Genomic DNA, 288358 nt, shown 5'->3' with positions numbered 1-288358 from the left:
AAAAGTGCTGTGTGACAAGCAGCAGGCCACAGTGAGATTTCTTTTTCCTGTGTGTGCAGTGGGGCTGGTGCTGCTCTGCCAGTTGCATGTGGGTTCTGTTGGTCTTGGCTCCAGGCCAACGTTGGGCTTGGGTTTAGGTGCCTGCACATGGTGTTCATCCTGTTGGAACCAACCAGCTGGCATGAGCATGTTCCTCTCCTGGCAGGGCAGAGGTCACAATCAGCAGGGCTCCCAAAGACCTGAACTTAGGACTCACAGGCTGTCATTTCACCCTTGTGTTATTGGGAATCACATGCAAGCCACGTGGGCAAGATCACAGCCAAAATGTGGGGAAGCATGCACCAGGGAGCAGAGGAGGTTGCCAAGGCAAGGAAAGGTAAACTGGGGTGTATGGCCAGCGGAGTAGAGGGAGACAGATACAGAGTGACATCCTGCAAAAGAATCTGGCCAACAGGAAGGCGTTTATTCACCCTTGGCTTAGCATCACCCTTGGGGTGGGAGGGTGTGTAGGACCATAGCCCTGAGGGCCTTTCTCTAGAACTTCATGTGGCATTTTCTAGGAAATGCAATGTCTGTTTCTCCTGGTGCTTTCTCTATTCCTTCTGGCATGAAATGCATGTCTTTTCACATTTCTATAGATTTCAGGTCAGTCTGTGCCATGACTTTTCTCTTCCAGAAATCATAGCTCTATGATGTGATATTTGAGGGGGTTCCCCCAAAACTGAATGGTCCAATTTAATCAGGCCTGTTTGTGTGCTGAAAAGAGACCCACTTAAGTTAGCTCAAGCAAAGTGGGATTTGTTCTAAGAACACTCTGGGAATGTCAGGAACCCAAGACAGGAACTGTGTGGCTCATTTGAGTCTACGTGAAACTGGAACTAGTCCCTAGGTCCCCCATAGCCATACTTCATGTGTGTTTCCTCCTCTGTGTGTTGCTCCATTCTCCTCTCTGCAGACTTAATTTCAGGCCCACTGTGCATTCCCATTCCCACGAAACTTCAGCCTGCTCTGCAGCTGGCTGCTCCTACCCCAATGCCTCCTGTAATGGGGCCACTTTCCACATAGCCTCCTAACTTCTGCTTCTACTGGAAACTGCCTCTGTCTTTCAGTTTCCTGACTCCAGATTTCTAAGAGAAATATGATCGGCCTATCTATTCTGGTCCACACGGGTCTAGGTTGCCCAAGATCTTACAGATGCATGAGTCCCGTGGATCCCTCTGGCCAGGGTCTAGGAACACATAATGGTAGATGCGACCACGTTCACTCCACAGGACTCTGGAAGGACTGTATTCCGTGCATAGGTGAGGCAGGCACTCAGATGTCCCCCACAGTGTCCTTCTCCCAAGGTGTGTTGTCTTGGGCCTGATAGTCCATGATTAGTGCTGTGTTCTTTTAGCTAAGTCCCACACATTTCATCTCTAAGGGAAATTTTTGTTATTTTCTCCTATGAAGTTTAAATTTGGGTGAGCTTTTCACTGTGAAACAGGTCCTTTTTAAATTTCCCATTTCAATGTACTGAGGCATAAAGAATTGCCCATTAGAGTTTCTAAGCAGGTAAAAATAACCAGTATTCCTGAGGTGATGTAATTCCAACCTAAATCACTGAAACATTGATAATAGTAGGTCTTTTCAGCTATGTCAGGGTAACTGCCTATTTTTAGAGGGACTTCTTGAAATATTGAAAATGGCTCATGCATCTATACGGTTGCCCTAAGGAGATGGCAGTTTGGAGTCCCGGCTTAAGTTTAAAAAGCTCTATTTGCTAAATGAAGATACCCTCGTGAGAGGGATTACTTAGTCATCACTGATCATGGACACACTGGGGCCAGTGAAGGTTCTGGGGGCCTGTCTTGCTGCAGTGGGATGTCTCCGGATTCCCAGGCTCAGGCCAGAGCAGAGCAGCAGTTGCAAAGGGAAATGGTGGGAAGAGGAGCGTGGTTGGATCTCAGGACTCAGGCTTACCTGGAGTCCACCCACCTCTGTCAGTTAGGAGCTACAGCGTGACCTCAGGCCCGTCACTTCACACTGTATCTCAGTTTCTTCATCTGGGAACTGAGTTGGTAATGCTTCCCCTCAGGTATTGGGAGAGTTAAATGAGACCATATGTATCTATTGACTGACAGCTGCTTAGTTTTTGTAATTAATAATAGCAAAGAACTAGCATTAGAGCAAGATAATTTCTAAGAATTTGAGTTTCAATATGGCATAATTTTCCTGTTCAGTGCCTAACTCAGTGTCACATACAGGTCGCAGGGACTCTGTGGCTATTATGTGTGTTTGTTCGCATCATCTTCACAGCTGTCCTTTGAAGTCAGGGTTATTCATCCACTTTATAAATGTAATGGTTAATTTGAGTTGTCAACTTGATTGGATTAAGAGATGCTGATGATTAAGAGGGCATGTCTAAAAATGATTGGCATGTGGGATAGTGAACTAAAGTGGAGATCCTCCCTAAGCGTGGGCAGCACTGCCCAATAGGATGGTGGCTTGGATGGAATAAAAGCTGGAAGGACAAGGAGGCAGATGCAGATGCAAGCTCAATTCTTCTTGAACGGGTTCTTGGTTGCTGCTTCCATCATTTGAGGTTATTGGACTCTCACTTCTCCACTCTTCCTAAGAGGACTCTGCCAGTGATTCTCCAGGTAGTTTCCAGAAGCCTTGGTCTCAGACTAGGGTAGCACTGTTGATCCTTCTTGTTCTGGGGCTTCCACCTCTTGGACTGCGCAGCTACTGGTTCTTGCAGCTCTGTAGCCTGCAGATGGCCATTGTGGACTCTCCAGCTTCTGGTGGTGTAAGCCAATCTAATAAATCCCCTTTGTAGAATCAGACTTCCTATTGATTCTGCTCCTCTACAGAACCCTGACTAATACAATAAATAAGGAAACTGAGGCTCAGAAAGGTTAAATGACTTGCCCCATCCCCAGATGGCAATTAGTAGAGCCAAGATTTGACCTCAGAGCCACATGATTCTCAAGCTCTGACTGTAGTAAATCTGACAGGAATGAATTTCTGTGTAGTTGAGCTTTTTTGGGGTTTGACAAACTTTGCCAACCAGAAAGTATAAAAAGAATTTTAAAAGCTAATTTCAGAAGAGAGGTGGGGGATAATGTAGAGCCTCTGGGGAAGTCCCACTGCAGGTCCCTCTGCGAGCCGGTGCTGTGCTGTTCCCCACCCCCAGCCACCCCTGCCTCTGGATTTGCCTGTGTCGCCTCCCAACCTGCAGGTGGAAGTAGGCGGAAGTAGTGGGAACATATAATTTGCTTTTTGGAGAATAACAGGCTCATAGTTTTGGCTACAGAAAGGATGGCCAGCATCCCAAAATATAGCCCACAGTGTCTGAAACTGAAAATGTATTTCTGAGATTCATCAACTTGCACATCTTACTGCACACTGCTCCTTGAGTTGTAGATGTCCTCAGTGTGTCACTGATCGCCTTCCATGGTCTTCAGAGTTACCAGGCAGATTGGAGGGGGTGTTTACCCTGGATCTGAGCTGACAGCTGGTCTAATCCAGGGCTTCTCAACCTTGGCACCATTGGGATTTGGGACCAGATAGTTCTTGGTTGTGGGGGCCGTCTTGCCCACCCTAGAATGTTGAGCAGCAGCCCTGGCCTCTAGATGCCAGCGCCACCCCCTTTGATTGTGACAACCAAAATGTTACCAAATGTCACCAAATGTCCCCACTTGGGACCTATGGTGTCATTTAACTGCACTGGCTCCATGACTCCATGCTTAATAGGCACTGCCAGTGTCCACACTTGGACAGCTCCAGGGCTGGAGAACTCACTTGTTCTCAACTTTGGAGAACACCGAGTTTAGAAAACACCTCCTGCCGTTCCACCTTGAGGAGACTCTGATAGAGACTTTAGTGCACCTCTCCAGCTTCCCCCACCACTCAATCCTAGTCTACCCTGACCTCTGGTCCTCATGGCACTGTCTCCAATGCCTACCCTGGGTTTCTTCTTGGCACTAGATGTACTCCATGACGTCAGCAGCTCCTCACACAGAAGGGCTGCTCCTCCCTCCCCGTCCTGACTGATTGTTCTACAATCTCCATGTCACCATTTCCCTTTAAAAGTTGAGAGACAGGGGTGTTGCATGACCACAAACTCATGATGCTTTGGATCATCCCCAGAGGAAACTGAGCAGTGGTCCAGAGATCTGGTGAGCAAGGGGCATGATTTTCCAGAACTTTCTACAGCTATATTCCCATGTCAGGTAGACTCCTAACTGAAGGACCCAGATCTGGAAAAATGAAAGCCATTGTGCCCCCCAGGTCTACCCTGCTTGGAAGGCTGAGAGGTCCCAGATGTTTTGCCTGCTTCTCAGATAATGCCAAGGTGAGGACCAGGGCAACCATTCCTCAGGTAATGTAGACCATGAGCAGAGCAGGTGATGGTGCCAAGGTGGGGCTGCCACCATTCTGGGCTGAGCAACTTGTCCTCTCTTCTAAGGACCCTTCTGCACGGAAGACCATGCATGTGAGACCACTTCCTAGACACTGAGAAGAGCTGAATGTACAAACATAAAGTCTGAAGTACAATTGTCTGTGAATCACCACCCTCCTGGCTCAAGGGCTTCTGGCCACAGCCTCTCAGGTCTGGCCAGGCAAAGTTGCAAACCAAGTTTAGTAGCAAGTTCCTAAGGAAAAGATTATGCAGAAAAATCTCTGAAATGCCATTAACTTAATCTGATTTGACTTATTAAATCAAGAGACATCTATCAGTCTCTCTTGTTCTCCCTCTTGGTGGCGCCCAGCACTGCGGCACCCATGTATTCAGACCAATATATTACATTATGGTGGAAACTAGGGTGTCTGGGAGGACCAAGAACATGTGAGCCCCCCACAGGGCCCTGGGAAGGCTCAGGAAGGAGCTGGTCTCTGCTGGTAACGCAGTGGCATGCACAGTGTACAGGGTTTGGTAGTAAATATCACTTTTGGTAGAGTGAGAATTGCTCTGTATTGACATCTAATTCAATCTATATTGATAAGATGTGATTATATTGTCCCTTTCTTGGGGAGGGGGAGTCTGAGAAAAGGTAAGCATGTGTTCGTGGCCAAGCAGCTGGCATTAGAACCTCAGAAGTCTGGTGTAGACCCTCATCAAACACTCCTCTTCATTGCTAGGCACTAAGTGACAACTGGTTCATGAAGGGTCAATTTCAAGCACTCTCTCCAATCTCAAGCACAACCTGTCTGCATTATCCCAGGTTCTCTAGAGAAATAGAATGAACAGCACATGTCTACCTACTTATCTTTCTGCCTGTCTATTTATTAGAGATTTATTTTTAGGTATTGACTCTGGTGATTTTGGAGGTTTGATGAGTCCAAAATGTGAAGGGTAGGTAAGCAGTGGAGACCTGGGGAAGGACAGATGTTGCAAGTTCAAGTCTAGAACACAGACTGCTGGCAGAATCCTTATAGCTTGACAGGATAGGCTTTGTCTATTAAGTATGCAACTGATTGGATGTGGCCCACTCACGTTTGTAGAGTAATTGACTTTGCTCAAGCTAACTGATTTCATCTTTTAAAAATGACTTTACAGAAGCATCTAGAATAATGTTTGACCAAATATCTGAGTATGGTGACCTGGCCACACTGACACATAAAATTAGCCATCACATTGTCCCCACTAACTGTCAAGTTGGGGCAACTGCTACAGTGCTGCCGGAGCCCCTGATTCATTCTGCATTTCCTCTAGGTATTAGGCAAATACCACTTTTCCTGAAGCTCTGCCAAAGCAAAATTGGAATTTTCCAGAAGGAACTTGACTAGGAACAGAGGAAATGAAGAGAAAACCATGAAAATGGAGTTGTAGACAGGATTTTTTAAAAAATGTGTCAACCTTATCAAGGTATAATTTGCACATTAAAAGGCATCCTTTCCAAGGGGACGCTTTACTAGGTTTTGACAAGTGCAGACAACCACCACAATCAAGACATTGTGCATTCCTGCCACAGCAAAGAGTTCCCAACTTTAGAAAACCACTGAGAGGCTTTTGCTATGACAGCCCAATTTTGTCTTTTCTGGAATTTCATATAAATGGTGTTCTGCAGTCTGTCATCTTTTGCATCTGGTGTCTTTCGGTGCCATATGCTTTTGAGGTTCAGAGACTGCTTCGTGTATCAGATGTACGTTTCTTTCTACTGAGCAATAGCGTCCCCTCGTGTGGCCGTCCCTCAGTGTGTTTACTCATTTACCCGCTGATGTTTATTTGGGTTGTTCCCGATTTTCTGTGTTTTCGTGGGTTTCGTTTTGTTGCCTTTGTGTTGTTGTTGTTCTTGTTTGTTGACTAGAATCTTCTCCTGACACCCCAAACTGATCCTGCCTGTCTTAAAAAAATCTATCTAGTTATTCCTCCATATTTGAGGATGCTTCTAATTCTACATTAACCACACAGCAATGCCTGGGCGGTCTTAACCCCAGTGACTCCTCAAGCTCCTTTGGAATTGCTTACCTCCAGAGAGGTGTGACCGCCGCTCCTACAGGTTTGTGATTTCGGTTCCTTTGGATGAACTCCACTGGACACAACGACAGGAAGAGTCCAGCTTGGCTCTCTCTGGCCCACGCTTCAGCTAGAATGTCAGCTGCTCAGACAGTAAGAGCCAGGTGCTTGGCTGAAGCGAGTGGAGAAGGAGGTTGTGGCAGATACCATTGCTAGCTTACCCAACAGCCACTATACCTTTCTTTCTTGCAAAGAGAGCTGAGGCCCAGACCCAAGCAGTGGATCATGCTTCAATCAATGGTAGCATCCTGTTTCCTCCTTTCCAGGTCTCCCCAGGGGCAGGAGTGGACTTGGGACCTGGGAGCAGTCAATGAGAGCTAAGTGGAGGTCAGCTTGCAATGGCTACTGGGAAAGCTTTTGCCTTTTTGATAAAGAGCACAAATACCCTGCCTTGAATGTAGACATCCCAATGAGCTCTGGCAGCCTTCCTGTGTGATGAGGGAAAGGCCAAGAAATACACAAAACTTCAGCCCTGATGTTGATGAAATGGGAAATCATCGCTGGTGTCTGACCACTTCTGCATTCTTGTTACATGTGACAAATAAATCCCTATTAGTTTAAGCTATTTTTTAAAATTTTTTTTTAGTTGTTGATGGATCTTTATTATTTTTTTTAATGTGGTGCTGAGGATCAAACCCAGTGCCTCATGTATGCTAGGCAAGCACTCTACCACTGAGCCACAACCCCAGCCCCAAGTTTAAGCAACTATTAAAAAGGCTTTTGTTATTGCCAAATAAGTCCCTAGAGTGTATAGGAAAGTTTTTTTGTTTCATTTTGTTTTATTTTTTGTGTTTGGGATTTAACCCAGGGGCACTTTACCACTGAGTTACATCCCCCGCCCTTTTTATTTATTTAATTTTGAGACAAGTTCTCACTAAGTTGTTTAGGGCCTCCATAAGTCCCTGAGTCTGGCCTTTAACTTGCAATACTACTGCCTCTACACGGGAAGCCATGCTAGGACACCCCCTTCCTGCATCCCCACATTCCTGTAGCAAAGCCCCGACCTTGAACTCAGATTGCAGAAGTAGGTTTGCCCCTGCCACTTCCTGCTCCCGATGCTGCAAATCTCCCTCACCATGCAGTATGCCAGGATATTGAGCTAACTTGCAAGCGCGTTGGAAGATACCAATGTCCCTCCAGGTCTTCCACCCCCACCCCGCCTCCCGCCCAGTGTGCTCTCTGATTACTTGGACCTTCCCAAGGAAGCAAACCAAACCACAGAACCTGTCTCCCATAAAATTTCATCTTACTGAGTTCTGACCAAGGTTCTCACATATCCAGGTCCTTTGGTAAATTGAACTTTAATTCATCTTTTGTATTTGCCATTTCTCATTCGTTTTGCATCATTTGCAAATTTAATCTAAGTCAAGTTTACTTTCCCTCCAGGTTATTAATGAGCACTGTATATTGGAGGATACGGTTTCTGGTATTGAGCCCTGTGGGATCTTTCATGATTCTTATTCACATTCGGATCTAATTTAAGATGCCACCAATTATCATTTGTATTGACCATTTGTCAACAAAACCCAAAATGACATTACCGTCAAATCTTCCAGGCCCTACTTCTTTAATTGCTCTATGAATTGCTTGGGTCAGAGGTTTCACATCAAATAAATGTTTAAATGATTTCCACTGAATTCCCCTGTGGGGTTTCAAGGCGGTAATTGTGTTCAAAAATGGTTGTGCTTGTATTAGGGAGAATAATTGGAGGCTTTTGAATCTGCCTGGCTTCTTGCTCATTAGATTCTCTTTCACCATGTGCGTAGAGATCCATTTTCTTATTGAATTTCTTAACTTCTTACCTGGAAGGACAGGCAGACCACCAAATGCTCATTTCCTGAATCACCGCGTTGATGAATGCTCTTCTGCCTCTAAAGTTTGGAACCATCCAGTCCCAGCTTCCTGTTATCTCCTCAGCTTGTGCTTTGGTTTTGGGTATTAAAGCCTGAGATGTCCCCCACGTGTGCTTGAGCACCAAATTTAAGTACCCCTTACCAAGTTCGTGATCAGACGTTACATGTTCTTCTAGTCCAAGGTTCCCAGTCTTGACCGATTGTGTCCCCTCCCATGTGCTCCCTCCCCACTGGGACATTGGCAATGCCTGCAGGGAGTTTTGGTTGTCTCCACGCAAGTACAGGGATCAGTGGGGCAGGGCCAGGGATCACTGACCATCTTACTACACACAGCACAGCACCCCACAGCAAAGGGCTTTCTGGCCCAACATGCCAATAATGCTAAGATTGAGAGACTCTGTAAAATCCAAGCCATTCTCAAGGTTGGCCCCAGTCACCGCCACCAAGGAAGAGGGAGCAGTTTCCTGAGAGATGGAGATCTGCGGCCCACTGGCTGTTGGCTTCCCCTGTGGCTGCAGGTCCTTTCCCATTAGCTCTGGGAAGGGGTCAGGACTGTAGTACAGACTGTAGATTCTTAAATCCCGTTCCACTCCCGCCTTCCCTTCCTTCCTGGGCTCCTTCCTCCCTTCCCATTCTTCTTTCCACCCACCTTTTCCTCTTCCCTTCCTCCTTCTTTCCCTCCCCTTCATCTTTGCTTCTTGTCTTCTTCAAAATCTATTTATTGGGCTCCAACCACAGGCCAAGCACTGTCACAGGTAGACTCTGCAGACGCAGAAGTTAATAAGCAGACAAAATCCCTGCCCACGGGAGCTGACGTTCTAGCTGGGGAGAGAGATGGAACCCAAGAGCAAGCATTTCACAGACCCATAGGTGCTTCAAAGAAGGCAGCACTCTGCGAGCTGTATAAAGACCACCCATTTCAGTGACCCAAAGCCCAGCCTGGGAGAAATAGGCCTGACTACTTCACCCCAGACACATGTTGGTTACTTTAGTAATGACATTACTAATGACATGAAGATGAAGCTCCTTTCCACGGGGAGAAAACTCCAGCATAAACACCACACTTCTCATCTGGGCCGTGCAGAAGCTTCTGGAGACAGACACTGGAGTTTGACTCCTGGGTTTTCTACTCGTGAACTCTGCGGCCGTCGGCAGATCTACTCATCTTTTCGAGTGTTAGTTTCCAGGAAAGTAATGACATCTCCCTCGTAAAGTCATTCTGAGGATTAAAAGAGATACTGTATATGAAGGATTTAGCACTTGTTACCGGGGTTTTGTAAAGTACTCAGTAAAGGAGCTATTATAATGTCCACGTGGAGAAGACCCCTCCAGCCCATCTGTTATCAGTGAGCCTCCACTGCCCCCTTTTTCCCCTGGTGAATGCTGGGAAGCAGAGACTTAGTGAATACCTCTAGGGTGGACACCTGGCCCTTCTCCTCCATGATCCTGACTCTCCCGTTGACTAAGTCCTCCCTCCCCAGGGGAGTCGATGGAAAGAAGCTGGACAGCTGTTAAAGGCGGCAGGACTGATTTTATTCAGACTGCTGCAGCGGAAGAGAGAGATGTCGCTGTGGAACTGAGCTCAACTCCACTGGAACAAAAGAGGAGACTTTTTAAGCCCTGGGTCTTGATGACGGAAAAGCATGGAAGGATGCGTGAGTGAGGGTGTCCTCAGTGGAATTAGGCCACCTGTGTTTGCTAGTTGGTTCTGATCTGGGGAGAAACCATCTTCTCACCTCTCTCAGACAAGAGGTAGTTTTGCAAGTTGGGGCGAGGTGCCTCCTCGCACCGTCCCCCAGGGACCAGGGGCCAGGGAGCCAGCTCCCTCCATGTTCATGTTTCAGAGGGACAACTCCCAAGTCCTCCAGGAAATGCTTTGGATGGAAGAGGATGTACACCTCTAAGAGTTTATAAAGGTAACATTTCTGAAGTAGCTGTTCTAGAAAAGGGAGGTCAGGGGCACATAGTCACGTTTCATCTGGAACAAGCAGTAAGTTCTGGCAATGTTTGAACTTTCTCAGGCAGACAGTTTAAGGGTCATGCTAGAGACACAGTCTTGGCTGAACGGAGCTCTGAGGGCGTTTGGTCATGCCTCAGTGGGGGGCAGTTGCATGGAGTCATTTTTGTCAGGAGTTTTGCAGTGGTTGATGGGCAGGCTCTCGTGGACCCAATCCTCCTCGCCCATGCTCATGGCTTTCTTGTGGACTTCCCTCTCCTGAGGGGAGTTTTGGTGTATCTTTTTTCTTTATCTTGGCCTGACCAAAGCTTGGCATTCATTATTCCTCAGCCTACTGAGGGTATAGCAAAAGTTGCCATCTGTTAATAGATAGTTTCCAGTTCAGAGAAAGCACCTTTTTAATATTATTATTTGATTCATTGTGCGCAAATGGGGTACAACTTTCATTTCTCTGGTTGTATAGCCGTGCAGTTCACAATAGCTAGATTGTGGAACCAAACTAGATGCCCTTCATTAAATGGATGGATAAAGACACTGTGGTATATATACACAATGGAATATTATTCAGTCATAAAGAAGAATAGAATTATGGCATTTGCAGGTAAGTGGATAGAGTTGGGGAATATCATGCTAAGTGAAATAAGCCAATTCCCAAAAAACAAAGGCTGAATGATTTCTCTGATAAATGGATTATGATACATAACAGAGGGGGAGGGGATAAGGCAAGATTGGAGGAAGGATGGATTGTCTAGAGGGAAATGATGGTTCAGGAGGGGGCACGGGAAGGAAAGATAATGGAATGAGACAAACATCATTACCCTATGTACATGTATGATTACACAAATGTACACCAAGAATACATATAACCCAATCAAAAAATGGGCTAAGGAAATGAGCAGACACATTACAGAAGAAGATCTACAAGCAATCAACAAATATATGAAAAAATGTTCAACATCTCTAGTAAAAAGAGAAAACACCTTTTTAAAATCTGTTTAAACTTCTTGTCAAAAATGTAAAGTAAACTGGGCGTGGTGGCACATGTCTGTAATCCCAGTGGCTCTGGAGGCTGAGGCAGGAGGATCACAAGTTCAAAGCCAGCCTCAGCAAAAGTGAGGTGCTAAGTAACTCAGTGAGACCCTGTCTCTACAAAAAATACAAAATAGGACTGGGGATGTGACTCAGTGGTCAAGTGCTCATGAGTTCAATCCCCAGTACCCCTCCATCCCCAAAAATGGTAGCCAGGAAGGGAATATGGTAAAACTTAAAGTTCTCCTTTTCTTCAAGTCCAGCTCCCCAGAGTGGATCATCCCTAACTGGGTGCAGTGGTGCACACCTGTAATCCCAGGGACTCTGGAGGCTGAGGCAGGAGGATCACAAGTTCAAGGCCCACATTAGCAATTTAGCAAGACCCTATCTCAAAATTTAAAATAAAAATAAAAAAGGCAGGGAATGTAGCTCAATGGTAGAGGACTCCTGGGTCCAATCTCTAGAACAAGCAAGCACATTTTCACATTTTGTGAAAGCTTATCGTGCGCCCCCGAGTCTGGTATTCTTATCCCCACTTTCCAGGAGGGGAAACCAAGGCCTCTTCACATTCACGTGGTGACCAGCTGGCAAGCAGGGGAGCGAGGACAGGGACCCAGGCCGTCTGACTGCAGAGTGTTTGCTCTTACCTGCAATGACCTGTGCCATTTAGTCAGAAGGCCATTTACAATGGCCTGTGCCGTCTATTCAGAAGCTTGCTTCATTCATGAGCAATATGCTAAGGCTGTTTTCCTGTCAACACCTAAGTCTACCTTGTTCTTTTGAAGGATTGTTTCCTCTCTGCTGAAGGTCCCTCTCCTATTTGACCTGGTCCCTCTTGATGATGATTTCAGTTACTGCCCACTTCTTGCTAGTGCAAAGGATGCAGGACTGAGCAACCTAATTACTGGATTTCATTCATATTCGTGTCTCTGCCTGGTATAGTCCTAAAGAGTGGAATCGCAGTATCAATATTTGTGCCCATCTAGAATTTTGCGGGTCATTTTTAAAGGGCCCAGAGGACACCTTTAAGATACTGCCAGGTGACTGGGGCCTGGTCATGCCTCACTTGGTTTACTTCTGCCTGAAACACTTGGCCTTCCACCGTGTCCTGAATCCTTAGGCAAAACAGCCAGTTAATGACTGAGAGTAAATTAGTGTGGGGAGTCCCGTGTGGCTGGCCAGGCTCTCTGGAGCACCTGCATGTATTGAAATTTTTGAAGTAAATTAACTGTTAATCCTTATGAGTGGACTGGGTGTGATAAACCTGGCTTCAGCTTGACAAGAGGGGGTCCCAATCATCTTCCATAATTCATGAGGACAGGTGTGAATGTAATAACAAATCAGTCTCTAATCCTCCCTTGGTGTTAGGTCTATATTCTTTATCTGAAGCCTATGTGTCCTAAGCAGATTGAAATTAACCATAAAAGTGGTCACAAAGCAATTCTTCTATTTGAGTCCCCTCCTCCTGCTACCATCACCTTTTAACTTTCTCACATTTTAAAGAAACCAGATAAATTGATTTTAATTGGTTTTTAAAATCTGCATACTAAGAAAGAGTCCCCTAGTTTGAAGGAAGATGCTTACTGATTTGTTTTGTTCTGTTTTTCAACCTCGGGCAAAGTGATCTGGGAATGAACCTGGGGACAGGAAGACATTAATGCCAGTAATTTCATTGCTTTGTCGTTAAAGTAGTATGTATGGAAATGACAAAGACAAAAGATTAGAACTGCCACCTATTTGTCATCATTGGGCTTACAGCATGGTAGCTACAGTGTCTTCCAAAGGACAGGAAGAGAGGATCTGAATACACTAGAATCAGATGCTGAGAGACATGGGTCTCTACAATTGCTTGACGTGGTTGAAGGACTGTGTGTGTGTGTGTGTGTGTGTGTGTTATTACACATTTAATGATTATTCCTGCTCCCAATACATAAACACAAGCACATTCTCTTCTGTATTCCCTCTCTGCTTCTTATCTCAAGCCTGCCTTTGCCTTGACGTTTCTAAAAGGACAAAGAGCCTTGGCAGCTTGCTTGCTTGTCAAGTTAAGGGCCTTGGCATTTCTCCTGGGTCTCCCACAGCAACAAGTAGGGAGTAGAACACACGAATGGAGCGAGGAAGCCTCCGAGCAGCGTGGCCCAGGCGCAGGGAAAAGCAGGTCTGTTTGTAATTGGCTGCACGACATAAAGCAGACACATATGGTCCTGGAAGTCCAAAAGGAGCAAGACTGAGCCAGCCAGGAGCACGCGTGTGCATCCCGTTGGACCAGCAACTCATGGCTGCATCACCTCCTGGCCCTCGGTCACAGCCCAGGCCAGGCGGGTTGGTCTCTCGGAGCTATTCTAGTTGCTGCATCCATGAGAGTCCCGCTCTGGCTGGCGCCTTCCGAGGGTGGGCTTCTGGGTATTGATCACCAGGCTTGCAGCTGAATAACTTCCATTTCTTTCATGTCTATAAACACCATCTGTTTGGGGGAAAATGGTAACAGGAAAAGGAGAGGGTGCTAAGCAATTAGAGAGGCAAGCTCTGTGTGTGTGTGTGTGTGTGTGTGTGTGTGTGTGTGTGTGTTGAGGGAGGATCTACTTCAGTCAAGAGGAAGCTCCAAAGGTGGAATGAGATTTTTCTATGCAATTTGGATTCCACCAATGGGGTAAGAGCAATGACATTGAATAACGTTTGCTGAGATCTTGAGGGTGGTCTGGAATGAATTCAGAGAATGACTTTATGTCTGGAGGATGTGGGGGTGTCCCCCCACGTGCACCTCCTTCTTTCAGAGTCTATCGGCGCCTGCTGTCTGGAGGGACTACGCCTGCAGGGGGCGACACCATGCGCCCCGCCTCCACACTCCCAGGCCTTCCCCAGCCCGTTGGATCCATGGCGTCTGAGCCTGCATTCGTTTCCGCCTCTGCAGTCGCATTTCCTCAGGAAGCTGCCCCAGGCCTCAGCTCGGGTATTGCTTTCCGGCCACGGAATCAAGAGCTCCGTGACAGAGCAGGCTCGGGCTTCTCAAGGTGCACGGCCCGGTTCCAACAGGAGTCGCTGCCACACTGATGGACGGGACTCAGCGGCAGTGCCAATGACCTCCCTGGGCTGGAGCTGTGGGATTGACCAGGTGGGGTAGATGAAAGGAGGGGTTTTACAAGGACCAAGACAAATTCATTTGCACGAGGAGAATCTATGATGTCACAGTAGTTTTTATAAAACAGAAAAAGAGATGGGGGATTCCTGAGTAACAGAATATGTATGAGGCAAGAGGGTCATGTGGCTGCCAAAGAGGCTAAGGCCAGTCTAGGCTGTGTTAATCGAGGCTGGAGCCCAGGCGAACTCGGGGCAGGGGACTGAGTCTTTGTATTGATGAGATGCTGGGTCATAGAGGGGCATTGTGTGGGGCCATAGAAAAGGCCAAAGGTGAGGGTGAGGATTTGAGTGTGGCTTCCAGTTCTTCCCCTGAAGTCTTGGCTGGTTTCTTTAGGCAATCCATCTTACTGAGCCTCAGTTTCCCAATCTCTAATAGGTGAGTTCTTATGTCTTTCTTGCATATCTTGAAGAGTTGGAGAGAGAACCACAGAAATTAAAATACTACAGAGGGCCACTATAAATCATGACATCCATCTAGTGCTCAGCATTGCATCTTAGGAGTAGATGGCACCTATTACATCATGGTAGAACATCGAGGGAGCAGAGAAATCAGGGAAGGCTTGGGTGGCTATAAAGTTCCATGTCTCACCAGCAGCATAAAACAGGAGAAAGCCCACAGGTTTAGCCAGTCGTGCTAACTAGCTTTAGTTAACTAGTTTTGCTACTTTACTAGCCTTGTGACCTTAGGTCAAGTCCCTTAAGCTTCTTGAGTCTCAGGTTCCCTATCTGTGATGTGGCTAATCACGGGGAATTTGAAGACCGCATAAAACCCTACATATAAAGCACCTGGCATACATGACAGTCAGTCAACAATTGTTAGGTTCTTCCCTTTCCGAAGAAATTGAGAATGTGCTCTCAGGAGGAGGGGAGTCTGAAGAGGGACCAGATTGTTGTTTTCAAACATTTGAAGGCTGTCATGTAGAATGAATAAACTTTTTATGAGTTGCCTAAGAAGCTACAAGCAGTGGGTGAGAATCTCAGGGACTTCTGTTCAATAGGAGTTGAGCACTTTCCATGCTGTTCCACAGAACACACTGCTCCGGGAAGGCCTGAGCACCTGTCACTGGTAGGTGTTAAAGCAGGGCCTGATTCACCACCTGTCAGGGACATTGTAAAAGACATCCCCGCTGTGGAAGAGAGGGCAGACAGTAGTTCCCACTCCACTTTAGAAGTCTTTGATCTGTAACATGATGTTCCTTTAATTCCCTCGTATACATTTTTACTCATAGATAAAAAAAAAATATGAAAGCAGTCCCTTTGTTTTAGTTAGCTTTTTGTTCCTGTGACCAAAATACCTGACAAGAACAATTTAGGGGAGGAAGTTTGTTTTGACTCACGGTTACAGAAGTTCAGTTCATGGTTGGCTCACTCCATAGCCCTAGGCCTGAGGAGGAGAGGCAGAACATCAAGGTGAAAGGGAACAGTGGAGGGAAGCAGCTCAGGATATGGCAAGCAGGAAGAAGAGAGTGTGTCAGGGGGGAGAGAGAGAGAGACAGAAAGAGACAAGGACAGAAAGAAAGAGAGACAGAGAGAGAAAGAGAGAGACAGAGAGAGAGAGAGAGAGAGAGAGAGAGAGAGAGAGAGAGTGTGTTATCCTCCCCAGGGACAAAATATAATTCCAAAGGCACACCTGCCTATGGTTACCACCCATCAGTTATTGAATCCACTGATTGGATAACACCTCTCATAATCTAATTTCACCTCTGAATATATTTGCATTGTCTTACACATGAGCTTTTGGGGAACACGTCATCCAAACCATTACCCTTAGAGGGTTATGAACAGCATGCTTGGTGTACGTGCGGCTTTAGAGAAGACCCTCCGTGGCTTTGTTTAAGTCCCTGCAATTTGGGAACGTTCTTCTGCCATATTCTCTATAGCAAGAATGGAGACCTTGGGGTCTCAGTAGAAAAGCTAAAAACGAGATAAGTCCAATAAAGAAGTCAATGGTCAAAATCAGCCTCTGTCATTAAGAACTTGGAGTAAACTTGATCTTAGGCAAAATCGTGATCAAGGTGAAAAAAGTATTCAGTCCCCTCATCTTAATTCTTTAAACATATAGAAAAGTACAGAATACTCCATGTGTATACCAGGCAGCTTTAACAAATTTTAACTTGTTTCATATTTGCTTTAGATCTTTTTTAAAACATAAAATACCACTGATAGTCCTGAAACTTCCTCTGAACTCCTCCCCATATCATCCCCACTTTCTGTCTCTAAAAGTCACAACTATCCTCAAGCAGAAACAACATCCATGTGTGGTTTTCTCTATTTTTATTAGGTGTGTTTGTGACTACAGCACCATATATGTATATCTATTGCTGTGTAACAAATAACCCCAACAACAACAGAGTGGCTTAAAATAAGAAGAATTTATTTTCTCCCATGGTTTCTGTGTGTTGGGAGTTTGTGAGCAGCTCAATTGAGACATTCTGGCTTGGGGACTCTCCTAAGGTTGTGAATGAACACTGGCTGGGGCTGAAGTCCTTTGAAGGACTGCCGGGGCTGGAGGGTGCATTTCCCTGGTGGCCCACCCACAGGACTGGAAAGGGAGCATTAGCTGCTGGCCCCAAGTTTCAGTTTTTCTTTACATGGCTCTCTACACAGGGCTGTGAGTATCTTTTTGGCATGTCAACCAGTTCCTCCACAGAAAACAGTGAGAGAGAGGGAGAGAGAGAGAGAGAGAGAGAGACAGAGAGAGAGAGAGAGAGAGAGATCACGTTGCTTCCAACGTATTCCACTGGTCATGGTAGTTTCGAGCCCCCACCCAGATTCAAGGGAGGAGGTCTTGACCCCCACTCTTGGTGGAATGGGTATGTGCCACACTGTAGGTAGTAGGACTGGCTTTATCATGTGCAGTTTACACCCTGCCCGCCCCCATCTACTTTGCACAAGAAGGCTCAGAAGACATTCCCTCAACTGAGCCATTGAGAAATACATGAGGGAGGAGAGAACCTGAACCCTCAAGGTTTTGTGTCTGCTCCTCTTCACAGAATCATTAGGACAGTGGTGGAGGCCACCATTGACATGGGATTTGTGATTTCAAGGGGGACAATGGAACCCTACAGAGTCAAGAGACAGGTGGCTGCATATAGCCACCAAAGTCAAGGTGGGCACGTCTACTGAAAAGGTGGGCAGGGGTGTACTGATAACTCCTTGACTTTTCAAGATGTTCAGCAGTGCTTCATTGATCATGGTGACCACAGAAAGAAAATACACTAAGAGAATTGATTTGTTTATGTAATAAGAAAAAAAACTGTAGGTCTGGGAGCCCAGACCCTGATTTGGGCCATCACCGTGGACAAGCATGAACATTCACTCAGTTTCCAGATCTAAACCTTGAACTGAAGGGCTCAAGGATTTAGGAGCCAAACTCTGCCCTCTTCTGTAGCTAACTCTCATCAGTAGCAGGTTGCTATTATCTTTGACAGAGACTAAACACTCAACCTTGAGGAAGCCTAAGCTTCCTACAACGAACTATGTGTAGTCCACTTGGCCTTGAGGTTGGGCAGACTTGGACAGTACAAGGTACTGTATAGTTACAAGTTCCTGGTGTATCTCCTCTTCCCCCTCCACCCACACCTGTTACCTCCCAGGAAGCTCCCTATGTTGAAATGACTGAAGAAAAAAACTTCAAGTGTAGTTTACATGTGGTATGTATGATATGCTGTATCAACCAACTATGGACAGAGCAAGCATGACAAGTCCACTCAGGGGCAACTGCAAAGGACGTTGTAAGAAAAATCCAGTGGAAAAGCTTTTAGGAGTACATTTGGTTGCTTATTAGATCTGGAATGAGAGATAACCAGACATATAATATTTCACAGGCCCCTACTAATGTTTTGGTTAGCTAGTCAGGGACTCGGAAATAGGATTGGAATATCCTGACAAGGAATTTGAATGAATACAGGGTTTACGGACACCAATGGTGAAGATATTTGTACCCCTTATGAATGTCGACCAAAGGGCATCCACTGCAGAGAACGTTCTGCAAAATGGTCTGGAAAATAGTAGGCTCTGGGGATCTCAGTGGCCTCTCTCCCTAGGCACCCAGTGCCTGCTGGGTGGACCCAGGAACACAGTGGCTGTGGCGGTAGATATGGAGGTTATGCAGGGGCTCAACAGCAAGGAATTGCCCTGCCAAGCTTGGCCCGCCTGGCTCATGCTGTTGGTGAGCAGACTGATACTGGGTCCTCAGTACAGCACCACTGATCACTCCGGGCCTCTCTTGTCCTGGACAGGGAAGGAAATCATCTAACTTGAACAGGCAAGTACTCAGCATGAGATTTTGCCTGTAAGATTCCCGTCAGCACCACCAATATGGAGTGACAGCACGACTTGTTCTCCTCTGTGGAAAAACACCGCAGCTCATCAAAGAACCAGGGCTTAGCAAAGCAGGCGTAGTGAGGCTTCCTGACTGTGGAACCAACCAACCTGACCACCACCTCCCCTGTGGCTTAGAGAGAGCCGGCCTGGGTGATGTGTTGAAGACTAGGTTCCAGCACCAACTGCAAAACAAAACCTGAAAAGTGTGGTAGCCTGTCTTAATGGGTATAGAAACAGGCTTTGAATCAGAGATCAGAATATGGGTCTGTCTCTCTCAGAACCAGAACACTTGGGCTAGGAAACAGGGTTGGAGTGGGAGTGGCTTCTCTCACTATTATACCTAAAAACCCATTCCCTTTTCCATTTTGTGAAAAAATGTGCATGTTGTACAAATTATCTGCTGCTGAGGATTGTATAAAATGCCCTGGTAAGACTATCTGCATCTATGGGGGCTGGGGTGTACCTGGTGTTTTTGATGATTTTTTTGTTTACTTAGGATTTTTATTTATCTTTAAGACAATCTGGGTAATTTATATATTCTAGGAAATTATCATTCTTCTCTACATATTCATCTTTTTACATAAAATTATTCATGGTATTCACTAATGCTCTTTTAAAGCTTCACTGTATCTCTTTTCATTCCTTATTTAGTTTTTTTTTTTTTTTTTTGGTTGTCAGGAAAATCTTTTTTATTTTATTTTATTTTTATTCATTGTACACAGATGGGGAACAACTATCGTTTGGTTGTACAGCAAGTAGAGTCACACCGCTGGTGTAATCATGCATGTACATCCTTATTTAGTTTGTCTTTGTCTTATATTTTTTAATTCAGTCTTGCCAGAGATTTTCTATTTTATTGCTCAATTAAAGAACCACTTTTGATTTTTGTTTACCTTCTCTATTATTTATTTTCTATTTTATTAATTTACTCTTGATTTTACTATTAAGTTTCTTCTACAGTCTTCAGTTTTCTCGGTGGTCTCTTATCTAGGTTCTTAAATGTAATAATTCGCTTACTTTTCATCTTCTTCCCTTTCTATTTTAAATTTTAAATTTTTTTATTTAGAGATGGGGTCTTCCTAAGTTGCTCAGGGCCTCACTAAGTTGCTATGGCTGGCTTTGAACTTGCAATCCTCCTGCCTCAGCCTCCAGAGCTGCTGGACACTCGACAGGCGTTTGCCACCGCGCCCAGCTTCTTCATTTTTTTTTTTTTGTGAGGGCTTCAAGTATATATCACGAGTCATGGTTCATAAGATGTGACTCTGTTATTGACTCTAATGACCTAAGTTCTAATGATCTTATCATTTCCATCATGGAATTGTCTTTAACCTGTGAGTTCCTCAGGAGTATGTAATTCAGTTTCCAAACATGTTGAAATTTTTAATTAACTTTTCACCTACTTGCTTTTAATAACAGAAACTCAACATTCAAAACTTGTTTGGAATTTATATCCTGATTTGTGATCTTTTTCTTGATTCTTCCTGTGTTCTTTAAATGAGTATGTATTACCTACTTTATTGGATACAGACGTGTATATCTATGACATATCAAATTTTCAATCATCCTGAATGAATCTTCCATAAACTTTCTAATTATTGCTTTCTTGAACCTGACAAAGCTTCCATTCTGGGGTTTGGCTAACTTCTAATTCTTTTAGTTTTTATTTTGTATACTTCAGGTTTGCATGTTAGGTGAGCACAAAATAATGCTAGCTGCATCTTTCTGGTGAATCGTTTTGTAGTATGTAGTATATTTATCCTTGGTAACTCCTTTCTCAATTAAATTCTGTATATTTGTTATTAATATTTTAAAAACTCCTTTTGATTAATATGTACCTTGAATATTATTTCTCAAACTTTCTTTTTAACATTTACTGGTAGCTTTGTTTTTAGAAATTTTCTGGATTAAGTTTGTTGTTCATTTGTTTTAATTCAATTTGAAGTTGATTCAATTTCCATCCATTATGGTTACTGATACACTGGAATCTATTTCTAACATCTGGTTTCTCTTTACCAACTTTTTGCTTTTTTTCTGTTTCTTCTCTGGTTTCTGTTGAGCTGATGAAGCTTTCTATGTTCTCTTTGATTTTCTTTCCAGTTTTGGAAGTTCTTGATGGTATTTCTATTCTTCGAGCATGAACCTTATTTTTTTCCTGACAATACACCAAACTTATCAGTATTTCTAGGCTTCGCCAGAATGAAGCCAAAACTCAAGTGTACTTACCTGTTAAGTGTTTGCTACTACCCTCCCTCATTAATTACTCATTCAGGAAGTATTTACTAAACATCTTCAAGGTGACAGGCCTTAAGCCAAGGTTCGAGGTACTTCAGAGAGCAAAGGAAAATCCTGTGCTTGGGAGCATCTGTTCCATGGAAAACTGACAAAGCCAAGCCTACCGTCTTCTTGTTATTGTCCAGAGCTTCATGTTAAAAAAATAAAATGTACTCATTTTTCTTCTCTTAAAATCAATAATTAATTAAATTTACCAATTTGCCCTTTTCATTTCTGTCTTTGTTGCTGTTTCTTGATTCCATTTGTTTCTCTGCCTGGATTTTTTTATTCTTCTTGCTTGATGGCTCTTCTGTGAGGTTTTAAGGGTCAACTCAACTGGTCTCAGGTATCTCCAAGGGTCGTCTGTGTACCCCTTTTTGTGTATAATAGTAAAACTGGGTAGAATTCTGGGTCTATATGTATCTTTCCAGCACTTTGAAGATTTTGCTTCAACAACCGTTGATGAGAAGTTGGTTTTCCATCTAAATGTTCCTTTGTTGGTAGGCAACAGGTCACTTCTCTCTGATAGCTCCAAAGATTTTTTTTTTTTTTTTTGGAGTTTCAAGGTTCTTGACTTTCACAAAGATATGTCTAGTATGGATTTAATTTTACTTATTTTTCTCAGTACCAAGACAATGTCTTTAATATGAAGTCTCATGGCTTCATTCAATTCTGGAATATTCTTACCTATAAGGTCTTCAAATAATGCTTCTCTGGAATTTCCTCTTTTGTACCTCCTTGAATTTCTCTTATTGCATCTTGCAGCTTTCAAGTCTGTCCATCTGTCCCTCTTTCTCTTTCCAAGACTGTCAGCTTCTGTGGCCTGCAATCGGGTGCATGACAGCCCCCCAACTTGCTTGTCGTTTCTCCCCGCTTCCAGTCTAGAATTTATCCTCGCCATTGAGTTTCTAATTAAAATGACTGGACTTTTTATTTGAGACGGTTCCAATTGCTTATTTATCATCTACTCCCATTCCTCATTCACTTATGTTGCTTTATTGCCTCATAATATTTTGTTCATTTTTATGGATGATTTTTCCTTCATTGGCCCTTAATGAGCCTAAACATAGTTACTTAAAAATCCTTTTACTTTGTTATATTATCTAATTTCAAAAGGAATCAATTAATTAAATTGCTCTTCCTGATATTGATTTTCCTACCCAGAGTTCAAATTGCAAATTTGGATTTTGAGGCTCATCTCGTGCGGGAAGTCAGTCTCTCAGCTTTGCTGCGGACCCCACTGACCCTCCACATCTCTCCAGCAAGTAGTCTGAAGCCAGCTCTTATAAAAATCTCAGAGAGGGGCTGGGCTTGTGGCTCAGTGGTAGAGGGCTTGCCTAGCATGAGTGAGGCCCTGGGTTCCATCCTCAGCACCACATAAAAAGCAAAATAAAGGTATTGTGTCCATCTCCAACCAAAAATTATAAAGAAAATCTCAGAGATATTGCAGAAACAGCCACAGAAGCAGGCAGCAACTTAGCCCAGGTTCTGTTGGAAAGGAAGTGTCCATGTTCTCCACCCTCCTCCCTGTGTTGCAGCTGCGGAAAAAGCAGAACCCTGGTCAGCTAGAGCTGCAACCTTCCCAGCCCTTTGTTCACATGGAGAAAGCCCCACCCAGCTGGGTTTCCACAGAGCTGCTGCTTCCCTTTCCTACATTCTGAATCCTTGCAGTTCCCCAGAAACTGTACGGAGATCCATCCTGCCTGCTACGAATAGGAACCCCCAGGCCAACATCTAAGAGAGTTTGGTGCAGAGGTGGTGCTAACAAAGGGAACACCTTCAAACCTGAACTGTCAGTGCCTCCGTAGTCCAAATGTCTCCCCATTTGGCAGATTCTTTCCCAACATTCAGGTTACTAGAGCAATATCCATAGCACTTCACACTGGACCCGGGCTCCCCAGGTCGCAATCAATATATACCCTTTCCAGACCGGCACAGGGGTGCACGCCTGTAATTCTAGCAGCTCAGGAGGCTGAGGCAGGAGGATTATGAGTTCAAAACCAGGCTCAGCAATTTAGCAAGACCCCGAACAACTCAGTGAGACCCTGTCTCATAATTATATATATAATGGAGAGCTGGGGATGTAGCTCAGTGGTTAAGGCCCCGGTGTTCAATCCCCAGTACCAAACAAGCAAACAAAAAATACCCTTCCTACCTGGCATTCTCCCAAGCCATTAGTCTTCTCAGTGCAACAGTTAATTGACTCCCCTAGTTTCCTACCCCCATCGCAGTTGGGGGAGATTACACTTTAGAGAAGGGGTAGCCACAAGTGCAATTCTGTGTTTGTAGTTGTCATTCCAAGATGAAGGAAACCATTCTTAAAGACCAACTCCATCATCAACGAGACAGAGACTTGCTGCTGGCTCAGCGTGATAGTCCACAGGTATCTGAACTTCCATTTTTATTTTCTTGAAGAGTTTAATTACGTATTTGATTTCAGTTACTTAAATATGTCACGGCTAAAAACTTTGGGAAACTAAAGGATTATATTCATGAGTTAATGTCTTAGATATTTTAGTAAGGATATTTGCAGGTCTTAAACAAAACTTTTGATCTCTAAGAAAGTCATTGCTACCATCTCAATAAGTGAGTCTATTTCAGTTCCCACATTTCAGTTTCACATGCAGCAGAAATCAGGAGCCGGTCTTGCTGAGTGCTAACCCTTAATTAATTCACAGAGTCCCAGAAAAGTCATCAAAAAGTCCTTTTTACTAGACCATAAAAATAGGAACCAATGATCAATGGATTTATTTTTTTAATTTAAAAAATAATATTTATTATTTTGCTCATCTGTGGCCTTCCTTCAATGAATTAGCATCGTGTGTGTATGTCATAGACTTCACCCAACAGTCAGTCGGCAAAGGACAGGTTTGAACCTACCACAGGCAACCAAGGGCTCTCAGGTTGACTAACAATTCTCAGTAACCCCAGTGTTCTTTGCCATTCACATTTTTTATAAGAATTTTTAATAAATTAACACAAAATATACAGACTTGAACTTCATCTCCCTTCATTTTTCTTCTTTTGCATACATCAGCCAGAAGCAGGTGGCAGAAAAATTCAAATATCTGAATCATTTATTTACAAACTGGGTAATTAATTCCTAAATATTCTCCTTACCTGTCTTTTTACAGAATTTAAAAATGGAGAAGAAGCCAATGTTCCTAAAGGATAATGATATAAGGAGATTAAAAGGGTAATATGTTAAATTATCATAATGGAAGAATTCTGAAACAGCCAATTGAGACCTAAAAATACCCTTTTGCAAATTCCAAGGAACAACGGTAACTGATTTTCATGCAGACTTTAACTATGTGTTCCTAATTCACAATTTGCAGCTAGCTTGCTCCGACCTCTAAACTTATTTTTTTTTATTAATGTTCCATCTTTCTTCTGGTATAGGAATGCCAGTTGTTGTTCTTAATACTGTGCTTTATTTTGGGCTGTAAGTAATAATTTCCTCATGGTTACAGATGCAAATAGCTCAGCCTTCGTCCAAGGGTCACCAATGGTCTGCTTTAATCCTTTCTCCAGTGAGCAGGTTCCATGCAGAGAAGCTGGGCAGGCAAGAAACTGGAAACTGGGCAGCTCAGAAAGGCATCCTTCGAGGGAGAAATGAATCCCCGCAGTGGCAGCTGTCTGGAGTGTTTGCAGAACGGGCTCCTGCCTAATAGTTAAATGGCACCCCTGCTTCCTGATGCTGGCCCTGTGCAAATACTGAGTGCAAGATTCAGCCAATTATTCTACTCACACTCACTCCACAAATCTAATGAATGAGGACTCACTCTCAGCTACACTCTCCGGGAGCTTTAAGGAAATATTCAGAGTAGGAACTGGCAGGTGGTGGGAGGCCAGAATATAGCAGCCTGTATACACCAGTAAAAGCAGGTCAGCTGAGAGCAGGGGGTGGCCTTAAGTGGGCAGTCACAGCAGCAGGGCATGCACAGGAGAGCGGCTGTCCTCCATGTTACTGTGAGGTTGTGGAGGTTTTCTGTGCATCAGCCTCCTGGCCCTGTTGCCATGTCTGAGTCAATGCAACACAGCCACATCTAACCCAATAGCTTCAAATTTAAGCCCCCACACTTCAGAGTAAGGGCAGAAGATTACAGTGTCCGGGGCCTTGTTCTTCCAAATGAGGCCACTAGTCAGCAGCCTCAAGATCACCTGGGAGGATGTCAAAAATCCCAGAATCTCAGATTCTACCCCAGACCTTCTGAATCAGGCCCTGCACTTCACAAGATCCCCAGATGATTCCTATGCACAGTGAAATTTTGAGAAACACTGATTGGGAACATTTATGTGTGGGAAGCAAAGTGCTAACCCTTCTACCTGCTAGAGATGGAATGTCTGTGTCCCTCCACATTCATATGTTGAAGCCTAACCCTCAGGGTGACAGGCTAGAAAGTGGGGCTCGGGAGGTGATCAGGTCAGGAGGCGGAGCCCTCACCAGTGGGATTACTATCCTTATGAAAGGACTCCAGGGGGCTCCCTAGCCCCTTCCACCAGGTGAAGAAGATGGCTGTCTATGGACCAGGAAGAGGGCCTCATCAGACACAGCCTCTGCTGGCCTCGACTTCCTAACCTCCAGAAGAGTGAGAACTTGATTTCTGTTTATAAGCCACCCGGTCCACGGTACTTTATCACAGCAGCCTGATTCCACGAGGGACTGCCTTCCCCAGCTGCCTTCCCACACACCACCCAAGCGCCTTCTCAGGTACTGCACCACTGTAGGAGAGGGATTTGGTGGGAACATGCCAAGGAGGAGGTGATGGAGAAGGTCGCTCTCAGGGAGACACCATCTTCCCAGGGCACGCTTGCCCCGTGGTAAAAGTGAGGTGGGTAAAATAGGTTCTGGAAATTCTGGCAACTGAGGAGATGTCTCCCACACAGGGGTAAGAAAGCTGCTTTTAAGTTAGTGATGCTCAACTGTGTTGCCTATTAGAGTTCCTTGGTGCTTTAAAAACATCTAAAAAAAATGTCACAAGTGACCAAGTGACTCCAAGGGGAAAGCCAGAATTGATAGGAGACTCTTAGGAAATGCAGTCACTGTTGGAAAACCCCAGGCCTCCTCCCGCTGCTTCCTGTTCACTTCTCTTCTCTTCCCTTCTCTCCCGAACTCCTCACCTGGCAAAAGCTGGAAGTGGTGAGAGATGAGGGAGGAGTCCCTGGCTCTAGGCATAATGGAAGCTCCCAGAGTTTAGGTCCTGGCAGGGATGGCCAGTCTGGTCTTCAGCAGCTGCAGGGGGTGGCCACAGGTGGGAGGCATTTCTGATGGGAAAGCCATCACACCTCCAGGAGACATGGCCTGGCTCATCCCTGCCGGAGCTGGGCCTGGGCTGTTGAACTTAGAGCCAGGAAGAATTAGGGGCTGTCTGGCTCCACTCCCAGGCAATTTGTTACTTTTTATCTTTAGCTATTTGGTTTTCAAATCTCCTCTTAAAACCCTTAATCTCCATTTACATCTTACTGTCAAAGTCCCTCCTGTGGTTTCTCATTTTTCTATGTTCCTATCAGTCACCTGAATGATAAAACTTTTATTTTTTTATGTAACCAATTTGGACCAAAATTGTAAACTAAGCAATACATCAAAAACAACGTATGTGCACATGCATGGGGTGTGAGCCGGTGCCCACTGCGCATGCACGGCGGCAGGGGGTTGGGACGCAGGTGTTTGACGTAAGTCATTTTCCAGAGGCCCCAGGAAGCAGAGCTTGCAGGTGTGTGTGATTGTACATGGCATTGTCACCCCTAACTAGACACTGTCCCCACTGTTAAATGAAGGCAAATGCGTGACTCCATAGACACAGTCAGTGCTTCACACCCCAACTTCCCTACCTCCTATCGAGGCATCTGTAGTGACCCCATTTACGTCGCACTCCCATGGAGATTGGAGGAGCTCCCCCTTACAAGTTCACCACTAAAATCTGAGTCAGATGTAAATGCCACTGCAGATATCGAGCCTCTATAAATGACTGCTTTGGGTTTATTAGGAGCTAAGCTCTTAAGTCATGAGACTACTCAGAAGGGGCACCCTGGGGAACCCCAAGCTACCTGGGAGGACCAAAAGGCATTGAGGAGAGGGTAGGGAGGGTCCCCAAGGAGGTTTGTATTTATTTATTTATTTATTTATTTATTTATTTATTTATTTACTTCAGCATTTTCTAGGGCTGACCCTGAATCAATCCCCATAATCTCAGCAGAGTACTGACAGCCTAGGGGACAAGTAAAGGAATCTTTACAAACAAATGGCAGTTACACCCAGGACACAGGCAGAGCCAGAAGAGTGCGTGTGGTGTCGCACAGCCTTGGGAGGCTCTGGGCCCTGCCTTTGGTGTGCAGAACACCAAGCAAAGCCTCCTGCCACTACCTACGTCCTTCCACTTCAGGCTTAGCCCTGAAGGCTGCCACTGAGACTCAAGAGTCCATGCCTGTATAGCTTGATTAACAGGATGGAGAATGAGGCCTGTCTCCATGTAGCTGAGCTGGTTCAGGAGTGCTTCTGGGAAAAGAAGGGGCAGAGGCAGTGATGAGCGGGAGGGGTCTCCAAGTCTCTGGAAGAGGGATGATGCTGGCTCCGAGACCCACGTGTGCCCATGGGTCACCATCTCTTAACAGTCCTGTCATCTAGGACCCATAGATGCTGCTCTCAGAGGCCTCCAGAGGGCTCCCAGGAAGTTCATTTCAAATTGAGGCAACCCCCAAAATATTAGAGTTGGAGATTAGTAATTTAAAGTAGCAAGAAGATAAGACGTTGTAAGAATGAAAGCATCCTGGCATGGAAATCAGTTTCAGAGAGATGGCACTCGGGAGCCACAAGCACGGGAACTCCTTCACAAGGTCAGAGGGAGAGGAGAGGGGAACCTTGGTCCTGCATGGGCCAGTCTGGGGTGGCCCTGTCTCTTCTCGGTAAAATCTTGCTCAAGAGCAGCCTGAGCTGGGGGCTGCTGAGCTCATTGCTAAGAAGTCTGATCATCTGAGAAAGGACTTGGGCATCCTCTGGGACACGAAGAAAGACTCAGGCCTCTGACCTTAGCAGTTAATGGCTGAACTGGAAAAAGAAAGTCATTGGAAAGGAAATCAGGTATACTGGTATATTTAGACTGCTCAAAGGACAATAGAATGAAAAGCAGTTTATCTGGTGTATGTCCTTGAACCTTGATTTTAACACATACACACACACACACACACACACACACACACACACACATCACCTCCTTGAATCCTCATATCACTCTGTTATCTGGAAGCACAGGTCTGTGCAGGGAGACAGGTGTACCTCCTGAAGGAGACATGTGCTCCTTCTCTAGAACCTAATTTCTATGTCTTTCTATGACTTTGCTCTGAGTCCTGGTGGGAGGTAGAGCCCTCCTCCCACTGTAGAAGCTGAAAATATGAGACATTTTCTTTCTTGGCCTCCCTTTCCATAAGGCAAAAATGTGACTTCAGTCCACAAAGGTAACCTATCTGGAGTGTTTACCTCTGGAGAAGCAGAGACAGACATGTGGCCAAGGGAACCACATCTAGTCTCTAGAGTCAGCCAGGCCTCTGGCAGTATCCACGGTCCAGGGCCGGGGTTGGTCATGAGAGCATCATAGTCGTGTGATCCAATGGACACAGTATATTCACAGGATTATTTGCCTGTAGCCTTATTTTTTTTTTTAAGTTCTTGAAATTTAACCTCCCTCCGTTCCTCTCTTTTTTTGAGCCTAAATCTCCAACATCCACAGAAAATTGATGAGTTACCAAACAACCCTCCTGAAAATTGTTTTTCTGGATAAGTGAGAATTGGTAATTTGCAACTTAGAATGGAGAGATATCTAGAAGTGAAAAATAAAATAACTGAAGTAAAAAACACATTAGATAAGATTACGAGATTACACACTGCAGAGGAAAAGACAAATAATCTTAAAAATATAGGATGTAAATTATTCAAAATGAAATACAGAAAAAGGCTTAAACAAAAACACCCAAAGCATCTGTGACATTTAATACATGTGCAATTGGAGTCCCAGAAAGAAAGGAAAGGGGACAGAAAAGATGATGGTCAAAAGGGGTCCAAGTTTTATTAAAGTAATAAACTCATGAGTCCATGAAACCCAATAACCCCCCCAATGGAATAAATAAAAAGAAAACCATGCCAGAGAGCATCATATTCAAATTGATGAATACCAGCAATAAACAGAAAAGGTTTAAAGTAGCTGGAGCAGGAGGAACTGCTTCACATTCACAGAATGGTAAATTCTATGTTAGAAAGGATGCAAGCTGTGAGATACAGAAATCCATCTTCAAAGAACCCAAAGAAAATAAACTCAACCTCAGTTTCTTTACCCATAAGGATAGGATATCTCCTTCAAAACCAAGGCAAATGAAGACTTTTCAGACAAATAATAGCTGAGAGAATTCATGGTCAGCAGTCCTACACTACAAAAAAAAATTTTTTTAAGGCACAAAGAAATATTTATATTCATTCATTTAATGGACTCATCTAGTTTTATGGCTTTAGAGAGCATCATTTGGTTAACAACTCCTACCTTCCCATCTCCAGCCCCAAACTTGGCCCTGAACTCCAGCCTGCTGCATGCAGCTGCCTCCTCAATATCTGCGCTTGAGTGTCTAATGGCATCACAGACTATGTGTCCCAAGCTGATTTCCTCCCAGTCTTCACCATCAGGGTAAATGACACCGTTATCCTTTGTGTTTCTCATACCTAAAACCCTTCAAGGTCAATCCTGAATCTGACCATCTCTCTTCACCCCTGTTGCTGTTCCCCAATGTAAGCCACGGTCTCTCCTTACCTACATTATTGCCACGGTCTCCTAACTCTCCCCTTTTCTAACTTTTCTGCTCCTGAAGTCTTTTTATAACCCTCCCTTCCTTGCTCAAAGCTTTCGAGTTCTTCCAATCTCAGAAGAGCAGCTGAAGTCTTTACAATGACCTTCAAGGCCATGACCTTGGCTCTGCCTGGATTGCATCTCCTCCTAGGTAGCCCCAGGGTGACCGAAATCTAACCATGCTGACTTCCTTGCTGCTCCTCCAGCTTACCAGGGCCGTTGCACTTGCTGTTCCTTCTGCCTGGAAATGCTCCCTGCTCCCCATGACAGTCTACCTTGCCCCCTACCTCAGCTCTTTGCTCAGATTCTACCTTTTCAGAAAAGCCCTCTCTGTCCAGCATCTTTAACATTCCAGCCCCCACAGGACTTCCTTCTTCCTCTTCTGCTTTATTTTTCTCCATAATACTTAACGTTATCTGACATTCCACATATTTTGTTTATTTTTTCTCCTCTCCCTTAAATTTTCTTTCTCTATTAGAATGTAAGTTTCATCCATGGATGCAGGATGTTTCTCCCTCTCTCTCACTGCTCTGTTCCCAGGACATAGACCAGGGACTGGCACCCAGCAAATGCTTGATGAATATTTGTTGAAAGAAGAAATAGAACAATGGAACTGGGAAAGATTTTGGAGATCACCCATGTGGCCTCTGCTAGTCCCCAGATGACAGTGAAGAGACACTAGCACATACAAGGACCACTTCTTTCATTGCAATGATTTCTTTTTTTTCTCCATGAGCATCCTGGGATATCCTACCTTGCCAGAATCTTTGGGACCTGGACCTAGGAATCTACATGTTCTTGTGTCATTTATTTCCTTGAAAGTTTGAGAGCCCTTGCTCTATGCTCTGTAGTTGAACACAACAACACAAACACATCCATGAATGGTTACCTGAAAAAAGAACCTCAGCCAGTGACTGCATGTACGGTTTCTGGGCCAGCAATGACATTGTCATCATGGTACACGCTTGAGAAACTCAAAGTGGGAAGATCATCCCTTTGACTATTCCCCAAACGCTGAATGCCTTTGTGCACAGTGACAAGTTCAGGGTTAATGTCAAGGGCACCAACACCAAGGCACCAACAGTTTGTGAGTACGTTTGTTTAGTAAGAGAAATGTATTGTTAGGTGTGTCTTTGATTTCAAAGTGGCGGGATGTGTGTGGGGGGCACTACACCAGGGCTGGATTGCTGGCTTTAATGCCTTGCAGGTAACACCCAATAAAATACGTTACCATTGATCAGCATCCAGCGTCATTCACTCCCCACCCCAGTACAATCTGCCTTCTGCCTCTCCCCCTCCGAGAAAACCAACTCTCACCTGGCCTCTGGCAAGAACCAAGCAAACATCCTGTTTTAACTTGACTCGCTGGCTGCATGTGACTGCGTGGACCGTTCTCCCTGACCTCCACTGCAGTTTTCTGTTCTGGATTCTTCCTGCCACTCCAGCTGCTTCTTGTCATGCTTTGTGAACTTCTGCACCTACCCTTTCAGTGCTGATGCTACCAGAGTTCTGTCTTTTTGGTTTCTAGGAAATAGTAACCTGTGTGGATAGCCCCAGCTTATTCCCCATTCAAATACCTTGAGAAGCGCTCTGGGTGGTTCCGCTCACTGACTGACAGCTGACCACATCAGAATGCCTTTGGGAGATGAGAAGTCACAATGCTCAACACCAGGGATCCATAACTCCCTGGAAGTTCACCACCTTTTGGACCCTGTAAGGACCCTCTTGTCTAAACACTTGAGCTCTAGACTCTCAGTCTGCTCATCTCCCTGTGGACAGAATATGGTAGGAAAGACCATATGTGAAGCAGTGGATTCAAGAGTTTGAGAATAAAATTTAAAACCATGGAGGACATTTTCTATGGGAATCAACTTATAGCACTTAGTTGCACTTCAATTTTTTATTGGTACACTATGATTATGCATAATAGTGGGATTCATTGCCCACTTAATTTCTTTATCATCAAGTTTACTTCTGACAACCTTCTAACCCCAGCAGCCTGCCTTCCTCCTGATGGCCAGAATGACAAGCAAGTACTTAGTAAGTTAAAACCTTCTACACTCAAACAAAGCAGCTCTTTTTATGGACCATCTTTTGGTTTAAAAATCTTTCACAGTGGTTTATTCATTTAGTCTCTAAATATCAGGAAGTAGAAAACATAACATTTAAAGTGTAAGAATGTGAAAAATCATCTCTTAATGCTATATTTCCTCTTTGTTTCCCATGTTGATAGAAAAGGCATCTGGACTGCATACAGTGTGTGACGTGGATCCATAGCAGAGCTTCGCACTGGCAGGAACTAAAACCTCCCATCTTAAGAATTGTTAAATCTGAGAGTGAATCACCAGGCTCTCTTGGGTCTTTAATCCACTGTTGAGCTCTGAGCAACTGTGCCATCAGGTAAGAGCTCTAAATGTCAGGCTGATTCTGTTACAATCTGTTTCTTTCGTTAGTGAGAAGTCAGAATCTACCTATCTGCTCTTTAAATCCACTGATCTAATCACGAGGGCTTGAGAGTGATAACCAAGAGGGAGGGGGAATGTCTACCAGTCACAACAGGTTAACCAGATGCTGTGGAGGAAGCCGGCATGCCACAATGAAGCAGAAAAATAACAGAGGAAGCTCCCCATAATCATCAGGGGAGGAAGAGAGTCAGATGTTCCCACATCAGTGCAACAAATCAGGAAAGGGAGATAAAAATCGACAAGAGATTTTAATGAAAGGAAGAATTCTCTTCCCCATGGGCTTGAAGATTGGCACTTACACAGGAATATGGCAGCAGAAAGTTGTATATTTTCCAAATGTAAGTGCTTAGGGAAAAGTCTGCAGTGTGGTTATCAATAACTGATTTTTAAAGATTATAAGAGAAAGGCAAAAGACTCAGAACAGGGCTGGGGTATAGCTCGTTGGTAGAGTGCCTGCCTTGCAAGCACAAGGCCCTGGGTTTGATCCCAGCACCGCAAAAAAAAAAAAAAAAAAAAAGACTCAGAATAGCCAACATGATATTAAAGGAGAAGAGCAAATTGGAGGAGTTATTGTAACTGACTTAATACTTACTAGAAACTACATAACCAAGAGAGGGAGGAATGGATTAAGAATAACCAAAGTAATCAATGAAACAGCATGGCGAACCCCAGAACCAGACCCCATGAATACAGCCAACTTGGCCTCTGGTGGCGGAGCAAAGGCAGCATAATGAGGGGAAAAAATGGTACTTCCACAAATGGTTCTGGGAACTGCACATCCATCTGCCAAACACACTCACACACGCACACACTCACACACACGCACTTCTTACATCTACAAAAGTTAACTCGGGATGGATCACACACCTAAGTGTAAAATGCAGAAACTATAAAACTCCTGGAAGATATGTAAGAGGAAAACCTAGAAGAGCTTGGCATGGGCAATGGCTTTATAGATATAACATGAAGGCATAATCCATGACAGTTAGTTGATGACTGGATTTATTAAAATTAATAACTTCTATGTAAAAGACAATGTAGATGAGGAGGCTAGCCAGAGACTAGAGAAAATAATGCAAAGAGATATCTGAGAACTTTTGAAACTCAACAGTAAGAAAGTAGCCAATTTTTAAAATTGGGTAAAAGACCCTGAAAAGACACTTTACCCAGGAATATACAGAAAGAAAATAAATATGTCAAATCATTAAGAATTGCAAATTTAAAACAATGAGATGCCCACAACATACTTACTAGAATGGTTAAAACCCAAACAGTGATAACAACAAATGCGGTGAGGATGTGGGACAACTGGAATTCTTATTCTTTGGAAGGCAATGTGTGTTTCTTACAAACTAAAGGTACTTTACCATAGAATCCAGAATCACACTCCTTGATATTTATCCAAATGAACTGAAAACTTAATGTCTATATAAAACTCTGTACATGGATGTTTACAGCAGCTTTATTCATAATTGCCAAAGCTTGGAAGCAATCAAGATGTCCTTCAGTGTGTGAATGGATAAACTTTGGGTATTTAGACAGAATATATTATTTAGCACTAAAAAAATAATGATCAAGCCATGAAAGGACACTTAGGAAACTTAAATGCACACTGAGTGAGAGGAGCCAATCTGAAGCTACATATTGAATAAGAATGATTAACGGTCGGCAATCAGAAGTGATGGGCCCCAGTTGAGGTCTTGTTCAAAGGCAGAGACCACACCAGGAAGCTCAGTAGAAATATTAGTGTGTGCCATAAAGGTCTGTTTCAAATGTAAGAGACCGTGGGGCTCACCTGAGGGAACACTCCAGCCAACTCCTTTATCCCACAGTGGCAGGAAAATGCAAGGTGGGAGTGAACCCAGGTGGGAGTTACAAGAAGGATTAAGACTCAAGCTAAAGGACACAGCCAATACTTTTTCAAAGCTTCCATGTTCCATGCTCTACCCCAGACCAAATAAGCCACTAAGCTGGCACACCTAAATGGATTTTTCTGCTATCCGTGGATTTTATTCTTCAAATTTGCAAGGAAAGAACCCGGAAGGAGATTGGCAAAGCAAGGAATCTAGTTTCAACTAAAAATTCCAGTTTCAATATGATTTCAACTACATAACATTCTGCCTAAACTATGGGTGTAGTAAGCTAGTTGGTGGTTGTCAGGAGCTGGAGGTAGGAAGGGATGAATAGACGGAGTACAGGGCATTTTTAAGGCAGTGAAACTACTATCATGGTGGATACGTGCCATTATACAGACATGACACCCACGGAACACGCAACACCAAGAGTGAAGCCTGTGCTAGGGACATAGCTCAGCTGGTAGAGTGCTTGCCTCACATGCATAAGGTCCTGGGTTCAATCCCCAGCACCACAAAAAAAAAAAAAAAATGGTGACAGTGATGTCTCGCCATCAGTTCTAGCAGATGTCCACACTGGTGGGTTATGCTGATAACCGGAAGTGCTGTGCACGTGTGGGGTCATGGAGTACAGAGGAAATCTATTCTCTATTCAATTTTGCTAAGAACCTAAAACTGTTCTAAAAAAATAAAGCCTAAAAAAAAATACAAGCAAAATCCTGCAGTATGTAAGAAGCTACACACCTGTAGGAAAATCTTGAAACCTAGAAAGAGGCATATGGCAGAGAGTGTTTGGGTGGTGATTGAAGGAGGAGGAAGCCGGAGGGAATCCTGCAACAGAAGGCCCAGCCTCAGAGAGCATGTGGAGGAAGTATCCCGTTCCTGTGCTGGCACAGAACTGGTGCAGAGGCAAGATGCAGTGTAAAAGGGGTTTCTGTTCTCCTACATCATCCTAAAACTTCAAGTGGCTAAAAGTAGAGGCTCTGGAGAAAATGTCTCTGCAACAGTGTAGCAGACATGGAAAGTTGAGAAAACGTAGGTGGAATTTGATGGCCAAAGGCAATAGGAAAGAATGTTCAAGAGGCTCTTGAAAAGAAATAGTAAAACTGTGTTCAAATCCAATAAACTCTTAACTTTCCCTGATGCTAATTCTAGAGATAAGGCAACTGAGTCCAAGTTAGTTTCAAAATACCTAGGTAGTAGGTAGAGGCAGGGCCCTCCCTACCTGTCATAGGACTTCAAATCCTTCTTCCTCTCCCACCCCACTCCACCCTATGCCTCTTATTTGAAATAGAAGAAGCCTGCTGAACCCAAAGAGCGATGATGGATGAATCTCTGCCCAGAATTTCAGGAAGAGACTAACCTGATTGTCCAGGGCCCTGCGCCAACAGCTGCTTCATAAGATATGGTGCTCAAACAGAAACCAGATGACCACTAATAGAGAGGGTAGCATCAGTGTCGGGTAGGAAATGGTGGTGAGAATTGGCAGGGAGAGGGTGGCACGCAGATCCAGTACGTTTCTGGTTTGCTTCCTATCATGCAATCTGCAGATGACTTCATGAAGATGAAAAGGAAGATACGAAGAGCCAAGCATCTGGGTCACATTTACTCCCAACTCTTTTGTGCCGGGATCTGTTTCTCAGTGGTTCTCCACTCTGCCTGCACAGTGGCTACATGGGGAGTTTGTGGACAGTTTGTGGACAAGGAAAGCCTGGGATTGCTTCCCCTAACTTGAAGATTCTCATGCCTTGCTTACTTAGGTCGGACATCTTCCTCTGCACAGCTATGCTTCATTTGCCTGGCTTTGGTGGCACAGAGGCAGGTCCAAAATTTTCAGTCATTTAGCGTTTGCACTATTGTTGGAGTGTGTATCCATGTACACTTGGAGTTGTGTTTTTGCATGAGCTTAACACATTGATTGTCCAAGGGCAGGGTTGGGGCCTGTGGGTTAGGAACTCAGAGGTCTTACCACTAGCCTGTTGAAAAAAACAAGTGAAAATTGAAGCTTACCCTATAGTAGAAAAATTGTAGTTCTGATGGAATGGAAATCTACATCAATCTTCAACAGTGTAGCAAATGCCATTTAAGTTCTTCGTATGCACCCTCTTAGAATAGTGAGGTCTTTGTGGACTGTCCCTATACCAGGTGGTATCTTGAAATCTGCTTCTTATGCTTCGTCCACTTTTCAGTGGGTCTCACCTGTTTGGCAGGTGTCTACCAGGCACCTCTACCTTGATGCATTTAAGTTGTGAAGAAGAAAAACAGTTGCCTAATTGGGTGAGAAATCTGTCACATGGCATCAAAAAGCAGCTAGTAAGAGGTTCTATCTGATGGATAAACTACCAGCTCTGATACAGATCTTGGTTCTTGTTGATGTGTTCCAGACATTGAAGCTAAACTGAGATTCACAGAGAAAAAGAACTTGCATCCAGCATTAACCAACTCCTATCACTTCCACTTTATAAGAATCAACAGCATTGCTGGGGTAAAAAAAAAAAAAAAAAAATCTTTTTAACCTACGATAATTAAATGGCACTAGCTGAGCCACATTAGGACTCAGGTGTCTTTGCAAAGCTCAATTCAGAATGTTAGGCATGTTCAAAGAATTACCAAAAAGCTCAGCCATGTTAAGAGTCCTTTTTAAGGTTATATTAACCAACTACAGAACCCAAGATGATGATAAAATAATAAAGTTTTGACCCAACATTTTAAAATTCTATTTTTAGTTAAGGGCAGAAAAATCTATTTTTCTTAAGAAAACCATTTATTAAAGGGCACAAGAAAATAATGTTTTTAGAAAGTATTGTGTAAATATTTTTTCTTTCACTTTGCTGATTTCAACAGGATGAGGCCCATTATTGTTGCAATAACCTATTTAGTAGAGAGAAAGGATTGGAGGGCAAGCTGCCCCCAGTGGAGCGCTCCTGCTGGTCTTTACTGAATCAGAGGCTCAGTTGGGGAAAGGGACTGTATGGGTAATATGCCACAGTCCAAAAAGGAAAAAGTACTCGAGGGTAACATTTATTTTATACTATGTACTTGATAAGCACTGTGCTAGCAGTATTCAGTGTATTACCTACTTATTATTCATGACAGTCCAGTTTGGTAAGTACGGTTCTGATCCTCCATTTAAAACTGAGGGAAGGTAAGTAACTTCTCGAGACTGCCTAAGCAGTTGTTATGATGTAGAGTGTGTTGAAGGATTCGTCCCCAGTGCAACCATGTCCACAGGTGGAGATTTTGGAAAGTGACTGGATTGTGAGGACTCTGACCTTATTGGATTAATTCATTGATACCTGAATGGACTTCTGGAAATTGTAGGCAGTGGGACCTGGTTGAAGGAAGTAGGTCACTGAGGACATGCCGACATGCCCTGGAAGGGTATTTCTTGTCGAGGCACCTCTCTCTCTCTCTCTCTCTCTCTCTCTCTCTCTCTCTCTCTCTCTCTCTCTCCATCTCCCCCTCTCTCCCTCCCTCTCTCCCTCTCTTCCCCCCACTCCCATCTGCCAAGACCTGAGCAGCTTTCCTCTGCCATGCCTTCCACCATGATGTTCTGCTTATCTCAGGCCCAGAGCAAGGGAGCAAGCTGGTCATGAGCCAAAATAAGTCATTTCTCCTCCAAGTTGCTTTTCTCAGACATTTGTCACATAGATGGGAAGCTGACTAGCACAGTAGTTGAGACTTTTATAGATTCCAAATTCTTGGAATCAGAGTTAGAACCTAAAAGAATGAGGCAGCTTTGTGAGACCTGACTGGCTGGATGTAAAACTGAGAAGTACATTTTAAAGCACCACTGACCACCTTTTTATTCCTCTAATACTTTGTGGCCTTGGTGCCGGTGGCCTCAGCATTCCCCAGGAGCAAGGCAGATATGCAGAACCATGGCCCCTCCCCAGACCTCCTGAGCTGGAACCTGCTTAGTCACCATCAAGGGATCTGCATGCTTGAGAGCTTGAGAGGGGCTACTCACGCCTGCCATGAGCTTCCCCTCTCAGGCTCTGCAGTTGCTGGAATGCTCTTCAGGATTGATGGGCCTCACTCGCTCATGTCTGCTTAGGTCATCTTTCCCGAATTCCATATGAAAAATGGCATCTCCTTTCACCCGCTGCGTGCCTACCCCACTTAATCTTTTCATAGCAACTATCACTACTTCAAAACCATAGATTTACTATCCCTTCCACTCGCTACACTGTGACCTGAACTAGTTCTGGGACTAGCACAGAAGACAGTGGCTGGGGTGTAAGTGCTTGATAAATATTTGGATAAGTGACTATCTTAGATGCAAGACTATCTATAGTGCAAATATCTAACTTAACAGCAGAGGTCCTTGGGAAATGGGAAGGAAACTGCCCCTTCACCTTTTTGCAGTTTTTTCAAAGGTGTACAAACTGGTTTTCCAATTTATTAAACACTTTCAAATAACTGAACAAAGCACCTCAAGATATATACTACAAAAACAAAGCAGATTCATTCCTTCTGAAAAGTTTTAGGAGTTATTAGCAAGATTACACCTTAATAAACAAGGAGCCATGTCCTTTGATGGACCTACTTGTTTCTACCAGAAATGCCACTAGACAAAGCTGGGACTTTATTTTGAAAGTCAGACATTACAACTATATCACGTGGATTGTGCTTTGTCCCCACTAGCAGGTCAAGCCCACCCTGGTTCTTGAAGTAGTGCTGACCCTCCTACTCAGCTTCAAGTGACCGAGAGATTGAGCAGATTCCAATCAGAGTCCACAAAGAAAACCATCTTCACTGATGAATCATTTATTTGGACAAGACAAAAACATCTCCACAGGGTTTCCTTTTATACAGAAAGTGGAACATTTCAAATATATTAGTTTTTCAACAGAATTCACTTCAGTCTGGTCCCAGGAACTGCTTCACACATTAGGATTCACGTTTTAGTAACACGTATGCACCCATTATAGCCAAAAGAGCATACTGTAAACCAAAAAAAAAAAAAAAAAAAAAAAATTGAAAATTACTGAGGTCTACAGATAAATTTGGCCTGTGAACTTAAAAGGTAAAAGCAGCTATTTTAAATAATAAAATGTATTCAGATAAAGTCTGAATGATTTTAAATAATAAATGCATTCAGATGAAGTCTATTCAATACTGGAGGATGACAGAATCAAAAGATGACCTCTCCTCTCGTGCCTTGTTCTCTTAATTAGCTGTTCGATGCACGATATGGTTAAAGACCCAAAAGAGATCTCTGGGCTGCAGCTCAAATGCCTGACACAGAGGCAGTGCTGCGCTTGATGCAGGATTCCTATTTCTTTCCAAGTGATTTTTTTTAAAAAGAGAAATAATGTTGCTGTTGAACTTGTTAGATAAACATCGCTGGGTTTATTATACTACTTTTTTGTATGTTTGAAAATTTCCATAATAATAAGCAACAACTGTATAAGTGCCATTTTAGAACACACTGCAAACTTACAAGGTAAAAGCAGCTATTTTAAATAATTAATTTAAATGTTAATTTAAGTGGTTATGTTAATTTATAGTTAATTGTAAATACTCTGCAGAAAAATTAATGGCAAAACAGCTTAAGAAGATGACCTCTTTACAATTATACAAGTAAGGTTATAATATTTAAAAATGAATAGGCACAGACACATGCATCAATTCTTACCTTAAATTTTGGATAGTCATTCATGATTATGGTGACCATACCAACATATGGTAAAAACCTAAGTTGTGGGAATAAAAGGGAAGAAATATAAAAGCTGTTTATACTGAGAATAGTGACATTTGACACACATGCATCAGTCATAGGAACACATCTTCATGGGAACACCACTGACCAGAGCTGTAAGGACAGTACTTGCCCCTGTCTCACACTGTTTTATCAGCAAAACGCATCAGAGCTAACTGCTGGGGCAACTGGGGACAGCAGGCATGGATCTGAACTAGGAGTGCCATGCATCTTCATTTGCTACACTTAAGATCATTAGTTGAGCCATATGTTCAAACAGAATAGGCAACTTTCACAAATCTTATTTTTTCCAGAGAAAAATAAGTTTCAGGTGGCCAATATGAAAATTACTGTTACATAAAGCTTTATTTAAAGCACAAAGATAATTAGGTTGTAATTTTAAAAAAATATTTTCATTTCAGTGTTTTTCAGATTAACAAGTCTACTGGGCAGTGAATACAAATGTGAATGCCATAACCTACATGCAAATGTGATATGATCCCAGAGAGACCAGGTTCACAGTTGGTGATTATGCTGACCAAATTAACATCAATGTGGAACCACTTCCACCCTCCTCATCATCCCTACTAGTGGGAAACAAGGTAACACACCCACAGTACCCTCCTGTCAGGTCAGAGGCTTCTACCTCTCTCTGGTTCACAGCCTTTTACCAGGATATCTAGAAACACAGGGCGGATGACCTGAAGTCGTCCTCATCTCCCCACAGATACTTGAGGAGTGCAACAGAATGGTTAAAGGGGTAGCAAGAGATCATAAGCCACAACTGGATTAATAAAGCCACTTCTCACACAATGGTGGCCAGTGTCTCCAGCCTAAGGAAGCTGTGAGACCAAGATAACAAGAACACATTTCTAACAAGGGTTAAATATGAAAAGGGTCATTGAAAGGGAGGAAAAGAACTCTTCTTTTTTTTTTTTGTTTTTGTTTTTGTTTTGTTTTGTTTTTAAATAAGAAGATACAGGGGCTGGGGAGATAGCTCAGTTGGTAGAGTGCTTGCCTTGCATGCACAAGGCCCTGGGTTCATTCCCCGGCACCACAAAAAAAAAAAAAAAAAGAAAAAAGAAAAAAGAAGATGATCCAGCTGGGTACGATGGTACATGCCTGTAACCTCAGAAGCTCAGGAAGCCTGAGATAGGAGGACGACAAGTTCAAAGCCAGCCTCAGCAACTCAGTGAGACCCAGTCTCTAAATAAAATACAAAAAGAGGGCTGGGGATGTGGCTTAGTGTTTAAGTGCCCCTAGTTCAATCCCCAGTACCACCTGTTCTCCAAAAGAAGATACACACTTGCTGTGTTAATTAGAAGCAGAATTCAAGGCTGGAACAATCACACAAAATTAATATTAAAAGATTTATCAAGAACCGTTTTCAGTTGTGAAAAACAGGAAATAATTTAAATGTCTGCCAACCCCCCCAAAAAAATGTCTACCAAAAGATGGCTGGTTACAAAAGCTATGATTATCAACAGAATACATGTGGCCATGTAAAAGATGAAGTCATAGGTTTGACACAAAAAGGTATTTCCCACTTCCTTCTAGGTAAAATTATATATGCATCCACACACATCAGTTAGGCACAGAGAGTATCCAGAATGTTCACCAAAATGCTAAGCAGTGGTCACCTCTGGGAGGATTAATTGTAATTGTTAATTAAAATTCACAAGTAACTAATCCCTGTGTGAGGATCTGAAAGAGAGTTAAATCCATGATGAAGATAACATACTTGGGATTCAGTTTTAGATCCTTCGACAGTTCAAAGTTCTCTTTGGTCTTCACAGTACAAACCAGAACAACTTAGAATGCTGCGAACATGCCACATTTGCCATGAATGATTCCATTATCCTCTAACTGTAGTTTCCTTCTAAATGCTTTCCTGGTTGCTGAATTGCTGATATAATGTGAAAGCTCATGCTCACCCTCGTGCTCTTCCCACCACGTCCTTCTTTTCCAGCCAGTTCTGGCCTTCTTTGTATAAGCCTCTATCATCGACTTCATTATTATCTCCTTTAGTCAGAAATTTGATGTCTCCATTATCTCTGGAAAGCAAAATAATGTCCTCTCAAAAATTATTTTTAACACAGTACCATTAAAAAGAATCAGTTTGCACAATGTTATGGTCAGACAAAAGCATTTAGAAAGCAGTCAAGGAATCCTTGATCTTCCTTTGGTCTAAGATGAGTGCTTAGAAATAGCCATTCAGATGCAGCACAATATAGTGACAATTCTGTAGACTTAGACTGTAAAACATGCAAGTAACCCTGACAACCATGAAGCAGGGCAGAGTGCCAGGGCCTGGGGAAGGCAAGGACTGGCTTCCAGCCACGAGAGAGCTGCTCTTCACCTCATGCCTCCTTGGAAGGAAGGAAAGGCGAGTACCTAGCTTAAGAGTATTCATCGGTGGGCAAAATGTGTGAGTAACCCCTGTGCAACTCTTCCATATCCAGATTCACAGCGCTCGGAGGTGCTGCTGACAGTGAGCTTTTCCAGGCTGTTCCAGTCACTCATCTCAAGTCAGACTAGACCGGAAGTCAGGACATGAGGCTGATTTAACACACTTGTTGGACCTGAACTGTTCCCATTTCTTCTTAGTCCTCAAGGACCAATCTGTCAACATGGATTATATTATTCATTCTTCATTCTAGACATAAATTTGGTCCCAGATCACAGGGGCACAAAGTAAATGTAAAAGCAACGATGCTCTTAGCTGTCCTCAAACTTTTCCTTGCCCAGTACAGAATGTGTTAATGCCCACTTGCTTCACCACTGAGCATGCTGGTGTAAAATCCCATTTGCAAGGAAACAAGAATCGCCATGGATGGAATTTGTTAAGCATTCTAAACCAGTGCTTAGATGGCCTTGATGCTAGAAACACAAACCTGTAGCAGTATGGGGCTATAAAGAGGGTGGTCCTTCAATAAGGCAAATGAAAAATGTACTATTATAATGAGATAAAATGTTTAAAGCCCACAAGATTTGAAACCATGTCCAAAAGAGCATGTTGACTTACAGTCATGGTTGTATAGGAAATTGAGAAGATAAAACTCTTGGCACTTTCTCACAATTCAGGTGAATTGAAACAACTACCATTTCCTCAACTTTGAAATTTTTCATCTTCAGAAATTATTTATAAGTCAGGTGAGAGTATTGCCACATCATAGCTGAGTGTGCTTCTTCCTCAGTAACAAGTAGACATCAGTGACCACTGGACAGAACCAGTGACCACTGGACAGAACCAGTGCAAGGGCACTAATGCAAATGGAGGGTCCCGATGTTCAGTGCAGAGTGTGCTGAACATTTTAAGGATCAGTGTCTTTGGGGAACACCTGGGAGCAGTGACTGAAATGAGACTCTAATACCAGAAGTATATGAATAGTCTCTCTCTCTCTCCGAGATTATATCTCCATTCATTAAAAGATATGAAACAGATATAAATAACTACATTTAATTCTATAAATCATGTTGATAAAAATTCTACACTAAGTTACAAAAAGGCAAATGAATAATCAAGTATATAAAACGTTACATTTTCAACTGTCTCATGGAAACTTTCTACATTTGAACTAGAAGTAAATGGTTTGGTTCCAAAAAAGAAACCAGACCTTATTAAGGTCTGAAGTCATCCCAGCACCTTAGGGAAAGGCAAGGCTGTCTGCAAGGGAAGAATTAATGCAGGGTGTGCCATGATCAAATAGTGAGATGAGATGGGGGAAAGGAATTTTTTAAATTATTTTTTTATATATATTTTTAGTTGCTGATGGACCTTTATTTTATTCATTCTTATGTGGTGCTGAGACTCGAACCCAGTGCCTCTCACATGCTAGGCAAGTGCTCTACCACTGAGCCACAACCCCAGCCCGGGAAAGGAATTTTTATCCATCTAGGGCTAATATCACTGCTGAAAATTCCACTTTCGCCAAATGGACAGAGAATAGCTAGCTTTTCTGCACTTCAGAAAATAATTATTGTATCAAAATAATCCTGTTACAATGTGATTTCAAGACTCCTTCAAATAACTAATGTAACACATTCCACCTTACATCTGTGCAGTGATTTAACTTTTTAAGTGCTTTTGTAAACATTAGTTCATTTAATTCTCATCACCTGATGAGTTATTGTGGGTTAAATATTATCACTTTTGCCTTACAGAAGGAGACAGCTGGTCCAAAGTCACTTGGTTAGTAAATGGCACAACTAGGAACTTAAGCCAATGCTTTTACTACTTTTTAATTCACCATTATACCCATCTACCAAAGTTTACAAAAATAGAGCAAAAAGAAGTAAGGTCTCTTTACTTTTCATGAACTTTGATTACTCTGTGAACTATTGGAATGTCTCGTCCTTCAACTTTAAAAACAACTATTTCACCAGCTCTAATGGGATCTTCCCGGAAATTCGTGAGGAAGAGAAGGTCTCCCCTGTGAAAGGCCGGCTCCATGCTGCCACTGGAAGGAAACACAAAAGTGAACATCAGTGTCACTCAGAGTCCAAGAGGGAATGATGATGAACTTACCTGTCAGAGCTGAAATTGCCATCAATATTTAAGCAAGTCTCAGACGCTATAAACCCAGCCCGTGGTTTCCTTCCGGCTCCGTTGACAGTATGTGAGAGAGGAAACAGTTTCTACCCAGATCCAGGCAGGAAAGGGCACTAAAAGGCCCCTGTGCAGTTTGCATTAGGGAAGATAAGAACCAAGGAAAATGTGGGCTCTGCACAGTAAAAGCTGCCAGTTTTAGCCTTCAAACAAGTCTTACCTCTACCAATATGTGACTGGTTTTGTTCAGAACTGGGGGTTATGATAGCTGGCTAATGCCCAAGGGCAATTCCTTCATTCCTTGACTCACCCCAGCACCCAGGACACTGTTACTTGTTTAAGGAAAGAAAAGCAGACAAGTGATGAAACCCAAGGAAGCAGGACCTGCCCTAAAGCCTCGCCGAGGGTTGGGGCAAAATGTGAACCCAGGTCTTGCTTCCTGCAGCATCATCCTTTCCACCATGTCCCACAAAAGTCCAGTTGTAACGAAGACTGACTGATTTTGATGTGGAGGTCAACAGAATCCCCACACTACCAATTCATACCAGTTCGAACTCATGCCAAAAATGTTCGGTGGATACAAAGTGAACTGCAATCTCCAAGGAGCCGGGATTTAAAAATGAATTCATTTACACACGCTCGTGCTTTGTTTTAATACATGAGAAGAGAATAAGACCTACAACTGTGGCTGGACAGGCAGCAACCAAGCCACAGAGAACAACGTCTGTCCAGAGGGAAAGGGAGGAAGCAGCGAGCACAGCACATGGCTGCCCTCCTCTCCAGGCCTCCGGCCCCCTGAACCTCCCTAAGGATGCAGAATGCAGGAAGGAGGTGGCCTGTCACTGAGCACCTGCTGGGAGCTTTATTTTAAAATGAAACTGAGGTAGGATACAAGAAATAAAAAGACACGTAGGGAGGAGACAAAAGGAAGGAATAGGAACATATTTTTTTTTCTTTCTTTCTTTTTTTTTTTTTCCTTACAGGGCTGGGAATTGAACCCAAGGCCTCATGCTTTCGAGGCAAGTACTCTACCAACTGAGCTATAACCCCAGCCCCAAGGAATGTAATTTTAATCTAAAGTTCTGCCTACCTTTCCTAGGCCTGTCATTTCCCAAGTCATTCTTCTCCCAGGCTTGCCACTTTCAAATTTCTGGGAATTCTATAAATCTTAGTCACCACAAATTCATCCACTTATGAAAACTATCTTGTGTATGGTTAATTAGCCTTACAATAAACATATTAAGCGTAGAGACACAATATTTTAAGAAACCTATACATCGGGTACTTTCCAAAGGTATCTACTGATAGATAATGGAGACCCTGTCAAGCCTAAGGATCCTGAGAAATGCCAGATCACCATAAACCATCTTGAGACCACAAGGCTGATGTCATTCTCATATAACTTCCATGCCCACCCCTCATCAAGTAACCTTTCAAAGAGCCTGAGAACCCCCAAGCAGTTCCCACTCTCAAGATGGCCTTCATTCTCCCTTGAACTTGCACTCCTTACTTTACCCAACTCTTGAGGAACCCACATGATCCCTTGAAGATGTCTCTGCTTTCCTAACTAAGTCTCTCCACTTCAGCTGACACATTCTTAAATTCATTTCTGTGACATTTATCAAGATCCCCACTTGTTCTGTGTTGAGGTCCCCCTGCCAGAAATCTCTCAGACCTCCTTCAGTGTCAAAACCAGTGCCCCCTTGCCAGGTATCACATCAGCACTCAAAACCAAGAAATATGAATAAAAGCGGAGAACATGAGCAACAGAAATGGCCAGAAGGGCAAGAAAAAGAAAATATCTGAACGAAACAAATCTGGGTGTTTTCTTTGTTCCCCAACATGGAATTTTATTTTGTCTTCTGATAATGACACATAATTGCTTCAGAGTTTTGTCTTTTTTTGTTGTTATTGTTCTTTTAAAGAACAGCAGCTAAAATATTCAAGATGATTTCTTCATCTATGGCTTCATCTCTACTTCTTCCACAGAATTCCTGAAGACACACAGTGGGAAGACATTTATAGAAAATGGTCTTGGTCCATGGAAACAGGACTGCGGTAAGGAAAACCTCCCTCCACAAGTCTCAAAGGCAGAAGAGCACACTGAACTTGTCATGAGGGACAGGATCTGTCCCATGAGGAGGTGGTTCTTTTAAATATTTCCTAATAACTGCTTATAGCTGCTTTCCTCCCGGACAGGGGTTCCCCCAAGTCCACATAGCCCTTGGGATATTAAAGCTTTATGCTGCCAAACCAAAAGGCTTTAGAATAATAAAGGATGCTTTTTTTAAAAGTTCGCATTCACTACACTCTCACAGTGACTTCCACGTGCAAGCATTTCTGTGTGATTTGAGAAGGAGGGCCAGAGATCTCAGATCCAGTGTTGTTCTTCATGTAGCCATAGAGTTAGCCAAGGAGAAAAACTTAAATCAATCTGAAATCAAATGACTCCAGGATGTTCTTGTCCAGTGTGTCACAGATCAGTGGGTCTTCCTGCCAAGGCTGGATGTAGATCACTGGGCCTCCTTCTCAAATCACAGTCATCGTGAGATGCTTGTGAATTGGTCTTACTAGGCCCCAGGTTCGTTATCTGCTAGATGAGACAGTTCACCTACATTTGAGGTCTTCTTCTTCTTCTTCTTCCTCCTCCTCTTCTTCTCCTCCTTTTTTTTTTTTTTTTTTTCTGTTGTTGTTGTTGTTGTGGTGGTGGTGGTGGTGGTAGAAACCAAACTCAGAACCTTAGACATGCCAGGCATGGACTACACCACTGAACCCCTTTCTTCTTCAAGGAAAACAAAATGGGGGGGGGTCCTTAAAGTCCTTCCTTCAATGAAATATGACCAGATAAAATATCTAAAAGTGGAGATGATGCAAATGAAGTAAAGCTAAGGTGTTGGGGGTCCAGAAGTCTGGTCCTCTCCTCCCCTTCATCTATTCACAACTCCAGGGGCCTCCCAGAGCATGGTGTGAAGACCAGTGAGACAGGGTCCCCTCAGGTCTGCTGTGAGCCACCTATCCTCGGGCTTCTACATTTGGTGAAAACTCAGCATCTCTACAAGTGTGCCCCTCGGCCAGTCACATGGAAGTGTGGACAAGGCTGCAAACCTGTTACATGGAGCAGGCCCCAGGGAGGGAAAGGGCACTGGCTTGTGGTACTGGCTCCTGCCTGGTCAGCTGTGACTCTGCCCACATGACTGCTGCCCCTCCCGAGCCTGTAGCAGTAAGACCCAGGGATCTGAGACTCACTGGACTAGAACATCCTGGAGCACCTACCGGCTCCCAAACCATGGTCACTTGATTTCAAATTGACTTAAGTGTTTTCTCCTTGGATGATTTCAGGAACTGCATGAAGGTTGACTGAAGTATTCACTCTTCTGAAGTAAACACACTTTCATAAGCATTATAGTCTCCAGAAGATAGTAGCCACCTACCACAGTAGCACTGAAGAAGCCTGAAGAAAGACCAGGCCCTTGCTGGCAAGGGAGACACACAGCCTGCTATTCCATGAAGAGGACCAAGGAATGTTTCCGAATTAATCATGTTTAAATCTCAATTGCACACCAACAAGGCACTAATACTATATTGCTAAACTGTCATTTTAAAGTGGATTAAATGTACTAGCCTAACATGATTAAAACTCTAAAGTGTCTTTTGAAAAGGATAAGATTCTTCACCAAGACAGGAAAAACTGAGACATTCTCAAAGCCGATACCAATAAAGAGAGCTCTAACCAAGTTATCCAATTAAAATCCTGAATCATAGCTGCCACACAGGTTCTCACTCAAGGCACCCCTGATCTCCGCCTTGGCTAAGCAATGTGACAACGCCCAGGCCAGCGGGCGGGACCTACCTCAGCACCACCACGATGGGGCTCTCGCTGCCGGTGAGGACGATCAAGCCTTTTCCATATCATGATCGCAGAAGACACGATCATGGCGAAGTTTAAAACCTGGTATAGAGCTGGAACAAAAAGCGTCGAGCCCAAAGTGAAACCAATGGCAGAATACTCATCACCCAAGCTAAGACCTGCTTAGGAATGAAAACAAAAAGATGCAATTTTTAGCTCATGGAACTAATTAATATACGGTAAAAAAAAAAAAAAATCAGGTAGCATTCCAACTTTCAGCCATGAATAAGTCTTCCAGATAGAGTCTCCTTCAGTGAGACCCAAAGGGCAAATCAGAGCAAATTCACACTCAGGGCTTGCTCTGCTACAGTCCCAGTGAGCCTCTGCACACCACTCCAGGGTTTCCCAGCATCTTAACCCCTTAGGGAACTTGCTTCTCAAGTTCCGCCACCAGGGCCTCCTGCTCTAGAGGAGTCACAGGCTACAGCTCTGTGACAAGAGCATGTGCCTAACCTTCAGAGTCTGGTACATCCAGTGTGAATCCACCCAGAATTACCCCTCAATACCACAGTCAAAGACAGCCTCAAGTGAAAGGGTCACAGTACTATAGCATTTAGCAATGAGGCTTCTGCATCTGAAAATTACCTGTTAAAACGGAACAAAACCTTTAAATACCCACATGCTAAATTTTCCATAAGCATTTAAAAAGGTAAACAGCAAATATTTGGTTAAGACACCCACAAGGTGGGATGATGGAAGTCAGCATGGAGGTTCCTCAAAGAGTAGGAAGGCAACCACCATAAGACCCAGGTTACCACTCCTTGGTATTTATCCTAAAGAATTACAGTCAGCAGAGTACAGCAGTACATACATACCTATGTCTATGGCAGCACAATTCACAACAGCTATGGAACCAGCTAGGTGTCCTCCATGGATGAATAGATACAGAAAATGTGGCAAATATACACAATGGAGCTTTATTCAGCCATAAAGGAAATGAGTGGAACTTGAGAACATTAGTTAAATGAAATAAGCCAAATTCAGAACATCAACGGTCATATGTTTTCCCTCATTTGTGGAAGCTAGAGAGGAAAAAGGAAAAGAAAGGTGTTGGGGGATTTCATGAAAATCAAAGGGAGATCGGTGGGGTAGAGGAAAGGGACCAGGAGCGGGGAAGAGTGGAGGGAACGGGGAGCTACTGGGGGATGATGCTGGCCAAATTATACTGTTGTATCATGTGTGTGCATGAATACGCAATGATGACTCCTACCAATGTGTACAATTATAATGTGTCAATAAAATAATTTTTAAAACACAGGAGAGAAAGTTGCCCAAGTCAATATTGCTTTCTCAGGCAATGTCAGTTACCATTCCTACCTCTTTTCTGAAACTTCTAGTATCTGGCTGAACTTGTTTCCTTGCCTGGCCTCCTTATTTTGGAATACCTGATGATTTCTGAAATCTCCTTAATGTAATTTTAGTGGTGCTTCAGAGGAAGTGAAATTAGATCAGTCAGACCCATCTTACCTACCTATCAGCTCTCCAGAACACCCTTTTGAACTGGGTTTGGAACTAGGACCCAGATTATATGGCTCTGAACATCGTTTCCTCAAATACCCAAATTTAATTTCAACTGAAATAGAACAGTCCTCTTTTTGAGGGCTAAAAGCAGTTTAGGAACAAGTTCTGGTGTTTTATGGCATAGTAGGGTGTACAGTATGTTTCAAAATAATCAGAAGAGAAGATTTTAAATGTTTTACTACAAAGAAATGATAAAGGTTTAAGGTGGCAGATATGTACTTACCCTTATTTGATCATTACACAATCTATATATGTATTAAAACATCCTATTGCACTCTATAAATCTGTATGATTATGTATCAATTAAAAAATAAACTGCCATCTTAAATATAGTTTTAAATACATCAAAATACAGTTTTAAAAATGCACAGGACCTGGAGAAATACAGCTAAAGACATTCAGGAAGAGCTAACAAGGAAGTGCCATGTCATTATAGGAGTCTGATTTCTGGGTATGTGGACCACCCTTTATAGCTGTGGTTCTCAAACCTCAGGTTGTACTAGAATCATCTGGAGGCCTGAGGACTGCATTTCAAACAAACTGCCAGGTGATGCTGAAGATGCTGGTCTGGGACCACCGCTCTACACCCCTGGTTCTCAACCTTGACTGTACTCCAGAATTAAGTGGGAAGCCTTTCAAAAGTAGGACACCTGGCCTTCATCCCAGACCAAGCATATCGGTGGGAGGGGAGGGGAACATCCATGTTTCATAAACAGCCTATCCAGTAATCCTGATGCACAGTGAAGGCGAACCCACTACTCCTGCCCATCAGCTTAAGTCACTCCATCTTGAACCCTTCCTCTACCTCACATCCTCCTCCACCTTAAACACTCTTCCTCTTTCACAGCCAAACTTCTCAAAAGAGCCCCAGGCAGAAATCTGAGAGTCCACTTTTGAAGACCTTCTTCTCTGCCTTCCTGCCATTCCTCCACCTCCATCTGAACCTCCCAATGCTGGCGCTGGTACCACCATACTACCTATCCCAATCCTGAGATTCCCAACCACCTACCTGACACTTGCATGTCTTTAAAGGTAGTTGAAACGCTACATGTCAGAACTGAACTTTCCTTTTCCAAAAAAACTTTCAGGGCAAGTGTTGTCCAGCACAATAAGGGGCATCACCACCCAGTTCTTTGGAGATGCTCCCTACCCATCCACTGTCCGCAGTTTGCCTCTACACATTTCCAGAATGTGTTCAGTTCTCTCTGTTCCCACTGCCACCATTCACGTCTAAGCCATAAACAGAGCCCATCAAAGCCCTGCGAGAGCCTGCCACAGGTCTCCTGAGATCCATACACACCTCCTCCAACCTATTCTACACTTAGTACATTTTTTCACATGTATATCTGGTCATCTGGTCACATCAACACTCCACTTAAATCCCTTCAATTGCCTACCATAACTCAGAAGATTAAGACCAAACCTCAACTCAAGCTCAAAGGCTCTGCCTGATAGAGCTGGGAAGTACCCCTATTGCCAGCTTCAGCTCAGGAAGCTCACCATGCCCAGCTGTACTTGCTGTATCTGCTAATGCTCCAAAAAGCATGTGCTCCTTCCCAATCCAGGCCCTTTACTCAGCTCCTTCCTCTGCCCAGAGGCTCTTGCCCCTGGACCCCATGGCACTCATTCATCTTTAAGTCCCAATTTAAACACCAGTGTCCAAGGGAGGCCTTCCCTGATTTGCCAGACAAGGAGTCAGCAAACTTTGAGTAAAGGGCCAGACAATAAATACTTTACGTTTACAGGCCACATGACAACACGGTATCAATCAAAACCACTTTACTCTGCCACTATAGCCAGAAAGTACCCAGAGACAAGATATAGAAGAATGAACATGGCTAAGCTCCACATGACAACTATGTTTATATAAATAGGTGGACCACTACAGTTTGCCAATCTTTACTGTAGGCCAGCCTAGGTCTTCCTATTACATATTCTCACTGCGTCCTGTACCTCTTTATAGCATCCATTACGGTTTTAATTATACATATAATTAATGTGTCTTCACACTAAACCGTAAGTTCCACAAAGACAGGGAATATTTCAGCCTTGTTAATGGCTGTATCCTCCATTTCAACACAGTTCTGGCAAAAAATAAATACTGAACTTGCTGAATAAATAGTGATAAAATAAAACATCTTCGATACATGGTGAATGCAAACACAACAGCAGTAAGAAAAACACCAAAATCCCAACAAAAAGAGGTAAAAATTTTAAACTATACTTTTCTAAAGAGGAAATACAAGTGGCAAATAAACATTTAAAATGTTCAAACCAATAATCCTGCCTGTTTCCAAACCTCACACACCAGCAAATTTAAAGATTTTATTTTTATTTTTTTATTTTAATGCTAAGACTTGCTGTAGTGGGGATATAAGTTGTTTTAACCATTCTGAAAGCAATCTGGCATTAGTGTCAAGAAGTTACTCTTGATCAGGTAATCCCATTTCTGGAAATTCCATCCAAAAAGCAGAGAAGAAAGTGTGGCCCAAAGATATTTATCACAACCAGCTAGCTAGCTAGCTTGCTTGCTTGCTTTGCCTTATTTCTGATAATATGGAAAAGGAAATAAATTACCAAGACAGGGAAATGATTGAACGAAAATGGCAGATTTCTCTTCCAAGAATGCATAAATAACTTCCATGACTAGATCAAACACTTAAAGGATGTTGAGGGAAAAATGTAAGCTGCGGTAGGATCTCAACAAACCATAAAACAACAAAAGTAGATGCTCCATGATGCTACCAGAGGCAACCTTAGGATGACAGAAGTATAAGTCACTGAATTTTCTTCTTTAAACTATTTCCTATTGTTTAAAATCCCTATATTGGGCATGGATTAAGTCCAAAACCTAAGGGAAAGCATGGTTTAAAGGAACTGCAATTTGACAAGAATATTATATGGCCATTAAAATAATCATTTTGAAGAGTGTTGCAAACATTAAAACATATTCTGATATGATGTAAAGTAGGAAAAGCAAAGTTCAAAATTGCCCATTGCCAATATTACAACTGTGAAATATGTAATTTGAGACCATGATGAAGGATATAACTGAAAGTAGAGACATAAAATGCAATCTAAAACAACTGTTAAGGTATTTGGGTGCACTTGATCAAAACAGGAAAATAAATATAATCCAATATAAAACTACACCATTTTTTAACTACTTGGCTATTACGTCAGTAGTAAGTGATGAAACTATTACTATATTTCCAGGAGAACAAAAATGGAAACTGAAGTGCTAAGCGGATACCATTAAACCACTGCTTTTTAAAGTAAAATCAGTCTTGCAAGTCACATCTGTGTAAAGCAGAAGTTGTCACTGGAGTTCACATTCAAAACCTTCCCCACCTGCTGTGCTTGACTTAAAGGACTTGATAAACAATCGTTCTTTCACTATGAATTATAGGTCTGATTAGGAAAGCCCCAAACCATGGTTTTAAACAAAGATCACCATTCTTAGACTTAGATGGTTTTTTCTAAACCATCAGGTTCCACCCTAATAAAAGCAAGTTATAAATTTTTCTCATTTACCTAATAAGAAACTCGTACTAAGAACATATTTTCCACTATCATTGTCTATGCTTGAAAACTTCATTGAGAGAAAATAAAATCAATTCCTCAAAAATACTTCCTTTGAACCAGGCATCTATCTGCCAAGGAAATGGTCAAATACATAAAACCTAATAATTACACTAAGTACAAAACCACAAATCACACTTCCAACACCCTAGCTTTAAGGTATATATGAGTCTGAGTGTAGGTTTGACATCCTGGAATCTAGAAACAAAAATTTGACCAAACTACTGACAAACTGAATGAGATCGAAAACATACACCACCACATTTTTGTTTGTATTCCTCTTTGGCTACCAAATTTGTATGCTTAGCACTTAACAACTCCAGCAGAGTTTAGAAGTAAACCCACACTGAGTCGCTGCCAACCAAACATGAAGTAGTCACTTTATACGAGTTTAAAAAAAAAACATTTCAGACCACATATTCTGACTACAGAGCAGCAGAAATGCCAGTAGCTGTATTTCTTTCTTTCTTCCTCACTGTAGAAACAAAGAGCCCTTGTTTTGCATGTGGCTCTTGCCTTAATTAATAGTAATTGGGGGCAACAGAGAAAGGAGTTCCTGCTTCCAAGACTGGCAAAGCATGCAGGCCCAACAAGGTGTCACAGGATACTAATTTGATGGGGAAAAAAGACAAAGAAACAAGCAAAAAAAAAAAAAACCTTTAAAACAAAGTATATTTGAGTTTCTGAATTTGAATTAGAAGATTAGCAAAATAAGCAATACAAGCAGCTTCTGACAGGTCCATCCCTGAAGAGTGCAACACACAGGTCTTCTAAAGGGTAAATTGGGTTAGGGATTGATACACTCATCAGAAGGTCTTCTCTGATAGTCTGCAATTATAGCCATGAGTAATCAGCACCAGTTTGAGAAATATTTTTAAAATCTAACCAATAGGCTAGATTTTCAAATAAAGCTGTTTCCTAGAGAATCTTCCTGCAAACAGCATCAATGCTCAGATCTTTAGCTGTTGGTGTTTCAAGCTAGTAGTAGTCTCTACAACTTCTCTTAATCATAGAAACCACAGGTGCTCATCAGCTATGCACACCTAGACACAGCCAGACCTAAACATGGTTTGTGAAATCCAAGTCACCAAACTCTCCCATACTGCTACACTAGCCTGAAATTCTACAGAAAAAAAGAAAGATGCCCAAAGGAGTAAGCCATGCCCTGTCACAGGCATCATTCTGCATCTCCGTATAACCATAATTGAAACTGGATGCCATCAAAATCATGAGCATTAATACCATTTTCAAAGACAATCAAAATCCCCTTGTAAAAGGTTCCAGTGTCTATCATGATAATGAGCACTACGGGTCCCCCAAATTCTCTATCTAGACGCCTAAGTAATACATTTTTCCTGGCTGAGAGGGCTTCCAATCCTTTCTCTCTCTTGCCATATATTGAAGGGACAAGGACCCGGAGGCAGTGATGATGGCCAATAACTGGCTAAGGAGAGCACAAGAGGACAGTTTTCCTCTGCGGTCCTATCCCGGAGGAAATCAGAACTCAATCTCAGCTAACCAAAGACCTCCAGCTAACTGCCTCCCATATCCATGGTGCAGCCAGAATGATTCAATCAGAGAGGAAAGTTGGAGAAGACTTCTGGAAGTCCCTTCGCAACACCGCTCGGTCCACAATGACAGCATTACCTGTGAGCTCACTAGGCAGGGAAAAACCTGCCCCGGCTGGGAAGAAACAGCCTGGGGAGGTATCACTGGACAGCTCCCATTGTCAAAAAGTTCTTCCCTTCTGCCTGCCTCTCTGCCACTTTCACGCGCGCGCAGTCAGGCCTCTGGATCGTCACGAGGAAATCTGTTCCTTCATTGAGTGGCCCTTCAATCCGCGCAGACAGCTGTCGCTCGCCCTCCAGTCATCTCTCCTCGTTTTCCCAGCGCAACAGACATCCACTGCACCGGGCTTCTTCCATTCTCTTCCCCTTCCAGATCATCCTCCCCTAATTTGCTCTTGTCAGTGCAAGAAAGCACACATTTGCCCACACGTGGGTCTGGGAGGATTTGAACCCAGAGGCTCTGAAAGCCCAGCAAGGGAGCTTCGGGTCGCCACCCGGTTGCAGTCACCCGCAGCTGCCCTTGTCCAAACCCTACTCTCCAAGCCCGGACTCCCCGCTGCCGCAGCGCACCCCCGGCGAGCCCCCAGTCCGGGCATCCGTTACCTGACGCTTGTTCATCTTCCTCAAGTCCCCAAAGATGTCCAAGCCGGACGCGGGGAGGTGCGTCCCCACGGCGCCCGCGCGTACCATGGCGGGGTCTCTGGGGGCCGCGACGGCCCGCCGGCTCCGGTTGTCACAGACAGCTGCGGAGCACCGCAGGCCCCGCCCACCAGCCCCGAATCCTTGCTGACCACGTGACCGACTACTTGCTTGGGCTTCTGGGAATCGTAGTCTTGCGAGTCTCGGTCACCAGTCTGCTCCTTAGGAACCGAGAGGAGGAAAACTACCATGTCCAGAATGCCGCGGGCCGAGAGCATCGGCCAGTGAAGACCCTGGGCTCCCAGGAAGGGCAGCGACCGCGCTCAGGAGCCTGCACCGACCCTTCGGAGGGAATGTGGGGCAGTGGGTGAATTCGCATATCTTAGGGGCAACTCGGAGGAGTGACTGCTGAAGAGAAACTGAAATCCCAAGACTCTGGTCAGGCGCCAAAAGGACACCTAAAGCTCCCTCGCAATCACCTAGCCGTGTATCTTGGCCATTGGATGACTGCGACACGGAAAGGCGGAGCTTCTGCCCTGGGGGCGGGCAGTGCAGAACCGGGGTGGGGCCTAAAGTGGGCACGCCTGATGGGCGTGGCTTGAAGAGGCGGGGTTTTGAAGCTGCCGAGCTCCTTGCTCTGAAAGACTGCGAGTACAGTGTGAATGCAAAGGAGCGTCATTGAATCGTCATGACCGTAATGTGTAGAAACGGATATTAATTGAATGAACAAATAACCACCTAACTTATACACAAGGAATCAGAGAAGAGACCCAGAAAAGTTTAATGACATGGCCAAATTAAGTGGCAAAGTCTGGAATGGAAATCAAATTATTAAATAACTATTAAATAACAAGTCCTACATTACCGCAGTCCCAAATCTAGATTACCTTTGATTCATTCATTCACTAACTCGCTTCAACCTTATTTATTTTATTCCTTTATTTATAAATCTTTATGGAGCTCCTACTGTATACCTGATTCAATTCTAAGCACTTGAGAAAAATCAGCAGAAATATGAGTAAAAATCTTTGCCTATAAAGCTTTAATTTTACCTTGGGCAGACATAATAGATAAGTAAATTATAATAGTACCAGCGGGGTGGCAGGCTGTGGAAAGAAGAAAAGCAGAGAAGCCGGATCTGGATCTCTGGGGGAAGGGAGCATGTTGCAATTTAAAATATGCCAGAAGTTTACTTACCATGAAGCTAATAAAGGGTGAGCTTTTAGATGCTTCTTGCCTAGATCCTTTCCTGTTAGAAATATGACCAGAGAGCTTTGTAAAATTTTCCAAAGAAAGGTACTCAAATTGCGTTGGTTAAGAATTCGGGGGTGGGGGGGGGGGTTGTTTGCTTGATTTTTGTTTGTTTGTTTTTGTTTTGCATTCTGACTTCCCTTCCATCATAGTTCTATTTGGCGAGGACAGGGAGCATTTTGGGGATCCAGTTAAGGAGAAGTTGAGTTAGGGATACACTTAGTGGATATATTTGTGTGACTTGTGGCCATTTCCTGCCATCCTGGTATAGAATGGCTTTTAGGAACACTGTCAATCATTGTGCCACCTGACATCGTGACAGGAAGTGGTACAGGAGGTGGCATCTGACATAAAGATATCCTACAACACCTGGCCTCAGAAGTATGTAGGTAGGAGAGGAGACACAGGTTTGAAATGCACAGATCCAGAAACTTATCTGTGTTGCTGGGGGTCAGAAAGTGGAGCATCTATGAGCATCCCCACCCTGATACATGGAAGGCTGCTTTTTGGTGCAGTTTTTTCCTCTCTGGGGAAAAGGTGAAAGATGAGGTGCTGCACCTCTGAAAAACTACCATGAGATGTTGAACATTTTTTTCTATATTTATTGATCGATTCTATTTCTTCTTCTGTGAAGTGTCTGTTCAGTTCCTTAGCCCATTTATTGATTTGGGTTTTTGATGTTAAGTTTTGAGTTCTTTATATGTCCTAGAGATTAATGCTTTATCTGAGGTGCATGTGGTAAAGATTTTCTCCCAATCTGTAGACTCTCTCTTCACATTATTGATTGTTTCTTTTGCTGAAAAGAAGTTTTTTTTTTTTTTTTTAATTTTGAGTCCATCCCATTTATTGATTCTTAATTTAACTTCTTGTGCTTTAGGAGTCTTGTTAAGGACATCCTAGACCGACATGGTGAAGATTTGGGTCTACTTTTTCTTCTAGTAGTCACAGGGTCTCTGTTCTAGTGCCTAAGTCTTTGATCCACTTTGAGGTGAGTTTCACACAGGGTGAGAGATAAAGGTTTAATTTCATTTTTTTTTTACATGTGGCTTTCCATTTTTCCCAGCACCATTTGTTGAATAAACTATCTTTTCCCCAGTGAATGTTTTTGGCATCTTTGTCTAGTATAAGATGCCTGTATTTATGTGGGTTTGTCTCTGTGTCTTCTATTCTGTACCATTGGTCTACATGTCTGTATTGGTGCCAATGCTAAGCTGTTTTTACTACTATAGCTCTGTAGTATATAGTTCAAGGTCTGGTATTGTGATGCCTCCTGCTTTACTCTTCTTGCTAAGGATTGCTTTGGCTATTCTGGGTCTCTTATTTTTCCAAAAGAATTTCGTGATTACTTTTTCTAGTTCTGTGAAAAATGTCATTGGGATTTGAATAGGAATTGCATTAAATTTGTATAACACATTTAATGGCCATTTTGACAATATTAATTCTGCCTATCCAGGAGCACGGAGGTCTTTCCATCTTCTAAGGTCTCCTTCAAGTTCTTCTTCTTTTTTTTTTTAGTGTTCTGTAGTTTTCATTGTAGAGGTCTTTCACCTCTTTTGTTAGAGTGTTTCCCAAATATTTTATTTTAATTTTTTTGATGCAATGTTGAATGGGGTAGTGTTCTTTATTTCTCTTTCAGTGGATTCATTACTGATATATAGGAATGCATTTGATTTATGGGTATTGATTTTATATCCTTCTACTTTGCTGAATTCATTTATTCTAGAAGTTTTTTTTATTTTTTTGATCTATAGTCAATCAACACATATATGAAAAATATTCAACATCTCTAGCAATTAGAGAAATGCAAATCAAAATGATTCTAAGATTTCATCTCACTCCAATCTGAATGGCAATTATCAAGAATACAAGTAACAATAAATGTTGGAGAGGATGTGGGGGAAAGGGTATATTCTCATACATTGCTGGTTGGACTACAAATTGGTGCAACTATTATTGAAAGCAGTATGGAGATTCCTAAGAAAACTTGAATGGAACCACCATTTGACCCAACTATCCCACTCCTCCATTTGTACCCAAAGAACTTAAAATCACCAAACTACAGTGATGCATCCACATCATTGTTTATAGCAGCTCAATTCATGATAGCAGAACTGTGGAACCAACCTAGATGCCCTTCGACAAATGAACTGATAAAGAAATTTGTTACGTATACACAATGGAATATTGCTCCGCCTCAAAGAAGAATGAAATTATGGCATTTGCAGGTAAATGAATGGAACTGGAAAATATCATGCTAAGTGAAATAAACCAATCCCAAAAAACCAAAGACCGAATGTTTTCTCTGATGTGTGGATGCTAATTCAGAATGGGGGAGATAGGGAAGAATAGAGTTATTTTATATTAGGTAGAAGGGAGTGAAGGGAGGGGAAAGGATATGGGGGTGGAAGGATAGTAGAGTGAAACAGACATTATTACCTCATGTACATATATGACTACATGACCGATGTGATCCTACAATTTGTATAATCAGAAAAATGAGAGATTACACATCATTTATGTATGATCTATCAAAATGTATAAATGCATTCTGTCATGTACAACTAATTAGAACAAAAAATTTTAAAAATAAAGAACACAGTACAAAGAGGATAATTGTATAAGAGGAATCGGGAACTTTTTCTTTATGTTCTAATAATTATCTAAAGTTATTTCCCAATATTCTTAAATTGTGAGATTCTGTCAATATTAAAACACTCCAGTATGTTTCTATGCATTAGTGAAGCTCATAATCAATAAGGAGGGATAAAGGCCACACTCAAAATTTTTCAAATGTGCCCAAAGTTTTTTTATCTCATTTTCCAAATTGCTTTTACCTCTTAAATTGAAAACATGAGATACATTCAAAGAAGCAAGTTTTAAAAGAAAGAATAGCAAAACTTTCACTGTGAAATTAATCCAATATAAAACAACTAAATTTGCTTTTCTGACATATTTCTCTTCTTTGTCATGATTAAAATAGGTGTTAATAGGCTTAGGAACTAAAACCTAATGCACTTCAATTCGGTGGTATCAAATTCCACATATCTGTGAATTATTCTTTTCCTTTTTTCATCTACTCTTGATAAGACCATGAAAACACCTCCTATATTTTCTCAGAGCTTAACATAAATTTAGTAGAGAGAATAGATTATTCCATTCTTACTGGAAATGAAATCCATGCTTCCTCTCCAACATATATAGTAGTCTGGTTTATGATAAGAATGTTCTTTTAAAAAGAAAATAAATAATTTTTATGGGGAAAAAAAACTACCATGAGTAAAGAGGCCCAACACTTGGTAGGCCTTTTCGTAATCTGGAGGCAACATAGACCTATTTGCATGTGATACTTTAGCCCACCTACAAGTGACCATCTACTTTAACCCATTTACAAGGCTGCCAGTTTTAAGAGGTAACCATGAACCAGGCATAGTGGTGCATGCCTCCAGGGACCTGGAAGGCTAAGACAGGAGGAAAGAAAGTTCAAGTCCAACCCCAGCACAGAAAGAAAGAAAAGAAAGGAAAAGGAAAAGGGAAAGGGAAAGGGAGGAAGGAAGGAAGGAAGGAAGGAAGGAAGGAAGGAAGGAAAGGGGTAAACATAATAAGAAAAGCCTCTGCAGCAAATCCAGCTCCTGTGCATTTAGATCTCATGGTCTAACTGACCCAAGAGTAACTCAAAGTGTTGTTGATTGTTGGGGGCTGTGCCAGCCAGAGTGGCGCCTGATCACATTGGTAGTGAGGAGGTTAATTGACATAAGCACACTCAGGTGATTTATCACTGGCCGTATTCAGTTAAGTCCACCCGCATAATGCGTGCACAGGTGTTCCCCAGCACGCCTGCTTGGGCCTGCTCGGGCCTGCTGGTCTTAACCCTTGCAGTGATGGGGCAGCTGGCTCCTCGCCTGATCGCAACTGGCGTGGCCCCGCCCTCCGCCTCCTGGAGGGAATATAAGCGGGCAGTGGGCGGGGATGCAAGAGTAAGAGCAGCAGCTAGCAGAAAGAAGCAGAGAAGCCATTAGCAGAAAGAAAGAACTAAGAAGAAATAGATCTCTGATAAGCATAGAAGCCTCTCTTTCTCTAAAACTTCTTCTAAGCAAAGTTTCTCTTCCTCTAAGAAAAGTCTCTCTTCCTGATAAGCAAAGTTTCTCTTCCTCTAAGCAAAGTCTATCTTTCTCTCAAAGTCTCTCTTCCTCTATAAATTAGTGAATATAGGAAAAATAGTTTATTTCCAGGCCCCTCCGATAAATACCTGCGCAATTGTTGCCGCGGGTGGTGACAGTTGATAAATATGACAAATGTATAAACACTCTAGCAGAGGAGGAACAGGACAGATTTTTAGGATGGTGGAGGAATTTGTGCCCTCTCCACAGACAACTTTATTCTTTTTTGAGAAACGGCTTCTATATTGCTGTTGGTCCTTGGAAGAGCCCAAAAGCCCAGCCATGGGATCTCAGTAGACCACATAGCCCAAGCTTCCCATCAGGTACTAAGTGTGCTACGCCCCATCTAGCCATGAGGATGAACGGATGGATGAATGGACAGATGGACAGATGAACAGGGCAGCAACTCATTTCCAAATGAAAATGGTTCATAAGAGACCCCCCTCAGGCAGATCCCGAGGAACAAGTAACTTGAGTGAGCAGGTGGCTCCGACCCCTTCAACCCTAGTGCATTGCCTCCACTCCTGGGGATTCCCTCATGTGCAGTTAACTAAGAAAGCAAAAACTCAAGTCTTCTTGATCATTGGGTCTCTATGATATGCCAGTACTACCAGAAAGTGGGTAGGTACTGCGTAACACAACAGCCCCACAGAGGTGAGCCTAAAGGACACCCAAAAGGAAAACCTTCCCAGTGGACAGAACTGCAAGTACAACGCTGGACTGGAAGATGGCCAGAAGTCTGGGTCTACCGTAATTTGTGGAATTTTGCCACTGATTTGACTGGATCGCTTTAGATGGGGAAGGAACAGGATTGGAATTTGGTGATGAGGATGTCTTTTTGAAAAAGCATGTGACTAGACCTCTCAGAATGGGTACAACTGTGAAGATAGTGATATCTCAACTGAATTCCTGCATCTTCTTTAAAAGAGGCTCTTAATAACCAGGTGGACAGAGTTATGCTATCCATGAACAGCAGTTAGATGCTTTCTTCAGTCATTCCAACACTTGCTCAGTATTCCCATATCTTAAGGAGGCATAGTGAAAAGACGGAAGTTATGCATGGGCCAAAGTCGGGGACTTTCCTTCCCCAAAGCTGACCTGAATGCCCACCGTGAAAACAGTAGAGACCAACATTGAGTTCCCATATGACACAATGCCTTGGTCAGAGCAGCCCACTGTCTAGTCCCAGATTGGTAACATTGGTTGTCTTCTGCCATGCTCACTGACGTAGACACATATCTACCTATGGCCATGCCTTCCCTGCCTCTGGTGCTTCTGCCTGCATTGGCATGTATGAACCACAGCATGCCTCACTCACTCACTATCACGGCGTTCCACACGCATCGCCATCGCATCTGATCAACGAACTAATTTCATAGCAAAGAGCATACAGAAATTGGCATGTGCCTAAGAATAATGGGCTTTTACTACATACTTAATTATCCACGAGCAGCTGGACTGATTGAACAATAGAATGGCTTTACTGAAGACTTGGTAACGGCACTAATTGGAGATGACACTCTGAAACATTTTAGTTTTCTCTTACAGGATGCAGCATACACTTTGAATTGATGACCATTTTATAATGCTGTCTCCATAGCCCAACCATACAGAGCCCAGAAATCAAGGGGTGGGAGTGAAAATGGTTCTTCTCGCTATTACACCCAATAAACCATTCTCAGTAGTTTAGCTTCCCATCTTGGCAACTTAAAGCTCTGCTAGTTTGGAAGTCTTAAATCCTCAAAAAGGAATGCTCCCACCTGGAAACACAGCAATGAATCCATCAAATTGGCAGAAGAAATGGCCCTCTGATCCCTTGTGGGTCCTTTTACCACTGAACTAGAGAGTATTAAAAAATGACTGGTATAATTGATCCTGATTACCAAGAGGAAATTGGATTACTGCTACATAATGTGGACAAGGGTGATTATATCTGGAATCCAGTTGATCCTCTGGGATACCTTTTAATTTGTCCATGATCAATAGAAATGGTTAGTAGAAAACTATAGCAACAAAACAAAACAAAAATCAAGACTATTGAGGACCCATACTACCCTTCAGCAATTAAGTGTTTTATTCCTTCACCAGATAATCCTGATCAGCCAAGGACCGAATGGAACTAAGGGGATTATACAGAATGAGTAGTGGAAGAAGAAAGTCATATCATCTTGACCTTGTAAGCAATTTTAGAAATGAGAAAAATATTAGATTTGCATATTTTCATTTTGCCTATTATATGTGCATCTTAATTTTTAATATATAATTGTTTTCTTCTCCCTCCTTCCTCCCATTACTAATTTACATGAATTAATTGGAAGTTAACTTCCCAATTTAGTCTTTAAGCAACAGAATATTCAGTGGGGCCAGGTCTGAATTTGAGAAATAATTAATATAGCCAGTGAGGATACAATGACTGGGACTATAAATGTCCTCATTTTGGAGAAAGTGAGAACTTTGTCACCTTTACAAATATTAACTGCTTCTTGTCAGTTGGAAACACAGAATATTTTTATTGTTTTCCAGAACTTCAGATGTGTATAGAAGAATGCAGATGAAGCTGAGTAGCTAAACCCCTTGCCAGTGATTACCAAATTTCAGTAATTACAAATCACTGCCTCTCTGCAAAGCTACCCTTCCTCACCCTGCTTTGAGATTCAGAGCCCAACCCTGTAAACATTTCTCCTTTGCCTGCTGGCGCAATGCTAAACTGTGCCAGTAGAGGGCGCTAGAGGGACAGTGGAGGCGGAGGGGTGCGGGTGTGCCTTTTCTTCTAGTCCCTGAGGTATGTAGATGCCAGCAGCACGCAGGACTCTGTGCTGCTCACCCGCTGGCAAGTTGCAATGGCACCTCGGAGCCCACCTACCACTGAGGGGTTGTTTTTGTTTTGTTAATACTTTTTAGTTGTCGATGGACCTGATTTTATTTATGTATGCGTGGTGCCGAGAACAGAACCCAGTGCCTCACACGTGCCAGGCAAGCGCTCTGCGACTGAGCCACAACCCCAGCCCCTACCACTGAGTTTCATCAGCACCTTCGCTGGCTTCTCGGTCACTCTCACCACTCCCCAGGGGGCAGGCCCTCTTGCAGCCTGTCATGCCTCAGAACTTCTCAGCTATCCAGTGGACCACACTCACCCTCTAAATCTAAACCTCAACCCTCAGGAGACAGAGCCTCTCCCAGGCCTCTTTCCTTGGGTTCTGTGCCTCAGCCCTGTTAGTGGTAGTTACTTTCTGCATCTGCTGTTCCTATATTCTTTAGAGTTCTTTTTACCCCTTTGTAACTAATCCACTGTCACTAGTTGATAGTATTATTAAATTTTCCTTTTTGGGGTTACTGTTTCCATCTGTCTCTTGATTGGTATAACTAATCATTCAGGAGGCTACTCCAAACACCAAACAGTGTCTTACTCAATAAGGTTTGCTGCTCTTGTTACTTTAATCACACAAGTAACACACACATGAATATTCCACTGTAAAACCAATTCACACACACACACAAATGAAACTCCCTTCATCCCGTGGTGTAGCCCCAGTCACTTCCCAGAGTTGATGTGTGTCCCTCCAGTCCTAGCCTCTTTCCTCTGATGAATTTATTTCCCTTTTTCCTTTTGAAACAATGTCACAATGAGTGATGAGTGAATGTGTGTGTGTGTGTGTGTGTGTGTGTGTTGGATCTATAAAGTAAAATTTCTGAAAACTGAATTACCAACCCAGAGTATGAATAGTTAAACTCTAGATGTCTCTCCAGAAAGGCTAAACTAATTTCTTAACCCTCACAAAGGAGGTTTGACATAAAAATTGGGAGGAACCAAAAAGTCACATGGTTAAAACTTTTTGACCTTATCGATGGTGAACCCAGGGTCCAGAGAGAGAAATGATTTTCTCAGTGTCACAGAATTACTAGATCGGGACAGGGTAGGGGAAACTTAAGTCCAACTAGGCTTGAAGGAATTACATTTTAAATAATAGTCAGAAGAGGGACTAAGAAAATTCTTCACATAACTCTCCTAATAGTCCTTCATTTCAAATAAAATAGTCTGTGCTTCAACCAGGGTGATTTGGGCCTGAGTCACCCAGCTACTGGCCAATGGTTCCATTTAGGATGTGATATCTAGTGCTTCAAAAGGATTTAGAATCCATCTGGGTCAAGTTTCTGCCCACAGCTGGTAGCTCCTCTGGCACACTAGACAGTCACAGAGCCTCTGCTGAAATGTTATTGAACAGCTCCTCAATTCCCTAGTGAAAATAGAGCAGGGGATAACTTCTTATCAAAAACCAGGCTCCCCTCTGTTCCAGTTGCTCCCCTTTATATAGCAGACCTGTAAACACAGGGAAGGCGGCTCACCTGATGAAGGTGAACTGGCAGAAGCCACGGTGGCCTCCGCCCATCCCTCCAGCCTCACCCCCTGTCCACAGGGCAGGGTTCTCTCTCAGTGCTGCCACCCTAACAGGTGCGATGTTGGAGACCCCTCTTGGACCAATTCTTGTTGCTGCTGGGCTCCTAATTTTGTCGCTTTGATTTGTTCTTACAAAGGAAGTCACCAAGTCAAGTAAGATCTCAAAATACCATGGGGCACCCGAAGAGTCTCTGCGCCCCGCCCCTCGGCTGGCTCTCAGCCTCTCCCTGGGCTCTCTTCTCTCTTCCTCGCTCTTCATTTCTCCAGCTTCAGTTGTGCTCTGATAGCAAATACAGGATCTTCACTCTTGTGAGCTAATTTCCTCCCAAGACCCATCAAAAAGAGCAGAGTTGAATTACTGTTGGCTCTCCTGCCGCCACCTGGGGAGCACTAGCAGTCAGGCATTCCTTTATTTGCCTAGGTCCTCATAGTTACAGCATTTTCTTTATTATATGTTGTAAACCAAAACATAGTATTGGTTTATTTCTCCTTCATGAACAGAGAAGGAAACATGAATTTTCCTTATGAAATTCCATAAACACAGGCTGACGCCACACACCCTGTCTTAGTCATGCTCCGACACTCTCGCTCCCCTCAGGAGAGAGAGAATGTCCAAAAGAGGATTCTAAGAGCTCTCCCATACAACAGTTGGTCCACTCCCTTATGTCTTAAGTTGTTTGCTCTCTTGGGCACTAGGAATTCAGAGCTGAATACGACAGTTCTTAGGTACAGTCAGAGCTGTAAATGTGTAGACATGATAACCACACAGAAAGAGAGATCACCTCGGCAGACCCTCATCAGAGGTGCGCAGCCTGGTTTAGAACCCTTACGACATCAGCATGGCCTTGATGAGCAGGATGAGTAATTGCTAATGGGAAGTCACGAACACTGCAGAATCTTGGGGATCCTGGTCTGCTCATGCGTGATGAAAAGAGGAAGCACCCATTCTGAAATGGAGCACAAACAGGAAGACATCAGATGAATGACTTGGACTTCGATCAACTCCAGCGTTTCTGCTGGGTAGGAAGGCTCATGATGTCTCAGATCTGAGTCAGAGGCACCTAGTTAATGGTGCCAGACACCAGGTTTCTGAGTCACTCCTGGTCTTCTCCATCTTTTGCACCTGTGGGAGGATATGCTTCAGAAGAAATGCACTGTTACCCAGGGATGTCACAGCCCAGGGTTGTGCCTGTCTCTCCTCCACAACTCTTCTTCCACTCCGCTGCCCGAAGTACTCTTGTCAAAATGAGTCATTTCTCAAATTACCCCCGTCTTCTACCCCAGCTGACTGCTCTGATTACCTCATCCTCCTCGCTACAATGAGCCCCAAAGAGTTTGTTGCTTAGGAAAGTGTCAGAAGGGGCAGGTAGAAAGGAAGATGACATTTGTTAACAAAAGGTGCTCATTTTGATTTTGTGTCTCATACTACCTGACTCTCACGAAACAATCAAGAGCTCTTACAATTTGGCCTCAAAGTTTAACTGAATGCTAAAAATGGTAGGGAGGCATTTTCTTAGGCTTGATATGTCAATAGTTTCCACAGGAATCTGAATAGAAGGCAGCACCCTGTGATATGGAGCATCCTGGAACAAGACACAGGACACCCAAATTGTCCTCCCGGTTGTGTTCACACAGAACAGAGTCACCCTGAGCCACCCATCCCTGGGCCTCAGCTTCCCGACCTCTATAGAAACAAATTTGTAACCTCTAATATTTTGTGGCAAGTTTCACAACCATGACCTCTGGGGAACAAAAATATTTTAATTTGATTTTCCTGTAACTCAGGAAAGTTCTATTAAAGTCCTCTTCTGGGGTCAGGGCTGTGGCTCAGTGGCAGAGCGCTTGCCTTGCATGTGTGAGGCACTGGGTCCGATCCTTAGCACCACGTGAAATAAATAAAATAAAGACATTCTGTCCACCTACAACTAGTTTAAAATAAATAAATAAAGTCCTCTTCGGTCTGGTTAGCAGCAGCAGAATAATCACTCTCCGTTTCAGAATCGGTCAGTTTGAGAGGAGGTTTAAACTCCCTGCTCTGCCCACTCTTTCCTCCCCGATGACAGCTGAATTCAGGGAAGTGTGTGGTGACTTCCAGGGCAGTTTTTTGTCTGCTTCTCCCTCTGATCTATCTCATTCCCGCTCCAGCATCCTTTGAAGTGGAACTCATCTGGTCAGGTCCTCAGGTGTGACCTCTCTTCATAGGGACACCCTCTGAGTCGCTGGCCTCTGTCCTCACTGCCCCACTGAAGTGTCTGAGGCACTGCCATGGCCTCTGGCCTTCCCTGCCACGTGCACCATTAGTGGTCTTCTTTGAGTTCGCCGGGCCTCTGCCTTTGGGGCCTTTCTTGACTAACTTCCTGAGCTCATCCCTATTCTATTATCCTACGCCTTTGTCATTCAGGGACATGGCAAGGGCGTTGACACTCAGAGGTCCAAGGGACACATTTCCACTCTGGAATTATCAATCTTAAAGAGGACGGGTATTTTTATACCTCACTCCCTGTTCAGGACTCAGCTGGAAAAGGGCAGATACCAAGACAACCCTTGCAATCTCTACTCAGTTTTTTCCAACTTTCCTTCCCACTGCTCAACTTCGAGGGCTTTGAAGGAGGTTCATAGATGTTTTTTTTTTTTTTTTTTTTTTTTTTTTTTTTTTTTTTTTGCTGTGCTGGGGATTGAACCCAGGGCCTTGTGCTTGCAAGGCAAGTACTCTACCAACTGAGCTATCTCCCCAGCCCTTTTTGAAGGAGGTTCAAAGAAAAATGGGTGATTCTAGATATTTTTCCCATTCAGATCTCCTTGGTCCTACACCTCAATGGTGCCTTTGACCTTAGAAGTCAAGAATTCACCCCCTGATCCTCTGGTAACTTTTTTCACCAAATTTGGTAACTCATGTGTGGCTGTCCTTGCTAGAGTGGACATGGAGAGCTGGAGAGGGGCCGGGCAGAGTGGCCGTGGAGGGTCAACGCTGGCTGTCATGGGAATCCAATCCTGAGGTCACCAACCAGTTTCTCAAACAATTAGGTTTCCATCCTAACTGGCAATTTGTTGATATATACGGAATGGATCCTGAACTCCTTAGCATGGTCCCAAAACCAGTCTGTGCAGTGTTACTTCTCTTTCCTATTACAGACAAGTGTGAAGTATTCAGAACAGAAGAAGAGGAAAAAATAAAATCTCAGGGACAGGATGTCACATCATCAGTATATTTCATGAAGCAAACAATCAGCAATGCCTATGGAGCAACTGGTCTGATCCATGCTATTGAAAACAATAACCTTGAAAAAATTCCTGGACGAGTCAGTGTCAATGAACCCCGAAGAATGAGCCAGATACCCCAGAACTATCATGCTATTCGAGTTTTTCATGAGACCAGTGCCCATGACAGTCAGACTGAGATGGTCAGAAACCATTTCCAACTAACCATGAGAAAACTAGTGATGAAACTTTGTTAGAGGATGCCATAGAAGTTTGCAAGAAGTTTATGGAACGTGGCCTTGATGAGTTAAGATTTAATGCAATTGCTGTTTCTGCAGCTTAGCATGTTGAGGATGGAAATACCAAATGCTGCATTATTCGCAATAAAAGTTAAACTTCTGCTGCCATACGCTAACTCAGAAATTTTGATATTTTAATTAACTTGACTGATTAAACTTCATGTAAATTTTTTTTAAAAAAGTGGACATGGAGATGTAAATAAAGCAAAGCTATGGGTCCTACACATGCCAACATGGCCATTCAATGACGGGTGACCCGACCTAAGTTAAGAGTGCTACTGTGGGGCTGGGGTTGTGGCTCAGTGGTAGAGCGCTTGCCTAGCATGTGTGAGGCACTGGGTTCAATTCTCAGCACCACATATAAATAAATAAATAAAACAAAGGTCTATCAACAACTAATAATTTTTTTTTTTAAACAGTGCTACTCATTCAGGAAACTTACTAAAAAGCAGGTATTTGTGAATCCTCACTACTAACACTGTTCTAGAATCCAGGGATTCAACAGAGCACAAGACAGACAAGGTCCTTGCTTGCATGGTACTTTATTCTAGTAAGGAGAGATAGTAAACAAACAAAAAAATAATTAGGCTAATTTCAAACATTTATAATTATTATAAATGATGAAAGTCAGCCAGTCATTCCATGCCCTGGGGAAGAGCTTTTGGAGCCTGGAGAACAACAACTACAAAAGCCTGAGATAGAAAAGAAACTCCAGTGTAAATATGAGATGGACGTGAGATGGACGTAAGATGCCCATGAGAGACCGGGAACACAACGAACAGGGCAAAGGCATTACCCACGTGTTGCAATTTAGACAGAATGGTGTGTTTCAGTGAGGTTGGGTCCCCTGACAATGAGATGATAGGGAAACAGGGCAACCTGGATGTCATTTAATGATATATTTCCATCATTAATTCAGTTACTTATTCATTCATACTATAATCAGTTATGGAGAGCTCTAGGGGTTACACAAACAGAAAAACCATGGTCCTGGCTCTCAAAAAGCCTACAGATCAGGGCTGGGGACCTAACTCAGTGGTGTAGGATTTGCTTAGCATGCATGAGGCCCTGGGTTACATCCCTAGTGCTGCAAAAAACGAAAGAAAGAGAACCTACAGATCGAGGAAGGAACTGAGACATGTAATTAATCACATTCAAGGGGCAATGCATTAAATACACACAAATATACACATGCACAGATTTTCAGTGCACCCTAGTCTGGAGGAAAAGGAAACACAGATGGACTGAAAGACAGCCAAAAGTGCTCAAGATTATTTGGCACTTGCTTTTCAAACCAAACCTTTTGGGGAGGAGGAGCCATTTCTCTTTTATAGGTTCTGATTTTTTTATTTTTCATTTTTGTGTGTGTGGTGCTAGGGATTCAACTACCACTAAGCCGCATTCCCAGACCTGGGTTCTGATTCTTGTAATCGAAAGTCCTGACTTTGAAAACTGTGACCTCTGTGGGGAGTTTAAGAGTCTTTAATAATTAGATTATTAATTAGCATGAGGAGCTCCGAGGACCCATTCATTAGTGAAAAAAAGCAAAGCCACTGAAATTTATGTAAAACAACCATGTGTAGTCTCTGGAAATTGTCAAAAGGGACGGATAACAACTGAAGAAACATCTATTCAAGAGAATCAATTAGTGCTCAGTAAGAATAGGAAAAGTGAATGGCATCTGAGCCACAACCCAAAGGCCTCCACCCACCTCGGCTTGACGGAAGCTCCACTCCGGGTGGAAGGGCAATGATGGCCACATGTGGCTACTTCTGGAGGCTGAGAAGTCCCAGATGAAGGTACCAGAAGCTGAGTGTCTGGTAAGGGCTCACTCTCTGCTTCCAAGAATGTCCCTTCACATGGCAAAAGGAATACAATGGCAGAAGGGCAAAAGGGGACTTGCAGGCTCCCTCAAGCCTTTTTTATAGGGACATTACTCTCATCCATGAAGGCAGAGCCCTCACAACCCAATCACCTGGCAAAGAAACTACCTCTTAATGCTGTTGTACTGGGGAATTTTAGAGAGGCTCAAAGTTTCAAACCATCGCAGCAAGCTAGTTCATCAGCAAGAACCGAGACAACAGATAGCTTCCAAGAGCCCTCCCAGGATCAGAAAAACCTCCCACTACTCTTGAGTATATAAATCGGTGCAGTCACTCTGGGAAACATGCAGCAATCCCTCAACTGCTTAGATATAGAAGTACTGTATGATCCATTAATTTTACTCCTAAGTATATACCCAAGAGAAGTGAAAATATAAATCCATGCAAAACCACACATGCTGGTTAAATCAGTCTCATTTATAACAACAAAGAGCAGAACCATCCAAATTATCCATCAGCTGATGAATGGACTAATAAGACACAGTATCTTCATACAATGAAATATTTGACAGTAAAAGAGAAGGGTAACGTTGACACATGCTACAACACAGATGAGACTTGAAAAGCATTATGGGAAGTAAAAGAAGCCACATATAGAAGACCACATGTTGTATGTCTCCATTTATATGAAATGTCCAGAATAGGTGAATGGTATAGAGACAGATCTATAGATACAGAATCAGTGTGTGCAGAGACTTGACAGGGAGGGATGGGAAGTATGAGGCAGGGAGAATGATTTCTTTTGGGGGTGATGAAAATACCTAAAATTGTGTTGATGGTTGCACATCTCCATGAATACACTAAAAGCCAATGAACTGCGCTCTTTAAGTGGGTAGTTATATGGTGTGTTAACTATACATCAATAAAGTTGTTTTTAAGGGTTCTACGATGATTTCCTTATCTGTTATTGGCTATGGCAGCATAGAGAAAGCTATCACTGTTCCAGAAGATTGGGTGAGGATCTGGGTAGGGTGCCATGGGGACAAGGGGGAAAGCAGGTCACAAGGCAGCTCGGATGCAAGGGGTAGGAAAACAGCTCTTCCCCACCATCAGAACAATAAAGAATTATGTGCACTTTTATAATAAACCACACACCTTTACTTGTGCACTAAAAATTTCTTTTCAAATTTTCCTTGATTTCATAACAGAATCCCCTTGGGGAAATTTTAAAGACGTAGAAGTTACTTGGGAAATTTTAGAACCTGATGTACAGCTACTCCCTGGGGTAGGACAGCGTTGGTGCCCTCAATCCTCAAAGCAGGTCTTGGGAGACAACGCAGGACAGCGTAGACAGTCCAGTGTCCCAAGTGGTAGAAAAGGGGGCAGCAGTGTGTCCTGGAGTCCTCTGCTTTGGGAGGACAATGTCCAGAATGGAGCATTCGAACAGGCAGGAGTGCTAGGGGAGAGCCTTCACAGGTGAGGGGGATTTCGTAGGCTGGCTGGCCCCACGCAGCTGTGTCTCAGCAGCAGAACGACTCCACCTGCCAGTGTTTTAGGATGGGAATCTGGGTCTAGGATCTTAAGATGATTCCATAACAACAACCAAGTGGCTGAAACCTGTGTGTGAGATGCAGACCAAGTACCAGACAGAAGGAAATCCTCGGAACAGGAACTGGGACCAACCAGCACCAGACCACTAGAATAAGGGCTTCCCCTGCCTTTGCTCGGGCTGAATTCTGGATCCAGGAGCAAGAATGAGCCAACCAGCTATGCGAGAAAGAAGTCAGACAGAGACCAGCTCTGTGCTGAACTCTGGACTAAGTCCTAGAACCGAGAGAATTTTCACAGACTAAGACTTGAAAGTAATCATGAATGCAGTGAAAGAGGCCCAAAGTGAGAGTAATGAGTGGAAACGTGAACCCCAGAGTGTCTGCAGCCGGGTGTTCATTTTTCTCTGGGCTAAGGAGGGCCCCTGGAGCAAGGTTCTATGCTGATTACGATTCCTTAAGAGGATCCTTAACAAACCACAGCACGTCAAGAGAAGAGCTTTGAAACTGCAGAGGGAGGATTGAAGCACCATAACATCTTAGAAATGGATGAGAAAAAAAAAGAAAAAAGAAAAAGAAATGAAGGCCATTTGTGTTGTAAACGAGAAGAGGGGCAGAAGGGGGAGTAGGGTTGGAATTGCAACTGCTTTAAACTAGTCAGAGGGGAGGACAGACTGTACTCCCCAGAAGGAGAAGCCAGGACCAATTTGTAAAAGATGTCACTCTACAGGGAAAATCCACAAAGGAAAAATGAAGTAGGATTTCTTATAGGGGTAGTGAGTCCCTGGTCCCTGGAGGTACAAGCAGAGATGGTTGGAAAACTATAGAAAAAATTCATGTGCTTGATAAAAAGAGTCAGAATGAACTCTAAAGATCCTATGGTCAGAGATTCTAAATCTCTGAGACCTAACTAGCAGAGCAGTGAGCGCAGCGAATAGTGAGCAGGAGTCCTGTGGAGAATGGATTCCAGGAGGAGCAATTAGTCAGTAAGTAAAACAGATTGGAGAGTGTGGGGGCTGGGGTGGTGGCCAGTCAGCAGAAGAGCGGACATCTCTAAGATGGTGTTCCTGCTGTTCCTCTTTTCCTAGGACCTGGCCTCTCTGCTCACTGGCCACAGGCTGCAGAAGCATCCCCTGTGTTGAATAGGATTCTGACCCCCACCAAAGGCCCTGTCCTAAGAGCCCGACCACAACTGGTCAGCCCCGTGTCTGCTCCCATGGACTTCCTGTGCCCTATCCAGGGTGGGCTTTTGCATCAGCTTACTCATTGAGTCTTTCCCCAGCATTTTTGGATCTAGAAATCTATCCCTTAGTGGCCAAGACTACCTACTGCCATGTGTCCTTCATGAACCAGGCAAAAAGAGACAATGTGTTTACAGATTGAGGAGAAAGGGCCCTGAAGGGATGCCCAGGAGACAGAGGTTAGAGGTGGAACAAGCCCTGATCGCCAAGTTCCACTGTTTCCCAGCATAACTTTCTTCCTACCCTGGATTTCAGGAGACCCCCGCTGGTGTCCTCATAATAAAGTCCCTTTTGGTTTAAGTTGGATAAAAAGCAGTTTCTGTCACTTGCTATCAAGAAAGTCCTCACCCATTCAAAGCACTTTTACCACAGCACAAGAGGACTTAGACAGAACAGTCGGAACAGAAGGGGGTGCTGACTTCAGTAACAGACGGAAATGATGGGCTGTCACACTTCCTGTCTGACTCCCCACAGAGGCTCTGAGGCTGATGCCTGAGAACATGCTCAAGTGCCAATTTACTCTGAGGCTGGTAAATTGGCCATGAAACAGATGCTATGCAGAATGTGACTTAATTTCATTAGCAATTTTGCATTTGCCCAAACTATGTTTTTGCCAGAAGTGTCAGCACATCAGGGTTGTGTGTTTGTTAAAATTGAACAATATCCCAGGGAGCCTGGAGAGGGTCACAGGCTGCCTGGCAGATTGTCTCCCGGCTCCCCGCAGTGAACCCACAGAGTTGAGTTTCCCAGGAGCCTCTGTTGCCCGCCGCCCCCACCTGGGCTGGGATGTACCACAGGCTGGTTTTCCCCTGGAGTGTCACTCAGTCCAGGAGGCTCGCTAAGAGCTTCCTAACACCCACATTTTTCCAGAAGTGGCACCACTCACGCCCACCCCCTACCCCAGAGGGAGGGACAGCCATGGCCTCCACAGTTTGTAGTCAGTTTATAGTAATAAAAGTGACTTTTCCCTTCTTAACTGCTTTCAGTGGTGTTCAAGCAGCTACCCCTCCCCTCGCACAGATTCCGTGAGCCTTAGTTGACATCTCGCACTGCTGGCAATCCTTCTTTCCTTTGAAGCAAATGTTCTTTTTCACTAGGACCTAATTATAATGGCCTTGAATTTACCAGGACCGTCTCAGCCACGCACACCTGGCCTTTGGGGTAAGACCCCAGTCCCCATCGGGAGCTTCACGTACCTCAAGGAAGAAGGTCCCACAAATTCAAGGCTCTTCATAAGACACCTTCAGGCTGCACCCTCACCGGCAAACGTGCTCACTGGGGCTATTTTTATCCACTTCCTGATTATGAGCATGTATTTACACACTACACCTAAATATTTTAGGTCAAATATCTCAGTACTGACCTTATCCCTGAGCACTGAATAACTTAATAATTTTGTCATGAATTTGCACAGTATGTTTAGCTTAACAAATTTACATAATCTTTCTTCTAGAAATAATTCCTACAGTCAGGAGTTGTCAGGATTCTTGGGGTCATAAGTGACTCAAAGCAGATTAGGCTTTCTACGTCATTCTAAGGAAAGGCAGGTTGGCTGAACCTCAGGACTCTGTTTCCCTCTTCTTTCCTCTCTTCCTCTTGTAAACACATTAGTTTCATTCTCTCAGGCTGACTTTTCCCATGGGGCCAAAATCCAGCTACCTTCCCTGCTTCACCCCCAGAGAGGAAAGGAATCACCTAATCCACAGAAAAGTTCTGGAGGCTTCTAGCTGGTTTGTGAAATATGCCTGCTCTAGCCAGAGGTAAGAGGAACCATCATGACTGGAGCCCCCTGTCAAGTACCAGGGTTGGGAGGCTGCAGGGGGAGGGGCTGCTTCCCAAACAAGCACGTTGCCTCCACAGGTGGAGGAGGTTCCAGGCAGGGCCAGACAGCAGAGAGCCACTCTGGAGGTGTCCCGGCCTTTTCTGGAAGAGGAGGCAGAAGCTGAGAGGCTCGGCGCTTTGTTCATCCAACTCTGCGACCGGAAGAACAGTTATAGGTTCCAGAGTGAGAAGGTGTTCTGAGAACTAGTTGTTCAACATTGGGGTTGAATATTTGAAATCACAGCAGTCTCGGAAACTCTGTTTTTTTTTAAGAACTGTATGCTCCCAGAACAAAACTTCACATGCGGTAGATTCTCAAAAGCATTGAGTTCTACAACGTGACAGTACTTACTTATTTTCTTATTCCTAGTCTCCCATCCTCTCTTTCCTGGAGTCAATGATGTCATGAGAGGGGGAAATTAAAGACTCAGAGCCTCGTGGTATAACCAGATTGGCAACTCAGTCCTAGGGCTTTTTACCGACTCTCAATCTGCTTGTCACAGCTCCCCAAATGCTGAGGAGCAAGCAGGGCTCCTTCTGGAAGACTGTGAGCGAATCGCAACACTTTCAATGCAGCTTTTGTGGAAAGCACCGGGGAGGAGCCCTGTAGCTGGGGTACAGCAGCGGAACCCACTGCCAGCCCGAGAGTTCAGGGGACGGGCAGCAGGTACGCTGCTGATGGTGTTCTGAGTGATCTTTCTCTTTACCCTTGAGGAGTTCCGTGGCAGCTGCAAGCTTCCCTACAGGACGGACCTTGGGCACGGGTAGGAAATACCCATCCCTCCTGCAACTCTTTCCTCCTTCCTTTGTCTCTTCTCTCAGTCTCCAGTGCCCCAAATCCTCCCCCAGTACCAGACCCAGCCTCAAATGGGCCCATGTTTCTCTTTCCTATCCCAGCCTTCTGCCCATCCGTTAGGGCCTTGAGAAAACCTGGCAGTTTATGATGGAAACCTACAGAAACAGTATCCTTATCCATGTCTTCAATTTGCAAAACATAACAAGTGCTTAACTGCTAAAAAGTCAATTGGAAGAATTTCCATTTTGAGTGATATGGCAGACCAGCTGTCAGAGACTCAACACAGCACACTGAACTGTGCTGTAGAAATTGAATGCTCAGGTGACCTGTCAGGAGAATAAAGGAATTCCCCCATAAGGTTTGACCCAGAGGGCAAGCAATACTATTGATAGTGTATGTAGATTCCTGGTGGCATGGAACCTGGATGTTAATGGACCACATGCACAGGGACCGTGAGTATCCCAATTTAGTTTTCAAAATGTTTAAAAATATGAAATTCTCATGCAGTGAGAACATGTCAAAGTTTTATTTAACTTAGTAATGAGAGAGGCAGAAGAATGGCAAAACTAATTCAAGGGTGAGATACCAGAAGTCCATGTGCACAACAATTTAGGACAGTGGTTACCCAACTCTGAAGTCAAACAGAAAGAGGGGAGTGGGGCTCCTGGGGAGTCAAGGATCTTAAAATTGGTGGTGGGTATGTGGGTATTTACTTAATTATTTTTACTAGAACTATGAAGACAAATTAAAGACCTTCTTGTAGGCATGGTATATTATTATTTCACACACACTCACACACACACACACACACACACACACACACACGGTCAATCGGTATGGAAACTAGCAAAGAGGGGCAGAGTGAGAGAGTAGAGGAGCTTCCTGGGTGCCTGGATGCCCCTCAGATTGTTTGGGGAAACACCTCCTGCAGGCCAGGAACGGCACTGACCTGCTCCTGGCTCCTCTATCCCTGCACACCCTCTTGTGGATGCTCCGAGCCCATGCCTCCCCTGGCTGGCTGTCCTATCTATGAGTGAGACTCTGTCACACAGACATGCTTTGTCCTTTGAATGCTGCTATTACGATTCCTTTGTCTCCCTTACTAGACTAAAATAGTTACTGAGAGTTAGGTCTATGTTTCATTCAGATCCTTTATCTCTTCAGTGATAAGAACAAAAAAAATAAATACATAAACATACAATACACACACACACACACACACACACACACACACACACTTTCCTGATTTTTTTTTCCTCTAAATTGAGAGGACTGTGATTTTGGAAAGAATGGATTTAGGCATGTTATAGTTTGGATCCGGAATGTCTCCCAAATGTTTGTGTTGAAAGCTGGTCTCCAATGCAGCAGTGTTCAAAGGTGGGACTCTTGGAAAATGTTTGGTTCACGAGGACTCTGACCTCGTCAATGGATTCATCCACTGAAGGGTGCATGCGTGAATAGACTCTTGGGAGGTGATGAAAACAGAAGGTGACTGAATGTTTTCTCTGATAAGAGGATGATGATATATAATGAGGAGGGTAGCGGGGGAAGAGAAGAACGAAGGAACTTTGGATGATATAGAGAAAAATGGGGCGGGAGGGGGTGGGGGACAGAAAGATAGTAGAATGAAACATACGGTATTACCCTATGTATATGTATGATTACATGAATGGTGTGAATCTACATTGTGCACAACCATAGAAATGAAAAGTTGTACCCCATTTGTATATGATGAATCAAAATGCAGTCTGTAAAAATAAAGAAAATTTAATTTAAAAAAAAAATGAAAATAAAAAAGAAGGTGGGATCTAACTGAAGGGAGTATGTTCTTGGTGGCATACTCTTGGAGACTATATTATATCTTGTCCCTGGCTGTTTCCCCCCACCCCAATTCTCTTTCCTGGTTGCCAAGAGACAAGAAGCTTCCTCCACCAAATTCTTTTGCCATGATGCTACCACCTGGCTACAAACCTAAAAGCAATGGAGCCAGCTGACTAGGGACTGAAACCTCTGAAACTGTGAGCCAAAATAAAACTTTCCTCCTTTAAGTTGGTTTTCTCAGGTATTTCATCACAGCAACAAAAAACTGACCAATATTTTTATTAAACTAATAGCTTATTAGATACTGCTATTAATAATAATAAAATTTCTATCATTGAGCACAGAGAACCTTCAGGTCATCCAAAAGAGCCCTGATGGGGGAATACACTGGACACCAGCCTTGACTTGAAGCAGGCCATGGGCACATCCTACCCCTCTGCTCAGGATGAGTCCTCAGGGCCACCAGGAATTAGCAGCCTTCCTTTTATCACAACCTAGATTTTATGTAACAAATAAGGGAAGGAAAGTCTACAAAAGTCTTCTTGAAATAGCCCTTGTTCTTGGGTGGAGCCACAGGTCTCTCTTCTTACTCTAAATGTTGTCATGACAGGGGGTGACACCTGAAATTATTGTAGTCATATCTGTGACCAATCTGAAAATGAAACTAATTCCAAGGACAGCAAACTGGAGAGATGGCCTTATCAGTCAGCTGGGGGTAAGTTATGCTGCAGTAACAAAATATCTACAAACCTCAGTAGTTTGCAACAATTTTGGGTTTATTTCTTGCTAATGTTACATATCAAACATGGATGAGCTTTGCCTGGATCTTTGTTATGGGATCAAATGGTGCACCATCTCCTATCTGGAACCTCTTGATCTCATGACATAAGGAAAATAGACATGGTGAAACCTTCCAAGATAGCATTTAATGCTTCTGCTTAGAACTGGATTATATCTCTTTTGCTCACATTTCACTGGCCAAAGGCCATCACATGGCCAAGCCTGATGTGAATGGTGTGGCATGGCATAATCTTAACTGAGTGGGCATGCAAATATTCGGGAACATCACACAACCTACCTAGGTTGGCGAGAGCCTAAGAATCTGGGTCCTTGTTGACGTCACTGAGTCACACTCTGTAACCTTATAGCTTGCCATATCTCGGGGCTTACTCGGGAGATCACTTCTTCATTGTTTAGGTCAAGTTAGTTTAGACTATGGAGACTGGGGTAGCCTCTTCAGAGGACCTTGGTTATTTGCATTTTTGTCCTTTAAGCAAGAAAGCTCAAGACTTTTGATTATTTGACCCAACAAACATCACATAGTGGTCCTTAAGTTTTATAAGTAGACTTAAAGAGATCAGGGGGGTTTCTGTGGAGCAAGACCAGTTAGCAGAATTTCCAGACTCATAATTCAGCTAATTTGCTGTATCTTTATTCAGAAAATTGAAGAGGTATGTGATGGGTTTTATTTAACCAGCAAATAATCCCCACCCACCAACACCACCACTTTTTCTAGTACTGGGGATTGGACCCCAGGGTTGCGCTAACACTGTGCTATATCCCTTTTTATTTTTTTATTTTTGAGACAGGGTCTCACCAAGTTGCTGAGGTTGGCCTCAAACGTGCAATCCTCCTGCCTCAGCCTTGCTGGGATTACAGGCATGCACCACCACACCCAGTTCAAACAACTCCTGCCCTTTTTTGTTGTTGTTGTTGTTGTTTTGTTTTGTGGTTTTGGGGATTAAACCCAGGGTTGTGTGCATGTGAGGCAAGCACTTTACCAACTGAGCTATATCCCCAGCCCAACTCCTGCCCCTTTTTATTGACACATTATAACTATACATAATAGTGGGATTTATCATGCTATAGTCACACATGCACAGAACAGCATTCGTCAAACAGGCCCTTTTGAAGCACTCCTACCCCATCTCTTTTGCACAGAATGCCTTTTCCTTCAATGTGTGCCTCAAGCTGACTCTGACTAAAGGCTGTTCAATTTTCTTGGTCACAGAAAGCCTTCCTGGAGTCTCCAAAGTGGCTGATTGCAAATGATAGAAAAACAACTCATCTCCAGCACTCCAAGTAACAGAGAATTACTTTAAGAAGGTTGCAGAGATGAGACCCAGAATTGAATGACCTGCTTGCCCCAGAACCTTGACCAGGGGACAGGTGGGGCCTGGCCTCAAAACTGAGTGAAGTCAGGGAATGACACACACTCTCTCTCTCATCTCTGCCTCTCACAGGAGAAGTTCTCCCGCCCCCCACTGTGTGTGTGTGTGTGTGTGTGTGTGTGTGTGTGTGTGCACACGCACACGCACGCACGCGTAGATCAGCTTCCTCCACATGACACAATGGTATCTGCTGAGAGCTCTCACGTTTTGGTTTTCTGACTCCCTGGCCAGAGAGAGGAAACCAACTCCAGTTCAAGTTCTAACATCCCGGGGAAAGGTCGGCTTGGCCTGGCTTGGGGCAGAGGCCCACTCCTAGCCAACTAACCTAGGTCAGGGTCCTATGATTGGCCCAGGGAGGTCAGGAGCCTGAGCCTGTTCTGAGGCCAGGCGTGCAAGGACACAGCTGGTTGGAAGGTGGAAAGGAGCAGTTCTCACAATGTCTGGGGAGCTCCCTTAGAGGACGGGCAGACGATGCTGGGCAGACGAGGCTGGCAGACGCAGGACAGATATCTGCCCTGCCTCCCACAGTGCCCAGAGCTTTGTGCCGTGATTTCATGTTCTCTCACTGTCTCCCCGACTAAGCTGGATCTTGGGGTACAAAGCTGCTTTTCCCCAGTGAAGACACTCCTCAGGCAATGGGTGCAGTGGAATGGCCTCTGACCCCTGGTCCAGGCCTAATCCTGTCAGTTTGTGTGACCTCGGATAACATCTAAATCTCTATGTGACAATATGCAGAGTATTGCCAATCAGGGAAGCTCAACCAAGCCACAAGCCTTAGTGTTTTATTGAGATTTCATCACGTAGACATCTGCATCTGCCCACGTGGCAGAGCTGCCTCCAGCTCTCCAGAGGTCAAGCTGATACCAGGTGATCCAAAGCCTCCCCCTCAAGTTAGACTGTGTGGTGTCACCCAAAGCCCCCAAGGAACCACTCTTGTTGGGCCTGGAGATCCAAGGACTTGGAAGTCACCTCTTAGGAGCCACACCTGAGAGGGGAAGGTTGATTCCTCATTGCACGTCATAAATTTCTCATACTACTAGGTATAAATAGTGCCTCAATAAACCCTGCAGCTTGTCTTATCTTACCTGTTCATTATGCCATCTAACTGGGGCTGAAGCCCTTGGCAATCTTACAACAGATGATTGTACCGGATCGGTTGAAGACTGACACCCTTTAGCACAGACTGAGAAGTGAACACCTTGATGTGCATGAACGTCCCATACAAAGGAGAGGCTGGGCGGGAAGCGACCTTCGAGGGAGAATTCTGAGAAAAGCAGCCAGTGATGAATTTCAAATACGTAGGCAATTTAAAAACAAAAAACAAATTTGTCTTTGTTCGATTTGCTTTTTTAGTAAATCTATATTCACATACTCAAGTTCAAAAAGTACACAGTATGTGTAGCAAGAAGTCATCCCTCCGGGGCAGGCAACCCCGAATGGAATTCAGAGAGATGGAAACATCTGCTCCTTTGCTATCCCCATCCTTGTGTCCCCAGAAATATTCTGCTCTCAAGAATGATTTGAGGGAATGTCGTTACTCTTGTTTTTACCAAATGAGCTGCACATATAAACAACTGTCTTCGTTTTACTTGTGTGTCCTGCTCTCTGCCAGGCAGGAGTGGGGTAGCATTCATTAGAAAATCCTGTCATTCTATTGTAACCTGGTCACCTTGCTCTGAGACTCCTGCATATTTGACAAACTCAGGGCATCTTCCTTTGAATGATCAAAGATGATCTGTCCACGGAGCAAGGATCTAAACCCACACACCCTCTCGGCATTCAACGCGTGGATCTGCCTCCTGTCTCTAGCCAGCTGAACTTTAATTTGCAAAATAACGTGTTTCCCATCACTTTATTTGCCTTGCCAACTAGAAGCCCTGAGACCAATACAGACTTTCAGCCATTTACCTGGAAAATAAAGCAACTGTATTCTAGGTCTGTTTGTCTCCGGGAAGCCTGCTGAAGCGTGTGAGTCAGGTGGGCGCGCCTGCAGGGAAGCACGCAGGTTAATAGGGACCAGCTTTGCAAACAGCAAAGCCCAGCTGGTGGAAACCAGGGAGAAACGACATTTGCAATTACCTGTGTGTTTGAAGCCATGTGGAGCGTGTCTGGGGAGCGTTTCATTTTGAAGGCTCTCCCTGCACGCCCACTGGACTTCTTGGCATCCATTATCAGAGTTGGCAGCAACTGGGCATCTTTTCCCTGTTTCTCACCATTTGTGCCAAGAGAACAGAAGATATGGAAAACAAAGCCTCCGGGGTCGGTTAACCGAACCCTGCCAGCTCTCTTTCCCAGCAGAGCTTCTAAGTCCCTCAGAAAAGTCTTTCAGAGTGCTGCTTGGGACGCTTGCCCCTGCGTGATGTCTGCAGAGGGACATGGGAGCCCTGCCTGGATTTGCCTCCTGGCTCCCTGGGTCAGGTGTACTGATCTGCTAGGGCTTCCATCACAAAGTACCAACTGGGCTGCCTGAGCAACAGACATCTATTGTCTCGACATCCTGTGGGCTGTAAGCGCGAGATCAAGGTGTCTGCAGGTTGGTTCCTTCTGAGACCGAGGGAAAATCTGCTCCAGACCTCTTGCCCAGCTTCTGCCGGTCATTGACACTCTGGGGTCCTCCCAGGCTTGTAAGTGATTAGTACTGTCATCGTCCACCGCTTTGGCCCTGCACGCCCACCAGAGCCCCAGCTCATTAGGAGCACTCATGTTGGAACAGGGCCCACCCTTCTCCAGTGTGGCTTCATCATCACGGGTCCATCTGCAGTGACCCTGTGTCTAGGGTAGTCACATCCTGAGGTACTGGCGGTTAGGACTTCAACGCTGGAATTGGGGGAGACACGATTCAATTGGTAACACCAGGTGAGTGACCTGGACAGGTTTCTCAACCTCAGGTCCTCAGCGTCTTTGAAAATTAGGAGACTGCCTTCCAGTGGACATCGGTGAGCCGTGCATTTATGTGCACAGAACCTGGCCCATAAAGTCCATCCTGGTCTCTTTTCAAATAATCACAAGGGCTCCTAGATTCACGCCCTATGGTTTCCTGATCAGTTTGTACTTTAAAGGTCTTATTTACTGGGTTCTACTTCTGTTTAGAGAGAAAACTCTGCTGTTTAAGAGCAAACCACTGATCTCAAAAAAGCAGCACGTGAGGATGCAGAGTCCTACTTGAGATCAGAAGAGTGGGACCCAACCTCGCCCTGTGCCGCACAACAGATGAGTGAACAACAGGGCCCTCTCGTAGAGATAGGATGACCCCCAGCCCTCTCGCTCCAGGATAGAGCAAGCAAAAGAACTTCTGGGGAAGCCCTCACTGAAATGTGAACTGGAGTACAACATGATGTCCTGCCGGACAGGCTCTGTGGTCGGAAATCTGAGAGGGATTCGCTTCTCGCCCACATCAGTTCCCCCGTTCGCTAACTCTGCATCCTAACTCTGCATCCTATTGATCCCAGCAATCGCCGCCTCCATCGCTGCACACTGATTTATGGAGTAAGAGGCACCTGTAATGTCTACATCATTCATTAGACCTCGCGCCACCACAAAATCAATATCAGCGTTTCAGGATGGAACAAGTCTTCAGAATCCGCACCACACCCATAAACTAAGCAAACAGCTGGGCTTTGTCATTTAATCCAGCTGAGTGTTAGCAAAAAGAGAAAGATGGAGAGAAAAGGAAGGAACAGCTCAAAGGAAATCAGGATCCCAAAAGCAAGACTTTGGGACTCCATGGCTCCAGTGGGTGCTGGCACTTAGCTGAGTGATAGTTTTGTGAACCTCCAATCAACCACTTCTGACTGACACCTTCACAATCAACCACACCTGATTGACACCTTCACAGTCAACCACTCCTGACTGACACCTTCAGAATCCTCCCAGCTTCTTGCCACCCACTCATCCAGATTCCACACACCAGCCCCCTGTGGCTCTGGGTTCAGGTTTTTCTCCCACTTAGGACTTGGCCATTTCTTCAGCTCACACTTCACCGTGGCCTGTCAGCATCCCTATTCGCAGACCCTGCAAGCTCATTCGCCCCTCTCCTTCTGTCCCCCACCCAGGCCTGACATCTATGCTGGTACCTGCCCCTACCTTCAATGTTCTTGGTTGGCATGTACTTTCCAGAAAGATGTTTTCCTGAACAGCGAGATGATCAAAGCAGATTCACAGCCAGGGCTCCCTTTGGGGTATGAAGCAAACCAGGCGGATGGTTGAGAGCCAGACCTGTCAGAATAACACCGGTACTGGAGAAGAGGCAGGACAGCCAGGGATCTGGAAAACACTCGGAATCCCAGAAAAGCTGCAGGAAGGCCAGACTTCCCCGAGGACTCAGGAAAAGCAGGCCAAGAAACCCAGGAAGAAGCTGATACCAAAAGCTCAGTCCTTCTCCCTGATGCCGATCCAATAACAAGAACAAGGTTTGAGGAACAGGAGCAAGGAGTGTTATTGCTTGGCTAGCAAAGGAGAAACAAGGACTCCTATCCCAGAGGCTGGGGTTCTGTCAGGGGGACAGAAGGCTGTAAGGAATCCCATGGAAACCACGCCAGACACGGGAACTCACATAAGGGAGTTTATTAAGCAAACAGAGTGTCTCCCTGCAGGGTAAGAGAGAAAATGAGAGGAAAAGAAAGGGAAAGAGAAAGGGTGGGCACAAGAAAGGGTGGAAAAGTGAGGAGGAGAAAGTAAACAAGCGTGTAGGAGAGAAAAGCAAGAGAAAAGATGGCGGGGTAGCTACCGTGAAGCAGTTGAATTCCACTGGGCTAACAGGGGACCAATAACAGAGAAGCATACTTGCAAACTGACTGATGAACCAATAGCGAGCTAGGATGTTCACAGACTGACAGTAGTTGGGAGGCGGGGAAATGGCTGTAAGGGAAAGGGCAGGGAGAGCAGCTTTGTACATTACAAAGGCTTTTTAAGGTGATTCTCCAGCTGTGCCCCATCAGGAGGCACAATTCATTTGTACTCTTGAGAGATCCATTTGTAGCCAACTTATGAGTCTGGACTCCTTCATTCCTGTGGTCTATGAGCTCAAGAATGGATACCATGGCCTAGGATAGGAAAAGGCTAACCTTGCTTCCCCCATGATTAGGGAGGGAGCTAGTGAGAAGAGAAAGAAAGGAAAAAAGCCCACACACATCAGTTTTTAAAATAAACCACAGTGGCAGAGCAGCGAGGGTTAGGTTCAAAGCATGAAGTGGACACCTGTTACAAAGCCACAGATCCAGTGCAATATCATGTGCATTGATGACGAATAGACAGATGACCTTGAAAGCTAAGAAGAGAAGCCCCTGACCCTAATGCAAACATTTAGCCCATCAAAGGAACTTCCCTATGGCTCTGTCTCTAGGAGAGGGCAAGACAATGCAGGGAGGAGCTGGGGAGCCATGCCTGCTTGAACAGGGCCAAGAGGTGGGTTGTGGACACCACTCTTGTCCCTGCATTCCTGAGCCCTCAGCCAGGCCATATGAGGGTTTGAGAAGCAGCCTTGTTGCCCAAGCAAATGTTCCACCTTACTCAGAATGGGCCTCTCGGCCACCCACGGGCCCAGCGTCTTTCCTCGTCACCTTCTTTTTTGTTTGTTTGTTTGTTTGTTTATTTTATTATTGTACACAAATGGGATACATGTTGTTTCTCTGTACATGGCGTAAAGGCATACCATTTGTGTAATCATAAATTTACATAGGGTAATGTTTGATTCATTCTGTTATTTTTTTCCCTTCCCCCCACCCCTCCCACCCCTCTTTTCCCTCTATACAGTCCTTCCTTCCTCCATTCTTGCCCCCCTCCCTAAACCTAACTCTAAACATAACACTAACTCTTCCCACCCCACATTATGTGTCCTCATCCACTTATTAGCGATATCATTCTTCCTTTGGTTTTTTGAGATTGGCTTATCTCACTTAGCATGATATTCTCCAATTTCATCCATTTGCCTGCAAATGCCATAATTTTATCATTCTTTATGGCAGAGTAATATTCCATTGTATATATATATATACCACATTTTCTTTATCCATTCATCAATTGAAGGACATCTAGGTTGGTTCCACAATCTGGCTATTGTGAACTGAGCAGCTATGAACATTGATGTGGCTGTATCTCTGTAATATGCTGATTTTAAATCCTTTGGGTATAGGCCAAGGAGTGGGATAGCTGGGTCAAATGGTGGTTCCATTCCAAGTTTTCTAAGGAGTCTCCATACTGCTTTCCAGAGTGGCTGCACTAATTTGCAGCCCCACCAGCAATGTATGAGTGTACCTTTTTCCCCACATCCTCGCCAACACCTGTTGTTGCTTGTATTCTTGATAATCGCCATTCTAATTGGGGTGAGATGGAATCTTAGGGTGGTTTTGATTTGCATTTCTCTTATTACTAGAGATGTTGAACATTTTTCCATATGTTTGTTGATTGCTTGTAGATCTTCTTCCCTGAAGTGTCTATTCATTTCCTTAGCCCATTTGTCGATTGGATTACTTGCATTCTTGGTGTAGAGTTTTTGAGTTCTTTATAGATTCTGGAGATTAGCGCTCTATCTGAAGTATGATTGGCAAAGATTTTCTCCCACTCTGTAGGCTCTTTCTTCGCATTGCTGATAGTTTCCTTTGCTGAGAGAAAGCTTTTTAGTTTGAATCTATCCCAGTTATTAATTCTTGCTTTTATTTCTTGTGCTATTGGAGTCCTGTTGAGGAAGTCTGGTCCTAAGCCGACATGTTGAAGCTCTGGACCTACTTTTTCTTCTATAAGATGCAAGGTCTCTGGTCTGATTCCGAGATCCTTAATCCATTTTGAGTTTAGTTTCGTGCATGGTGAGAGATATGGGTTTAGTTTCATTCTGTTGCATATGGATTTCCAATGCTCCCAGCACCATTTGTTGAAGAAGCTATCTTTTCTCCATTGCATATTTTTGGCCCCTTTGTCTAGTATGAGAAAATTGTATTTATTTGGGTTTGTGTCCGTGTCCTCTATTCTGTTCCATTGATCCACCTTTCTATTTTGGTACCAATACCATGCCGTTTTTGTTACTATTGCTTTGTAGTAGAGTTGAAGATCTGGTATTGCGATACCCCCTGCTTCACTCTTTCTGCCAAGGATTGCTTTAGCTATTCTGGGTTTTTTATTCTTCCAGATGAATTTCATAATTTCTTGCTCTATTTCTGTAAGGTATATCATTGGGATTTTAATTGGAATTGCATTGAATCTGTATAGCACTTTTGGTAGTATGGCCATTTTGACAATATTAATTCTTCCTATCCAAGAACATGGGAGATCTTTCCATCTTCTAAGGTTTTCTTTAATTTCTTTCTTTAGTGTTCTGTAGTTCTCATTGTAGAGGTCTTTCACCTCTTTTGTGAGATTGATTCCCAAGTATTTTATTTTTTTCGAAGCTATTGTGAATGGGGTAGTTTTCCTAATTTCTCTTTCTGAAGATTCATCGCTTATGTATAGAAATGCCTTAGATTTATGTGCATTGATCTTATATCCCGCTACTTTACTGAATTCACTTATGAGATCTAAAAGTTTTCTGGTGGAATTTCCTGGTTCCTCTAAGTATACAATCATATCATCAGCAAATAGGGATAGTTTGAGTTCTTCTTTTCCTATTCATATCCCTTTAATTTCTTTGGTCTGTCTAATTGCTCTGGCTAGAGTTTCAAGGATGATATTGAATAGAAGTGGTGAAAGAGGGCATCCCTGCCTTGTTCCAGTTTTTAGAGGGAATGCTTTCAGTTTTTCACCATTTAGAATAATATTAGCCATGGGCTTAGCGTAGATGGCCTTTACAATGTTAGGGAATGTTCCCACTATCCCTATTTTTTCTAGTGTTTTGAGCATGAAGGGATGCTGTATTTTATCAAATGCTTTTTCTGCATCTATCGAAATAATCATGTGATTCTTGACTTTAAGTCTATTGATATGGTGAATTACATTTATTGATTTCCTGATGTTGAACCAACCTTGCATCCCTGGGATGAAACCCACTTGATCATGGTGCACTATCTTTTTAATATGTTTTTGTATGCAATTTGCTAAAATTTTGTTGAGAATTTTTGCGTTGATGTTCATTAAGGATATTGGTCTGAAATTTTCATTCCTCGATGTGTCTCTGTCTAGTTTAGGTATCAGGGTAATATTGGCTTCATAGAATGAGTTTGGGAGGGTTCCCTCCTCTTCTATTTTATGGAATACTTTGAGAAGTATTGTAATGAGCTCTTCTTTAAAAGTTTTGTAGAACTCGACTGAGAACCCATCTGGTCCCGGACTTTTCTTTGTTGGTAGGCTTTTGATGACTTCTTCTATTTCATTACTTGAAATTGGTCTATTTAAATTGTGTATGTCCTCCTCGTTCAGTTTAGGCAATTCATATGTCTCTAGAAACCTGTTGATGTCTTCGAAATTTTCTATTTTGTTGGAGTATAGATTTTCAAAATAGCTTCTAATTATGTTTTGTATTTCAGTCGTGTCTGTTGTGATATTTCCTTGTTCATCCCGAATTTTAGTGATTTGGGTATTCTCTTGTCTTCTCTTTGTTAGTGTGGCTAAAGGTTTATCAATTTTGTTTATTTTTTCGAAGAACCAACTATTTATTTTGTCAATTTTTTGTATTGTTTCTTTTGTTTCAATTTCGTTGATTTCAGCTCTGAGTTTGACTATTTCCTGTCTTCTACTACTTTTGCTGTTGGTCTGTTCTTCTTTTTCTAGGGCTTTGAGCTGTAGTGTTAGGTCGTTTATTTTTTGAGTTTTACTTCTTTTATTAAATGCGCTCCATGAACTAAATCTTCCTCTAAGTACTGCTTTCATAGTGTCCCAGAGATTTTGATATGATGTTTCTTTGTTCTTGTTTACCTCTAAGAATTTTTTAATTTCCTTCCTAATATCTTCTGTTATCCATTCGTCATATAATAGCATATTGTTTAATCTCCAGGTGTTGGAGTAGTTTCTGTTTTTTACTCTTTCATTTATTTCTAACTTCAATCCATTATGATCTGATAGAATACAAGGTAGTGTCTCTATCTGCTTGTATTTGCCGACATTAGCTTTGTGGCATAATATATGGTCTATTTTAGAGAAGGATCCATGTGCTGCTGAGAAGAAAGTGTATTCGCTCTTGGTTGGATGGTATATTCTATAAATGTCTGTTAAGTCTAAATTATTGATTGTGTTATTGAGATCTATGGTTTCTTTGTTCAATTTTTGTTTGGAAGATCTGTCCAGTGGTGACAGAGGCGTGTTAAAATCACCTAGTATTATTGTGTTATGGTCTATTTGGTTTCTAAAATTGAGAAGGATTTGTTTCACATACATGGATGAGCCACTGTTTGGGGCATAGATGTTTATGATTGTTATATCTTGCTGATTTATGCTTCCCTTAAGCAGTATGAAATGTCCTTCCTTATCCCTTCTGACTGACATTGGCTTGAAGTCCACATTATCTGAAATGAGGATGGATACTCCAGCTTTTTTGCTGAGTCCATGTGCATGGAATGGTTTTCCCCATCCTTTCACCTTTAGTCTATGGGTATCTCTTTCTATGAGGTGAGTCTCTTGCAGGCAACATATTGTTGGATCTTTCTTTTTAATCCAATCCGCCAGTCTATGTCTTTTGATTGATGAATTCAGGCCATTAACATTCAGGGTTATTATTGAGATATGATTTGTATTCCCAGTCATTTGGTTCATATTTAAAATTTTATTTATTTATTTATTTATTTTTTGACACATCTTGGTTCCTCCTTTATTTGACAGTTCCTTTAGGATAATTCCTCCCTTTGCTGATTTGCTTCTTTGTTTTTTATTTCTTCCTCATGAAATATTTTGCCAAGAATGTTCTGTAATGCTGGCTTTCTTTTTGTAAATTCTTTTAGCTTTTGTTTATCATAGAAAGATTTTATTTCATCGTCAAATTTGAAGGTAAGCTTTGCTGGGTATAAGATTCTTGGTTGGCATCCATTTTCTTTCAGAGCTTGAAAAATGTTGTTCCAGGCCCTTCTAGCTTTTAGGGTCTGGATTGAAAAATCTGCTGATATCCGTATTGGTTTCCCCCTGAATGTAATTTGGTTCTTTTCTCTCACAGCCTTTAAAATTCTGTCTTTATTTTGTATGTTAGGTATTTTCATTATAATGTGCCTTGGTGTGGGTCTGTTGTAATTTTGTGTATTTGGAGTTCTATAAGCCTCTTGAACTTGATTTTCCATTTCATTCTTCAGATTTGGGAAATTTTCTGATATTATTTCATTGAATAGATTGTTCATTCCTTTGGTTTGTTTCTCTAAGCCTTCCTCAATCCCAATAATTCTCAAATTTGGCCTTTTCATGATATCCCATAGTTCTTGCAGATTCTTACCATCTTCTCTGTTTGTTCAACTTTGTTTTCGAGGTTAAATATTTTGTCTTCAATATCTGAAGTTCTGTCTTCCAGGTGTTCTATCCTATTGGTTATGCTTTCTATGGAGTTCTTAATTTGGTTTATTGTTTCCTTCATTTCAAGGATTTCTGTTTGGTTTTTTTTCAATATCTCTAACTCTTTATTGAAATGATCTTTTGCTTCCTGAATTTGCTCTGTTAACTGTCGATTGGTGCGATCATTCAATGCCTGCATTTGCTCTTTCATCTCATCATTCAATGCCTGCATTTGCTCTTTCATCTCATCATTTGCTTCCCTAATCATTTTAATTATGTACATTCTGAACTCCCTTTCTGTCATTTCTTCTGCCATGCTGTCGTTGGATTCTATTGATGTAACATCTAGATTTGTTTGGGGCATTTTCTTCCCTTGTTTTCTCACATTGTTCAGGAATCAGTGGGTCATTAAGATATTGCAGATTTCCTCTATCGACTTATAATGTCCCTGAAGATTGCTAGTATATCCCCTCTTGTCCTTCAGTAGCCTGAAGTCTTGGAGGAAGTTGATAATGCGGAGCTCCACGAAGAAGCTGCCTCTCTAGGGTGGTGACCCTCAGGTGGCGTATATTCCCTGCTAGTGGTCAGAGGTGTCTCCACTTGTTGACCAATGGTCATCCAACGGGGAACTAGGCTGCGGGCTGAGGCAAGGCCTATTTGTGCCTGTGTCTCTGGTTTTACCGTCCTTGTGGGAAAACCTCTCCCGGTAGGGAAGACTCACTCGGTGGGAACGTCTCGCTGGTCAGTTCCCCTCCTAGAGGTTCCCCTCAATCTACAACTACCGCCTGGGCTGGGCTGTCTTCCTCTGCAACGTTCCCAGGGGCCCGGACCTACCTCCTGGACCTGGGAGCCTCACCCTCCGCAGGCGAGTCTCCTTAGGCTGCCTCTCCCAGATAATCTGCCCGCAGTCCTGGAAACTTCGCTCCGCCCCTAGGCGTGTCTCAGTGCGGCTCTTCCAGCAAGAATCCACCTAGCTCATGGGACCCTGCTCTGCACCTAATCGCCTGGCTATGCAGCCTCTCCTCTGAGCCACCACCTCGAGCCCCGTACAATAGCTCCGATACCCAGAGACCTGCCACACACCTCCTCCACCGGACAGCAGCCTGGTTTCCGACGCAGTCACTAGGAGTCCAAGCAACTCACTTCGCGTCTCCTCCTCCCGCCAACCTCCCGTAGCCCTAGGCAGTCACTCCAAGCCCAAGTGACCCGCCCTGTTCCTCCTCCTCCCCCTCGGGGTAGCCCCCCAGGTGTTCAGGGGCGGTGGCTCCAAGACCAAGTGACCCACCGCGCTCCTCCTCCAGGCAGGCCACTGGTGTTCAGGAGCAGTCGCTTTGAGTGCAATCAACTCACCACTCGCCTCCTCCTCTGGCAACCGCCTGTGGCTCTGATGCAGTCACTCCTAGGCCAAGCGACCCGCTGCACTTCTCCTCTTCCTCCGGGCAGCCCCCTGGTGTTCAGAAGCGATTACTCTGAGTCTAAACAGCTCACCACGCAGCTCCTCCTCAGGCAGCCGCCCGGAGCCCCAGTAGTTGCTCCGGGTCCAAGCGCTGTGCTGAGCTGCCTCCTCTACGATGATCCCAGTTGTCCCCCTCATCACCTTCTTTAGAGCTCCACAACTTTGATTGGATTTTTAGAAAAGGCTATGGCTGGAAAATATCAGCCACTCCGCAAGAGAAAGTCCCTAGTCCCTGTTGGGCACGACAAGTAGAAGGAAAGTTCACCGCCTCCAGGAGACAGGTCACAAGCTGTGTTAGTCAGCTTCTTGTCACTGTGACAAATACCTGAGAAAAACAGCTTAGCAGAGGAAAGGCTTATTTTGGCTCACGGTTTCAGAAGTTTGAGTCCACGGTCAGCCGGCTCCCTTGCTTTGGGCTTGAAGTGAGGCAGAACATCAGGGCAGGAGGGCTGGAGAGGAGAGCTGCTCAGCTCATGACAGCCAGCAAACCAGGGTGGGGAGAAGAAGCCAGGGACAGGATGAAGTCCCAGCGGCATGCCCCCAGGGACCCACGTCCTCCAACATGCCCCACCCTCGAGGGTGGAAGTGCATTCCATCCCCAAACAACAGATGAGGGAAGGGTGTCTTTGCTGGACAGTTTTGCACTTCAATGTCAAGGACAGCAGCTATAGGGTACACAGAAGTTCCACTTTTTTTTTAAGAAAGGGTTTCTCTTATACATCTCCTCTTATCAGTGGAAAATACTTTCTCAAAAAGCATCTAGAAATACCTTAGTAGAAACCTGAAGTTTTGAAAAGTGTTATGGGTTAAATTGTATACCCCTCAAATTTATATCTTGAAGTCCTTACTCCCAATGCCTCAAATGTGACACTGTTTGGAAACAGGGCCACTGCAAGGGGGTCATCCTGGAGTAGGATGGGCCCCTTTCCCAACATGACTGATGTCCTTATAAAAAGGGACTTTGCAGACAGAAGCGTACTCAGGGAGAATGCCATAGGAAGATGGAGGCAGACATCAGAGTGTGCAGCGTAAACCAAGGAACTCCAGAGACGGCCAGCAACCTCCAGAAGCCCGAGTGAGGCCTGGAGATTCTCCCTGGCAGTTCTCAGACATCAGCCCTGCCAAGGCCTTGACCTTGAACTTCTTGCCTCCAGAACTGTGAGACAGTAATTTTCTGTTTCGGCCACCGAGTTGGTGGCCTTAAAACCCTCCTACCAAAGGCACAGCTGAAGATATGAAGGATAAAGGGCAAGCTGACGAAAACCGTCCACTGCTGTGTAAGGAATCTGATAGAATCCAGTTGTTGGGGGAGGTTGAGGCACATGTATTTCCAGAGAAGATTATTTTGCCTTCCTGGAAAGTATTCTCTGCTAGATAACTCATTTAGGGTTTCAACCAAATTCCAGCTCTTACTTTCTTTTTTTAAAAGTAGCATCATAGCCGGGCATGGTGGTACATGACTGTAATCTTTGTGACTTGGAGGCTGAGGCAGGAGAATCACAAGTTCCAGGTCAGCCTCAGCAACTTAGCAAGGCCCTGAGCAACTTAATGAGATCCTGTCTCAAAATAAAAAGGGCCAGGGATGTGGCTCAGTGGTGCAGTGTCTCTGGTTTCATTCCCAGTACTAAAAATAAAGTAACATCGTAATATGATCTCAGGTTTCACTTTCCTATATGTGACATAAATTCCTAGCCAAGCACAGTGGCTGGGTGTCTCAGGCTCAGCCTGCTGCCCTGGAGGCTCCTGGTCTGTCTCATCCTCCTAGAGAGGTTGGCAGGGGAGGGAGAAGTGTGTGCCTGTGTCCCCCAGTCAAGCCCCAAAGGTCTTGTCACCCACTAGTGACTAGCTCTTGGCCTTTTCCAGGGAACAATGACTCGAGGATCAGGCCGTGGAGGAGAGGAGTGGTGAGGGGTGGGCAGAGCCCTGTGATCCTCTGCAGGGGGAAGTGGTGGGGGGTCTCGTCCTGCAGCCAAGGGCCAGGTACCAGGAGAGGACAAAGCCCCCTGGGGGAGCTTCCCCCCCGGGCCACAGCCTCTCTGCACTCATCCGGTGCTTCCCCAGCACCTTGGTCCTCAGGCCTGGGATCTGCCGCCCAGGCTTGTCTCCTGGTCCTTGAAGGAGTGCTGAGGGAGGGAAGGCCGGGAACTGGCTGGCCTTGGTTCCGACCTTCCTCTGTCAGTCATGAGCTGTGGGCCTTGGGCAATTACTTAACCTCTGAGTCCCGCTTTCCTTGATTGTATTATGGAAACAATAGATGGAATTAACTATGAATTGAATTAAGTAAAATAATCTAAAGGGATGGACACATCGTCTGGTTCCTGGCTGTCCTCAATCCTGTTACCTCATTCACAGACTCCTGTCCCCCTCTCTCTCCTCATTCACAAAGACACCCTCCTCTGACTGGCAGATGGAGCAGACCACGTGAGCTATTGACGACCACACACTGGTTAGACTCAGTCTATTACTGCAGCGAAAGGAAACAGCTTCCCTCTCCCCATTGCTAAGTTCCAGGTGCAAGTGCCCTGCTGTCTGTGGTTAGAGAACGGGGCAGATCCCCCTCTGCATGTGCACAGGCCCCTTTCCACTTTAGCAAAGGGCCACATAGAGGCGACCAGGGAAAGAAACACTGGGAACTGCATCCTTTCAGGGCCAGATTGCACCTCAGCTGGGAGTAGGAGAGTGACAGAGAGCGGAGGAAACTGGCGCTCCTGCCTTCCTGAGTGGGTGGCACATCTCTGCTCGGGAGGCCAGCGTCAGGCGGACTCCACCTGGATCACACAGAGTGAAGGCATCTGCCTCGAGTACTGAGTCCGGATTACTAAGAACTTGCATTGAAGCGGGCATTATAGACATGAATTTCAAATATATTAAAAGACTTTTAAAGACATTAACTCTAATTTTCTGTTTGTGCTATTATTGAAGGAAAAAAAATTTTTTCTTTTTTGATACGAGGGATTGAACCTGGGGGGTGCTTTACCACTGAGCTACCTCCCCAGCCCTTTTTATGTTGAGACAGGGTCTCACTAAGTTGCTTAGGGCTTTGCTAAGTTGCTGAGACTGGCCTCAAATTTTTAATCCTCCTGCCTCAGCCTCCCAAGTTGCTGGGATTACGAATGTGTACCACCACGCTCAGCTCCAAAACTTTTCATTTTAATGTGAACTTATAGGTATTATTTTCTGAATACACACAAAAAAAAGTTTGGAGTCAATTGTTTTGTAATTTCCAAATCAACAGTAAAATGTGGATATGGTAAGACATGAACTGAAAAAGTGACTAGAATCCAATTTAAACACATATTTAAATTTGTTTAGAGGGAAAAACGAATGCTTGCATGGAAAAAAAATCCTGAAATTATACATGCACATTAACAGTCTCTTTACCCATTTTGGGCAATAAAATTGTGATTTTTATTTCCTTAGGTTCATTTCTTTTCCTTTCGCTTCCATGAGGCTTTGCAAATTCTCTGAATTGAGAATGTGTTTCTCTTATAATTAGAAAGAAAAAAGTCATTTTCAAGCAATGTTTGAGATCGTTCATCTAAGATGAAGGCAATGAGGTCCACATTCTGCTATTTTCTATTAATTAAGTTAAGGAGAACTCCCAGTGTGTGTGTGAGTGCGGAGGAACCTCAGTAGAGAAGATTCCGGAACTTGCAGGTGGATGGAAGGTGAGAGGCAAGAGTTTGAATAAGCAAAGGGAGGACAAGGCCATGGCTGTGTGGACGGTCAGGGGTGGGTTTCCACCACAACCCTGGAGCTCCAGGCTGCGGGAAGAGCCCAAGAAACCAACACAGCCGGTCCTTCCTCCCAGGTGGAGGAACACCGTTGCCTCTCACCTTCTATTGGTGGAGCTTGGTCACATGGTCACCCCGCCAGGGGGCCCTGGACATGGTGCCTGCCAGGAGAGGAGAGAATGGATCCTGGGGGTCAAATAGCAGTTTCTCACACAAAGATGGGGAAAAAAGAGAAGATACAGGGAATCGGAAAGTGAGAAAGGAATGAGAACAGAGAAGAGGATTCTTTTTTTGCCAAAGACAACCGTAAAACTTTATATATATATTTTTTGTTGTTTTAGTAGAATTGTCTTTAAAAAATTTTTTTTTTTTTTTTTTTTTTTTTTTTTTTTACTTTTACAGACTGCATTTTGATTCATTATAAACAGATGGGGTACAACTTTTCATTTATATGTTTGTACACAATGTAGATTCATACCATTCATGTAATCATACATGTACATAGGGTAATGATGTCTGTCTCAGTCCACTATCTTTCCTTCCCTCCCCCGCTCCCACCCCATTTCCCTCTACACAATCTAAAGTTCCTCCATTTTTCTCTTCCCCCCTCCCCATTATGTATCATTATCCACTTATCAGAGAAAACATTCACCCTTTAGTTTTTGGGGCTTGGCCTATTTCACTTAGCATGATATTCTCCAACTCCATCCATTTACCTGCAAGTGCCATAATTTTGTTCTTTATGGCTAAATAATATTCCATTGTGTATATATACAACAGTCTCTTTATCCATTCATCAATTGAAGGGCATCTAGGTTGGTTCCACAATCTAAATGTTGTGAATTGAACAGCTATAAACATTGATGTGGCTGCATTACTGTAATATGCTAATTTTAAGTCCTTTGGGTATAGACCGAGGAGTGGGATAACTGGGTCAAATGGTGGGTCCATTCCAAGTTTTCTGAGGAATCTCCATACTGCTTTCCAGAGTGGCTGCACCGATTTGTAGCAATGTGCTTTTTCCCCCACGTCCACGCCAACACTTATTATTTCTTCTGTTCTTGATAATAGTCATTCTGATTGGAGTTGGATGAAATCTTAGGGTGGTTTTGATTTGCATTTCTCTAATTACTAGAGATGATGAGTACTTTTTCAGATATCTGTTGATTGCATGTATGTCTTAGAAGAAAAGGATTCTAAGTGGAAGGGAAAACTCCATTTGCTGAGGGAAAGCCCTGGGGTTAGATTGTGGCCAGTGCCTGTAGCATCAGCAGGCCCCTGGGTAGCTATTCCAGGGTTCAGGGACGGGGTGCCTGTGGCTGCTCTGGGAGGGCTGTCCTATCTCCTGGGACTCACCCAGCTGCACTTCAGAGTCAGCTGTGGCTTCTGTTTGTGAATTGTTGCTTCAGATTTTATAAAATCGTTTTTCCCTTTTCCTTCTTATTAGTCCACCTTAAACAGCTTGACCAGACAACTTGAGTGGAAACTGTACCTGGACGGGGGTGATGGAAAGTGGGGGGTGGTCCCCTACTAGCTTGAAAAACACAGTAGACTTTGCTCCCTTTATATAGTGCAGATGTCTCACTTCCCTCCTTTAACAGAACTGCAAGGAGGAAGAGCCACTGTGACACTAAGTATTGCCAAGAGCACAGCCTCACTATAACCCCAGCTCTGCCATTTGCAAGCTGTGTGACCTTGGTGACTCACTCAACCCCTCTGAGCTTCACTTTTCTCAAGTGTAAAATGGGACTCTAAATCGTGTCTGCTTGAAAAAATTAGTTAGTACCTATTTCTAAGAGTCGCTCTGAGGATTCAATGAGATAATCCTGCCTGGTATATGGTAAGCTTGACAGAGGGGGAAACTGAGATTGATTCAAGTGGTTTTCTTAAAGATTCAAAATCTAGTCTTTTCACTTCTAATTCTGCTCTCCCTCAAGGCGTGGATTTGGGGGGCTCAACGAGGCAGGCCAGGGAGTGGTTTGCTGGGTAAAATAAAAATTAATTTAAGATAATGAAACAGCACAAAACACATGGATTAGAAAAGAACTCCAAGGAGTGGAGATGGCTATAGCCCAGAAAAGAACCCGGAAGGACTGGAGATGGGCAGCAGGGTATGAAGGGCCTGGGGTCACGTCCCAGACAGGGAAACTGAGGCCTGAGGCAGTGATGTCCAACGCCAGCCCGGGGCTGCCAAAGTCTGGGCGGAATCAGATCCTCAGGAGGAAGCTGGAGAACTCTCGTGTGGCAAGGGTGGCTGCCCGGCCATGGCCTCAGCGTCAGCCGCCCAGCTCCCGAGGCCTTGTGGGGAAGGCCTGGGAGGCTCCCTGGCTGTGCTCCCTGCAGCTGGGCAGGCATGGCCAGCGGAGGGAGGAAAGCACACATGGCCATGTGCTCTCCCTCCCACTGTATTATAATCCCCTCTGGGGGCAGGAGACAGATAACCTTTCAATAATCTGAAATTCCAATAAAAAGAAACCCTCTCTGAAAAGTACACAGTGTTTGGAAGGCTTTGGTATTTAGTGGATTTGAAGGATTTTCATCCACCCCGAACTCCTCCGTGTGCTTTGGAGGCGGTGAGGAGAGTGATATTAGCTGACTCAAAGGTCACCACCACAAGTTGTTTTTGGCCAAATCAATTTGACACAGCAAAGTGGAAAGTTCTAGATAGACACGAAGCGCTGCTCACACCCCCCGGGGCAGGCGCGACGTTCATTTATCACACCCCAGCAGCGCGGAGGAGGTCTCCCCATGCCTGCTTGTCCGTTTTTTCTTCTCAGTTTTTACTCTTTTTCACTCATTTCCTCTCTACGCCAAGCTTCACCTGGCTTTGCAACCATACACGTTTCCACCCAAGCCGTGCTTTGTGGTCCTCAAACTTGAGACTATGTCGGAATTACCTGGGGGACCTGTGGAAACACCGACTGCTGGGGCACAGCCCGGAGTTTCTGATGCCAGACGTCAGGGAGGGGTGGAGAAATGCATTTCTAATGAGTTCCCGGGCATGCGCTGCCGATGACCTAGAGACCCCACCAGGAACGACTCGCTTAGATAACCTTCTTCAACCTGTTCCTGGGCTCTGCCTTCGCCAGTGCTTCCAAATATCTCTACACTCTCTTCTCACTGTGGTTACAAGGAAACCTTCATTATCAATATCACACTCCAATCAAGACTCCAAGATACACCAGGGAAGCTTCTAGAAGGATCTGTGGAAGCCAGCCGGAGAGCCTGGCAACTCCAGAAGCAGGAGAAAGTCCTGAGCCGTCCCAAAGCCATGCCAGAGGGCACTCTGACCTTCCTTAACTCCACATGCAGTTGCAGGTTCCATCTTTCTCCCTGGTTTGAGATATCTCTGGTTGGCCTCCAGTGTGGGTGAGAATCAGAGGCTGGGGCCGAGCAGGAGTCCCAGTCACCCAACAACCCAGGAAAGCCAGAGGATCTCCACCACCAAGAAGCCAACATCCTCCCTCAGTCCAAGTGGGGGGGGTGGGGGGTGGGAGGGCACAGCAGTGTACCGGGCATTAAGGACCCAGGGACCTGGAGAGGCAGTCCTCATCCTGAAGAATGAAAAAGAAATAAAACATCAGGTTTTATTTCAAGTTCCTTGGAGGGAAGGTAGTGGAAGTCACTAGAAGATAGGTTGTTTTCTGTTGAAAATAACATATATTGGAAATAATAGCTATGTTTCCAAAAGGCTTAAGTGCAAAACTTATTTGGGCATTCTGATTTTCACTGGGCTTGCCATTTAAAAGGAACCCGTCAATACCCTTTGACTGTCCTATTCCAATTAACAAGTTTTCCTGGGAAGCTTCTGGTGCATTTCTAGAAGACTGTGGGGCCCTCCGCAGGTTCCTCGGCTGCTGCCCTCTGGTGGTCACCTAAGCACATACCACAAAAGCATCCAGATTCTGTTCAGTCCCCAGGCAGACAGAGCCCAGCCCTGTGCTCAACTTGACTTCTTCCCCAGTGACTGACCCTCAGCACCATCTCTCCTCAGTGGCAGTAGCCCCTTTCCTGCAAGGTGGAGTTTAAGCCTCATGAAGTTGTGTAGAATACCCAGAGGCCAGCTGAGCACAGCCTCTGCATTCACCTGAGAGTCTTTCTCCCCCGAGAGTTTCCAGGTTTGGGCCTAGCGGGGGTGCCCACCCTCTTCTCCAGCCCAGCAGTCTTCACAATGGAAAGGGCAGCGGGAAAGCAGAAGACGGCAGCTCCCGTGCTGCTGGCTTCTCAATGCACTCCTCACGGAGAGGGCACTGAGACCCACAGCCATCCTAAAAGGGGACATGACTCTGAGACTGGCAGGTAGGGAGGTACAGTCCCGGGAAAGGACAGGCCTCACTGCAAATCATTTCTCCATGTGCAGACAGCCTCCTCTCAGCCCCTCTGCCGCCACCTCTTCCCTGGCTTCCTGCAGCCACGCAGGCATAAACTGTCTCTGGTGTTCCCATCTGGCCTGGTCCCTGTCACCACTGTCCCACCTGCCCCTGGGTGAAGTCCTACCAATGTTTGCCTAATCCTAGAAACTCAACCTCTTTCTCTTCTTTATCATAGTCATTACAACCTGCTTACTTGCTTTGTATAAAATTGCAAAAGAGAAATCAAATTTCTGCAGCTGGGAGTGGCCGACTTCACCACCCAAATGTCTACAGGTGATGTTTGTGATGGGGAACAAACATTTTGCATTTTTAAAATTTAGTTAATAGTTCAACAGTGTTTCTCCAACACTCCCCACGGTCAGCACTGAAGGGGAGAATATCTAGACCCTTAACAGGCTCCTGCTGCCCCTCACAGCAGTTGTATAGCAGGAGACCATGGGCACAGGTGCCCGCCAGCCTAGAGATGGCAGTGGGAATCTATTCAGGGTAAACAAACTCCCTTAGGGACTTGGGTTCCATTGAGCATGTTGGACACTGATTTGCTGTGTAACTTGAAGCATGTTTATCTCCAGTTCACTCTATAATAGAAAAAGGGGATCCTATGAAGGGTTTTTTTTTAATGTCATGAATATTTTTTCCATATTTTTATTGGTGTGTTATGGTTGTACATAATGTTGGGATTTGTTGGTACATATTCATACATACACACAATATAACAATATAATTTGGTCAATATCACTCCCAGAATTTCCCCTTTCCTTCTCCTCCTCCCTCACCCTGGTCCATTTCTCTACTCTATAGATCTCCCTTCAATTTTCATGAGATCCCCTCTCCAATAACCTTTATTTCCCCTTTTTCCTCCGTAGCTCCAACATCCAAGAGAAAACAGACAAACTTGACCTTCTGGGTTTGGACTATTTCACTTGACATAAACATCTCTAGTTCCAACCATTTTCCTGCAAATGTTGTAATTTCATTTTTCTTTATGACTGAATAAAACTCCATTGTGTATATACGCCATGTTTCTAAGAAGGGGTTTCTACATATCTCGGAAGGGTTTATGAGACCGTGAGTCTCATTTGAGGCAAAGGAAGATATTTTCTGCTCACTGTTCACAACTCCATCCATTCCCAGTGTGGAGCTGGAAGACCCAGTGCTCTCGGTTCTCCAAGGGCCCTCGGGGGTTTCTGGCCCAGACCCACAAAGAGTCCAGTCATGTTTGTAGCATCTGGGGAAACAAGTGGGGCCTCCTGGGAAATGTTAGGAGACCGAGTGTCACTGAGAAGAAGGCAGCACGCCTGGAGGAGCTGTGGGCTCCCCAGGTCTCCCGTAAGCCTCGTTGGTCCTTGTTACCCTTCAAGCACTGAGGAAACAGACCCCTTGCAGAGTCCTCAGTGCCTCCAACTGGGAGTGTTGCCTGGGAGTGTTGTGCTGGGATTAGAAGCTGTGGTTTCTGCAAAGTGCTAGATGAGCCCTCCATATACATTAGCCTTCACTGTCTTTCAAGTCTCAGTTGAAGACTAGTTTCTCAGAAATTTCATCTCTGGCCTCTCAATTAAGGTCACACTATCATAGTTCTCTGCTAAGTTGTAATTAGGTACTTTTGGCATGATTGTTATTATCCTCGGCCAGGGCACTAGAAGATCAAAAAGAGAAGAAATTACACATTCTCCATATAATATTCCCACAGCTTGGCCCAGTACCTGGCATATAGCAGGAACAAAAAATATCTGTTGAACATACAAAGGAGTGAGTAAATGGATGTTGGCCTGTGTGCATGAATGAATGAAAGCTCATTCCAAAGAATGTGTGCCCCAGGTTCCTGGATGAACTCACTATGGAAGAAATCTTTGACCACAGGTATACCTGGTGGCTTGAAAAATCCACTCTGAATCCTAATACGAGCCTATTAGGGACTTCACTTAGGCAAGAGAAAGCTCACTTTGAACCATAGCCTGTGCATATCTTGGAGAAATTGCTATTTGCATATAAACATTATAGATTCAGACTCAGAGATGGAGAAGAGGTTTGTTTTAGTTAACTATTTCGCCACTGTGACTAAAAGACCCAACCAGCACAACCATAGAGAAGGAAAGGTTTATTTGAGGGCTCATAGTTTCCAGAAATCTCAATCCATAGACAGAAGGCTCCATTCCTCAAGGCTCGTGGTGAGGCAGAATGTCGTGGTAGAAGAGTGTGGCAGAGGGAAGCGGCTCACATGGTTATCAGGAAGCAGAGAGAGAAAGAAATTCACTCTCCAGATACAAAATGTATCCCCCAAGCCACACCCCAATGCCCACCTCCTGCCGCCACACCCCACCACTTCAGTTACCACTCAGTTAGTCCCTATCAGGATTAACTCACTGATGGGTTAAGACTCTCACAATCCAATCATTTCTCCTCTGAACCTCCTTACATTGTCTCACGCGTGAGCTTTGGGGGACACCTGGCATCCAAACCCCATCACTCATTGAGTCCAGTGGCTCAGAAATCCAGTTACTCACAACTTTGGTAAGTTCTGAAAAAAAAAAATACAGACTCCCCAGTGCCCCTCCCTCCAACCCACCAACTGCCAGGAGTCTATCCTAGAAACCTGGAGTTTTCCCCAAAACTCTTCAGCTGATTCTGTTGCAGAGATTCTAATCCAGAGACCAGCATGGCCTTATCCTGTCATATGGCCTTTTTACAGAAGAGGAAACACTGACACGCTTACTCTCTGCCTCTAAAGATGGCGTGAACATTTGAATGAACACAGAAGTTAGGGAATCCTTTGCATGAGACCGGAAAATTCGGTGTGCCTTACAAAACAGCACATAATACAATTACTACTTGGTCAATTCATTAGCATGCCAATGAGGTCTGAGTAAAAGGCCCTGACAGCCTCCTCCTCCTCCTATTGTGAGGAGGGTAAATATTAGCTCAAGTTTGGCAACTCGATCACATGTCCTCCAAAAGACGGCACACTTGGCAGGGGCACGTTTGCCAAGTTCGACACAGCGTGGCCCAGTGTTACCAAGTGCTAACAGCCCGGTCACTGTGCTAAGTCCATCCCCTCCAGGGATTTGGTCCTGTGAACACAGCACTCATCGCCACCATCCTCAAAGGCAGGTTTCTCAACCTGGGCACTTAGGATACTTTTTATTGGATGATTCCTTGTGGGGTATGGTGGGGGATGAACTACCCTGCTCACTGTAGGACGTTTAGCACACCTGCGGCCTCTGCCCACTAAAAATAAATTTTAAAAGCCTCTAGTCCCCGGCCAAATCTCCCCTGGGAGGATGAAGTCCCCCTCTCCCTTCCCAGTTGAGAACAGCTCTAACCTTATGAATCCACCCTACCAAGAACTCCGAGGACAGCAGCATGAGATCGGGAAGTTTCCCTGGAGCATTTTTCCCCAGGAGAAAATATGAAAGAATATTTCTATGGATTTCATGAACAAGACTCAAAAAGGATAAACCAAAAGGAAAGGACCGATGATTTTACCTGCATTAACGTATAAAACTGTGATGGGAGAGATATCATATGTTAAGTTGCAGCAGACAAGGAAAACTATTTGCAACTCAAATATTTGACAAAGGATTAATTTTCAGAAAACATAACAGATATCTCAAAATCAATAATAAAAAGACACACACCCAAAAGATACACGGGCAAAGGTAAATATGGTGGGCCATCCACGAACGAAATTGAATGGTCAAAGCATGCATGGAAATCAACCAGCCACCTCGGTGGACAGACAAATGCAAATTGAAATGATCAGATGCTTCCTTACACATGGTACCAGGGAGCAGGAAATGAACAAGTCAGCAGAGCCAAGTGGTGGGGAGGCACCTAAGCACGGGCATCTACTACCCCACATTACTAGTGAAGGTGGAAATTGGTAAAAATCACTTCAGAACATTATGTGTCGCTATCGGGTAAAGCTGACTCTGCCATGACTCTCCTAAGACATCTCCACAAGGGTACCGCCATGTTGGCAACTGTGCAAAACTGAAGACAACCCAAATGTCCGTCTACCAACTGGTGAATGGGTGAACATTTAAAATACACCTGCACACAAAGGAATACAATTAGCATTAAAAATTAATGGACTTGGGGCTGGGATTGTGACTCAGTGGTAGAGCGATTACCTAATATGTGTGAGGCACTGGGTTCAATTCTCAGCACCACATACAAATACATAAAGGTTTATCAACAACTAATAAAAATATTTTTCAAAAAATTAATGGACTGGCTCTGTGAACCCTGTTTTAATGGAGAAAACCACATTTTTGAAAGGACAACCCAGTATGGATCCAATTACCCAGAGCTTAAAAGCAAAGAGTGCTACATGCCATTTGTAGACACGTGCATGTGTTTAAAAAAAATTAAGAACATGGATGAAACTTGGATAAAAGGAAGGCAGGAAATGGTATGCAGGGGTTCTACAACTGTGTTTACTATATATTTTATTTTTTAAACCAACAATAAGGCATAGAGTGGAAACATGGCCGCATGCTAACCTGGGTTTAATTAAGATGACGGGGATGTGCGGTATCAATTATGTCATTCTCTAGACTTACTTGAAAGTCTGAAATATTTTATATACTCAAAAATAAATATGTCTGGAAAAAACAAAACTATGGGGATTGAAAACAGGTGGTTGCCAAGAGTTGAGGAGGAGGGCTGGGGTTAACTATAAAGGGGAGAGAATTTTCAGGGGTGAGGGGACCATTGTATATTTGCTGTGGTGGTGGTGAGTGTGTCAAAACTCACAGATAGTACACTTTTTGTTGTTGTTGTTGTTGTTTTAGTTGTAGGTGGACACAATGCCTTTATTTATTTGTGTGGTGCTGAGGATCAAACCCAGTGCCTCACACATGTAAGGCAAGCGCTCCGCCACTGAGCTACAGCCCCAGCCCCAGTCCCAGCCAGGAACCTTTTTAAAAAGCAAATTTCATTATATGTGAGTTATATATTAATAAAATTAAAAATGAAAAATATCTGCTGACAATAGTAGAACAGAAGGTGCAGAATTGGACATCAATTAAAGGATAAGTTATGGAAAAAGAAATGCTATATAAAATTGGTTTCTTACTTGGGATGAGTGCATTCCTCATTGTAAGCAACCCATCTTCTAAATTCAATCCACATGGGAAATGCAGGGGTGCATCTGTCTGTAGTGCAGAATGTGCTAAAATGACCCACTCTTTGTCCCTTGTCCCATTCAGAGCAAAAACACACTTCCAGTCCTTCTCTCCTGTTCAGGTCACACAAATAGATTGGAAAATCCTTCAAGACAGGATTATTGATATTCCTGATATCCGGGCTTGGATGTAGCTCAGTGGCAAGCGTCTGCCTTGCATTCACAAAGCCCTGCATTCAGCCCTCAGTTCCAAAAAAGGACAAAAAAAAGAACCCCACCAATATTCCTGATGTCCTTATAACTTGGTGGTTCTCAGAAATATTTGGCTATTGACCAAATGAATGACTGAAAGAAAAAGGAATCAATTCTTGCCTTGGCATCCTGCTTCTGTGTTATCGGAGGCAATGTCTTCTCTTACCTCTCTGACATGGCGGTTTTATTAATTTCTCTCCTTCCTACATGATGTTCTCGCTGCAAACCCCTCTTACTCTTGCCTTCCAGACGTCAGAGCTGTTCTCAGGTTTGTGGTGACCCTCATGATCAAGGGTGAGGCACTGAAAAGGAGGGGAAGCTTTCTTAGGGTCAGCAGCCATCCCTGTCTGTCCATCATAGCGGGGTCCCAGGGAAGGCTGTGCTAAAACCAAAAAGGTCCCAGGAAAATCAGGTTGAGTCAATCCCTCTTCTCAGAGTCCATGGTTTGAGCGTGTCAACTTGCAGCTCCATTGGAGGGGATGTGGCTGGAACATTTTCAAAACAGCCTCTTAGATCAATATGTTTAGGGCTTTCATGTTGGGTCAGTCAGAATCCCCAGAGAAACTTCCAGTCTCCTGCCTGGAGGGTCAGGGTTCTGGAAGCCTCCAGGTGGGGTATCCATGCAGTCCCTTCCTTTTTCGGATTTTAGTGCAGCACCCACATACTCCTGTGTGTCTGGAGCGGTCCATCCAGAGGTCCTGCTCTGTTGGCCTCCTTGGATCAGCTTCGCCCACCCTCATGATTCTAAGATGCTACTGTAACTCTAGATATCTGGTCTGATGAGACTGAAGGTAGGAAGGACGAGGAGTTACCCTGATGCCTGCCCCTTCCCTTCAGCCATGACCATCTTTCCCAGAAGTCCCCAGGGCACGTCTCCTTGTGTCCCATTGACTTAAATTCAATTTAGGGCACAGGGAATAAAGCTGTTAAGGCTTCCCACCCTTCCAAGTGCCCTTTGACCTCCCAACTTGGAGTGTTACTGGAACAGGGACCAGGTGGACCATTTGGAGGATGATTCCTATAAAACAGATCATATCTGAGACCTGGATGAGAGGGTCCTTCCCATCTGATGAGAAGCTTCCTGGATTAGACTCATCGAAAGGAAGGAGGGGTGGCTTCTGTCACTGTTTATTTAGCACCCACTGTATGCTAGTTGCAGCGCTAAGGGCTTCAGACATAGCGGTGAACAGGAAAATGAGGAGCGAAAGCGATTATCACCCAGACCACCTGACCACCCTCCACCTGTGTCGGGATGGCTAAAAACTACAAGAACAATCTCAGTAAAGACGAGACGGCCACCCACAGCGCTGCTCTAAGGCCTGGCATGAGCAGGGGCAAAGGGTACTCTTCTCCTTATGGCATTTGTACTCTGAATACACATGTGGTGTGAGCACAAGCCAGCTTGGGAGAGTGGCATGGGGACATCGGCAGGTGTTGGAGGTGTCGCCCACCCCTGGTCTATTTGTTTGGTACATGGGGATGAAACATGGGTGTCAGAAGAATTGGAGGAGGCACCTGTCAATTCATACCTAGTCTACTCTGAAAATGTTATTTTGGTAGTTTTTTTCCCCCTCGGTCATTATATGAATTTCAAACATAGACAAAAATGGAGACAATAGTATAATGACGTGCCATGTGCCCGTCACCCACCCAGCTTCAAAAATTAACTACAAGAGGCAGGGGTGGTGGAACACTCCTGTGATCCCAGCTACCCAGGAGGCTGAGGCAGGAAGATCTCAAGTTCGAGGCCAATCTGGGCAACTAAAAATAAATTATTTTTTAAATTAAAAAAATTAATTTAAAGGAGGTAGCTCAGTGGTAGAGCACTTGCTTAGCACGAATGCAGCCCTGGTTCCACCCCTAGTACTGCAACAACAACAACAACAACAAATTAACCACCTCAGCAATCACTCCTGTTGGTTTTTCCCCAAATTATTTTTAGGTGAGAATCAGATTCTGTATCATTTTTCAATAATTATACATTTTCAATAATTATGCATTTTTCAATAATTATGCATTTTTCAATAATTATGCATCCAAAAAAGGATCTTAAAATATATATAAACATAATACCAATACTGCATTAAAAAGCTGATAAGTACTTAATATCATCAAATACCTAATCAGTGTTCAAATTCCAATTGTTTCATAAATGTCATGTGCCTTTTTACAATTTATCTCAGGATCCAAATAAGGTCCGCAATTCTATAAACTTTAAACTCCCATGGAGTTCTGGTTGAAAGAGAACCCAGATCAGAATTAGACTTCTCTGACACCACCTTATGTTTTACGTAACTGCAATAGGAGAGAAGATTTTATATATATATATATATATATAAATATCATTGCAAGCCTATGTCAATGGAAAACCATTTCCCCAGGCCCCAGGTTTCCAGCCTCATAACTAAAAGCACTTGTCAATTTGACTGCAGAACCATGTTGGCAGGTGAGTCATTTCCCACTGGAGTCCACCCACATTGCCAGGTTACCTGGTCAGTGCCACTGGCCCTTAGAGCTCCTCTGAAATCTTAAGTTAGAAGGTTCAAGTTCCAGTGGAGCCACCAGGGGGCGCCCAAGGAACTCGATGAACTTCATTACCTAAAAACCAACGTTTTTAGGCTGCTGTATTATAGATAGAAGAGACAGAAGATGCGAGGTGAGACTTTATTCTCCCTCCTGCAGGTCAGATTCCAGCAGCCAAAGACCAGCTCTCAAAGAACTGTGACTCATTCCCTATGCTGACTGGAAAAGGTCAAAGTAGCTGTCAATTGCCTTGTCAGAGGATTTGAAGTTTTCTGGTCTCCCCAGACAGCGGTGGTCTTTCTCTTCAATCTAGACAGCAAAGCACATACCAGGGCCCCTTCCATGTACATGAGCACCTGGTAGCTCCACGACTATTAATATGTACTTTGATTATTAGGTAGACAGAGAGCTGTATTATTCGCAATGTTAGACACCTGTAATAAGGATGTGGTTCCGTGGTGGAAAGTTTGCTTAGAATGTGAAGGCCCTGGCTTCAGTCTCCAGCACCACACAAAGGAAGAGACATCCATAAGTGTGGACAGTTGGTGTGAAGTTAGAAACTCCAGGCCATTTGGTCTTATGAGAGTCTCGCCTCTCTAGGCATCACTGCAGAAAGTCGAAGCAGTTGGTGTAGAAGCCTCTTGTTTGCTGAGGTCTCTTCCTCCTGTTAGGAGCTTTGGTTAGGGGACTATATTAGTTTCCTAGGGTGGTTATTACAAAGCACCACAAACAAGGTGACTTAAAACAACAGAGACATATTCTTCTCTCACGGTTCTGTAGGACACAAGTCAGAAATCAAGGTGCCAGCCTAGGTGCCAGTCTGGCCACACTCTGACAGCTCTAGGGAGAGCCCGTCCCGCCTCTTCCAGCTTCCAGTGTTCACCACCATGCTTGGCGTTCCTTGGCTTGTACATGCTCATCTTCTCCCAGGTGTCTTACGTTGTCCTCCCTCTGTGTGTGTGTCTGTCTCTGTGTCCAAATTTCCTCTTTTTATAAGGACACCACTAGTGTTAGTCTTCCAGCTCAGCAGCCTCGTTTAACTTAGTTACTCCTGTAAAGACTCTTTCCAAATAAGGTAACATTCTGAGGAACTGGGGGTTAGGACTTTGGCATATCATTTTGGAGGGACACAGTTCAATCCACAGCAGGAATCATGCTGTAGAAAAGATCACGTTCAAGAAGATGGTGATGAGAGACCCCATGAATCATGTATGCTAATGGGTCACGCCACCCAGAGGTTCCAGAGTAAAGTTATGAGACTGCAAAGATGTCACAAAAACACATAAATGATCATGGCATAGAAAGCTACATGTGATTTTACTGAGAAGAGCAAGCATTATGACCCAAGTAAGCCTCATAACCCAAATTACAATGAATCACAACATTTGATCATTTTCTTTTGTTAAAAATAAAATTGAAGCACAATCACACTGATTCATGAATCAAGCGGCCCCAAGTCCAGAAGTGGTCCGGGAGCTCCTGAGGGAGGGGGAGGCCTTTATAGAACAGGCACAGGAGTGAAGCAACACAATATGTGATTGGTGACAGTTACAGAGCTGCCTTACTTAGTCTCTGGCTCTAGAAAGACCCTTGTTATATAAGTTCATTGGCTGCTCCTGGTTGATTAAGTTCTGTTTTTCTTTAACATAAACATTTACAAAAAATAACGCAAGTTAAGTTTTGTTTACGTCTGCCAATCAAACAAGGTTAAAGGTCACTTAGGAAGGCTAACTGGCTTTGTCTACTCTGGATCCTTCAGGCCTGGCTCCATTTTAATTTCACACTATGATCACTGATACAAAAAATCAAATGCAAGCCAACACCCAAAAAAAGAAATTCAGACTTTTGTTAAAATGATTCAGCTGAGGGTGATTATTGTACTCCTACAAAAATTATCATAGAACAATCTTATTTTAATCACAGAGAACCTGTATGTATTAAATGTTCACAAAATCAGATTCACAGCTCTTCTCAGGAACACAAGCATCCTTTGCTTAATGAGGACACCCGGGCCTCTGCTCGTCACCACCAACAAAAGGCCATCCGCTCTTCTGGGTGTTAGCCAGGCTGTTCACGCCCCTGCAGGCAGTGGTCCACCCAGGCTCCGCTTCAGTTCCTGCCACGGCCTCTCAATGAACAGCGTCAGGGCCAGCCCAGAGACCAAGGTCAGCACACAGTGTCCAGAGAAAAGATAGAACTGCAGGGGAACAGGGGACAGCGAACGCAGTTTCACTCTCCAATTCCCACATCTCAGAATGTGCCATCCCCCTTATATGAAATGGCTCTGTAGCACAGACAGTCCCAAGCATTAAAACTAAAATAAAGATGTCATCCTGTGGAAAGCCCTCCCCCTCCCTCCCTCAAATGGAACAGAACAATAAAGCTCTTTGGAAAACCAAACAGGCTTCTAACCAAGCCAACGCTTGGCTGTGTCACTGAAGAGAACAAACCCTGGTGTTGTGACAGAACCGGGGGGCTGGGCGCTAACTCACCATGTTGGAATCAGTGTAGTGAAGAAGGGTTTCCTGAAGCCCGTTGTGCAGTATGATCAGGATCGGGTGCACCAGGTAGCAAGCGTAACTGATGCTGGCCAGGAAACTCCAGATATCACAACCAAGTACGCGTGTCACCAGACCTGGAGGGGACACGCACTGCCTGAGGAAGTCACAAGGCCCTCTCTGATACCTTTGGGGACCCTTATTCAGCCTATGGAGTCTCCTAGTCTCCCCACTACCCAAACCCATTGGGTTTTTTCCCTTCTCTGTTGCTCTATCTCCAGCATCTAGAACACCACCTGGCATAAAAACAAATATACAAAAGTACTTTATGTAATTAAGTGAATTTAAAGAAGGATGGATTTGCCCCAAGCAGAGTCCAAATTCAAATGATCCAAGACATCACCAGGCAACAAAACAAAATGGTTAGAGGAAAATTAAGTCATCAAAGGGCCTAAGCTCAGAGATAGGCCAGACACGCAAAAGAGCCACAGAGCCGAGAAGCCCACGCACACAGCGAGCCATGGCGGACTCCAGCAGATCTTCATCACATTGTTAACATAACTAATGCAGATTTGATGGGTTTTATAGTTTTATGGTTACTTTATAAAAATTTTGGAGGCTTTATAAATGTATGTGCTATACATATAAGAACTTGTATCTAAATTTATATTTGTTTGTGTTTAGGTAAAATTAGGATAAAAATAATTTAGGCCAACATGAAAGATCCAAAAGAATCTTTAGCTCTTTAGAACAAGTCCAAACATAAGTTCAGAGGCCATGGCTGAAAGTGACAGGATTTCAACCAAAGGAGTGACATGGTTGTCTAGGAGACAACATGGAGCCTACCGGGACCCGCATGGTCTACGTTGGAACCAACCAAAGACGATTAGAACGCTTATCTGAACCATCAAGATCCTTCCTCAGCCTGAGAGTCTCAATTAGACACTCCTTCAAATGTCACTTTTTCCTAAAGGTCATGAGGAATACACGTTTTCTCAAAACTTCTCTGATCACCCAGATCTCCCGCATTCACTTACTGACCAATCTTGTTATCTTATAAATAGCATGGGAGACACGAAGTCAGGACACCAGCCACCCCTGTACTTGTGAATTGACTCATGACAGCCCCCTGTGATACATCACTCAGAAATAAAGAAAAGGACTCATTTGGCACCTGATGAAGAGAGACGGCACCTTACACTAAGTATTGGGAAGTTACTGGTACCACTGTAATGATAGGGCTGCACATTTGTTTAATCTTCTTTTTTTTTTTTTTTTTTTTGCGGTGCTGGGGATCGAACCCAGGGCCTTATGCTTGCAAGGCAAGCACTCTACCAACTGAGCTATATCCCCAGCCCCTGTTTAATCTTCTAATAAGCAAAGTCATTCCTCTCTCGTGGTTATTTGCGTCAGCTAGTCGTTCTTGATAACAGCAGGACACAGTAGACAGGAATCCTGTGATGTTTGCCGCAATATTATAAACTGCCTGTGCCCGGCCAGGGGGAGTAGTTGCTCACGTTGAGATTCTAGGGACTATTCAGGGGCATTGCCCCAGGATGGGGAAGGACATAGGGTCTGAAGTTTCCCATAAATGCAGACACACAGTCAGCAAGAACGTGGCCTCTTTCCTCTTCAACATCACCTTCCCATATATGGGAAAGCTTTAAAAATTGGGACATGGGCCTGGGGATGTGACTCAGTGTTAGACACTTACCTAGCATACATAAAGCTTTGGGTTCAAGCCCCAGCACTGCAGAGTGTGTGTTTGTGTGTGTGTGTGTGTGTGTGTGTGGTGGGAGGTGTATAATCTTACAGCCAGGCATAGCAGTGCACACCTATAATCCCACATACTCAGGAGACTGAGGCAAGAGAATGGCAAGTTCAAGGTCAGCCTCAGCAACTTAGTGAGACCCTGTTTCAACATAGAATTAAAAGGGGCTGAGGCATACTATGGTAATGCAGCCACATCAATGTTTATAGCAGCTCAATTCAGACTAGCAAAACTATGGAACCAACCTAGATGCCCTTCAATAGATGAATGGATTAAAAAATGCAGAGTACATACACAATGGAATATTACTCAGCCTTAAAGAAGAATGAAATTACAAGCATTTGCAGGTAAATGGATGGCACTGGAGAATATCATGCTAAGTGAAATAAGCCAATCCCAAAAAACCAAAGGCCGAATGTTTTCTCTGATAAGTGGATGCTGATCCATAGTGGGAGGTGGGTAGGGAAGAATGAAGGAACTTTGGATTGTACAGAGGGGAGTGAGGGGAGGGGGAGGGTGGTGGGGATGGGAAGGATGGTAGAATGAGACAGACAATACTACCCTATTCACATGCATGAAAAAAATTTTTTTAAATATTTATCACTGTCAAAAAAAGATAATGAAAAAAATTTTCAATACCACATATTACTTTACTAAGATTACTCTACAATGTTCACATTTTTCCTGTTTCCAAATGAAATTGACGTGTACTTACTAAGAATAAAAAAATAAATAAATAAATATTAAAAAAAAAAAACAGAAAGGGGGCTGAGAATATGGCTCGGTGGGAAAGCGCTTGCCCCACATGTGCAAGACCCTCAGTTCAATCCTCAGTACTGCTAAGATAAAATAAAATTGGAGTGTAACAGAACAAATTATCACTAGATTAAAATTCTCAAAAATTTAAGAATTATTTTAATCAACACCTAAAAGGGGGAATGTTGCTCAAAAACAAGAGCCTCGGCCTTTGGCATTGTACTGTCTTAGGTGCTCTTCTAGCTCAGCCACATACCAGCTGTGTGGCCTTCACTTCATGCACCATGTTCTCATTGAGAAAGGGAGCTAATTATAGGTCTGCCTCTTGGGGGTGTGGCCAGTGTTACCTGGGGTCTCACCTGTGGCAATTCCACAGGACCAGGTGCACAGCCTGGGCTCCATCAGCCATGTTAGAATCACACCAGGATTTGCAGCCCTTTTGCTGAGGCTGATGGGTTTGGGTTCACAGGCAGAGTCTAACCTCATCCCAGTGATGTTCCCAGAGGGTGACGCTGTCAGGCCTCTGCTGGCTCTGGCTCCTCGGCTTCAGGGATTCTGGGAGGTTTAGGGCTGCAATTTTTTGTTTTTGGTACTAGGGCTGGAACCCAGGGGGGCTTAACCACTGAGACACATTATATTTTATTTAGAGACAGGGTCTCACTGAGTTGCTAAGTGCCTTGCTAATCTGCTGAGGCTGGCTGTGAACTCTCGATCCTCCTGCCTCAGCCTCCCGAGTTGCTGGAATTCCTGCAATGTTTTGCAGACACTACCTGCCATCTGCTGACCCCCTATGTACTCTCTTTCTTTCTATCTCATGCCCAATAGCGGAGAAAAGTAGGAAAACGTGGGGCAGGGTTTCCAGTACAGATCTCTAACTGGGAGATTCCTTTCTTTCCATTTTCACCCTTATCTACTTGACTCCAGCACCTCAAAAGCCAATTTGACAGAAATAGTTCCCCAGTTATGGAAGTGGGGCTTGCAGACTTTGGTTTCACCTCCTCAGAGGAAGAGACTAAAGCCCAAGGTGGGTGTGACCAGAAGTCTTGGCCCCTGGCATTAAATTACTGTTTCCTTACTGCATTTCTCCACCTGAATCCTTTCCAACTTCTAAACTAGCTTTACTGTCTCCAGTAACAACTTTGTCAGAATTACATTTTAACAGACCAACATAAAATCTAAAACAATATGTGGGGTGTTTTCTCCAAGGACACAGACAAATTGATGTTTCTGAGTCGTTCCTCAACCGCTCCAGTACGGAGAAGCCCCTGTGGGTACACAGGCTGTGGTTTACATTTGTCACCCTTGGGTGAGCACCAGAGCAGAGCCCAGGGCCACCTCCTACCTCCATAGCCTTCCTGGCATGCAAAGATGATCCAGCCCACGGCCACCGCCCACAGGGTCCGGTGGAGGGCCTGGTAGACTGCAGTCAGCACTGGAGTCTCAGCAGAGGGGTCACCCAGCACGTACGCCAGAGCGACGACGGTGAAGAGCGTCAGCAGGGAGCACGTCCACCCGCACAGGGTCTGCGCCTACGAGGAGGGGAGAAGGGCTCACAGGCCATTCAGACCACTGCGCCCTCACGTCTTTTTGCACAGACTCACTTTTTTGGTGTTACTTCTGTCACTTCAGAAACCTCAACTTGTACATTTGACTCAGATAGAGGGCTCAGTCTACCAGTTACCACAGGTGAGCAGTGGTCGGACAAAGGGTGCGTGTGATTGTAAAGGGGTGGGACAAGAAGCCTGTGTGGTGACAAAGAGTTGTGCTCCTTGACCACGGTGGTGGTTGCTCAGATCAGCACACACGACAACACGTCCCAGAACCACACATGCATAAACAGCTACAGGGGAAGCAGGTGGGTCTAAGGTCTATGGACTGTGCCAATGTCAGCTCCGGGGTGTGCTAATGCACCCTTAGCTGTCACCTGGTACCTGGTTGAAGGGTGCACAGGACCTCTCTGTGCTCTCTGTTTGTAACTTCCTGTGAATCTACAACCATTTCGAAATGAAGATTAAAGGAGAGAAAGTCAATAAGGTCATGCTCTAACCTGCTCCTGCCAACCTGATCTCCCATGCTGCCTCTTAACAAAGGCGGCTCCTTGATGGAGCCTCCCCACCCTACGGGGAGAGCCCACGGGCCACCACGCCTGCCTGGGCTACGCCCTAAACACCAGGATGCAAAATGCTGGAAGGGAGAGCCGAGAAGGTCTCACCTCCAACAGCCCCAACTTAAATGCTACTGCTCAGTCTGAGATGGTGGCTCTTATGCCACCTTGCTTGACCTTCTTATTTCCAAGCCATCTTCCACAGGTCTGTCTTGCTTCTTCGTGTTCTAGTTCTCAGGCTGCTGTGATGGTTATCTACTGAACGGAGCCGACGTCAGATCAGTCCACCATCCTGTCTCTTAGACCTTCTAGGGTCTCAGGCTCCTGTCCTAGTTTCCGGATACAGGGAAGGAAAGGCAAACCCTCAGGGGCTCTGAGCTCTGTCAGCCTAGGATCCCCTTCGACCCATTGCTAAGTCCTTGGCCGCGACAGTCCTGCAGTCTTATAAAGTGCATCCCAGGTGTGGGCTCTCTTCCTGTCCTTTCTTCTACCAATAGTGCATCCTGCCTGATCTCATCCCGAGACTTGGTGTGTGCCCAGTTCCCTCGGGCTCAGACTCAGACTTCCATATTTTAAACCTTCTAAAGCTTAGGTAGTTTGTTCGACCTAACATGTCTCTGTTGTCCTCCAGCTCAGTGTGGCTTGTGTCCTACTTTCATATTCCCTGTTCCTGACATCAGCCCTTGAAGTGGTTCCGAATGCTCGCTCCCTCTTCATCTTAACCTTTCCCCATTGCTCACACTCCTTTTCACACCCTGGGCCCCATGTAACCTGGATTTTGTTGAAACAAGCCTTTAATGGCGCTCTGAAATGATCTATAACAGAATACAGTATTTCTATGGAATATGATATGCCCAGCCTATAAAAAAATCACATGGCCCCTGTATATTCTTTACATCTGGCTAAATCCTATCTCTTGTTCCTGCCACAATCAACACAAGAAGATTTTCTACAAAGATCAGGGTCTTGTCTCTGACTTGTTTGCGAGATATACACAAAACCTAGGCAAACAAAGGTAGGGTCTTACAGAAGCATTTGGGCAGGGATTGTATCCTAGTAGTGCAATGGAATTCCTGGATCTGCTTCCACTGGGAAGCAAGTTTCCTTTCATTCATTCATTTATCAAATGCCTTCAACGAGTCAAGATCTCAGAACCAAAGGCCACAAACTCAAAGGTGAGTAAGAGAGATGCTATGTCCTGAAGGAGCTCACAGGCTTTCCCAGGGGGAAATAAATACCCAAGAAAGATATTGGCCCAATTATATTATCATATTGTGTGCATATAGGAATATGTAATGATGAATCCCACCATTACGTCTAATGATAACTCACCAATAAAAAATATTGTTAAAAAATAAATTAGAAAGAAAGAAAAAATAGGACCAGGCAATGTGCAAGGAGGGCCCCAACCCAGCCTGGAAGGATAAGTGCAGATGGCCTGTTTGAAAGCCTTAAGTGAGCTTTTGAGGATAGACAGGAGTCACATCAGGTGAAAGGAAGAGGCTAGAGGGGGAAGTCAGAGAATGGAAAAGCATGTTCCCAGCACAGAAGGAAGCATGAGCATCCACACAGAATCAGAAAGAGCAGATTTGGGATCAGCAAGCCCAGAGGCAAGAAAACTAGTGGAGAAATCCAAGCAAGAGGTAACAGCTTCAACAAGGTTGGCTGGAGAGACTGTGAGAGACAGCAAGAGAAACGATCTGCAGGTTGAGGCGATTGGTTGGAGCAAGAGGAGTGGTCCACAAACAGGAGGTGTCCAGTCGAGCCCAGGTTTCCAGCCTGAGCAGTGAGCTTGAGTGGTGAGTCAGAACGACTGCCCACCGGGGAGCCAGGGAAGGAAATGTGAACCAGGGCCCACGTGGAAGGTAAAGAACAGCCTCTCCCTGTCTAGACACCTCCCATCTTGATTCCCACAAGGAGACATCACACCTGACCTGGAATCCTGTCTACAGAGACACAGGAACTTAAAAAATCCAACCCACTCTCTCCTCTCCCAAGAGGGCCTTGCCATTGCAATCTCATGGGTGTGCTTTCCCAGATCCTCGGATTCTTTGGCTCTGAACCAAGGTTCTAATGGAGGGCACCCCACTGAGCTCTAATTGGAAGCTTGGTAAGGGAAGTTCCTTGAAGAGAATCAGGATCTGGCAAGAAAATCAACTCCTTCTTACCTGTTAGCATGAAGACACATCCACAACACACCATAGCACAATAAATGACCCCTCAGTCTGACTCCTCCTGCCCGGGACTTGGACAAGCCTCACCAGATGGACGGCACCAGTCCAATCAATCCAGTGCCCCTACAGGGAGGCTTGGGAAAACCATACCTTGGTTTTGAGAATGTTTGACTGAGGGTTTTGGTGCATGAAAATGCTCAGAAAGAGGCCCACCAGGAAGGGTCCGTATCGGCAATAGGGCTTGGTGTAGTATTCCAAGAAATACATTACAGTCTCATTTTCACTGAAAAATACAAGAAAATAAAGCAAAAGGTTATGTCTATTCTGGATATAGAAATGGGAATCTCTGAGATGTCCATTAGGGTAACCAGCAAATCCAAAGGTATATTTGGGGCACATTTGTTCATTTCCTCCATAATTATCTACCAACGGTGCCCTGCCTTGAACCGCAGCTGGCTTATCCAAGTTCCATGCCAGATTCCTAGGATATATGATGACTTTGTTCACTTTAAATAATTGTTTCTGGTGGCTGACCTTCCAGGATATCTCTTAGAATATGGTGCCCAGAAGAGACTGATCTGAGGAAAAAGAGTTCAAGGAAGCCCAGGTTGGGCTCTCAAGAAGATACCAAAGAGTATTCTTTGATACAGTGATTTCCAAGGCATGGTCCCCTAACATTAACAGCAGTATCACCTTTAGAACTTATTAGGAACTCAAATTCCTGCCTGCCCCTCCCCTGACCTACTGAATAGGAGGAAACTGGTGGAGGAGCTGGCCATCTTGCAGTAAGAAGCCTTCCAGGTCACCCCGATGGCCCTCAAGTCTGAGAAGTGCCACCTATGGAGTGTCTGTCACAGAAGATGTCCAGGTTACCCCCAGGTCCATTAAATCAGAAACTCTGGGCATGATACCTGGAGAGGAAGATTGTCAAAGCTCACCTAGACTTGGAAAGTGCAGCCTCGATTAAGAACCATGCTTTAAATGCATCACTGTTCCCCCACTGAAGCTAGGCATGTTCTCAGCTCTGACTCCCCTCACTGCCCATGCAGACAGTCAGGCAGGGAGGTTTCTTGAGGAGTAGTGAGTGGTTCTTCTCATACAGTTGCACATTAAAATACCTAGGGAGCTCTTACAAAAGTCAGTTGCCTGGACTTCACCGCCAGAGATTCCCAAACAATTGGTCCAAAGTAGAGCTAGAAGCACCAGTGGGATCTAAAAGCTCCCCAGGGGACTCTAAAGTGCAACCCGGAGGGGGACCACAGGGCTAGGCATAAGTAAGCCTCCTCACCATCACCGGGACACACCCACAGAGGCAGATGACGTTTGTAGGAAGGGCATGTGCTCTCGTGGCCAGGAGGCTTGGTGGGTAGTCATTCACTCATTCATTTAGCAACACATTCCCACCCGTTCACAAGTACTTAGGAAGCACTTCTGTATCAGGCCACTTCTGGACCATTTTATATGGGGAGGTCCGTGAAGGAGACTCTGGGAATGGGACATTTGCACACACATCTGAAGGAGGTGAAGGAAAAAGCCCTAGAGAGATCTCAGATCCCAAAGGAAGAGCATTCTAGTCTGGGGGGTAGGGCGTGTGAAGGCCCCAAACCAGGAGTGTGCTGGGTGGTGGAGGTGAGGTCAGTGTGGGTCTGGAGTCAGCATGCAGGAGGATGACAGACGAAGCCAGATGTCACTGGAGGAATGGGAGCAGATGGCTGACCTGTCTGATTTTCTTCTGTGTCACTGTGCTGAATTGAGAATAGGTGAACTGGTAATTCCTGTGTAATACACAGCATGGTTATAAGGAAGAATCGTCACACATAGCTCATCGGGGAGGAAAAATAACATCGTGAGCAAGGTCCTAGGTTCAATGACACCCAGTAGCCCTGTCACCTGGTAGAGTTAACTCCAACTTCCTAAATTTCAGTCCTTCCATCCAACAAGAGCTTCCGAGCCGCGATTTACCACTAGAGGAGAAGCACCCTTCCGCCACACGAGGGCGCTCCTTTCCTCTGAGAAGCATTTCAACAGGCAGCGTGAGTTCAAGCGCTCCCCTCAAGGCCAGTTGAAAGGTTCAGAAGTTTGAAAGCAAAAAAGCAACTGACTTTCTCCACCAGATGGAAAATGTCCCACCCATCTTTCCCACGAGCCGAGCCGATGGACCCAGAGCAAGCAGCCCCGCATTCAGCCGCTCTCCCTGGGAGGTCTGGCAGGACAAGGGCTGGAGAGGGACAGAGGGGCAGGCTGGGAACCATTACCTGGCTGCTGATGGAGACGCCACCGGAAGTTTGTAAGCCAGTGTGAGCAGAGCGGTGGCGGTGGAGGATGCCAGGAAGAGCAGGGCCCCAAGGAGGACAAGCACACGTTTGCTTCTGCAAAGAAGAGAGGACACGAGGAGAGGGGCCCTTTAGGTCCCTTCACCACATTTATGAACCCTGACACTCCGAGCTCCTGCTGGCCTCGCTTTGCCAGCCGGTGGGGCATAGGGGAGATCAGGTAGACTGAGGCAGAACTGGGCTGAGGTAGGAGGACTGGGGTGCCTTTACCTTGACCATTTACTAGCTGTATGACCCTGGACAGGGCCTTGAACTCGAGTTTCCTGTCTAGAAGCTTACTGTGCAGCTCGAAATGACCTGGGAGAGTCCTTTTTCATTTACAAAATACTACATGGATGTAAATGGTTGATTCAGGAGAGAAATGAATTTGCTCAAGGCAGGGTGGAACATGAAGCCCACACAGACGCTCACTCCCAGGACATGGGAGGGAGACTAGGGTAGGAAGAGGATCCTGGGGTTCCTCTGCCAATCTGGAAGCAGGCCAGAGAAATGGGTGTGGGTAGTTCCTGCCGAAGTAGTACTGGGGATAGGGAAGAACAAGAAAGCAGGGAAGGCCAATACAAGGATGTGCTAGCAATGCTCAGTTCTTCCAGAATGTTCTTCATAGCCTCATGAAATGTATCTCAGGACTGTCCTGGGGATGAAAGAGAGAAGCATTTTCCCAATATATTTTATTTCCCATGGGTCAAGGGTGGCCCCCACACAAATTAATGCCTGCACACTTTGGGATTTTGCATGTGTAAGACCAGAGGGTCCCTGAGTACCATCTATAATACTGACAGGTTCTGGGGTAAGAAAGAAGAGCTTTGAGAACCCAGGTTCTGAGCAAGATGGCATCTGTACTGGTTCAGAGTAATAAGGGTTGGGACTAAGAGATTCTGCAATCTTGTAGAAATGTCAAACACAGGTGTCTCGATTTTTTTTTTTTAAGTAATTCATCATTCTGATTCAAGAGCCCCAAAGACATTCATGCCCTTTGGCCCAGTAATTCCTCTTAAAAATATGCTTTCTAAAGAAATGTTGGAGTTGGAGGTAAATGATTGCCATGAATATATTCATCAGACCATTATTTATAAAAGCATACAATTGGAAAGAATTCAAGTATTTAACAATGGGAGAAGGTATAAGTAAATTACCGTTCATTTGTGAAATGGAATGTTATACAGGTTTTACAATTATGTGTACTAACAGTAAAATACTATAGGGGAATGTGTAGGTCACAAAGCTATTGAAAGGTAGAAATGTATTTATACAGAATGTTTTCATAAAAGCTGGCAGAAAAAAAATATCAGTAGCATAAGCACCAAAATATTAACAGTGACTTTGCCTCACTTTGAGTGACAAGGGACTGGATGACTATTTTTCCCTCTCTTAATGCTAATATTTTCCAATCTTTCCTAAAATATGGCATGAGTGGTCCACAAACTATAAATCTCCTCATGAATTACTGAGGCCATAAAGTATTTCTAAAACTAACAGAAATTAAGATGATAAATATCCAGTGTGGGGAAGCAGGTACACTGATACATCGCTGAGTGTGCTGTAAATTACTTCCCTTTCTAGAGAGCAATCTACAGCATGTAACAAGCGGCACAGAATTGCTCCTACCCTCTGACCTAGTAATTCCACTTGGAAATCTGCCCCCAAGGAAATAACAGGAGAAAAAGTAGTGTGTTCAAAGACATTCATTGCTGTGCCATTTATAATCATGAAAAACTGGGTTCAATCTAGATGCCCAACCACAAAAATGACATATAAATCCTAAACCTGAGAGGTATGCAGGTTATGTCAAGATGTGGAAGTGTTTATAAGAAGAGTTGGCATGGAAAACTCTGAGCAGTAGACAGCACCTACATGCTAATTGTAACTCTGCAAAAACGTACTGACTTGTGCCACAAAAACAGAACATGGAAGAAGGTAGACACAGAAGACATGGGACCTGCTTTTCATTTTCTCAATTTTAAAAAGCTGCTCTACACAGAACTAGAGCACTTTCTGAAGAGTTTCCAGGGACAGTTATCCCAGGGCGACTTACTTTCTGTGAACAAGGATGATCACGGGTGTGGTGAGGTGGAACTGGAAATCGTTGGCAAGGTACCAAGTCCAGCCATTGCACTGAAAAGAGAAGCCAAAGTGACCTCTTGCCTTCAGGCGCCAGGTCTGCTCCGCATGGCCCACCTGCCTGGACGGAAGGAAAGGACCCCTAGTGGTTGGGGTGGGGAGCAGCGGGGGAGGAGGAGGAAATTTGAGCGAGTGCTCTTTCACATCCCTTGGCCCATCGATCCTCCGAACAAGTCTGGATGGTAGATTTCACAACATAGAGATTCAGACATATTTTCTCTTTTGTTTGAAAAAAAAAAAAAACAGTAATAGTCTCTTGGGACAGTTGTGGGAGCTGGACTCCATCATGCTACAGGAATGTGCAAGGTAGTTACCAAAATGGTGCATTTGGAACTCAGTGGTTGGTGTTATTCTCTTTCCCTTGCCTGGTCTCCACCCCCAACCTTCAGTGGAGAAACTGTGCTCATTTGGAACCACCATGTGGCTCCAGATGCACTTGGGTGGAAGCCCCTGTGTTCCCATGCAAGGTCCACATGGGATTGTCTAGTCAAAACCGCGTGGTAGGAACTGTCCACGTGTATGAGAAATAAGGTAGTTACTGCCACTTTTCCTTCAATGTGAGGAGATCCCTGAGAACAATTTTCCTGTTCCTTGGACCCCACAGTGCTCTTTCCACCACAGAAAGAGCAGCTTTGTCCAGAGTTGAAGAGAAGTTTTCATAGTGGGGAAAAGCGTGAGTAGCAGTCTTGAGGGCCCTGGCACCTCAAAGAGGTAACCGACTTCTGTCCTTGCCCCTGATTCCCAAAAATGGCCCTACCCAGTCTGCTGAAAAGACAGCCTGTCTCCCCGGACCCCTCTCACAGATGGACTGCTCATCAAAGCTGCTGGGCAGCGACCAGTGGTTATCTGCGATAATTTCCAACACTTTGGAAATTCTCCTTTTGGGTCCACTTTCAAGACACATGAGGAATTGGTGACATGATTTAATTACAGCTATGGCACTTCCTTTCAGTCCAAGTTCATTATGAAGACTCTGGGGCTTTGGCGAAGCCACAACATGCACAGATCTTGTAGTTCTAAACCCGCTCTGTCGGGTCTGGCTAGAAATGGAGTAGAATTTACGATGGTGAGGGTGTGTGTGAGGTTCCAGCCCAGCCTAGGCTCTCTGTGCACATGGTGAAGATGCTGTCCTTTCCTGTGGGGTGAAGGACGTCACTGGTGCAGGAACCACGATGGCATGGGTGCAGTCACCTTGGGACATGCCCTTGGAGCTGCCGTCTCTAGCACTACCATAACCCCTCTGCTTTTCACAGCAGCTGCCCCCTGTGCGGACTGACACGGCCCCACCCCGCTTGGAGATGGGACTCAGGTTGGCTCTTAGAAGTGACCAAAGCATGGGACGGAGGCACCAGTTGACCCAGCTGCCCTCGCAAAGCCAACCACTCGGGACTCACCGCATGCCGAACGGACACAAAGTTATTTAACAACAGCAGATTGGTCCACCAGGCTTGCCGGCAGTTATCCCAGTGGAATTTGGGTACTTCCCAGACAGGTCCCCAGGGAACGAGCGAGAACACTCCAACCAACAAGCACACTGAGTACAGGTGAAGAGGCTGCAACCTGGCAGGAAAGAGTGGGAGAGAGACGGTGACTCTCCACGGGGTTCCACTCAGCCCCCGTGGTGGGCGCATGGGGCATGGAGGGTCAGGTGGCCTGAAACAGGTTGTCTCTGTGGGCAGCCTCCTCCCCGCTCACTCTGGCCTTCATGCATTCAGGGGTCCAGGATCATCGCTAAGCTGCTCCCCTGTGCCAGCTCACTGCTACTGACACAAAATTACTGTCGTTTACTCAGCAAGTTGTGGATATCAGCCACGGGGATAGAAGCTCTGTCGATATTTCTAAATCTCAAAACAATCCTGTCGGGTAGCTCTTTCCTCCACCTTACTGATAAGGAGATGAGAGCTCAGAGAAATTAGAGTGACTTGCCCAGGGTCACGCAACCACACAGCCGTGCTGAGATCTGACAGGGGTTCGTGCTCTTTCCGTGGGGCCTCATGCGATGGCAGTCTCCCTCTGCCCCTCTGCCCCTCTGCCCGTCTCAGGCCTCATTTCTTCCTTCCTTCCTTCATATCCCTTCTTCCACGCGGGACATGAAGCACTTATGAAGGTGAAACACAGGGCACCATGTGTCTAGATCAGCGTGGTTCAGTGGAAATGGAACCTGAGCCACGTCTGCCACTCGCCCACTTGGAATTTTCTAGTAGCAGCATTTTACAAAGTAAAAAGGAACAGGCACAATTAATTTTAATATCACTTATTTAGCCCAATATATCCAAAATATTATCATTTCAAACATGTAACCAACATAAAAATGTATTAGCAAGCTATCTTGTATTCTCTTTTTCTTTTACTAACTCTTCAGAACTGAGCACACACTTTGCACCTGAGGCCCATCTCAGCTGGCCACTTGTGTCTGACAGAGTTGGAAGTGAGGGTGTGGCAGGTGGTGTATAAAATTCTGGCATGGATTCTGGGTGCACTGAGGTCAAATCCCTTTATAAAAACGCATTCTGGACTGGGGGAATAGCTTAGTGGTAGAGTGAATATTTAGCAAGGCCCCGGGTTCAATCCCCAGTATCACAGAAAAATGAAATAAAAGAACACATCTTGATATTCAAGGCAGTTTTTGCTCAAGCAGAGCAAGTAGCCCCACAGAGCACCTCCAGTCATTGGGGTGAGGCATCAGGGCTGGGTGGGGTGCAGGCAGGACTTGGAGCATTTCCACCCACAGCAGCAGGACAGTGAATCAGCTCCAAGCAGCAGATCCGCACCGAGACCAGGCCTCTGGGGCTCCCAGGCCTCTGGGCAATGGGGGCATTCTACGCGATGTCCACTGGGCGTGCGAGGAGCGGGGATGGAATTGGTGATCAACGTCAGAAAGGAAACGCAGGCGAGGATGTCAAGACGCACTTCCCAGATCAGCTCCCCCGTGGGTCTGCTCAGGCAGCAGCTCCCTGGGGCCTGGGGCCTGCCCGGCCAGCCATCTGACCAGAGGCACTGCAGCTGCTCCTCCGGGTCGCTGGCTCCCACCTCCCTGGACGCCCTTCCCACCATCTGCCACTCCCTCTCCCTGGGGAGAGTGTCCACCCTGCTCCCCTCAGAAGCAGCACTCAGGACAAATGTGGTCAGGAGGGAGCGTCCCTCCCACCCCACCCCTTCTCCACCCTGCTCCCCTGGTGCTTGTGAAAATGAAGACTCAGAATCAGTGGGTCCAGGGGGGATGGACCAAGGCTGCTGGGGAGGGCAGCCACAGGAAGAGAACCAGAACATGAAACTAGTTTGCCTTAATTTTTCACATTTGACTTCTCTTCTTTCCTCTTCTTTAAAAGAAGTATGACGGTGCCTGCCTCCTAAGCTTCTTTGAGAATGCAGTAAATAAGAGACCGTTTGGAACACAGCACCATAGAAACGAACATATGCTGCATCACTTTTTTATACCAGGGATTGAACCCAGAGGCACTTAACCTCTGAACCACATCCCAGTCCTTTTTATTTTTTATTTTGAGGCAGGATTTCATTAAGTTCCTTAGGGCCTCACTAAGTTGTTTAGGCTGGCTCTGAACTTGTGATCCTCCTGCCTCAGCCTCCAAGTCACTGGGATTACAGGCATGCACCACAGCACCCAGTGCACTGCATCTTCATCCAAGTTTCCAGGAGAATTAAAGTCAAAGTGAGTTTTAAAAGTGCGATTCTTGGACCGGGGTGTAGCTCAGTGGTAGAGCACTTTGCCTAGCACGCATGAGATCCTGGGTTCAATCCCCAGTACTACGAAAAAAAAAAAATGGAAAATGTTAGATGCACCAAGTCACCAACTCCACTTCAAGGAATTTAGCCCACAAATGTACCCATCCAAGTGCACCATAATGCATGTACATTGTCTTCTTGCCTAAGATAACAAAAAGCTTGTGCATGACCTCCATGCCCATCAATGGGAACAGGCTAAATGCATAATTGCTTCCTACAACATAATGCCATGCAGGCGACCTCTAACCTCAGCGATGCCACATCATGGCGTAAAAAAGCCACAAGCAAAACCATGCACTCCATAGGACAATGGTATCGGCGGTGGGGAGCAGGGAGCACATCTTATAAATACTCGGAAAATTTCCACTCGAATTCACAGGAAACTGTTGACAAATGTGTCCTGTGGGGAGTGAGGCTGGAAGGGGACCCTTTATTTTAGTTATGACCTTCGACTCCAGTTAGAAATCAGAAGTTACAACGTAAAACAATGTTTTTAAGTGTGGCTCTTAGTGAGAATCACCCTGCAGCTCCAGAGGTCTGCATCCTTGTTTCCCATTAGCTGATCTCTTTCTAGTTTGCCCCCAGTAGTGGGTTTTTGAATTTTCTTATAACTTGCAATAGCCCCCCCAGTCTCCCCACTTCCAGCCCTGCTCCCAAACGGCCAGCTCACTGGGCTGCAGCCAGAGTGATTCTTGCCGAACAAACTCTGACCTGCCGGGGGCCACTCCCCTGCTGGGCCCCTCCAAAGGCTTCCATCTTAGAGTGACGTGGAAGTGCTCCCACAGGCCCCACGTGACCTGCCCTCGGACCTCACTCCCTCCTGCTCTCCAGGCTGCTCCCTCTGCTCCCACAAGCGTGCAGGGCTCCTCGAAGACCTTCCAGCACGCCAGCTGCGCCCCTCCTCTGGACTCATGCACTTTGGTTCCCCCTGAGCATTTCTTTGGAACATTCCTTTTCTGCTTTCAAAGTCCTGGCCAAAAGTCACCTTCTCTGACTACCCTTCCAAAAGAAAACCCCACCTCACTTCCTTTCCAAATTACCACTCTGTGGCCCTTGGCACTGATCCGTTCTCCATGCACTGGTATGCTATGATCTAATGTGGCATATCTATGTGGTGATTATGTTCCTCTATGCTGGGAGGAGTTCATTAAAATACCGAATCTACAGGTTCTAGAACAGTGCCTGGCACACCGTGGACCTCCAATGAGTGAGTTGGACAAAGGACCTAGCCTCCTGTTCTCTGGAGTACTAAATTCTAACCAGGTAGAATCAGGGAGTTCTACTGGCATGAATGAGAACAGTTCAATGACCCAGAGCACGAAGGTCTTAGCCCTGGGGACCTCGGAGGCTGTGAGCTCAGACTGTGTGCTGGCGCCCCTCCCTGGTTCTAACAAAGCTTTGGCTCAGGTTGGAGTTGCCCTCTTCCTAGTCTCACTGCAATCTGCCACTTTTCCAGAGTTCTCTATCCAAGAATACTTCCATCAGGCACCCTGCGCTCCGGCCAGGAAATTCTTCCCCTGCCAATCACCAGTGCAAACCCTGCCCTCTCCTGGATACTGCAATCATTTACCCACAAGTCCTCACACTACCCGACTCCTCCTGGTGCTCCTCCTCTCCCACCACTTCATCTGCTTGTGAAAACACGCCTGGATCCTCTATCAGAGCTCGATCTGTCTCCTGCAGCAGGTTTCCCAGGCAAGCCTGCCAGACCATGGGATCTAGTCCCTAACTGGTCTCCAACCTTGGCCTGCAAGCCAGTCCCTCTCCTTCAGGAATCCTCAAGGCAGGACAGGCTGCCTAACCCAGAGTCTCTCACCCAAAAGGTATCGTGCTTTCTCCCCTTCCCAGGAGGAGGGCTAGATCTGATGGAGCCTAGAAAAAACCACAAGGACCAGGGTGAAAAGCCAATAGAGGTCTAGCCCAAGCTCATCCTCATTCTTAACCAATAGGAAGGAAAATGTAGAAGGAATAAACAACAACAGTAATAATGGTAGCTTACTACTACTAAGGGCTCACTACCCATCAAGCTAAGGTCATGTGCACTATCTCATTTAATTCTGGACAACAGGCCTTGAAGTCTCCTTTTCTCCCTTAACTTTGACGTCTCACTTTATCACTGCCACAGTGCCATGGCTGGATCTGTATTGTGTCAGTATTGGAATCCTTTCTGCTTCAACCAACCCCGTTCCCACGAGAGGCCATAACTTCCTGCCTCCCTCTCAGCAGAATGGCCATGGAGCTGAGTTTCAACCAGTTCCCTTCCTGGCTGTGTCTTCTTTTATTTTTATCATTACTGTTCATACTCTGATTTACAAGGTCCAATGTCTGCTAACTGGCAGCCACACTGCTTCTCCAGTAGAATACAGATATTGCGGAAATTGACAGTACTTTTATCGAAATCTGCTTCCCATTAGTAGAGGAACAAGGATGCTTTTGCCAGTGGAAGATATAAATTTTCATGGCATTTGTTCTACTAGAACTTGAACCATATGAAACCAGCAAAAACCAACTGTATTTAGGGAAGAAAATTATTTTTTCTTGAGATATTTTTCTTTGGAAATTCTTTCAAAAGAGGATTAAGCACTGAAAAAATAAGAACTTATTGTATAGCAACAATGAATTGAGAAATTATGTAAATAAACCTACCTTATAAGACGATTAAGGAAGTATCTGAGTATGACCTTAGGGGTTAGTCCTTTGTCTGAATTCTGTTGAATCTTTAGAAATGACCTTGCACTTAACCAACCACTAAGAAAAAGAAAAGAGGAATTACTTATCAATAACAGAGTTCATTGGTTGATAAATGGTCATGTCAGTTAGGATAGGCTAAGTGATGCTGCAGTAACAAAGCAGTTCCAAATCATAAAGTTGTTTGGGTTGTTTTATTTTGTTTCGTTTTGTTCATGACACATACAACCGATTGCCTGGGTCTTGGTATCTTCTTGCTATGAAACTTAGGCTGATGGAGTAGCTGTTATCTGAAAGTTCACCAGTGACCACAGCAGAAGACAAGAGTTCTGGAGAGTCTCAACCCAACAGTTCAGTTCTAGCCTAACGATGACCTGTTTAAAGTTCTTGGCATAGGATACAAAGCACTTTGCATAATGGCAATATGAGGTGCCACTTGTTGGAACTACTGATGTGGCCCACACTGGCCCAGTAGGGCCAGGAAAGTGAAATGTCCCCAAGTGCCTGGAGGGTGACCAATAATGCTGATAGCTACCATGTTGGTCTTTTCAAGTAGAAACATCAAGGACTCCCATTTCTACAGTATGACCTCCCTTTCAAAGTACTTTCCCTAAAAAGATTGGCTTTGCTTCTGAGCCACACCAAAAGCTACTTCACAATAAATACTTGTTGGGTGAATGAACACACAGGTCTGTTAGGTCAAAGGGAAGTATCATCACTCCTCCTCCCTAACAGGAAAAGTGAGACTCAGACATGATTAAGTAGGTTGCTCAAGATCACAGTTAGGATTCCTAACCAACACATCCCAGTGACAAACTCATGACCCAGAATGTTCAGCGAGAGGAACTGAGGTCGTGGGTCATGACTTTGAGTTATAACTTGAAGGTGAGCAGGTATGTGACAAGCCCAACCTTGTGACATTTAGATCCATGACCTTTATGGACCTTTCTCTAAGGACCAGATATATTTCCTATTGCAGAACAAGACTCTGTGTCGGGCCCAACTTGGAAGGGATCCTGGAGGGCTGGAGAATGGCTTCATTCTCTGCCTGCTAGATTTGCCTTTGAAAAGCGAGTTGGATTCATTATAATAGGGACAAAATTTATAGAGACATGTAAAAGAGAGTGCTGGAAGGTGGAAGTGGGGTAGCCAATTCTGATTCTGTCATCCTCTTAATTTCAGAAAAGGATAAATCAGGGCCATCCTTTCTCTTCAGAGAGACTGGCACCCTTTCCTACAGCCTGGTTGCTAAGCAAAGCCTGGTTTCACTTTGTGTGTGGGTGTGAACTGCCCAGCCTTCAAGTTCATAAGCAGAGGGCACTGAGAAGCCTGGCAGGAAAACAGGCAGCGAGCAGGATGCTGGGCTGCAAAGGGCTGCATCCCAGAGTCCTGAACAGGATGGGAAAGGAAATCATGCCGTGGAGAGTTAGGCCAGCCAGAAAGTTAGGAAAGGACCCCAAACAGTCACCCATTAGTCTTTTTTTTTTTCTTTTCCTTTTTGCAGTGCTGGGGATTGAACCCAGGGGTGCTCTAGAACTGACGTACATCCCCTGTCCTTTTATTTATTTATTTATTTATTTTATTTTTACAGCCTGCATTTTGATTCATTATACACAAATAGGGTACACATTTTCATTTCCATGGTTGTGCACGATGTAGATTCATACCATTCATGTAATCATACGTGTACATAGGGTCTGTCTCAATCCACCATCTTTCATACCTCCCTCCCTCTCATTTCCCTCTACGTAATCTAAAGTTCTTCCATTCTTCTCTCACTCCCCACTCCCCACCCCCATTATATATCATCATCCACTTATCAGGGAAAACATTCAGCCTTTGGTTTTGGGGGATTGGCTTATTTCACTTAGCATGATATTCTCCAATTTCCATCCATTTATCTGCAGATGCCATAATATTATCCTTCTTTATGGTTGAATAATATTCCATTGTGTATATATAACACAGTTTCTTTATCCCTTCATCTGTTAAAGGGTATCTAGGTTGGTTCCACAATCTAGCTATTGTGAATTGAGGTCTATAAACATTGATGTGGCTGCATTACTATAGTATGCTAATTTTAAGTCCTTTGGGTATAAACCAAGGTGTGGGATAACTGGGTCAAAAGGTGGGTCCATTCCAGTTTGCTGAGGATTCGCCATACTGCTTTCCAGTGCGGCTGCACCAATTTGCAACTCCACCAGCAATTTAAAAGTATGCCTTTTCCCCCACATCCACGCCAACATCTATTATTGTTTGTGTTCTTGATAATAGCCATTCTAATTGGAGTAAGACTAAATCATAGAGTTGTTTTAATTTGCATTTCTCTAATTACTAGAGATGTTGAACACTTTTTCCCAGTCCTTTTATTTTTAATTTTGAGACAGGGTCTCATTAAGTTGAGGATGTCCTCAAACTAGTGATCCTCCTCCTGCCTCAGCCTCCTGAGTAGCTGGGATCCATTAGTTACTCTTGAAGGCAATCAGAAGTCCTTGGTTCTGATGCATAAATATTGTGACATGGTGATTAAAACAGCTTCCATGTAAAACATATGAGAGGTTGAATATTCAAAATGCTTGGGACAAGAAGTGCTTTTGGATTTTGGAATGTTTGTACATAATGAGTTATCTTGGGGAAGGGATCCAAGTCTAAACACAAAATCCATTCATTTCACACACACCTGGCACACGTAGCCTGGAGGTAATTTTACATGACATGTTTAGTATGCCTGCATTTTGTCTGCGATCTGTCCCATGAGGCCAGGGGTTTTCCACATGTGGCATCGTGTTGGTCCTCAAAGGTCTGAGGACATTTTAGGTTTCAGATTTTCACACTTGGCAAGCTCCGCCTGCATTCTTAAGTTCTGACTGTCACCTTACTTGCTGGGTAGACATGGACAAATCAGTTCATCTCTAAAGACTGAATTTCTCATCTGTAAAAATACAGATGATATTGTTCCATTGTTCAAATGAAAATTTTAAATAAAGGCAAATGGGACAATCCTAAAGAATAAAATAAATGCTAATGGAAAAAAGACAGCCCCTGAGACTGGTAGTGAAACATGGAAACAAATAAGGACAAAGAAGAGAGAAATGTCTTTCTTCAACTCTCAACTGGGACCGGGATCTGCCTCATTCCCCCATCTGTCATCCCCAGCTCTTCCCACCAAGGCTCATATGGTGCTTGACCTTAGCAGGCATCAGGATCATTTGGGGGACTTGTGACAGCCCAGATTGCTGGCCCCTCCCCCAGAGGGGGTGGGATTGGGTTGGGTTGGGTTGGATCTGAGAATCCACATTGCTACCCAGCCTCAGGTGATGCTGATCTGAGCACCACTGATAAAAGGCACAGCTTTCCTTCGCCCAGACCAGCCCAGATGAGAGGGACACAGTCTCCACATACTGGACGTTTGGAAGTTCGGCGGCTCTGGCCTGTATCGTGGATGCACGGATGCAGAAGGCTGCCCAGTGGTTCCTCTGTTGTCTCAGATTCCCACTGATGGCACAAAAATGGCCAGGAGCTTTTCATGCCCTTCATCCTTCCTTCCTACTGGCAGCTTTCCCAAGTCTCCAGATTGGTTTTCGGCTTTGTTTCTACCCACCTCGGTTTGTCCTTGCCAGCCTCCTCCCAGGGCTCAGGACGGCCAGTCAGACCTATTCCAGCATATGGCATGTGTGAGTGTGTGTGTGCGTGTGTGTGTGTGTGTGCGCGCGCACGTGGATGCATGCCTGGTTTGCCTTTTCAGGGAACAGAGTTCTGGTCTCTGATGCTGTCCCCCAGGCAGACCTCCCCCGCCTCCAGGGACCCATTGCAGGTGTCCTGTAACTGTGCCTCACCTGCCTATCCAGACCCTGCTGTGCTCTCTGGAAAAGTCTCATTCCCAGTGGCTCCTGTCTCAGTACTAGATTTGTTGCAGAGTGCTCTGACCCCTGCCTGACTGGGCTGCTCTCCCTTGTCTCACTGGCCACCTCCTAGCCTGAGCCGCTGCCCTCAGAGAGGTCTCAGCTCAATCTGTACCCCACTTGCTCTTCGTTACAAGAAATTATCACAGCAGAATCTTGAGATAAAACAACGAAGAAATGATTCATTTAAACGATGCATTGAGCAGCACTGTATGGCCAGCTCTGCTTTGGGCCTTGGTGACACAGCCGCACACAACACAGAAAAAAGTCCTGCTATACATTCCAGTGGAGAGAGAGAGAACAGTCAATCAACCAATCAAAAGTAACATCTGTAGTGTTAAGAAAAGAAAATCTCAGGAGAAATGAACCAGAGAATGCTGGCTGGGTTCATTTTAAATGGGGGCCAGGGACAAGAAATACTTGGCTGTGAAGGTGACATTTGAGAAGACAGAGAGAAGAGGGAGCAAGCCACCAGGAGAGTAGGGAGATGAGTGTCGCAAAACTGGACGGGTATTAGTAATCCCTTACTATTGCTCTGCCCAGCTGGGAGCTAGTTCTCTCCTGACGCCATGTTTCATAAACTTTTGAATTTCATGGGCTTGGGAAATGTTTTTTCTAATGTGAAAACATTGCTCTGTTGCTGTGGTTATTTGGCCGGCAACAGTATCTCCATCATCTACCCATGAATCCCTTTCTCTTTCCCAACACACTACAGAGATGCCCTGAGTCATTCTGGGGACGACCACCTTGCATTCCTCACAAATCATCCAGCCCCACTCCATTTCTTTTCTCCCTTAAGTAGCAAAATGTCTTAAAAGAGCTCTCCACAGTCAGTGCCTCTTCCTCCCCGCACTTTGCCCTAGTCTGTCGGGCCTCCATTTCCACCACTTCACTGACCACGCTCCCGATGCGGATACCTAAAGGTCACCAGCTGCCACATTCAGGGATCGCCTCTCTCCATATTCATCTCCCAGGTGCAGGGCCCCTCTGACCACACCCGCTCCTTGAGCAGCTTTCTTCTCTTGGCTTCCTGGTGTCCACAGGGTCTAACTTGTGCTCTATTGCAGTCACTCATCCTCAGACTCCTTAGTGGGCTCCTCCTCTTCTTCCCAGTTTCTAAGGATTAGGACACCAGAGACCCTGGTATTCAGTCCCCATCTGTCTTTCTGTCACCTTCCTAGAGTGATCAGTTTCAATACTATGGCTTTAAACCCTCCTCTATTCCAAGGACTCCAAAATGTATGCCTCCAGTCTTGACATTCCCAGCGATCGCCACAGTCATTCAGCCATGTTCTCACCTGACATCACCCTGTGGCTGTCGGAAGAGCCCAGGTCCCAAACAGAAGGCTTGACCTTCCCCTCCAAACCCTGCTTCTCCTCCAGTCTCCTCCATCTCAATGAATCACCACAGACTCAGTGACTGAAACCAAAACCTAGAAACGGTCCCCAGCTCCTCTTTTCTCACACTCCACATTCAATCCATCAACAGGTCCTAACAATGCCACCTCTAAGAGATCTTGAATGTGACCTTCTTTCTGTCTCAGACTTATTAATTCTTATCTGAAATACAATGAAGTTCACGAAATTGATCTCCTCGCCTCCACTCCTGCCCTTTTGGGGTTTATTATTCAAATACACCAGAGCTAGAATGGTGATTTTTAAAATAAGTAAACCCATATCACCTTCTGAATTAAAATAACCAACTTCCCAGTCCACCAGCACTGAAGTCAAACTCCTTAGTGTTCCAGGATCTCCACTGTCGGGCCCTGCCCCTTACTCACCTTCACCTCCATCTCCACCCCACCTCCCCACCGGGTTATGCTCAGTCTTCTTCCCTCTCCTTCACAGTCTCCTCACTCTGATCCTAGCACTTCTGCACTAGTTCAGCCGGAAACGTCCCCCTCTGGTTTGCTTTTCCCAAATCTGGCTTCTTCCTGCCATTTTGGTCTTGGCTCAAACAGCACCTCACCAGGTAGCCTTCTCAGACCTAGTCTAAACAGCTGCCCATTCCCTCTCCTCCACAGCCCCTGTTCTGGTTTCTTCTGGGTATTTACTTAGATCAGACTGTTCCTTATTTATTCATTTGTTAATTGCCCCCCAACTCCCTGCCACACTCACTAATGGAAGCACCAAGCAAGATCCTCATTTGTTTTACCCATCCAAGTAACCTCGCGGTATAGAACCATGCCTGGCACGGGCCTTCAGTAAATAACAGGTGGTGACTGAATGCCCATCATCTACTATCACCATCTCCCTATGAAAGAGGGTAGGACACAGAAAAACACAGTGATTAACAACATGAACTCTGGAGTCAGATGCCTGGGTTCAGATCCCATGTCCACCAGAACCATCTCCCTCAGTTTCAACCTCCCTATCTTCAAGAGGGGATCTTGGCATGCATGCCCACAGTGGCTATTACACAGCCATCGAAAGGAATGGGGTGCTGATTCGTGCTACAACATGGGTGTGCTCCAAAACCCTCATGCTAAGTGAAAGAAGGCAGGCTCAAAGGATGTGTGTTGCATGACTGCACACATATGAATTCTCTAGAACGGGCAAATCCATGCAGACAAAAAGCAGATAGGTGGTTTCCAGGATCTGACAGGGAGGGACTGGAGAGTCACTGTTTCATGAGCACGTGGGGTGATGAAAACATCAAGGAACTAGATAGGGGTCATTGCCCAACACTGCTGAGTGTGCTGAATGCCACCGGATTTTACCCTTTGGTTAATTTTATGTTATATGAATCTCATCTCAGGAAAAGAAAGAAAGAAGGAAACAATAGTCCTACTGCACAGGGATATTACGAGGATTAAGTGAGGTCATGCTTCCAAGTACTTAACACGATGCCTGCCATTTATTAAGCAATTAAGAAAGTTTAACTCTTCATAGTTTAAATAAACACAGCTTTAGGAAACATCACACACACCATTTTGTTAATTTTTCGCATTTCACTGTAGTGAGAATTAGAAACTTCATCATGAATCGGCACCAGATTTTAAGAACCAGTGAAATAAACAATTTTGGTAAAGAAAATTGACTTTTGTCAAAGGATCAATTCTTAGGGTCATCCTAATTCATTCAATGAACCAAAGGTACTGAAGGGAGTAGCCTATGACAACAGCCCCATCTATAAAGGAACAGAGGCAAAGGCCCAGGGGGTCCACGTGGACCGTCCAGCTTTGTTCAAGAGGGGAGAATGGCAGTGTGCAAGTGGAATGGTCCAGAACAAGCAGAAGAGAGGTACGCAGTTCAGCTTGGTTACCTGATCAGGAAGAAGGTGTCAACCCCAAGATAGAATGGGCCACTCCCAGAATAAAGGTGCAGTGGGCTCTTAAGCACTCTGGTTTTCCATTCAAGTATGTTATCTGTAACAAACATGAAGAGGCAGGGGCTTTTTGTTTAATGGGTGAAAATCACGTGATTTTTCTTTTCAGGAAAAGCAAAAGGAGCACCATCAACATTCAGTGCATTAGGAGGGCCTTATGAGCCACTGTCCTTCACTAAGAGAACTTAGATTAGGAACAAAGGTAGTGACTGAAGTCCCTGTCACTCAGGCTGTGAGCTCCCTTGTGCTCTCACGGTGGCTGCAACCCCTTTGGATTCCAGCAATGGCAGGACAGGTGCAGGCCACCTGGGCGGCTCCTTCAGCTGCCCTGGACCAGCCCCGTTCCTTATTCTGATTCATGTGTGGTCCCCTGCCGAGAGCACTGCGGTTATAGTAGGCTGGGGCAGCAGAGGGAGGTCAAGAAGCTGATTCAATGCCAGCACACCATGTTTCTTATGCTTTTCTTTTCAGGTAGAAAAAAAAAAAAAGTTACTTTCTGGCTTCATCAGCCATGTCAAAGAGGAAACCCAGCTCTCTGACTGATGAATATACAATACCCAGGATCATTATGTATCTGATTTATATGGAGTATTTGCACCTAGGAGTGGCTTCTCTAAGGAGCCACTGGATGCCTGGAAACCTCACTATGGAGGTCACAAGCTATGTCTCTACCACAGAAGGAAGGCTGCCTATAGGGGAGCTGCCAGCCTCATGTCCCAAGGCCCCGCTCAATCCCACGTGGAAGGTTCTGTCCTCCCTGACAGTTCTGAGAGGAAGGCAGACAACTCTCCGCACCTAAAGACAGCCACGCAGTCATCTGGCTGGTGTGTCCCGAGATGATCCAGAGGAGACTTAAGACTCGGATGCCGTTCAGTGCAGGGCAGGTGCCTCCTGGCATCTCCGTAGTCCAGATGGCCGGCACATTCCTCTGCCAAGAAAAGCACTGCAGAGCACGCTCCACAGCTCCTAGAAACCCTGGGCCAGAGCAAAGGTGTTACTGTCCACCCCGAAGGCCAGCCCTATCCACACATCACCCATTAACAAGAGCCAAAACACAGAGAGATCTTGGCAGTGACCTGAAGCTCTCATTCCAACCCTGGACTGCTCAACTCAGATCTCCATGGTCCCCACTGGAACCATCTGTGGACTCTTGCACACCTCCCCACCCCCAAACCTTGATCCTCCCTAACAAACTCGACCTGAGGTTGGTGCTCCACAATGCCTTATCCAGAATGCACTGCCCCAAATGAAGCCCCAGCATGCCAGCCCCCGCCCCCAGGCCTGCTTTACAAAGGTTGGGTGAAGAAGAAGGTAGACATCAGTAAGAAATCATCGGATCCACAGAACCAGTATTTCACTTGACGTGACAGTGCAGGTGCTCTCCTAGGGATGAACTCCTACAGTAACACCCTAACTCTGATCCAGGTAGCCTTGGAAACGAGAGAGGTGGCACAAAAACTAAGGTGCAGGCCTTCTAGGTACTGCTGGCTCTGAATCTGGCTGTCATTTATTAACTCTGGGATCTCTGGCAAGTGAATTAACTTCTCTGTGTCTGTCTCCACATCTGCAAAATGGGAATCAAAGTAGATCTTATAATCACAGGATTATCATGAAGAACAAAGCAGCTAATGCTTATCAATCACTCTGAAGAGAGACCAATCCATAGAAAACATGAGACCACAGCTACTATTATCACTAGTTTAAACCCTATTGCTTTAGGAAAGAATACTTACTCCTAGTTAATTTATCTGCACATTTTTTAGGATTTAATTTGGCCTACCCTAAGAGCAGATTAAGTAGCTAGAATTGTGAAATTGGAATCTCTGAAGCTCAAACCAGCTTCAAAAGACACACAGTTTTTCCTGTACAGAGCTCAGGTCCTTAAACATTGTGGACATCACTATGTCCTTGCAGAATTAAAACTGATTCACAAATGAGACCTGGAAATCTAAATCAATTTCTTAGATGAAAGAACTTAATTACCCAGCATTTTGAGGTTCTAGAGGTAAATCTAAGTTTTCTCCTGAAGTCATCCACTGCATGGTACCTCTGCCCAGAGGCACAGCACTCTCCCTTACATTTAGGAAAATTGTCCTGCACCAGGACTTGGAGATTAACTGCACACAGCCAGCAGTTTTATGTCTGGTGTCACCTGGTTCCTCCTTGGTTTCCTGAGAAGCCCTATGATTCGATACAGAGATGCAGGACCAGGACCTGCCAGGCTCCGACAAGTTCTCTAACCTCCTTGAGCCTAGGTTCCTCACTTTTAGAATGGACAGGTTTGGGTAGGATTATTGTGAAGATTCTAGATCAATGTCAAAGGTCTGGCTCAATGCCTGCCTTGGTGAGCAGGTACTCATTATGTTATCATTAATTTTTTTCTAATTCTATTTGTGGTTGAACTTAACCATCTGGGTCATAAAAAACATCTGAAAATAACTGGTCTGTAGGGAAGACAGCCTCTCAGATTCCCATTTTGCTCATTCGTAAATGAAAGGTTTTGTGAAACTTAGGGACATGGAGAGGACTGGATGAAACAATGCATGTGGTCACTGGTTCTCAAAATGGAAGTCCACAGGCCAGCAGCTTCAGCATCACCAGGGAGCATGTTAGAGAGGTACTTTCCCAGGTCCTACAGCAAACCGAGGAAGTCAGCATCTTTGGAGTTAGGGCTCAGTGATCAGAGTTGTGACAAGTCCTCCAGGTGATTCTGATGCACACTGAGATTTGTTCGACTGGATATGTCTGATCACAGAGTCTGAATTTAGGTGAGGAAGCTGAAGTTTCAGTAGTCAATGCCTGACGCCGAGTCAGGTGTGTCTGCCCTAAACTCCGCGGTCTAGTCTGAAGCGAGGTCTCAGGGGCTAGCGCAGCACGGATGAGAGCCGTGCAGGATCCTTCTTGCACGTCAGTTCCCTTCACGCTGATCCAGCTGCCTGCTGCCTACTCACTGAGGTCAGCACAGTCCAAGCAGAAGGTCCCACCCTGTCCTCCCTCTCCTGGTTTAATTGAAGAGGATGAGGGAAAGAGGGATGAATTCAGAGGAGGTGAGTACACACTATCTCATCTGATTCCTTCAACAAGTCCCATTTTGTGCCCCTATTTACCCATGTGGAATCTGAGGCTCTTAGAGGTCAAACAAGGTCAAACCAAAGTCAGAGTTAGTTATCACGGCAGGCTGACTGGGGACCTCTGAGCTTGTGCTGTCTCTGCCATGCTGACCATGCAGGCCAATGGAGAGCAGAGAAAGGTCTGGAACCCCATCATGCAAGAAGTCATTGAGGGATTCCAAGACCTGAGCAGTCACCATAATTGCTCTCAAGATCCAACAGGATCATCAGGAGACTTGATCTTCCAGGTTTATCTTCCAGAGCCCAGCAGACAAACCCAGACCCATATTTAGACGTTGCAGGGCAGCAGGAGCTGACCCTTGCCCGGGAGCTAAACTATCTGCACCCCCAGCACAGCTGCATCCCGCTTTGGACTTGGGGAACGAGCGGGTACCAGCAGCCTCGAGGCCTTCTGGGCTCCTCCTTGGAGTATCTCCAGCTTAACACAAATATGTTTTGTTGTTTTCCTCGTTGCTGTTGTTTTTGTTGAAGATCCAAACAGGGTCAGAAAAACATCACTGCTATGCCTTCTACCACCGACATTTGTCCTGAAGTCACTTTATCCCACATCATATTCTTCTGGCCCATTCGCTGATTTTTTTTTTTTATTTTTTATCCCCCTCATTGGGGTTCAGGAAGAACATTTGTGTAGCCCTAAAGAGAATCTTCCAGAATTACTCTGGGGTCCCAGAGGTCTTTGCCTAGAGGCAGCTCTTGCGTGAGGAGTGTGCATAGGCGCTTTCCCCTGCGGAGGGAAGGTGGGCATGAAGGTGGTGCCCTTGGCCTCCCACTAAAACTCGACACAGAGCCACCCTCTCAGGTCCAGCCCGCGCCACACCTGCCTCTGGCTCAGACACACTGATAGCTTGTGCTGCGCACTCACCCCTCCCCAGGCTTCCAGTTGTGTGTCAATCATTTACCTTGGTGATGGCAGAAGCGCCTCTGAGCCTGTGTGTGTCTGCGACTCTGAGAACAGACATTGTGATCATGGAGTTGTCCTAAGAGCGACCACAGCGCAACCCTGAGCTCTGTCCTGACCTAGCCTTTGATGAGCACAAAAACACACTGGATAATTGTACCCAAGAAATAAAGCGGCATTTTTGGTGACCTCGCCTTGCTTTGACACGCTGGTGGGAAACAAAGGCTGACTTGTGAGCAGCAGGGAGCCGGCCTCCTCGGTGACATTTAGAAACTGCTGGGCATTCACTAGAACCAGGAGTCACCTCTCTTGGGAGGTCCTAGGTTCATGAAAATGCCTACCTTTTCCTGGGCTTGCGGCTCCCGAGGGCGAGAGACGGGTGGGGCGTGCTGTCAGTCGGACCCCGCTTCTTGGCCCACTGCTCTCTGCCTCCCTCAAAGGCACACTCCCATAATGGGCCGAAGGCGTCCCCTGTGCTGGCCTTGTCCCAAGTCCAGGGTCCTGTCCCCTGGCGGCCACGCAGATGGTTCCAGCCAGAGGGAATGCCAGGCCCAGCAAGGTGAGGAAGCTGCAGGGAGAAGACACAAGGCCAGGCCTTACCTCACATGACACACAGGGACACGCAGAGGAACCACTGCGGAAATCAGAGCCACTGGATATTCATAACCAGTATTTAACAAATTTAGTAGTGGGAAATGACATCTAAAGATAAAAATAATTTAAAAATGACAAAGGAGAAAATTAATGAATTTCACTTAACTCCTTATTATCACTGGAAAAATTATCATACACAAACAAAAAGAAACCAAACTTGGAGGAAGATATTTGTAGCCATATGACTAAGGATTAATATCCTTTATAAATATAAGGAACTTTGAATATTAATTAAGAACCCAACTGAGGCCCTGAGGAAAGGGTGAACATTATAGTAGGCAATTTATAAGACGAAAATACAGTGGTGGATAAATTTAGGGAAAAAGAATCTTCCTTGCCAGTTTTTTAAAAATGTAATTTAAATCAATTTATTCAAAAAAAAAAATTTATTCACCTATCATATTGATGCCAGTTTTTTTTTTCTTTTTCTTTTCTTTTTTTTTTTTTTTTTGTTTTTTGGAAGGGGAGGTATCAGGGACACTGACCACTGAGGCAGCCCACTTTTTGTATTTTATTTAGAGACAGGGTCTCACTGAGTTGCTTAACACCTCGATTTTGCTGAGGTTGGCTTTGAACTCAGATCCTCCTGCCTCAGCCTCTCAAGCCACTGCGATTACAGGCGTGCTTGATGCCAGGTTTTATAAAGGTGGCTTTCAATGCTGGTGAGATGGGAATGAAGAAGATGTAGTCATTCCCACAGGGACACTATGAATGAATTGTTCAGGAAAACACGTCCAAATGAGTCAATTGTTATGACCTGGCAATTCTACATCTATCTGCTTTGTCCTTAGGAACAATTAAAAATGCAAACAAGAAGTAAAGGGCAAGATACTTATAGGAGAGGTACCACCTCCAGTCAAAGAAACTATCTTTGCCAAGGTCAAATGGCTGGCTCTGGAATGTCCTGGGACAGGAAATGTTTCTCAGTGGTCCCCTGAAGCCCAGCCGTGTTTGGGTCAGCCTTTCCTTGGAACACTTTCGCCTCTTCTTGCTGAAGGTTAAAGGTGATCTCCCTGCTCCTTAGCCCACTCAGGCCACGGTGACAAAGTGCCACAGACTGGGTGTCTTATGAACCACAGAACTTGATTTCTCCCAGTTCTGGAGGCTGGGAAGACCAAGATCAAGGATCCAGTAGATTCAGGGTCTGATGGGGCCGGCTCTCTAGTTCCTGGAACCTTTTAACTGAGCTCACATGGCAGAAGGGGAGCTCTCTGAGGATCCTTCATAAGGGCACTAATCCCACTCATAAGGGATTCCTCTCATGACCTAGTCCTCCCAGAGGCCCCACCTCCTAAAACCATCACATTGGGGTTAACACAGGAGTTTGGGGGACAAACATCCAGGCAAGGCCCATTGGTCAGACATGGTTCAATAAATGCAGTGGGTGAAGGGAAGTTGATAGAGGTCCCAATAAGACCACCCAGGCAGGTACCTCAGACGCCTGTACTCACAGACACAGGGCAGCAAATGTGTCCAGGGTGAACATTCCAGCAGCACATCTGGCCACACTCCCACCAGACAAAGAGGAAGAATTTGCTGTAAAGAGGGAGAGGGAAGGAGCCAAGAACGAAGTGTTTCTGAATCTCAAAATATCTACCAAGAGAGAAGAAGAGGCTGTTAATACTTGAGTTTACTATAATGCTCTGCACTTTCACAGGTACTTTCCTATTATTTTAAAATGAAAGTCTGACATTAGAGAGGGAAGATGGCCTTTATATACAGATCATCCATTTTCCTACATGGATCCAACCTCAGACCAAAAATACATTTTTTAAAATCCTATCTATAATGAGATCGTAGACTTTTCCTTCTCAAGATTCCCTAAACAATACAGCATTGTTTACACAGCATTCACATGAGGTGCTAGGCATTGTAAGTAAGCAAGAGATGATTCAAAGCATATAGGAAGTCCTGCGTGGGTTCTACGCAAGCTGTTTTATGTAAGAGACTTGGGCATCTGTGAGGGGGTATCCACTTCATGTGCTGTGGGAGGGGGCGGGGGGAACCAGGGCACGAGATGTTGAAAGCCGCAGAGCTCCGCGCTTGGCCCCGCTGGAAGTGGACCACAGGTCCTGAACACTCAGCCTGGTTTCCTGCCCACTGCACTGGCAATGAGAAGCCTAATAATGTGCCATTTCTGGTTCAGTTCTCTCTGTGAACAGGTTGCCACAAGAGAGATAAGCAAATGCAATACGAGATGGAAAAACACAAAAGGAAGCCTGATATCGGGCAGTGGGGACCATCCAAAATGGAAGCTGAGACGCATTGGCTTAGGACACAACTCATGAGTCTCTGGAAGAAATCGTAAAGATCTTACTTATATGACCAGTGCAGGCTCTCAAATGTTACTGAGTCTGCGAATCACCTGGAGAGCCTGCTAAGGGGTCACTCTGCCTCTCCTTCCTGAAGGCTTGTGATGCAAAGGTCCAAGAGAGACCCAAGAGTCTGCATTCCTGCAGGCTCTCTGGCAACACTTCCAAGCCTCAGCAAAGGGTGGGGACATGGTGGGTTTCACATGGCCAATGACAACACATGCTGCCATTTATTAAGTGACTACTAGATGTTAGGGATGTTTTGTTCATTATTTCTAATCTTTCAACAACCTTACAAGGGATTACTATATTCCTTATTTTACAGACAAGGAGAATCAGCTTCAGACAAATTCATAAAGTTGAGCATAGTGGTTAAGAACAAGGTTCTGCTGTGTACAGTGGTGTATACCTGGAACCCCAGCAACTCGGGAGACTGAGACAGGAGGTTGTAGCTTCAAGGACAACCTCAACAACTTGCTCAGATCCTGCCTCAAAATAAAACTTTAAAAGGGGCTGAGGATGTAGCTCAGTTGGTAGAGTGTCCTGGGTTCAAACCCAGGACTGGGGAAAAAAAGAAAGGTCCTAGGTCTACCTGTACTATGTGACCTTGGCCAAGTAATTGATCTCTCCTTGACTTAGGTCCCGGCTCCTGGTAAAATGGGGATGATAATCGGTACCTCCCTCCCAGTGTTGTTGTGAACTCACACCCCAGCTCTAAATTCTGCCACAGTCAATAAAACCGATCAGCCACCTATGCACATTCCTCCAGGCTCCAGGGCACTGGGACCCTTTACTAGAAACTTCATGGATCTGTTTCCCAGTGACTTCCCTTCCCACCCATCTCAACTCTTCCCTTGCACAAGGCAGCTCAAGTTCTCTCCATGAGGATCCCCGTCCCCCTGTCCACCACAGCTCCCTGCCCCTCCCCATTGCCCCTCAGGGTGACGCTCACCCCTAGCACTCAGTGTAGGATCAACAATTATTTCCTGATAGTGTCTCCTAATAGGTCAGGTCCACCTGTGTTCCTGGCTAACTTGTAGGTTTCCCACAGTGAGTACCACGGAGTTGATCTGGTACCCCTAGCGTACAGGTGCGACATCTCATAAGGCCAGATGTGAAATTGTTCAGGAAATACTTCCCGGATTCAACTAAGAACAGAAGATGATATTCTGTGAAGATGATATTAGATCCCCTTGAATCCTTTGCTGGAAAGACACTTCTTTCTTGCGGTGCTGGGGATTATAAAGTAGGGCCTTGTGCTTGCGAGGCAGGCACCCTATCAACTGAGCTTTCTCCCCAGCCCTTAGAAAGGCACTTCTATGGATAATTGAAGGACTTGCTGCAGCTCCAGTTTCTCAATCGGCGATGGGGTACCCATTCTTTGCAGTGCTGGTCGGCCTACTCATTCTAATCCCACCAGGTAAAGCAAGATGAAATTGGCTTCATAAGGTGCAGGAAAGAGGACAGTTTAAAGTGTATTTAAAGAACTCTCAAGCATCGATTCCAAGCAGCTCAGAACACAGTACATTTGGCCTCTGCAAAACAGGACAGTGTGATCATCCCAAAATGATTAAAAAAAAAAAAAAAAAAAAAATTCCAACCAGACTTCTAGTAAGCCCCTGAGAGTAGAAATCTGTAACCCTTTGGTGTTGCTTCTGGAATTTGCTGACTCAGTGCTAAACAGACCTCTTATGGTGTCCGCAGGACAGGGGAGTGGCTAGCCTCACACTTGCACTTCAGTGGGCTTTGTCCCATGTTTAAAAGCATTCTAAGTGCAGGACCCTGGGCTAAGGAGACTAGGAGTCACCAATACCCTGTTGTTCTTAAGGGAATGCAGATAATCGAGTTAGTCTAGCAAGTCCACGTTTGGTAGTGTTCTAGGTTGAATTATGTCTCTACAAAAAGGTCCAAGTCCAGGACGGGCACGGCGGCACACACCAGTAATCCCAGCAACTCTGGAGTCTCACACAGGAGGATCACAAGTTGAAGACCAGTTTTAGCAATTTAGCAAGGCCCTCAGTCACTTGGTGAGATTCTGTCTCAAAATAAAAAAGTTAAAAGGACTGGGGATGTGGCTCAGTGGTAAGTACCTCTGGGTTCAATCCCAGTACCAAAAAATAAAAATAAAATAAACCAAAAAGTTTCAAGACCTAATGCCTGGTCCCTGGGAATGTGACCTTATTTGGAAATAGGATCATCATAGATGTAATCAATCTAAAATGAGGTCAAAGAAGGTTAAATTAGACCCTGAATCCAGTATGACTGGTGTCCCTAAAAAGGGAAATTTGGGCACAGAGAGACACACAGGAAGAATCCCCACAAGACAACAGAGGTAGAGATTGGAATGATGTATCTACAAGCCAAGGAGTGCCCAGGATGGTTGGTGACCACCAGGAGCTAGCAGGAAGACAGGGGACAGATTCCCCTGGAGCTTCCAGAAAGCTCAGCAACAACTGGATTTCAGATTTCTAGTCTCTAGAACTGCAAGGGGATACATTTCTTTTACTCTAAGCCACCCAAATTTCCACACGCTGGTCTTGGGAGCCCTGAGAAAGGAATAGAGAAAGTGATAATAGGATTCCTGGGTCTGAATCTTTGGGAAATAGCCTACAGCTGTGACAGGTTGACATATGTGACTCCATGGAAATGTTATAGGCCAAGCTATATGGGCAATGACTAAACAGACTCCTTTTACCCTGAAGACTCCATGTCATGTAGGAAATGCTTCTCCCATGGGAACACCCGGCCTCTGTACCCACCAACAGTTGCTTAGCATAACATGTTTGGCAACACATAATGGCAATTCTTATACAATGTAAAATTGTTCTTTTTTTAGTTCCTATTTTTCTTGGACGATGTACCATGTCAGCAATGATTGTCTAGACGTTAGTAACCTTTCTTTAACTTGTACCCAACTAAGGTTGTTTTTTCCACTTTCCCCTTCTGCTTATGATTTTAGGTCTTGTGATGTTAGTTCGTAGTTCTGAATCACAGCAACAGTCACTTATGATTGATGTACTGACTTACGGTATAAAAACCCCTGAAACCCTATGGCCAGGGCTGTTCTCCCAATAGCTATTTTCAGACAGTCAGCTGGCCAGCTAATAAGACTCTCAAATCTGGACTTCTCAGTGGCGATCATTCTGTTAAGTTGCACCCCACGACACAGCTGGGTCACCCAATCATCACATTCAAGTTTGAGCTGAACTCTCCACAACCTGGTGCTGTATATTTTTATTCTCAGGAGTTCATAGCAAGTCTGTTGGGTAAAATTTTACAACATCTTATGACAACCACTAGGCAGGCTTTGTCCCAGCCTGTGACCACTGCTGTCCCTTCCACCTGCCCCGCATCTCTTCGCCCACGATACTGGATCATCCTCTCTTTTCCTTTCTCCTACAGTTGCTCCTCAGGCTGACATTGCTGAGCTGCTTGTCCCCACGCCTATAGAGGGCACATTGGCAGCTCCATCGAAAAGCTTCAAGGCATACCTGACAAATCCCTTCCAGATAGGGACCGTGGCCCTGGGCAGAGATGCTCTCTTTTCTACCCTTGCCTCTGGGCCAAAGCTGGACAAAGGCCTTAACCCCAAACACTAACTTCCACTAACACCCACTAATCCCCATGTCTGCTCTGCTCACCAAACCAGGGTGAGCAGGTCATCAAAGAGGACCTTCTCCTCCTTCTCACAGTGTGACTTTCTCAAAATATCTCTGTATTGATAGCAATTATTCCAAGTGTTTCATTTTATCCGAAAGGCCACTCTAGCTAGTAAGCTTAGCATTAGCCAGAAAAATTAAATCTCTTAAATAAGAAAGACTATTTACTCATTAGACATAGGGAGTCACTCATTCACTTGAAATGCTAATTTTGTAATACCTGCTAGTGCATCTTTATTTCTAGGATATTTATGGCTTATCCAATAAGAATTGAATTTGATTCATAACAAATTGGGGAGTTTTGGTTTGTTTTTCTTATGACTCTGGGGATCGAACCCAGGGCCTCAATGTGCTAGGCAAGAATTCTACCACTAAACTATACCTCCCAGCCCTTGTTTGTTTTTTAAAAAAAACCACATGAACCCAAAGCTGTAGGGACCATCATTAGTCAAAGACAAGTTAGGTTTATCAAAAACTAGCTGCGATATCAACACTTTAAAGGAGAACTCTAAATAACGTGTCCTGTTAGGTCTCTCTTTTAGATTACCAGAATCAATAGAAAAGGCCGAATGAAAAAAGAATTTAGGCTTTCAAGCTTTGGCTCAGAAAAATTTGAAACACTTAGAGGAAGTCAAAACAATTTCCGTAGGGACTCAACTTTATTCCTTCTCCATCGCTAAGGTTAGGGATGATGATAAGGCCACAGAAAGTTAGAGACAGGTGGACTTGAGAGCCCACGCCTCGCTGCTCAGAGGGAGACCCTGAAGCCTGTGGAGAGTAAGTGGTGCCCAGGATCACACAGCTGGGAGGTGACAACCAGGACCGAATGCTGGGCTGTTAACACGGATCCTCTGCAACGCCCTGGCCTCCCACTGAGCAGGTGCCAAAACCTGGGCCCGAGCGAGGGGGTGCACACTGTGGAACCTGAGGCCACCCACCTCCTTTCTTCGGACCTAACAAGCAGCTGTGGCGAAGCAAGATGGTTTAACTCCACGTTGTTATTACATAAAGGTTCAGCTCCTGTCTCCTCTTCCTGTCTTTCTCATTGCTTCCTGCCTTCTCCAGGGCATCCATTACTGCTGCTCCCAGCCCCCAACTCCATTCTCTCAGGCGAGTGGATTGATCTGAGTGGAAGTTTGGCTCACTCCTTGGGGATTTTCAAATTTGATGCTGAAATCATAGTTTCTTTTGTACCTACCCAGCCGAGACATCAGAGTCACATCCTCTTCAGCACAGGAATCGGGGACACATATGCCCACGCTATAATCCACTCCATCCTGGGAAACAAATGACACAAAGCTCTTTAATTTTAGTGTTCGCAGCATATATGCATGATCATTTCCAAGTAATGCTGCCACCACACCAACCATAAATACAGCAGATTGGAAGAAGGATAGAAGGGTGTTGAAAGGAAAAAGTTTTCTAACTTGAGACATGGATTTTCCATCAGAGTGGTTCCAGCAAAATGTCTACATCATCAGATGTACATATATTTAAGTTAAAATGTATCTCCAGATTTAATGGAGCTGATTGTTTAAGAAACAGCCACCAATTTTGGATAATCTGACCCAATGAATCTCTCCTGCAGATTAGAGTCATCAAGCGCTGATTCCCCTATCATTTTCAACACAGTTGGCAAGTTGCCATTTCAGGGTAGCAGGACACAAGAATCAAATAAAAATTTTCTTAATAAATCAACCCGATAATTAGAATGCCTGTCCCAATAAAGAAAAGACCAAATTATAAATAAATTCTGGGGTATTTCTTCTAAATACATAACTCACCTGATTATGTAGGCCTGACCTTTCACTGTGATATCAAAATCACTAATCTGCTTTGAAAATGACGTTTGTACACGCTGATTAAAGTCTCAAGCAATCATTATCCCAACCCTCAGCAAGACAAATGAGGCTGACCAATAATCTCCCTGTCTCTCTGGTTAACCATTGCAAGCATTTTACAGCATTAATATCTGAGAGCTTGCATTTTTGATTGTTATTTCAGAAAATTGTTTTTAGTCAACAAGTAATGTAATTTTCTTTTAGTCTTGTGTGACATGTATAAAGACTGTCCTGTGTTTAATAAAAGGTTGTGCTATTCCTAGGTCTTTTCCTGAGCTGTAAAAGATTAACATGCTTTGAAGACAGTGAGCCCACATCACTGGTCAACTGATTTAGTAATGTATTCATAAAGTCAAGACCCATCTGCTAGGATAACCTCAAATTGGTATTTAGAGCTCTGTTTCTGGGAAAAGGGTTATAGGTAATGGAAAATCTATGCTCCCTCTGGTATTCTAAAAATTGATGGGAAGTCAGGAGCTAGTGCTCAGAACTGTGTTCCAAGCTTCTTGGTTTGATCCACAGGGTGCCAAGCAGTGTTGTGACTCCTTGACAGTAAAGATGTCGAGGATGCACTTAGTGGGGAAAATAGTGAGAGCCCCAAGAACCCCCAAAACAGAAGACTGAGCTTAAAGAGAGAGTCCAACGAACCCAAAGAACATGTTAGCAAAGGTGCGGGCCAGGACTTGAACTTGGACTCCCTGTGAGGTCTTGCCCCACACAATGTGGTAGAAGGAATACCTCAAGGTCCCTGTGGTTTGGGGACAAGTGCCTCAAATAACGCCCCATACTCAGAAGAGGCTGAGCAAGCCTCCAGCAACTATTTCAATATTTAAAACCCTAGTGTTGACTCTTTGCAAAACACGGCAATAATTAATTTTTTGTTTTTAATTAATAAAACCAATCAGTAGAGTTGTTCAATATCATGATACTCATTGACCTTCGAGAGCAAGCTGTCCCCGACACTCACCTGCAGTACATAAGGCTTGCAGTACTGCCCTTGGAAGCTCCCTGCAGGGCCCCGGGCGGAGAGGCACTCACTGTATGATCCCAGCCTGTCCACGTTTCCGTTAAGAACGTTGCTCCCAAGCTTCCCCACAGAGTCAAACACTGAATTTCAAAGCAAAAGAAGTTTGCAAAATTAGCGTCCTTATGTCACTTTCAAATGAGTTTATAGGAACTTGGCTCCACCTTCCAAACCTATCAAACACTTATTTGACCAAAAAAAGGGGAGAGACAGATTTACTCAGATGCTGATCCCAGAGAGGCACTTTGAATACACGGCCTTGCTCATCACCAGGACAGAACTGTGAAGCACATTCTGGTGCCATGACATGACCTGTCAGCAGTTGCTGAGAAAGATGAAGTTTGACTTTTCTTTTTTTTTAAAAACATGCTGAGGAATGAAAAAATGTAACTATGATGTGGTGGCTTTTCTTTCTCTACTCACATACTCATGAGAAAGTACTCATGTCTTTAAAATAAATATATCTGAGTGTGGAACCTTATTTTGGAGAGAGCTAATTTTTTTTAACCTTACAGCCTAAGACAGGAGTGATCAAAGTGTGAGGTCAATGCCATTCTCAGCCTTTGTCTTTCAAAGGTCCTCTTTTGCAAAGGTCCTCTTTTGTTTGCTTGTATTTTTTTCTTTCATTTAAAAAATTTACTTCCTTTCATATTCTTCATATATTTCTTTCCCTTCCCCAAGTTCCCCCATGCTGTATGTTTGAAGTGTATTCTCTCATTTGTAGGTGTTCTTGTTTTGTGTATGTGTATTTGCCATTTATATGAACAGTTGTGTGTTTCCAATATCCTTCTATTTATACACATGTTGCTCAGTGCTTCATTTTTACTATTTTATGCACATCTAGCTCAGGGTTTCTAATTGATGTACAGTAATCCATGACTAAATTTGATTTAGCTATTCTTCAGGACACATAGATGGCCCCAACCTATGCAAACACATGGTGATCAATTCCTTGCACCTGTGCAGGCACTCACACACATACATGTATACACACACACACACACACACACACACACACACACACACCCTAGGTAACAGACAAATCGATTACACTGTGGGAGCAACAACTAACATGAGGCCGGAATGTGCCAGGCACAGCTTTGAGCACCTTCCCCTTGACCCTGGGAGATAACAAGAGAGGTAACCATTCTAATCCCCATTTTTAGATGTGGACACTGAGGGAAGTCAAGTTCCTCACCCAAGGTCATGTTACTAATAAGTGGTGGAGCACGTAGGAAAACTGAGGCCCAGAGATGACAGGTAATGTGCATGCCATGTAAACGTGCCACTTTGTGTTTGTTCTTTCTTCACTTTTTATTATTTTATTTCATGTTGTAAATATAAGTGCCAGTAAAAATCAGAGTTAGGTGTTCAAACTAACTAGTGAAGATTGGAGGTGGGTGTTTAATCCAGTTTAACCTGAACTCATAACCCTCTAAAATAGACAAAAAGGTTCTACTTTAACTTGTCAGTTTGGAAAATAACTTCTTGTATGTAACTAAAAATAATGAAAATATTCCTTAGAGTGAGCAGAGAGAAAAACCCAAATACAGCTCCTCAAAATCCCCAGCTCCTCTCACATGGCTGTTTCTCCTCATGACCATGGTTGAGTTCCTGAGGTTTCACCCATTTTGTCCCAGGGTCCCTTGTGTGGCACACCCATCAAAACCTAAACGCGGTATCAATATGTAATATAATTATATAAAATATAATATAATAACAAAAATATAATAAGATAATTATAACCTAATAATGGTAATGTATAAGTGCTACATTATGATTTCCAACCTATTATAATGTGTCTGTGTCAATTTTGTTGAAACATTCACAGACTTGAAAATGTGGGACTTAATGGATTTTAATTTAGATAACAGGTTGAGATAACAGTATTTTGTTTACATGTGTGCTTTTTTCAAAAAAAGGTTTGTGCTATTTTGAAAACCTCCTGGCCAAAATTGGGCAAAAAATCCTTTTGACCATTTGTAGCCAGCAGTCATCTTTTAAGCTAAAATTGAAACCATGTCCCTCCCCTCTTTTATTTGTTATTCTTATTTTTTGCTTTTGTGTATGTGTGTTTTGTGTACCAGGGATTGTGCCCAGGGACACTTAACCACTGAGCCACATCCTCGGCCCTTTTTTTTTTTTTTTTTTTTTTAATTTTCAGACAGGGTGTTTTAGTCAGTTTTTTTGCTGCTCTGACTGAAAAACCTGACCAGAACAATTGTAAAGGAGGAAAAGTTTACTTAGGGGCTCAGGGTTTCAGAGGTCTGAGTCCATAGACAGCAGAATCGATTCCTTGGAGCTCAGGGTGAGGCTGAACATCATGGTAGAAGAGTGTGGGAAAAGGAAGCAGCTCACACAATGATTAGAAAGCAGAGAGAGAGAGAGAGAGAGAGAGACTCCACTCTCCAGATACAAAATATATGCCCCATAGCCATGCCCCCAATAAACCACTTCCTCCAGCCATACCCAAACGACCTCCAGCTACCACTCAGTTAATCCCATCAGGGATCAGTTCACTGATTAGGTTAAAACTATGACCCAATCATTTCTCCTCCAAACCTTGTTGCATTGTCTCACACGTGAGTTTTTGGGGGACACCTCACCTCACCTCACACACACATAACACAGGGTCTAGCTAAATTGTTTAAGGCCTCGCTAAACTGCTGAGACAGGCCTCGAACGTGTGATCCTCCTGCCTTGGCCTCCTGAATTGCTGGAATTACAGACGTGAACCACCACATCCAGTTCCTCCCCTCTTCTAAACTCTTCAAGTCACCATAAGACCAGGTAAAGAGAAAACATATTTACCACATTTATAACAGCATTCAGAAACATACAGAACCTTATAAATAAGTTCTTTAAAAAAAAAAAAAAAAAGACGCATGCCTGTTATCCCAATGACTCAGGAGGCTGAGGCAGGAGGATTGCAAATTCAAGGCCAGCCTTAGCAATTTAGCGAGACCCCCATCTCAAAATAACATATAAAAAGGGCTGGGGCGGTAGCTCAGTGGCAAGTGCCCCTCAGTTCAATTTCCTGCACCAAAAATTAATTAATTAAAATAAAATAAAAAGTCAAAGAAAGTGCTAGGCGCAATGATGCACACCTGCAATCCCAGCAACTCGAGAGGCTAAGGAAGAGGACTGCAAGTTCAAGACCAACCTCAGCAACTTAGTGAGCCCCTAAGAACTTAGCAAGACCCTGTCTCAAAATAAAATACTTTAAAAAAGGGCTGGGATGTGGCTCAGTGATTAAGCATCCCTGGGTTAAATGCCTGGTACAAAAAAAAAAAGTCAAAGAAACTGATTAAAATTCCATAAAATGTAAAAATAGGAGACTCTTACAGAAGGAAATCCAACCAACCAATAATAGTAGAAAGCCATTCAGTCCCACCAGTAAACCACAATTGCACATCATTCTTCTTTGTCTGTTTGGTTAAAATTTAGGCTGACATGGTTATGTCTTGTAAGAACAGGAAGGGCTGGTCCACTCCATTTGACCTCCTAGCAGCCATTCTCCCACCTAACAGTAACTGGGTTTTCTTCTGGAGAATTATGGTTCCCCCACTGTGCACGATCTTGAAAAAAAAAAATCACATGTCCTCTCGTCAAAAAAGTTGAAGGGGTCCCTGAAGCCTGCTCCTGTCCTGCCCGCCCCTCACCCCTTCATGGTGACATGAGGTCGACTGTTTGCCAAGATTTGGAAGGAGTGAGACAAGGACCAAGTCAAATGTGGCCTCCGTCCACCCACCAGTGCCCTGCTGAGAGGCTGTGGAGTGGACACTGCCATTGAGACTGGTCCTGCGTGGTCCAAAGGCCAGGCTTTGTCCTTCCTCCCCATCTCATGAGCTGCCCCAGAGCCTGCCAATAGCTGCTCTTTATGTTGAACTTTACCAGAGTTGGTGTCTGGAGTTTAACCCAAGATTCCTCCCTAACTGATATGCCTAGTGACCAGAAGTTCAATGCCTTAGAATCTGCCCAGGGAAACACACGTGAGCACACATTGCAAGATACTTGGGATGGCAATGCTTATAATAGCCATAAAAATAGCATACAGAACAATTGGGTGAACCATATGAAAGCACCATTTTATAGGATAAAACTAGTTTAATGTTAAGAGTTTCAAATAGTTCTATCTCTCAGGAAATAGTTCAATGAACAATAGGATTTTCGTGTTTCAGAATACCATGCAAAAACAAAAAAAGTAGATAAACATTATTACCTGGGAGAAAATAAAGTTCAAGAACACCTGTAATCCTGGCTACTCAGAAGGCTGAGGCAGGAGGATCACAAGTGTGAGGCCAGCCTCAGCAACTTAGTGAGGCTCTAAGCAACTTGGCAAGACCCTGTTTTAAAATTTAAAAAAATAGGGCTGGGGAGATAGCTCAACTGGTAAAGTGCTTGCCTCGCAAGGACAAGGCCCTGAGTTCCATCCCCAGTACCGCAAAAAAAATAATAATAATAATAAATAAAAAAAAATTTAAAAATAAAAATAAAAGGTTGGTATGCAGCTCAGTGATAGAGCACCTCTGGGTTCAATTCCCAGTACAGGAAAAGAAAAAAAAAAAAAAAAAAAAAGACAAACTATAAATACACTAAACAACACATTTTCCTATTAGATGTATACACACAAAAAAGCAAGAAGAGGGTCCTTGGAAGTTCTAGAAAAACACACCATTGATAACACTTCCTTATCCAGGAAGGGGTCTGATACTTGAAAGAATTTTAAAAAACCTTGAGCTTTGTATTGTTCAAATTTCTTTAAGGCGTGGATAGATTCATGTATTACTTATAGTAATAAAATATAAATGCAGTGTTAAATCAGGGTGCTTTTTAACTTCTTCAATTGCTCCCCGTTGTCTGGAGCAGGGCTTGGTCAAGCTCACCCCCGTTTGCCAGTGAGGCTTTGTGGGCACACGGCCACCGCCATTTGTTTGCATATCGGCAGGGCTGCATTCGCAGGGAACCAAATGGCAGCTTGAGTAGTTGCCCCAGGGCTGTCTGGCCCACAGAACTGGAAATATTTACTCTTTGGTCCTTTAGAGAAAAACTTTAAGCTTCTTATTTAAGGCTGTGATTCTCACTCCTGGAACTTTTTTTTTTTTTTTTTTTTTTTTTTTTTTAATACTAATGCCCAGGTTCCAGCCTTGCTCAGGATGACTAGTCAAGTGCGGCTCGGGCATGGATTGCTTTTCAGTTCCCCAGGTGATTCCCAAGAGCAGCCAGGTCTGACTACTCCGACCTCTAGGATGAACTCCAGATTCCCAAGACACGCACTTCCTCCGCTCCATCGTCAGGACACAGCAGGCTGGCACTTGTCTCTCTGCCTGGTTTGTCCCTCCTTCTCCTCTGCTGGCAAATGGTGAATCATCCTTTCTCCGGTCTCGCCCAGGAAACGGTCCAGACTCTTGCTCAATGCATCACAACTGTAAAGTATGTCATTGTGTACCTGTCCCCATGAAGGCAGGGTCACACCATGTCTTAGTTCATGTACATCTCAGAGAAGGAGCCCAGCGAACACTTGCTGAATTGAATTAAACTTTGACAGAGTTGGTTCAAATGCCACAAATTCAACTAGGTACACTTGTATTCCCAGCCTTTCTGGAGGCTGAGGCAGGAGTATCACAAGTTCAAGACCAGCCTAGGCAATGGAGCCAGGTCCTGTCCCAAAATAAAATTGTAAAAGGCTGGGGATGTAGTTCAGTGGTATAGCACTTGTTTACCATGTGAGAGGCCCTGGGTTCCATTCCCAGTACTGCCAAAAAAAAAAAAAAAAAAAAAAAAAAAAAAAGGAAAAGGAAAAGGAAAAACCAAATATCCAGCTTCACAAAGGTATTTTGGTCTTCACTGTCCCATAATAAAAACAAACAATCATGAGATCATGAGATGCATTTATTATAAACAGACTAACCATTTTCAAGTACCTTCTCCATCACTGATGGGATATCCCACACTCTCCAACCTAGAGTTTAAGGGTCTGGAACTGTAATATTTGAGGGGACAGAAACACGAGAGGTGTCAACACTGAGTCCATGTACCCCTTGGGTAAACGCTCAGGGGCACTTGCAGAGGGTACCCAACTCTTCATTGGAGAACGTTAAATTCTAGCTTCCCTTCCCCTGGGCATTTTGCGTTGCAAACTGGTCGCATTTGTGGTTGTCCTGCTAAGTTTGTTTTGTGTGCTATACAAAATTTCAAATTTCATTTACCTCCTTTCTGATTATGAACTCGAATGGACAAGCTGCCCTTTTCCAGCCTCATCCCTAATTAGTTTCTATCAAGAACCTAAAGAGATACCAGGGCATGGCTGCCATCTAAATCTAAATCATCGTGCTTGTCAGGGGAGGGGAGAATAGAATAAACTAATGACTAACCACACCTGCTACTTCAAATCACATGGTAGTTATTCCAGATTTTCATTTTCAAAAGATTAAAAACAACTTGTTTCAATTCTGCAGGCCTAATTGGCAGACAAATCTTTCTTATAAGGTGGCAATGATATGTGGATATTAAAACAGGCAGCCAATTAATTTCTGGATTTGAATGAAAGAAAGACAGACTTTGGTCAACTGACTAGAATTTTAAAATGTGATGGGGGTGGGTGGGTGGCTTAGTGGTAGAGCGCTTGGCTAGCGTGCACATGCTCTTGGGTTTCATCCCCTGCACCCCAAATAATAAGTCAATAAAATGTGATGCTTTACACGATGAAGTTAAAGGCAACAGAAGCTTCTGTAATGCTAGGCCAGAAACAAATCCTGAAAGAAATAATCACCTTCAGCATGAACAGCAAATATTTATTAAGCACCTGCCAGATTTTGATTGGGTACAATGGAGATTTTTAAAACTAGAGTTGGCTAGTGGTTGCCCTATGGTTGATGATACAGGGCACACACATAAAATGCTGACCATCCTGTGCCGGGGATCTCCTTGCTATCAACTTCATGTCCAACTCCCAAGTCGGGCTCTTTGCAAGTACTCCCTGGCTGTTCCCTTTGTATCTGGTCAATGATTAATCTTAGACTTGCAGACAAGAACAGCATGTATTTTCAGTCCTGTGGCTACTATAACAAATGACCACACACCTAATGGCTTAAAACAATAAAAAATTTATTTTCTCACGGATCTAGAGACCAGAAGTCTAAAATCTCTATCACTGTGACAAAATCGAGGTGTTAACAGGGCTGCTCTCCTTCTGTAGGCTCAAAGGGAGAATGTGTTCATTGCTTCTTTCAACTTCTGGTGACCGCCAGCCTCCCTTGGCTTGCAGTCACGTCAGTCTCTGCCTCAGTGGCCACATCACCTTTGTGATGTGTGTATGTATGTCATATCTCCTTCTGCGTCCCCCTCTTCGAATACATACAGCTGCAGAGAGGGCCCAACTGAACAATCTAGAATAATCTCCCCATTTTAAGATCCTTAAGCTAAGTATATTTACAAAGACCCTGTTTTCAAATTTTTCAAGTAAAATTTGTAGGTTTCCCAAATCAGGATGTAGACAGCTTTGGGGAGAGGGCACATTGCCACCTACCACAGCCAGGATATCTGATAGCCAGCAAACCCGGAATTCCCATGGAGCCCTCCCTGTTACCCTCCCGCTAACGGACTCTCTTGATTTCTGCATCTTCTCTGTTCCAGACTCTGGAACCAGCAGAGGGACTGGCACCGAGTAGAACACCCTCCAGGTTGCAGGCTGGGTGGGAAAGAGGCGACATCCAAAGGCTGAGAAAACATCCTCTTCTGATGATGGAGAACAACGGCTGGGGCTGGTGACCGGTGTCCGCTTACCAACCACCACCCCGGACAGATAGCAACTGAGGGCCACGGCTCCCAGGAGGGAGGACGAAGCACACAGATGAGACAGGAAATAGTCGCTCCAGGAGATCAACTATGAAGCCCAAGGAAGTCAGCGACTGGCACAGGAAGCGAGACATCCTGGACACAGGGACTCCATAAAGGAACCAGGGACAAAAAGGGTTAAGAAAATCTGAGAGCAAAAGTAGCCACTTGGGGTAGATTTCAAGGATGTTATGAGATGAGAGCAAACAGGAAATGAACAGCCCTGCAGGCTGCTAGGGAACCAGTAGAATCCCCTCCCACACATCACTCTGTCCAGTGGAATAAAGTACCGGAAAATGCAGAAGTCACGTGACGCCCAGGGGCCACAGTGCAGAGCAGAGTTATGATTCCATGTGGGTACTTCTGAAAAGCCTCTGCTACAGGCAATGTCAGGAATGGGCAGCCGTGATTCCATAAACAGCTTCCCATAGGTCAGCTGCATCTCAGGGAGAATGAGGCCCAGGCCCTACCCAAGATGAATTGGCTTGTTTTATTCCAGCCCAGATGATAAACACATGCTTTTAATTCCAGAGAGTGGATTTGACAGGCCATAGTGATCTGTATGCATTTCTGAATTCATTTTCTAGAGCTGACGTAACAGATCTCCACAGACTGTGGCTGACAACAATAGGAACTGATTCTCTTAGGTTGTGGAGACTAGAAGCCTGAAATCACAGGGTGGCAGGCTTGGCTCCTTCTGGAATCCATCCTGTCCTCTCTCCTCACTCCTGCTGGTTGCCAGCAGTCCCTGGCATTCCTTTGCTTCCAGATGCAGCACTACGCCTCCGTTGCTACCGGGCAGTCTCCCTGTGTGCGAATGTGGCCAAATCGTCCTCTTTTCAGGATGCCAAGCATTGGATTGGGGCCCACCCTCACCTAGTATTACCTCATCTTGACTGCCTGCAAAGACCCCACTTCCAAGTAATATCACATCCACAGAAAGCAGAGAGTTAAGGTGTCACCATATCTTTTTGGTGACACAATTCGGCCCTCAACACTTTCCAAGTGGGTGGTTTTATAAATTATACTGACATAAAGGACGTGTGGCATGCTATTAGTTTGCTAGCATTGCCATAACAAAATGCTGCAGACTGGGTGCCTTAAAAAACAAGAATTCATTGTCTCATAGTTCTGCAACCTGTTGTGTCCAAGATCCGCCTGTTGGCAGAGATGGCCTCCTCCAAGGTCTCTCTCCCAGCTGCCAGATGGCTGCCTTCATGCTGAATCCTAAGCTGCCTGTCCTAATCCCTCCTTTCTATAAGGGAGCCTGTCACTGGATGGAGACTCTCTCTAGCAATCTCAAGGTAGCCTCATCTCTTTAAGCAGCTGATCTCCACATACAGTCAAGAGTTGACTTCCCGAGGTTAGGATTTCAACACGATTCAACCCTTAATGCACACAAGTGACACATAAGAGGAACATCTACAATGTTCCTTATATTATTCCACATATAGCCAACTGATCCCCACAGAATCCTTCATTGACTCCACCCCCCGCTCCACAAACTCTTGCATCCATAGCCAATCCTTGATTTTAGTTGACCACCAAAGATCCTGACATGAATATTGGTTGGTATTTCTGTTCATCTTAATGAGTAATATGAATGTGAAAAAAGAAAACGATATGTCAAAACTGCACACGTAGTCGGTAGAGTGCTTGCCTTGTAAGCACAAGGCCCTGGGTTCGATCCCCAGCACCCCCCTCCCCCCCAAAAAAAAAAAAACAAAAAAACTGCACACGTTTGTCTAAGACATGCTGAACTAGATGACAGTGTTGAAGAATATTGCCTCACCTTTCTGTGGTCGATGAGGGTAGGGCTGCATGCTCTACACATCTTTAAATCAATCTGCATTCCTAACCATACCTCCATCAATTTCTTAAGTAGAGACAATCAATGAAACAAGAAAGTAAGCCCCAACTTTTAGCAATTACTGACCCCTGTGGTGAAGATCTCCCTCCATGACTGATAGTACTTCCCAACGCAATGTCCTGACTCGGAGACAGAAGGCCGTGAGCAATAGTATAGCAGTAATTCTCACCATTCAGACACGAGCAATGTAAGCAGCTTAAGAGCACCGGTGACAGAGAGCTGGGGCTGTGACCCAGCGGCACAACACTTGCCCGGCATGGTGAGGCCCTTGGTTCCATCCCCAGTCACACACACACGAACAGATAATAATAAAGTGTAGTGATAAACCAAATAGTGATGGATGTTTAGCCCTTATTACTTTTGTTCTGCACAATTTAATTGTAAATATACATGATTTAACCCTTAAAAATAACTGTTCAGGGGCTGGGGAGATAGCTAGTTGGTAGAGTGCTTGCCTTGCAAGCACAAGGCCCTGGGTTCGATCCCCAGCACCGCAAATATATATATATATATATATAAAACTGTTCAACAACTAGTTTGACCAGTTAGCAATTGACTCTGGCAAGGTAACAAGATAAGCTGTTACATACTGCTGAACCTAAGAGCTGAAATTTTTAAAAAGCTGCTGTAGATTTCCAGAATGAGGGACACGCAGCCTGGTCATTTCACAGGTGAGCAAATTATTGGGCTTGGGTGAAGTCATAGCTGGCTATGCCTAGGGGACTGACAGCTTAGCACAACGCACAGGATCTGAGGGTTCCACCTCAGGTCCCTAAAGCTTGATTCACTTACAAGTACAGTGGGGAAAGGGACCAAGTACCTTGGAAATGTTCTAGAGGTCAGATAGAGAAAAGGAAGAAGGAAGAAAGGCAGGTCAGCAAGGCAGGACATCCCAGAGAGGGCACAGCCCCCCACATGGGAAGAGGTGAATGTCAAGAAAGAGGCAGCTGACGCCACACTGGTCAAAGAGAAAGACAGCTGAGAAGTCCATCAGGAGGCAGGATGCCAGGATTCTTTTAGGACGCAGTTTCTGTATGTGATAAAACATTATGTGGATTATGGAGTTTAAAACAACAAAACCAGAACTGACGGGACCAGATCATTCACTTGAGAGCGCAACAGTAAACAGAGATATTAAATACGACCCCAAGATGTGGCAAAATCAATGCACACAAGAGTATTTGGTGCATTTTTTTCCCATTAAGATGGTAAACCTGGGTCTGCTAAAAAGCAAATGGAGACGCATAGTGGAAAGGAAGACATGGAGCCTCGTTTTAGAGATGGCAGAGGAGCCAGACCATCCTACCTGCTCAGACTGAGTCTCTAGACATCGGTCCTTCTCCTGCTCTAGACCAGCCTCGACTCCAGTCCTTCTGCAAGACCAAACCTCCCTGCATGTATGCCAAGGGTCTTCTATCCACCCTACCCCTCAGCACCCACCCATTACCAGAGCCTGCACGGCCTACACCAGTTACCATCTCTGCACCCCTGGGGATGGTGTTTTAAAATACAGTTATGTGGGGCTGGGCTGTGGCTCAGTGGTAGAGCACTTGCCTATCATGTGTGAGGCCCTGGATTCGAGTTTCAGCACTACATATTACAAATAAATAAATAAAGGTTCATCGACGGCTAAACATATGTATAAACATTTTTTTAAATGTTATTATGCAATATTTAATACATTTAAAAGTCATAAAAAAACACAGACAACTCTCTTCTCATTACTTACCTTAAAACAAAACTTGATCACTCATTTGAAATCTAAATCTAAATCTCTACTCTTACGCCCCCTCCAACCTGCCTCAGGACTGAATTTGGAAGTTCTCAGGTTTTCCTTGACATTTGTACTAACACATTCAGCAGCACAGAGCCTTCATTTGCACTAGTTTAAACTTATATACTGTATATAATCTTCTGCAACTTTTTTTTTCCTTCTTGGTGTTATTTCTGCATATTAGTGTGTTGATACATACACCTCTCATCCCTTTTTGCTGCTGGATCTTTTGTTTTTGATTATTTCAGGCAATGATCAAAAGTAGACTCTGAATCGGGTGCTCGAGAATCTGACGATCGTGCGCTGTGATAACGTAGGCTCAAGGCCTATCTGTGCCACTTGCTTCAAGTCAGATCATTTACACCTCTGTGACTTGGTTTCCTCATTGATAAGTAAATGCTAGTAATTCTCTCCACCTCCTTAAGGGGGTTTTTTGGGACTCAAAAGGACAACTGCACAGGGCTCAGATGGGGACCTGCCCCGTCCAACTGCTCACTAGACTCTGCCATCCACATGCCTATCAGGAAAACCATGCTGAGAACCAAGGTCAGAAACACACACTGTGCTCAAAAATCTCAGGCAAAATGTCAGAGCAAGGATGCCAAGTGTTTTCTGGTACATTAGAATGAAAACCAGTTAAAACAACTACAGATAGAAGTATTCATCTATTAGCATAAATTAACAGTCACCTGTGCCATGCCACTTAGGTTTATCATTCAATCATTCAATTCTTTCTCAACCACTTATCTTGGGCAATTTTTTTTAACTTAAAAAAAAAAAAAAGGTTTTCAGTTTTCAGGCTCCCACAGATGGAACATGGTCGGTGCATGACTAGAGTAACTTGTGACTGTGACTAATGATGACAATATGTGCCGCCACCTCATCACCAGAAATCTGAGCCAGCCACCGCACCTTCTGGGTTCTCTTGGCTGGCTTATTTGGCCAGTGTTTGTCACAATGTTCCCTATCAATATCACCAAGTGTTGTAGCAAAACATGATCAATTCCAAAATGAGACTTGAAGAATGGCTACTGGACTTAATTGGGCTTATATTTTATCACCATTTCATTAGATACCAGGACATCTGATCACTGTAGAATAGCAACTGCTTCAAATCATGTCTGACTTTAAATTACCCTACATTTGATCACAATGCTTTCTCTTATGATATATATTATGCTACTAAGTGGCTTTCAATACAAAATAAAGTAGTCATGAATTCTCCAGGGAAATGAAATTGCTATGTTGGTTTATCTGGCTCTGGAAAGAGGGAGTTTTTATGTTTTTCTTTGTTAGCGGTTTTCATCAGCCACAGGGAATCATGATCCTGGAGCAGTTACCCCACTGAAAATGAATCCCATTTCCTGACCCTTTAGCTGCAAGAACAACTTTGGCAAACACAAACAACAAATTGTAGCCACTTGAAGTCCACACATATCACATGCAAAGAGTCAGAGCATCTTCCAACACGCTCATTAGAATCCAGCAGCAAGCGCATACATAATGGACAAGAACATTTTCCCTAAATAACAAAGCAACTCATTATCTACAGCAGACTAAACGTCTAGAAAAAGAAATAAACCAAGCTATGCCATGGGACAGTAAAATGTTATCAACTTCAATATTAGTAATCAGTTTAGAAACAATTCTCTTCTTATTTGAGGTTGATCCTCACGAGACTTCTGACCAGACAGGCAATAGAGCTTTCTGCAATGAAGTCTCCTCCCTTTTTGATTCCTGGTGCAATTTGTAAGCTAAGCCTCTCTTCGCTTCCCTATTTGGTCCTGTGTTTTTAATTTTCACAAGTTTGTTTAGCATCCTTCTATCACAAACCTCAGACTGCCCTGTATCCACCTTCCCAATGGGCCAGGGAAGTCTACTTACTTCTCAGAGCGTATTCTTTGGGCTTCACTGAATTCAAATCAGAAAGGAATTCATTGGTATCTTGCATGCACTTGGGAGAAATGTTTCTTGCAGGAAAAACAAAAGATAATTGAAAAGAGAGCAGGCAAAACAGTGAAGTTGAAGCCATTTTTATCTCTCAAGCTATCAGGATAAACCTCCCTTCTTAGACAAAGGTCCTTATATTTAGGAAGCACTTGTCTATAACGTGTTGGGGGTAAATGTGACATTGCTTGCTCCTTAACAAGCAGAGAGACAAGCCCTGTCTTTTCAGCCACCTGCAAAGCAACAGAGATGAACAAACCATGGAAACCAATTTATATACAACTTGTTATTGTTGAGTAAAATAGCTGCTAAGCATGTTGGCACCGCCGACCACCTGGCTTCCTTTAGTTATGCAGATTAACCTTTCCAGCTAACATGGATAAGGCTTGATTTTCTCCAGTTAGATGCTATGGTATATGTCTCTGGGTTTAAAAATATCCCAATGACGTTAAGTGGCAATATTTGGGTTTTGCCCAGGAACGATGATTAAATCCAACCAATGACATGTTTGGACAAATGATAAGGGCTTTTCTGTGATCAGGATAGATCATGCATCTGTTGATGGCTCTGCTGGACTTTAAAAGTGGTGTCAGCCTTGGAGTGACGCACTCCCCCACAGGAAGGAGAAGCCATAGCAGTGGGGCAGATGGACACACGTCCATGCAAGCGGATTTAGAGCACACATCCTGGAGAGGAAGTGATGCTGACAAAAGACAGGGGTACCTGTGCTCACCGGCATCAAGGGAACATAGAGAGGGCCAACTGGAATTCTCATGGTGTAAATATTGTTCCAGAAAGGCTTTCTTTAAATAGCATTAGATTTCCATTTAAAAGGTGCTGCAATGTCTGGGAATCTTGTTTACATGCTGAAATACATCTGCCCAGGGGTGTTTGTGACTCGGGGTTTCAGAGCATCTTCCAGCCTCCTGCTGGCCTGTGGGTTTCAGAGCATCTTCCAGTCTCCCAAGCCACTGCCTCCCTTCTCGAATGCGCCTTACTCTCTCCTCAGTGTGCCCTTCTGTGTCCCTCCTCATCTGGAGCCTTACTGTCCACTCCCACCTACTTACCTACTTGCTGGGGGGAACAGACCCTGAGAACAGCCGATGCTCTGTGCTGCCCGGCTGCGCTGAGTGCTCCTTTCACATACTCACATGAAAGGTATCTTCCTACTCCAGCCTCCTTCTCTTCCACAGATTGGAAGCTCTGGGAGGGCAGGCACCATCCTCCTTTAACCTTCTCGGACTTTACTCACAGGCTATTTACACCGTGATAAGGAGTCAAACCTGTCACTACCCATCTGTCCTCTGCAATTGGGCTGTCTCAATGACCTCATCTGGGAAATGAGGATAATCATAGTCTAGACCTCTCAGAACTGTGAGATTTAAATAATATTTTTAAAGTACTAAAAGAGTATTTGACCCATTGAATACTCAAGAAATATTAGCTGTAGTTTTTATATTCTAAATGTCCACTACACACCTGGCAGGTGACAGTATGTATTTACATTAGACGTCTAGAAAAGGCACACACAAGGGGGCCTGGCAGACTCTAACCTGTCATAGATCCTTGATGAACAGCAACTATTGCAACAATGTGTTATTTTTTGTTATCAGGCTAAATTTAAAACAAACATTCAGGCACCACAGGCTGGAATTGTTAAGGCACTATTGAGTGAATAGTTTTCTGAAAAAAAACAGATTAGATTCAAGTTATAAAGGCAACACTTTCAAAACAATAGAAAAGAACTTTCTAGTCATCAAAATAATAATCCAGTCGTGGTGGCAAATGCTTGTAGTCCCAGATCCTTAGGAGGCTGAGGCAGCCGAATCTCCTGGGCCCACTAATTCTAGACCAGCCTGGGCAACATAGTGAGACCCTGTCTCAAATAAATAAACAAAAGCCTTGAAGATGAACTGGGTTCTTTCAAGTGGAGCAGAGGGTTCCAACCTTGGAGGGTCTCCGCTACTGGGTGAACACTGGACCAGGGTGTTAGAGAAGAGAGTCAAGAATTAAATGATCCTTGTGGAAGGGAGGTCTCCCCTTACTGAAATTCTGTGTTCCCTTCAGGAGTATCTCCTGCTGTTGGTGCATCTGTTGGAAGATGTTGTCAAAGTAAAGTAGAGATCAACATGTCAAAAAGCAAGATAGCATCCAGCCCAGAACTGTACCCAAAACAGCAACTTGTGTTGAATAGGGAACCTAGAGAGAAGGGGGAGGGGAGGGAATGAGATGCTGGAAATGAGATGGAGCATCTGTCACAGTGAACTCCACTATTATGAATAATTATGATGCAATAATAAAAATATCATGAAGAAAAGGAAAGAAAAGGAACCTAATTTGACACCACCAACCAGGGCTTACGTCCTGGCTCTTAAGACTGGTTCAGTTTAACTGGCTATAGAATCATTAATGAGCCTACTGCACACAAGTGTTTTGTAGTGTTAACTTGGAGCTCACAACACAAAAACTTTAGACTCCTGTCGTAAATGATTGTGCATTACCATTAGAGTTCCTTTGTGTAGCCCGATTCCTACCTTTAAAAAATGTGTGGAAGGAAGGGATTGAAAAAAACTAGAGGCTTATGTAATTTGCATATTTATGGATCAGGAAAGTCTCAACCTGGATTTACTTACAAGACAGTTGCTGGCATATGACATTAAAAATAAAAATAATATTGCTTTTTATGATTCCATATTAAACACCCCATTTTTTTGTCAAATGGGGAAGAAAACATGAGCAGAACCCACAAGCACAGATTAGTCATTAGCAGTCCAAACCCCTTCAAATGGTTTTAAAATTAAAAGGAAATTTCCTTTTTATAAAAACAAAATAGAATTTTATCTTATTCCTAAATAAAAAGGACAAAGAAAATTGTACTTTGGGATAATTAATTGTTCAAGACCCTTCTCATGTTTGCTCCCCACCAACAAAAAAAATTAGGACTTGTCAAGGTTCAAGGGTACTCAGTCATTTTACAAAGGTATTCTAGGCCTCTGTTTTGTGCAAGGCAGTGTGCTGAGCATGAAAAAAGGACAGGAAAATAAAGAATGCCTCCCTTCCCTGAAAGCAGCCTTCACCGTGTCCCGAGGCAGCAGCAAGCAGCTGGCCAATGCTGTTGTGGATGCCCGTCGCTTTATTCAGGGACCAGCTATCGAAAGGACAGAGCATGAGGCCTCAATCATTTGGCAATGAGTTTGAGGAAACAAGGATCTGTCTTTGTTGACAAGAATAAAGATCATCTTGATGGGAAAAATGTAATATCTGCTGTTCTCAGGCAGCAGAGTGAAAATCGCCTCTTGCACTGAGAAGAAACGGCAACAGCAGATTAGGAGGCAAGCAGAGTTCACGGAAAAGCTTAGAACGCTCATCCAGGGGACGCCAGGCAGCAAACAGGCACCGAACGCCAGGCAGGGCGAGGGGCCGGGAAGAAAAATAATGCAGCGTAAAGAGAGGGAGCACCACCGGGGAGCAGGTGTGTGCTGTTGGCCGCGGATCGTTTTTGACAAAGGAACAGAAAATGGCTTTCTGAGCAGGAAGCTTCTGAGCTGGCCAGAAAGAAATGAAAAAGGCCACATGGGAATGACTGGGGGAAGAGGCCACCAGGAAAGGGAGCAGGGAGGGCCAAGGTCCTGGGATGGGAATGTGAACAGAACAGAAGGAAGTGGGGATGGGGAGGCCACAGGATGTGGAAGAGGCGGGTCTGGGATCAGTCTCACAGCTACTGAAAAGCACACACTTCCATTTACTGGCATGGCATGTTTGGATGGTGGTGTATTCAGAGGGCACGAGGCTCTAAGCTTCACGTCATCTCACCTTGCCTTCTAGATGGTTCAGGGGCTCCTTACGGACAGCCCTGCTTCCCTCAACCTGACCACACAGGTGCCATTCACAAGGCGACCATCCGTAGTCACCACTCATGGCCACCATGCCACCAGAGACAGTCAACTGTCTCTGCTCCCTTCTTTCCCCACATTTTTGTTAGTGCATTATGGCTGCACAGAACGTGGGCTTCGTTGCTACATATTCCCACATGCACACAATATGGCCATGCAATCAGGCTATTTCATGCCCCAGCGTTCCCCTTCCTTCCCCTCCCCTCCCACAGGCCCTTCCCTCCATCCCTTTGCTCTTCCTGTGATTTTCATGAGATCCACCCCCACCTTCTTTTCCTTTCCCCTCTCTAACCCTCACAAGTCAGTCTCTGCTTCTTTGTGCCGCCCACTCAAGAGTCAAATCAGGAATAGAGTTTCCATCAAGGGTTGGTCATCATCCCAGGCCGGAGGTTAGGCTGTCAGAGCTGGGGCAAGTGACCGGCTGGCCTCCACAGCAGGAGGCCGGATTTATCTCTTGCTGAGATTCCTACAATGGCATATCCCCCAGCACTGGAAGGGGAAGTTCCGGTGCTGAACTGGCAAAATAAAGATGAACGTTGATTCCCACCCTGCTTACAAATACCCCTTGCGCCTTTCCCACGGTGGCGGCAGATGCAGCTCTGCTTCCCACGGACTCAGCCTCACAGGATCCTCTCCCCATCAGCACATCTGTGCCTTACGCCTCCATTTCCATAAGTGATATTTATTCTCCAGAAATAACTCATTCAATTAAGCCTGACTTGACCCGAAGATCAGAAAATTGCTTGTGGGCAAAACCCACCATCTCTGAAACTGAGCTGAAGGTGTTTCTGTGCAGCGCTTTAATCACTGTTTTTCCCCAACATGGTCCTGCAGACGTGGTCTTTCTTGTATTGAGAAACGGATCCGCCACGGTAGTGTAATTTACAATTATAACTTTGAGAAAAATCTGGGGGATAAGCAGCCTGCAATTAAATAGCAAAGCAAATCGAACAACCAGCTCCCTTAAATACCAGAGAACACTAGAAATCATGCTTTGTTGGGACTCAGAACTACCTCACAAATTGAATTTAGAAACTAGTAAAGCCTTTCTTCTGGGAAATATCATTCTATTTCCTTGATTAAAAATGCTCACTGGGGATAGGGTATCAGGATGAACCTGGTGAGGTGACCAGAAAGAAAAGGAAAATGTAGACCCCTCCGTGGCCCGGTCCCTCAGGCAGCCTACTGGAGGGTAGAATGCATGTGGGTTAGTCATCCATGCCTCCCTGTCCTGCTTCCTGCCCAGCACGCTGACATCTACGGGCTATTATTGTGGCTTCCTTGTCCTCTTTTATTTAGCTTTAATCAGTGGGAGGTGAAGGCAGGAATCTCTGTGAGGAGATGCTTCCTGAACTTCCCTCCCCTTCCTGGTAACTTTCCTTCCCACTTCCTTCTGGTGGCTCCAGGCCCCCGGCAGTGGCTGTTCTCTGCCCCGGCAATGGCTGCCCATGAACGGCCCTGATTCATTGCTTCAGCTCTCATGTCGAGGGCTAGAGATCACAGAGCTATACAGAGTTGCTCTCTTAATTTCTTCAAAGTTAAGTCTTCTCTACAGTGTGCTGTTTCCTGCTGGGACCCTAATTGAAACAAAATTAAATGTTGGGCATCCCCAGATCTAACCTTTCAAAGGAGGCAGCAGATATAAATAAGCAAATTCCCAGAAAAACCTAGGTTGATTATGAAGTTTATTTTTTATTTTATTTTATTTCTTTAGTTGTCGATGGACCTTTCTTTTATTTATTTACATGCAGTGCTGAGAATCGAACCCAGTGCCTCACACATACTAGGCCAGTGTCCTACCACGAAGCTACAACCCCAGCCTGATTATGAAGGCTTTATTATCCAAAAATATTTATTACTAAGATGTTCAACCAAATCCATTGGGATGGGACAGAAGGAAAAATGAGTGGGAAAAAAAAACCTCAGGGGAAGCTGACAGTAAACGTGAGCAGAGAACACAGTACAGCCAAGTCGCAAATTCAGCCTCACCCAAACTATGTGGACCGAGGCTGGACTATTCAGAGTTAGTGACTTGGGGGTAATGGTGACTACTGAATTATAACTGGCTAGCCCAAACACTTCTGGTAGCAAAGACTCTTTGCAGAGGTACAGGCATTTATCTTTGAACTACTTTTGCTGCATCCCATAATCTTGGTATGCTGGACTTCCGTTTCCATTGGTTCTAAGACTTTTTGATTTCCTTTTTGATCACTGGTTTTTGGCAGCATGTTCAGTTTCCATATACTTGAAAATTTTCCAAGATTTCTATTATTACTAGTTTCATAACATTGGAGTCAGAAAAAACACTTGATATGATTTCAATACTATTAATATTATTAATATTAATAATACTGTTCAGACTTGTTCTATAGCCTAATATATGATCTATCCTGGAAAAAGTTCTGTGTGTACTTGAGAGCAATGTTTATTCTGATGATGGTGTTGCTCATCTCAAAATGAAAAGGGGCTGGGTAAATAACTCAATGGTGAGCACTTGCCTAGCACATGTGAGGCCTTCAGTTCAGTCCCCATTAAATAATGTGCATACACACACACACACACACACACACACACACACACACACAAATTATACAATGATCAAGGAGTCAGTTCATCAAGAGGTTATGCCAATTATAAATATACATGCACCCAACACTGAGGCATCTAAATATATAAAGAAAATATTAATAGATCTGGAGGCAAATATAAACTAATACTAAAATCGCAGGGGACTTTAATACCCCACTTTCAACAATGAACATATCCCACAGGAAATGAATAAGGAAACATTGAAATTTACACTTAATTTTTTACAAATATTTTTGTTTTTAGTTGTAAGTGGACACAGACCTTTATTTTATTTCATTTTATTTTATTTTTTTGTGCTGGGGTTTGAACCCAGGGTTTGTGCTTGACAGGGAAGCACTCTACAAACTAAGCTATACTCCCAGCCCTATTTTATTTTTATGTGGTGCTGAGGATTGAATCCAGGGCCTCACACGCTAGGCGAGCACTCTACCACTGAGCCACAACCCCAGCCCTACACTTCATGTACAGAGGTACTTTATCACCAAGTTACATCCTTAGGTAATTTTTTAATTAAAAAAACAAAACAAAACAAAACTTGAAATAGGTTCTGCCAGGTTGCTAAGGGTCTTGCTAAATTACCCAGGCTGGCCTCAAACCTGTGATCTTCCTCTCTTGGTCTCAAAGTTGCTGAGATTATAGGTGTGTGCTACCATGCCCAGTTTGCTTGCTTCCCCCCACCCCCACAATTTTTGGCTTAAAGTTCACTTTGGTTAAAAAAAGGTGGTGGTGGGGGTGCTTAAAGTTCTCTTGGTTTCCACTGGCATGGAATACCTTTTCCCATCCCTTCACTTTCAGTCTCTGTCCTTATAAAGGTGAAGTGAGTCAATCTCCTAATACAGAGCATATAGTTGAGTCTTTTAAAAATTTTTTTGAGACAGGGGTCTCACTAAATTGCTTTAGTTGAGCTCGAACTTGCAATCCTTCTGTTTGGCCTCTGGGGTCGCTTGGATGACAAGTATGTGCCCCCCACAACCAGTTTGTCTTTTTTTTTTTTTTAAACCCACTCAACCACTGTCTTTTAATTGGGGAATATAATTCATTTACATTCAAAGCAATTGTCTCTCACTAAGAGGTAAGGACTTGCTGCCATTTTGTAATTTGCTTTCTGGTTTAATTTTTGTTTATTCTCTGCTGTCTTCCCTTGCGGTCTTATGGGTTTCTATAGCAGCATGCTTCGAATCCTTTCTCTTTGTATAGAGCATCTACTGGGTTTCTGCTTTGTAGTTACCATGATCTTTACAGAGAAGTTCATATGGACATGTCCCAATGGCTTACAATTTCAATGAGGATGTGAGGTTCATCATTTTTAAAAAACACTTCAGTAAAAACAAGAACAGTCAAGAATTCATTTAAGCAAAGAACAAATTATGCCTGAGGTAGAAGCCAAGTTTTTAAGGTAACTAAATGTAAGGTTTCTCATTTTAGATGTATGCTAAAATTAGCAACTACAATCTGGAATCTCTACAGCACCTGAAGTTTGCAGGGTGTGTGTGTGTGTGTGTGTGTGTGTGTGTGTGTGTGTGTGAACTAAATGGCATGAATAGAATTGCCCAGCTGGCACATCCCTGTTTATCTGCAGACTACCCTTTGGGGTAAGAGAAGAGTTCCTCCAAGTCATATTTTATAAAGTTCTTCAGATACATCTTCCTCTTTTCCCCTTTCCAAGTATGCATTTGTTTTTTTAAGTGCTTACAGCATGAATACACTAATGTGAATATTTTATACTAATATTGGCTGCCCAAAGTTTTCAAGAGGAAATTACACCATTAGTCAAAGATTCTGGGGCGGAGACTCAGCCAGTCCACTGACACCTGTGAAAAGGACCCATTAGTGCTTTGAGGTTGTTCTTTGCACTAAGAATCTGCAGAAAATCTGTTGTGGAAGAAGTGGTCTACACCATGTAGTCTAAGCCTATGTTTTCCTTTTTTTCATTTTGTTAAGAATCATTTTGCTGCTATTCTTTATGAAACGCCAGGCATTTAAAAAAACTTTCTTGTACCGGGCATTTAACAAATGATAATTCTGTATTATCAAGCGTGTCTTGGTATTTCAGAATAGAAAGACTTTAAGGTTATCTCATCAAAGCCACAGTGCCAAAAACAGAAGTTCTAGTATCGTGTTTTGCACATACTTTTTATTTGTTGAATAAATGAATATTTGTCAATATGTACATAACCACATAGAGCGAGCACTAGATTTAGAGCAAAATATTTGGGTTCTAATATGCAAAGCCACTTACCAGCTATGAGGGCTTAGGCAAAGAACTTAATCTGAGCTCAGCTTCCTCAACTGTAAAACTAGGCTATACAGACCTGTGTAGCCCATCACACAGGTTTATTGCAAGTTCAAATGCAGAAACAGGTGAAAGTGCTATGAATACAACTGAGAGCAATACAAATATAACCATAACAAGTAACAGCAATTGAATTTCAAGTTGAGGAATACTTAATCACACCCTTGGATTGTACCCATGTACTGATGGAGTCAACAAGAAAGTGACAAAATAGCTGATCACCAACGAGAACAAATACACCATTCTTCTGAGTGGAAGAATTCTGCAATATCCTGTAGCCTGTCCCAGCAATTAATCACTTCCTAAACTTCATGAAGATGTCAGAGACCCACCATCAATAACTCTCTCACAGAAGCACAAGGGCCAAATGTCCCACGTTTATTTACATATGAAATGTGTTTAATACAGTTATGATGGATGTAGTCATAACACCTGACAGCAGCAAGACCTTTTGAGGAACTGAACGTTGGCTACAGTCTATCATGCAAGTATCTATATATACACAAAAGAATTTCTTTTCTTAAAAAAAAAAATACAAAACATGTTCAGGGATAAATATAAAATGCAAAAGAAAATACAAAACAAAAACCAAAATTTATAACTCCCAGAGAACTATAAACGGAAGGGACAGACGAGTACCTCGGCAGCGCTTCAATAAAGCAGAACTACCACGTGAGCTGTACTTACTGAAACACTGAACAGAGCCCGGTGGCTCAGCGCTCATCTAACGGCCAGGTGCAGTGTGCAGGCTGCTGCGTGGCTAGGTCGGTGGCTGAAGTTGTGCATCCCAACTCTAAGTACCAGAACGTTTGGCAGTAGCACCCGGAACAGGAAACACCAACTGTTTAGACAGCAAAGGGTTAAGTCAACTGTGACTTTTTTTTTTTTTTCCCTGTCAAGAGTCAGAGAAATACTTGATATTCTTAGTTGTGTCTGTGTGATAGTTAATAAGTTACATGACAAAAACCTGACTAGACATCTACTGGTCTAACTACGTGGTCGTAACTAACTTTTACAGTAGTCCAGCCCTTGCGTAGCTTGATCTCCTTGTGCTCTTTAAGTCAGCCTTGGAAATGTGTCTGGAAAACATGTCTTCCCCTTTAGAAATCCTTTCTTCCCCATTCCTCAAAATGGAGTTAGGGAAACCCACAATCCTTACTGGATTCGTGGCCTGTTCCGCCCACTGCAGGGAAAGAAGGGACCGCAAGGCTGCTGTAATCCAGCTGGCAGCTCTGACTGGGCCCTGCGGCGCGGGGCTGGAGTGCGGGTGTCCCAGCCGTGCCTGGCCCACGGCGGGCAGCACGCTGAGGAGAGTGCTAAGACACTTAGAAGTTTCTAGTGTTTTTTGAGACCCACGATCACCTACAATTTATGTAGTGAATTCTAAAAATTAAAAACACTAAAAAAAGGCATTATGTTAGCCTGTAATTTGTTAACCCATTCAAATGTGTAACATACAAAATGGTTTTTTTGAAGTCAGGAACTGCCCCTGTTACTAAGAACTCTGTTTTAAAGAAACAGTACAAAAAAGAAAGATCTTAACCCAAAAAAAAAACTCAAAACATTTTCTACTAAATACTGATACAAACATGTAACAAAGAGTATAAAAAGTTATTCATTTAAATATATACAAACTCTTTTAAACTCAAATACTGTTGTAATACTTATCGAGGAGAGGATATATCCAACGAGGTGAGGAAGGTACATTGAAAGAGAATATATTGCAACAGCCTAGACAGTACTGTTAACTCTATTATACTGCAAACTTTCTGTAACAAAAATGTCCTGGTTTCTTCTTTTAAATTCCAATGCGGACGGGGATTTTCCGAGGGGGTGTCTGCGCTATTTCTCGGCCGAGCTCATTCTTTTGGATTTGATGAAGGCCATGCCGTGTGTCCGCATGTGCGTGTTTAAGGCAGCTTCCGTCTCAAAGGTCTTGGCGCACACTTTGCACTTGCGGTCAGACGCCGCGCCGTCCGCAGCCTCGTCCTCGGGGCTGGGCTTGTTCTCCTGCTGGCTGTCTTCCCCGGCCCCGTTCTGCTTGGACACCGGCTGCGGTTCCTTCAGCTTGTGCACGATGAAGAGGTGCCGGGACAGCGAGACGTGCGACGTGTAGCACAGGCCGCACTCGCGGCACTGGTAGGAGGAGCCGTCCGACTTGTGCTGGGGGATGTGCTCGTGGAACTGCAGCAGGTTCTCGGTGGTGAAGCCGCACACGGCGCACTTGTGCACCTTGAAGACGTTGATCTTGAGCTTTTTCAGGGGCTGAGTGATGGCTCCTCTGGGAGGCCTGAACTCCAAAACCGGTTCTTCCAACTTCCGCTTGGGACTGGGAACCTTTGAGGAAAAACAAATCAGAGCACACAGCTGAAAACCGCCCTGCTCTGCGGTGGATGGAGGCCTCTGCAGCTGCCAGGCAAGCGCATACCGCATGCTGTGGGATTGGGGGCCTTACGTCGCCTCACCCCAGAGCAGGAATGGAGGTCCCAAGTTCCCAGGCCTCACTCCAGTTGGGGTGGGGGCAGGCCACAGTGAGCAAAGAAGGTGCTGCTTTTGTGGAACTTCTGTTCCAGGGTGCAGGACAACCGCCAAAGACCAAGGGATCTAGAGGGAGTCAGACGCAGGAAAACAAAACCGGGAGGGAGAGGACATGCGGGGAGTGCCTGAGTGGCCTGTTAAGTGAGTTGGGGAAGGCTGAGGTGACAGGTGACAGGTGGACAGGGACCAGACACAGTGAAGGGCAGAGGTCCAGACACGAAGCTGAGGGTAAAAGCACCAGGAGGGAACAGCAGGGCAGCTGGAGAGGCTGAGGCAGAGCGGTCAAGGGAGGGCGGTGGACGAAGTCCAGGGAGGGCAGGGTAGCTTTAGAGGAACCTATGGGGGACAGAACGCTGGGGCTCTTCCTTTCACTATGTGAAGCTGGGGAGCCCCTGCAGGGTCCCGCACCTGCTCCCACCACAGGCAACTGTCCTTTCTGGCCTCCTTGTCCTCACACGTGTTCCCTGCTGGACCTGCCTTTTCCCTCCACTGCGGCCTTCTAAATCCCTGCCTGCATCCATCCCCTCACCTCCACTTCTCCACACATCCTTGGAGGCACCTCCTCCTGAGGCCCAGCTGCTTCGCCCTGTTCCTAGGGCACTTCTCTCACGCTGCCTTGACTCAAAGCTACCTCTGCACACGAGTTCTTTAACTTCCTGGGGGAAGGCCAGGGTCTTGCTGCAACCCTACTCTGGCTTGTATTCTGATGAGGTTGTCTCTACAATTAACTTATTGAAAGAATTTTGGGATAAACTGCGTTTAGCGGTGCCCGGACTTAGCTGGCTGCCAGAGCCAGCGATGGCTGCTAAATGGTCATCCCTCGATTCTGGCAGCACTTGGCACACACGCGATGCCCTGTACACAGGCTTAGGTACGCATAGACGCTGCAGGCCGACTGAAGTCCACTACCTGCTAATATAAGAATGAGGCCCAAATTGGTGATTTTATTTTTTATCATTCTAAAGAGAATTAAGGAATTGCTTAATTGTTATTAGGTACCTGTCACCCTGATATACTGCCAAAAAAAGAATCAAGCTTTAATGCATTCCTCTAAGAGACAACTGCTTTCAGCCAACATATATGCAAGTAGATCCCTGACACTGTTTTCTGGAAGGTTACAGAAGGAGTAAAGGTTATCTTTCAGGAGAAGATGAGGTATCAGAATGGGTATAGAGGGAGATTAGCCATTATTTTACACCTTTCTGAATAGTCTGGATTTTTTAAATTGTGTAACTGTACACACAAACATAGAGTAAGAGACAGGACAGGGAAAGCAAGCCAACACAAGAACCAGCGGCAATATTTGACCTTGGTGTCTTCCTTTATTTCTGTCTCCTCCTCGTTGGTGGCTTCCGTCATTTCTTTCAAGTCAGGATCCTTGATCCCGTGCATCAGCTGGATGTGCTTTTCCAGCATCAGCCGCTTGGTGAAGGTCCGCCTCGAGTCCGGGCAGTGCCTGCGGAGCACAGGGGAGAGAGGCCCCTGCTGAGGAGCTGGCACCGGAGGACCTGTGCCACCGACCACTCACACAGACCTCCAGAGTGGCTGCACTGCCACCAAAGGGTGGGAGCAAACTGAGCAGTGTTGCTCTGCATCATGGTTCCCAGGTGATGGAAAAGTTTTGTTTTGGTTTTTTTCTATTTTTTAGCTTGTTGGTAAATAGCTTTGATTTTGTTTTTGTATCTTTATAGGACCAGCCTAATTTGCTTCAGACAGAGTATTTATTTTGTAGGTATGGACTAAGTATGACTTGGTTTGTTAATTCTATATGACCTTAATTTTAAAATGTAGAATTTAAAATTTCCAAGTTTTCTTTACAATGACTCACAGAATCCCCTCAGAATTTATATCACAATAGATGTGGCAGGCTAAAGACAGTCCCTCTTGGACCCTGTCCTGCTGATATGAACTCTCCCAGGTGACTCTGCTGTGACAAGACAGAACATCTGGTCCGGACTCCTCATCAAACAGATGCAACAGATGTATTTATAATCACAGCACTCAAATACGGTCGTGCATTCAGATTAGAAAGAAGAAAAGTGAACAGATAGCCACGGTGGATTAATTTACTTAAGTGTTCATTTTATTTTGGGAAAAAATACTAGATTATGAAGATAATTTCCTTGAAAAATATGAATTTACTATTATCTTAATAAAACAGCCAAAAACAGGTTTAAAAAGGTTAAGGGCCGGGCTGGGGAGATAGCTCAGCTGGCAGAGAGAGTACTTGCCTTGCAAGCACAAGGCCCTGAGTTCGATCCCCAGTGCCGCAAAAAAAAAAAAAAAAAAAAAAGGTTAAGGGCCATGTGACTACAGGTGACATATGTCAGACATCAAGACACCACGGCAGGGCAGGGGGATGAAAAAGCATCTCAGGGTCTTATTCAGAATCGAATCTGCTCCTTTGGAAGGTTTCTGAGGATCTTGTGAGGGCTGGCCAGCACCACCGAGCAAGCGCTGGCAGAAAGTCAGCTGGCGAATCCTAGCCTTTCGCCACCTTGCGGTGACATCACCAGGACAGAAACAAAGTCACAGTGAAGGACCCCCCAGGGCAGCCCTCCATCCAGTCTTTTCAGCCCAGCCACCCTTCCAGATCCTGATGGTGTGAGTCACCTCCCTCACCCCGCTCCCCATACTGGGGGATTGAACCAGGGCCTCACACACACTACACAAGTGCTCTACCACTGTGCTACATCCCCAGACTTCTTTATTTTGATTTTGAGATAGTCTCATGAAGTTACTGAGGCTAGCCTCAAATTTTTGATCCTCTTGCCTCAGCCTCCCAAGTAGCTGGGATCACAGGCCTATGCCACACACCCAGTTAGATTCTGATTCTTTTGGTTCAGTCTTGAAAACACAGTATTTGTAGAACATTCTCATCTCACCAAGACCACTCCCCACTTCAATTTCATTCCTACATTTTGCTACCCAGGAAACTTTCCCTAACTAACCAAGTCCCGGCAAATTCCACGAGTCCAGGGCACCCTCCTGTGCTCATGTTTGTGCTGCATTACACACTGGCTCTCTGTCTTCAGGGTTTCTGAGTTCCCTCTCCTGTGAGAAGCGCCACGTTGTATCGATTCACTTCAGGCATGTTCTTGTGCAGTGTGAGAAAGACCCTCCTCTAACAACGTGACGTAGCCTGCTCGTCACATACAAAGCATTCATGACCAGCCACTGACATGGGATTCCTGTTGGCCCACTCAGTGCCTCACATGTGTTTGATCTCAGCCAAGAGTGTGTGCTGGAGAAAGGCTACTGGCCTTAGGGCAGATGACGGCCAAAGTGCCCAAAGCCCAGTCCAGGACTGAATCCATGACTGGGCCCTCTTTGGGCCTCCTCTGAACCCAAGTAAACCCAAGTAAACCCCACCAAATCAACTGGGCAAGGCCAACCACTCCAAGGAGACCAGAGGTGGTTCATTCAACACCAAACCAGAAAACCAACCAGTTCCCCAAACTCCCAAAAATATATGCCAGATAAGCCAGACTGAAAATCAGTGTCTGAATGTTTTCTCTTTTATGTGGAAACTAAAGCAAAATAAGGGGAAAAGGTGGAGGGCCGACTGGATATCATAAGGAAATAGGGAAGATCAGCAATGCAGAGGAAGGAGATTGAGAGGGAGCGAGAAAGGCTGGGAAAGGGGAGGAAATGAAGAGTGAATTTAACAAAATCATACTCTGTGCATATATAATTATGCCACAGTGAATGCCACCTGTATGTGTATGTATAAGGCAAAAAATCAAAAATAAATCAATGCGTGAGAGGAAGATCAGCAGAGTAAAAGAAGGAGAATGGGGGAGGAGGGGAGGGAAATGGTGCGGCACTGGGGTCTGAAATACACACAGGTTATGATTTTGTCAAAATGAACCCAACTATTATACGTAACTACAATGCCCAAATAAATAAATAAACGCCACTGAAGAACCTAAAAATACAATGTATACGGGGTGTACAAGAGAGTGTTCAAGTATTCTTAAGCCTAACAACCCAATCAGAGGCCCAAGGCCAAAGCAGAATATAGTCAAGGCAGTAATCTAGACACTGGCGCAGAAGATGAGGAATCAAAGGTTCCTGGTGAAATATGAGAAGCCTTCAGGACCCCACAGCCCCTGCCCTGTGTTTCCAGGGCAGCGATCTCGACTTACGAGCAGGTGTACACCTTCCTGATGCCTTTGTGCTTGATCCGATTGTGGCGGCACAGGCTGTGCGAGGAGCTGAAGGACTTGTCACACTGGCGGCACGGGTGCTTCTTCATTTGCTGCATCGGGAGAGAAGAGAAGGTCACTGAAGACTGTGAAGACAGGGGCACGTAAGCAAGGACGCTTCAAGGGTGCGAGTTAGACAACCGTTACCTGGGAACATAATAGCAGAGCTAGGAGGTTCATTTTAAAACATAATTACAATGGAGGATGGTGCTGGGTATCTCTCCGTCAAGGAGCTAATTTCAGGAGGATGGGACTGGCCAATCGTAAGAGTAAAAAATACACTTTTCTCCCCCAAGGATTTAGGTTTGTTGATTGAACACAAATATCCAGGTATTTGTAATAATAGAAAACATTACATGAATCTTATTTTCGGCAAAAGGAAGCACAAATGCTGTTTTTTAAAAAGCAGACACATGAAACCACACTACTTCAATAAAGCGCAGATAAAGTCATTACTTAATTTGTTATAAATGGAAAGAATATGATAAATTATCCAATGTGCCATGTTAAATTAAATCCCTAATTTTCAGTGATTAATTATACATAGTGGGAGGGAAGAGTTCTCTAGAAGGTCTTTCACTTTACATAACACCAGCTGGTGATCTCAGGAGCAGAGAACTTTGAAGTCACTTGAAGGAGGCTGCCGGTGGGTCTGTGCAGGGGTCTGTGAGTCAGAGAGGCTCACAGGGCCCACACAGGCCACCGAGGAGGTAAGTCAAACTTGTTTTCATCTTTGAAGTTCCCCACTTCGGCTAAGACATAGTAGTGTTACTTAAATGAATTTCCTTGTGGGACTTCTGAAGTAGATTAGTGGCTTAACCTTAAAACAAAATCTGTGGGTATTAAACTCATAGCAGTCTGGAACTAAACAATGTCACATCAGAAGGAAAAGGAATCATGAGAGCCTTTGCTCCCAAATAGCACACATTCAGCCCAACCCTCATTAAAAATGAGGCCAAAGTGGGAATGGAGTTCCCAGAGGAGCTAACAGGACTATTCTTGGCTGTAAGAAGAGATGAGCGAGCAACTGCAAGAGAAGTAATGAAGAAATAATATTGTTTAAAACTTTTAATCACCTGACAAGCACACCCTTATTGAAGGCAGGCAAACCTTCCTATGTGGTTAGAGTCTGGCTCTATGGATCTCAGTTCCTCACCATCATGTGACCCTAAGATGGCTACTCTTATCAAGAGGCCACCCACCCTGAGAGGTGGGGGTCACAACAGTGCCTTCCTTGGGGTGCTGAAGGAGACAATGGGAAATTAATGGAAAGGGGACAGAGGAAGGTCACTGAATAAATGTTCTTCTATTAGACTGGTGAAAAGATTGTGTCCAAGCCCATTTAAAAGAGTGGGAAAATTGTCTTAATAAAGCAAATGGTCCAGTGGGTATTCAGAAGGGTCTAGAACCCAGACAAAGGCAAGCAAGGAATTTTCTCCTCCTTGTTAAAAACAAGCCTACCAATGCATCTACTGTTTCCTAAGCATGCTATCCCGTGGGGAGAGGGGACAACTCAACCACCAGTCATGACTTGAAGCACACTGCTCCTCTCCCAAAGGTATTTCTCCAAAAATATTTTTGACCACACAAAACAAACCACCAGTAATTCTAGCCAAAGAATGAATAAGAGGCCATGAGTCTTCATTTTAGAATATAGCTTTAATAATAATGGTATTTAAAAATCAAATACCTAATCTCTCTTCCATTCTATAAGGGCAACAATATTACAGGATCAACCCGAAGAGTCAAATAACAAAACATGTTTGCCAAAGCAAGCCAGTCTGGCAAGTAAATAATCATAACAGATCAAAGAAAATGGAAATATACCTTTCTGATAATATAACAGGGCAAGAGGCGTCAGAGAAAGGGAAATTGTACTGTCTCTTAAGGTGAAGGGTTTAATAGTCTAGTGCTTACTATGTAGTTCTATTAATATGAAAAAAAATTTTTTTTGGTACTGGGGTTCACTGAACTCAGGGGCACTTAATCACTGAGTCACATTCCAGTCCTTTATATTTTTTTGAGACAGGGTCTCACTAAGTTGCTTGGGCCTCTCTTAAGCTGCTGAGGCTGGCCTTGAGCTTGTGATCTTCTGGCATAGGCCTTCTGAGCCCTGGGGATTTTAGGCATGCACTGAAAGCAAATTTTTAACAGAAAAATGCTGGTGAGGAGACCCTCAGTGGGCATAAGGGAAGAGCAGCCAGGCTGGGTCTCTTCTCAGAAAGCCGATGACATCGGAGGCACTGCATCCCCCTTTCCGCGTCTTTATGAAAACATGCAGAAATGAACCCCAAAACACAGCACGGATTCAGATCACTAGTGACAGAAGATGAGAAGTTAAAGCACTAGCACCCAGATCAAACCTCTAGGTTCATATTACCCAGCTGAGCAAATGGCTTGCTTTCTTTTTGGTGACTACGGCCTCAGCATGCTAAGCAAGAGCTCTAACGCCGACTTTCTTCTTCTCCGTTCAATCTTATGTATTAATTTATTCAGGCGCTCCAACTATATGCATAACTTCTGTATTCCAATTTATGAGTTCGTAACTGCTACTCAGTGACACTGGAAACCACTCTTTAAAGTCAAACAAAAACGGAAAAAGTGTAAAGAAAATGCAAAGCAGATCATTCTGTTTCTGAGATTCTGCTCCCCACCCCCACCCCCAGTTCTGGGAATGAAAACCAGGGCATCCTGCATGCTAGGCAAGCACTCTACCACTGAGCTGCGCCTCCATACTCTTTAAGACAAGGTCTTGCTAAGTTGCTGAGGCTGGCTTTGAACTTGCAATCCTCCTGTCCCAGTCTCCTGCTGCAGCAGCCGTCACGGCAATTATTTCCATGATTTAAGGCCATTTGCTTCCTGTTTCCAATGCAGTGAAAGCAGATACTGAAGGAATCAAGGCTTTGAGAGAACTTTTTACAGTTAATTACGATCAGAAAAGGACCATGTTTTCCTGCTTAATTCTGAGTTGTTTCTGTTTTTAAGTGGAACTCTTTAAAGAAACAGCTAACTTAGAAGCTGGCAAGGTCCCCAAAATGTTCACATACAACTTTAGCCAATACGGCTTCCTAAGCTTCCTCCCCAACCTCTCCCTTATCTTGGCAGCTTTCAGGGAACAAAGCCTCACTCCTCCACCAGATCCCTCTGCTGAGTCCAGAGTCCAAGCACATTCTGAGCCCTGGGGTGCGGACTGCCATGCCTTCCAGACGGCTCTCGGGAGTGTGTCCTGGTTCGCCATGGGTTCTCCCACAACTGGACATTCCCATTCTGATAACAAGTTTCTTCTTGTTTCTTTGTTTTAAGGCCTCTTTCTTGTTCAGGTGATTTTGAAGAGGTTGGAGGAAAGTCACAACGTCACACCATCTGGAGAGAAGGCCACTTCACCTTCTCCTCAGAGTTCCACCTCACCTCCAAGAGGCGTCTGTCTCACACCAACATGCAAAGAGCCTCCTTAACAATCATCACGCATCCAGAAACACCCACAAACCCAAGACTAAAGGCTGAATAATTAACCTCAAGTCATGCTGACACACCGCCTTCAGCTCTATCTTCACACTTTTTTTATGAAGAAAGAGAAGCGGAACCTATTCTCTATTCTAATTCTATAATTCACCACAGTAGCAGTTCCTTTAACTCCCCAAACTCCAAACCCTTCCATGAGGAATCTGTTCTGCACATCCACAGTCTCACCCCCAACCTTGCTGCCAGGGATATGTTCCAAGCTTCCCAACAGGCACCTTGAAGCCTCAGGTAGTACCAAACCCCACATGTACCCCATCTTTTCCTATACAGAGGCTCCTTGACTTAGGAAGGGGCTATATTCCCATAAACCCGTAAGTGGAAAATGCATTTAACACTCAAATAAGCCCACTAGAAAGCTGAAATATAAGTCAAACCATCGCAAGTTGGGGACAATGTGTAAATACATGCCTGTGATAAAGTTTAATTTATAAATGAGGCACAGTGAAAAATCCAACAACAAATAGAACAATTATAACAACATGATGTACTAAAAGTTATGCGCCCATAGTCGGTCTCTCTTTCAAAAGATCTCATTGTATTTTCACTTAAATGAAACATTTGCTGGCCACTCTTTGGCATATCTGAATTGCTAGGATCACTATTCTTGCCCTGTGGCGTTATTACTCGTAAAATAAAGGTTATTTGCACACTAGTACTATAGTACTACAATAGTCAATCTGATAACCAAGATGGCTACAAAGTGACTAACTGTGGGTAAAGTATACTAAGTGGATACACTAGTCAAAGGGACAGTTCAGTTCCCAGTTCCCAGGTAGGGTGGAGCTGCCATGACAATCAAAATATTTAACAGATAAAAGGAACTCTGAAATTCCCAGTGCCCCTATGCAGTCCAGGCCTCTCCTGCACATGGCTCTTAGCAACCATGCCTGTTTTCTATCCCTCTAGATGTTTTTCCCACCTGTCATATCAAAGCAACCCTGCAGCACAGCAGGTACCTTTCTAGGTCTGCCTCCTTTACCCAGCAAAACACGTGGCTAATTCAGCTGCCCATTCCTTTTCATGGCAGAAGAGTCCCACTGTATGGATGTACCTTGGTGTGTTGACCCATTTACCAGCTTATGGGCATGTACGTTGTTTCCAGCTTTCAGAAATAAAGAATAAAGACTCTATAAACATCCATGCACAGGTGTTCAAGTGGGCATATGATTTTATTTCTCTTGGATAAATACACAGGAGTGGGAATCCTGAGCCACGTGATAAGTTAAATAAGAAACTGGCAAGCCGTCCTTGGCACTGTCAGCAGCAGTGGTTAGAGAGCCAGCTGCCCTGCACCCTTCTCAGCATTCAGTGCTGCCATTTCATTCAGTCACTCGAAAGGGCAGCTAGTGGTATTGCATTATGGCTGTAATTTCCCTTTCTCCAATGACTTACAGTATTAAGGTTAAAAAAAAAAGTTCAATTAACGCAAAAAATGTCTATTTACACAGTGCACATCTTACTCCAAAGAAAAACCCTGACCTCTACAAGCTTCTGGTTTTAAAAGGAATGTTTGGGGCATTTTCGCCCCTCCATGAGCTTCATGAGAGCAGAGGCATGAACGGCTCTTCTTTGCAGTCCTGCTTTGTAGCACAGAAAATACTCAGTAAATACCGTGAGTGAAAGAATAAATGAAGCATCACTGAACATACAATTATCCATCAGAAAAATATGAGTAGGTCCTACACAGTAATCACAGGCTAATAAAGTGAGGACTAAGTGCTGGACACAGAGCAAGCACTGCCTAGTTTTCAGAGGGCAGGTGAGACATACGCATGTTAAGTACCGAGAAGAAAGAGACTGAAAGAGGATAGGCCAAGAGTCAACGAGGGAGAGGGAGGCAGAGAGCTCCCACCGAGGAGCAGCAGCTCTTCCCATGGCCTGAGCAGAGCCCTACCCTGGACAGGTGCAAAGCCTCTTGGAGTAAGTAGTGGGCAGGGGAGGAAGGGACCAGGAAATTGAGGGAATTCCTGCCCAGCAGCTTCTAGTTCCAACCTGAAATATATATATGGCACTTCTAAATACTGTGGCCTTCATTTATTATAAAAGAATAAATGAAGATGGCCTCCAATCTCAATTATCTAACCATTGTCAATTTCTGGTAATAGATCCTTTTTCCCATTTATCTTCTGAATATATATACTCATTTGTATTTATATTTATAAAAATGAGGCTACATTATAGATTTGGGCTGGGGAGTGAACTCAGGGACACTTAACCACTGAGCCACATCCCCAGCCCTATTTTGTATTTTATTTAGAGACAGGGCCTCACTGAGTTGCTTAGCACCTCACTTTTGCTGAGGCTGGCTTTGAACTTGCAATCCTACCTCAGGCTTCCTGAGCTGCTGGGATTATAGGTGTATGCCACCACATCCAGTCTTTATAGATTTTTTTTAAACTATTTTTTTAGTTGTTGATGGACCTTTAATTAATTAATTAATTAATTTACATGTGGTGGCTGGGAACAAAACCCACTGCCCCCACACATGCAAGGCAAGTGTCCTGTCACTGAGCCACAACCCCAGCCCCCATTATAGATTTTTAATCTGATATTTTCACTGATAAAGTACCTACATCTACATGTATTTTAATATGTCTGCAATCTTCTGAATGAGTTCAGTGTATTACATTGTATAAATGGACCATAATTTATTTAACTAACATCTAATGATGATTTCGGTGATTTCAACTTCTTCATGAGAGGCTCTAGCCCCAGCTCCCTATTCTTCAACTCTGCTGAAGTGATCAGTAAAATATATTTCACTTTTTTCCCAAGCTAGTGATGTTGAACTCCATCATGTACTCTCTGGTCGCTATTTCTTTAGTGACCTACCCAGTCATGTCCTTTCTATGGAGTGAGGGCAGGGGAGAAGGTAGGTCAGAGAACACACTGGAAGATCCATGGTCTAAGGTGAGGGCTTAGACTGTCTGTGGTGACAAGACACTGGAGAGATCGAGTGGAGGAGTCATGTGAACACCATGTTGGGTGGGTCATTTCGGTTGCCAAGTGTGGAAGCTGGAAAACCAGTGAGGAGGCGGTCTTGTCACAATCCAGGGAGAAATTATGTGCCCTTAACTTGGAACATGGAGGCAGGGAAGCTCAATGGCTAGGAGGTAGAAAGGTGGTAGAATTTGTGGATAGGGGGGTGTGAGTGACAAAGGGGAGAGTAGAAAGGGCTAAGGAACATTCCAAGTTTTTTGACCTGGATTTCTGATAGAAGAATGTTGCCAGTTACTAAGTGGGAAAGAGTGGGAGAAGTAAGGTTAGGATAGAGAGGGATCAAGAATTCTATTTCAGATACACTAACTTTGAGAGGCCCACTGGAGATCTAAGCAGAAGCCCAAGAGGTGGTTAGATTCAAGTCTAGCTCTCAGGAGAGGCACTGAGCTCAGAGATACAAACCTGGGAGTCATGGAGGCATAAGCTAAGACCTTCTGAGAATAAATGGACACATTAACACTCCTAGCTGGAGGGATGGGAAGACTGAGCCAGAGTCATCAATGAGATCGGAAGAGAAAAGAGTACCCCAGAGGCCTGGCAGTAAGTATTTCAAGCAGGACCTCCCAGATAGCTGCTGCAGGTAGGGCAACGAGAAGACAACCAAGAAAGCCCAGACCCAGACATGGAAGTCACCAGACACCTCCTCAATGGGGAAGATCAGGGTCTAGCTGGGAGGACACCGGAGTGCAAGGACAGAAAACTGCTTCAGGGAGATGTGGTAGGGGAAGTGGAGGGGAAAAAAAATGGTAGCAGGGAAGTAGGGCTAGGATCTGTTTTGCGTTGTTCTGTTGTGATAAGATGGACCATGGCATGCTTTGAGAACTATGGAGAAACGCTGAAGATACCTCTGAGTGGTCAACAAAGAGGCTGAAGACGAGGGACACAGCGTCCCCAATGGAATGGAAGACTGCAGAGTATGTTAATTCAGATGCAAAAGGGCTTCACAGCCACCACGCCTTAAGTGTTTCGCAAAATCAACATTCCTGGCCTCTGCAACTGTCCACCATCTAAAGACGACACGGACATTCAAGACAGCCTTTTATTGCTAGCTACTCTTCTAACAATGGGTTAATATGAGAATATATAAAGAGCTTGAAAAGCTTAACACAAAAAAAAGCAAAAAATCAGATTAAGAAATGGGCGAATGAATTAAACAGGCACTTTTCAAAAGAAGAAATACAAATGGCCAACAAACATATGAAAAAATGTTCAACATCATTACATTTAGAGAAATGCAAATCAAAAATACACTGAGATTTCATCCCCCACCAGTCAGAAGGGCAGTCATCAAGAATACAAACATTAATAAATACTGGAGAGGACACAGAGAAAAGGGAATTTCTACACTGTTGGGGGAATTGTAAATCAGTACGACCACTATGGAAATCAGTATGGAGGTTCCTCAAAAGACTAGGCATGGAACCATCAGATGACTCGGCTATGCCACTCCTCAGTATTTATCCTAAAGAATTAAAGTCATCACACTACAGTGATACATGCATGCCCATGTTTACAGCAGCACAATTCTCAACAGTCAAGCTATAGAACTAGCCTAGGTGTTCATCAATGGATGAATGAATAAAGAAAATATGAGACACACACACACACACACACACAAAATGGAATTTTATTCAGTCATAAGAAAAATGAATATTATGTCATTTTGCAAAAAATCTGATAGAACTAGAGACCATTATTTTAAGTGAAATGTCAAACTCAGAAGGTCAAGGGTCATGTTTTCTCTCCTAAGTGGAAGTTAGAGAGGAAAAAGGAATTAAAAAGGTGGGGGCAAGGTAGGGACCTCAAGAAAATCAAGAGAGATCAGAAGAAGAAAGGAACAAGGGATTGAGAGGAGGAGCGGGGTGGGGGAAGTTCTGGTAAGTGATATTGGTCAAACTACATTGTTATATGGTGCACATGTACAAATACACAACAAACCCCCCTCATTATGTACAACTATAATGTACCAATACAAATATGTGGAAAGGTTGGGGGGAGACAGCCTCTGAGCTCCCCAAGACCCATTTAAACTCTTCCTGACCTCTCCAGCCACCCTTACCCTTCTCCTCTCATCCATATCCCATACACCTACCATAGCAAACCGGGATTGCACATTGGGAAGATCACTTCTCTAACACCCCTGTGGTGCTCCCTGTAATAGGAGTGAGGTGTGAGGCCTTGGACTTGACCACTCCCCAATCCCAACCTCCCTCCACATGCTTTATTTAGCTTAAGATGCTCAGAACTAGGTGTATTCAGCCACTGATCATGTAGCACGCTGTGTGTACCAACCACATCTATCCTCCTGACTGCTCAGCCCACGGGCAAACGCCTCCTGTGAGTTCTTGGAACACCATTCTGGGCAGTCTCTTCCGTGAAGCCTTCCCTACCTTCTCCCATCCCCTGCCAATCTCCCATGAAACAGTGGCCCTCAAATCTCTGCTTCTTTGGATCCCAGATATAACCTAATTCTTCTCTTCCACGCATCACACCGAGTTTTAATTTTTAATTCATTTCTATCCTCCAACCTTTTCAAATGCAGGACTGTATTTCATGGTTCCCTCTAGTCACTTGGCCTCAGGAAGCACCAAGCTGAAATCTGAATTCAAAGGTCTCATTTAGTAATTATATATCCCCTTGTAATTCCTCTTAGACACCCAACTCATTTTAGCTTGTTAAAAACATTTATCTTTTCTCTTTCTACTAAACTGAAAGCATCTGTAGGGATGACTTCATTTATATTGTTCATATCAAATGATATGCAATTTGGGAAATATTTCTTGAATTAAAGAGAGAGATATATACAGAAGAACAAACACATTTAAAAGTTAAACATTCCCAGGGTGTGGACGATGGTCTGATTTCAGTTTCAGAAGTGCATGTCATACCTGTAACATGCAAACGCCCAGAAGAAAGAAATAGAAGGAAAAAGGAAAAAGAAAAGGAACAGGCTGAGCATTCCTAATCCAAAAACCAATTAGTGAAGGTCCATGCAAATATTTCACAGTTCAAAAATATCCAAAATCTGAAACACTTCTGGTCCCAAACATTTTGGGTTAGGGATGCTCAACCTATAGAACAAACTGATAAATCTGAACAAGTTTTTCAAAATATCTACAATCTAATCTGTCTCCTATCAAATAAATAAGCTTTTCTACAAAATAGAAATATACTGATTATATGTTAGACTTTATTAATAAAGTTTTTTAATTCACTTAAAATGAAATATTAAAATACTTCTTAAGTAAATGAAAGTTCTAATTTTAATTCAGGTTTAAGCTTTTCATCAAGATAAACAAAAGCCAATACTTTGTAAGTATTAAAGTTTCTCATTTACACCTGTTAGATCAGGATATGGTCACTATGTAGCCACAAAGTGGAAAGTATCCACTCCTGTTATATAAATATTACCTCCAGTTATACCCCGTAAATTACAGGAAATAAACCTGCTTACCCAAGCCACTGAGCTCCCTTAGCAAATGGTCCTTAACACAGAGAAGAGGTAGCCTTCTCCTGAATTTTGAAATACTGTAGTCATAAATTCTAAAGTCCTTACTGAGAGAATTTAATGTCGAGGGCACTGGGGAAGTTTTTCAGTCCAATTTTACTACATCTAAGAATAGACAAAGAAAGGGGTATTTTGATGCACACATTACAGGAAACTTAAACTGCCTACATACAAAAAGCTTGGAGAAATATAATTTCTGAGTGCTGAAATTAACCATGCCATCCGGGTTGCTACAAATTAAGACTGAGTGGTTTGGGAATACACCTAGGCAGAGTACGAATTTAGAGCATGGATCAGCCAACTTTTTCTGTACAGGGACATAGAATAAACACAGTAGGCTTTGCAGGCCATAAAATTTCTGCTTCAGCTACTCAATTCTGCCCTTGTAGTTTGAAACCAGACACAGTCAATAGTACATGAATGGATGAGCATGGCTGTGGCTCAATAAATTATTTAGAAAAAAGGATGACAGGACCATGAAATGTAGTTTGCTGATCCCTGATTTAGCCCATTGTCTCACATTCAACAGAAAAGACAGACAAATCACAAAGATGCCAGGAGCTGTCTATTTAACATAGTGGATAATCAATCTATTAAGTAATGTGGATATTAGCCCAGGTAAACCAAGCAATAACTTTACAAAGCAAAAGGAGTACTTTGGTTTCATGCGACATGCTTTATACAAGTTCTGAGTACCAGCAATATCACTGTCATGTGCCTAGACTGTTGAGGTGACAACTTCAAAATGAACAGTGTTCATAAGCATGAGTAAGTGCGTGCTGCTCTGCTTAAATGAATAAAGCAAAAGCAAGTCTCCCAACATTCTAATTATAAGACTATCTGGTTTGCTCATGACATCATACAGTTTAAAAAGTAGTGACAGAGCAGTAATAAATGCACAATAATGCAAGACCAAATCCAGAGCAGACAAGAAATAGACATACTGCTCCACAGCATCCATGTTCGCAGCAAAGTCAAACACTCGGGAAACAGAAAGTGCCAGAGCAATAAAACTCAGCAATGCCTGCCAGGTTTGGTAGGGCTGCCAGGGACACTGCCTGCCTGGGATGCCCCACGGCAGCCCCCACTGAGCAGTGGCCCTCTGCAGTAGAGGTTTGGGGTTCCCACTACAGACCCTAAGCAGCCCACATCTGAGGCCTTCACACAAGATACTGACTAACCATTCCTCCTCCTCCCCTACAGTCAACATTCAAAGAAGAGAGCCTGGAACTAAGTGGTAGAGCATTTGCCCACTATGGGCAAGACCCTGAGTTCAAGCTCTAGGACAGAGAGGGGCGTGGGAAGAAGATAGAAGACAAAGAGGGCCTTTGGGGCTTATACTGTTTCCCTCCTGAGCTTTCGAGCATCTGCCAAGGACTGCATGATGTGAAGCTCACCCCAGCTGCCCAATCCTCTGCGTCTGGTCAGTTTCGTTCCCTCTTCTACTTAGAGGTACTGGTCCTATCTCCAAAATCTCCTTGCTGTCTAGAATGTTTGACGGAGTGTGACCTGGCATGGCCCATCCTCAGAGAATCCAGGCTTCAAGGAGGGACCACTGCAAAGTATACAAAAATGTTTGCCTTCCGATGTGACTTTTCATACAATCTTTTTGCCCTTTTTAATTTAAAAAGATGATCCAAATAGAAAAAGATCAAAGCTTTTTTTCCTATCATCACTAGTGTTTTATAAAAGGACTAATTCTGCTATAGACTTTTAAAATACTAATGAGTCAAGTAGAATCTTTCTAAATATTATTCATCTTCACAAATAAAAAACACAAAAGATGAATCATTTATCTTAAAGATAATCATTATTTTTTACCAAATGATCTGTAAGGAATCTGTTAATAACGTCAAAAAGTAAAAAAGCACAATTAAACTTTCCAAAAGTGAATATTAAAATTCACAGACAGGTTACTTGCTGTATGAGGTAGTCCTGGCCCTGCATCACACAGGATTTTTCCTTCTGTTCATTGAGTCACTTTAATGAAGTGCTGCTGATAGGTATAATCAACCAACAAATCTGAAGGGGTGAAGAAAAAAGGGCTGAAGCCCTGTTGGCTGGTTTGATTTTGTTCTGCAGTGCTATACACACTCCCGGGCACTTCTGGGGACTCGCTGAACTGATCGCTCTCAGTCTTCCTCCATGCCCACATCTGGCCATAGGGTCTGGCTCTTCTGTCAAACAACAAGAATTTATTCTCCCTCAAAACTTGGGGTGGCTACTATAAAACCATGCCCCTAGGCTTTGGCACAAGGGCTAAAATCTGAAAAAAGTCCTGCAGTCCTCCTGGGTCTGCAGTCAACTAAACAGAGGAGACATCCATGACCTCTATTGCCTCCAGTGCCCTGTTTTACAATTCCTTATTAAGTCAACTCGTCCCCAGAATGACCTTTTATTTCCTTTGACATCCCCACTGTGGCATGTTAATTTATTTTCTGGTTTTGGGGGGTTCTCAAGGTAATGTCAGTCTGAAAGCAGTCATGGGTTAAATTCTGAAAAGCTAAAAATCTAACTTGACAGCTGGGTTTAGGAACACACTTTCCTTAAGAAATGACAAAGGATGGTTGCATTCGTGTGCAAATCCATTAACAGCCTCGCCACATGTGCAGCAGAACCTCAATCCTAGAACAGCACCAAGGAGCCTGACCACTACTGTCAGCACTGTTCCCACCAGGAAATAGAATCCCAGGCCAAGCCTGGCTCCCCAAGGTATGAAGAAATGATTCTTCCCCACTCCCTGTTCGCACAAGGCCTGCAGCCACCCTCTATCTGCCAGGGATCCCAGGAAGGGAGGGAGCCTGAGGCTCAGGAAGGGACTCAGGGTTGGGGAGATGGATGACAAGAGAGGCATCAGTGTGGACTGGGGCAGGTAGCAGAGGGAGAAGCCAAGGCTTTGCTCTGTACTAAGCTCCCCTGAGGTAGTGAGCTGCACAGAGAAAACTCCAACCTCAAAAAGGAGGGAAAGAACCAAGAGCTAGACCGCACCCGCAGAGCAATGCTAGTCTGGGACAGTGTGAGAACTTGGCTCCTGGCTGTGGGTGGTATTCTTAATAAGAAATGTTCTAACCAGCAGGTCCTGGTACATTCACCCAAAGCAGACGGTGACAGGAACAAGGCTCATGTTCTTCCTGTCTCAGTAACAGCGCCAGCCCAGCGTCAAGGGGGCCTCCACCTTTCGGGCATCCTAGAAATAAACAGGAAAGGCTGGGGGCAGGAAGCATCTTCCTTGGTCTCCAAAATAACAGCAGCCCTGCAGGCAACGCACTACATGTGTCTGGGTGTCGGTAAACATCTTAGTCACTGTGTTTTTAAGCACCCACCCTGAACCAGCCACTGCCAGTGTGCCTGGGAACGGACTCTTCAGAGACATGCCACATGTGCTGTACTTTCTGCACAAAGCTCCAACCTGGTCTTCACAGCTCGAATGCTTTCAGCGACTGTTTCACCTCTGTTTAGTGACAGATCCTTGCCCTTTTGGTGGTAACTCTGGCCAAAGGCTTACATCTGCCAGGTGGCAAGGTAAAACCAAAGATGCAAATCTGTGGTCATGAAAAGAAGTGAGCACAAGGCCACAGTCAGTTCTCAGTCACCTGCAAGCCTGACACAGCCTCACTAGCTCAGCCCACCACGAGAGCAACCATGGTGAGCCCTGATTCCTTCCTTCCCATCAACTGGGCTCTAGCATTAATGTGCCAGGATCTTTCTGCCCTTGAGGACATTAGGATCTGTTGAAGAAGGAAGAAAAAACACAAAGAGGTCATCCCAGATGCATGAGGGCCACAGCAAGGGACAAGGAAGCTTGGTGCTGGCCATGAGCAGCTCACAGGTGCAATGAGGCAAGGAAGGAGATTTTTGGCAGAAGGGACTGAAGGAGCAAAGACAAGGAAGAATATGGCATGTATCAAACAGCTACGAACAGTTCTGTCACTGGAACAAGAATAGGCAATGGGGGACGTGAAAAAGGAAGGGTCAGCACACTCGGGGCTTCAATGCTCCATGTTACAACACGCACGGAGGGGCTCCTCAGTGCAGGCAGACCTATGCTTGCAAGAGACGACTCTGGCAGCCGGGAGGATCTCCCAGCGGCAGTACTGTGACCTGTGGGTGGGTCTAATCTAGTCAGCTCTGCACATCCACAGATTCAACCAATCATAGAGCGAAAATACTTGGAAAAAATGACATCTGTATGGAAGATGTATAGACTTCTAACAACAATTTGCATAGCATTTGCATTGTAACAGGTAATCCAGAGATGAACTAAAACACACAGAAGAACGTCAACTATACACACACTGCACCATTTTACATAAGGGATTGAGCATCCTGAAATTTTGGTATGGGGGGAGAAGAGCAGCAGTTCTGGAACCTATCCCTGCAGATACTGAGGGACAACTGTACAGGGTTCTAGTCACAGGGGTCTGGTTCTTTTGGGGACCCTCCTCTGGGCCTCCCAGCTACTCTAGCACTACAAAATAAACAAAGAGAAGTAAGTATATATGAGCTCCTGCAGTGAAGTCATTCTCCAGCCTATCTTCCTGCTTGGGCAGCTTTACAAGCTATCCGTGTGGAGAGCTAAGTACCCTAAATAGCTTCTCTCACTCAGTTGTCAACTGACTTAATTCCTTTACAGAAAAACTTCGCCAAGGGCAGGCATGTAGGAGGGAAGGCGTGAGTGTGAAGGAATCACAATTATCCCAGAGAATCTAAAAACAGACTAACTCCCACACAGGTCCCGCCCGCCTCCCTAGCCCCAACCCAGACAACAGAGCATCAGAAAAGGCAGCCCCCTGCCTCTGAGGGCGCGCAGAGGACCTCTGTGCTGGCCCCGCTGCCAGGCGGGCGCCTCTCCCATGCACCTCTCCATGTCCTGAAAATTGTCTGGGAGCCGCTCAAAACCTCTGCCAGGCCCAGGGTCTGGCTCTAATCCATGCAGAACCCGAATACCTTCCAGGTGATCACTGGAAATAAACACAGGCTACTCTAAATTATGCCTCGACTCTGCAGGAACACCTGCCCTACAAACTTATGACTCCACAGCGCTACTCGCTACAACTGTGGCGACTCCAGCGAAGTGCTGGGTCCCAGCCAGGACTCGGGCTTGTACACCCAAACCTGGTACCCACACTGCAACACACTCACGAGATGGGGAGCCAGGGTCCACCACCACCGGACACCTCCACTGAAACCACAGACACAGCAGAAGTAAGAACTGGATGGCAAGGTGTACCTATACTGCAAGATCAAATGGAATGAAAGTCAGGCAGTTTAGAGATGGCAGCTGCTGGGCCGTACGAACAGCACCACTGGGCACAGCACTGGGACCCGGGGCTGTCAGCCTGCACCTGTCTCTGCCAGGGCCAGGACCAGTCCTGGAGTGTCCCGAGCCATCCCTGAGCTCACTGCCCTGTCCAGTAATGGCATCTACCTCATGGGCCTGTTTCAAGGTCCAAAGGACATAACAGATAGTGCCACCCAGCAAAGTCCTTGATCGGCTAGCCCCTGTCATTGTCACCATCCTACCTTCAAATCTAGCCACAAGTTACCAAAATCATCAAGTTAGATCTATATTTCAATGGTCTCTGAACTAAAAATTTCCAACATCATTTTTACTAGTCATTTATGTCCTCAGATTAAGTGTTTCATTAAGTCACAAGATAGGACGTCTATAAAACTGAATAAACGATACCAATACAATATCCAATAAAATAAAAATAAACCTAGTAAATATAAATTACAATAAACTTTCATTACAAAAATGAAATTGTGAAATATATAAGAAATATGGTCTAAAAATATCTAAAATATTATACTAAAAATATTGATGAAATATCAATTTTGGTGGCCGAAATTAGTACATTCCATAAAAACAACAGTGCTGTACATTACTTGCACAAAGCATTAACAGATGAACTCTATTTTTTCTTAACCCCTGGTTCATATCTGATACAAAGGTAGCACCAAGTGAGAAGCCACACTTCTCTAACTGAACAGGGAACAAAACAGCGAAGTGCTTTTCCTTTTCTTTTTCTTTTTGCAGAGCTGGGGATGGCACGCAGGGTCTTGTGCATTTATGCACGCAAGGCAAGCCCTCTACAAGTGAGCTACGCTTTCAGCCTCAGAATATGCAACCGATTTAAATACATCTGTCCTAAAACCCTGAGTGATCACAAACAAGCTCTGCACTGAAAAAAGACAGGAAAAATCATTTTTCACCTCTTGTTACAGTAATATGATTTTGGCAGTAAGTAAGTATCTCCACAACTAGAAGATGGTCTGAGATGGATAAAAGTCTCCTATCTTTCCACATTTAGATTAAATAAAAGCTCTTTTAGTATTCTGGGTAACATACATCGCATGGCAACAGTATGAACTATAATGGTAAAAAAATGAAAATGAAACCATCCGGCCAAACTGTGCAAAGTAGACACTGTTTTCATATCCTTAATCGACAGTCATCACCAGGGTAAAGGAGGAGGATGGAAACAGAAGGGAGGGGTGACGCTTTCTGTTTCACAAATTTCACAAACATCCGGGGAGGAAATTAGGCCCACCAGGTATTTATAAACATGAATAGGATCCAGGTTGAGTAGGTGGGTACTTAAAAAAAAATTATGTGTAAAAAATACCACGCAAGTGCAAGGCTCTGCAAATCCCCACAGTCCACCTGACCCTGAGCGTGGCGGCCCCAGCTGGGGACAACCCTGGCCAGCACAGTGCATCAATGGCTCTGCTAAAGCTCCAGGGCTCCTGGTGCATCATTCTCCTTTTCTGTCACTGCCTTTTTCTTTTCCCTCCATCTCTGCATATGCTGAAAGCACACTTCAGAACAGAAAAGACTCAACAACAGCAAGCGTCCCAAGTCCCCTGCACCAGTATAGGAAAAGCAAAAGACAGGGTCTGTAGCCTAAGCTTGAAGGAGTTACGAACTCTTTAGGAACAAAGCATCAAGATATCCTAAGATAGAATCAGGCATTAAATCGTATCAAGCAGACATTGAGTTCAACTGCCCCTCTACTTAATAGCACTTGAAATTTCCTACTTCCACGGAGTTGTCCCCCAAATTCACCACCTGGAGAGAGCACTGGGTGGAGTCAGAACAAAAGCACTTGGGAATCAACCCTTCTCAAACACAAACCAGCAAATGTACGTAGCCAAAGTCACATGAGCAAGGGCCACAGCAACACGCAGACCCTGGTGACAAGTGTTTCCAGCCCTGGCCACACACTGGACTCAGTTTCACAAATGGCAGAGTGGGGCTCCAGCAAGGCCAACTAACTGGTGTGGCGAGCAGCTCCCCGGGGAGTCTAGGGTGTGGCCCTGTGTTAGACCCGATGCCACAGGCACAGCCCTACTACTGATACAGTGACTTCTTCCTAGAAGTTTCCATCTAGAAATTAGATCAACTGTAAAAAGAAGTGCTTTTTATCAGGCCTTGGTTAGTTCAAGGAATGACTCTGGGACCCTGACTGTTTAAAACAGCACCCTCAGAGTGGCCATGGCCCCACCCCACATGCCACTACACCATAGGCGCCCTACTTGATTTCTGTATCAGGGAATGGAAAGCCACTTCGGCCAGGGGTTCTTCCGATTTCATCCCTTTACAGATGGGTATTTGGCCACTGCCTGAATAATTCTGGTGACAGGATAGGACGTTTCACCCATCCATGGCTCCAGATGGCCTGTAATTACCCTGCACCAGATCTCCAGTGACATATTTCAAAACTCCCTTTGAACCCAACTTCTCCATTCCTCCGGGCACTGTCTCCAGTCTCTCACCAACCTGATCACCTCCTCTGAGTGCTAGCTTGTTGGCATGCGCCATCTCAGATCCAGTGTGGCAGCCTTGCTGGGGGAGGTATGTGCTGCTTGTCATTCCTTCTCCCTTGGGGTACATGGAAGAATACAATGCTCAGTCTCCTTCAGTTAGGCTCACGTGTGATCAGTTCTGGCCAATGACATGTATTGTGCATCACATCAAAGTATGAACAAGGGAGAATGAATGCCAGGTATGGTTCTCCAGTGCCCCCCGCCAACTGGGTACCTAGGTTGAGAGAGTAGGGTTCAAAGAAATAGCCCTGATCACCAAGTTTCTAGTGGAAGAGCTGGCTCCCCCAGAGAAAAGTTCAAACCCTTACCAACCCAGCACCCACAACAGATAAACCTTTACTATATAAATCAATGGGCTTTAGGGGATTATACTGCCAAGCGGTCTAAACCAGGGGTTCTCAAAGCGTTGTCCCAAGTGTGGCATCCCCCATCACCTGGGACTCACAAGAAGGCAAACGATTAGGTTCCAGCCCTGACCTGCTGAATCACCACTGGGGGTGGTGACAACGAGGAGTTTAACAAGCCCCAGGGGATCGTGAGCTACGCCCAAGTTCTTTCTGAGAAGCAATGACCAGAGGACAGTGCCAAAGCAGGAAAGGGTACTAGCTTCCTGGATATGACGCCCTCTGTGCAGCTGGAAAAAGGATGGGCAGTGTCGACAAGACACAAAGACAACAAACGTGCTTTCTCACATAACTTAGCTAAGTCACATCCTCCTCACATAATACCTGTGTGGTTGGTTTTTAAGTGAAAAGCTCTTCATTGAATCAACAATTACCTTACAAAATCCCTCCCAGCTCCATTCCCTACGATCAAGTCCCTCACAGCAAGGCTGGGTAGAATCTGATTCTAGGTGGAAGCTCTTTCCAGCACAGCTTCCACACGTCAGCTGTATGTTCCACGCTCCATTCGGGCCCTTTTGCACTGGAGAATACCCTAGGCAGAATAATATCCAGGGAGAGAGTCTGTTCAAAGTTTTGCTGACTCCAACTTTCTGGCTGCCGGGTTATTCTATCTACTACCCATACCTCTGAGAAGAAAAGAAAATAAGAAAATCTGAAATCACATGTTCTTAGTCTCAATCACGTTCATTTTCCCAGTGCTTAGCCAGGACCTGGGTCCTTAATAATTCCTCTGAAATGGTTGGGGTCCCTCCAGTCAGGCAGACTTGTCTTCTCGTGAATCCACTGGACTCCTCCTTTCAGAGTCGGCTACACCTCATGTTCCACAATACACACGTCTGCAAGCTCCTTTACCGCATGTGAAGATGGAGAAGTGGACATACTTACACTAGCTAGACCACCTGTCAAGGTCTTGGCTCTTTCTGGGCATCAGTTGCCCCTTAGAGACACTGATTCTATTTTCCTTGGAGAAGCAAGTGAAGTTGAGCAGTTTTTCTGTCTCTTTATCAATGAATGTTACGTCATTTCCCTCAACAGTCCGTGCCTGTCCTGTCCCTTCACAGTCCACAACACATGTCCATCAAATATTCCTTCCAATACCTGCATGTCTGCTATAAAATGAAGCTTATTCCAATTTTAACTGAAAGCATCTGACAAAAGCCCATGAAATGCCAGCGACATCATTGCCTCACACTACGTAACTGAGGAGTTGCTTTGAGGCTTGCTAGTTTTTCCACCCTCACTGTTTCCCCAGTTACTTTCTCAAGCTTGGCAGTGATCAAAGTACAAATCTAGTCTCTTAAAATTGTGTTTGCTACTGGGAATGGTGGTGCACACCTGTAATCCCAGTGACTTGGGAAGCTTAGGCAGGAGGATCATAAGTTCAAGCTCAGGGGCTGGGGTTGTGGCTCAGTGGCAGAGCACTTGCCTAGCATGTGTGAGGCCCTGGGTTCAATTCTCAGCGCCACATATAGATAAATGAATAAAATAAAGGTCCATCAACATCTAAAAAATATTTTAAAAAATACATAAATAAGTTCAAGGTCAGCCTGGGTAATTTAGTGAGACCTTGTCTCAAAATAAAAAAGGCTTGGGTCATAGCCCAGTAGTAGAGTGCCCCTGGGTTCCATCCCCAGTACTGCAAAAAAAAAAAAAGTGTTTACTATCATCCTCAATAGAAGGATCTCTGGGGTCCTAAAAGAATGGCTTGCTGCAGGGCTGGGGAAGGGAAAATAAAAGATGTCCCACACACTGTGACACCAGAGAGGAAGTCCTATAAAGGGGCTTGTCAAGAAGTAATGGGAGCTGCAGAAAGGAGCTCTCACTGGTCACTTCTGGGGCCGATTGAGCAAAAGCAAAGAATGAAAGCAATGGATTTTATGCCACTGAGGAAAATAATTATTTGTAAGTCCATACGGTTCTTAATAAAAACCAAGCTCATCCTTATAAGTTTCAATGAATAAACACAGAAGCAGCGATGGAAGCAAAAACGTGACCGCGGGACAAACGCCGCGGTGATCACTGTGGAAGGATGAATGTTCAAAGCAGTGAGTGAGAGAATGACCACACACTCTGCAGAGGCTCAAAGTGTCTCCCCACAGGGTAATTATCACAGCGATTTTCAGTCAAGAAACCTGTTAGAAACCACCATAACCAAGTGTTCCCAGTTGGCACCCCCAGGAGCTGAGTCATGCAGCCACCAGGCACCTGTAGTCAGAATGCACTGAGAAAGGCACAGCACCCTTTCTGTGACAGCCCTACCCAAACAGACAGCCAGAACCAGTCACGACAAACAGCAGCCAAATCCCAGGGCAGGCACATACCCAAAAACTATCACAGTCAAGCACCAGCCTCATGAGAGACAAAGAAAACTGTGAGACTCAGGAGACAGGCAGCTGAATGCAAAGCTGCATCCTAGACTGGAGCCCGGACCAGAAGAGGGACGACTGTCAAAGCACAGTAAGGTCTTACGGTTTGTTAGGAGCACCTACCATCTCAGTGTAGCTGTGCTGATGACACAGAGCATCAGCAGCGGGAAGGCTGGGGGACGGCTACGTGTACAGAAGCTCTTCACTATCTCTGCAACTTCTTCTCTCAGTCTAAAATCACTCCAAAATGAATAATTTAAAAATAAATTTACATGTTGTGAATTTAGAAAGTCTAAACCATTTATCTTAAAATTTTCATGGAAAATTTAATTTTTAAAAATCTAGTCTTTGGAGAGGAAATATAGAGAGAAAGTGGCTACTATGTACCTCATAAGACACTCAATCTCCCTGTGTAAATGACACTTCTTGGTGAGTATTGTTACTTCTACTGTAGTCCTATGTAAAATGAAGCTGGACAGTTACTTTCCTACAAAACCACTGCTGGCAGATCATGGAGCCAGAACTCAAACTCAAGTCTGTTGGACTCCAGAACCCCAGACTGCTCCCAAGTTACAGATGCAAAACTGAACCACAACCACACAAGCAAGACCCTCAAAAAGTTGTTAATATTCATCTGGATGGATCTGAGCTCCATGAGTCAGTACATGCCACTCTGCTTTAGAATCTTCTGCTGAACAAGTTTAAGAATGGTTCCTTCACGTGTAGGAAGGAGGTGACCAGATAGCAGATGAGAAAAAGACTACAATTATCAGAAATCACTAATACAGGTAATTTTTACTTTTTAATTTTACTACCAGCTCCAATAATTGCAGAAAGTTTGATCTATCTCTAAGAATGACTTCAGATATTATCTTTTCAAGGGGTTCTTAATTTGAGGTTCCTGGAAGAACCCTTTGATCAGCCAAAACAAAACATAACACACCTAAAATTGTATACAAACATATTTGAGAAAGGATTCATGGTTTGGTGAGTTCATCAGGTTAACAACACAGAACAGTGATTTCACAAAGGTGAAAAAAATTCTGTTGTTAGAAAACTGATCAGATGTCTGAAACTAGCCCTCTGCTTGTGAGGACTTGAGACTAAAACAGAGCCCCCTTCTAAGCATGACCATGACAATCCAAAGAAAACTGCTTCAACTAGTGACTCCAGGGGTTCTTTCCACAAGGCACAATGATATAAGCCAGAGAGGGCATCGTAATAAAACAGACTCAGAACCTGCCTCCGAGAGCTCATCACTGAAAAGAACACCTAGAACTGTCCACAACAGAAGGATAACACCAACTTCACAAAGTGATCCATTTTTTAAATGGTTTTCTAAATAAGAAATTTCTGTAACCACAACTATTTTAAATGCTCATGTTTTATATTTTTCTTTTTTAAATGGCTAAAAATAAAGTAATAATTCAGCAAGTTAGAGTTTTTAAATTACACCTTTAGTAAATATATCTGGCTTATCTGTCAAAAAATTTGTGTTTGACATGGTATCAGATGACAAAAAATTACTGAAAAAAAATCTTAAACTACTGAAAGTGATACTGGATTAGAATTTTTAAAATGCCTTAGAGCCAGGTGAGGTGGTACCTGCCTGTAATCCCAGGGGCTCAGGAGGCTGAGGCAGGAGGATCGAGAGTTCAAAGCCAGCCTCACCAACGGCCAGGCACTAAGCAACTCAATGAGACCCTGTCTCTAAATAAAATACAAAATAGGGTTGGGGGTGTGGCCTCAGTGGTTGAGTGCCAATGAGTTCAACCCCTGGTAACATTAAAAAAAAAAAAAAAAAGTCTTAGAGAAACAGAGAAGCTAGTAACTGAATAACTAGCAAGATAGAACTATTTTTAAAAATATTAAAGACAAAGTTACTGAATATCTTCATTTAATAAGTGGAGCTCTGTATAAAATATTCCTCTTAGTAAAGATTTCTTGGTTGGGAACTGAGAAGAGGAAGATGGTCAAAAGCAACCAATGAAACCTAAAAAGTCAATGAGGAGCAGTGAATTATCTCAAAATAAAATTTTAACTTATACCAGTTGGGCTTAACCTTAAATCTTTTCTCCAAGTCATGTCCAAATAATAATCATACTAAATAATAGCAATAACAATAAGGTAACATTGTTATTATGGTATAGAAGAAAATGTCTAGATTATTCCAAATTATTCTATACACATTTATTTTGAAGTCATAATTATGGTACTGAAATCAAGTACACCTTCACAGTTCACTGGTTCAAAACATTTACATACTTACCCTGATACATAGTGATAATTTATCAGTTAATCCAGTAAATATTATAAGCTCCTGAGACCTTCAGTCAAACAGTTTTCAATCTCCTACATGTGTATGGCACATTTCATATTTACATCTCACGGCAAAGGGCTGGGGGATGCTTACCACCTGATATATAGCTCTTTCCAGATCCCTACAACACTAGAAACCAGAGGGTCGGTGAAGCACACGGAACTGCCACTCTAAATAGCAATGTAAGCCTAAAATGGGTTAGATGTTTTCCAAAACAGAACTCAATCTAGACCCATTAATTCAAGAAATATTTTTTCAACTTACTACAAGGTAGGTATTGTATGGCAACTGAAAAAAGGAGGGAGACACAAAGTCTAATGGGAGAAAGAGATAAGGGAGAAGTTTTGCCCACTCTGTTCCCATAAGGGAAGTGCTGCCATGGAAACATTCAGGAATAAAACACCATTCAGCTTGGAGACCTCCAAGGAATTTCCAGCTAAGATGCTGTCCAGGCTGAGACCAAAAGGAATAAGAAGCCAGTCACCAGAGAGGTTTGGTCTTTCAAGCTAAAGGAACATCACCTGAGAAGCTCCAGAAGCCCATGAGCAAATGGCGCTGGAAACACTGAAGGTAGTCTGTCCAGGATGCACAATGAAGACAGGGCTAGAAGAAGGTGCAAAGATTAGACCCAACACACTGTCAGGAAGGATAGACTCTTCAGAGGGTGATGGGAACATAATGCTTTATGTAGCAAAGTGACACAATCAGATCTGTACCTCAGAAAACACTGCCTGCCAACAGTGAGAGTAATAATCCAGGCAAGAACTGATAAAAGAAGGTAGTGGCTATGGAAACAGATAAATGTCTAGAGAAAAGGGTACTTAAGGGATGGCTGGGGGCTGAGGAGAAAGGAAGAATCAATCACAAAGCCAACTGGATACCAGGGTTTTGGAAAAGCTGGGGTGGGTGGCCGAGCAGGTGAGTCCTCTGTTGGACAGGCTTCCAGGTAGCTTCTGTGAGTTACGCAGGGAATTAAAACACTTCCTAAGCTGTCAAATTCCAAAACTAGAATTCAAGCAAGAAACCATGGCTGGAGACACAGATTTGGATGATCAAGACAGAGATGATGTTGAATTTCCCAGAGGAAGTTAAAGAGTTCCTAGGACAGAAGTCTGGTGGGTGTGCCCGTAACTGTGAGAAAGCCCAGGACAGTGGAATTCAATAAGAGCAGAAAATGAGTTTTTGGAAGAGCTGCCCACCACGTGAAACACCAGTGTGGTCAACAGAAGTAAGGGCCGGAACGCGCCCAGTGGAATCAACGGGGAGATCTGGGTGAGCTGCGCTGGGTGATACGGTGGTGTTGACAGCCACAGGTGCCACGGCACAGTCCGCAGAAGGGGAAGGCACGGGGAGTCCAAGACAGGACAGAAAAGTCAGTGCAGGTAACTGGACGCCTGGGTTTTAAAGGGAAGAGAGGCGTATCCCGTCAGAAAGGAGAAGAGTGGGAGTTGATATGGGTGTGCTTGCAGGTAGAAGCTGGGATTCCAGTTGGACATGGGGAGGCAGAACGTGAGCCCTGGGTGACACATGACATTCTGCAGAACACAGCCCTGGGGTGACACACCACACGCTGCATTTACTCCCTTACAGAGACAGGTCCCTCCTTCCCCCTCCACATCCCTTAGTCCTAACGTGATGGTCCTCATTCTAAAGCCAGACTCTCAGCCCTGGGCAGATCAACCCACCCACTCCCCTCTGCGGACCCCCTCGCGGAGCCCCAGTGCTTCCCGGACACACAAACGCACGCACTCCCAGCAGGGCGGCTCCCAGCGGTGGGTCAGGGAGTACCAGCTTTCACCTCGACTCTTCTTCAGAGTCAGCTGCTCACATTATTTTCTAGATCTGGCAACTATGGGATGTGTAAGAGAAGGGGTTTTTTTTTTTTTGGTTTTGTTCTTGTTTCTGTTTTTAACAAAAAGGAAGAATTCCGAAATGTTACACACTTAACAGAACATGTATAAGCAGTGGAACTACTGAACTACTAGGTAAGAATTCAGTTGGCTTCCCGTTTTAACACTGATGAAATCACACTTGGGTGCCAAGCGAAGAGGATCTGCTCGCACCACTGCAGGCTCTAGAGAGTCATAGTGGTGCATTTACAGAGGGTGGACAGGAATGGCTCCACCCAGCATTTATAATGAGTGTGTCAGATCCTACTAGGGAAGCCAAAATCAAGACAGTTAATAAGTGATGTGCCACTAAAGTCAAATATATGCTACAAGTAAAACTTTAAATATGAAAAGCTACTGTAGTTAGACCACAAACAAAAACACTTCTTTGCGATTTTCGATCACTGTGATTGATGTTCAATGGCATATTTATCCCACTTGAATGGTTAACAGGGTAACATGTTAGTTAACTTCCTGAGCAACTCAAATAAATATAAATAAATAGATTAATAAATGTAATTAACACATAATACAACAAACTTTAAGGAACTATTACAAATCAACTCCCATGTACTCTTGACATAGTTGTTCTGTTCTACTGGCTTACATTAAAGAAACTTTCTTTAAAAATATTATGTATCTGAATCCACTAGCCAATTTTAGTGTCACTAAAGATGGGGTAGGATGGTATTATTTTCCTCTTGACATGATACAGAAAGAATACAGTACCTATAACATATTCTTACCTAAATACTTCAACCTGGATGTAATCAAAATTCTCAGAATTATGGGATAAAGCAGAAGAAGTTAACCAGTGTAAAAAAGCAGTTACCCAAATCCAGTAATGTGAGGGATAATCTAAGGAACAAATAATCCGATTTTCCCAACAAGTCAATGCACATTAAAAATAAAAATAAAGCAGAAGAAAGACTGCTTATAAAGAGATTTAAATTATACAACAGCCAAATGCAATATGCAGACTTTCTGGATCCTGACCAGACAATCAGAAAATGTGAGCACGGTCTAATATTGTATTTAAGTACAGTATTAGATGACACTGAAGATAACTCTGCTGATTTTCATTAAGTCTAATAAGGGGTGTTTTAAAAATTCCTTATCAGTTGGTGATATATACTTATTTTAAAAAGAGAAAGAATGTGAGTATTGCGACTCCGATTTCTCAGGATTGTGAGTTGCAGAACTTCTCCTAGAAGTTAGGGATGAGGGTTTCTCTTCCCACTACAAAGGAAGAACCAGGTCAAGTCACACGCATGCCACCAGCCGATCTCAGCATGTCCACTGCCTGCCTTCCTCCTCTCCCTGGTCGGTCACAGAGCTGAGAGGTAATCCAGATGCCTGTGACTCTGGTTTACCTGGTTCAGCTTCCTCAGCTGTAAACACGACGTGGTGGACAACTTACTCCTCGTCTTGGGGTGTAAGTGAAGGCAGTTAGCAAAATCACAGAACGAGCCTGGGAGGATTTGAAAATGTCCATTTTACAGAAAAAAGAACCGAGGCACAGAGACATGGAGTGATTTTCAAGGTCACGCTACGAATTACTGACAGAGCCAAGCCAAGAACCGAGTCTTGGAAGGTCACCAGCTCATGCTCCTCCTTGCGCTCTTCCCTCTCACTGACCTTCCCGTGTTCCTTCCTCACGTGGGAGATGTATACATCCCTCTGCGTGAACAGGCGGTCACACTCCCAGCACGTCCACCCAGGACTGGCCACTTTCTTGCTTTCCATTGACTTTTTCACAGGAGATGGAGATTTCTTTTCCGATTTCTCTTTCCCATTCATGGACTTGGTGTCCTCTTTGTTCTGGTTTGTTGAATTTTGAGTTGCAGGCTTAATGCTCAAAGGCAAGTTTATGCCCAAGTTTGGAGGCCCTTCAATACTTTTCAATGTTCCATGCATAGACTGCATTATAAAAAGAAAAGAAATACCATCACAAATCATGCTACTGGACGAAAACGTGTAGACTGTTGCCAATGCTTTACAGACACTTCAGTGGGATTTTATATTCACTCAGAAATACTTCCTAATATATAAAGAAGCAAACCTAAGCTAAAAAGACACATTTTTAAAGTGTTTATAAAGGAGCTTTACCTTTTATGATTGCTGTAAGTTATGCATTTCTACTTTCAAGTAATTTTTAAAAGTTTATGTATCTGTGCCATTTTAAAACTCTTTAAAGACAGACCTCTGAACTGAATCAAATTAATCCTGGTACTCTGTCCTCCCTCATGTTCCAGAGTGAGTCCTCCTTACCACAGACAATTTCTAGAGAGCATTTTACTTCCCTTTCTGCAGAAATATTCAAACAGGCTAACACACCAATACGTATCCAAGAGCCTCAGCTCAGTCTGAACCTACACCTGAGACCCAAAGTTAATAAGAAACTTTCTCCTCTTTCCCACTTTTCACATTCTTGGGATACTTGTATCCAGCTGGGTTTTCTGGGTAATTTTCACCTCCCTACCCCGATCTCGACATTTCCAAACCCTCCCAGGCTTGTTCTGTGATTTTGCTAACTGCCTTCACTTACCCCCAAGATCGATACTAATAGCATTCAGATCTGCAAACTGCACACAGCTGTACTCAAAAAGCCTTTTGAAATCATGCAGCTGTTTATTAACGAAATAGTCAAAACAGCCACCTTAAACTCATAGAATTTCAAATGTGGGTTAGGTAAAATTAGTGCAACTGGATCTAAAGACCAGCTCACTTCAGTTTTCATGTCTGTGATCTTAAGTCAAGGAGTCCAGAGAGAAAAGGCAGCAAATCTCTCCAGGAGGGCCTCCAGTAGGCACCTCCCCACTCCTGAACCTACCGGAACACACCAAGGTCTCCTGATCACAGAGACTGGCAGCATGGAGGTGCTCCACGCTCCCCAGTGAGTGCACATGGAAGATGCCATTCCTCTGCCTGCTCCAGATGACTCTCAGGGGAAGGTCTTCTCTACACAGCACCAAGGAGCTTCCCTTCTTTAGCACCGTCCTTTCCCATGAGGAAAAGGGGTTCTACCATTTCCTCATCAGCAGAGGTTATAAGGTTTACTCCCCAACCACTGAAATGGCCTAAGGGCAGAGGGGAAGGTCTGTCTCCTCTGGCAGACAAGGTTTCCAGACAGCCACAAACTACACCCCTGCTGCTTCCCACCACTGGAGCAGAAGGTTACTGTGTCTCAATGGCTGTTTTCAAAACAGATGCTAAATTTTTACCTTTCTTAAGCATTTTAAACCCAAAAAAACAAAACCCAAAACCTTCTTTAAAAAAAAAAAAACCTTATCATGAGTGCCTAGGCAAATACATTTTTACTAACTGAAAAGCTGAAAAGAGGGTGAAGTATTAAAATAAGATCAGAATGAAAATGTCCCTCTTTTTTTGTTTTTGTTTGACAATCCTCGAGTTTGAACCCAAGAGCGCTCTGCCACTGAACTACACCCCAGACCTTTTTGAGACAGTCTCACTAAGTTGCTGAAGCTGGCCTTCAATTTGCACTCTTCTTGCCTCAGCCTGCCTAGTAACTGGGATTACAGAAACGCACCACCACACCCAGTCCAAAGGTCTTTTTTTTTTTTTAATAAAAGAAATTCACCTCCAGAGGAAAATGGGGTGGGAGGGGTGGGGGAAGAAAAGATAGTAGCCTGAGACAGTATTACCCCGTGTTTATGTATGATTACAAGAATGGTGTGAATCTACATTGTGTACAATCATAGAAATGAAAAGCTGTACCCCATTTGTGTACAATGAATCAAAATGCAATCTATAAAAATAAAAATTAAAAAAAATAAAATTTAATTTAAAAAAGGAAATTCCCCTTGGGTTGGGGGTATTGTTCAGTGGTAGAGCATTTGCCCAGCAATTGGAAGGTCCTGGGTTTGCTCCCCAGGAACAAAAAAAAAAAAAAAAAAAAAAGAAATAAAAATACAACTTAATTCCTTTAGAATTGATATTTTCTTTGCCATTATAACAACAACAACCAAAAAAAACTAGAATGACTGCTAACTTACAGGCTTACTTCGAATGTGAATATAAACATTAAGTACAAGAACACGAAGTACAGGGGACCCCAGTCTGTATTTGCTTTAACAAAGAAATGATATGCTGAGCACAGTGGTACACGTCTGTAGTCCCAGCTACTTGGGACGCTAAGGTAGGAGGATGACAAGTTCGAGGCCAGCCTGGGCAAATTATCAAGACCCTGTTTCAAAATAAAAAATAAAAGGGGTTGGGGATGATGTAGCTCTGTGGCAGTGTTTCTGGATTCAATCAAAGTAGGAAAAGAGGAAGGCAGGAATGAAGGGAGGGAGGAAGGAAGGGAGGGAGGGGGAGAGGAAATGAACTGGGCTAAGTTGGGCAAATAAAGGGCCACCTATAAATGAGTGTGTGTGGAACATTCCAGCCACGTCTTCATTCCTTCCTCACAGGCACCAGGCACGGTGATGACACAGCAAAACCTAGATACATCATCTTCAAAATAAAGAGCAGGGCACCCCTACAACTTTGTCTTTACTACCCCAAACATGTATGCAGAACATTTTAAGAAGCACAGAATATACTTGAGAACATCAGCGAACATCCCCACTGGTTTTGTATCATGCAGGCTTGTGAAGGTTTAGATTTTAAAAAATAAAATAAAATAAATCCTGTCCTTGTGGCCACCCACTCAGCCTCTACTCCCTGGAACCTCATTCGCCTCTAAACCTACTAATGATACAAGGGAGACCCTAACCACTGAAGACCACAGCCCCACCTGTAGATACAAAGATGAGTTCCAGAAAGCTGATCTCTTGGAAGTCCCCTGGGAGGCAACTTCTCTTTCTTTCTTTCTCTTTCTTTGATTGGTCCCATACATGGTTTGTTATAATATTTTGGTCTAATTCCAATGACCCCATGTTTTTATTAGCAGTTTTTATTTTCCTGTCTTTGTTAGTATTAACTATCAAAACATTTTTTTTTTTAATTTTAGCTAAAAATGTGTAAAATACCTTAAGAGGATTTTATTGTATTCCCACATACCTCTCAGGGATTTTACTCACACCAGTAAAATGCACCACAACTACCTTCACTTGCCTGCAAGAGCAGAATCTCCAAGACAGTAAGTGGATTTTTGGTAGGAATTTACTCTGTATTAACTCAAGCACATTCAAGACAGGGATCTTCAAGGATTGGCAGTCCATTCACTGAACTGATACAAGATTAGAATAAAGACTTTATTTACTCTCTAACTGACCTTTTGTTTTTGGTATTTAGTTATTTAGAAAACAACTAAAAGAAAAGATATTGAGCTTATAATAGCTTTGGATAGCGCCACTGGGAAGCACCTCCTACATGCACAGGAGTGAAGTGCCATCCGCCACAGAGGTGGCCGAGCAGCTAGGAAGAAGCACAGCCTCAGCAACTTAGAAGGCCAAAAACAGATCTTGGTGTCCTTTTGGGGATCAAAGAGCAGATAATCCAACAGGATATTTATTTACTTCATTAGCTGAACACCTACTAGGCGCCAGGTACCTGTTCTATCCTGAACATTTAAGTCAATTCACAAGCAATTTTTATTGGTAGGGAACAAAAAGAATCAAGAACGTCAAATAGGAATCAAACTTCTTAAATGCTTAGACTTAAGTGCTTAAATAATTTCAAGGGGAAAACGTTCATTTATCTAAATACACCAATATTTGAAGGAATTAACATAATTCATCAGAGCCCCTATTTCTAAGTGTCATACAACACAGAGTTCTCAAAACAGTAAACTTCACAGTCATCATTTTAGAGATACAAAGAGGGAACCTAATACTTTATTATTCTTTTTAAAACAGGGCACATTTGCTCCTTCCCATTAATCTTTATGGCAGGCAGATCAGAACTCCTGAATAGCATCCCCCAGTGAAGAGGACACACGGTGACGGCATGGAGGTTTCTCATGATAATGACCAGCATCCATCCCTTCCCTGGACAGCGAGGCATGCTTTACAGCAATCTGCAGCTCAGCTGGGGCTGATGACCAAAGCACATATCTGCAATTCACTTAGAGGAGAGGAGAGATGCTCACACACCTTGATATGATCCATCATAAGTTGCTTCTGTGCATATAAAAGAGAACAGTCTGGACACTTGAAAACAGACACCTTCTGGTTTTCAATGTGCTGGTCAAAGTGGCGGTACAGCAAGGTTTGCAGGGTGAACACAGTGTCGCACATGGAACACTTATAGATTATTCTAAAATAGAAGAAGCGCAGCGAAATAACGTCAGTCAACCTCATCGCTCAAGTCAAAGGAGCTGCTACGTGACATCTGAAGAACTCAAGAGGCAGAAGCACACACACAAACACAATTAAAAGAACATTTTAGCTTTGAAACAAACTTTTCAAGACAACTGGCATCACTCAATCACAGATCTTAACATTTTGAGTAAAGATGTATATAGCTACATTTCTAAGTCTAAATTAGTGGTTATTTTACTACTCACAAATTTACAGCTGACATGCAAAAAAAAAAAGCATTCTTTTTCTATCCTTTTTTCCCTCCCATTTTTCTTTTTATGTACTTTTTAGGATCAGACAAAGCAATACAGCTCAAAGGTGGTACCCTGTCTTGGAAAAGTTTGATTAATAGTTAAGCAGCCCACTCAACTCTAATGCAAGAACCAGTTATTACGTGTTACAAGTTTTTAAGTCAGCAGTAATTTTACACTTAAATGTCAACATTTCTATACCAGTTCTTGATACAGGAAGCCCTATGCCACTAAACAACTATATACTAAGACAAAAAGGCAAAAAAGAAAACCCAGGGCTGGGAATGTAGCTCTGCGGTAGAGCACTTGTCTAGCATGTTTGAGGACCTGGCTTCTTCAAATAAAGAAAGAGAAAATTTTTAAAAAGAAAACCCATACCATAAGAAGGTTCAGTGTTTCTTGTGCTTTAAATGGCGTTAGGTACTCCCTTGGCCACTACAAACTATTTCCTCTATCACATTATACTGAGCAACTTCCTTAAGTCAATTCAGCAGGCCTGAATCTTCTGAACAGAATCCTTTCTACCTGTCCACATCCTCCATTCAAGCTTGGACAAGAGAGACCATACCATCCTCTGCCTCAACTGACTGATAACTTGTGAAAAACTCAGACCAAAGTAGATCATCCCTTCTCAGTGACTGCTGTGGGTCTCCCTGGCTCTCAGGGTAGGCCCTATGGAATCTACTTGTCCTTTAATGAATGTGAGAAGAGGTACAAAAAAATCTAGGAAGCAGCTTAGGAAAATGTCAGGAAAACCTGCTGAACGTGAAGGCCAGTGGGGATAAGGCCAAGTCTGCTGCAAAGCTAGAGGAAGGAATCCCTTTGAGGTCACTCATCTTTCCTCTCAGAGTCTTTCTTAACATGGTGCTTCTCAGGTAGCTTCAAACTTCACTGTGCAGTGTCCTACCAAGAAAATCACAGATTCAACTTTTTTTTTCTTTTGTCCACACAAGATTTAGAAATTTAATTGGAGTGGCATATGTTTTCCAAGGTCTTGATGTGTTCCTTTCCACCTCTGACTGGGGGTGGGGAAGAAGACCAGAAGAAACCAGAGGATTTGCAAGACCTTACAGCACAGCCCAATGCTGGTCCCTATGATGTGACTGTCACAGGTGTGACAAGAATTATCTCTTTACTGATAGAATCACTTGGGGTTGTGACAGTCCCAATGTTCAATCAGATAAATGCTTAAATACATGGAGATCTTTTTAAAAAGATGTTACAATATGTCAAAATACATACTACTGTCATGTATAACTAAAAAGAATAAAAAATAAAATTTTTTTAAAAAGATGTCATAAACATATACCAATGAAATGAAAATTTTCACAAAAAGTGAAAAAAAACACTAGATAACAAGACAGTATTATATGATCGCATTTTTTAAAGGTGTAGAAAATAGAAGGCATATAATTGTTGTCATCTCTGTTGGGTGATAGCATATGCATTCTTTTTACTATTCTGCTTTGCTTGTCCATATTTCCTTTTTCCCCCTGTAATTAGGATATAACCATTAAAAGAAGAACAGCTTCGAGAAAAGAACTAAGATTTACCAGCTGGACTGAGAATTTTCTGAGGATTCTATTCTCACACTTTCAGAAATAACTTCCATGAGAAATGGCAGGCTCTCATGTTCCTCACACCACACTCCTTTGGGGAGGGTTTGTTTGTTTTACGTGTTGTCTTATACTTACTAATAGGGAAAGTATAAATGAGATAATTTACTTATTAGCATATTTCTGAGGAATCTTGGGATCAAGTGGTTGGGATGTTACTGGAATACCTCCCACAAAACACTACTAAGCAGAGAGAGGGATGTGGTGACGTGTCAGTGGAGGAACCAGGAGATGAGGAAGGCGGACATCACTCTAAGGGGCAGGACAGGGGAACAAGGCCTGAGGCGCGGGCGAGCACAGCATCTCTTCTGAGGCCCTACAAGAGTGCGTGTCCTGAGCCCAGCTGCAAGAAAACAGCGATGGACTGGGTGGGTCATCCCAGGATGACAGGCCTGTGTCCTCTTTTGGAGGAGGGGTGTCTGAGCAACAATTCCAGATGTAAGGATGGGGAAAAGACAGGACGACTAAATGCAAAGGGTGTACCCAGATTAGGATCTTGGACATGAAAAGAAAATTACACTGGAGGCCATTTATGAACTGGAAGACACTGTAATCAACACCCACTTCCTGAGAGCAGCTATGTGGTGATGACTGACATGAGTGTCCTTTCCAGGGGGAGGAACTGGACACAAAGAAGCACCGAAGTCATGATGCCCCACTGCTCCTAAATATGCTAGTGGCCAAGGGGCAGGATACAAGAACAATGGGAGGGACCAAATACTGTAAATGACAACAACCAGGGCACGTGGGTGAAAGGGATGCCTAAGTTCTAGTAAATTCTCCCCACGTGTTGCAGGACAGAAACTATTACAAACTGCTGCTAACGTTTGGAAAAATAAGTAAAGGTACCACAAAGCTCAGAGGCATGGATTTTAGGGGTGGATCATAAAGATGGAGCCGACTTTCCGACAATAACCGAGAAGGCCCAGGGAGGCAGTCTGCCAGGCAAGGGTGGGAGAGGTTTTCCAGGCAGGGAGGAACAACTCAGTGCTAAGGGAACTCTGCACATGCACAGCACGCGGGGACAGAGAACCCCGGTGTGATGGGGTCCCTAGAGTGACAGGGGAGGGTGCTACTGAGCTGTGAAGGGCTTGGGAAGCCAACCATAAAACTAACACCATATGTAAGACATGCAAGTGGCAGGATTAACTATACCATAACACAGAAGGGAGGGGACAGCGGGAGGAAAGGAAGAGAAGAGGAGAGAAGAGAGGGAGGTGGGGAGGGAAAAAGAAAAGAACAGAAACTAAACCCAAACGCTTTCATTTGGGTCAAATTTACAACAGCCAAAACTCCCTGGAATGCTACACTTGAACTAGGTGTAAAGACAAATGCATAATGGACTCTAAGCCTTGAAATTGCTGCCATACACCCCACATTACCACTGACTGAATCCCACTAGGCAAGAAGTACTGTCCTTCATATCATACACCCAATCCGCACACCCAAGGTAGGTGGACTTTCACTCATGCCAGTTCCCAGACAGCACACTAACACTTAGATTAGAAAGTTCAATTCATGTTAAATAAACCCCAGGGCCATGGTTCAAATTCAGCTGTTTCTGAGACCTGAACAGTCCTCTACCATGCCGATATTCTAATCTTGCATGCCTTAGTTCATAAGAACTCGTTAAAAAATTGTCTCTTATACAATTCTCAATTTTTGGAGTTCTCATTTCTCCACTGACATACATTTAGAAATAGCAAATAAAAGGAAGGCACAGCAAAAGAAACTGCAGCTAATCAGATGTCAAGGAAAAATTAGAAGACAAAATTTTATCCCTATAAAAGACAGAGGTGGATGCTGAAAATGAATCTTGACTTATCTAGAAGATTAAGGGGTGTCCAAAGGTTCCTTTTAAACAGCAGAGAAATATGTCTGCCCAAACACTGAAAAGCAAGAAACAAGGGGCTTCCAACAGTACCTGACACTCAGTGAACACTATGAAAGTATGGTGAAGTCAAAATCTTGCATGGAGCTTTTCAAAATGAGGTGCTAGGGTTGCAGGCCTCTATGGTGTATTTTCAAATATCCATGTATTCACTAAATAAAGTGGGAATTATTTTATTACTAATCATTAAAAATTAGTGCAAATCATGTGTAATTTTAGATCATTTGTAAAACACCTGTCAATAAAACCCAGCTGGAAGATTTCAGGCTCAAGTTCCTTTGGAATAGGGACTACTTACTCATTTTGAACTTAATGCCAAAATAAAGCTTTTGGGTCAAATGCAGGCCAAGCAGCTACAGGATGAGAAGTTTCACAGAGGTTGGAACTGGAACAGGTGGCAAGGGAAGCACTGCCTCAGGCTCCAGCCACATGGGCCCACAAGCCCCTCAGAGTTAAATCAGCAGCACCCTTTGCTATAGACAAGCTATAAGCAAAGACTCAATGCAGCCCAGGGTCAGCCACACATCTAACTAATACTAACTTACACTTCACTGGTGTGTGAATTTTATTTGCCGTTTCATCTGCAAATTTGTTTTAGTTTTATAGTTTAAACCATAATAGTTTATAACCAATTTTAGGCCTGGACTTGTTAAAGTATCATGGGAGTAAAAAAATTTTTAAAAATAGGGGAATGATTTTCTCCTAAGTAGTAGTCTCCCCTAACCCCCAGGAGACAATGTTCCAAGATGCCCAGTGGATGCCTGAAGCCTCAGATAGTATCAAGCCCTATAATTTACTGCTTTTCCATCTTAACAGCATTTATCACGCACTTCGGCTGTAACGTTTGATGGACAACCACAAAACTAGCACTGATTTGTTTATTTGGTTTTCCTTCATAATTTCACAAATAGATCTTAGCAACCTCAACATATATATATTTTTTCCTTCCCTATTAAGGTCAAAAACTTTCACCCCTTCATTTAAAGGTAGCACCTTAGGCTTCTCTTTGGGACATCTGAATTGACAGTATCGCTCGCTATACTTGAGCTTTAGGTTCATTATTAAGTAAAATAAAGGTTACCTGGTCACAAAGGTCACCTGACTGTGGTACCTTTCCATCAAAGTCCATCCACTAACCAAGCTAGTCACTAGTGACAAACAAGTCAGCAGCACACACAGTGTGGACACACTTAATAAAGGGATTTGTGTCCTGACAGAGCAGGAAGGTGGGAGATTCAATATAAATTGTCTTTCTAGAATTTCCATTTAATATTTTCAAATCGTGGTTGACCACAGATAACTAAGACCAAAGAAAATAAAACTGTAGGTGCAGGGGGCAGGGAGTGGGGTGACTACTGTGCTAAAATATGAGAAATACTGTTTTAGCTTATTTTAACCATCTGCTGCCCTATATTCTCAGGTTAAAACTCCTGTGCTAGATTTCAGACAATAAAGTTTCATTTATTTGAACAGAGAATCAAACAACTATATTCATGCGAGAAAAAGTTTGCATTAGTACCCAGAAGTTTTACTTTCATCAACACTGAAGACACTAACATTCACTGATCCCTGTCTTCATAGTCAATATACCAAGGTGCACATGGATTCCCCAAACTGCAATTGATTTCACTCTGAGAATCAATATACAAAAAGTCAGAGTGAAAGTCCTAGTAGTATAAAATCAGATTTGAATAATTTTTTAACAAACAGTTACTTTTAAGGTATTCAATACTTTTTCCAAAACTAAATATTATAGTAAGAGCCAGATATATAGAGAGAGAAAGAGCAAGAAAAATATAGATATTATATCACATACCTGCAACTTCTCCCCAGTAGTTCCTTGATAAAGCAGTTATGGGGAAAAATACACCAACAGGGGCTGGGATTGTGACTCAGTGGTAGAGCATTTGCCGAGCATGTGTGAGGCACAGGGTTGTATTCTCAGGATCACATAAATAAATAAAGTAAATAAAGGTCCATGGACAACTAAAAAAATATTTAAAAGAAAATGCACCAACAGATTTGGACAACAAATCCAGCCTCATGTAATGATCAAACTCTACACTACAAATGAATCCAGGAATAAAATGAACACAGCCAGAAGCAATTAGCCAGTGCCATGTCCACGAGGGGCAGAAGCAATACGGGAAGGAGCAAATGCTTAGAGCCTGCCGCACAGGGCCACATGAGGTACACTTTGGTTTGTTGTTTGTTTTTTAAATTTTTACGTGGTGCTGAGGCTTAGAACCCAGTGCCTCACACATGTTAGGCAAGAGCTCTACCACTGAGCTATAAGTACAGCCCTAAGCTACACATTTTTAGATACGTTATCTCGTCTTCTCTCACAAACCCTGGGATGTAAGCATTACCCCCACTTTAGAGGAGAGAAAACAGCAGTCAAGACAAGTAAGCAACAGTCGGAGGCTATGAGGCAGCAAGCGGTGGGATTCTCCCCAGTCCGGCCCCTGTGCCCTCCCCTTCCCATCTGCTGAAGGGTCACCCCATTATTATTCCACAAAGCAACAAACAGTAAAATCAGGAGGAAGATGAAGGCAAAAACAAACTTTAATTCTAATTATTAAGGACTTATGCTGGCTTTGGAATTAAATTTATAACCAGTGTCTTAAGTTGACTTCACTTTCATAAACATTTCTGGGGAAAGTGTATAGAAACTATACAAAAATTTAAAGTGGACAGGCTGTTGTTGTTGTTTTACTATTCTCCTAGAAGTTGAAGTCACCTAAAGAATAAAATAAGTATTCACTTGTTCAGCAAAAATTCCTGACAAGAACCTGAATAATAAGTGACATTTTTGGACAAGGACTTTACCTGGAAAAAATAGAAAGGTTTGGGTGAGCTATGATTTGTATTTATAGAGCATCAAAATCAGCATTGCTGCATAAATAATCAGATGTTAAATGTAACTGACAGAACAACCACCTCCTCTAAATGACTATTCCGCAGTGGAATAAACATGAGAAGTCAGTGTGACTTACTTTGGTTCTCCTATCTTGATGCCAGGATGCTGTGTATAGGAGTGGGAATGTGTACTCGGGGCAGACTTAAACGCCATTGGGCAGATAGGGCACTTGTAGAAGACTTCACAGTGAGAGCCTTGAATGTGAGACTTCAGTGCAGCCACATCAGAGTACACAACATTGCAATGTACACATCTGTCAGAAAAACAACACAGTTGTTAGCACAGACCACTAAACACATGACTTGGCTGTTGAAGAACTAGGTAGAATGAACATATTTTATAGCCCCTTTGAGTTCCCAATGGCTTTTTGGGGGTATTTTGCTTATTTTCTATTTTCACCAGATTAAACTTTTTCTACATGATTAAGAGGGAAGATCATGAAAAAGAAAAATGAAACTCAGGTGAGTTTTTTGGGCATCTTTACAGTTTCTAGAAATGATGTCCCTACTCCAGACTATGGTGAGAATAATAGATTATTACAACCAGATCAAGACCAAAGAACACAGCAAGACACCATGACTCTTGCCTTTGGGGAGGACTTCCTTGTGCTAAATTCTGGCACCAGGGACTAGGGTTTCCCACCCTTCCCAATATCCAAATGGCATTTCCGGTAGAAGACACCTCCACAATCTAACTGCACACCTTGACAGAGGGCAGAGGACAATGAGCACTGGCCTAGAAGCTGTAACCCACTGTCTCCTGGTACACACTATGCAGTCACTGTATGGTAACCCATAGGGTGGATGGAGGTCAACCACCTAGAATTTTTGTGTCCTGAAAATAAATGAATATACCTGCATTTGTTTTTAAAATTACATGAATTATAAGCTTCTCAAAAATCAGCATCTCTTTAAAAAATTCCCTCCTAGCTAATCTCATTTTTCTTAATTTCTTTTCCCCCGCCCATTTTCTTCTTTTCCTCCTCTTTTTTTCTCTTTTTTGCTGTAGTGGGAATTGAACCCAGGGGCACTCTACCAGAGCTACATCCCCCAGCCCTTTTTATTTTGAGACAGTGTCTCCCCTAAATTGCCCAGGCAGCCTTTGAACTTGCAATCCTCCCACCTCAGCCTCCCAAAGGAGCTAGGATTACAGGCGTGCCACACCATGCCTGGCTTTACTTCTTGAATTTCTAAATAATTTGACAAGTAACTCAATCTAACCCCACAGAAACAAACTATAAAATTAAGAAACGTTTCTCCCTTACCTCATCTTTTTCATACAAGGACTCTCAACAACACTTACGACTCCTCCTATATGATGGCAGAGTCTTCTTTGTTCATAACTGGAAATCAGTTAAGAGTGGTCTCGCTGTAGACCCTTAGGAATCTCCAAAGATATACCTCAAGTGCAACTGAACACGTGTTCCTGGACATGTGTACGTGAGTCACCTGGGGGAGGAAGGCTCAGATAGGGCCCACCATCCCAGAATCAGTGCCCAGGGACTTCTAGCAACCTAAGACATCTCTATTCTAGAAGTTCCCTTCCAAATCATAGAAAGATGCTTCTAAAGTCACACGTAAGTGGCATGTTGTGAATTATATGTGTTCAATAAATCATGCCATATTGAATTTGCAAGCAGTTTTAAGTTGCAATTAACACATTAGCATTTTCAATGTCTTAAGGCATAATGTTCAGCAACACAAGCACCAAAAACTCAGATAACAACAGGAAAATAGAAGGAAAGCTTCACTATGCTATCTACTGGAACTGTAATCTCAAGCAAAAGAGGAGTCACACAAGCATACTGAAATTCTTCTGGGTTAACTGACTGTGTTCTTGTGAACAGGTTAATGTTGCTCTGTGAGCCAGTTACTCATGTGTAAAATGGCAAACATTGGAAGAGAGCAGTGTTAGCCCTTCCCCACCCTATAAGTCTATGATCTCAAGGAAAAGGGGGAACCACGTCAAACAAGAAGATGGGTTACTAACGAAAACCCAGGATACACCATGCCATGAACCACAAATAAAGATCTTCCCATCAAATGCAGGAAGGTGGTATTCAAAGTGCAAAATACCAAGGAAGGACAAAAAGGAGCAGAATAAAAGCTTAATCCCACGAAATCACTGTGACTAGAAGATTCAATCTATACAAAGAACAAAGAAGTTAAAGTGTCTAAACTACAGGTGGCATTTTTTGAGGCAGAAGGAAGTGGCAATGACTCCTCCAAAAAGCACGATGGGGGTCAAGAGAAAGCCCTCCTTAAATTGAGAAAAGAAAGCAGGGAATGTTTAATAAAGTTCTAAGAAAGGACAACACTGTAAAGCATCTGCCCTGAGGGGACAGAGAGGTTTAAGGCAACAGAAATCATCAGGGAATGCAAATGAGAGGCACAAAGAAACAGAAGTTAAAGAGCTCCCAGTCTTCCAATGCTACTAAAAATCCTGTATATTGAGAAATATGTAGTATACCGAGTGCTTTATATTCTGGGTACTACTACTCAATGTTCTTTATTTTTTGAATATTTTTAAAATGTTTATGGTGAAGTATGTAATCCCATAATTAATAATCCTCTTATTAGATTAGAACATGTGTACCACAGAGGCAAGAAAATTCAGAACAATACTTGATTTTTATCAATATTTGTCAAGTTAACCAGGAGTTGGGGTCACTGACCCCTCAGTATTCAGGAGATGCAGAATGAACAATGGGGGAGGGTGCACCTACATGGGGTGGGGGGGACAAAACAAAACAAAACAAAACAAAGGCAGTCATGGGAACCACTGAGACTTCTCTGGCTATAGAATAACAGACTGAAAATGATTAACCATGGAGCCCTGTGGGAGAGAGAAGCACTGGAGGGCCAAGCCCCAGTCAAATATCAGAATGGACCATTATTTACAACAGCAGGAAAAGAAGTGACAGTTAAAAATCTTTATTTGTCTTCTAAAGAAGAAAAAAACTAATTAAACTTCATAATAAACAGTATATTTTTACAGGTCACAGATCCTCGAGTTCAGGGGTAGAGGAAAGATAATCTATACTTAACACAAAACTTCTAGTAAAATTTGGAAATCTGTAATTCAAAGCACCACATTTAAGCAACTCTGTAGATGGGGCAAAAGCAAAGCACAGTGTCTCATCTTCCAAGACAAGTGACTGCTTTCAGGCTGCGCGAGAGGTATTTTAACCTATAGAAGGTACCAGAAACGGCTACTTTCTCATTCACTCCACCAAGATGTGCTTTCATTATATCAGAAGAACAAGGTAGGAGTCTGAGGGGAGCCTGGCTTGAGAGCAAGAGAAGCAACAGCACTTGCGGAATCGGCAGAGAGGCTTTCTACTGTTACACTCAGGATCCTTAGGAGGGAGCTTCTAAGAGTTCTGAAACGTGGCAGGAAGAACCAAAGGATTTGCCTGCTTGGCCTTTGTGGATCCAAGGTACCCGATTATCTTGTTTAGCTCTGTAAAATCCCAGGGGAGCCACTAAAGGCAGGCATTCCACCAAGTTTATTCTCTGCAGCAGAGAAAATACATGAATTTCTATACAATCAGTTATGGACAAAACTAATACAAAAATCCCTGGTTTCTTGATTTCTAAACCAAAAATTTTCTAACAGAATAGATCCAATCAATAAAACATTTGTGCATTAAAATTTGGAGGCATGGGCTGAAAATAGAAGGTCAGTCTCATATTTTAGTGTTAGGAAAATGGGGAGAGCCACCCAGGAATAAATGATACCATAACTTAAGTTTAAATGAAATAAAATCATCAAATCATACCAACCAGATCTTGTTTTTATAAAATGCAACTGGATTACAACTAAAAAAACCCTACTGCCTGTTAACATTCCGTTATTAAAGCTACCAAATAACCAATGTTAAGATAAACATATAATACAGTAATACCTCTATTAACAAAGACACTGTTATCAATGACAAGTTCTCCTGGGGGATTTTAATCAAATCAAAATAAAAGTGGCACATGAATGCATTTTAGAAGGTCATAAAGTACAGCATAAAGTCCAGTACCTCATCTCTCAACACTAGCTACACTAGCCTTGAATTTGGCAGATGTTGTAAAATACACATCCACGAATCTTCAGGGACAGTGAAAGGGACCATAATTAAGGTATACAGAAGAGACAAATGAAAAACCTGGACGTACTTGGGTACAAGGAGGAGAAGAGAAGGTTATTTGAAGTGGAAGTCTCTTCCAAAAAGAGTGATGTTAGAAAAGCACATACACTAGATCCTTCCGCAGGGATAAAGTAACCAACCACCACACCACTTCTATCTTCACTAGCAAAGCAGAAGTGTTGAGAGGTGCATACATGCATGATATTCTTGCACGGGTTAAAATGCGGGGAATGTGACAAAAAAAAAGTAGGTTTAAAGGGTGCAGAAAGAAAAGGCTAAGGTCAGTCAATCAAAGCCAAACCTCCACACATGTGCACTTTGGCTACAACGATGGGCCTACTTCCTCAGCTTTGTGCGGAGCAGCAGGGCCAATGTTACATTAAAAGGATTTAAACAGATCAACTCTACTACAAACCAACTAAGTTCCTAGAGGACCTGTTAATTGAGGTATCACTGTACCACCTTGAGAACTGTGAGCTCAGACCACTCCAACAGCAGTGTAGTTATAAGTGAACGAGCTGAACTTGCACATAAGTGAATGTTATACTAACCGAAAACCAACTCTCCGAGTGTAGTGCAGACAGTTCTTGGTGACGTGGGTCTGGAAGTGCACCGACCTGCAGATGGCCCCACACTCAGGGCAGGTGTAGGGAGATTTGTGCTGATGGATTCTCTGGTGGGATGCGTAACTGCACTGGTTAGGAAGCAGCATCTGGCAGATAGTGCAAGTCTTCTAAATAAACCAAAGGGGGAAACAGGGTTGGTCCTGCTAAGTTTTTTCTAATAGGCAAAGAACCTTGGTTAAACCTCACAGTAATTATACTTCTCTAATTTCAAACGCTACAGTAATTGATTCTAAGCCCAAGGGAAATGCAAAACTTGAAAATTACATGTTCAATGGAAAATTCTTTACTCTGTAAAACAAAAATAATCTCTACTATGTAGACAGATTTGTCTCAAAATATGAGTTAAAGAGAACACCAGCTTTAAATAGTTCCAATTTTATTATTTTTAAATTTTCTTTAAGGCGAAGAAAAGATATTAGGAAAGCTATTCTTGTGAATTACGTTAGCAATTCAACTTTTCAGGTAAGATAGTAAGTTCATGGGTATATTATCTTGATGGCAGTCACAGTTTCCACAGTTCATAAACTTTCTTCAAAATTACAAAAATTAAACAGAGGCTAATCCAGTTTCTTTTTTTCTCCCCGTCACTTCAGTTATTTAAAATCTGAAATACAGGAATGCAAAAGGATGGCCATTAGTTTTCTCTTTGCACTTAAATTGGTCTTACATGGATGAACTGGCCATAATATGATTTATAATTAAAATTAATGAACTCTAGCTCAGATACATGAGTTTAGAGATTAAATTTAAATTTTATAGAGCTTAAGATCTGATTACATACAAAATGAAAACTGAAATCCTCTTTGAAAAAGGTTCTGTATCATTAACTATCCACGAAAAACCAAAATCACTATTTTACTTCCCTTTACATGTAAGTACCAAACACAGTCTATTTTTAAAACACAAAACCAAAAACTTAAAATGTAAACTGAAGACTTATTACTTCCACCCTGAAAATATACTCAACATAGCATATGAGATAAAATGTGTTTGAATTCTTTTTAAACATTCATGCAAAAACAAGTACCTACTATCTTCTAAAATACACAACTCTAATTAAAGTCAAAGTCTCAAAATTTATAGATTTTTTCTAAGATTTAAAACCCCTTATATTGACAACAGAGCTAGAAATTTTTAAAAGACTTTTTTGATGCTCTGGGTTCAATTCCCAGTAAACCTCTCCCCCAAACCACCCCCAAAAAAACGCTTATATCCTTCTAGTTTTCGAAGCAAGCCCAACTTAAAACTTAAGGTTTAAACTACAGTGACTTAGACCAAGAAAAATAGAAAACTCACTTGAAAATTCTCTTGGTTTTCTCCTGAAAGGACTAAAGTACAAATTTTATCCCATAAAATGTTTATTATAATCATAAAATAAGAACATTACAGGCAGCTTTGATGAGGTTAGTGTCATTTAAAAATAGCATTCCTTTTCTAATAACATATTTCAAAGGTTAAACAAGCCACAAGGAAAACCAATCAACAGATTCATTAATTACAACATTCTGTTAACGTCTACATTATCACCAGTAATCATTTGTTTCTTTGAACTAAAGTTTTCTATCTACCTCCACATAGTCATTGATCCCAGGCACCCAATTACGATGAATAGCTTTTCACAGGCATCTTAAAATGTCTTAACTTACTTGGGAATAAAATTCAGATTTTCAGTACTAAAAGAAGTCAAAAGACATTATATATCTACACATATACACATTTATGCATATATACATACACATACATTATATGAATGTGTGTATATATAATATATAAATATAGACTGCCCCATTTCACCATAAGCCAAGTGGTGAACTGGGTACATAAATAAGTTTAAATACACCATCTCATTTATTTCTCAGAAAAATCTGTGAAGTAGATAACATTTCCATTTTACAGGTGAAGAAAGGAGGCTAGCAAAGTTAAGAAACTCTCCGGAGGCCCCCAGCTTTAAGTGCAAGAACCAGCATTTGAACCAGGCTCTTCTCAATCCAGAGGCATCTTGACAGAGGGGCAGGAGGAGGTCACAGGGAATGAACAACAAAAATGCACAGGATTTAAAAACTATTAGCAAATACACTGAATGCCAAGGATGACCACGTTATATGAGGGTTAGAAATCAGATCCCCTCCCCCACAGACTCTGTTACGAAAGTAATGTAATTTTTATAATAGGAAAAAAATAACACCTGAAAGGGAAGAAGGTGTATTTCCTAAAAGCTGAAAAAACCTTTCACCGGGATATGATTCAATTGGTTACCCCGCACAACACAAAATGCACAGTGCACCGCTGAAGTGCTTCTCCACCGTCACTAGTCACTGTCCTGTCACTGTCCTGCCTCCCGCGCTGCAGGAACCTGCACTCGTCCATGTACCCGCTGAGGCTCTTCACTCACACGGTAAGAAGGACTGGGAGAAAGGGAGCCAGGACGACTACAGCCTCAAATCAAAGTGCTTCCTTTCACTTTCTGCACTGGCTGAAATGGTGCATGTGGGCATCTGGGAATGGCGCTGGGACTCAGAGACCTTACCTGTGCTCCTCACAGACATGTGTGCATTCTTGTGCATACACTGCATCTACTCCTGCGTTCCACTTCAAGAAAAGGGAGGGGTGTTGGTTGTAGACACTTTCCTCCTCCACGCTCGCTCAGTACCAGTACTTTCAAACTGGTATATCGTTCACTTATCTGTCCTCCCTCCAGTTATGTAACTGTACCTGTTACAGAAAACATGTCATCCAGCTCCCCGGGACAGTGGTGATGGGTTTTCACAGCACAAAGGGGGCATATTCCACTGGCTTTTCTGGAAAGCTCTGAATTCATAACAAAAATGCAATCTCTAGATTTAGGGAATGCATTTGAGCAGGGGAACAGACAAGGATTTCTCCGTAGGCTACAAGAATTTGGCTTTCCCTTTCTTTTTTTTTTGTTTTTGTTTTTGTTTTTGTTTTTAATCAAGGAAACTAAAATATACCTGAAAATTCTAACTCTTCATTGCACAAATTGAGACTACTTACTAGAAGAAAGCAGTTCATCTGACAGTAGCTGTCTTAAAGAGAAGAAAGCATGATAAAATGCACTCGAGTGGTTTCATGTGTCTCCTGACATCCAATTTATGCTATCAGAAAATGGATGTTTTCAATATCTAGGTAACAAACAGCTAATTTCTACTTGGGGCAGCTTCATTTGCTCGGGGAACTATTAAAAGCAGATATTACTTTTCAATAGCATCACACAGTACTAGAAAGCTATACGAAGACAAGCCTGAAAAGTAATCACACCCCGTGCTTTACAATTACTCTGCTAAGCACTTTCAGCCCAGTTGTGGCACTGAAACTGATCACCGGTTAGTAAATACAGGCTGGGGGAAGGGAAAGGAGCCATGATGGCTTGCAAGGAGTCAGAAAGTGGAGCTCAGCACTCTCTTCCCGTAAGTGAGGAAATGTCTGAGTAACAAGGAAAATAAGTCTACATGTTTCAATTCATACTTCAAGCAGAAAAACAGCCTCAGAAAGGTACAAAGCGAGGGTGAGAAAGGCTGGAGAAACATGAGCAAACATATCTAATATTTACGCTCAACTTCAAATGGACCAGTGCCTGCAACAGCATGAAACACTGGATCCAAAGGCCCAACACTGCCAGCTCAGCAGTCAGACAGATGCCAAGTAAATTACTGTCGCCTCATTAGCAACAGTTTCATGATCTCTGTCTACAATATAATTACCAAAAAATAGTAATAATAAAGCATACCAGTTTGCTTTCTGGCTTTCGATTTCATCCAAATTCACAAAAAGAACACAAAGAAAACATTTTATTTCGGATCTCAAGTGGGAATAATGCTGCATATACCCTTTGTTCCCAAAACTAGCTAGTGGTAGTTTTGACCTCAAGTCATTGGTCACAATCAAAATCCCTAACAAGAGTTCACTGTTAAACAAGCAAATTTACAGAAAACTGTATGGTTGACGCATGTGACTAAGATGATCATCACTGGAGGACCTAGGTACACTGGGCTGGTAACACTAAAATACAAACCGGGACAGAACTAGTCAGAACAAAATAAAATTCCAGTACTTCAGAAAGCAGGATCCAACACCAAGAGTCAAGAGTCTTTAGCTCATAATATCATCAAGGAGGAGCAGGGGGTCCAGTTTTCAAAGAATACTGCCTAAGCAGAGTACATCTAGAAAGAAGAACTGGCAGGGACTGTTCAAAAGAATTTAATATTTGCTCTGATGTGTTAATGACACCTGAAACTAAAATGAATCAGCAATCTGAAAATGAGGACCACTGTGGATACGTAACCTTTATCGGCACTCTTGAAGCCAATATGGTGGAACCCCAAGGTCTGTTCTCATGCAATTCCTGAGCTCCTACCAGCTCTAAAATTCTATGGTTCTATATCCTAAGAAATCTGCGTGACGTGGGAAGATAAAGAAACAGCAGTAAAGAAAGCTTGCTCTGAATCCTGGTTCTGCCACTAAGTGGACATTTGTTTTTCCAATTGTAAAATAAAGAGTAGACCAAAGGACCTATCACATGTGGCTAATGTAGATTCCATAGAAAGAAAATAGATTTTAACAAATAACAGGGTACAGCATCCATTTCCAGTCTGTACTTGGCTAAATTCAATCACGGTTTTACTAAGAGATGAAGCAACGACAAACCAATGTTTAAATATCAATTATTAAAGTTATAGAAATCTAGAGCCATCAGCTCCTGAGTAACTCAGGGAGAGGCGCAGGCCCCTCCAGCCTTAGCCAGCTGCACACTCTCTCAAGGTGCCCCGCAAAAAAGATTATAAATCACACAGGTCACAGCAGGAATCCACAATGGGGCCAGATTTACTGATGTGAAAAAGTCAACTGCCCCTGAGCTCCCCTTTCACTGCTCTGAAGGGCCTGGGACCCACCCCTCAGCTGCCACCACCTCCTCTGTAGGGAAAGTGCACGTGGGCAGGCCAGTCTAACCTCCGTCTGTGCATGCTTTAGGTGCCTGGACCACATCACCTGCCATGTATGATAAAACTCCAAGACTCAGATAGAGGCGTGGGGAACGTCAGCAAAGAGGGCCCAGGCCACCCTGTATGTCAGCCCAGTCCTCCCCGAGACTGCACCAGGGTGCAGCTGAGCAGAGCCAGCTCCCGAGGAGGCGCCCCTGATGCTCTAGGCATTGCTACTGCTGTACAGATCAGCCACAGAACGGTGGGGGAAGACAGCAGCCGGCAAAGCAGAGCTCAGCAAATGCCACCAAATCTCCCTTCAGGCGTGACAGATGGGCATGCCCTTGGAAGGCTGATCACCCAGGCAAGGGAGGCGGTGGGGGGAGATGGACCAGCAGAAACAGCCCACGTTCACAGGATGGGAGCCCTCACCAGGTTCACCGGGTTTAGAGAAGCACAGCGGAAACAGGACACATGACAAAACAGAAGAAAGAGAGAATCAAAGATAAAAAGAAGAGCAGCGTGCAGGGATGGAGCCTGGTGGAGAGCACTTGCTTGCCTGCAAGCAACAGGCCCTGGATCCACCCCAGAACCAGAAAAAGATGGGCCTTGAGCTAACCCAAGAAAAGGCTGCCATTAGGAGAAACACCTGGGACTGAGCTCACCAGAGTAGGGAAGAGGGGCGATCCTCCTTCCTGACTGCTTTCACAGCTGGGGATGAGGATAAGGAGGCTGACACTGGGCAATTCAGACAACTGCAATTCAGAGAAATCCCAGAGAGGCGGACAGAACAGGAAGGAAGCCTAACTCCAAAAACCAGGCGAGAATTCCTGCCTAAAAGCCCTAGGCAGAGGCAAGGTGGTTAGAATTTCTCCCTAAAGACTGGAAAGCTACACTAGCACCTCTAAAAAAGTGGCGTGGAACTTGTACTTCCAGGAAAGGGAATGAAAGCACCTTTCCCTACCCTTCCCATGAGTACTACTAGAAACCCTGAGCGTTACAAGTAACACTCACAAAAGGACCCTGAGCGCAGGGAGCAAGAAGGCAGGCCGGTAATGGGCCCCAGGATGAGGGAGTGCGAGGCTGGGGCTCCCCCATTTCTTCCAGCCTTGCACATCCAGACTAGAGCTCAAGAAGCTGGCAGCCCAGAAATGCCAACGGGCAGAGACAAAAACCCCACCAACAGCCTGCTCTCTGCTGCCAAAGGAACAGGAAAGGGCAGCCTCGGGAAACAGGAAATGTTCAGATAACTACGCTCCACTCCAGCCAAACCCCACAGAAACCAGCCGCCCCACCAACCCATGCCAGACTCCACCCTCCTGAGAAAGCAAGGAGGTGTCCCAACAGCCCTGCCCAGATGGTGTCAGAGTGGCAGACAGAAGGGGCCTTGATAATGAGCCTCCCCCAGCATAGGGAGTATGAAAAATAAAATGCCCCCAAAGAGATCTCTGGGCCCAAATAATTTCACTGGAGAATTCACCAAACATTGAATTATACATACTCTCATCCAGAAAACAGAAAAGGAAGGAACATTCTCAATTCATTATATAAGCTAGTATCAAACTACCCCAAACCCAACAAGGAGAGAAGAAAAAAAGAAGCACTCATGAACATAGATGCCCCTTGGCAATGCCAGGTGCAGTGCATGTCTGTAATTCCAGCTACTCAGGAGGCTGAGGCAGGAGGATCACAAATTCAAGGTTAGCCTATGGAACTTAGTAAGACCCTGTTTCAAAATAAATTTTTGTTTTTCAATCAGGGGGTCCTGGGGATGTAGCTCATTGATAGAGCTCTCCCAGGCTCAAACCCCAGTTCTATCAAAAAACAAAAACAAAACTGTAACAAAATCTTAGCAAATATAATTCACAATATAGAAAAATAATTATGTAGCCTGATCAAGTGGGATTCATTCCAGGATGCAAGGCTGTTTCAATATCTGAAAAATCAATATAATTTACACCTAAAATATTCAGAAACTAATAAATAAGTTTAAAAGAATCACAGGATACACAATAAATATACCAAACCTGATAGTATTTCTATATGTCATTAATGAATATGTTTACACCGAAAATAAAATACCATTTACATTGCTTCCAAAAAAAGAAGTTTGGCCTGGTACATGTAGCTCAGTAGCAGAGTGCATGCCAGGCATGCATAAGACTCTGGGTTCTATCCCCAGCATCCCAAAAAAAAGACAGGGAAGGAAAGAAGGAAAAGTAAATCAACAAAACATGAACAGAACTTATATAACCAAAATAAACCAAAGAAGAGCTTTAAAATGGAGAGCCTGAGTTCACAGACTTAAAAGTCAATACAGTGAAGGCTGTTTCTCTCCCAAATTGACATATAAGTTTAATGCAAGTCCTGTCTAAATATCAGCAAGATTTCTGAAGACAGACAAGATTATTCTAAAACTTATATGGAAAGGCAAAAGAACGGGAACAGCTGAAATGATTCTGAGAAAGAACAAGGTCTGCTGGGTGTGAATATACTACATGGTTACGGTGCTCAAGGTTGGTGCAGTGCTGGAGGGCACAGGTGGGTTTGGGCAGAACAAAAAAGCCAGAGGTGGCCCCCACACAAGCACACCCAACTGACCCCCGGCACCTGACAAAGGCACACAGACAGTTCACTGGAAGAGAGAGCCTTTTCCGTAAGTGGTGTTTGAGAAAGTGGACACACAAGAGCAGAAAAAGAAACTCACCAAGTCTATATCTTATGCAAAAATTAACTCCAAGCAGCTCACAGGCTTAACGTAAAACACAAAACTAAAATCCTTCAGAAATCCAGGAGAAATTCTTCAGGATCTAGGACTAGGCAGAAAGTTCTGGACACCAAGAGCACAAGCCATAAAAAAGAAAATTGACAAATTGGGCCTCATTATAGTTTACTTTTTTTTTTTGCTTGGCCAGGGACTTGTTAGGAGGACAAGGAGATAAGCTGCCACCTGGAGAAAAGACCTGCAACTACATACCCAACAAACGGCTCGTATCTGCACTGATATCAAGAGCTCATGACCTCAGTGGTTTTAAAAAAAAAAATCTAATTAGAAAAGGGGCAAAAGATAGGAAGAGACTTCACCTAACAGGGTATATAGAGAGCAAACCCATAAAAAGACATTCACCATCATTAGTCAACGGGGAAACAAAACCACAATGAAATAACACTACATACCTATCAGATAAGCTACAATAAAATTAAAAATGGTACCCTATCAAATGCTGGCAAAGATGCAGAGAATGGGATGACTCACACAGTGTATGGGAACAGCCACTCTGGAAATTAGTTTCTTAAGAACCTAACATGCCAATACCATACAGTCCAGCAATTACACTCCTGGGCATTTACCCTGGAGAAATAAAAGCTACATTCACACAAAAACCTGAAATGTTCAGAGCAGCTGTGTTCATAAGAGTCCCAAACTGGAAACAATGCAGATGTCTTTCAAAGAGTGTCTGATTGTAAACAAACTGGTACAACCACATGATGCAATACCATGCAGCAATAAAGAGCAAAAAATGACAGAGGGTCCCCAACTTGAAATGGTTTGACATGCGATTTTTTTAAATGTTTTTTATAGTTGTCGATGGACCTTTATTTGTTTAGAGGTGGTGCTGAGGATCAAACCCAGTGCCTCACACATGCTAGACAAGTGCTCTACCATTGAGTCACAACCCCACCCCTGACCTATAATTTTTGATGTCCAAAAGTGATGCACATTCACTGAAACCACACCTGGAAGTTTTGAATCTTTTTATCTTTTCCCAAGTTAGCAATATATATAGTCTGATATTCTCTCAAAATGCTGGCAGTGGCGGCCAGCGAGTCACAGCTACCTGTTAGCCATGTGATCACAAAAGGACACAACACTCTACAGTGCCCTGCTGCTAAGCTAGGACGTTGGGTAAGTTAGGAGTATTCTGTGCATTTTTTACTTTTGTGATATTTTCAACCTATGATAGGTTTATGGAGAACATAACCCCATCATAAGTCAAGGAGCATCTGTACATATATAGGCAACAACCTGAATGCATCTCCAGGGGATTATGTGAGGGAAAAAAAGGGTTATATACCATGCGGTTCCATCTATGGCATTCCTGAAATGAAACAAATGGCGATCACCGGGGTTACGGGTGGGGCGACAACAGGAGCGACTCTGATGGTGAACTGTTCCTTTTCTTGACTCACTGGCATCCACATCCTGATGTGAGACTGTTCTAGAGTTCTATGAACTCTTACCATCGGGGGAGCCGGATGAAGGGTGCATAGGACCTCTCTGGATTAATGCTTCCACAAATCTAAAATATCTCGGAATAAAAAGAAAAGGAAGAAAGATCCCACACTACTGCCACCGCACTAGTCCGCTTTTCTCCAGGCCTGTGGTGATCCTGCTGGTCTAGCCACCACCCAAGGTCAGCCAATTCCTACCCTCCGAACTGTATCACAGGGGGCCAGGTCAGTTCAGGAACCTACTGTGAATGGTTCTCTGAGACGAGTGTGCAGACTGAAGGGACCCAAGACAGATCTCCCAAGAGCCACGGGTTATAGGAACAAGGTTTTGCTCCCTGGGGGCCCAACCTCAAAGGGCAAGGCTGCAGTGAGGCCTTGGGGAAGTCCTCACAAATGTGGGGTAAAGAGCCCTTTGTCTCTCAACCACCCATGAGTTACCAAGAACAGGGAGGTCAACAGGAAAATGGAAGGTAACATTTCAAACTCAGGGACACAGGAGGCGACAGAGCAAAGAAGGGGTTGGCCAAGGTTAGGGTACTGGGGAGGCCACTGGCTCAACTTCTAAATTTTGTGAGAAGACAAAAGTGTTCTAAGTGCCAATCTCAGACAGGAAATATTTTTATAGGAGGACTTTTTCCCAAGTGAGTTTAAGTTCACAGACTGTACACTAGCCAAGGGCCATGTGATGAGCAGACTGGATGACCGAAGGCAGACCACTCCCATTCACTAGGTCCTGCTGTCTTACTGCGGCTCCACACCCACTATCACGCTTACCCAGTGCCACACCGGGTGGCAGCAAGGGTGAGGAGTGCCCTAATTCCCGCATGACGAAGCTAGGACGACAGCCACACGTACCCAGCTGGCCTCCAAGGCAAGTCTGACTGTGAGTGCAGAAAGGGAAGCAGCTGGCTGCTGAGGCAGAACCAGAGTCCCCACCGGGGTTCACACAGAACCACGGCCACACCTGAGGTGGACAGAGCTTGTGGAGGGGTCTTCTGGGTCAAGACTGCAGTGAGCTGCGGGGGAACAGGCAGGAGGAGAAGGTAACAAGGGGCATTCCAGTCTCCAGCCCTGAGGCCCTGGCTATGCAATCCCACGAAGCTCACTGAATCCTCCCCTTGGGGGTGCTGGGTGGGTGACTCAGGCAGGCCTAAATGGAGAAAGGAAATGGAATGAGGGTCCAAGTTTGCTTGATGTATATCTAGCCTTAGAGCTAAAACAGAGTAAGGCAGGTACTCATTCCTTAGGATTCCAGGTGACATAGCTGACCTACACGTTTTACGTGTCCCAGCAAAATACAAAAGTGACAACAAAGCAACCACCACGAGAGATAGCCGTCGTCCTCCAGAGCAAGACCACATGCGTTTGAGCCCACCTTACTGCTGAGTCTAAGAAGTCCACAGAGAACAGAAACGGGGAAATACGAGAACAAGAAAGATGTCTGCATCTTTGTTCATGTCCTTCAATGTTCCTGGAGAAGGAGGGGTCCCAGAATAGACAGCCACATCTGAGGGGAGCGCCAAACTGGACCTGGCAACTAGGGACCTGCGGGAACCCTCCAAGGCCAGCAGGGAGCCCACCAACCAGAAGCTGGATCTGGGACAAACACTGGAATAAATGGCTTTGAGGCTTTCTTTTTCTTCTTTTACGGCATTCTTTTAAGATGAAAAGAAATACTACCCTTTTAATGAAGAGACAAGACAAGAGGGCATCCAGATAGAGCCCAAGCATCATCACTAGGACCCACTAAGTCACAGCAATCGCTCCAGACCACAGAGCTGCTTCTCTTCTGAAAGCACGCGTCAGTCGGAGCCAGGGCCACATTCAACATGCAAACCTGCAAGAACACTGTCAAAACTCTCATCACTTCTGTTGCCACTATACTGAAAACCCATGGAAAAACACTGAGGCATGCTTGATCTTTTGTTCCCAAATTCTAAATCCTACAAATAACAACCCAGTTGTTACCCTTGAAGAGCCAATCACCAAAACTACCAGACTTCTTGACCAAGCACCTGCCTCCTGATGAACAAGAAATCTAAGGAAGACCACCTGTCCACTGGATCTCCATAAAGACAGGCAGTCTTAGCTCACACTGGCGCCCCCTCCCACTTCGAATTCCACTCATTTGCTGATTCGGACAATACCATCTATTTCTCCAGCTGGAAAGTATTTTAGCATGTCCAATTATTTCCAAATAGTAGGTGTATTTGTTAAACATTTAATATATAACTACAAGTTGTCTCAGGAAGAAAAGTAAATGATAGAAATAAAAAGATGACGTCCATTATAAAAGATATTTCACTACAAAAACACAAAAGCTGCAAACACACACAAAGGTATTCCGTTTACATAGAAATGGGTTTTGTCATTTGTAGCTTCCACTCACTGCAGTAAAGAACATTACAGAACACACTGCCAAACCATCTTACGTAGACATGCCATAAAAGTGGGTATGCATTGTACGTTTATGAAAACCATTTCAGTATTATAAATAATAACAAGTAATTTTTAAATTTCAAAACTGTCACTAATAACTCAGGAACTGATGACATCACCCAACTTGACCACTTAACACAATGGGATGACAATGTAATTTTACAGCTAAATCCAGACTCCAACGTATACTCCAATGACCAATTACCTAAACCTAACTACCATAACTAAGCCAGCACATACACTTTTTCTCTAGCTAAAAGAACCATCTTTGTGGTACAACATTGCTTCCATTCAATAGAAACAATCCTTCTGCTCTCCGGTGCTTACCTGCATACATGCGCGCGCACACCCGTCCCCATAACTGCACTGCCACCCCTAAAATCAAGACATCTTATCCAGCACTCACAGCTACAGACTCATCACTGAAACACCAAAATTTAAATGATACTCTACTTGTCCACTCGTATCTGCAGCCTGCTGGAAATGTGTGGCCAGCGACGTCTCGTCCTGGAAGACTTCGTTACACTCCAAACATTTGAGACTGTGTCTACAGAGTTTGGAGGGGTCTTCGTCTAGGGGCATAGCTGGGGTGATGGGTGTGCTTGAAGGAGCTGATATGACTGTCCCAGTTATGCCAGACTGGATTTTTGTTACAGTGTGTGTGCCAGCTCCCACAGAGCTCTGCGGAGTGGAAGATGAAGCGGAAGTATTGCTAGACGGAGAAACTATCATTTGATCTGCTGGGACTGGCTTTAAAATTAAGTGGGAGCACTGCATTACCACTCCTTTCTCCTTATGCCCACGAGCATGGGAAAGGAGGCTGCATTTGTTGTAAAAAACGAGGTTCTTTGTACAATGGTTGCACGTTACTTCAATGCGCACACTACGCCTGTCGTAGTGCTGGGTCAGGCTCTTTTCCAGTGCGAAGGAGTCCCCGCACTCCAAGCACTTGTACCCACGCGTCGGTAACGTGATCCCTGCGTTGGCGGGAGGACTGAGGTTTGGGATGTAAACTGGGACTGGATTGACACTGCTCAGCACCTTGTTGAAAGCTTCCACCACAGAACTCTGCAAGGACGACACCACCTGGACCCGAGACACCTTTTTGGGTGGTTGTGAGGCCGCTGCATTGATTATTGCCTGCTTTATTTGTTGCTGAGGTTTGGTTAGCACTTGGCGGAGTTCAGAGGTGGCCTGGGCACCCTGAGGCAGAAGGTTAAGGTTGGCAAGGTGCACAGTCTTTGGCACGAGTTTGGCATTGGCCAGGCTGGACGCCGGCACCACAACAGTTTGCTGCTGGATGGCGTTGGCGGCTTTAATGATGGCGCTGCTGGCGCTCTGAACAGAGGCAGCAGATATGACTGTGGCTTTCACCGTTGTGTTATTAGCAAGCTTCAAATTGATGACTTGGGACCCTGCCGTCTTGACAGCAGACACAGGGAGAAAAGCAGTGGCCACAGGCTTGATGGTGACCTGTTTGGGGGTCAGTTCTGCAGGGGAAACTGCATTGGTAACAACGGCTGACTGGAGAGGCGCCCTGGGGGGAGAGGAAAGGACAGCAGCCGATGCTGGAGACGAGAGGAGGGACGTCACAGAGGCCATGACGGACGCCGTCTGCTCGGAAGGCTTCTTCACGGAGTCGAGATCCACTTCGGGCAACACCCTCGTCACAGTTCTCTTGATCTCGCCCGAAGACGTCTTGATGGTTTTGATGCGAACCTTGGGGATGGCTGGCGTGGGTCCTGCAGGAGAGGACGGGGAGCCTTTGCTGCTGTTCTCGCTGGACACACTCCGGGGACTGTCCGGTGGCTTTAGGGAGGCTTTCTTGGTGCCATCGATGAGACTCTGGGATTCGGGAGACTTGTCAGCGGCTCTCGGGCTGTCATTAACATCTTTTGGTAACGGAGAGGATTCCCTGGAGTTGGCCACAGGCTCCTTGCTGCAGTCCGAGGCCGCCTTCTTGGCGCTCAGGGCTGCAATGGCGGCTATGCAGGAGGACAGCTTGGAGGACGACTTGGTCTTGGAGGGCGCGAGGCCAGTGAGGCTCGCCTCGCTCTTCTCGGAGCTCAGCTTCCCCTCGAGGACCCTGTTCTCAAGCACCTTTTCAGAGTTCTCCTTCAACTTGTCCTCCACTTTCCTGACTTTAAAAGGTTCATAAACACTCAGATTTATGGAATTGGCTTCTGTTTCTCTCTTAACTTTGTTTTTATCTACACTGCCTGATGGGGAGATTCCCGTTTTGCTGGGGTTCTCCCCTGCAAGCACCTTCAGTTTATCGTAGTCCTGCGGGGGAACGGACCCCGTCAGCACATTCGGTCGGAAGCCTGAGCGCACGTCCTCCTTATCAGGGGGGTCGTCCACCTCTATTTTCTCATCGTCATCGAACTCTTCAGCACTTGAGATGGGGCTGAACTGGCTGAACGTGGAGTCTTTCAGAGACACCTCTGAGACAGGCGCGTCTCCTTTCAAGGACTTGGCTCCATCTTTACCATAACCGTCAAGCGAGGACGCAGTGAGAAACCCATTATGCAAGCCGTTGCCTGTGGGGTTGTGGCCGTCCTTCTCGGTGCCCTCCGAGGAGTCGATGTTGCGAACGTTCTTCACGATCACGCTGACACCCACGTCAGAAGAGGAGGGCGTGTGAGAGTCCTCATCCCCGTGGGCATTCTGCTTGATGTGGCTCTCATGGTCATCGTGTCCAGACTCAATAGCTGCTTTGGGATCGACCATATCTGGGATGTCAAATGCTGCCAGGAGGTCATCAAAGTCTGGGGTCTTCATATCCCCCATGGTCATGAATTTGATCAGATGTTCTGTTAAAGGAACAGAAAAGAACTCCATCAGCAATTAACATGTGCACTGATGAGTCAGTCTCGCTGCGGAGTGTACACCAATGTCTGAGGATCACCAAGGAAGCGCAAGTTGGCCAATGCACTTGGCGTAACAGAGAATATGTACCGAATCCACTTTTTATAGCTTCAAAAGTAACCCCTCCAAAATGCTCTCCAATATCACCAGTGTGACTCCTATCTAATGAGAAGGAAGTCAGCCAACACTGCATAGCTCAGAAAGGCAGGTTTTGGTATAGCAACTAAAAAGCTGTCACTTATCACTGTTTCCATACAGACCGACTTCCAAACATATTTTGAACTTGAAAGCATTTAATTCCACAGCAAAATTATCAGTATCATAGTCACCATCAGATTTGGGATACTATAATATAGCAAATAGATTAAAATCAAAAAAACAGCTCAGTGGTAGAGTGCTTGCCTAGCATGTGTGAGGCAGTGGGTTCGATCCCTGGCACCACATATAAATAAATAAGATAAAGGTACTGTGTCCGTATACAACTAGAAATATTTTTTTAATTATAAATTTCAATATTCATTCACAGAAGAAAAAAATGGGCACCCAAACCCACCACAGGATATCCACTACTAAGTTCCACATGGGATTTTTTTAAAAATCCCTAATGAGTCAATTCTATTCATATTTATTTAATCCTAACTTTCCCTATTATGCTAAAATAGAAACACTCCTGGCTGGGTATGGTGGTGCACGCCTGTAAACCCAGTGACTAGAGAGGATGAGGCAAAAGGAACCCAAGTTCAAGACTGGCCTCAGCAACTTTGTGAAGCCCCAAGCAACTTAGTGAGATTCTGTCTCAAAATAAAAAGAACTAGGGATGTAGCTCAGTGGTTAAGTGACTCTGGGTTCAATTCCCAGTGTTAGCAAATAAATAAATAAAAGAAGCACTCCTGGATGGAAGGACAGAGTTTAGGAAAATGGATAGTCACAGCCATTACTAAAGATGAAAGGGAAACACATGCAGTGCTCATAGTCTTTAAAGGGGCCCTTCACCCCACTTGCAGAGGCCAAGTGACAGTGGGGATCAAGTACAATTTCCACTTCAGGGGAGATCATCCTGCTCTCTGAACCCCAACGGACTCATCGTCCAATGCTATTATTTCCTGGCACGTCCTCCAGTGCGTGTGAGCTTGTCTTACTGGCCTGTGAGCTGCCTGAGGACGCTAACGATGCCAGATCATTACCTGGTCTAAGTCAAGGCCAGAAGCTGGATTTAGAACAGAAGAACAGGTGTGGGCCCAGCTCTGCCCCTAGAACTCTGAGACCCTCAGAAGTAGTGGAACCTCTTTGGAGTTGGTCCTTCTTTCTGCAGAAAGAGCAAGTAGCCAGAAAGAGAAGGAAAGGGAAGAGGGAAGAAGAAAGAAGAGGGGAAGATAGGAAAGGAAGGAAAAGAGAAAGGGAGGGTGGGGAGAAAGAGAAGAGATTAAAAGGGAGGGAAGAGAAGGAGGAACTGAACAAGTGACAAAGTCAGAAGCGAGGAGAGTTACCACTGACAGGCGACTGCAAAGGAAGAGTGAGCCTAGCCCCGTGAGCACACACCCGGCGCCTCAGGATTCACCGTGCTTTTCCTCCACTAAATCTGTTGGAATGGCTCCCTGGGATGCTGTCTTCCACGTTTTACTGAAGTACTTATGCTTTTTTTTTTTTCTTGTACAATCCGTAAAAGATGGAGCATTCCTGATGAAAGGAACAACACTGGGGTCAGGGATCTGATCCTGAATGTGCATCCCTGTGAAAACTGATAAACCACAAATGCACGACTCGCTCTGGGAATACTTGACTTGGGTTGGCAAAACCCACTGAGGATGAAATAAACACCTGAAATATAAATCACCTTCCATTTGCACATGTCTCGGTCACACAGAGCTGAGGAAATCTTGGTATAATTTCCTCCCAGTGGTTTGCTTAGCTTTGAAGCAAACTGGTCACTATTCTCTGCCTGCTCCACCAGACTGGAAATTAAATACCTGAGCCTCAAACCACTACCAAGATAAAAGATGCTTAGGAAACAAAATATTAACATTTCTAAAGTGATATTGATGTGAAAATATCCATGAGAAGTCATACCCAGGAGAAAAGTGTGATTATTTTTTTTAAATGAAATTGAACATTTAAACTGCAAAATGTGGGGAATGAAAAATCTGTCAGATACTATATCCACACAAGAATCCACCCATGTACGAATAATCTTGAATGCCACCACTTTCGTTTTCACACTGCCATTGTAAATTGAATGCCACAATAAAGCTGCATAAGCAGAGTATCCCTGTGGTTTTTCTTTACCAACCATGTGGCTCTAGGTTATAGGCCACCATTTTTTGAAAACTCATGATAAAGAATCACAACCCACTCTCGGCCCCAGTACCAGGGTTGGAAGGTGGATCTTCACAAAGATCCCAGACATCCCCAGTGGTAGCTGGGCCCTGCCCAAGTCCTCCTAGCCTATCCTTACAGCTGCTGGCACTTTTGTCACTAGCCCTGTCTTTGTGATTTGGTAAGCAAAAGACATCACACTGTTCCTCCCAGAGCACAGTCAGTTCAGTAATTCAAATACCTGCTGGTCATAAGAACCAGGACACACCACCACAAGAAATGACAAAAGGTCACCACGTGACACAAAATTTGAGTGACTGGCAGTTCAGATGACAGTGCAGTGGGTGGGTATTTGCATAAATACTTGAAAGATTAAAATGCGCCTCTGAACACCTTCCACTCCTGTTGGACCACAGGGGCTGCACCATTAGACCTTGCAGTCGGCACTGGCTTGTTGCCCCCATACAACCACATCCTTTGCCTTCCACCCAGTAAGGTTAGGTGTGGGAAGCTGAGCCTGCAAAGACCAGAGGTCAAGGAGACACTTGGAGGATGCTCCAGCAGTCGCTTCTCCTTGGGGACTGAGTGTGCCAGCCCCCATTTCTCTACTCCACCAAAGGTTTACCTTCCCTTTTTGGGGGAGGGTGTGGGGAAGCCCAGGGGAAAACAGTAAGGCACTCTGAAAGTGTAAAAGTGAATTACTAGAGGCTTAAAAAATATGAACCAGCTGTCCTGTTCCCCTGAAGGAAGCCTGACCATAAGCTAAAGAGGTATCATGAGTGAGTGGCTGATGGGAGGCCCGTCACGAGGTCGCTGTGGCAGGTGGGCTTGTTGCTGAGCTCTGTAGTGGAGGTAATAAACACCTGTTCTCCAGCTTCACATTCCACTTGTACACCCACGAGCACTGTCCTGTCACCACCGCCCCTTCCAGGCTCTGCAAGGCGGGAACCGGTGCTCACTTGGAGGGAGGGCCGCTCCACTCCCCTGCATTTCTCAGTTACACTGGACACAGAACGCTTGTGACTGGAAGTTTCCCTCTTTTCCACCCAATCCCCCAGTACTACCGTCTTCAAAATAGATTCTTTTTCTCAAAAACATTACCAAAATAAACGTCTTCTCTTTTAAAAGATAATATAGAGCACCCTTGTTTTAGATTCCCTTTCCCCCGATGGTTTGGTTCTCCAACAGTAAGTTTTGCTTACTTTAACAATGACTTTCCCTTCATTTATACCCTACAAAATACACCTTCTTTCAAAGGTACCAATGGCGTTTTAATCTAAACCAAACCCCATATCAATAACTAATAATTCACTAATAGCAATTGTGCTTAAGGTATAATGTCCTTTCCCTGCAAAGACACTCAAAGTATCTACAGGGGAAAAAAATGCTAGGCCCATTTACAAAAAAAGGAAATCAAGAGAACTGAAGGTTGTCACATGGTCACTTCATTCCGTCCTGTAACTGACAGGCAAAACACGTCCTTTCCTACCAAAGTTTCTTAAATTATAGGAAGATATTTCACCTTTATTGCCAGAAGCCAAAAGTTAAAAATTGAGGAAAACCTGTTCACTACTTAATCATACTTCTTAGCCTTTGCAATAAAAAACTGTTCAATAAAAAAGTTTCTTCTTTGTAATAAAAGAGGATGGCTTCCCGATTCCCAACCAAAGAAGTCAGTGTTAAAAGGCTCTGAATAAACCAACCACTGCATCCTGACTGCAATGATCCCCACAGGGGAGACAAGGGCCTAAATCAGCCCCAGCTCTGCCTCCAAAATGAACACACAAAGGTTAACCTGGCCAATGAAACACGAGATGCCCCATTTAAATGAAGAAACTAGCATTCCCCTTAATGCAAATCAATAAAACTAAATAAAATAAATAATAACAGTCTTATTTAAAGAAAAATCAGTCTAATGCCTATTTTGACAGTATTCTACAAATGTCCCATAAAACAACTGTAACCACACTAGATCTGTCATTCTCTTTTGGGACTTCCTGCTACTATTTTCAAGACAATCTGGTCATTGTGATTTTTTTTTTTTAATGCCACTGAATTTTTTAAAGAAATAATTCAACAGATTAATGGATCTAATGCATGTTCTTATATCCTTCTTATCCTTCCTTCAAATATAAAATGTTCTTAAAACATATGTTTATATTATGCAATGTTTCAAATTTAATTTGTTCCTTGTGGCATCCCCTCCTCAAGGGAGCACATAGGATGGGCTTTTGGCTGCCTACATCACATCTGGCTTCTCCCACTACCCATGATGAAAACCTTAGCTCTGCCTCCGTCCCCAATCTCTTCCACCTGGAGGAGTTTCAGGGCCTCCACAGCATAGTTCTTCGACCCACTGACCTTCTGCTTCTATCCTGCTCCAATCTGAACTGCTTATCAAAGAAAAAAATCCTTCCTCACTGCGATTCCATTCCTAGCACCCACTCAGTTCAGGTATGCAGGTCGGCCTCAGGCTTCTTCACTGTTCCTAAACCAGCAATGGCAAAATTAAAAAAAAACAACTACTAATCACCTGCACCTCTGGAGCAGCCATGAAGGATCCCTGGTTTACTCCTTCACTAGAGGAAGGCACAGGAGGACGGACTGGGTCTCCAAATGTGCACATACCCGATTTCAGAAAACCACACACACACTCACAAACATACACATGCATGCATATGTGAACACTTAGTACACAGAGTTCTGACGAAAAACAAGCAATAATAAAAGAAGCTATGTGATCTCTTAAAAATTCAAACCCTGGGTAACTCTCAACCATAGGCCAGAGCACCTTATAGGTCTCAAGGTTACTTTCAGCCACCAGGAAGAAAGGTGACACACAGGAACACCAGAGTCCCCTTGATCCTCTCCCCTTGCAACACTGGTGGGGGTTGGGTGGCACAGCCAGGCCCAAGGCAGAACTTCCCTTTCTAAACAGCCTACTCCGGGGTAACACTGCTACAGCAGAGTTTATAAGCAGGTGAGAACAGAATACACGTTTGGTTAATTCTGTACACCTGTTAACAAGATACTGGCAAATATAGTTGCTATTATCCAGAAGAGACATGTATACTGATTTCATTAGTCCTGATGGTATCGATTATGAATCTACAAATTGATATTTGGCCAAGGTAATGTTTTCTTCCCCAGTTAGCAATATTTCTGATTTGAATAACAGATGTGAATATTGAAACTGCTTCTGCAAATATAAACATAAAACTGCTCGTTAATGCCATTAATCAGGCATGACCTTGGGAAATACAGAAATAAACCCAGCCAGGGCCCTTGCGTGCAGTATTCCGCACTTTTCCCTCAAAGGTCTACACACAGGGCCTGCCCTATCCATTCTCCTCCAGTCTTGCAGAAGCAGTTAAAGGAACTTGTCCTCCACGTGGGCAAAGATGTCCACAAACCTCCCGAGAGCTCAGCTTGCTCCCCTCCCTCCCAGCACTTCTGCCTCAAAAGCTCGGTGACAGCTGGCTTCTTTGCCCTTTCCGGTTGCCAAGGGAAGCTCCTGAGAAAGGCAGGACCTTGAGGCCTGACTGAGCAAGTTCCTGTGTCTATCCTCCTGTGGCTGCAATGTCACTTAGCACTGAAATGCCCCTCTAGTCTTTCTTATGAACTCCCGCCCTGTGAGGAGAGAGCACCTCTTTCCAAATTTTCCCTCCCTGACTCCACTCCTGCCTTTTTGTTCCTATAGTTAACTTAAAGAGAACAGGCACCAGGCTCCCCAGGGACTTTCTCCGCTGTCCTCCAGTGAGCCTGGTCACCTCCCTTCCACTCTGAGTCACTCTTACTACTTCTACCTGATGGCATGGAGGTCTTCCCAGGCTTACCCAAAGGACCCTTGGTGCTTCTGTCCCCGTTTCACATGCCTCCACTGCTCTTTCCGGCACTGGGACAAATCCTACACTTCCCAGTGCCTCCCCAGCCCTTGGCAATCCACCCTCTGGAAACCACTGTCAAAATTCAGGGCACAGGAGAATTTGGGGAATGATGGAACTGCTCTGTATCACAAACATGGTGATAGAGATATACTTCTATGCACCTCTCAAAGCCCTGAGAATTTTAGTGTGTGTAAACCTAAGTTGTTATAAAAAAAAAAAAACGCCGACACAGTAGCGCATGCCCATAATCTCAGTTACTTGGGAGGCTGAGGCAGAAGGATCACTAGTTCAAAGCCAATCTCAGCAACTTAGCAAGATCCTGTCTCAAAGTAAAAAGGACTAGGGTAGTAGCACAGTGGCAGAGGGCCCCTGAGTTCAATCCCAAGTCCCAAAAATGAAAAAGAAATATTAAAATGTTTAAAAATCAATCAAGAATGGAAGAGGAAGACCAAAACAAAAGATCAACTGTAACAAGAACCTAACTATATACCATAAGGCCAAAGAAGAAAGAAACTATGCGCAAAAAATATGTCCTCTGGTTAGCTAACAAAAAACAAAACAAATTAAAAAAAAAAACTCTGAAATCTTGTTTTTTGTTTTTCTTTTGATGTGTGTTACAATTAATGCAAAACATTAACCTAAAGGAAAGTTGAGTAAACAGTACATGGAAGCTCTATAGTATTTTTGCAACTTTTCTATAAGTAAAATTATTTCAAAATAAAAAGTAAAAAAGGAAAATCCAGGCTCTGGGATAGAAGAGAAAGAAGACAGGCCTGGAAATGAGTTCTTGCTGCACTACTCACTGTGCGGGCCAGGGGCCCGGGGCAGCCTCCCCACCTCTGAGCACCCCTCCTCACGGGTACAAACGAAGCGGCATGCTGTCACTGAAGACAGGCCGAGCATCCAAAATCTGCAGATTGGGGAAATGCAAAACTTTCAAAAATGCTCCCAAATTAAAGGCTTTTTGAACATCACAAAGGTGCTAAAAAACTTCTGTATTTCAGAGCTCTCTGACTTTTCAGATTAGGAATGCTAAACCAGCAAGTCTTTGCGAATATCCCAGAATCCTAAAAACTCCAAAATCTGAAATACTTCTGATCCCAACAGTTTCAAATAAGGCTATTCAACCTACAGCACAGGGCTACTACAAAAAAAAGCAAGTTTCTCACAGCTAGAAAACACTCCAACGGGGCTGGAGTGCAGCCCAGAGCTAGAGCACTTACCCCCCAAGTGTGGGGCCCTGGGTTGGATCCCCTTGATCGACCCCCAAAACAACACTCCAAAAGCAATCCATCCCCACTCTTTGTTCCCTTGTCCCTGTTCTTGCCTGTGACTTTTCTGCAGAATTTCACTTCCCAGTGGTCCTTTCCTCTTGCAGCCCTCAGGGCACTGCCAAGGGCCTGCTTGGCTTCCCCGACTTACTGGGGACTTAGGCTTAGGCTTCGCTCCCGCTCCCTTCGAGGATCCCGAGGATCCCATTAGATTTGGTCATCTACCTGTGTTCAAAGGCAAGCTCAGCACTCCCACGGTGCATTCCAAGAACTCACAGCTTTCTGCGCTCAGCCTTGGTTCAACCTTAAGGGTCATCCAGCCAACTGCCAGTATGACATTCTGCCTGGCTCTCCCAACTGGACGCCAAAATTCAACGCAGCCCTGGTGTTCCTACAACCTGCTCCTCCTCCAAACCCTGTCTGGGTTTTGCCCATGACATTTCCCTTCTCTTTGAAACAGTAAAATTCCTCAGGCATCCTTTCAACTCTGATGTGTCCTACTGGTTCTACAGCCTCTTACCAGGTTTTTCACAGAAACAAGACAGAGAAACATAAGGCAAAGCTGGACTTAAGTTACGATTTCTTTCATAGCTTCTATTATGCTAATGAATACCATAAATCTCAAAACACAATGTCAATAGTTATCCAATTTTGATCTAACCACACATCATCTCTCCTGATCTCTGAACACAAATGCCAACATGGACTCCCAAAGGCTACAAATATTTTTACTGCTGCCAGTTAAGCATTACAGTTTTTATTGCCTCTTGTTCCCCAACTTTATAAATACCCATTACCTAATGTCAAAGGCAACCAAATGATGCCTTATGATATTTCAATTTCTATATTATTAGAAAGTTTATACTTTTTCTCCTATGGTTTGCTTACTAGTTGTCATAGAACTATTTGTTCAAAGAATACTGAATGAAGAAATGAAGGAACATGAATTTTCTATTAGCTTCTTTGCAGCTCCTGAGAGTAAGTCAGGAGTTTGTCTAAGGTCAAACCCAGGAAAAGGGAACAAACATTAAGGTCCCAGCTACCAACATACAGTTCAGTTGGGAGGGCAGAGGGCACTCCCAATACTAAAGGCCCTGTCGCTCCCTGGATGCTTTGCATCCAAAAATTTTCGACGTAAAAAATTAGGGTACCAGCACCCAGAGGAGTATGAAGAGAGGCTACCAATATCTAAGAGAACCTCGTCATAAACAAATACACAGAAGAGCAAGTACAGAATTCAAACCACGAGGAACCAGTGGCCAGAGAATTTCAAGCACTCCTCCTTCCCTTTCCGTCGCCCTCCACAAACGGACCTACTTGGCTGACAGCTGGGACCCTCAGCTGGGGAGTCCAGAATGGGGGTCAGAGGGGGTCAAGGGCTTGCCTTGTCAAATCCAGACCAGGGGCTGAGTGAGGCACAAGCAACTGACCTCCCAGATCAGACGCAGGGAGGTGGCAGAAGGGACACTCCAATAGGAGACGACAGTGTGACTGGTTAACCTGAGCCCCAAGCCACAAGAGTCACATACTGACCCCAACGCGGCACTTCCCAGTGCACAAAGCCTCCCCAGAGCAGCAATCCCATCTGAAAGGCCCCCAGCTCTTCTGTGGTGCAGGATGCGGGGTCTCTCCTCTGTGCTGCGTGGGAGGTCAGCAAGGCAAGTCCTGAGAGCCCTCGTCTCCAGGTGTCAGGACCCCACAAGGAGTGCTGCCCAAAGCAGTCAAGGTTTGAAGAGACTGAGTTGAAGGTCTTAATTAATTAAAAAATTAATCCACGATGACTGTAGCATGGGGAACAGAAAAAGAAAAAACATAGTGATCTGTTTTGAGACAAAGTATATTATTTTTAGTTTACAGTTTATGCACTTAGTAGTGAGAAAGTAGTTCTCAAAGAGGGTTTCCTACAAAGGACAGACAAAGAACAGGTGACTTCCTCAAGCTGTGAGTTTATATCATCCCACTGGTCCACATTCTAATTAACCTCCTTCATGAAACTCTCTGTCAATCCTGGACATCCTCCCTAGTCCAGCTGCACCTTCAACTGGCAATACCACAAGGGCAAATCTCTTACTTCCTGGTACCATGTTATTTCAATTATTTACTCTTTCTTGACAAAACCAAATACTCAAAATTTAACTTTGCTACATTTTTAACTAACTCATGAATCTTTGAAATTCTTAGGAACTATAATAAAAGACACAAATTAAAAAGCAAAAATATCATCACCCAAATTCTATCTTCATAGTCAAGTTTCTATAGAGCATCAGTACTGGAATCCAGACGACATAAACAGTTAATTCCTTACCTGATTAATAATATTTTTTGTTATTAGTGTGGTGTTCTAAATTTGACATTTATTAAAATTGAAACTCGACAACACTCTCTCTCTCTCTCTCTCTTTCTCTCTCTTTCTTTCCTTTTTAAAATTATTTTTCAGAACTAGGGATTGAACCCAGGGGTGCTCTACCACTAAGCAACATCCCCAGCTCTCTTTCAGATTTTTTTTTATTGTGGGGTGGGGGCTTGCTGAGGCTCGCCTACAATTTGCAATCCTCCTGCCTCAGTCTCTGGAGCAGCTGGGATTACCACCACACCCAGCTCAGAGCTGGGCAATCTTATAAGAAGATTAGATAGGAAAAAGTGAGGCCAGGAAAGGTGAATCCTGGCCCAGATGGATCATAGCAGGGAAAAAAAGGAAGCGATCTTGGACCCACCTCTTCACTTCTAACACCGGCCCATTCCTTGGAGAAATGACTGATTCCAGGAACAGGGAGAAAACGCATCAGAAGAATCTGGAGCATCTTGCAATGCCAAAAAGTAAAACAACTGCTTAAATTCACCTCCCAAAATATAATAACTACACAGATGGATCATGTCAAAGGGATACAGAAGCCAGTGGAAAGCTGAAACAATCAGAGTGATAAGATAAATAAAGCAGGAGTGATTACAGCTCAAATTATGAAATAAACAGCCACAAGTCCACACTGATATAAATGATTAATAAGTAAATAAATGGGGAAGGGTGCATAAATCCCTTGTGCCGAAGAACTCCAACAATTTATGAAAATCCCCACCCAGTGCTTGCTAGTATATTAGGGCCATGGGTTCAACTCCCAGCACTGGGGGGGGAAATTCCAAAGATAGAAAAAAACTACCCCCACCCTTAAGGAAGTAAAGACCAACTCCCCACCTTTTAAATGACCTTTTTCCAAAGAATATAGTATGAAAAGGGATAACAATTCTACAGCAGAGAGACCTGTCCACTCTTCCTCACCTGGTGACCAGAGACAACAGCATCATAAGTTACGCTTGACATATGTCCCCTCAATGTGACCAGAACGGCACATCACCTGAGATCTTCATCTAGAAACACAGTGCCCAGCTAGGCATCAGACCACTCCCCAGGAACAGCCTACAAAATCCCCACCAGACCTCCTCAAAACCACCAAGGTCACGGCAAAGGACAGCTGAGAAACTGCCAGAATCGAGGGCAGCCTAAGAGACACCACAGCTAAAGGCAGCATGTAGTCCTGGGTGGCCCCTGGGCCAGAACAGGGCATTGAGTACACACTGAGGGACTCTGGCTTCATAAAGCCAGGTGGAGAGCAGGACAGTGAAGAGAAGGGGGGGACAAAAAAGCGAGCAGGCGCAGGAGGGCAGGAGGCGCAGGAGGGCAGGAGCAGCAAGTCTCAGCCCTTCCACTTGAAAAGGGGCCAGGCGGAGAGGAATCACTCCTAACATGCTAAATAACAGCTCAGACGCGGGGCGATTAAGTTTCTATTTTATCCTCTTACCAATACGCTGCCTCAAGGTCAGTCACTGACTAATCAAAATGACTTAGCAACTTCTAAATCAGAGTTTGTTAGGAACAGAATTTTCAAAAGTGCATTCTCCATGCTTTCAGCACACAGAACGATGGAGCTGGTCGGAGCTGACCTTCGAGACTTCCCAGCCCCAGTCAGCGGCCGGAGGTGATAAATTATTTATGTGGCTTATCTTGTGGACCAACGGTAGGCCACGTGACAACTAGATCACTGATAATCTAACATACAGAACAACAGCTTTAAAAAGAAAGGCCCCTTCTAAAGGTCCGATCATAAGGTCTCAGGGAAAGAAATGGACTGTATTCTCCTTACCATCCCTGGGCTATGTCCTGACCAGACCAACCTGTCCTTCTGCAATGGCAACACAACCAGGTCTTATGATTTCAAACACTAACTGCCATAAATAGGAACTACTGTTTTCCTTTAACTAACATATACAGGATTTTCTCAACTCATCGAAATCAAGTATGGAAATCCACATACACCACAAAGTCAATGTACTTACTTACAGTAATAGCCCACACACAGGAAAAGAGGGCAGTATATACATTTAAGATTTTTAACTATGGTGAAATACATAAAATAAAATTCATCTTATTTTTATATGAAGAGTACATAAAATAACAAAAGCAAAACTACTATTTATTATTAAGGGAAGACACACAAAAAAAGAAAAAAAAAAACAATTATTTGATCTGTTCTCAACATAGGCTGAAAATTTTTTAAAAATCTCTTAACAGGCCATTTAATAAAAGCACACACTCTATAATGTTTGAAGAGCCTGGGGGAATTTCAATCAGATACCTCACAAACCTTTCAAATAAATTTAAGGGAATCTACCATCTATTCCTTAAAATCAGACCCCTCTTTCTACACTATTAATTTCTCAAGACTAAGAATTTCACCTCCTATTATTCTTTCTCACCAGGCCTTGCACACTCGGCAATGTGGCTTACACACATCCTCTTTAGAAGCAGCCTCACTTCTCACACATCGTCTTATGTTTGGACAAATAACCTGCTTCTCCATTTCTCCACCCTCTCATTAGAACTTCCAGATTCATCTTCCCAAACCCTTTTAATTCTTTAATGTTTTAATTCTTTCATTCCCCCTGTTAAAATTCTTAAATCCCTTTCCAAATTAAATACAAACTCCTTGGCCTCCTACCCAAGACCCTGTACGATCTGACCCCTGCCCACTACCCACACTACAGGCCTGGGTGTGTTCTTGGCAGACCCACCCTTCTTCTAGATTCAAGCTTCTCCTTGACCTTGCATGCCTACACACACACACACACACACACACACACACACACACACACACATTCTCCAGTGTGCAGAGTCCATTCTTCAGTTTCTGAAAGGAGAGACTCAATTTCCTCATCTTCAAAACGGGAACCAGTAACACATCACAGGGATTTTGTGCATATGAAAACATACAGAAAGGGCTGAGCACACAGACATGAAAATACTATTTGCTTCCTTTCTTTATTAAAATACTATTTGCTTCCTTTCTTTATTAGTTCTAACAAAACAAAGTAGAAAAAAAGAAGGAAACCTGTATTAACAGATAGTGAAGAAGTTGTGCAGTGATGGAGTGTGGAGGAAAAGGAGGAGGGGGTTCCTGGGCACTGGGCACGGATTCCCCGGCATACTCCACCTCACTCGAAAAAGCACAGCTTCTAATGAGGATATGCCTCCTGATCTACTCTGGGGATCAGTCATTAGGAGAGTTGCCTGGAGTTCACAAATAGAAAAGAAGCACTATTTGCTCTTAAAAGGAAGCAAAATTTCATCAATTCTCAAAACGCATTATCTCAAGTGTTTCTCTCTGCCTCTTCTGCTTTTGGAACATGTATCTTTACAGTTGAACACTATCCAAGAAAGGGCTGGGATCTCAGTCGGCCCTGCCTAACCCCAACCTGGCCCCTCACACCTGGAGCCCACATCCAAACCAGGACACAGCAGAGGCCAAGCCTCCATCACGCGGCAGAGGCTCACCCATGGTGAGCTCAGCCCTAGTACGAGCAGCTGGGCCAGCCCACAGGAGCCCACATCCACACCAGGACATGCTGCAGAGCAAAGCCCAAAGTGAGCTCAATCCCAAAACGAGTAGTCGGGCCATGCCACAAGAGGACACGTACCATCACGGGGCTGAGTGAGATGTCTCCTCTAGGTTAATATCGGAAACGTGGCAAGGGCTAGCCACAAAACAAGTAGGACAAATTCATGAGTTTCTATCCCTTTCCTCCAGAAATCTCGCAAAGAAGGCATTAGAAGTGTTTTTTAAAGGTATAAACAGGCAAGTACAGGAAAAGGTGTGTAGAGCTCAGAGTATAGTGCTGGTTTCACAGCTGCAAAGCCCTGGGTTCAATTCCCAGCACCATTTTTTCTAAAAGATCAAATATAAAGAGAAAGTAGATTAGTTGTTGCTTAGGGCAGTGGGCTTGGGAGAACCAGGGAGAGACAGCTAAAGGGGCAAGTTTCTCCATGAGATAACTAAAATGTCCTATAATTGATGTGGTGCTGAACACAAAAACACCACCAAATGGTCTGCTTTCCAAGGGTAAGTCGTATGGCTCAGTAACTGTCACCAAAACATGTAACATGTGCCCAAGGACAGAGCATTAAGAACAGGGTCAAAGCCAAGGTAAGCCTATGGAAAGAAAGAAGACAGGAGGGAGAGATGCCTCCACAGGTGGACGAGTTCCACGCCAAGGTCAGGAAAGTCTGCAGCGTTAAGTAGAGGATGCTCAGTCCCAGGCTCTCCAGGACACTCGGAGCCCAGAATCAGCACACAAGGTGCCAAGCAAGGAGGAAGTGGGTGCGGCCAAAAGTAGGGCCAGGTGGACGTGAGTCCAACACCCCTGGCCTCTGCTCACTGGGCAGAGAGAAGAGGAAGAGGGGCCTTCCCAAGGTTATCAGAGCTTTGGAGGCTCCGCCAGGAGGATGAGACAGGAGGCAGCAGAGAGAGCCCAGACATCCACTTCCTTCAACCCTAAGGCCAAAGCCCTGCCTCCTCCCCAGCAGGAGCCCAAAGCAATGTTCAAGGAAACGAGCTCCAGATGCTGACCTGTGGGATCCTCCAGAGAAGAGTTCAGCTCCTTGAGGAATCAGAGAAGCCCCCTGAGGACAGCCCCCCACCACGGGCAAGCACAGCACCCAAGCAGCTGTTCACAGTGGCATCCCCAAAGCTGATCAACCACCAGGCCTATGATGGCCAGGCCTGCGCCTCCAGCACAAGAGATCTAAACACACGAAAAATAAAAGGTAAAAAAATGAGACGGATGCTATAAGGAGCGAAGAGAAAAATACTATAAGCATGCATTTAGAATCCTCAAAGAAAAAGAAAGTTATTAAGGATTTTTTAGAAATTATAAATATTCATAACTGAAATAAAAGATAAAAATAAGTGAAAAAACAGAGTTAAGGAAACCAGGACATCTCTCAGAGTAGAACCAGAAAAAATAAAGATGACAGGAGAAAACAACATGAAAATAAAAAGTTCGATTCCACTGGTCTAACATCTGACTAGTAAGAGTGTTTCAGAGGGTTGGGGACATGGCTCAAGGGCAGAAGTGCTGGCCTCACTGATTCTTGCGAGGCACTACCATGGGGGGTGGGGGAGAAGTGTTCTAGAAAGAAAATGCAGAAAGGATATCATCTATGAAATAAAAGAACATCTCCCAAGACCAAAGGAGCCAACTTGAAAGGACCCTCACAGGACCACCAGATAAAATACAGGACTCCCAGGAAGTTCAGATAAACAACAAATAATCTTTTCCTGTAAGTCTAAGTCCCGTTGTTTATCTGAGCATCTCGTACTTTCATTTGCCATGTCCAGTAACCCTCTATCTCTGACAGCTCAGCACACCACATGGGAAGGTCCAGAGCACAAGAAATCAGAGCACCAGAAATGCAGTAGCAGCACAGCAAACAGGGTGCAGGCCTGCCATACCCCAGGAACAGATGAGCCGGGGTGCTAGGTGTAGGTTTGTGGTGGGGGCACCACAGCCATCAGTGGGGCACTTGGTACCCTCACCCGGATGAAAAGGTCCCTGCCGGGGCCTGTGCATGGACTACCCATTTATCTCACCAACTAACACACAGTCTGTTTTTTTCAGTCTCATAGGAAAGTCTGGCTCAGTTTTAATTTTGGAAACTGGCTAAGCAAATGGGAATTCTGGGAGAGAGCCAGATGTGGGGGTAGGAGGTAGCCTATGTGTGCAGGTCACAGCCTCTGCCCTTGGCAGCCTGGGAATCACAGTTAACTGAGCTCCCCGCTGCGGGGGCAGGAGTTTGAGGAGGTGCAAGGCAGGGGGAAATAAGAGTTACCCTCAGAAGCTTCCACTGCCAAGACTACCCCTAGCCCAGAGGGTCCCAGTTACAGCCCACTTCCACCCTGTGCTCCCCTGAGATCCAGCTGTCACTCCAGCTTTGGCCGTCCAAGCACGCAGGCATGTGCTAAACCCCAGCGCAGAGGCAGATGACTGAGAGGCCAGCTGTAGGCTTTGGGTGGACATTAAGGGCCAAGCCACAGACAGAGCTCGATTTAAACCTTTTAAATATTTAGGCATATGGTATAGCTTTTTAAATATTTAAATGTACCTTTTAAATATTTAATTATATCTTTTAAATATTTAGCCATCTGGCCTCCATTTAGACTGTTGCCCCAGGTCCTACAAACATTAAGAGCAGGCTTTGAACCATGATGATGATGATGATGATTATCGTTATTGTTCCTATTGTATACATCTAGAAAGAAAGTTTTATGTATCTTTCTCAAGGACCTATGGCCAGTAAGTAGAAGGTGGTGAGAATCCAAATCTGCCTCCACAGTCCAGTTTTGTAACCTTCTTTATGACCACAGACAGCTATAATGAAGTCGTCCAAATTTAGCAGTATAAGCATATTATTTAGAATATAATGAAGTCGTCCAAATTTAGCAGTATAAGCATATTATTTAGAAATAAGAAAGTCAATAACAACAGATCAAAAAGTTCAAATTAACTGCCTACAAGAATTATGACTGGAAAATTTTTTATTTTTTTAAAGTAAGTGTATACACACACGTTAAAAAAAAAAAAAAACTATCAGCAATGTGAAGAGAGAGCCTACAGAGTGGGAGAATATCTTTGCCACTCATACTTCAGATAGAGCACTAATTTCCAGAATATATAAAGAACTCAAAAAACTCTACACCAAGAATACAAATAACCCAATCAACAAATGGGCTAAGGATATGAACAGACATAAAGAAACTGTGATATATATATATGTGATAAACTTGGATAAAGAAACTGTGGTATATATATACAATGGAATATTACTCAGCTATAAAGAATAGTAAAATTATGGCATTTGCAGGTAAATGGATGAAATTGGAGAACATCATGCTAAGTGAGATAAGCCAATCTCAAAAATCCAAAGGATGAATGATCTCACTGATAAGCGGATGATGACACATTATAGGGGGTGGGAGGGGTGCAAGAATGGAGGAAGGAGGGACTGTATAGAGGGAAAAGGGGTGGGAGGGGTGGGTGGAAGGAAAAAATAACAGAATGATTCAAACATCATTACCCTATGTAAATGTATGATGACGCAAATGGTATGCTGTTACTCCATGTACAAACAGGAACAACATGTATCCCTTTTGTTTACAATAAAAATAAATTTAAAAAAAAAAAAAAAACTTAAAATTTCCAGCAGCTCATGAGGCTGAGGCAGGAGGATCATGAGTTCCAAGTCAGTCTCAGCAACTTAGTGAGGCCAGAAGCAGCTCAGTGAGACCCTGCTTCCAAATAAAATACAAAATAGGGCTGGGGATGTGGCTCAGTGGTTGAGTGCCCAATCCCCGGTACCAAAAAAAAGCTTAAAATAGCTGAAAACAGTTAAAAACTTTAACTTCACATCTCTTTCCTCAATGTAAGCAACTTAAAAATCACTGCTCCTCCAGCCTCATTCTTCCCAAAACATAAAATACGGGAACTGTGGTTTTTCTAATGCCAAAGCACGTCCCACACAGTAGGAAAATGTCTCGCTCACTGTAACCCTGAGAGTCTTCCTGCATTCAGTGTGGTCTCAAAACTGTTTACAGGGCTGGGGATACAGCTTAGTTGGTAGAATGCTTGCCTTGCAAGCACAAGGCCCTGAGTTCAATCCCCTGCATGGCAAAAGAAAAAACAAAACAAAACTGTTTACAGTGAAACACAGCAAATGCATCATTCTTGGAAAATGTTAAGAAAACTCAGGTAGCAATTTTAGATTGCAAAACTAAATTCTGTGACTATACAGGAAGGATTATTGAATGGAGTTTTCTTTTTGAATGCCAACCTCCCAAACTCAATGCATTTAACAGGTCAGTGAGAGGTTTGGTTTTGTTTTATTTTTTCATTTTTACATTAAGGAGAAAGGGGGAGGGCAGAAAAGCTCTCAGTATCTAACAACTTTCAGATTTACGTTCAAGAAAACTGTATAGCTTATAAAATTACTTGTTAATTTAGACACAGAGGACTCTCCTGTCAACCTTAAAAATCTAAGAGCTCACATAATGAAATGCTAATAACAATCTCCTCTTAGACCAAGACCAATATCAAAGAGAAATTCTAACCCAGAGAATTTCGTGCATGTATCTGCTCAAGCCCTGGGGGAAAACAGAAAGAAAAAAGAAAAAGGCTTACAACCCAAGACCTGACCCCAAACAAGCCAGGGCTCTTTGAAGAGCCAGGCCATGGGGCCTTTCATGCCTCCACCCTGCTAGGCTGCCTGCTTTAAAACCACAGTCCCCAAGTCCCCAGGGGCTGGGATCTGTCTCTCATGCACTTTGCTTCTTTATCTTCTCCGGCTCCATGTGTCAGTCTCGCCCGGCTGTCTGTCCTCCTCCCTCCCAGAGCCCCTGACAAGGCCTCCATCTAAGTGATCAAGCTCAACCTACTTCACATCCTTCCTATGTATTGGCCTTTTCAATATCTACCTACATGATATGTTGTCACTTTATTTGTTAAACACCTCCAAAGAAGGATTTGACGTAGCTAAAAAGAAATACGTAAGAACCACGGTGCAGAGGAAGATGTGAAGCTATATTCCTGCATGGAAGTGAACGGATGGAGGGAGCCGGCATGTGCAGGAAGCTGGCTGGGGAGATAGCTCAGTTGGTAGAGCGCTTACCTTGTAAGCACAAGGCCCTGGGTTCGATTCCCAGTACCGCAAGAAAAAAAAAAAAAAAGAAAAAGAAGCCTCCTTTCCTTTACCAGCTTCCCCTCCTGCCAGGCCACAGGACACCCACCAAACAAACAGCCTGCACTTGCTTGAGGGTCTAGAACAGGCAGATCAGAAACAGAAAGCAGAACTGTGGTTAACAGAGCTGGGGAAGGTGAGAAGGAAAGAGTTCTTCATCTGGTTCACAGTCTGTGTTAGAGATGATGACAAAGTTTTAATGGAAACACCACAGTTCGTGCCATGAACTGTATGTTCGTGAATGGTGAAGATGAAAAGCATGTTATGCATATTTGATAACAATTTTAAAAAATCCAAAACACTGCTTCATGAATCAGGAGGACAAGTTGCACTGCTTTTAAAAAATTAAGATTTTAGAAATGTACCCTAATGTCTGCAGCCTTTGTGACATCATTAAGGAATGGTCAGATAAACACTAACAGTATGCTAGTTAATCACCAGCAGTGAGAGGGGTAGAAAAGTCCTGGTTTTCAGCATTTGTTCATTTCTATGATTTAATCCTCCCAGCACATAGGTTTAAGGCTACAAGTAAGACGTCACACGTGAAGCTGAAAAGAAAGGCACACGATAAGCTGATGAGCTAACCAGAGTCAGCTCCCCACACAGGTCACCTGCAATGCCATTTCCATAAATGTGTCATGTACATATCATAGGAGCAAAGAAACATCAGGGTCAGGTGGCTAGATGTTTAAAACTGGTTTCTTAACCACAGCCTTTCCCAAATCTTTATTCTCACTTTATACTCATACTTTATTCTCACTTTATACTCATACTTTATTCTCACTTTATACTCATTTATACTCATACTTTATTCTCACTTTATACTCATACTCAAATCTTTATACTTCATACTCATTCTGACTTGCAGTATAAAAAGTTTACTAAATCTACCTGACCTCCGAGCCCTCTCACCCCTAAGAGTATCTCAGGGGTGTGCTGTTCCTTTCTGGGAAACGTGGCCTTCAAGAAATGGGTCTGCTGGTTTGCAGCCAAGGACAGAGTGGCAACAGCCAGGCCTGCAGGAAGAGCTGGCCACCCTCGGCAGAAGGACATGAGACCTCCCAGGACCACCAGCTTGGTGGACAATCCAAGTTGGTCAAGCTGATTTGGGTCAAACTGCAGCAACTATTTACAGAAAAAAGCCCAATTAGAACCTCTGCCACAGGCCCCATGCCACAGGGATCCAGGGAAAGGAAAGGAAAGGTTTGGGCACAATTTCTTTTGACCTTTCTTCCAGGATAGTAACTTTTCTCTCAGTTGCACAATGCTTAAAATGCCACAAAGTCCTTATGATTCCAGTGGCCCCCAACATCTTACTAGGCTAGTCTCTAAAACATTCCAGGCAGGAAACATTTCATTAAACAAAAGTGCTCAAATATCTAGAAAAAAAGAATAGAAAACCTTTGTTCAGGCCTGGGGTTGTGGCTCAGTGATAGAACACTTGTCTAGCATGTGTGAGGCACTGGGTTCAATTCTCAGCACCTCCTAAAAATAAAGAAAGAAAATAAAGGCCCATCAATAACTAAAAAATAATATATTTTTTAAAAAAGAAAAATGAAAACCTCTATTCATAAAAGGAATGCCCCAAAATCAAAAACTTCTAGTCTAATGAAAACAAAGTGGGTCAAAGGGAGAAGAGAGGTGCACACAGGGAAATGACAAAGGAGGCGAAGACTGGAGGCGACACCCATACCCAGCTTGAGGCCGGGCCCAGCCCCGGCTATTGGTTTGGATTACTAAGAATGTTACGTTCACTTATTCTACTAGTTAAACCCTTTCTAGACAGGAAGGCTTTCTGCTTTCAATGGCAAGATGAAATCACATATGCATGCTTTGCAAAAGTGCTCTGAAGAATGGCAAGATCAATGAGGGCCCCAGGAACAAGACAGGCATCTGCCACAGGGGTCCTGGAGACCAAAATGGCCTGGGAGCCTCGCTCTTCTCTCAGGGGTGAGTCTAGAACCAGAATAGGCTTCTATCTCACTACCAAAGATAGTTAATACGGGACGGGAAAAAGCCACAGTAAACCCACTGAACATTTTCTCAGTTTTCTGAAGGACTGGGAAACTCAGGAAACACCCAGATCTAAAGCTTAGGAAAAGACAGTCATCCTCCCGGCACATCACCACGGTTCTCCCTGAGAAGCGTAAGGAAAACCCATTACAGATGAAACAGCAAGCCAACCACTCACAGATAGAGTGAGATCTCCAAGCAGTACCAACACACTGCGTACGAAGTGCTTGAGCCCAAAAATTTATGCAGCTTCCCAATTATCTCATTTCTAAAAGCCAACTATTAAGTTAATAATAGGGAAATAGTCATTGATGTCTAAAGCAATTCACAGAAACTTCTAATTATTCTTTTTCCTTTGAACTACAAATCAGAAAGAGATGAGTTGATAATCTAGAATAACTTGCTTTTGGTTAATTAACAAGCATATTCCTTAGGACTCTACATACACAGAGCATTGCAGAAACTGTCAGTCAAGAGCCTCGCTTCACACGCCAGCAGCATCACCTGGTGTGGGGTGGCAGGCCCACTCCTCTGCCTTCCACACCATTCCATTCGGGACCTTCCAGAACGCTGCTTCTTCACTAGAACCACTCCAACTTGAATGTCCAAGCAGCGTCTTTGCAAAGAGCTGTATTTAAGGCTGAGAATATAGCTCAGTGGTAGTGCTTGCCTAGCTAGCATGCATGAGGACCTGGGTTCAATCTCTAATACCAACAAAAAAAAAAAGAGCTGTATTCAGCTCACAGGCTGCCATCTATTCAAATGCACCTCTTTCACTCCTGGGCTGTATTATAAAAGCAGTACCTGCTCTACCACATGCTCAAACCCAGACAAACAGAAGGCAAAAGCCTCTGGGAGAGCAGCTCGCCAGAGTGCAACTCTGATAACATTTGGAACAGACCAGAGACTTCAAACACATTCAAAAGCATAAATACGTACACGTACACCACTCTTTACATTCAACAACATAGCACAGACATCATTCCATGTCTATATGTCTATGCATGTTTCCATAATATCGCAGGCATGTTTCCGAGTCAACATGAAACACCAAGTTGCTTAAGAATATCCTTTTAAATTTAGATTGTAATATTTTTTTCAAAGAGAGTTTAAATCTAAAGCAAGGAACTCCAAAAGATCTCTCTCCACTAATCCTTGCAAAAATAAGAATACTTAAAAAACAATAACCTATAAGATGCAGTGTCGAGTTTCACTCATTTGCTTTAAAATCCTGAAGAGATATTTTAAACTCACATGATAAAATGAAAGATGAGGGAAACAGATATTAAAATAATTTACTCATGCCAGGTTTGTTGGCACACACCTGTAATCCCAGCAATTGGGGAGGCTGAGGCAGGAGGATTGAAAGTTCAAGGTCGACCTCAGCAACTCACAAGACCCTGTCTCAAAAAAAATAAATAAAAAGGGCTGGGGATGTAACTCAGTGGTAGAGCACCCGGGTTCAATCTCCAACACAGAAACAAATAAAAAGTGAAATAAAATAATTTACTCATGCTCTTAGTCATAAGACTTAGGGTCGGAGGTGGAATGCTTGCCTAGCATGCACAAGGCCCTGGGTCCTATCTCTTGCACACAGAAAAAAACCTCTTTTTATTTTTAATAAATCACAACCTTAAAGTTCAACATGTCCCAAGGAACACCTGGTCATTCCATCCATCGAGAGACTGTGTCCGCCTGATTTCTGGGTGAACCAGGCCTGCCTTGGGCAAGTGGTACCTGGTATGTCACTACTTTCACTTTCACTTTCCTAAAGCACCTTAGCCTGAAGGGAATCTTCTAGAACACACAACAAACTACTTCCCCCAACTCAAGGAGGGTGAGAACCCAGCAGTTCCTCCAGATCAACAGAGCGGGCAAACTGGCCCTTAACGCCATGCTAGATGAAAACGGCACGGTCCACGGTGAGCAGGGCTGGGCAGGAGCAGACGGCAACGCTTGCAGGCACGTAGTTTAGTGGCGGAGCACGTGACAGAATGCACAAGGTCAGGTTCCACTGCTGAATCAAAAACAGGAGTCAGGCATGATAGCACACCTGTAATCCCAGCAACCTGGGAGGCCGAGGCAGGAGGATCACAAGTTCAAGGCCTGCCTCAGCAACTTAGCAAGGTCCTAAGCAATTTAGTGAGACCCTGTCTCTAAATAAAACACAAAAAGGGCAGGGGATATGGCTTGGTGGTTAAGTGCCCCTAGGTTCAATCCCTAGTATGAAAAAACAAAACAGAGAGAGAGAGAGAGAGAGAGAGAGAGAGCCAATTTTCTAAATCACCTTTAGTCAAACTCATTATCAATAAATTTCTATTTTGAATATAAAACCTTAAAATATACAAAAACAGACCAAAACCAAGTATAAGAAATCTTTGAACCCCACTTATAAAGCATGATCCATTTCATCCAGTTGGAGAGGCAGGAGGAAGAGGAGTGGAGGAGAGAAAGGGGGGCAAACAAAGAAGGGAGAAAAGGGGGAATAGTACGACCTCAGGAAGAAGACACCCACAGGTAAACAGCAGCTGCTAAGAGTGCAGGTAGCACCTGGTAAGTGGTTCATCTGCTCTTCCTTCCAAATTTAATTCCTCAAGAAACAAAAAAAACAAACAAAAAACGGGGTGGAGAGCCAGGCGTGATGGCACATGCCTGTAATCCCAGCAACTCAGGAGACAGGAGCATCACAATTTCCAGGCCAGCTTCAGCAACTTAACAAGGTCCTAAGCAACTTACTGAGACCCTGCCTCGAAGTAAAAAAAATCAAAAAGGGCTGGGAATGTGGCTCAGTGGGGAGAGAGAGAGAGAGAGAGAGAGAGAGAGATGAGAAAGAGAGAGATGAGAGAGGGAGAGAGGGAGGGAGGGAGGGAGGGAGGGAGGGAGGAAGGAAGGAAGGAAGGAAGGAAGGAAGGAAGGAAGGAAGGAAATACAAAAAAAAAAAAAAAAACAGGCAGAGAAAAGTATTCTTTTAACAGGGCATTTTGGAGTCATGGAAATTTTGCTAAGTAGATACCTACAGTGTGGAAGGGTAAAAAGGAAGAAAAAAGAAAAAGACTAGAAGTCATTAAGGAGATAACAACTAAGCTTTCAGCGAAGAGGAGCCAGGAACAACCCGCAGCCATAGGCACGGTGAGCCGGCGAAATGCCCTCCCCAAAAGCAAAGCAAATGTTTGGATAAGCTCAGTCATAACAGTTAAGTAGTAAGGAGGGTACTTAATTTTACTCAAAAGTTTATATTTCTTAAGCACCTGCTGCACTTCTGGAAAAATGTCCTTTTAAATAGAATGTACAAGTTAATGTGAGCAGCACAGTTTTCATAACAACTGTATTTTATTAAAAAAAAAAGTAAAAGGAGATATGCTGTATGCTCCATGGCTACAGCAAGACAAGCTGGTGGAGCCCAGGTAAGCCTGGAACAAGCACCAGTAGGCAGCTCCCTGACAACAGGGAGCCTCCAGGGCTAGCCGCCTCTGCCTGGCTAACTCCAGAGCTCTTCACTCCTGTGTGTTAACTACGAAGCACTCACATCTCAAATCCTTGGGAGCAGGGCATGGGGGTGCAGGCCTGTAATCCCAGCAACTCTGAAGGCTGGAGTTCAAGACCTGCCTCAAAATAAAAAAGATAAAAAGAACTGTGGATGTAGCTTAGTGGTTAGCACCCCTGGGTTCAATCCCCAGTACCAAAAAGTAAAATAAATAAAATGAAATGTGTGGAAAATAGAGGAAAAACAAGGAAAAAGAATATGATCTGCAATATGCCGAAGATGGAAAAATGAAAAAGAAAATTATGAATCACATGTATTTCCATTTTTAAAAAGAATATTCAAAATGAAAATATTTGATTTTATATTTGTAAATCAGATTTATGTGAAATTGAGCTATGATAGGGTACATTGCAAGTGATTCTTCACTTTCATCAGGAGTTAACTGATTTAAAACTTGACTCTGGTTTGTAGTTCGTTAAAATTGCATTAAGTTCCAAAATGCTCAATTTTCTTGTTAACGAACAACCTAGGGATTTTCTCCTGACTCTGCTTATGTAAAATTCTCCATGAAGGTTGTTTTACTATTCAACTGAGTTGATTCCATTAAAATATTAAATTTTCATCATTTATATCAGAGCATAACCTAGAAAACCCTTTAGAGAAACACATAAAGTTCGGTTCTTTCAGCTGTCTGAGAACGGGAATAGAACAGTTAAGGAGTAATTTATGAAGGCAAAGGACTGACCTAACAGAAGACTGATTGAGGAGTCCAAGCCCCCGCTCTGAAGAAAATCCGTCTGCATGTGACCAGTACACCCCAGGCCGGCCTCAGCAGGACCCACGGATAGAGCCACTTTCACAAAGCCCAGGGCCTCCGCACTTCCTCAGGAAGTGGCAGGAACCACAGCAGCTCCCCCAGACCAGGGGAGCTCTCCACCCCTATGAGGCAGCAGGAATGGGAAGAGGACCGGTAACCACAACCAGCAATACTGCAGCCCCGCATGACAGGCTGTGGTGAGCCCAGTGCCCGGGTCCTGTTTTGGTTTGCGGCCTTGCAGGGTGAAAGATGACAAGTGCCGAATGACATGGTTACACAGCTCTCTCTCCCCCTCGTCCTCATCAGACCACCTCACCTACCCAGGGCTCCTGAGTGACAGGGTGCTGCACCACTCTGGGACTAAATCTGTATCAAACAATATCCACATTAAGCAACTCTGGTCAATCCACATGACCCATATCATCTTTTTCTTGCTCATGGATCAAAAATAAAATGGTGCTGACTTGCTTTGAGATGAAGGTTCTTAACAGTGAAATATCTACTTACTGAATATGCAAAGCTTCTAAAAATACCTGCCCCATGTTTTTCTGTAGACAATAAAATGTACATTTTAAAGGGCAAGACTGCCCAAAGGTTAGCATTTCAAAATGATGGATTTGCAAGAAAAACTCAAACACAGAAGAGTTTACTAAATACCAAATGGCGCATGGGGACAGAAAAGCCCAAGAGAGTCTGTCTCCTCCAGCCCCTGCACTACTGTGCATGAGCCGCCTAACCCAGCCATTAGAGTTAGGTTATGTGGCTGTGTTCTCCCTCAAGGGCTCCTTCATGTCACCTCCTAAGTGCCTCTGGGAACCAAGTAAGTTACCTGGGTGACCATGCCTGCTTGCAAATATCTGATACTGAACCAGTCAAAAAAGTGCAGTGACCACCCATGCACCTGCAGAGTTACGGGCCAATGAAAGAAAGTCCTCCACTGAGCTACCCTCCAGTCCCTTTTAACCACTTGTTATGTGTACATCTCAGTAGTATTAAGCACATTCCCACTGGTTTGGGTACAGTTATTCTGTTGTTTTTGCAGTACTAAGGCTTGAACACAGGAATGTTCTCCCACTAAGTCACAGGCCCAACCCTTTTTATTTTTCACTTTGAGATACAGTCTCACTAAGTTGTCCAGGCTAGCCTGAACTTGGGATCTTCCTGCCTCAGCCTCATGAGTCACTGGAATTATAGGCATGTGCACCACACCCACAGGTACAGTGGTTTTCGGTGGAGTACTATGTGGTCATTAAAAGTGAAGCAGAGGGGCTGGGGAGATAGTTCAGTCGGTAGAGTGCTTGCCTTGTAAGCATAAGGCCCTGGGTTCAATCCCCAGCAGCCAAAAAAAAAAAAGTGAAGCAGAGACATAATAAATACTGAGATGGAATAATCCAAACAGATCAGTAAGGGCTGGTGATAGAGCTCGGAGGGAGAGCACTTGCCTAGTTTGTACAAGGTTCTTGTCCAGCCCCAGCACAGTGGGGGAATAAAACATTAAGTGAAAGAAATCAGATCATGAAATAATACACATGCTATATTAAAGATTTTAAAGGCAGGAGCAGTGATTCACACCTGTAATTCCAGCTAATCTGGGAGGCTGAGGCAGGAGGATTTGTAGTTTGAGGCCTAGTTAGGAGACATAGGGAGACCCCTGTCTCAATTTAAAAAAAAAAAAAAAAAAAAGGTTAAGTACATATTTTTTGTACTTACACATTTAGGGATGTAAAATTCATAGATACATAAAATTCACAGAAAGCAGTCAGGCACACCGGCTCACACTTGTAATCCCAGCAATTTTGAAGGCGGAAGCAGGAGGATCCCAAGTTTAAGCCCAGTCTCAATAACTCATCAAGACCCTGTCTCAAAATGTAACATAAAAAAGACTGGGATGTAGCTCAGTGGTAAAGCGCCCCTAGGTTCAAACTCCAACCCACTCACACAAAGAATTCCTAGAAAGGTTTAGAAGGCTGCACATCAAATATTTTGACCCTTAATCTAGAAAGGGCAATGGGACAGAGGACAAGGGTGAACTATAGCAAGACTTTTGAACTTTTATTCCATACTTCTATTTATATTCTCTTAAAACTAAAGAAAATTTTTTTTCAAATTTCAATCCACATAAACATACATTTTTAATTTCCAAAATCTCCCATCTATATAAAAGGAAGCAGGTGGAAGTTTAAATTTCCTACACACTTAGGACTTGTCAAAATATCAGCCCTGGCAATCTATGGAAGTTTTATTTCCTAATGGATTCACTATATTCTTTTAACTCCAAGATATCATCTAGACACCAGGAGCTTTCTTTTGGCATTTTGTAAATACCATGCTTTTTAGTAGCATCTCCACAATTCCAGTTTGAAGCAAAATATAGATTTCCTAAATTACAAGTGATGTTTTGAATATAGAAAGGAAAGCTTCAAAGTAATTTTCCTTTGTCACCTAAATAAGGTTTTGAATTTCTGCACCAAGGTCCTAAATCCTGCACAGCAACCTTTGTCCCTGAAATGCTCCAAACCCTCAGTTATACTCCCTATGTCTTCTTAATTGTTGTTTTTTTTTTTTTCATTTTTAAATTTTTAAATACTAAATAAAAAATATTTGCAAGCACTTTTGAAACTTCCAGCATTAAAAAACATGGAAGAAAGTCAGGCATGATAGGGCATGCCTATAATTCCAGCAGCAGAGGATTCCAAGTTCAAGGCCAGTCTCAGAAACTTAGTGAGACCCTGTGACCCTGTCTCCAAATGCAAAACAAAAAGATCTGGGGATGTAGTTCAGAGGTAGAGCAACCCTGGGTTCAATACCCAGTACAAAAAAGAAGAGAAAACCAGTACCTACAGGTACCTGCACTTCTGTGAGGACTTGACCATGCACAGGGTGGCTGGCTTGCTTCCCTCATCAGGTCTTCTTTTTGAAATTTTCACCTCCCAAAGTTTGGAAGTATTGTTCTTCTGCAAGGCTTGAAGTCAGTGGCTGATGCAAGTTCCACCACCACCAACATTTAGCAAAGGCCAGAGATATTCGGGTGTCATAACTTAGGGGTGGAGGCATGCTACTAGCATGCAGTGAGCAGAGGCTGAGGATGCTGCTCAACATCCTACACAGCACTAGGCAGCCCCACAACAATGTCTACAGTCCAGGGCTGGGAATGCAGCACAGTGGAAAAGTGCTTGCCTGGCATGTGTAGGGCCTTAGGTTCAGTTCCTAGCACCACAAAAAAAAAAGAGAAAAGGATGTCGATAGTCAATGTTCTGAATAGTGCTGAGAATGAAAAACCCTGTTCCACATCTGGGTGCAGTAGCACACACCTATAATCCCAGCGACTCAGGAGGCTGAGACAAGAGAATCGCAAGTTGAAGGCCAGCCTCAATAACTTAAGGACGCCCGAAGCAACTTACAGAGACTCTGTCTCAAAAGGAAAAAAGTGGGGCATGCTGGGAAAGTATCTCCGTAAAGCACCCCGGGTTCAATCCACAGTACCAAAAAAGAAAGAAAAAGAAAAATTCTGCTTCATGTAAGCACAGACCCCCTCCCACCAACACCTGATCCTGCTGAAATCATGATAAACTCACTTCCCTGGGTCTCCCACACCGGAATGCAGGCAGCAGCAAGCCACTGCTCCAGCCCGGGCCTGCCCCTCATCTCCCACCAGCCTGGGGAGGAAGTGGACAGTGGCTCCCTGCACAGCTACCACCAGGCTTCCTATGCTCCCAAAGGATACCCTAGCTAGCCATGAAATGGTTCTCACTAGACTCCAAATTCAATACAAACAGTTTCTGAATTATGAATCACAGTACTTCCATCAGTAAAACATGACTGAGTGCATCCTCAAAGTGATCACTCACAGCATGCCTACCACCACTGATTTTAAAAATAAGCTCATTTAGAAGCTCTTTTCCTAGAGTAGACAGAAAACAGGAAAAAAGAGAACTAATTGCATCATTTCATCAATCACTTATATTAATAATAAGAGGAGAATGGATACAGCCCTGAGTATCCTCAAAAGCCCCGCCCTCATCTTTCATTCATTTCATCAAAGGCAACCAACAGCGTAAAACAATATCCATCCAGGCACACACCTCCTGCTACTGAACTTTCCACCAAAATAAGGGAAAAAGAGGCCTTACGGTCTAGGAGTTTGGGAAACACTAGGTTAAACACACACACATACAATTTCTTTTCTCTCGAGGTGTCTCAGAACTTTCTAGTGCTGACTGTGTACCTACACTTAAAGTCTTCAAAATGGGCATCCAAGGCTGGGCACATCACCCAGGCTTACATCATCCTAGAAGCTTTAGAGGTGAAATGCCTGTAGATGTACTTGAAGTAAGGTTTAAGAAGTGATTCTCATCGGGTGAAGTGGCACATGCCTATAATCCCAGTGACTAGGGAGGCTAAGGCGGCTTCAAGGTTCACAAATTCAAGGTCAGCCTGGACAACTCAGCAAGACTCTATCTCCAAATAAATTATAGGCTGGGGATGTAGCTCAGTGTTACAGCACCCCTGGGTTTAATCCCCAGGACCAAATTAAACAAATTAAGAAAAAATAAAAAGACTTTTCTTTGTGTGTTCAGCCATTGAAATGATTATTAAAAGCCCTGCCAGGCTGGCTCTGTAAGTGCTGACAGAAGCAGGCTACCTGGGTTGTAAAAGTCACACATACCTACAAGCAGGCACATGCAGGTATGGAAAAGGAAGACAGGCTGGGAGGGAGTGTGCTAACCCTTCAGCTTCATGGCCCTTCAGCAGCCACAGCCACCATCCGGGTCAGGCAGTAACAAAGGAACACCTCTTGGACATGGCAGCACGAGAAACACATTGGCTTTGAACCTCAAAGACATTTGAGCCTGCCACCAATTAGCTGCTAAAATGACACCTACAAACCACAGCACACAGCAGTGGTCACAGCCTGGGTTGCAGAGCAAGACAAATTGAGGTGAGTCCTGACTTTCCCTTTAAAAGTTATGAAATTCAAGTAAGTCACCTAATTTCTTTAGGACTCTATTCCCACAAAGGTAAAAGAGAGGTAAGAGATCAACCTCCTGGAGCTATCGTGAGGATTAAATAAAAAAAATCCAGGTAGGTGCTTACTCCAGTACCTGGGACACAGTGTTTACTAAATGTGAGTTATTTTAACATAAAAACAAGGTGAGCGTTAAGGACTCTAGCACAAAGAAAGCTGAGAAGAAATTAAGCCACACACTGATTCTCTCCACCAGGCAAAAACAAGACAGCTGTCATCAGATTTCCCAACCATCATGGCAGGTAACGAAGCGCCCTCAAGTGCCCCTTGCAGTCCAGCAGCTCGACAAGGTCTTCTAAGAAGCCAAACAAATGCAGAAAAGATGTGTCCTGTCCTCGATGACCTGAAGTAGCGCACTGTGTAGCCAAAGACACTATAGCCACATCTGAAATTCCAACGGAGTCATAATGCTCCAGATCAGAGGAATAATTTTTTTTTTTAAATTCTGAGTCATCTAAATCAAAACCATTAAGTAGGCTACTGTTAAGTCAAGTGCTGAACTACATGTTTAATCTTTCCCAAATTAACATTGACCAGATAAACCAGACTTGCATTTTGCTAAATACTATATACACCTCTGAGGGACCTCAAACGCACACACACACCCCTAAGAGAGGCCCCAAATATACATTTTCGTGCCCATGAAAGACCCTAAACCTGATGCTTGAACAGTCCTCTAGACACAGCCAAGTTTCCTACCTCAGTGTCTTGGACTAGGGCATTACTCGGACAACCAGCAATAGCTGTGCATCTGTGGAGTAAATACTGCAGGTCAAACACTGTTTCTGTGATTTTGAGTAAATAGAAAATAGAAAAGAGTCACTTTCTATACTTGAAAGAGTTCATGCACCCTGGCCCCTACACTAAAGAGTGAGGAGGAGGGTAGCTGGGAGTCAGAAAGACCCAGGTATGAATGCACTTGGCCCAGCCTTGGCAAGTTCCTTAGGCTTTCTGAGCCTCCATTCCTCAGGTATAAAATGGGACAACAGGGTTGCCCACTTTGTGGGGTTGCTGTGAGTTTTAATGACATAGAAATCAAAAGTGGCTCCAAACAGATGCTGCTTCCTTAGCTGCCTTTCCCAAGGTGACCAAGTCAACTAGTCAACGCATCTTCCTGGCAACTCCTGTGTTTTATCATTTCCTACCAAACTTCCCTCCAGCCAGGAGATGTCAGGGGCCTTTGCACACATTTTCTTCTCACAGCAACTGCAGACTGCTCCCTTCATTTCTCTTTCTCGTCTGTGCCTCCCTTTTTGTCATCCTTCACCTTCTCTCCAGTTCCACCAAGACTTAACTTTCTCAGAACCTTCTTTTGATTCCAGTCCTTTCCTTTTCTCATATTCTTCCCAGTCCTGCCCTAAAAACCCCAAGTATGTCAACAAAGTGTTAAAAACGAAGCACACAAATCCAATTTGGCTTATGGCTAAGTTGCTTTCTGACAACACAGTGACGAATTAAGGCAAAGCTACAAACTTTTCCCCCACCACAGAACAGTCATGGAACAACTCCGTGCTGGAGGCTACAGGAAGAGGTGAAAGATGTGACGAACCGAGGAACGCCATCCCGACCACTGGAAAAGCTAACAGTTGGCCAACAATGCCATTTTTATATATATATATGAACAAAAGCATATTCTACAAAAAAAGGCAGGCCCCATTTTCATTGCCTTTTTGCCTCCAGCTTATCAAATGTGCCTGACAAACATAGGTAGCACATCTCTCACTGACTACTCACTCACTCAATGCAGATTCTGCTCCCCTGGAAACATTCTCTAGAAGGCACAGCATTTGGGGGGGGAGGAGGGGGGAGGTACCAGGCACTGAACTCAGGGCACTTGATGACTGAGCCACATCCCCAGTCCTATTTTTTTTTTATTAAAATCTTTTTTTATTTTTACAGACTGCATTTTGATTCACTGTACACAAATGGAGTACAACTTTTCATTACTATTGTTGTGCACAATGTAGATTCACACCACTCATGTAATCATACCTGTACGTAGGGTAATACTGTTACATTCTACTATCTTTCTGTCCTTCACCCCCTCCCTCCCCATTTTCCTCTACACCATCCAAAGTTCCTTGTTTTTCTCTTCCTCCCGCCATCCCCCTTGTTACATATTGTCCGTGGACTTATCAGAGAAAACATTCGGCCTTTGGTTTCTTGGGCTTGGCCTACTTCGCTTAGCATGGTATTTTCCAACTTCATCCATTTACCAGCAAATGCCATAATTTTATTCTTCTTTATCCCCAGCCCTATTTTGTATTTTATTTAGAGACAGGGTCTCACTGAGTTGCTTAGTGCCTCACCATTGCCGAGGCTGGTTTTGAACTCGCAATCCTCCTGTCACAGTGGACCAAGCCCCTGGGATTACAGGCGTGTGCCACCCCACTAAGTGAAAGCACAGCATTTTAAAATGAGAAAGGAATACCTTGACTATACGTAAGAGAAGGCTAACATTGTAGCAATTTTACTTTTATGGTTCTTACTGTGGTAGAGTGCTGGGGTGTCTCGGGAGCCCACTGGCCACCTTCACTGACAACGACTGGCAGCAGGAACCCTGCCCTCTCAGGCACAGTCAATGATGTCAGGACCCGTCAGATGTCTGGTCTTGAGAAGTGGAAGCAGGGCTGAGGAATACAGCTACATCCACCAGTCTGTGAATGCAGACGTGGAGAGACAGGAGCTGCGGGGAAGTCATATGGGGCCACGTACATAGGAAAGATTTAAAAAATGCAGTTCTACCAAGGGTGGGGCACAAATGGACAACCAAGCACATGTGGCCTGGAGAAGAATGCGGAGCGCGCTTAGTGAAGATGCGGGCCGAGTTCCTGGACTCGGGTCCTGGCAGTCGCTGCAGCAGGGCCTTTAATGAGCTCCCTTTTCACTACGTTAAAGGACGGCTCTGTCTTCACCCTGGACCCGCCATGCCAGGCAAACTCCAAACAATCTAGGCTTTCAGTGCCTCCCACAGGAATCTGGCCTACAAGGAGCTACTGCTTCTGACCCACATGCTTCTCTCCTGCCACCTGGGCCACCAGGTGTCCTCCATCACCATCCCACATGAAGCCTGCCAGGTAAGGTTGGTTCCCATTCAGCTATGCAGTAATCCCGGTACGGCACCACATACTGGCCTCCCTCATTCACCTATTTACTCACATTTCAGGTCATCCAGTGGCCTTTCCTGCCAGCACCATCCATCATTCAGATAGTCTGATTCTTGCCATCTTGTACTTTCAAGTATCCATCTGTTCTGCACCCATGTGCTCTCCTGGTTCTTGCCCACTTCACTGTTCTTGTGACCACCCTTCGCCATTTCACCTTCTGATGTCCTCCACAGATCTGGTCTTTGATTCCTACCTTACCCCAACAGGATGTCTGCATGGAACAGTCAGGCCTCTGACTTCTGCCTCAGCTACGTCTGAGCTCACCCCCAACTCTGATTGACACCCACAGTTCTATTCCCTTTCTCCCATAGCCCACAGCCTTGCCTGTCCTAGCACCCAGGCTTGACCATGTTCTTCCATCATGCTCCCCTTCCAGCCACCACCACTGGCCCTGAGCAAAGGCTCCCACCAGGCCAGGTACAGGACTCTGCACTCAACAGGGAGTGATAATGGGTTTAGTTAACAACTAATAATCATATTCAATGTCCAGGTTCATATTTCACAGAACTCTCAGTGTTGAAATGTTCATAAGATCTAAAACTCAACTAAGAGTTCTATGAAATAGTAGACTTTTGCAGAGATGGGGAGGTAAACTATCTCATGTGACAGACATAATTTTATTGCCATGGCTGATTTAATCAATGTGCCTTCCCACAGGAAGACACCTACTAAAGTCTTCCAGTCTCTTATAGTTCAACTCCTTTCTGCAACTCATTTTTGCGCTTGCCTAGGGTCCCAGGGTGACCTTCCCCCAGGACAGCTGGATCCAAGAACTCAATGGTGGTTGTCTCCATCATGTACTAGAGAAACAGTGTCATTAGCCACTTCAATAGAGTTCTGTGAGGTGCTCTTCTGTTACTTCCATTCTAAGGAAAAGTCACAAGTCACCTCAATACCTTGTCAGGCATCGAGGCAGCAAAAGGGGCAGGCTAACAGTCCCCATCTCTCACTGGATACCAAATCCCCAAACCAGCCAAACACGGCATAGTCACTCTTACATGCTGACCTGAGGCCTGACAATCTTCATGACAATGAGTTATAACACATTTCCTGAATTTAATGTCAACATTCACATTACCTTCTTTTAGTAGGCTACAGGTGTCAAGCAGTTGAAGGAATCAAGATATCAAAGTTGGGGTAATTCAGGAATGCAGGAAGAAATAAACCAAGGATCCAGTCAGATCCTGAGTACCTAGAAGTCAGAGTTCATGCCAGAACTGAGTATCTATGACTAAAAATGAGTTCTGGCCCCATTTGCACTTACTGCTGCCATCACAGGTCAAGCCAGAGGGTGAGTCCTTGTGGAGTCTGACAAGAATTAGAGAATCAGATGGTTCTGGAAGCAGAGAAGCAGCATGTCTAAGACCAAGGAAAAGAGACACTACTCAAAGTGTGGTCCTCAGACCAGTAGTGTCAACAGTAAGCCACTTAGAAATGCAAAAGCTTAGGGCCACCCCAGTCCTATGGAATCACTATCAGCATTTTAACAAGACCTCCCCCATGACCTGCATGCAAATTAAAATGTGATCAATGCACTCTGGGCAACAGGGTACCCAGGACACCCTGAATGATGGGTACAGAACATCAGAGCTCAAGGAGCTTTTACATGGCAAGCAGTAGGAAGGACTGGAATCAGGGAAGAACCTGACCCTAGTTCAATCATTCACTAGAGGTGCAATCTTCAGATAGTCACTTCCTCTCTCTGTCTTAACAGGGATATTAAGTATACCTTATAGGACACAAGTCTAATGCATATGATCCTAGCACACATGCAGAAACCTGCAGCAAACACTGCTTTCCTTTCCATTCGGAAACACACACCAATTCAGCATGGCTGTGTGCAACCTGTGATGGACAGCAATGAGTAAGGACCACCCAGGAGATAAAAAGAGCCCAAACTAAAGGAGGGTGAGTTTCTCCAATAAGGAGACCATAACACAGATATTACACTATTTTTTCCAACCTAAGGAGGGCCTCAATGACATCAATAAATATGAATACTGCTGGGCACAAGAAATTACACTGTTAAATTTATTTAAACATCCGTCCAACATTCTGGACCATCATTGTCCAATATATGAAAGCCACATATGTGGTTTTAAATTTTCTGGTAGCCACATTTTAGAAAGAAAAAAGAGACGGATGAAATAAATTTTAATAATAAAGTATAAGAGCTAGGGAAAGCTCAGTGATAAATTAAGTCCTTAGCATGTGTAAAGCTCTGGGTTCAATTCCCAACACAAAAATAATAATAAAAGTGTTTAATCAAAATATCAATTCAAAATATACTCAATATAGAAAACCTTCTGTATATCTTATACTTACAACTCACCTCAATTAGGACTAGCCACATCTCAAGAGCTCAGTAGCCATATGAGGCTGGTGGATGCTGGACACAGCAGCTCCAGACATAAATCAATCATTGTGAACCCCTTGGATCCTTTCTCCTCTCAACCCTCCATCACCCCCAATCCCAGTGTCCAGGATATGAACATCTACAGTCACTGTAGAAAGTGACTGAGGATGGCTTTTGCTAACCTGTCATATTTTCACAGACAAGTTTTGTTTTGTTTTAAACTCTGATCAACATAAAATCATATCAATAGAAAACCTTGACTACAGTCAAATATTGACTGGGCTGAATTTTTCTGAAAATGAAGACAGTTGAAGTACAAGACAATAATGAAAAAGTTTGGGCAAGATCTTCAACTGTATGAAAGCACAGCCAAGTTGGAACATGTACAATGCCTTCTTGCCTACATTTCACCCACTTTTAACCAGATATTGGGCAGTTGTAACTGGAGTCCTACAGACGGGCAGGAGACACACATTCTGTGTATTTTCATGGTCAAAAACAAACACTACTCACAAATGAGGTTAAATCAGGACAGGAGACAATACAATCCAAGACAGGCAAAAAAAGAAAAGTCATTCTTCTAAAACAAGCAGACCAAGGAACACAGAATGACAGTTACAATTTTAGAAAGGATATATTAGCATACACCCTGTAAAGTACTTTATATGTATTTAATCCTCAAATCCTTAAGAAAAGTATGGTTTGGAATTTAAGCAACTTCTCCAGTGCTAGTATGCAGAGCACGGGCTTATAACATAGAGGGTTAAGCAAACAGATTGATGTCACGGAGAGCCAGGAATGGCATCTGGAAATCTCCACAGCCTTATCACCCAGATTTAACTAGAATGCTAAGCATAATCAGTTCTCCAACTTCCTCTCCTGTTCCTGCTCTGTAAAATCAGTAAAACTGTTAAGAATCAGCTTATTAATTAAAGGTGAGTTAATTTGATTAACTCATGCTTTCAGGCTCATCAGATATAAGGATTATAAATATGAATGGGATTATATACCACCAAAGCACATATGATAAATGTTGGAAGGCAGAGAGAAATCCAAGACAGTGATCATCCCGGACCAGGAGTCCAGATGCTGGGATCCAGTTCAGACCAGCTGTTAATTACCTGACCCCGCCCCCTTCCCCCCCAACCCATTCAGGCTCCCTGCAGAAAATGGAGAGGTGACCATAAATAACTGAAGCATTTCCAGCTACATGCTCCTTTAAAACAGAGGGCCTTTAATTTTGTAACCTGTTAAGTTGTTCAACAACCTAATTCTTACTATTCAGATCCCTAGAAAAAAATCTGTTCCTCACAGAAGAAAATTATAAAATCAATACTCATTACCAGCCCCAAGAATCAGTCTCTCTGAAAGAAGTTTGTATCCCACAAAGAAAGGCTGAAGAAGGGAACAGTGAAGAACTACAACACCCCAGTTATCTTTAGATCCCTATGGATCAGTCCAGATGCCTCAAAGCTCTAATTATGTAAAGTTGTAATAACTGACTGCAGAGAAAACCATTCAAAACTGGCATTTTCCAGGCATTTTCCAGCTCTCAAGCCCATGGAGTAGAGGATCTTCAGTAGGGAATGTGTGGGGCAGCTAAGAAACCACATGGAGTTTTGTCTAAAATTAACTTATTTTTCAGTCTCCAGATGTAGATTACACAGAATCTGCTCTCCCCGTTGATTCTAAAACTTTAGAACTTCCTGCCTGGAGGAAATGATTCAAAGAATTCTTTAAACTCTGTTTATTTACTGTTGGATTTTTCTCAGCACTTTCAATTTACTTTGCTTTTCTCCTTTTCAAAGAGAACGTGAAACAAAAGCATTTCTCTAGCCCTTCTCCCTTTCAATTTGTAAACTCACCCTAGTGCCCAGCAAAATTGTTTAAGACTTTTCAGTGTGCTATTTCTAGAGACGTCTCTGGTGCCGATAACAGATTCTCTTCTGTCTGTGCTGACCACGGGCAAGAAAAGCTGGTTAAATATGAAAGCCCTCAGTGTACCTCAAGAACCCAGAGGCGCTTCAGCACTGAGCCACCACATCCTCAGTCCTTTTTAATTTGAGACAGGGTCTCACTAAGTTGCTTAGGGCCTTGCTAAGTTGCTGCGGCTGGCTTTGAACTCGCGACCCTCCTGCCTCAGTCTCCAGAGCTGCTGAGATTACAGACACGCACGACCACTTCCCCATTACACATTCTTACAGGGGAGGCATGAACCAACCTGTGCGCCATCAGTGTCTCTGCCTCTTGACGCAGCTATGCCCTCTGGGCTCCTCCTCCTGGTGTCCATTCCTCTAAACCACCTTCCAGGCTCCCCCAGGGGCAGAACCACCCAGTGATAAGGAGCATGCAGCAAACCCTGCCTCCATAACCATGCGTGACCCAAAAGACCTTGGCCAGCGTCTCTGACTCAGTTTCCCCACTGGTACTATGTGCACAATAATACACAGCTCATTTCACTCTTTCAGGATTAAATGAGATCACATGACCAACAACAACATTTTTCTACCTTTCTGGAAATGTTCTGTCCTCCAAATTGCTTTTGGATGTGTGTATGCCAGGCTGGTGGTAAAACCCAGAGCTTTGCACATGCTAGACAAACACTCTACAACTGAGCCACACCTCTAGCCTGCCCCCAACTTTCTGAAGCATGTATTTTAAGTTCTTCAGCTACCCATCCCTCTTCACGTGTGGGTTTTTACTATATGAGCCTTTATTTTATGGGACCCCAAACTCAGTCCTTTTTTACACTTTTCTTCTATCATCTCTGTTCTTTACTAAGTATAGCTAACCACAGCAGTCTTCCCTTATCTGTGACTTGACTTTCCAAGGTTTCAGTTACCCGAGGTCAACAGTACTCTGAAAACATTAAATGGAAAATTAAATGGAAAATTCCAGGAGTAATTAATAGCCAGGCACAGTGGTACAGGCCTGTAATCCCAGTTACTCAGGAGGCTAAGGCAGGAGGACAGCAAGTTCACAGCTAGCCTCAGAAACTTAGTGAGATCCAGTCTCAAAATAAAAATAAGAAAAGGGTTGGGGGAATAGCTTAGTGGTAAAGCACCCCTGAGTATTTCAATTCCCAGGACCCCCCCCCCCAAAACAATAAGTTTTACATAATTTATTTTCATATATTATTATAATTGCTGTTTTATTATTAGTGTTTATCTCTTACTATGCCTAATTTAGAAATTAAATTTATCACAGTTATGCATGTATAGGGAAAAAACAGCATAGGTAGGGTTCAGTAATAGCAAGGTTTCAGGCACTCACTGGGCGTCTAAGAAACCGCTCCCTGTGGAATAGGGGACACTTCTGTGCTCCGACCTAGACCTCTAGCCCTAACAACCCTACTGAACTCCAGACCACAGAGCCTGGAGACCCAGGGCCCCTCAGAGCAAATGAATTCAAATCTGAACTCAACGCCTCCATCCTCTCCCACCTCCACTCTCCCAGTCTCCTCTGCCTTCTTACTTTGCAGTCTCAGAAAGGACCAGCAGCCAAGTAACCACAGGGTCACCTCAGGAGCATCCTCATCCCTCCTCCTCCATCCCTCCCAACAGCGAGTCAGGTACCACCACACGCACCTGGCCCCCTGTGCAGTCAAAACTTGCGCTCAGTCACCACCAGCAACTCCCTAGATCCCAGCCCTTGGTCTCTCCTGGACTACTGCAGTGCTCCTCTCATTCGGCCTCTCTGCCTCGAGACTCTGCAAGGTGCTGCCCCAGGACCTTTGTGACAAAGGATGTCCTTCTGCCAAAACTAGCTATATAAGGAAGTCCCATTGGAAGGGACTGTGCACAGAAACCTTCTTCAGTCTGGCCCTTGACTGCCTCCCAGCTGCAGGTCTGGGACCCACCGTCAGACCAAATCCCCCCTATGGTTGCTGCCTCTGCTCACATGCTCTGCCCACCATGTTGTTCCCGTGCTGGTCCTGCCTGGTTCAACTCAGAAGCTGCTTCTTCAAGGGTCCTCCCCTGACACTTGGCACTGGACAGCCATTCACATTCCTATCTGTAGGTTACTTCCCACTAGATTTTTCTCTGATTTCTTTTCCCTCTGTATTCCCAGGACCTAACAATTCCTGGTGTGCAGTAAGCATCTGTTAAATGGATTAAAGCATCCCCAAATTAACATGGCTTGCTGCTCCTCCTCCCTTTATTCACCAGCACCTCTATTTGCTCTTCCTGATCCTAAAAGTGTTTTATCCTTTTTAAAAAGGAATCTGGCTTCTAATCTCCCCTCTTCCTTGCTTTGATTGTGCTTAAATATTTTCACTTCCTTACAAGGTATCAAAGCTGACCGATGATTTCAAATATTAGAATGCCACCAATATTTTGGCAGTAGATACATCAAGTTATAATTAAGTAGTTGTTTACACACAACCAAGACCTCAATAAAAATCTTTGGAATCACTTTTCAAAATTTCAATTCTATTATTGGGTTGGGTTTTACTGAACCTAAAGACAAACGTAAAAATTAAGCTGCCAAGAGTTCTGAAGAGAATAAAAATAATTGCTGGAGGAAATAAAGGATATTTTACCACATGGAGTTTTGTGTTTCTACTTTTGGCTAATTCCGATTAGTTCAGGGTTATAAAGCATGTCATCCCATTAAAGAGTGTTCTCTCAGGATCATCTCTTGAGTGTCTTTAATGTTCACCACCATCTCTTTCTTGGAAACCTTAACTGCAGCTGTCAAGGCCAGATCTTTTCTGTGAGTTATGAGCCGAATTTATTTTCATCCAAACCTCTCTCTTACCTATATACCACATGACCCAGTCAAATATTTACAGAAGAGAGAGAGAAACTATGTGCATGGACTAGGACGTAGCTCAGTGGTAGAGCAATTGCCTAGTTGCCTAGCATGTGCAAAGCCCTGGGTTCAAAATCCCCAGCATTGAAAAGAAAGAAAAAGAAACTCTGTTCATGCTCAGGAGTCTGAGGCAGGAGGATCACCTGAGCTCAGGGCTTCAAGACCAGCTTGGACAATATAGTAAGACCTAGTCTCAAAAAAAATTAAGTTCACACAAAAACCTGTACACAAATCTACCTTTACAACAGTTGCTTTTTTGTTTTTTTCACAATCACCAAAAACTGGAACCAACTCCGATGTCCTTCAACCAGTGAACGGATAAACACACTGTGGTACATCCATACAGTGGAATGCTACTCAGCGATCAAAAGCATTTAAACATGAACTATGAGTAAATCATAAATGCATCTTGCTAAGTCAAAGAAGCTATATATGACATTCTGAAAAAGACCGAACAATGGGGACAGAGAACAACAATGGTTGGTTGGGACAATGGTTGCAGGGGTAGAGGCAGAAGAAGTTTGATTACAAACAGGCAACAGGAGGAAATTTTGGTGTGATGGAATTGATCCGCATTGATCACAGTGGCACATACATAAGTCTATACATGTCAAAACCCAAAGAGTTACACACCAGAATGGATTTTATTTTATGTAAATTAAAAATTTTTAAAGTTTATTCTTTTTTCTTTTTTTATTTTTTTTAAGTACACTGGGGATTGAACCCAGGGCTTCACTAGGGCATGCTAGGCAAGTGCTCTACCACTAAACTACATCCCCATCCCTTTTTAAAAATTATTATTTTGGGGCTGGGGAGATAGCTCAGTTGGTAGAGTGCTTGCCTTGTAAGCACAAGGCCCTGAGTTCGATCCCCAGCACCCAAAAAAAAAAAAAATTATTATTATTTTGAGACAGGGTTTCAATAAATAGCCCAGGCTGGCCTTGAACTTGCAATCCTCCTGCCTTGGCCTCTGAACAGCTGGGATTTCAGGTATGTGCCACCACACCCAGCAAGAGTTAACTCTTTAATCATGACTTGGTTAAAGATCATCCCTAAAATATAATTAACACAAAGGTGTGGATTTCTGTAATGTCTGTCCATCATGGCTGCTGCTGTTCCCATCTTGCCATGTGGGATTAGGAAGGGATCTTAAGGGAATGAGGAAGGCGCCACCCCTAAAGTCTTGCAGATCTTTTCAGTTTCCCTGCACTGGCATTTTTTTTAAGGTTCCCGATCAAAGACAACCTCCCAGCCAGCTGTGTACTGCGAGGTGGCAATCTACCAAGAACATGGGAAAGGTTGCTCAAAACCCCAGACAAACTGCACTCCAGAGCAAAGCCCAAGAGTGCAGTTCAAGGGAAGAAATAGAGGGGGATGAAGAACACCAATTCTAACATTCCGACCTGTCCAAGCGAAGGTATGAGCAAAAAAATTCCACTTACATGCTGGCTACTCCTTCCTGAACCTTCCTTAAAACGACTGGGGGCGGGGAGTCTGAGTGAGGAAGAGAGACAGTGTTCCTGAACCAGGTTAGCTGAGAGTTCCAAAAGCCCTGGATCCAATGTTCTTTAACCTGGAAAATGTGACTCTAAATTTGAGGCAAATGAGAAAACTAATCAAGGATTCAACACCCAGCTACACTTTTTTTCCAGTGTATGGCTGGGCCCAACATCCTGCTGCAAGGGGATGGCTCAGCGGTCCTCAAGGGAGACTGCCGCAGGCAACCCCAACCAGGCACCAGGCTGAGGCTCCAGCTCCAGCTCCAGCACAGGCCCCGCCCCCAATGTGGGTGCCCGGGTGTTCCCTCCTGGCTCTCCCAGGAAGGAACATGCCCTTGCTTATTCTCCAAAGCACGCTGGGAACCTCTCCCTGGAGGCCTGGGCCTGCTACATTGTTCTACCCCAGCGTGAGATCAACACCTGAGGCAAGCCCCCGGTCCAAGATGAGCTCATGATCACTGCCCTGGAGAACCAGCTCTCCAACCTTAAGCAGCATTTGCAGCTGGAAAGACTGGCCTAAATGCAAAACAAATGCTATTTTCAGGAGACTTCTGGGGGGAGGGGAGGAACAAAGCTAAAAACTACCAAGAGAGTACACCAGAACATTCCATGACATGCAGTGCCTAAAAAGGTTTTTTAAATATATTCTCAAGAAATAGCCACTGCAAGGGGTGGGCTGTCAAAGTTCAATAAAAATCACTGACTCCAGAAAGACAAGGAATGAAGGACTAAATGATAAAACAGCTTATTGTATTAAGCTAATTAAGGTTTATCATATTAGCCATCTGAGTTTTAGTTGGCACCAGAAACGCAGGAACAGCATATCATGCAACATGGATTCGGATCTGCTTTGCAAGCATATTTCTGCTACAGTCATCCACAGAACCTCTGGCAGTTGAAAATGAGGTAGAACTGAAAACCAATTTTAGCACAATGATTTGCAAAGAATTTTGTTCCATCATGTAAGCTATTTGCTGGTATATCCGTCCGAGATTACATTTATCTGTATTAAATACTGCATAAAGTATTCCAAGCTAACCATGCACTCCTGTTTCCCCTTTTGCCAGTTTTATCAGACAGGCAATGTTGTGCAGCCAAATGAAAAACATTTCAACAATAAAAACCCCTGCATACTGAACACCCTCACTACAGATATGCTGCCCACCAACTGCCAGCACACAACTTAACCAATTCTAAGATTCTCGGCATTTCTGAAAAGACGGTTCTGCTTAACACAGAGAGGAACGAGATACCCACTTCAAAACGAGGGAGAAATGTATTTGCAATGTCTCCTATGGGCTCCTCTTGATTGTACTTTTACCAGACCAGCCGAAAGGCAGAACCAGTTCTGTTGCTGAGATCATGTCGGATCCAACTCTGGAGCGACTGGTTTCCTGTTTGGGGAAGTTACTGTTCTTTTCACAAGGAACCCCAAGGCAAAATGTTTAGTGTTCCCCTCACAGCCTTTGTTCTTCTCTGTGCTACACTCCTTACTGCTCTCTCCTCTCCCCTCCTCTCCCACTTCTGGTTTGGGAAGGTGCGTGAAAACGCCAGCTCAAATCTAACTGCAATCTTCTAAGGCAAGAGACATTTTCCACCACCCATTCCAGTAGAGCTGAGAGTTAACAGGCATCTTTGCACAGATGAAGCCAGACTACCCAGTCTCCCCCTGGTCTTGCATTAGTATTCCACATTAAAATGTATGCCACAAATAATCCAATGGCGAACTCACCGTCGACAGCCCCCAAAATCAATAAGACATTCCACCACTTGACTCGGAGTGAAAAATCTTTCAGGTTAACACTGAGAGCATGGTAAAAGAAAGGTGATGAATGAACAAAAGGAGAATCTACCTCCAGGCTCCTCAAATCCTAGAAAGGTGGCCAGGCTGCCTCGATTTGGTGAAGCCCTTCCTTTTCTTATCATCATCAGGAAAATGCTACATGTGTACTGCTTCAGTTTTATGCAAAACAGCGCATTCTCCACCAGGCCTGCCGCCTACCATTCTCTAAACTTGCCTCTTTCCAGGCCTGACTGTTCCAAGTGCCCAGAGCACATGCGATTTAATGAAGGCATTCAGATTTCACCTTGATAGCAATACCATCGAAAAGTCACTCGGATCCCATCAAACGTGGATAACATTAAGAGTATTTCTTCTCCACTATGAACCCCATTTTATCTCCAGGGTACCAGTCCACTGTCACTATGTGTTTGAATGGATCTGCGAATTAATATTTAAATTCATGCTCAAAACAGCACATCTCACCTTATGAACCTTGACCTTTTGGAAAGACTTTGGACCAGTGCTCAGTTAGTGTCACACAGTTGCATTCTCTGCAAATATGAAAGGGTTAAAAGCAGCCCCAGTCAACAGGCCTACAAGGAAAAAAAAAAGACAGCATGTATGGCTAACAGCATCACTGGAACGCATTTATGCTCATTTCCTAGAACAATATTGTTACCTTTTGGCCTTCATAATAGTCAGAAGTATCCCCAACACCCTTTAGTAGCTTCTAAAAGGAAAAGCACAAAACAGAACATACCCTGCAAGAGAAAAAAGGCATGCAAAGTAGCATTCTCCAGCAACAAACAAACTACCATTACAAATCCATCAGTTCATTCTGGTTTTGTTTTGTTAAAAACACAGAGAGAGACTGCACAAACCAAGTGTCCCCACCCTAGCAAGGCACATTTTTTTCTTTAATAAGGGTCATAAATCTCAGCTCCTTGTCCATCCCTTAAGCAAAAGAAAAAGGCAGGAAAAGCCCAAGTAATCTCAGACCCTGCAAACCTGCACCTTTCTTTCCATCGTCTCTACACAGGATCTTTTAGGGCTCCATTAGTCACGTACCAGTGCTGTGTGGTGTCTAAGTGTGCATTCACATACTGTGTTGGGATGGCACCTTCCTGCAAGCTCCTCTGCTTTTGGCTGCCATGAAGGGAGGAAGCTGCTATCCTACTGTAGTAGCTCAGTGACTGCATTGTGTTCAGGAGCTGATCTGCCTCAAACCAGTTTCAGCCGGTTCTGGTCACCCTACATAAAAAAGCTATGGCAACCCTCGCTGAGTTGCCAACAAGTCCCTGAAAATCATCAGCACAGGGGGGATCTCGCTGGGGGTTGCCTCTCCCTTTTAGGTCTTCCTGAGGAGGGGAAGGTCATCGTGTGTCCCCCCCACCACACAAGCACACAGCCTTGGAAATGCTCACCTCACAAGCCCCCCAGAGCCCCTGAGGGCTCTTTCCCCCTCCCCTTCACCCCGAAGCCCACCGCAGATACTGTTTCCCCCTCCTTCTCCTTCCCCCACTTACCTCCCACAACCTGGCTCAGATCTTTGTGTACGTGTGTGTCAGTGTGTGTTCTCTGTGTTGGTGGCTGACAAAGAGCCCCCAAGAAAGCAATCTATGTGTGTCTCCTCACACAGGATGCGTCGGCTGCAGGAGCCGGCCTGGCCTCCTAGCAGAGTGGTGCTGGCTTGTTGACCAGGCTCCTCTCTGCCTGTCACCCCCACCCCACCCAGCCCCCTCCTCCCTTCCGTCCCTCTCCTCTCTCTCCCAGCCCTGTCACCATCACCAGCAGCCCCCCCAGTCTCCTCCTCCTCCTCCAACCTTCTCTTCTTTCAAGCACCTGGGGGGAGAAGTCCAAATCCCTTCACCTCAGGGTAGAACTCTGGGGATGTCTGGGGAGGGTGGGGGGAGCAAATGAAGGGGCAGTGGGGGAGAGGGGACACAGAGGCCTTGGAAAAATCATCTGTGCACAGCCAGCGCTGGGTAGGTGGGGGGGAAGCCCGCGCTCACGTGGCCCCCTCTCTGAGCTGGTGGGGCCTAGCAAAACCGGCCCTTCCTCGGCCCCCCAAGGAAGCTGGCGGGGCGCGAAGGCCAGCTGTCCCTAGGGCGAGGGTGGGACAGGCCACTGCAGTCAGGCCAAGGGGCCTGAGCCTCGCGCGCTCACCCCGACCCGCAGGGGTGGCACGAGGGGCGGCGCCCCCGCCTCTCCCGGCGCCCACCCGCGCCCCTCGCCCTCGCCCCGGCCGCCCCCGGGTCGCCCCCGCCGCAGAGGCGCACACCCACCCCCTGCCCGGGGTTGGCCTTCGCAGCGGTCAAGCCCGGGCGTCTGGGCCGCAGCTCGGATGACCTTTGTTCCGCGCGGCGCCGCCGGCGGCTGCTGCTGCTGTGGCTGCTGCTGCTGTCGTCGGAGCGGCGGCGGCGGCGGCTTCCATGTTACGGGCGTGTCATCCGCATTCCCGCAGCCGGGGTCTGAGTGTGCGTGTGCGGTGCAGCGGCCTCGCCGCCGCCGCCGCCCCGGCTGCCGGGCTCCCGGGCCGCCGCCGCCGCCGCGGCCTCGCCGTGCGCCCGGCCGCCCCGCGCCTCCCCGGGCGCCGCGCTCTAGGCCGCGCGGCGGCGGCGGCGGCCGGCCCGCCACGCCGGGGCCTACGGCTGGGGGTGCGGGCCCGGGCGGCGGCGGCGGCGGCTCGGCCCGGGCGGCTAGCGAACAAAAGGGAGCGCGGCGAGGGGGAGGGGGCGTGGGGGAAGGGAGACTCGGGAGCCAGGCGGCGGCGGGAGCGCGAAGCCCCGCGGCCGGCGGGCGCCGACGCCCGGCCGCTGCCGACCCGAGTCCCGCGGCTGCGGAGAGGCGCCCGCAGACCTGCCAAGTCTCGCCCATACGGGCTGCCGCCTCGCAGCTTCGCCCCGGAGAGCGGAGCGGGTGGTGGTGGTGATGAGGGGCCGGAGGGAGGGCTGCTGTTTTTTCCAACGACAGTGCAGACTCTCACCCAGTCCTTGCCATGGCCCCAAGCCGCAACTTACTCGAGTGGAAGGAAGCAAGGCCTCGCCAAAGATGGTTGAAAAGGACCGTGAGCCTCTACCCAGGATCTTGAAGCCAAGGTGGTGTTCGGTTCTCCTCGTAATGGTGGCAAATAAGTAAGAAGAGAGCACGCTATCTTCAGATAAATTAAGTCTGAAATCCTCCCTGGAGGTGGAAGAAGGGGCTCTCCTCTGGTTAGTTAGTGGTTTGGAGCCCTTTTCGCCTTAAACTGAGCCACAAAAGAATGGAAGACACCCCCTGGGGTGGGGAGAAAGCCCTGGTGTAAAAGACACACGTTTTGCTTTCAGAGAAAAAGCCACTGGGGCCAGATTGAAACATGGCATGTTCAGTTCATGTAGGTTTTTTTTTTTTTTTTAAATGGGGGAACGATATTGAGTAAACAAGATGTAATAGCTGGATCTTTAAATTCTCGAAGGGAGAAGATGTACAAAGGTAACACAAGCACATATTGTACATACAGCAGGTGTTCCTTGCTTACAGAACACAAAACGATACATACATAAACCCACCAAAGGCCACGAAGGGGTACAATCGGAGCCCATCCGAGAGCGAGACAATGTATTTCCATTCCAGATCAAGTGTGCTGTTTCCAGCCCCGTGCCCTGGTTCCTACATTGTTCACAGACGTGTACTCCATTGAAAGGATTTTAAAATGAGAGAGAAACCCCATGTCAAGCTAATTGTGCTGAACGCTGGAAATAGGACAAAATGGAAGGATCTGAAAAAATGTCACCATTACCTCCCAGAAGGGCTCACTCCTGTTTGATCCGACTCTGAAGACACTAGTAGACTGGAGTAGCCACGAAGACTCCCAGCATAGAAAGCATTCCTATGTGTTTTATTTTAAATTATATTGTTTGGTTAATGTCTGCAAAGTGTGCACAAAAGTTTTATTCTGAATATCAGTATTCCCCTCTTGCATTAACTTTCATGGAGGAAGCCATTGTTCTCTAACACTGATGTAAATTTCAAGTAGCATTTTTACTATTTAGGACTTCTCATGTAAACAACCCAAATTACTGTCTCACAGAAGAGTTGTCATTAATTTTAAACAGCACATTGGAGTGGCACAGCTATGTACAGTGGAGTACATAGCTACATATTTACACACGTTTAGAAAGACCTATGCACAGTCTGCAAATTGCTGGCCACAGCAGCACATTTATCACTGTAACAAGATGATGAAATTGAAACTCTCATCTTCTTTTAGCTGAAAAACAATGCCACTACTCTGTGTGTTGAGTTTCAGCTTTACCTGGTCTTGATTTCATTTGAAAGGAAGGCTTTTTTTCTTCTCTCAAAGGTGGGCCTTTATTAATATGCATGTAAAAAAAACATTATGTGCACTGAAAAGCATACAAGGACCTGCTAATTTGAAATCTTGATGCACTATGGATATTATAACATGGAATTTCATAATTTACATTCCATAGTAAATCCTAGGTTTCATGGATTTGGAATCTTTATTTACTTAAAACTCTCTCGCCCCTCCCCCATTCTCTTCTCTTAGAGGGGAAAGCACAGCAAAGCAGCATTTGAATGGTGACAAGAGTTGTACTCCCAAAACCCAAGTCTGAATTGCTTATCATTAGGAGTCTTCCACAGCCACACTGCCTCGTGGCTTCGTAAAGCCGAATACTATATGAGCAGAGCTCTGTACAACCCTATGTTCTGGTCAACCCTAGGTTGGAGGAAATTTGATTTAAAAGCACAATTCTTCATTTGCACAAACAGCAACTGATAACATTGCATCTGCTTTTAAATACCACAAACAGCCAAAAAGTAAAGATAATCATTTCTAGCAAATTATCTCAGTTGTATCTTTACAAGAATTTCAGAGACATTCTTTTGCCAGGTAGACCAACGGTTAAAAGCAAAGCACCCATCTTAGTCCATTTTGCAAAAATCATCAAATTCCTCAGCCGAAAGAGACTGAGAAATTTAAAAAAAGACACTACCTCTCTTCCAAAAGAAATCAATACAAAAAGGTTCATTCTATTATTCTACAAATGCAAAGCTACCTTGTGCACCAGTATACTTTGAGCAACAATAAAATAGTAATTTGACTACAAAAATGAAATAAAATTATTATCTGAATGTAGCAGATAGGGAAGGGCAGAACAAAGAAACCATATGATTCTCATGCCAAATAGAAACTAAAGGAATTTCAAATCCTTTGGGATTTTGTTGTTGCTGTTTATTGCTAACTATCAATGTCTTGGTTATTCCTCCAATCAGTGTATTGCCAAATCCCAGTTTTTTTTTGTTTTTTTTTTTTTTTTTTTGATCTTTTGTGGTTGGAAGCCGGCTTTGCAGAAGCATGTCGATATCATTCTTTCCCTCCAAATTCCACTATGAAATTGGGAAATTCCTTTGTCAGGCAGAGCACACAAAAGGTGTATTCCTGGAGGGGAAGGGGGGGGGAGAAAGAAAAGCCTTTTCTTTATCTCACCATCAAAGGCCTTGCAGACTACTCCTGAACTGAGCAGCCCCAAGACTTGAGCTGCACATTTTTTAGCTGAAAACCAAGCTAGGCCTAGGTATTTATAGAGAGTTTAACGTGTAAAATTTGTTTGCTTGTTTGTAAAGGAATTATTACGATGTTTGACCCTAGAATAATAATTTCAAGATTTGTAGCAAAGTGACTTTTTAAACATCAAACTATTGAAAGAATTAGGAATTTTTTTTTTTTCCAAAAACATACCCTTGAAAGAAATCATAACCTGGTTTAAATTATTATTGGCCTGCCAGAAATAGACTGAGGAAAGAATTTGCCTTATCCTTTGTTGGTGATTTCATAAATAGACTTTGTGTAGCAAAACTACCTCCCCTTTTCTGAGCCTCAATTTGGAAACCCCCACAAAGAACTTTCTCTGGGAGACCTGCAGGGGTGGGGGTTGGGCTCATTTGGGCTTTATTTAGGAGGTCCCTGGATATTTGAATGACCTCCCAGGTCCTGGCTACTGGCTGGATCCATTCATTCTTACCTCCTGCTGTCTCTTTAGGCCTAAATGCTGGAAAGCTGGCCTTGTCCAAGGAGAGAGTAGAGACAAAGGAAAGTGGATAGTTTCTATGAACAGAACCTTCGGGAATTAAAGGAGAACCAGAAGTACCAGGTTTGGGATAGCAGTGAAGAATCATCTTCAGAAACTGTGGCCCAAAGGAGAAGTCTGCTGAGAACTTTGTAAGACTCACCCTTGTTAAATTTCACATCACAGCTGGGATTCCCTGAAAGAAATGGGCTTGGGTTTGTTTCCCAGCCTCTAAATCCAAGAGGAGAGACAAAGAAAAAAGCAGCCAGGAAGGTGTCTGAGAAACAAAAGAGCCATTAGGCTTAATCCTTTGAGGACCAACCAGAACCAGAAGGAGACCCACATGACTTGGGGGACTGAGTTCCTCCTGAGAAGGGATCTCAAGGATCTCTTAAGGTGCAGAGACCACCTGGATTCCATGTGTCATCATCTTAGCATCCCAGCCACTCCATCCACACAATGCTTTGCATAGCCTATAGTTGACATGAACTCATCAAACCCACAGGAGCCTGAAAGTAAATGTCCTGAATTAAATGTAAGATCTTCACCACGTTATCAGATACTGATTGTTCTGCCTTGGGTCTCTCTTCAAGGCTTTTCCCTCCAACTTCCACTGTATTCTCTGCACTGAAACTCTAAGAATCTTTCCAAAGGTGCTCAGATCTTTGCCTCAGGATGAGGTCTGGAGGATGTAACGTGATGAGCAGGCTCTTCACGACTCCATCCATTTCCCCATCCACCTCCCTTGCCTCTTCCTGCTCACATTCCCAGATCCAGACTTACTGAACTTTCTGTTCCCTGCCTGTGGCCAGCTTCCTACTCCTCTGTCAAGCCTGCATATAGGTCATTCCCTTTTTCTGGATGAGTCTCCCCATCTTACCCCACCTCCTTCATCTAACTCCTGCAAACCTGCAGGTCTAAATGTATGTCAGTCACACAGAGAAGTCCCCCTCACTGACCTCCCCACACATGCAAACTGGTTTTGGGTGCCCTGACATGTGTTCCTACATTGCCTTTGTCACATACTTGAGGTTTATCTGACTCTGTCTTCCATAGGATAAGTAGCCTGTAGAGCAGGGACAATGGCACTGGTTGGCTGGGGTCTCTCCAGTACCATCACTATTAGCAAGACATTTAAAAATTCAGTGTTTGGAACATCAATTTTAGCAGGAATAAGGGTTTTTTTTAAATGATATTTAAACATAAAAGATGATCAAACACTTTACAATTCTCTGCTAAACTTAGTAATAAATATTTTGAAAACTCTTTTGAGGTTTCTTATTTAATACCAAAAGACCAAAAGCCACATATCACTGGGGGAACGTTGGTTATTCCTGGAAAAGTTTTTTTTTAAATATGAAATGCAAAGTAAAATAGATTCATTTGTCAGCAAACAGTTGAAAGATGCTTAGAAAATATTGCTGAAGATTTAAAGAAACATGTATTAGAATAAATTACAGAATGTGGGAGGTTTGCTCAACTGTTTAAAGAAAAGCACAACTATTTCTAACATCAACTATTTCTAACATGCTGCTGCTCAGGGTAACTGCTTGATCCTGTTCCAATGCTAACATACCTGGAAATGCTTTTTTTTTTTTTTTTTTTCTTTTGATGGTGGTGCTGGGGATCAAACCCACAGCCTTGCAAATACTAGGCAAGCACTCTACCAACTGAACTACACCCCTGCCCTTTTTTTCTAATGAACTGCTAAATAAAAAGTTTAGCAGAAGTGAGCACAGGAATATCACAAGTTCAAGACTAGTCTGGGCAACTTGGTGAGACCCTATCTCAAAACAATAAATTTTTTAAAATTGGGGATGTAATCTGTGGTAAAATGCCCTTACTTTCAAACTCTAGTACCCCCTCCCCCGCAAAAAAAAAAAAAAAAAAAAAAACCAGCAGATTTTCAAATTTGCTGATCTTTTCTTGAGTAAGTATGGTCCATAATCCATAATGTGCTGTCTGCCAGATGCTTTTTGTGATCAAAAATGTTAAAGCTGTCCTTTTGAGGTAAAAATAATATCTTTACTATCAGAAAGAAAAAATTACATTAAGAAAGAAACTGATGCTACTGAAAGAGAATTTTACAGATGTTGCTAAGGCAAGAGGATCACAGGTTCAAGCCCATCCTGGGCAACTTAGGGAGACTGTGTCTCAAAATAAAAATAAAAAGGGTTGGGGGTATAGTAGTCAGTGGCAGAGCATTGCTGGTTTGATCCTCAGTACCACACACAAAAAAACATATTGAATGCAATTTACATTGCAAAAATACTTGATTAATATCAGCAAACACCAACTTACCAGATTTCAACTAAACCTTTTGCAGTTGGTAGATGAGATTGAAAAATTAGCATTATGTTAAGTCAATGGTGAAAATAATGCATCTCTTCCAAAACTTTATGTCCAAAACCAGTACAAAACTTTATGAGGCATCTTTTCTCATGACAATCTAAAACAACCCAGTTTGAGATCTTCAAATTGTTTTATCACAATGCATTATACTAAGATCTCCAAAAAAGAGGCATTTTCAATCATACTGAGTTCAAAATATTAAGAACTTTGAGAACAAAATGCTTTGTATTGATAGTAATTAACTTTTAATTATATTGTTTAATCCATCGTACTTTCAATTTCAATCTTCTTTACTGTTGGTTCTTATTTGTTTTTGTTTTCATGCTTGGGATCAAACCCAGGGCCTGGCAGGTATAAAGCATTTGATCCACTACTGAGGTATACCTCCAGTCTTACTTTCCATTTTTGTGTCTATTTTGTAATATACATAATATATTAGGATAGTATTACTAATATTTCATGTATAAGTAATTTAGATGAATACTGAAAAATTTTTTTTCTTTTACTAAAGGCGTGATACACCATAAAAAAGATAAAAGCCACATGTTAGAAAATTTGCCTGGGTAGACAATTTAACTCTGCTCTGCGCAGTGAAACCTAAACTCTATACTTTCATTTCTCCAGCAGTCTAAACTTGAGGAAATTAAATACATATGGCCCTAAAAATACTCATCCTGATAAATAATAAGAAAATATATCATGTTCATGCCATGTTTGAAAAGGTCATGTGAACAGTCCAAGTAGTTCGTTGTCACCAGGACCTTTTTGTGCTTCCATGTAAGCTTCTGAGCAGATGGGCAAGGAGTCTAGATTTTGCCACGAACAGAGAGCTCCCACATCCTCACTTTCTGGTTGCGTGGCTTCTCATCTTCCTTCTGACATGTCCATCCCAACTAGTGAGTGTACTGGGGATTCAACCCAGGGGCACTTTACCACTGAGCTACATTGCAGCAATTTTTTATTTTATTTTGAAACAGGATCTCACTAAATTGCTGAGGCTAGCCATGAACTTACAATCCTCCTGCTTAACCTAACTGCTGGGATTACAGACATGTGCCACCCTGTCCGGTAGCCTTCAGATTTCTTCAAATGATTCCCAAATCTGTGTTTCTATATCTGCTTTCTCCCCTAATTCCAGGTCACAAGTAACAGAGAGATGTCCTGCAACCACTCCAACCCAGGAGGCCCAAAATGTACCTCCTCCTCCACCCCAGTCAGTCAATGCTATTTAATGCCATTCATGCACTCCTTCACTCCTGTCTCCTCGCTTCTCTCTCCTCCCTCCACATCCCAAAAAGGGGCGTACCAGTTCTTTCTAGGGCCTTCTCAGTGCCCTAGCCTTGCTCCTGACAAGTCAGTGCCTTAGTTGAACCAGTTATCTCCCACCTGATCTATTACAGAGACTCCATAACTCATCACTCTTTTTACCAAACAGTCTTTGGGCAACCAGGGTTTATCCTA

General features: G+C 44.1%; 3 protein-coding genes, 1 non-coding gene and 1 pseudogene across 14 annotated transcripts; 2 read left to right on the top strand and 3 right to left on the bottom strand.

Moving 5' to 3' along the window:
• Nucleotides 1-38982: 38982 nt before the first annotated feature.
• Sec11c (SEC11 homolog C, signal peptidase complex subunit) lies at nucleotides 38983-55852 on the bottom strand. The gene is given in 7 exon segments (XM_047526236.1): nucleotides 38983-39175; nucleotides 39870-39927; nucleotides 41867-41986; nucleotides 44243-44392; nucleotides 48332-48384; nucleotides 48386-48430; nucleotides 55663-55852. Coding segments are annotated over 7 exon segments (567 nt in total). The 5' UTR covers nucleotides 55750-55852; the 3' UTR covers nucleotides 38983-39121.
• Nucleotides 55853-68462: 12610 nt separating this feature from the next.
• LOC124965855 (ubiquitin carboxyl-terminal hydrolase isozyme L3-like) lies at nucleotides 68463-69043 on the top strand (annotated as a pseudogene).
• Nucleotides 69044-109431: 40388 nt separating this feature from the next.
• On the bottom strand, nucleotides 109432-162524 carry LOC124965394 (O-acyltransferase like protein-like). The gene is made up of 15 exons (XM_047526235.1): nucleotides 162377-162524; nucleotides 148956-149095; nucleotides 147346-147424; nucleotides 141628-141769; nucleotides 139864-140090; nucleotides 136289-136468; nucleotides 135431-135533; nucleotides 128222-128323; nucleotides 123226-123391; nucleotides 121746-121825; nucleotides 119633-119746; nucleotides 117528-117660; nucleotides 114442-114628; nucleotides 110567-110709; nucleotides 109432-110271 (listed from the first exon to the last, which is right to left on the bottom strand). Exons 1-15 carry the CDS (start codon nucleotides 162522-162524, stop codon nucleotides 110146-110148), a joined length of 2070 nt encoding a protein of 689 aa, XP_047382191.1. The 3' UTR covers nucleotides 109432-110145.
• Trnaa-agc (transfer RNA alanine (anticodon AGC)) lies at nucleotides 125530-125602 on the top strand. Its single transcript has one exon. It is a non-coding gene; the product is annotated as a tRNA-Ala (tRNA).
• A 9053-nt stretch (nucleotides 162525-171577) lies between the features above and the next one.
• Nucleotides 171578-281086, bottom strand: Znf532 (zinc finger protein 532). Of its 11 annotated transcripts, XM_047525908.1 has the most exons (12): nucleotides 280760-280898; nucleotides 279154-279235; nucleotides 278958-279067; nucleotides 236169-236290; nucleotides 232570-234929; nucleotides 220433-220614; nucleotides 215820-215996; nucleotides 208859-209021; nucleotides 204438-204719; nucleotides 177901-178013; nucleotides 175061-175208; nucleotides 171578-173551 (listed from the first exon to the last, which is right to left on the bottom strand). In XM_047525908.1, exons 5-12 carry the CDS (start codon nucleotides 234910-234912, stop codon nucleotides 173057-173059), a joined length of 3903 nt encoding a protein of 1300 aa, XP_047381864.1. In that variant the 5' UTR covers nucleotides 234913-234929; nucleotides 236169-236290; nucleotides 278958-279067; nucleotides 279154-279235; nucleotides 280760-280898; the 3' UTR covers nucleotides 171578-173056. The 11 variants fall into 11 exon arrangements, with proteins under 11 accessions (XP_047381864.1, XP_047381863.1, XP_047381862.1 ...); XM_047525907.1 differs by lacking the exon at nucleotides 236169-236290 and having other exon boundaries at nucleotides 280824-280936; XM_047525906.1 differs by lacking the exon at nucleotides 236169-236290.
• Between the last annotated feature and the right edge of the window lie 7272 nt (nucleotides 281087-288358).

This window comes from Sciurus carolinensis, chromosome 15 (assembly GCF_902686445.1).
Source record: "Sciurus carolinensis chromosome 15, mSciCar1.2, whole genome shotgun sequence".
In the NCBI taxonomy this organism is placed as follows: Eukaryota; Metazoa; Chordata; class Mammalia; order Rodentia; family Sciuridae; genus Sciurus; species Sciurus carolinensis.
The sequence above is the reverse complement of the archived record's forward strand: the minus strand, read 5'-3'. Positions and strand labels throughout refer to the sequence as shown.

Excerpts from the sequence above, each read along its gene's own strand:
- LOC124965394 (XM_047526235.1), bottom strand. The coding sequence starts at position 162,524 with ATGGCTTCAACTTCACTGTTTTGCCTGCTCTCTTTTCAATTATCTTTT. Across the intron at positions 121,826-123,225 it reads TTGTGTCCGTTCGGCATGCG|TGCAATGGCTGGACTTGGTA; the intron begins GTGAGTCCCGAG and ends TTCTCTTTTCAG. Across the intron at positions 114,629-117,527 it reads CAAACATTCTCAAAACCAAG|GCGCAGACCCTGTGCGGGTG; the intron begins GTATGGTTTTCC and ends CCCTCCTCGTAG.
- Znf532 (XM_047525904.1), bottom strand. The coding sequence starts at position 280,908 with ATGGAAGCCGCCGCCGCCGCCGCTCCGACGACAGCAGCAGCAGCCACA. Across the intron at positions 220,615-232,569 it reads CTGCAGATACGAGTGGACAA|AAGACTTGCACTATCTGCCA; the intron begins GTAGAGTATCAT and ends TGGTTTATTTAG. Across the intron at positions 178,014-204,437 it reads TGAGGAAGGAACACGGGAAG|CAAATGAAGAAGCACCCGTG; the intron begins GTCAGTGAGAGG and ends CTCCCGATGCAG.